Source organism: Dermacentor albipictus, chromosome 10 (genome assembly GCF_038994185.2).
Source record: "Dermacentor albipictus isolate Rhodes 1998 colony chromosome 10, USDA_Dalb.pri_finalv2, whole genome shotgun sequence".
Taxonomy (NCBI): Eukaryota; Metazoa; Arthropoda; class Arachnida; order Ixodida; family Ixodidae; genus Dermacentor; species Dermacentor albipictus.
This window is the reverse complement of record NC_091830.1, coordinates 100,353,881-100,642,238: the sequence shown is the minus strand read 5'-3', so window position 1 is coordinate 100,642,238 and position 288,358 is coordinate 100,353,881. Positions and strand designations below refer to the sequence as shown.

General features: G+C 47.2%; 2 protein-coding genes, 2 long non-coding RNA genes and 1 other non-coding gene across 6 annotated transcripts in view; 4 read left to right on the top strand and 1 right to left on the bottom strand.

Moving 5' to 3' along the window:
- LOC139050410 (uncharacterized) overlaps nucleotides 1-1,049 on the top strand; it is a 7,927-nt gene extending 6,878 nt beyond the window's left edge. The window contains exon 3 of the long non-coding RNA XR_011508863.1: nucleotides 997-1,049. This is a non-coding gene — a long non-coding RNA (uncharacterized lncRNA). The remainder of the gene's footprint in view (nucleotides 1-996) is intronic.
- A 3,728-nt stretch (nucleotides 1,050-4,777) lies between these two features.
- Nucleotides 4,778-5,167, bottom strand: LOC135908043 (uncharacterized). The gene has a single exon (XM_065439803.1). The coding sequence runs from the start codon at nucleotides 5,165-5,167 to the stop codon at nucleotides 4,778-4,780; it is 390 nt and encodes a 129-aa protein (XP_065295875.1).
- A 15,976-nt stretch (nucleotides 5,168-21,143) lies between these two features.
- Nucleotides 21,144-51,612, top strand: LOC135908032 (uncharacterized). The gene is made up of 3 exons (XR_010566177.1): nucleotides 21,144-21,261; nucleotides 22,062-22,097; nucleotides 51,586-51,612. It is a non-coding gene; the product is annotated as an uncharacterized lncRNA (long non-coding RNA).
- Nucleotides 51,613-70,123: 18,511 nt separating this feature from the next.
- On the top strand, nucleotides 70,124-253,285 carry LOC135908027 (uncharacterized). Of its 2 annotated transcripts, none has more exons than XM_065439792.1 (9): nucleotides 70,124-70,219; nucleotides 98,660-99,256; nucleotides 124,738-124,975; nucleotides 133,735-133,888; nucleotides 146,564-146,673; nucleotides 199,656-199,806; nucleotides 237,335-237,526; nucleotides 244,149-244,280; nucleotides 253,045-253,285. In XM_065439792.1, exons 1-9 carry the CDS (start codon nucleotides 70,138-70,140, stop codon nucleotides 253,282-253,284), a joined length of 1,896 nt encoding a protein of 631 aa, XP_065295864.1. In that variant the 5' UTR covers nucleotides 70,124-70,137; the 3' UTR covers nucleotide 253,285. The 2 variants fall into 2 exon arrangements, with proteins under 2 accessions (XP_065295864.1, XP_065295865.1); XM_065439793.1 differs by lacking the exon at nucleotides 70,124-70,219 and adding an exon at nucleotides 93,653-93,769.
- On the top strand, nucleotides 160,389-160,463 carry TRNAS-GGA (transfer RNA serine (anticodon GGA)). Its single transcript has one exon. It is a non-coding gene; the product is annotated as a tRNA-Ser (tRNA).
- Nucleotides 253,286-288,358: the final 35,073 nt, after the last annotated feature.

The window sequence follows — 288,358 nt, the reverse complement described above, 5'->3', positions numbered from 1 at the left end:
CCATACCAAGGCACAGGTTCCCATTTGGCTCAGCATTGTAAAACGTCCAAATGCAAACCCATGTTTCGTGATAGCACGATCTTGAAAAAGAGCCGTGACACCACCGCCCGAGAGTTATCGGAAGCATTTTTCATTAAGTCATTGGAGTCGCAGTGCATTAGTGTGCCTTCCTTAACTTTGTACAGTGCTGAATTTGGTTTTTTGGATTCTGTCGCATGAGTGCGCTCTTTGGATCGAATTTTGTTGGTGGCTCCACCGCATGGTGCTCACTGCACTTGTTCCTCTGGTTTGAGCGGTCTATAAAGGAGTGACACAATAAAATGATGTCAGTTGAGAGTAGCGCCTTGTCCTGTCGTCTTTCTTGTGTGTGTCGTTTTGCGCTAAACAAAGTATTCATGGATTCGCACCAACTAGCCCGCCAACGCATTGTGCTGGTTATACTTGTTCATTTAATGTAAAATACTTGTGGAAAAGTATTAGACTATTTCAGTGCTCTTGTATTGCAATTCTGCAGCCATTTCTATTGTTTGTGAAACACGAACATTTAACAGAGACGAGAACAAGACAATGCGAGGACGAGCACTTGCTTTCAACTGCTGTGGTTAATCTTGAAATATCAATTTACGTAGGTAGAAAACTCATAAGCCTCCTTGTTCTCTTTTTCCTGTTTCTCTGTGAGATGTTCACGCTTTACACACAATATCATGCAAGAACCAGTCAAATCAGTTATGCAGTGGAGCTACCTATTGTGCATGTCAGCACTTGCTTTCAACTGCTGTGGTTAATCTTGAAATATCAATTTACGTAGGTAGAAAACTCATAAACCTCCGTGTTCTCTTTTTCCTGTTTCTCTGTGAGATAATCACGCTTTACACACAATATCATGCAAGAACCAGCCAAATCAGTTATGCAGTGGAGCTACCTATTGTGCATGTCAGTTCCAATGGCGTGTTGTAATCTAACAGGGCCGGCTGCTTTGTTTGCATTTTTGTGCAGATGCATACGAGCACTGTTTCAAAAACGCCGAGCACTGTGGATACGGAGGCAAGTAGGCTGAAAGACCTGAACAAGCACCTGGCCACCATGCTTCGGAATACAAAATAAAGATGGTTTGTGTTAATTGTGAACCCTAAAAAGTGTCCTCTTTGTCTCTGAGCTGGCACATCGGCCGACTCACGTGATCGAAATTTATCGCTGCAATGTTGGCAGAAGGTGTTACTGTGTGGAACTTCACCAAAAATATTGCATGAACAAAAGAACTCATTCAACACAAATGCGAGCACTTGTAGAATGCAGCTAAACAAGAATGGTGTCATTTTGCATAACTGAGTGAGAACATTTTCATGTAGCATACACAAACGAGAACAATATCGTTTCGCATCGCCGTGCGAGAACTATCTCGTCAAGCATAGCTATGCGAGAATAATCTCGTTTAATATACCCACACGAGAACGATCTCGTTCAGTGACGATGTCCACTCGTACACATGTGATGTACGACGTCGTTGAGTCTACGGAGCAATAATAGCGTACAGAAGTTCTCGTGAAATTCTCATACATATTTTTTCAATAGGGACAAACCATATCCGAAAGGGGGTGACAGCTGTTGTGACACAGTTGTGGTGCAAACATGTTTTTTTTGTATTGTTGCTATTGTTGCTATTCTACCAGCCTGTCAGCCGGGCAATATCTTTGGCTAGCTTGTTCTGGGTCCGAAGTAAACAATATGCATGTTTTGCGCTTGTTTCAAGAGTACTTCATTGTTTTGGGAAACAGTAAAATCTGCAAGGTTGTTTAATGGAGCAATGGAGCAGTGAAAGTTTAAAGCTATGGTCTGCAGTATGTGGCCATGGCAGCTCTACCTAAATATGGGAGATGTAATCTCCGAATGTCATAATGTGCACGTGACATCCACGCAAACCATCAATTGACTTGGGTCCTTTCTATCTGAAGCTTTTTATGCTATAAGGCTACGAATGAACATAATATACCAACATGGCTGAGTCTGAACCATTTCTTTTGACAAGAGAACTTGTAGTGACAGTTGTGAATACGAAATGATTGTTTATCTGAAAAAGAATAGTGATGATGATAGTAAATAATTGGACAGCCCTAATTGATTGGTGTTTCTTTCTTTTCAGGCAAAGCCGAAAGCCTCTGCAAGCAGCCAGTGATTCCAAGTCTCAACCAATCCTTCCTCTAGTCAACCAATTTCTAGAGTCTATGCGGAGAGGACTTGCGCAAAAGTGGACATGGGACACTAAAAAGGCGACAAGGACAGACGTAAACTTCCAACCGGTGTTCATTACAAAAAGGTATGTATATGTACTCTTGCACACTTGATCATAATCTGTTACAATCGTGCAAGTCAAGATGGCCATCACAAATAAACGAGCGCACCAATGCCTAAGGCGGCTTCCTGCATACAGACCCCAGATATTCAAATTCTTTAACAGTCAGTGCTATAGGGATGGCTTGCTAACGCAGTTGCATTCTGCAATAGCTGCTGCCTCAATGATGAGTCTAGTGTTTTCTTTCACACTGCTTGCTATTATTTCTGTTTTTTCAAACAGTCGATGATATTTGCATTGGGAGCAATGGATTCCAAGGAAACCTTCTTTCAATTTTTGTACTTTCCGATTATGTTCCTGTAGTCTCAAGTTTAGGGAACTTCCCATTTGTCCCACGTAACGCTGCCCGCAGGAAAGAGATATGCCATACACTATTCCTCTTGAGCATTTGATGAAACCGTTTCTTTGCACAGTGTTGCATGATTTTGATTGTCTGCTGACAGGGCTGGTTTTGGCACATAACTTAGCTTGCGGGGCGCGGAAGAAATGACCAAGATTGCAGTCCTTTGGCCTATTTTCTTTAGTTACAACTATGTGATACTGTTCGCAGGAATCAAGCAGTCATCCCATACATTCACGCTATCTTGCACAAACTAAAGAAAATAGGCGAAAGGGCGAGAGTTTCGGTCGTTTTTCGCGCACCCAACAAGTTATCTCAGTTATGTGCCAAAACCAGCCCTGTCAGCAGACAATCAATTTCATGCAACATTGCTCACAGAAAATGTTTCGTCGAAATTCTCAGGGGGAGTAGTGAATAGCACACCTCTTTTCTGTGGGCAGCGTTACGTGGGACAAACGGGAAGGTGCCTAAATATGAGACTACAGGAACATAATACAAAAGTACAAAAGGGAGAGAGGGTTTCCTTGGAATCCATAACTCCCAATGCAAATGTCATACACTTTGAAAAAAAACAGAAATAATAGCAAGCAAAGCACAAGAAAGCACTAGGCCCATCATTGAGGGGGCAGATAACGCATAAGGCAACTGCATTTGCAAATTATCCCTAGCGTTGACATTAAAGAATTTGCATGCCTGGAGTCTGTATGTGGGAGGCCGCCTTAGGCCGTGGAGCGGCCTTAGTGCACTCTTGTAACTCATTATGATCAAGTGCACAAGAGTATATATACATGCCTTTTCATAATAAACACCAATTGGAAGTTCGCACCTGTTCTTGTCACCTTTTTAGTGTCCCGCGTTCACTCTTGCGCTGGTCACTTCAGCATGGAATACCAACTAGCCCGGTCTCACACCCTGCTTTTTTCAGTAAAGCAGAATAAACACAGGTTTTTTCAGATTCAAGTGGCTTGTTGTTTCTCGAACACCAATCTGTATGTATGCTGTGTACATGTTGGGTGTAGAACCCAAGCGCAACATGACAACACTGACACGAAGAATAAGCGGTGTAGAAATCAATGACACTAGGAGGAAACATGCAAACACAGCACGTTCTGTGTGGTGTATTTCCTGTGTGATATGATTTCTGCCCCATTTCCAGCTATATCTTAAATGATGTTGCAAGTTATCCACGTTGTAATGTACGACTTGGGTGGTTCATTGCCCAAAATAACTTATTCCAATGAACGAAACAATTTGGCTCGAGAACACGAGCATTCAATTCCCCGTTTCTTCATTACCAAAGTACGGTCATGTACTATAATCACAAGTACGGGGCTCAATTTACAGCATTTCCGTTTTACGGAACTCACCGTTTTTTTTTATTTGCAAAATACGGTCAATTCTGTGATCACAACTACGGAGCTCACCATTTTCCATTTAACGGAAATAATTTTTATGGCCTGTCCGTTCTACGAAAACGCCGTTTTCCATTTAACGGAAACATTTGTACGGCCTGTCCGTTCTACGGAAACACCATTTTCCATTTAACGGAAATAATTTTTACGGCCTGTCCGTTCTACGGAAACACCGTTTTTCATTTAACGGAAAAGTGTCCGGCAACGTTTTACCTGCAACTTTGACCGTAAACTGAAGAATTTTTTTTTTACAGTGTAGTGCTTGTTTGTAATGCGTCTGATTAGGCGGGTAGCCGCTGTGACCTTGTCTTCTATCTTGCGGATAGCTTCTATGTTTGACCAGTTGGCTGCTATATGCATGCCGAGGATGCGTATCTTCGGGACTCGGGGAATACAGGAGCCATCTTGCGTATATTGGTTTATTTCGTCACGTTGGCGCGATTCGCCTGCAGTGTTGGGGCCGGTGACGCGGGCGATAGAGGAACAGCTCCGATTTCAGTGGAGATAGTCGGAGACCTGTGTCTTGGAGGTAGATTTCGACAGCATAGACCGCTGTTTGTAAGGTGCATTCTATCTTACCGCCACTGCCTTTTTCGGCCCACAGGGTAATGTCTTCTGCAGACAAGACGTGATGGAGCCCGTCAATCTCGTCGAACTAGGCCGGGGGATCCAGCATCACGACGTTGAAAAGGAGCGGGGATATGACCGACCCTTGAGGAGTGCCTGTGCCTCCAGTGCATGTTCGTCTGATGTCATGCTGTCGACCACGAGGGTGACTGTGCGGCGTGACAGGAAGTCTCCGATGTAGTTGTAGTTTCTCTCGTCCATGTTGAGCTTGTTTATGCGGCTCACGATCGCTGCATGTGCGACATTGTCAAATGCCTTTTCCAGATCTGGGCCGAGGATGGCCTGGTTGCCGCTAGTTGGGTCGTTGGTAATCTGGTAGTAGAGCTCGAGCATGAAGTTTTCAGTGGAGAGGTGTGACCCGAAGCCCACCATAGTGGGTGGGTACGCTCCAGTGTCCCCGAGGTGGCGCTTGATACGGCAAAGGGACGCGTGCTCCATCACCTTGCCAACGCAGGATGTGAGGGAAGTGGGCCGCAAGTGATCGAGGCTGGACGGCTTGCCTTCCTTTGGTATCAGGACTGCCTTAGAGCGTTTCCATGCCTCTGGGATGCGACATGCTCGCCAGTATTTGCTGAAGTATGCGGTCAGAGCGGTGATCGAGGCATCATCGAGGTTTCGTAGAGTGTTGTGCGTAACCTTGTCGGGACCAGGTGCTGATTAGCCATTAAGGTCGTGGACAACAGACAATGGATAGACCCATCGATATCATTCGCGAAATTTCCGATATCTGTAGGTGCGTCCTACGACGAGCGATGCCACTTAACATTAGTTAACCAGCGAAATACGGTCACCGGATGCAGACAGAGAAGTATTCATGTCAATATAATTATGGTTGTTGGTGTATAAAAGAAACCTGAAAAAGAGGGTTCAGATAAAATCAGCGAAAGGAACTGAAACACCAGTAGCATTCCCAAATCAGCATCTAGAACAACTAAAGTTCACGTAATTCGTAGCTTGTTTCTTGCCGCCTCATGTCTGTGTCTAATCTTGTTCCATCGAGTATCTCATTTATTTTTCTACGTTCTTTTGAAACATCAACACTGCACCGCGAGGCCTTCACATTGAGCAGCATTGAGCGTATTGCTAGAAAATAATTCACTCTTTAACGGCCGTGTTGCATTGCAACTGGTTCAAATCTGTCAAGCATAAATATATATATATATATATATATATATATATATATATATATATATATATATATATACCGATTCAAATGCGTTTGACGTAGTGCAGAGGATAGATATCAGCCGGTAGTTAGTAACTGCACGTCTAGCACCCGATTTGTGCACGGCAAATATCCATGGTACCTTCCATGTCCTAGAACACCTACTAGACTTTATGGACCTGTTGAAGATGCTTGTGGGCACAGGACACAACAATGCTTCCTTACATCTTATTTCTTTCAGACGCCACATTATCTATCTGATAGAAAATTAGCTTTCATCACATTTCTAGCATCTTCAGAATCATAGAAAGTGTACAGCTGCAGACAACATTAGGAATAGTCATTTGTTTATTGAGTTTTGTCATGTGTACGGAATGTGGACGCCATGCCATATATATATATATATATATATATATATATATATATATATATATATATATATATATATATATATATACATAACAGTTTACTCTTTTCTGGGTTTTCACTGAGAAATAGACATAATGTGTACTGCGAGGCAAGCAATAATTGCTGTGGTATTTTATTTTATTGCACAACACTGAATGCGTTCGCGAGCAGGTATTAAATTTCGGAAGTAATTAGAATCACCGTGCATATAATCAAGCACGTATCATTTTATTGCAGTTTCTTAATTCATGCTTTTTATAAATTGTCACACAATAACAATATTGTACAGAAACTACTGCACCGAAATATTGTAGTAGTACATACTTAAAAATGCGATTTGATACTACAATAGTAATCAAGTAATCAATGTTCATTATATCTAGAGAGCCTTCGTACTGGTGCACTTAAAAAGCAATATGCGAGCCAAAATGTACAGAGAACACAAGTGTGGTAGCCAAAACAATGCGACATAGAGAAACAAATAGGGAAAAAGAAACGAGAAATTGTAATAGGGAGCTAATGATACAACATGATTACCTACATATATACAAAACACAGGAAATGAACTCTGAAATATATCACTACAGGCACAATTCTTATCACTTTTTTTTCTTGGAGTAGCGCCATTCTTTAATTCACAGTCTTTAAGACAGTCTTTAATTGCACAAGTGCAGGCCGAGAATGTGCAATGCTGCCTGGTATACTGCTGAAGCACGAACAATGAAGCATGTGCCCAGTCAAAAATTCCATCAAGCTACCGGCTTACATGTCTGATGGCTATACGTAATTTCGGACCTTGAAGGTCTACCGGTCTGATGGTCTACCGGTCTGATGGTCTACCAGTCTGATGGTCTACCAGTCTGATGGTCTACCAGTCTGATGGTCTACCAGTCTGATGGGCTACCAGTCTATTGGTCTTTACCATTCTACCGGTCTACCAATCTATCGGTCCCTATTAGTTTGTCCATTAATGGCACAAATGCATGATTGCATCAATTTTAAGACATATTGGCACAGCTAGTCCTACGCAGGCTGAAGGAATAACATTCTTGTGCGTCTCAACCACCCAGGCAGCACACCAGCATTGGTCCAACCATGGCCCAATGCTGGCAGAAATTGGTACCAATGTTTGACCAATGTTGGCATATTGGCAAAGTGCAACCCAATCCAATGCTGGCCCAGCGTTAAAGCCAAGATTGGACCAATGTTATGCCAATGCAGCAGCCATCGTGCTGCCAGCGTAGTACCAGTGTTGAGCCATATCGTTGCCATTCTTAATGCCAGCTTTGAGCCAATGCCCTTTGCATGACGAATATTCTAGATATGCTGGCTTTAGAGCACGCACATATTCTTACCGCAAACATTTTGCCAGCGGCATTTTTTGTAGCAATTGTCCCCTTTCCGTCTTCCTCAATAGTAGCAAGGAAAGCTCGACAAAAAGATGTCAAGAAGCAGAAGTCATATATGATTGCAAATAATAATAAAAGAATACTGAAATTGACGTTTATGACAGTTTATTTGCGAATAAATTTTCACAAACAGGCATTTTTCGTGGACCTAGATGGGTGACGCTCGGTTATCTTCAAACAGTTTATTTACAGGCACTGCCCTCAGGATAGGAATTGGGCAAGGTGCCGAGGACGGTGGGCTGGCCAGGGGTTTCAGGGCAGGGAGCTGACGTCGGTAGGCAGGTTTGTCAGTGCTTAGATGACAGCGGGCTTATCAGGCCCCCGAGGATCACGATAACGCGGTGTTTTCGTTGATATTGCTACAATATCCCATAGCGACTTCACCATTACTTGGAAGCAATGTTTGCACTGTAAAATGAAAAGAAACATTGTCAGAGATGTTGATATGACAAATGTATGTGGGAGAGTTTTCATTTGAAAAATCGCCATACTGCCACAATATTATAAGTCTGAGCAGAGAGTTCGAAGGGGTGAATCAAGAAACTTTCTTGCAAGAGATTTGTCAGGTAACACTTCTTGATATTTCGACATATATGGCATACCTTGTACAAGGTCTAACGTAATATTTAGAACAGACATAAAATGCGCAGGATCCGTCCGCTTTGTTTACAGCTCACACCTAGTCAGCGTAACACTTTAAAATTAAAAATTGCAGCAAAACCTGCTGCAGCACAAAAAGCCTAGTTTCAGACTGTGTAGACACAATGCGGCCTTCGTGCGAAATTTTTAATGTGGAAACCGAGAAGTTCCGTCAAGAAACACTAGTAAAAGAAGCATTTATTATACGAAAAGAAAGAAATACTGTCAGCTGGAAATGATGCTTGACCTATACCAGTGAGAAGAAGCGCGGTTCCTCGGTATCACTAGCAGGATCAGGCCGCACGCGTGGTTTGATAAAATCATAGTCCTGGAATTTGGGTGAAATTCACAGAGATTTACACGTGGTTCTACTCCAGGCACTATTCAAAGACTGCAAATAAAAAGAGCTATTTAATTACAGGCACTCTACATTAGCCAGGCCTGTTTCAGTAATATATATACCGCGTGATATTGCTTGGGCGATATAGCTTGGGTGATATTGCTTCTGATAAAACTTATAACATGCGCAAAACAAATGCACTCACCATTGTATGATCCATGCTTCTTTGTATCCGAGTTCATCCCACATCGAAGATGGTGGCCACGAGCGCCGACTTTTTTTCTAATTGTTGTTTCGCCTATATTAATTCTAACACTCACAAAAATTCGTGGCCATATTGCTGCGTATTTCAATATGTAGGCGTCTCAGTAGGAATGACGAGCGCAAGCGAGCATTTTTCACGAGAGGAGTGCGCTGGCAAGAACGGACGGCAAGCACTCAGGCGGTGTTGCACCCAGTCGGCGTGCTAGCGACGCATAGAAGGAAAGAGCGAAAGGAAAGGGTGAACGAAGAATGCGGCGTAAACGCCACTTTCCCCCGCTGAACCTAGCCCGACCGGGTTTTGGAGTGGCAGCGATGGAGGGCGACAAGGAGGACAATAGTGACCCCGCGGCATTCCCCCATCCTTCCGAGAGCACCCAATTCGACACAGCAGCTTATGGCTGTCTGAACGCTTGACTGATAGCATTGACCAGGCTCACCTGGGTGCGTGGGGGAGAGGCAATGGGGGGCTGAAGGACGGAAAGCTAGGCCGAAAAAAAAATCCGGAATGCGCCGTGCCTACTAAAGGCAATGCAAGAGGTTGTTGACACGCAAATGCCAAAACGTGCAATTAATTTTTTTTCTGTCAGGGGCATTCATACAAGGAGCTTACTACACATGCACGAACAAACAAATATATTAGAATAGGAGCATGATGTCGCCGCAACATGCCATGCATGCTAAACAAACAAACAATAGTTTCACTAATGCATATGCGCTCATTCTCGATGCAATATGAAACGGTTCCATCAGCTCTGAGGCACTGTAATTCTCGATTCTCCTCAGAATCTTGACCCACTAAAGCCGCGGAGCGTACATGCAAAAAATACAATGCGCAGGCAAATTCGCAATACCGTTGCTTCTTATGTTAAGCTCAAGTTCTTATTCACGATCAATAAAGCAGCGGCTAAATTTATGCGACTTCCCCTGCTTGCTACCTGGTACACTGGCTTTTCTCTTTAAGGGACACATTTCGGTAAAGGAGAAGTGCAATAATGGCGGTGTACCATTCATGGAGTTGACATGGGAGAACATATTTTTGGTTCCTGCGCAGTGTGCCTGTGATCAGTGCGTTAGTTTTCAAAACACGTTGTTCAATCTCAGCAAGTCGTAGAGCACTAAAAGCCGACAAGGCGAAAATTAGCTTATTACGGGCCAATGTCCTCCAAAGAAATCCAACTAGTAACCCATATTGGCAAATCCATACGAAAGTCGGTCCAATAATTCCCGCCTTGTTGAACGGCAGTGCCAATATTGTTTACTGACTGTGTAAAGTGGGCCAACATTGGATCTCTATCAGAATGGCACAGCCAATATTGTTTACTGACTGTGTAAAGTGGGCCGACATTGGATCTCTATCAGAATGGCACAGCCAATATTGTTTACTGACTGTGTAATGTGGGCCAACGTTGGATCTCTATCAGAATGGCACAGCCAATATTGACACCACGCTGTTAACCTTAGGCCAACATTGGGCCAGGAACCAGAATGGCACTGCCAATATTGGAACCACGCTGTTAATCTTAGGCCGTCATTGGGCCAAGAAGTGCCAATATGTTTCCAACGTTGGCCCAACCTGACGTGCCACCTGGGCAGCTTGTATGCCAGTCAGTAGGCAGGCATGTGCGCATTCCACACTCCATTTTTAACAGGACAAACAAAATTAAGGAAATTGAAGCTTTAATTGCACTCGACATGACCAGTTCGGTTTTGTCGTTACATTGATGAAATCAGTGGTGCAAAATAGCAACGCATAGATGCATGGTGTACTGCTCGGCAGCCACAAAAATAGAGTACGAGATCTTAATCACCCGCTGAGCTTATGAGTTGATGACAAGTCACCGAAAAATATTGTAGCGCAGCCTTCATTCCGCTTCTAACTGGCCCAAGTTTGTGATGTCGCTTATATATACTATATATACATATTATACTCTCGCGGTAGCTGTGCTAAAATAGCGGCAATTAGTTTCTGCTCTCCTCGACACTCTTAAGGTAGCGCAACTCATGTTATTGTGTAACCGTAATTAACATGAGGTGAAGAAATATCATTCACCGATGTACTGCGGAAAGCCACTCGGTTGCTAGATGCCTCATGCATCAGCCGATTTCGGCACCACAAAGGCTAAATAAAAGTAAAAGCACTAAACAAAGACTGATCGCGGTTTCGATTACTGCAGATTTTTCATGAGGTTTTACACGTTCAACTCGGTTAATCGGCTGCGCGGACGTTTTCGTTTCGGACGGTCATGATGCCCGTAGAAATCTATCTAACCTTTAAGCGCCCTACTGGTGTACAAAAGCTACATGTAAAGGATCTCCAATAAACGACAAGACTCTTAGTGGCATTGGAGGGTTGCCTGTAAGAGTTTTTACATGACTTTTAAGAGCCCTGTTTGTATTGGGAGGGTGCTTATAGACACTCTTGACTGACCTTTAAGAACCCTAATGGTATTTGGAGAGTACCTGTAGGAATCCCTGACTGACCTTTAAGAATCCTATTGCTATTGGGAGAGTGCCTGTAGGAATTCCTGACTGACCTTTAAGAATCCTACTGGTATTGGGAGAGTACCTGTAAGAATTCCTGACTGACCTTCAAGAATTCTACAAGTCCATTAAGATAGCCCTGACGGATTTTTTGACCGGGTGGTCACGAAGCTTTGGGGAATGTATTATGCCATGGACCACCTGATACAGGAACAAAGGTCTGAATAATGGAGTCTTCAGACTAAAGGTGCGAATTGAGAGAGAGAGAGAGAGAGAGAGAGGGTGAAGTATTTATTAAGATAGAAAAGCTGAAAGGTTGGCCTCAATCAATGTTCTGACCTACTACTCGGCGTTAAGGGAAGGGGAAGGGCGTATAAAGAGCATAGAAGACGTCGATTTTGAGGACGAAGATGGTGCGGCGTGAGGTATGTTCGGGAAGACTGAACTATGGTCGCCAGAATGGCAAAGGTTGTTCTTGAAGATAGATATCAATTTTTTGTGGATATATTAAAAACATTTTTGGGGGGTCGATGCAGCGGTGACAGTCACAAATAGTTTTAAATCATCGGCACACAAACCACGCTGTTCATTTCTTAAAACGTTAACACTAAGAGAAAGCAAGGAGTGCAATACCAATTCAAATGCGTTTGACGAAGTGCAGAGGATAGATATCAGCCGGTAGTTAGTAACTGCACGTCTAGCACCCGATTTGTGCACGGCAAATATCCATGGTACCTTCCAAGTGCTACAAAATGTGCTAGACTTTATGGACCTGTTGAAGATGCTTGTGGGCACAGGGAACAACAATGCTTCCTTACATCTTATCTCTTTCAGACGCCACTTTATCTATCTGATAGAAAATTAGCTTTGATCACATTTCTCGCATCTTCAGAATCATACAGAGTGTACAGCTACAGAAAACATTAGGAATTGTCATTTGTTTATTGAGTTTTGTCATGTTTACGGAATGTGGACGCCATGCGAAAACTCACTACATGAACATCAAATATGAGAACATAATCGGTTTATTGTTTTTAAAAGGTTGAAAAACACTTACCGAGCCACATCAAAATTGTCTGGTGCATGACATTGTGCAAAACATACTGACACCGATTAAAAACCACAAACCATCTACCTTCTCACACATTTTGTTATTAAAAATTGCAATACAGTTCCAATAGGTGTTTCAAGATGTATGCAACACATTTTAGATATTATTACTTTTATCAATGCTTGTGCTGTTGATGCACTACCCTGCTGTGCGCAAAGATCTAGACAGCACCTGAAAGGGTTAAGCAGTGCGGAGAAATTATCGATTGCCACAGGAAAAAAATTTTTCCGTGTTATTGCGAATTGTTTACCACGTCTCATCGCAACTAGAGCTTGTGTGAAATATCGCATACAGCAAAATGTAGTGCTGCTTTTAGAAAAATGAAGGAACTGCCCCGTAACCTCCGACGCATTTCAGAATATGCCACTCTTCTTTGGAGTATTCTTTGTACCACTTTGCATCTTCACAAAACTGAACTGTTTGCTGCGTAGTACGTACTTCCTTTTGCCCAAGTATCATCACAGAGGAGGAGGAGGAGGAGGAAATAACTTTGTGTCCTGCGAGTTGGTGGGGAAGGCGTAAGGCCCCGTCTAGGTGACGGCCAGGAGTTCGTGGGTCCTGGCGGCTTCCTCGGCCCGCTGGACAGCCCATAGTTGATCCTAGAGGGCGGGGCTGAGCAGCGCGGTTTCCCAGCGCGCGTGAAGGCTGTTGCTAGAGGCCGCGTTCTCGTTATCTTTATGTATCCCTCGGCATTCCCGTAATATATGCTCCATAGTGGCTCTGGATTCACATGTGTTGCATTTGTCCGTTTGATATATCTATCCGGATATATGATGTGCAACAGTGCAAGATTCGGATACGTCCTAGTTTGTAACTGCCGTCATGCGACAAACTGTTGTTTTGACAATTTTGGTTGAGGTCGCGGGAATATGCCCCTCTGTAACCTATAGTGTTTCGTGATGTCACTAAATATTGTCAGTCTGTCCTCCCACTCCCACTCATTTACCGCACCGTCACGTCCGGAGGGTGTCGTGGCATCACTTGCGCCTGCGGCTCGGTCCGTAAGCCCTCGAGCCGCGTCGTGCGCCGCCTCGTTGTTGCCGTCCTCTGCGAGGATGCGAGCGGGTGTCCATGTGATGTACACCTTTCTTTTGCAATTTTGACCTCCTGCAAGAAGAATGCGTAGTGCCTCCGGGGAGATTCGGCCGTTGGCAAAGTTTATTATTGCCGTCTGAGAGTCGCTGACTGTCACGGTTACGTTAGCCTGAGCTACTGCGAGCGCTATGGCTACTTCTTGCGCTGTCTCGTTACTTGTGCGTATCGTCGCGCACGTCTTACACTGTTTCTCGCTATCGATTAAGGCTGCTGTACACCCCCGTCTGCGACTGTGTGGAGCCGCGTCTACGAAGACTGCGTCATTGTCGTTGCCGAATTTCTTTTGTATCTGCTTCGCTCTGTTCTCTCGTCTGTCCTTATTGCGTTCTGCGAGCACGTTCTTTGGAATTGGGGGTATTACCATTCTTTCCTTCGTCTCTCTCGAGATGTCCACCTTGACACCGTGTTGTGTGTGGTAACCTAAGTCTAGTCTCTCTAGGATGTGTCTGCCTGCTGAAGTCTCAGAGAGGCATTCATATTGTGCCGTACATTGCGCTTCAATGAGCTCGTATATCGTTTTGTGGAGGCCTAATTGTAGCAACTTGTTTGTGCTGTTACTGATCGGTGTCCCTATGGCTAGTTTGTATATTTTCCGAATGAGGCATTCTAGTTTGATCTTGGAAGATGCGAAAGCACCCGTGTACTTAGATTTAGGTGCACGTTAAAGAACCCCAGGTGGTAAAATTTCCGGAGCCCTCCACTACGGCGTGCCTCATATCAGAAAGTGGTTTTGGCAAGTAAAACATCATAATTATTAATTTTAGTTTGGTCTTTTCCGCGACCTGCCATTTCAAGTAAGGTGTTACGTATACTATTCTATTTATTACAGAGGCCTGTATTAACCTGATCGTGTTTTCCTCTTTCATTCCGCTATGTTTGCTTGCTGTCTTTCTGACTAGCATCATGATTTGCGCTACAGTTCCCTCCAGTCTTCTGAGGGTTTCGCCGTAGTTGCCCTTGGCTTCGATGAGGAGCCCCAATACCCTGATCCTGTCGACCTTAGGTATGGATTTCCCATCGGTCATCTGTATCTCGTCTCTATGGGTGAGTTCTTCCTTGTACTTGCCAGGTTTGCGACCTCTGCGAGTCGGTCTGTACAGTAACAGCTCCGATTTCTCTGCCGAGCAGGTTAGCCCTGTGCCCTCTGGATATCATAGAGACGAAAAAAATTTAATGACAAATACGGCTCTCCCTAATGCGAAATTTGAGCTCAGCTATATTTGTGTTTTTATCTCGCGATATATTGGCTGGCGCGCACAATCTGTCTCGTGCGGCATATTGCAAACGGAACGAAGTTTCCGTTTGCAAGGCCGCACCTGATATGTTTAGCGAGGCGCAACTTCCTCGCTAAACGGGAGATCACGAGAGGCAATGCGTGGGTGACGCGTGCGCTCGTTCCACAGCAGGTGCCGCAGACAGACCTGCGCTCATACAGCGCTTTGTTTGCACACAGACGACGTGCGCTACTCTGGCGCCATCTCGGAGCCCGTCTTGCGTGGCACTACGTTTTTTTTTCTCACGCTTTCCCCATGCCGAATAATAAGATTCTGATAAGCAAAAGGAGGCCGGGAATCGACATCGGAACGAGATGAAGAGGAAACGAATCGCGCAGGAAACAGACGAACAGCACGCCGAACGACTGGCTAAACGCCCTAACATCAACCCTAACAACAACAATAACAATAATAACAACAATAACAACAACAACCTAACAACCCGACTAACCTGGACTTGCAATCAAGATTAACCAAAGCTAACCATGCTATGCTAAGCCGAGCTAAGCCAATGCCAACTTTTTTTTTTTTACTGTTATGACAACACCGCACTATTAACGTACAGGTACACACACGGGAAATATTTTGCAGGGAAAACAACAGCAGAACCACCCAGACTGTGGTGCCACTGCAAGTAGTGTTTGGGAGGGCTGTGCTGATGACTGAGCTAACGGCTGGGCTGCTGACTGCACTCTGCTTTTACCACTGTTGAACGCTGGTTGCACATGAAATAGAAAGATAACCTGTTGAGGGGTGCAACTTGACCTGTCTTGAGACATGCTCACTTGCAATACGCTGCAGGCTCAATATAGGTCGAAGTGAACAAGCTGGAATATAGAAAGACAATGTGGTTCGATGAGACAATAGCACATGAAAGGTATGCGTGTGGTGCACAGTGTTTTATTGCCAGCAAGACAATTCATACATTAAATTATTTTCCGTGTTTATAGGTAATAAACTGTTTCAATAAAGAAATAGTTCATGCATCTGTGAATTTATGTGTTCTAGGGTTATTATTTCTTTTGAAAACATATATACAATACACAGAGAAGGGAAAGCAAGGAGCAGGCTGACAAGTGGCACCGGAAGCGGACGGTGCCTGCATATTCTTCGAAATGGAAGACAGCCAAACAGAAATGCAAGATAGGGAAAAGGGGAGGGAACAGGAAAGAAATATTTAAAATGCATAATAAATATGCACCAACACCTCTCTTCTTCGTCCTCAGAGTGGCACAATGGTGTTGTTCCTGAGTATGTGCATTGACATCAAGGTTATAATAATAAAAAGTGAATAAACTTCATACATAACTGTGCAATCCAAATGAGAAAAAGCGTGCATTTCATCCATCATTTCCTCAGCAGTGGATGGGCTGGGACAATTGGGATGGGCATACAATATTTTTTCTATGCTGAAGAGACCATTCTCATGGCGCGCCCAGGTACGAAAACAAAAACAAACAAAATAGCGGCCCATTGCAACCCCGCTGGTTGTACGGTCCTCTTAAGCCTGCTGCCGGTGTCTATGAGGGCAGAAACCATAATTTAAACACCCAATTTAAGCCTTCAAGAACATCGTAATAGCATCCACAATTACTCCTGACGCAGAGGGATATTTGTAAATAATTTGGAAACTAACCGTACGTAAAGTATTACATTATTCATTACACGCACGCATCTCTAATGTTCTTAATTTTTCCGCTATATGCCACTAATAAATGCAGTTCTGCTGTTTTGCTTCGTGCGGCAAAATCGCCTCGCAACAAATAAAGAAATCGAAAAAAATGAAAGTAATTGAATGGCTGTATTATCGAGGCACGCATTATAATACGAGCCTCGATAACGATACTTGTCGAAGAGCGCCCGCAAAGCAGCGAAATACGAATTTCCAAGCGCGGGCTATCGCAGACGACCGACGAAGGCCCGAAAATATGGAAACTTGCAGTGGTACATATGTGGTGACATACGCAGCCGATAAATGCTGCAACCCGGAGAAAGGCGGAAAGCACTGCCGGCACAAGACAAAAATAGTATTTCTACGTAGAAATAACATGTTCATTAGTTATGAATGTATTCTACGATCTTAACTCATTTAAGAAAGAGATACAGAATTACGGTCGACCGTGCGCCGGCACGAATGCGGACCTCGTGCACTAATAAATGCGCACACATGCGACTTGGAATCGTCGATAACCACACAGCAGCCGTATACGGAAATGAATGTTGCGACCTCGCAAGAAACGCCTGACACGAACATGCCCCGGACGCTCATTTCCTTTCCTTCGGCGTATCAGGCATTAAAGGTTTTAAAGCTTTTCTGAATACGGGCGTAGATGTACGCATGCACTAACTAGCAAGCATATATTTACCAGGCAACAAAACTTCCACTATCTGCACTACATCGATTTGCTGTGCCGAACGCGAAGAGCGATGAAGGAATTCTTACTTTTCGGCGCAGTACGGTGTCCTCGCAGAATGCTGTCGAAAATTCCATAGTAGGCCCAGTCGGGCTTGGTTTTGCCGTCTTTGGCGGGAGCTCCACTTTTGTTGGCCTTCATTTTCTCGAGCAATTTTGAATTCTTAAATTTCGCCGTTGCCTGCTCGCCTCCATCGTATGTATAAGCACATTTACATGCCAGCACATGTTCCCGCAACACAGCATATGTTCCGGGAACACGCACAACATGCCGAAACTTGCACCGATCACTCATCTGTCATGCCAAATTGATGTGCTATAATGTGCCATCGGTTTGCGCGCAACCCCTTGTCCTTGAAATCGACGTTGCATTTGTCGTACAAGCAGGCATATGCACGCACCGTCTCCAGAAAAAGGCTTGCACTGCGAAGCTACTGCTATCTCGACGGTGGCATGGGAAGGCACAAGAAAAAAATTACCGACGATTACGTTACTTCCTAATGCGAAATTTGAGCGCAGCAAATAAGCTGTTTCACCTTTTCGATAGATTGAGGCAAAGAAATCGAGCAACACATGTATGCGCTATCACAGAATTTTTTTTTTATTTTTCACACGTATTCCTTTAACAAAGACTCCATTAACAGTTCTTGACAGTCATGAAGGAAGCTTTGTGGTCGGAGAAATAGACTGATATATGTTCGACTTGGTACACCAATGCTTGATTCTCAAAGACGAGATCTATACAAGTGCCTCGCGAGGTTGTCACAGCCGTGGGACGCGTTACGAGCGAGAGGAACGGGATGTTCTCCCGCATAAGTGTTAGGAAATTGCTGTTTGTCTTTATGTCAACATTAAAGTCCCTCACTACTAACATCGGTGTGGATCGATGGACGGTTAATGCGAGTTGCAGGAAGTGCACGACGTCTTTCGTGAGTGCGGTAGCGGACTCACGAAAGCGGTATCAGTCGGTCGCTGCTAGCGCTGGGGGGATGAAAGGGGGGCGGAGCTGGTTATGAGGCCGACGACAACGCGAAACCCAGGAACGGACGCCAAAGAGCCATTTGTGTAGCCAGCCCTCCTCCACAGTCTCTCCTCCTCCCTTCCATCATCCTCCCTCGCCCGGAGAGCCGACAGCGCGCATGCGCGGCGGCGGAGCAGCGGCGCATGCGCGGCGGCGGAGCGCGGCGGCGGAGGCGAGCTGGTTACGAGGCCGACGCCGTCGACGACGACGCCGACGACGACGACGCCGACGACGACGCGAAACCCAGGAACGGACGCCAAAGAGCTGCGCTCTAAAACGGCTTCATTGGCAGGGCATGGCCTGTGAGATTTCACGGCCTGCGTGCCACTGCTCGGTCTCAGATTGCACACATTATGATTATTTGCTTGTGAAACAGGTGGCGCCACAACTGCACGGCTCACTTCTGATTGGCGCTAGTTTTGCGGCTGCCGGGAAAAAAGGGTCTCTCACCCACTTGAGCAGTTGCCGCACGTTGGTGCCGCTTTTCGTGAATCTTGCCGCTCGCGACAAGCGTCGTTCGCGGTGCGCCCCTATTGCGCGCTTTTTTGTCGCTAGTGTGGACGCACCTTCGCGCGACTGCCTCGCCGACAACAAGCGGCTCCGCCCCGCCACGCGGCCTCATGTCGTCCCGTCTGCTCCACGTAGGCAAGCACTGACGTGGCGGTCGCGGGAATGCCCTCTCCCTTCACGCATTACCCTATCGTCAGCTCGGCACGCTCGTACGTGGTGTCGCAGACGATGAAGATTTTCGTGCTCTTTCGCTGCTACAGGCGCAAGCCTTCTCGCTCAATGAGTCATTTGATACTTTCGCAAAATAAACGAGTTGGGCAGGCCATGTCAGTGGTAGGAGGAATAATGGGTGGCCTAATACAGTTACATAACGGGTGCCAAGGGAAGAGAAGCACAGTTGAGTACGGGAGAACATAGGAGGTGATTTGATGAAATTAGAAAATTTGCGGACATGAGATGGCGTCAGCTGGCTTAAGACAGGTATACCTGGAAAAAGTAGGGAGAAGCATTCATCCTGCATTGGAAACACAAATAGGCTGATGACGGTTGCCCTGTTAGAATAGTAAGCTGCTGGGCTAATTGGTTGGAGATGAGTTTTGCAAAGAGCAGCGCCGAAGCGATGCGGAAGAAAAGGGGATCTGGACACTATATACGCGACCTGGACAGGATAGACAGTGCGGGAAGCTATTGATTCATATGGTGTTGTTGCGCTTTAGAACGACTGCCTTATCCCGGCAGAAGGTTTTCTTGAACTTTTGCACTGATACGTCAAGTCTACCATTGTTAACTTTCACAATGGGTTTCATATTCAGAAAAAGGGTATATGTATTGGATCGTGTGTGGCGCCCTTTCTGCGAGAAATTTTCTTACGCAAATTTGACTGCTTGCTTAAGCAAGAATTGAACCAAGACATTATTCTTACGGTTAATAGATATGTAGACGATTTTCTTGTTTTTTTATCTGTTCCACATAATGCCATCAGCACTGCAGTAGCTGAGCGAGTGCTGCTTTGTGTCAAAACAATGTTTGCTTTCGTTATCTTCACAGTGGAACTTCCTGGCAATGGTAGGCTGCGGTTTTTAGGTTTAGCGCTTCATTTTAGCTGTAACGGACACCTTTGTCAGAAATATTTGCCACGTTCTCAGAAAGCAATTCTCCTTTTGGCACCTCTCACACCAAGCAGGTAAAACGTGGTATAGCTTCGTCGTACCTCAAGTCATCCCTGGCCATGCCTTGTGTACACAGGGCTTGTCATACTTTTGACCTACAAGTGTCTCGTCTGAAAGCCGCTGGATTCCCTTCGAGGGTGCTAGTAGCAGTGGGATCAACGCTTTTAAGGAAGTTTGAGGCTTCACCCAACGCTCTGCCATGCCAGGGGCCAAATACGTTTATCGTGATGCCATACATCCACACAATTTCACACGACCTAAAAAGTATCGGGCAAGAACTCGGCGTTGACCTTGTCTTCTTAGCTCCTCTCTAGTTTTCTCGCTTGTGCGCCCTTACAAACGACCAAAAGAAGAACAAGACCTGTGGAAATAAACACGCGAAACCCCTCGTCTCCTGTGCCACCGAAGTTGTATATAAGGTACCACTCGTCTCTGCGACAGTTTATATTCGGCAGACGGGGCGCTGTAGAAATGGCAGGTTAAAGGAGCATTCTTCACATTTAAAAGCCCTGAACAACGCCGCACATCTTCTTGCGTACTACAGGGATTGTGGCTCTAAACCCGTTTTCGACAAAAGTGAGATTACAAGCAGATCCAACGGCACACTCGGTTGATCTTATTTTCTCTTCTTTTCAGCTATGATTTACTCGCTGTTGTTTCATGTTCCTAACCTGGCTGCCCAGCTCAGCACACAAGCGGCAACACTTATGCAGGCTGGAACACGTTGTATGAATTGAGGTGAATAAAAAATATATTACTGTATTATTATTACTGTGCGAGGAAACAACGAATAAATGGATTATTCCAAGATATAGGTAAAATAAAATGTTTTTCCTTCGCGCTGCTCCTCGTCCTGCTGCTCAATATACACTGAATGATATCAATGATTGTTCAAGAGAAAACGTGGATGAAGAAAGCCAGGAGAGGACAGATTATTCAGATTTCCCAGAAACTACAAAAAGTGAGCAATTTGTTTACTTAGTCGGGGTAACATAAACCCGAAGTCCCCATTAAACTTCTAAACACTTCGGCTCGATACGTCATTTCACTTCTTTTTTTCTGCACAACAGAGAAACCTCCATCGCCATTGCAGCCCGTTTTCGCGCGCCGCTCTCGACACAGCCAGCTACCTTCTCCGCTGCAACGCGCATCGCTGCTCCTCTCGAAGACCTACGCCTAGCACGTGTTTTGCCTGAGTGACAACTCGACCGAGCAGCCTAGTGACAATCATGGGTAAGGTCGTTATTGATGCTGAACCGTGAATTTGGACGCACTCGCTTCTGCCGATTATCCGAATTGTTTACAATATACCAAACCGAAAACCGCCAATGCTATCAGTTCTACCATTCAATATTGATGTATGGTATGTCTCGTATCACACTTTCGATTGATTCTCCGAGGCTGGGGCCACAATTATAGGGCTGTGGTTTGACAATATGATCATGGTGACATGGAACAGATAGGTTGGCATGCTCTCATCTTGAGCTGTAGTGGGGTCACGAAAGCGCTGTGATGATCGGATACACAATGTATTGCTTTAGGCATGAGCGTTTGTTGTTCATGACCGTTTTACGCTTTATTTGTTAACCGGCGGTAAATTCACTCGCACTTTATCGTAAACGCGCACGTTGACCGTAACTCCAATATTCATTAATTTCGTAGGACATATACGAAAGTACGCGCTTTATAATGGATTGCCGTATCTTTCATCTGCAGTCGTTTTTTGCGGATACCGTAATGTTTGAATTTTGTCCAGCCTAGCGAAAACCGGAGAGCGCAAACGTGTACGGCCAACTCTGATGCGTCACGACCAGTGTTCGTGACCCATCAGGGACTGCGATGCAGCTTCACGCTCTTTGCTATTCTCTTGGTTACACAACAGCACGCACTTTGTGGTTCTCATTTTAATGGCGGCTGGTAGTTTCTGTACGAGGTTACTTGATGCGAGGGTGCATGGCATGTGGGTGTTTTCGTTAAGGGTATAGAGATGCTTATCACTTTTTAAATGCATGTTGCTATTGCTCAAAATGCAGATGAAAGTGACATGTCCACTATGGAAGCCAATACGGGTAAGATTTATTTCCTACACTTCCACTGGTCTCTTGAATGGTTTCGCGTACTTTAACGCCCCAGAGGTGAGAAGGGGCATTGGCAAACGCTGTAGTGCATGCATACGGGATACTTTGGCAGCGCGGAGCTCTTGCATGATACATTAACGAGTCGACAAAATCTTCAGCTGTGTCAGTAAGTTATCTTTATTACAAAAAGTTAAATAAAATAATCCTTTGTTACCGTGGCTAAAAAGTACCTACACACGAATGATGTTTGGCGAAGCTGCCTTCAGCTTACCGCAGCAGCCTGCCCTAACGTAATAGATTTCGGCCACCTTAAATCGGACTTGGGTAGTATTTTTTTGTCGGTAATGATGGATTAAAATGCATTCTAAAGAAGCGAAACACTGCACTTAGCAGATTTTGCAAGTTTTCACTAAGTCCCAATGGCGCATATACAAAAGAAAATTCATAGCTATAACACAAGCACGTTTTCTTCTAATAGTCAAGCTGTTATCGTTAAAGCCAAGAACTTTTAAAGAATAGTTTATCAGCAGAATATAATTTGATTCTGTCGCTAGTGCGATTGAATCAGGGCGACTAAACGAGTGTGAAATCGACAGCGACAGGGAAAAAAGGCACGTAGATACACATACAAAAACACCTCTATTAGTGTTATTTTTCTGTTTGTGTCCAGTTCAAGCTTTTCTAGCCATCCATTAAGAATGCCAACATACTCAAACTGCCCGACGAGGGTGCCATTAATGAGTGCTAAAATACTGCAAGCTAGCGCTCTTAAAACCATTAGCTGTTCGAGATACTCCGTGACACAAATCTTCTGCTAGCTTGGGCCACTAAGTATGTGCCGGGTGATTTCAAGCCTAGCAGACAGCTTGAGCCACTGGCTATGTTGCCGAATAAACAACGTGCTGCTGGCTGCCGTCTGACGCAGTGAAAACTTGGGCTAATGGGTGCTTCCCGGAGCACGATAAATGAGGCACAGTGCATGTGATACTGGTATGTGGCCGTTCTTGGCGAATCCTCCATAACGTGCGTAGGTGCTGCGAAGGGTATGTAGCACTAAATATGTTAAGGCTTTAGCGCGTCGTTAACAACAGACACCCGTGTGTCGAACATGGCCATCTGATCGACAATCAGTGCAGTGTCGTTGCAGTCAGGACATTAGGAATAGTGCGGGTTTATACGGAGTTTAAAGTGGGATGCAGCGATCACAAAATGTGATATCTCGTGGCATTGTAATTGGCAGCATGATTGCAACCTCGTCCGTCTGCTGATAAGCCCGTAAAATTGACCGATTCAAGGTTCGAATTGGGGTATGGTATGATGAAGAGGTGACCATCATTGTAATCGTCGTAACGTTTAACGCACATAAACATGTCGCTAAATACGGACCTATAATATGAAATGTTGCTAACCGTTTTAACGTCGCCAATCACCTCCAAATGATAGATGCACCGCCACATTTTTCATCGAGCTTCCCTCTAGGTGCGGCAGGCGTGGCTGCGAATAAGAGTTGCGTGTTGTTCATAGCAGGGCGCCTTGGCCACCGAGCTGCAGCGACGAATGTGCCTGTTAGTTTATTTTTCTGGTGTTTTATTGCCCCTGTGTAATTGCTTTTAGTTGCAGTTCAAAGGCGCAGACATGCTTTCTGTCTGCGCCTATAACTTCTTTGTGATATGACGCAAATTATTCTTAACATCGCTCCTCGGAAAGGCACAACCTGAAGACGCGCGAGACACCTGGCGGCCTCTCTCGATGAGTGTTCGGTCGATGCAGCGCAAATGAACGAGCACAGAAACTGAGGAATTGAATCTTTCCGGAAAACGCAATTATCAGCTGGAATTTCATCTATTATCAAAATGCACCATTCGTGGACGTCTCTCGCAAACTTGAGATATGTGGTAGTAAAATCTCCAAGTACCTGCATACAGCTTTCATTTCGCTGTTCTACGTTCATGAAACCTACAAAAAATGAGTCCCTGCAAATGTGGCGCGGCGCCGATTTCTCTAAGGTACAGGGTCGTCCACTCGTAGTACGAACACGGCGCAACTAAAGTCCCTAGATCGGCTTTTGTCAAGCAGCGACAAGTTCCTCCTCTGCTGCCACCTTGCGGCTTGCGTCGGCCACCATGTTCTTCGCAACGCGCTCCGGCGGCGCAGTTGTACGCGTTGTATGCACATGAACGGTATGCATTTGCTGTCATGGCTTTGCTGTGAGAGGCAGTGAAGAAGCTTGTTAAGCCCAGTGGCACTGGGCTTAACCTTAGCGTATTCTTAGCGTTTGGAGGCATCTTGACCGCATACACGCCCGGCGCAAAGACGCTGGCGCGGTTGCGGGCACAGAGACTGACGCGACGGCGGGCGCGCGCCGCTTCATCACTGGCGTGACGTCACATATCACGTGATGCAGCGATGGTGGCGCCGCCCCCGCGTCGCGCGCGACGGCACGAACCGAAGCGTGGAAGCCTCCGCCGGGCGACGTCCGACGGCGCGATATGAGGCCCCATCTGCAGCCGGTGTGACGTCATCACGTGACGTCACATCATGTGATCTCACTTCAGGGTCAATGGTGGCCACCGCCGGGAGGCGACGGACGGCGCGATATGAGGCCCCATCTGCAGGCGGTGTGACGTCATCACGTGACGTCATGTCACGTGACCTACTTGAAGGTCACTTGAAGGTCAATGGTGGCCACCGCCGGGAGACGACCGACGGCGCGATATGAGGCCCCATCTGCAGCCTGTGTGACGTCATCACGTGACGTCATGTCACGTGACCCCACTTCAGGGTCAATCGTGGCCACCGCCGGGCGTCGCGCGAAGGCCCGAAACCTACGTTAATATGCTTCGCATAATAAGTTAGGCACTGACAAGAAGGGAAACGTGCCAGTAATGCGTTCCCGCTCTTATTTACGTGCTGTTTTGTGATAGACGGTGCCAGCGGTGAAGCTGCGTATAGTCGCACTGCGGCTGCCTAGTTCGGGAGAGCACGCGCGCATCTTTGTTGCGCAGCTTGTGTGCGCAGAACCTTAGCAACTGCCGCGTCCCGGCAGCGTCTTTTCCTATCGTCTTGTACTCTAACAAAGCCACTTCTGAATCTCCTGTGTGTTGCTGTTTAGATATTCAACGATGGCCCAACTAAGCAATTTTAAGTAAGATGCCGCACTGCGCGTTTCCGCGTCATTCGCTCTCGGGAACAAACACGTCATCACAAAGCCAAATTTCCCATTCATCGCCAAATCTCGTTATTGCTATTCAGACTGATTCTGAGCTTTTCGAAACGTACATTGCGCCCGCAGTTTATTTATTTATTCGTTCCTCAAATACCCCATTTGGGGTTTTACAAGGGGCGTGGGCATATTTAGATCATATTTTCAATGAATGACTTGAACGATGAATGACTGGAGTGATGCACCGCTTCAGCAGGTAGATGATTCCAGTCTTTCGCTGTTTGAACGAAAAAAAGAGTTAAGATGAGCGGTGGTGCGAGCTGGAGGGGGATAAACAGCCTTTGAATGGCTGTGACGGGATGAAGTGCGATGCGCAGGCCTTATGTCGGTCTGGTGAAGCAGCGAGTGATAAAATTTGTAAAATAGGCACTGTCTTGCTGTTCAATTAAGAGATCAATTAAGTTTGCTAACGCTAGTGTGGTAAGAGTAGTCGGAATGAATAAATCTTGCTGCACGATTCTGTATGGATTCCAGTGCTGTTGCCCGGTTAGATTGGTGTGTGCCACACACTGAGCATGCGTGTTGGAGTTTGGGTCGAACGATTGTTAAATATGCGCGTAGTTTTGTTGACAGCGGAACAAGACGTTGATTACGGCGCAGGTAGTATAGTACACGATTGGCATCATTACTAACGCTGCAAATGTGTGAGGACCAACCGAGGTTATCGGACTAGTTAATGGCAAAGTACTTATAAGAAGTCATAGCACATATTTCCGAACCGGCGATAAGGTAATTAGCTGATATAAATGATTAGCGACGATTGAAAGTATGTAGCGACGTTTCCATGACATTGAAGGACATTAGCCAATTGTTACACGAAGTTTCAGTGACGTTAAGGTCGGACTGGAGACCAGGAGAATCAGCGTCGTTAGTATTGGGGCGATATATTACACAATTATCAACAAATAAACGAATTTTGGAAGAACGACCTATTGGTAAGTTGTTAATGTATATGAAGAAGAGTAGTGGCCCCAGGACTGTGCCTTGTGGCACGCCGGAGATAACGGGTGATAAATTAGGCGAGCATTGGTTAACGTAAAGCAACTGTTGACGGTTAGTCAGAAAGTTGCGAATCCATTGGAGAGCGCAAGGGTTAATATTCAGAAGCTATAGTTTTAGGAATAGCTGTTCATGAGGAACCTTGTCGAAAGCCTTTTGGAAATCTAGGAAGAGGGCATCTATGGGTATGTTTTGATCAAGATGCTAGCTGATGTCATTAATGAAGAGAGGTAGTTGAGTCTCGCAGGACATGCCTTTCTGAAAACCATGTTGATTAGGATTAAAGAAATTAGCGGATGTTAGATAGTTTACATTATGAGAACAAATCATATGCTCCGTTAGTTTGGAACAAAGTCTGATGAAGTAAATTGGACGGTAATTGTTTCACGATGACGATGGTCCTTTTTTTGGTACTGGAATTATTTTACCCATTTTCCAATCTTGCGGCGCCACTCCAGATGATAATGATTGCTGAAAAATACGGCATATGAACACACTAAAGATGTGCGGAATGTTCTTAAGCATTTTGCAATTGATTCCATGGATGCCAGCTGAGGATGTTAATTTGAGAGATTCAATTAGCTTCGTGATACCATATGCCTCGATTGTTATGTCTGGCATTGTTGGGTTGTTGAGGTAGGGACAGTTTGGGAGGTCAGTGCTAAGTTCAGAAGTGGATACGGAAGAGAAGACAGAGTTTAGTACTTCAGATAATTTATGGTCGGGAACGCGGTTATTCTCGTTATCATATATTAATAACGGTTTACGGTTATTTGGTCCAATGTATTTCCAGAACTGTTTGGGATTGTTTTGCAACATGTTGGAGAGTGTTGTTCAGTAGAAGCTTCGTTTAGCTGTTGCGGCCAAAAAGTCAAACGCCTTTTCACTGACGTAATATTTTTCCCAGGCAGGAGTGGTATTGGCATCCTTGTCTTTACGAAAAAAAACTTTGTAAGTTGCGCTATATGTGCCTTAAATATGCGTAAATCACTGCCTTGAGCCGAACGATGAAGCATTGCAGGAGCACGCAGCAAGAACCTTCCCGAAAGGTATGCTAACTTCCAGCACACAGCCACAGATATACAGAAGTCACCTCCACTGAAAATCTGTAGCCGGCACAATTGCACAAGCGTGAAGACAAGCGTGTTAGCGCCGTCGAAATCAGTAGCTGGACTGGCCCAGGAAGAACATGGCTGACGGAAGCAGCTCCCAGCCGGGAGTGAGTGCTCTCCAATAGGTGCGTCACGCAGGAAGCAGAGTTGCGCAAAGGTCCATCTTAATGTTTCTGCTACGCAGTGAAGCCACTCTTCGCGCGCGCAGGACGCAAACGCCACGGGGTGCTCGGTTTGCTTTTTCGTTTTCTGGTCGCGAGCTACATGCGGCAATTGTTCGCAAGTGCTGAGAAAGATGGCACTTTTTATTACAGTCTACACGCTGGAACCATTGGCGCAACCGCAGCGAGGTAGAGTCACAACCTCCCGAAATTTTTAGTTTCTGTATACGCGTGTATATATATGTCCGTATAAACACACACACGAACGTACATATAAGGCGTTGGACTACGTCGTTCCCCCGAAATAAAATGCTGTCTAGGCCCGTGGCTAAAACAGCACAAAAGCTCGCATTACCTTGAATAAAAGAAGCGGTGCAATGTTTTTCAGCATGCCTATGAAGTTTTCTCGCCGAGGCCTAAAGGCAAGAAACGTTGTAAATGATGTTTAAAGAAACATTCACACACGTGAAGTGGACAAATTTGTGAGCGCATTTTGGCTGCTGAAAATCATATTAATCATCGTCGCCAAGCGAACCATCGTGCCGGCAGTTATGCGAGGAACCGTTAACGGAGCCTCATTTATCACTAGCCGTCGTTTACAACAGCTGCACGTTTTCTATACATGTGGTGCTTGTTACGGTTTGCGCCAGGCGTGCCGAAAGGATCAGGCAAGTTCAGGGTTAACGACGTTTATTAACCCATGCTTGTGGGTTGAGGCTCGGCAAGAAAGAGGGGGCCGCTAGCAAGGGGCACTCTGCTTTTAACACTTAGTGGCGCATGTGCACTTCGCAGAGTGCTCTTATCAAGATGAGCGCCAGCCGACACAACGCCACCTCCCCTTTTAATGGAGCACACCGACATTCAAAGCCCAGCTTAGAATCTATCTGGTGGGCGACTATTCCGCATGGGGTAGCGTCTTGTCTCGGCGGGTGCCGGTGTTGCCTGTTGCGAAACCGGAGTTACCTTGGGCGGTCGTGGACTGGAAGGAACTGGTGCGCCAGCAGTCTCAGGATAAACCAGGAACTCGCTGGTCGTAGCTTCGCCAGCTGTTCCATACCTAGGGGTAACGTCCTCTGCAGGCCTCTTTAGCAGCTGATCCTGGTGACGACACCAGGTGAAGGTGCCCCTCGGGGTGGTTGCACGTACTTGGAAAGAGACAGGTCCTGTTTGAGCAACAATCACAGTGGGAGCCCACTTTGATTTTCCAGAATAATTACGTGCTAACACGCTGTCGCCTACCAAGAAGTTACGTTCGCTACACGGACGACTTAGTGCCTGAGTGCACTGTCTGTGTGCTATTCTTTCCCCCACGGAAGGCTTTACGGCATCTAGCCGACTGCGTAAGCGTCGTCCTAGGAGCAATGCCGCTGGTGATTCACGAGTCGCATGCGGCGTTTTGCGATGCGACAGCAAAAATTTATGCAGCTTTACCTGCAGTGTCCTTCCTGTGCCGTCTTTGCGCAGCGCATTCTTTAAGGTCTGGATGAAACGCTCTGCCAACCCATTGGAGCTGGGGTGGTAGGGAGCCGTGAGGACGCGCCGGGTTCCATTATCTGCACGAAGTGCTTGAACTCCTGCGAAACAAACTGAGGTCCACTATCAGAAACAATTGTTTCAGGGAAACCAAAACGTGTGAAGAGCTCTGTCAAACAACGAATCGTGCTTTCTGTAGTTGTCGATCCCATTTCGAAAACTTCTGGCCATTTATAATGTGCGCCGACTACCACTAAATGCATGGTATTCTGAAAAGGTCCCGCAAAGTCTACGTGAACACGCTGCCACGGTGAAGTCGGCCATAACCACGGGTGAAGAGGTGCGTTGATTGGAGCGTTACGTTGCTCCTGACAACTAGCGCAGCTTCTGACAAGAAGTTCGAGGTCCGCCTCAAGAGTTGGCCACCAGACGTAGCCGCGTTCTAGTTCTTTGCTGCGCACGATGCCGGGATGGCCGTCATGGAGTTCGTCCAGAACGAACCCTTGCAGCTTTGCAGGCACGACTACTCTTGTGCCCAGCATGACGCATCCCTGATGCACCGTCAGTTCGTTGCATCTGCGAAAAAAAAGGCTTCAACTGTTCATCCTTGATCAACGCGGGCCATCCCAAATTTGTGAATTCCTTCACTTGACAAAGAATTCGGTCTTTACATGTGGCAGCCACGATATCTCGACTAGAAACAGGCAACCAGTCCAATCGCAACGAATAAAGTGTTTCTTCTGTTTCTTTGGTTTCCGCTTCAAGATCTGGCAGCGGCAGACGCGAGCAGAAATCCGCTTCCGGGTTGTCGCTCGATTTCTTGAAGATAAGAGTGTAGGAATAGGCTGCCAATGTAACGGTCCAGCATTGCAAACGAGCAGCCGCGATGGTGAGAATCCCGATTGTCGGTCCCAATATTGTTTGAAGAGGCTTATGGTCTGTGACCAAGGTGAATGAGCGCCCATAAAGACAGAAGTGGAACTTTACACCGAAAATGATGGCTAAAGCTTCTTTCTCATGTTGACTGTATTTCTTTTCCCCTTCAGATAGCGTTCGTGAAGCGTAAGCAATGGGCCGTGCCCTTCCGTCATCGTAGACAAGAAATAGGACTGCTCCTACACCATACTGATACGCGTCGCATGACAGCCTAAGTTGTCTTTCAGGGTCATAGTGTGCGAGCGTAGGTGGTTGTGCCAATAGCGCTTTCACTTGGTTGAACGTTTTTCTAGCATGCTCGTCGCAGTGCCACGCTACCTTTTTTTTCAGGTCTGAAAAATGGTTGGGCTATCGTTGCCAACTGGGGCACAAACTTGCTGTAATAGTTGACAACGCCCAAAAAAGACTGAAGCTGCTTCTTTGATTTCGGCTCTGGTGCCTGGAGAAGTGCGTCAACTTTATCTGACAATGGGGAAATGCCTTCAGCGCTGATTTTGTGCCCAAGGTAGTGAAGTTCGCTTTCTTTACCCTGACACCTCGGCTTTGAAGACGCTCCAGCAGCGCTTCGAGATTAGCTAAGTGGTCTTATAGTGTTTTCCCAGTTACCAAAATATCATCAAGGTAGCAGCAAACACCCTTGAGGTCCTTCAACATCATGTCCATTATCTTTTGGAAAATCCCCGGCGCGGAAGAGATTCCAAAAGATAATCGGTTGACGACAAACAATCCCTTGTGCGTGTTCAAGGTTAGGATTGCTTTGAGGCATCAGACATGACCAATTGCTGATAAGCGCCGTTCAGGTCGATCTTTGAAAAATGTGTGCCTCCAGACAGAGCCGCGAATAAGTCATCGACCTTCGGCAATGGGTAACGTGTGACGTCAAGGCATGGATTCACTGTCACCTTATAATCGCCACAAAGGCGTATGCCACCGTCTTTCTTGATAACGGGTACCACTTGCGTTGCGTAATCTGATGTGGCAGCGGCCGTTATGATGCCCATTTTTTCCATCTTCGAAAGTTCAAGATCAACCACCTTTTGCATGCGAACGGCACGTTTCTTGATTTGAGAAACTTCGGTTCCTGATTAGGCTTGAAATACAGCTCGGCCCTTTTTTCTGTAATCATGCCTAACGCGCCTTTAAATAGAGAGTCGTACTTTGCGATCAAAGCGTGCAGCCTTTCCTCTACACGACAAGAAAAAGGCAGCTCTGACCTTGGCAGATGGTGGACGTTCCAGATTTTGCTCCACGCCAGCCTAATTGCCTGAAGCCATTCCCGACCCAGCAACGGCGGCCCCTCCTGGTCGACGACGTATAGAGGAAGGCTCGTCGTGTTGCCACCGTGCTGCACCGTGACTTGTAGGACGCGTTTTGGGATCACCAGAGCTCCTGTATAGGTGCGGAGCTTCACTTCTGTCGGATTGAGCCTGGCCGATGAAAGAAATCGGCGGTATTGTTTGAAAGGCATGACTGTGACGGCAGCACCTGTCTTTAGCTCCATAGGGACTGTCACATTTATTTTCATCGGTACCATGATGGGCTCAATACTGGGAGCAGATACGTCCTTTACGGCTACCACTTCCGAGCGGGATACCACTGATAACGTTTTTACAGTGTCCTTGATGGGACGTTTCCCTCGCGACGTGCCGGAGGTGCTACGGCAAACTCGTTGCAGGTGCCCCCTTTTGTTGCACTTATAGCATTTGTCATTTACGTGGGGACACGCTTTGGCGAAATGTTTCGGCGACCCGCAGCGAAAACATGCCTGCGACTGGACACTCGAAGTCGCCTGTACCTTATGCATGGGGTTGGCTATAGACACACCTGTACGGGCTTCCGCAGTGCTTTTTGTTGCCCTCTCCATAGCCACAGCACGCTCTACCGCTCTCTCAAACCTAAGCTTGCTATCCTCCGTGAACAGCACTCGCTGTATATCCTCTCTTAACAAGCCGCAGAGGAAGCGATCCCGGAGGGATTCATCTAACGCGCTTCCAAAATCACAGGTTTGTGCTAGCTTCCGTAGCTCGGCAACGTAATCAGAAATGGACTCGCCTTCGACTTGCTGCCTCCTGTGGAACTTGGCTCGCTCGCCAATGACCGATGGTTTCGGCGACAGATGGTCCCCCAGCGTCTTCTTTAGTACCTCGAAGCTCTTGGCTGAAGGCAGCTCCGGGGCAACCAGCGATATCAGAAGACTGTAGGTACTGGGGCCTATGATGCTCAAAAATGCATGTGCTCTGTCACCTTCGGGAACGCGGTTGACGATAAGAAACGACGTCAGCCGTTCTTCGTACGACGTCCAGTCATTCGTGGAAACGTCGAATGGTTCCATCTGGCCCAGTTGAGAAGCAAACTGCGTCGAACCTGCACTGGCTTCTTCGTTCATGATATCAGTCAGCGAAGAAAAGAAAAAGCAGGGCTCTTCAATCGTCGATACTGAACAGAGGCTGAATGCCGAGAACACTTGCCTTCCTTGACGGTGTGCAACTCTTCAAAATCCCATCCTCGTCGCCACGTGTTACGTTTTGCGCCAGGCGTGCCGAAAGGATCAGACAAGTTCCGGGTGAACGGCGTTTATTAACCCGTGCTTGTGGGTTCAGGCTTGGCAAGATAGGGCCGCTAGCAAGGGGCACTCTGTATTTAACACTTAGTGGCGCATGCGCACTTCGCAGAGTGCTCTTATCAAGATGAGCGCCAGCCGACACAACAGTGCTGACAGGTAGATTTAAACGCATTTCAAATGTTTTTGCAAAGCTTATGTTTACTATTCATTCATACCGCATACTAAACAGCTGCTTCGTAGCAGCATATCTACGAGTGGGAAACGATTCAAGATAGAGAAGCTTCTCGATCAAATTTATTTCGTTCTAGGGGATGGCTGACCAGTGGCTCCTGGCAGCAGGGAATGATTGCTTGAGACCTTTGAGGGCAGAATTCTATGCAACTGGAAAGGCAACGGGCTATTAACAGTAACAAGAGGTAAATTTTATTGCACTAATCACATGAACATGGCAAACTTGCAAAGTAATTATTCACGCATTGCATACTGTAATATGAGAACACATTTGTCTTGACGTCATCATACCACTCACGTCAATTTGCTATAACACAGGGATTATTAAGCATACAGGCAGTATTTTACATTCCTGAAGTCGACTAAGGCCGATCTAACAAAATGGATATTCCAGGTGGTAAATGCTAAACTATCAGAGTTGTCTGATAAGCGCGAGTGCGTGAGGTTTTCGCTTACTACAATAAATGAAAAATAACACATCGACGTTACATGAACATTAGAACACTGCCAAAAAATAAATAAAAGACAGAGGAGAGAACAATCAAGGTGCAACGGGCAAATTGTCTCTGCTAATATTTACTCTGTTTTGAACACACTGTTCGAGACCCGCATAGTCAGAAAACTCGTACAAGCAGGCCAGCGTATTGAGCGAGTTGGTAAGTTAACATTCTTGGAGCATGTGTGCAGCGCGACACAGACGTGTTGTTCATTCTTTGTCCCGCGTCTGTGTCGCGCTGTACACATACGCCAAAGCTCGTACAACCACCTCTCATGCCAGGCGACCTCATCTCAGCGGTAACAAGGGTAAACCTCAGACTAGACCGCACTCGAGATAAATGTTGCTTTAGGGCAAACAGGCCAAACACAACCTCTATAAACAAGGCGAACGCTCCTCGCATATCCGGTCCCTTTCGGAGCTTGCCGGTCTTGGCCCAGACGCAGTACTCATACCAGTCGCCGGCGCACATCTGTGTGCCCGCACGACCCCTCGTAAAAAGCTTTGCCTCTTTCGGGCGGTTTGTGCGCTTTGGCACGCTGCATCCCGTCACACTGGTGTACAAGTGTCAATATGATGTTTCGTATCAGTTCAACAAGGTCCTTGACTTCATATCGTCGAATACTGAACCTACAGCCCGGAGCCGATGAATGCAACACGCGCTCGACGGCCCGCTGATTGCAGTGTCGATGGCACTGACGGAAACGACGAGTTGGCGTCGAGCCCGTAAAGTTGTCTTCGCAGCGGCGTAGTTGTACGTTTGATGTCATTTTTTCACCACGTGATAGCGCTCGGCGAATAGCGCCGCGAGCGGCACCAGAAAAGTTACGCACAACTTTGCTCCCGGCGGGTCATATAGACGTTCTCATCGGGCGAGTAAGAAAGAGGCGCGGCGAGCCTTCCCTCCTCCCTGGCTTGTGCGATCCGGCGTGGCGCACCTTGAAAGTATTGTTTTCGTGTGCTGCCGGACAATTTCGAGATGTTTCAGATCGTACTTTGTGAAATTTGCGCAATGTCCGTTCATCTTAGGTGTTCATGGGAAGCCTTTTGGTGCACCGGTAACTACAATACGCGGAAATATCTCTTGGGGGTGCAAACATGCGACGCGCATTATCAGCCGCGGTGTGTGTATGTGTTGCGAACTATTTAAACGTATATCGGTTTTAATTCAACGAAGAGAACCGGCGTCTCTGTATTACCACCATGAAACGGTAAATCTGCGCACTACTGATTGCTTGGCGTAGGGACTAAACCACAAGAGCGCATGTTCGTGTACAGCCAACCCAAGGCAACCACGAAACATTAAGAGGCAGGCGTTATCAAATATTTGTGATATGGCGACATCGTTCTCGCGCATTTCAAGTCTAGTAACCTTGAAATCACTATACTCGTACGCTAGCCTCCTGCATGAGGCCGATGGTGCTGCTCAACGCAGCGATCACTGCAGTTGGTGAACCAGCATGATACATATATAAGCTATGTGCTTAGGCCCTACTTACCTCTTTGCCATGTAAAGCCATAATATCCGAGATGGATCGCGTAAAAAGAAAGCGATGGCTATTTTTGAAGACAGAATTTCCGTAATGCGTGTGAGTGCGTCGTAGAGAACAGAACGAACACAACCGAAAGAACAAATCAATTATCATCCTCTTTCTCGAAAAAGAAAGAGAAATCAGGCTAATGCCGCAGTACGACCTCGCGTGGTCACGCCGCAAAACGTTTATATGTCTATAAACGCTATGCCTCTTGCTTGGACCCTGCGCTATATAGAACAAAGGTTTCTGTAATCCAGCACCTACAAATGCTTGGGATGCTCGCGCAGTTCGTAAATGGTCGCTTTGCTTGACAAGTAGAGGGCACACTGTAAGGTATGCTGTTATTACTAACCAAAACTACGCTATTAATGGGTGGAAACCTCATCCATCGAACCAAGTAGTCACGCAACGTATTATGCACCTAACAGTTCGAACGCTTGTCAAAGTATAGCATCACAGCAGAACGGTACCCACACGGTTACGATTCTCAGGTACGTTTCATTGCTCCTAAACCTCGGCTTAGCAGTAGAGGATAATACTGCAATAAGATCACATTAGTGAATGGAACTTTCAGAATTACACAATTGAGCTCCGAGGCCGATTGTAGGCTCAAACATGCTCGCTCACATCGCGCTGCATGCTGTTAGGAATGGCCGTACGGGGTGGCAACGTGCCAGCTTTCAGCCCGCTGCACGTGTTCCAAGCCCACCAGACGGGGGGGCGCCCTTCCGAGAGCTGCGGATGACCGGCAGCCACGTGGCACGCGGTCAGCTCAGGAATGTGGTACTCCGCCGCGCCACCCGGGACGGAGCACAATTCTACGAAGCCCTCGGACGTCGACACCGAGAGCTATACTGCACCGCGAGCTATGCGGCACGCGTTTTCACGCGTGGAGACTACACTACACGTCGCAGTGTGAGAAGTGCGCTTTCCCGTAATGCCGTCGCGGTGCGCTCAGGCGCTACATGCATGCCGAGAGTTAGATGTGCTTCACAGCAAAGGAAGCACGGGGCGCTCACTCGCTTTAGCAGACGACAAGAGGCCTCGCCTGAGAGCCCCTCTGCGCCTGCGTCTCTTAACTTCGATGCGCGGCCGCGCCGTCTGTGCTGGCGTTCCGCTGAGTCAGGCCTTATTCTTTCTCTATTTCTTCATATTTAGCGTTTCTGCGGATCTGTACCTCCAGTTTTTGTTGGTATATTTGTAATTCTTTCTCTCTTTCTGTTCATCGTTTCTGAGAATATGTACCTCCAGCTGAGTCGCATGTAAAAAAAAAAAATTCAGGGTATCGAATTTGTTTTCCGCGCGCCACCGCCTGCCCCAGGCGCCTGTGATTGGGTCACTCGTCTCACGTAACCTTTTGCTACTATAGCCAGGGTTGCCAGATTGGGCTATCACTAGCCAAATTGGGCTGCTTTTATTGCGGGTTTGCGTCGAAAATGCTGAGTTTGCTGCATGGGTATATTTGGGCTATATTGTCTTAAGGAGTTCTTAGTCCTGAGGACCACGTCAGCACTGACGAAATTCGCGAACGCCAGTTTATGAACACTGAATGCTCATTGTTGCTTGAAAGATATGTAGGCAGTCTCAAAGGTTGTGTTTTTATGCACCGGTACATGGTGGATGACGTTTAGTCATGGCTGCCATGTTTATACGTTATTCCAACACTGAGCTCTCTTGTTTTGATTTCGGCGGCTTCTGCTGCCGTTTCACGCGTGCGTCAGTAAGAAAGACGGTGGGGCTAAGAGCTGTCCAGAGTACGTATTGCGTGCAGGCTGCCATATAGCAAGCTATTGTGGATTTACGCAACAGCTGAAGTATTCGCACTCAGGTCGGGGCGCGTCATTTTCGCCCGTAGTGCTTTCAAAGTTTATCAAGTGTTCCGTGAAGCCAATTCCTTAGTGTTCCTGCAAACTACTTCAATATTTATTTACCCAGACACTTCACGAAAAAAATCGCAAGTCGCCTTAAAGGAGGAATGTACCCCGTAGTGTCTGAAATTCCTTTGTCCATACTTGCGCTGCCTCTTTCGAACGCAGCTGTCGGACGTGTGTTCGGCCGTGTTTCGTTGCCAAACATTTAGTTGAGAAACCGCAAGATATCCTTCACGTTAAGTTTCGTCTGGCAGAAAGTGGGGACTGCTGCAAAGATTTTGAGCCAGATGAACAACATTATATACAAAACATGTCAGAATCAAAGACTGCCCACAGCGCTAGGGCCTCACCAGAGCCCTTGAGACCCAAGGTCGTGGAGGCATGGGATACACAATACTGCTATCACAGCGGCATCCTCTGAAGAGAGGGAGCGCTACAAATGTATAGGCTAATAACACCTAGGACATCATTGAAGAAACTGAGGACTACTTTGGCGTTAAACAGCGGTTCTTTGACAAGAAAATAGCCGGGTGAAGCGGGATACAATAGCGCTATGCCTTCGGCTTCCCCACACTCATGTAAGATTTGAAAGACGGTCACCATCTCCCCGCGTGTACCACAGGCTGAAGGTTCACTTCCAGAAAGTAGAAAATTATCGCTCCCAAATGTGTGTCCTATTCTGGGACGACAGAATAGGACACCTGTTCGCCGTGTTTTTGTTGCAGAGGGCCAGAAAACCTAATTGTGGGTTTATCACCTGCAGTTTATTATTTATTGTGTCCCACATGCGTTGCCAGTGGTTTCGCAGTTCCTTTCGTAAGAGAGGCTTCAGATCTGTGACAAAGATAGCAGCGGTATTACTAACAGCATGTGATGCGATTCATGCGGCCATCTGGTCCGCCAGGACGTTACCCTTGATTCCCCTATGGCCCGGTGATCATCATCATCCCAGTTACGCCCTTTGCAGGGCAAAGGCCTCTCCCATACTTCTCCAACTACCCCGGTCATGTACTAAGTGTGGCCATGTCGTCCCTGCAAACTTCTTAATCTCATCCGCCCGCCTAACTTTCTGCCGCCCCCTTTACGCTTCCCTTCCTTTGGAATCCAGTCCGTCACCCTTAATGATAATCGGTTATCTTCCCTCATCAATAAATGTCCAGGCCAGGCAAATTTCTTTTTCTTTATTTCAACTAAGATGTCATGTCAACTAAGATGTCACCCAATCTGCTTTTTTCTTTTCCCTTAACGTTACACCCACCATTCTTTCTATAGCTCGTTGCGTCGTCCTCAATTTAAGCAGAACCCTTTTCGTGAGCCTCCAGGTTTATACCCCGTAGGTGAGTACTGGTAAGACACACCCATTATACACTTTTTTCTTGAGGGATAATGGCAACCTGCTGTTTATGATCTCAGAATGCCTGCCAAATGCACCCCAGCCCATTCTTATTCTTCAGATTATTTCCCTCTCGTGATCCGGTTCCGCGGTCACTAACTGCCCCAAGTGGACGTATTCCCTTACTGCTTACAGTGCCTTGCTACCTATCGTAAACTGCTGTTCTCTTCCGAGACTGTTCAACATTACTTTAGTTTTCTGCAGATTGATTTTTAGACCTACCCTTCTGCTTAACCTCTCCAGGTCAGTCAGCATGCATTGCAATTGGTCCCCTGAGTTACTAAGCAAGGCAATATCATCAGCGAATCGCAAGTTACTAAGGTATTCTCCATTAACTCTTATCCCCAATTCTTCCCAATCCAGGTCTCTGAATACCACCTGTAAACACGCTGTAAATAGCATTGGAGAGATCGTATGTCCCTGCCTGACGCCTTTCTTTATTGGGATTTTGTAGCTTTCTTTTTGGAGGACGATGGTGGCTGCGGAGCCACTATAGATATCTTTCAGTATTTTTACATACGACTCGTCTGCACCCTGATTCCGCAATGCTTCCATGACTGCTGAGGTTTCAACAGAATCAAACGCTTTCTCGTAATCAATTAAAGCTATATATAGGGTTTGGTTATATTCCGAACATTTCTCTATCACCTGATTGATTGTGTGAATATGGTTTATTTTGAGTAGCCTTTACGGGAACCTGCCTGGTCCTTTGCTTGACAGAAGTCTAAGGTGTTCCTGATTCTATTTGCCATTACCTTAGTAAATAGTTTGTAGGCAATGGACAGTAAGTTTATCGGTCCATATTTTCTCATGTCTTGGCGTCCCCTTTCTTATGGATTAGGATTATGTTAGCGTTCTTTCAAGATTGCGGTACGCTCGAGGTCATGAGGCATTGCGTATACAGGGTGGGCAGTTTTTTCAGAATAATCTGCCCACCATCCTTCAACAAATCTGCTGTTACCTGATCCTCCCAAGCTGCCTTCCCCCTTTGCATAGTTCCCAAGGCTTTCTGTACCTCTGCCGGCGTTACATGCGCGATTTCAAATTCCTCTAGACTATTCTGTCTTCCATTATTGTGGTGGGTCGGGTAAACAGCATAATATGGTGGTTAGCAAGATAAGCTTTACACAGCTCGGAATACAGCTGAATAAGTACGGGATTTTTGCGCTTACAGATTGACATCAAGGCTTTCACGACAATTACGCAGTCTGTATACACAGCTACTTGAATATACTGGCGTGAAGCACTTTGGGCAGCAGGCGTTTGCGACTAGGATGATAGAGCAGCGAGAGGTAATACAGCCGATCGAGCACCGGAACAACGTTTGTCTCTGTCGCCATCGTTCTCTCTGTCAAAGCCACAGCCCCACTGGTCCTTAGTTTACAGTACAGTTATCTCCGCCGCGGAAAAGGAAGCCGTCCCGGCGACATACGGGTAGTGTACATAGGGGGGTCATAGTACGGCTTTAGACGCTGAACATGCACAAATATACGCCCTCGACGGCGATGATGCAATGGTATCTCGAGGGGTTCCACGATATAGTTTACTGGAGACGTTTGGTTGATCACTCGGTATGGGCCCTGGTACTTCGATGCGAGTTTCGGCGACAGCTCAGGGGTAGGGGCTGGAACCGAAAGCCACACTAGCGAGCCAGGAGCATAGGATACAGGGGCATGGGGGGTTTCTAGATGGTGCTTCTGGCGTTGCTGGTCCCCTGCCGTAAATATGCGGGATAACTTGCGACAGTCTTCTGCGTGTGCAACAGCTTCGGATAAGATAGTGTTTTCCGTGGTGTCGGCGCGGTACGGATGGACAGCATCCATTGTGGAAAAAGGTTCGCGTCCGTAGAGGAGAAAGAAGGGCGAAAATCCCGTGGTAGTCTGCGCGGCGGTATTATAAGCGTCGGTCAGAAATGGTAGAACATGGTCCCATTTGCTTTGGTCGGATCAACGTACATGGTCAGCATGTCACCGTCACCAAGAGTGCGAATAAAGCGCTCGGTCATGCCATTTGTCTGCTGGATATATGCAGTAGCGGTGTAATGAATGATACGGCATTCTTTGAGGAGAGCCTCGATGACGTCGGAGAGGATAACGCGGCCTCTATTACTAAGTAATTTCCTGGCAGCTCCGTGGCGAAGGATGATGTGGCACAGGAAAAACCAGGCGACGTCACGTGTAGAGTCACTGGACAAAGGGAAGTTTCCGCATAGCACGTAAGATGGTCGATGGCCACGATTGCCCAGCGATTGCCGTCTGATGTGGTTGGCAGAGGTCCATAAATGTCGATGCCTACTCGATCAAACGCACGTGCTGGGCAAGGCAACGGCTACAATGGGTCGGTTGCACGACGAGGGGGATCTTTGCGGCATTGGCAAACGAGGCAGGAGCGGACATAATGACGGATGAATCGATACATGCCCCGCCAGTAGTAACGAAGGCGTAGACGCGCGTATGTCTTCAGTACACCTGCATGCGCGCACTGGGGGTCGTCGTGGAACGATGCACAAATATCCGAACACAGATGCCGAGGGATGACGAGCAACCATTTGCGGCCGTCCGGGAGGTAGTTACGACGGTACAAGAGCCCGTCGCGAATGGAAAAGTGAGGTGCTTGGCGACGTAATGCGTGATTGATAGTGGGTGTCGATGGGGTGGACAAGAAACCCAGCATGGACACGATCTATGGGTCTTTCTTTCCGTGGCAGCAAGGGAAGACTTGGACAATGAGGTCTTCAGGGATATAACATCGTCTGTTAGTTGCGAACGAGACAAAGCATCAGCATCCGAGTGTATTCGGCCAGAATGGTACAGCACTCGGATGTTGTACTCCTGCAGTCGAAGGGCCCATCGAGGAAGACGACCGGATGGTTCTTTTAAGGACTACAGCCAGCACAGCGAGTGGTGATCAGTTATCACGTCAAATGGGCGCCCATATAGATACGGACAGAATTTGGTTATGGCCCAAATTATCGGCAGGCATGCTTTTTCTTTTACCAAATAGTTTGATTCAAGTTTAGTGAGTGCACGACTGGCGAAGGCGACGACGTACTCATCGAAGCCAGCCTTTCCCTGACCGAGAACGGCACCAAGGCCGACGCCACTGGTATCGGTGTGTATTTCAGTTGGAGCGCTTGGGTCGAAATGACGCAGGATGGCGCACGTCACAAGACGACGCAGCTTTGTGAATGCGGCATCGCGATCCGGTGACCAGGTCGAAAGGTTGTGGCCACTACGAAGAAGCTGCGTGAAAGGTGCTATTAGGGTTGCGAAATTGCTGATGAAACGGCGGAAGTATGACGCTAACCCAATGAAGCTGCGCACTTCTTTCAAGGTCCTTGGTCGTGGAAACTGGGCAACAGCTTGTAGTTTCGCCGGATCAGTGAGTACACCTTCTTTCGACACGACATGGCCGAGAATGACTAGCTGCCGGGCAGCGAAGCGACACTTCAAGTTAAGGTGGTGGCCTGCATCGGCGATGCACTTGAGGACGCGTTCAAGTCGAAGTAACTGTGAAGAAAAGTCCGGTGAAAAGATGACGATGTCGTCCAGATAACACAAGCATATATGCCAGTTGAGGCCGCGCAAAATGTTGTCCATCATTATTTCAAATGTGGCAGGCACGTTACACATGCCAAATGGCATCACGGTGAATTCAAATAAACCGTCAGTTGTTGAAGGCCGTATTGAGACGGTCTGACTCGGCCACTGGCACTTGCCAGTGCCCGGATCTTAAATCTAAAGATGAGAAGAATTCGGCGCCTTGGAGGCAGTCTAGCGCGTCGTCAATACGGGGTAGAGGATAAACGTCTATGCGGGTGATCTTATTGGGTCACCGGTAGTCCATGCAACAGCGAATTGTGCCGTCTTTCTTTTTGACCAGCACTACAGGAGAAGCCCAGCGACTGTGCGAAAGTTGTATGAAGCCGCGTTGTAGCATGTCTCCAACTTGCTCATCGATGACGCTACGGTCCCTGGCGGATAGACGATACGGCCTGAGGCGTAAAGGCGCATGGTCGCCGGTGTCGATGTGGTGGACAACAGCGGAAGTACGGCCTAAGCGATATTGTTGTAGGTCGAATGATGTGCGAAAGCGGTCAATGAGATCGACTATCTGGGCGTGCTGACTTGAAGTAAGGTTGCGATCAATACACAGGGGAAATGTTCGGTCACTTGGCGGTGTGGGAGGAGAAACTTGAAGGGCCAGAGCGTCAACCGGAGGAGAAGCCGGGTCGTCAGCCACATTGTAAAGGAAGCTTGGTTCGATTTGGTCAGCATAACCAAGACACTCATCGTAGAGCAGGCTAGCAGGGCAACGAAACAGGTTCGATACATAAATTGCGCTGGCACCTTGACGAATCGCAAGAAGGGCGAAAGGAAGCAAGGGATGACGGTGAGCAACAAGATTAGATAGCGAGAAAAGAACTGCGGAATCGGAAAAACCAACGCAGGAAACTGGTACAAGCGCAGCAGAGTATGAAGGAATCACGGTGTTGAAGGTGACGAACAGAAGATTGGAAACGTCATCATTATCTTCAAAAGCGGTGTGGCCAAATGGCAACAGCGCGAGTTCAGCACAGGCACAATCTATAACGGCATGATGAGAGGACACAAAATCCCATCCTAAAATCAATGCATGGGAGCAGCGAGGCAGAACAACTAACTGAACATGTTATAAAGTGCCGCTTATAAAAACATGCACGGTACACTTCCCTAAGGGTTCAAACGGCGCAGCGCTTGCTGTACGTAATGAAATGACAGAATATGGCGTCGCGACTTTTCTAAGGTTAAGACGAAGCTGGTCTGAAATCACTGATGTTGCTGCTCCCATGTCTACAAACAAATCAACGGCAATGTCTTCTGCATAAACTTCAAGGACGTTCGCAGGAAATAAATGAAGTCTTGAGGAGTTCGTTAACATCGCAGTTCTTGACTCCGGAACTGCGGTCCTTAGTTTTCCTCTCGGATAGCTTCAGGGCGGCGGATAAGCGGTGACGGAGAACGCCGACGGGGAGACGGAGACCGCCGGGTATTGAAAGTTCGGGAAGCAGGAGACGAGGTTTTTAAGGGCTGAGCTGCAGAAGTGGAACGGGTCACAGAGGGGAAACCGTTGCGTTGTGCCTTCGGAGAATCCCAAGGATACCATCCGCACCGGCGGTAAAGGCGTGCTATATCCCCAGGTAGGCCTCACGAATAACAGATAGGCAGGTTGTCATGGGTGCGCCATTAACAGCGGGCGACAACTGATGGAAATATTGGCGAGGTGGGCGTACCGGCTGCTGTGGCGGCCAGTAGCTTCTTGGAGGTGCATATGTTGCAGCCGCTTGCGGAGGTGAGGGAAAGGCGCTGATAAGTCTGGTTTGAAGAGCTGCAAACGCAGGCCTTGGATTCGCAACAACGGCAGCGTACGTAAGTGAAACAGACGTAGAAGGCAGTTAATGAGCAAGTGGTACGGCGTTAACGACTTGTTCTTGTATCACCTGACGGAGATCGGGAGACAAGGGCGACCCTGACGCTGGACTGACTGGCACAAGAGAGAGTGGGCGTGCCAGATCTTCTCGTAACAATGGCTTGATTTGGTCGAACATTGCTGAACTACAAGGAGTAGCACGGTCGCCATCACTCAGAGCAGAAAGCGCAACGTCCGGAGAGAGGGCGCGGCGCGTAGAAAGCCGTTGTTTGCGCAGCTCCTCATAGCTCTGGCAAAGCGTTATGAGGTCGTTGGCCATCTGAGGATTCTCTTCCTAGAGCATTTTGAAGGCGTCATCTTCTGTGCCTTTCAAGATGTTTTGGACCTTGTCATCATCGGTCATATGTGGGTTGGGACGCCGGCAAATGTCAACTACATCTTCAATGTAGCTCGAACAAATTTCGCCCTTTGTTGGGCCCGACAGCGAAGCTGTTCAGCCCAAAGTTTGCGCACAGCAGGGCGACCGAAGACTTCTTGAAGTGTCGTTCGGAATGCTGTCCAGGTGGAAAAGTCAGCCTCATGGTGGCGGAACCAAAGATGGGCGACCGCGGAAAGGTAGAATGGTACGTTACCAAGCTTGTCAGCTTCAGTTCATTTGTTGTGGGCACTCTTTCGGTTGTACGATGACAGCCAGTCCTCTACTTCATTATCGTTAGTGCCATTGAATATGGGATGATCCCGTTGGCGTAGTGCACCACACTCTTAGGCAAAGCGACACCCTTTGGCTTTCCCCTTCTGCCACACAACAATAATCGTTATCTGCCTTGATGCGTTTCCTTTCTTTAACGCTGCATGCCCGGAACTTTCCAGTAACGAACGGCACGCGCGTTATCAGAAGGGGCACTGTAAAGGGTGTAAACTGTTCTATGCTGATAACGCACGTGCTGTTCGTTACTGGAAAGTACCAGGCTCGCAGCGTTAAAGAAGGGAAACGCATCGAGGCAGATAACGATTATTGTTGTGTGGCAGAAGGAGCAAGCCAAAGGGTGTAACTTTGCCTAAGAGTGCAGGACAGACTACCGGAGACGGTGCCTGGGGTGGATCGGTAGGACTAGTTTCCTCGGGCATGGGGGATGTGAGAGGGATCGTCCAGCTTCGGAGTTCCAACACCTTCCACCAAATGTCGTGAAGCACTTTGGGCAGTAGGCGTTCGCGACTAGAATGATAGAGCAGCGAGAAGTAATACAGCCGATCCAGTATCGAAACGAGGTTTGTCTCTCTCGTCGTCGTTCTCTCTCTCTCAAAGCCACAGCCCCACTACTCCTTAGTTTACAGTAGAGCAAATACAAGCAGTTGTATATACACTATATATACCGCAGTATATATATACTTTATATACCTTATTTACGGTGCAAGATGGAGTGAAACGAATAAGATATTTACCCTGAAACGGCACACGGCCGTCAGGTGGTAAACCTGTGCCCACTGGTGACCTCTGTGTATGGTTTTGGCTTGTGACGTCACTAGGACTAGCCGGCTGCCCTTCAGGTGGAAAAAATGGAGTAAAGATTTGCACATGAATAAGGTAATTGACAAATCCACAGAGTACAATCAAGCTTTCTATAAGGCTTCCATAGATTCAGGAATATAATCAATGTAATTTGCTTCATTGTTTAGTGTTTTAACAGTTCAGTGTTATCTGCACGTCTATGGGTCTAAAAATTGTTTTCAGATATTTCAAAAGTCCTAAATCTGCCACGCACACCAGGAGTTTTATGTTACTGACTGACAACTAATAATTGCAGTGTCCAGTCATATTATTTTATTTATGCAGGAATGCGGTATTTATTTCAATATAGGTCACCCTTTATTTTCTGGAATGGTATCCAAAATAACCTATCGGCTCATACGCACTGCACAAAAAATGACGATCTATATTCGTGGAAAAGCTAACAATATTCATGAGCTAATGGAGTTCCTTCAACGCGCAAGCCATCAAGTCAGTCTGGAGATTACCCACAGTAGCTTCAAGAAATGCTGCTATCCAACAAACTCGATGGCAATGAGTACGTTATATGGGGTGCTGAGGATGCCTGCGAAGAATGCAATGAGGATGACTTCTCTGGCAGTCCCAACAAGGATGCAGTTTAAGGCATCGACTACCAAGATTTAGTAGCCGAACTTACGGTAAAGAAAGGGGTGTCATGCTCCAAGTTCGCAGTTTTTCTTAAAAAAGTATGAGTTCCCTTTTGGTAAATTTATTATTTCCTTACACCGATATCAATATATAGGAGTCAACCTATATGCAAGTAAATACGGTACTTGCGTGAACTCAGCAGTGAACTACAGTAAAGGATGACAAAGTCTGTGGGCGAATATTCCTGAGGACTAAAAACATGCACAATCTTTTTGCAAACGTTTTAAGATTACTGGTATTTGAAACATTATTAGTGGATTTCAATAACCCTACACACAGTGGCATCTCATTCAGAATGAGTTTCAGAACAAAATCATCATTAAGCGAAAATTAACTCCATCCATATTGCTTTAACACAACATGGAGCAAATTTACATTTTAAGAAATATGGGAATACAACACTGTTACACACAAACAATGCACATGTATGCATATTACTTTAATATGCACACTGTCAAGTTTCATGGTCTAACTCCTGGAAATGTTTTATCCTCCTTGTATGGTGCTTTCAACCATACATATTCTACAACCATGGCCTTCCACCTATAGCAACGTATACAAGCAAGCTAAATGCTAGAAGGTTAAAATGTTTCAATCCTGTAGGAGAGAATTCCTTGAGCTATTTATTTTACTTGTCATACGTCTTCACATTGGCAAACTTTTAGGGACTATGTACATACATGGTACACTCAATCTTCATTTTGGCTTGCAGTAATGGCCAAAAAACCATCACTCTGGCAAGCTTTACAAAAACAATATTGACAGCGAGGTTTTCATAACAAAGACAATTTTACTAATGCCGCTTGGGCATTGCTTGGATCTGCTTCTTACATAATGCGAGCCTTGACACGCTGCAATGCCATGGTAGTGTTAACATCTAAATTGGCTGACAAAAAAAAAATAAGAATATAAGGGCTTTATGAAATTTATGGGTTTAACTTTTTTGTACACAATAATTCATGCAGTGAGCCAGCAACAAAGTCACGAAAACATGATAGTCCATCAACACATTCTTTAAAGAAGTAGGAGATGGCATTTAGTGGCACCATGCTCCATTTCTCTCCAATCAAAAAACACCCTGTGGACCTCTGGTATGAACTGAACCGCTGTAAGACAATCAATAGTTTGGTGTGCGCCCTTCTTTTTCCAACTAACTGTTTTTGCTGTTGAAATTGAGTTTGAAGAGCAGACGAAACCAATGACTAAATATCAAGTTACTTGCAAAATTGGCCAACGATGGAGAAACAATTCATCAAAAGTTGTAAGACGCGCATGGAAATGACGCTTTAAAGGAAAGGAGTGTGTTTAAGTGGGTCCAGTATTTTTTGGGTATGGCCTTGAATACCCCTAGGACGATGCAAGATATGGATTCCACTCCACCTCGTGCGAAATGGAAACATTGGTTCTTTACGTCCTCTTGCGTTCCGTGGCTGCCGAATGACTGTTAGAATGATGGAAGAAGCACTCGTTTTGGGAAAAGTTGCATGTTCACCATATTATGGCACAACGTTTGGAAAAGAGACGTTTGCAACAAGGTGAAGTCAAAACCGATGACTCCTGTGCAAAAGTGTGAGCAAGAAAAATGTTGCATCGACTGTAGGGGTTAAGTTTGAAGAATACATTTTTGTAAAGAGTTGTCATCGGCAAAGAGACGAATATACAAGTACACCAAGCTGAAGTCGCAGAGAAAAAGGTGAAATGATAAAAATGGTGCACATTGTGTTTCCAGATTGTCATGTAATGGTGCACCATGAATTTTTATCTTAAGGTCAAACAATCACTGCAGCTTTCTACGTGTAGGCCCTGAAGCATCTGAAAAGTTTATGTGGTAGCAAAAGAACCTTGCAGCCAGAAATAGCACAAATCACCTAAAAAGAATTTTCACAATGGTCAACTGCTGTCCATTCAGCCCATTCAATGCACTGTCTGGTGAACTACCACTACAGAACAGTTTGATGAGTACACAGTATGAGGGAATGCACTGTTCTGTGGAAATCAGCAATGTGGGGGACGTTTCATGAAAGGAAAGAATTGTGTTATCCATCTGAAAGTAGCCCACAACGTGGCACCCATTATATGAGAACATTAACAATGTCTCATAGAATGTCTTCTTCAAGACAACAGGTAGCAGGTTACCTGAAGAAACGAGTACAAGAGGTAGTATCTTAGTGAGCTTTCATCATATGCACTGCGAATAACGTACTTTTACATACGACAACATGGCTCAGGCGACGCAGGCCACCCACTTGAGGACCACCTGCCTGGGTCGTCGCACTCATCTTGTAGCTCTTGTTGTGCTGACATCTGCTGCACATCGCTGTTCTCCACTACTGATAAAAAAGAGCACAAAATTTTCTGTAATTTAAAACAGAAAACGAGTAGCTTTACTAACACTCGCACTTGTTCCTTGTCCTGGTTCCAAACAATTCAATCATAGGGAGGCGCATGTGGTGAAATGTTTGCCTAAAGAAATTGTGGGAGAAAACTGCACTTTCAAGAAGAAGAAACACAGGTCTGCATAATTTACACGATTTTAAGTGCAGTCCCATGAAAAATAGCAGGCTTGAGGCATTTAGATTATGGTAATTACGGTAGTTGCTTGGCTGTCATGATGAAAAGCTGCAGCTACAAGGCTAAATGAAATGAACACCGTTGCATACTTGAATGGAAGCTTTCAGGAAGCCATACAGTGACCTATCATAGGTGTGAAATTAATAAAGACAGCAATACATATGGTACGGCACAAAGACCCGCCGCATTGTATTTAGGAAATCAGTTGAGTGCTAACATCTCAACACATGCACGTCACCCCCTCCCAAAGAAGAAGTATAAAATAAAAAGTTAAGTAACAAGTCTCCTACCAAAATCAGTAGATGAGGCGGCGAAGCCCTCCAAGGCTGCTGTCAAGCGGGCGTTGGGCTGGAACAGCTTTGGCCGTGCGGCGCTCGCAGCAGCACAGGCACGCCTGCCCTTAGTGCCACAGTGGCTTCGCACCGCTGAATTTGGCGGGTGGTAGCTGCACTCACGTGGCAAGTCTGCTACCTGTTGTAGCAGCCTGTGCCCGACTTCGTAGTCTTCCTCCGTCCTTGATCTAGTAAAGCAAACACGCGCATTTAGAAAATTCAGGCGAAACGTGTTAGCTTAGGATATCGACGAGTAATAAACTTCTGGAACAGTTACTTTCTCCTGTTTTTTCATGTCTTCCCACAAGAACTGCGCCAGGAGGAGGTGTAAACGTTCCCTGACGCTTCAGACGTTTAGCACCACTTGGGCGAGGTCGTGGAGCTTTTCTGTGATTTTCACCCACATCGCGGCAGCGTCGAAAGGGTTTAGCGACAATACCTCCTCTAGTAAAATAGCATCGTCGCTCGGTATGAATCATCTGCGCGAACGGACGATGGGCGGGAGAGCCATACTGTAGTTTTTTTTTTCTGCTAGTCTTGACTCGGCTTATTCAGACGTCGGTGTAGACGCGGTAATCTGGCCACCTGGGTCAGAGCGGATGGAACAGGGACCCGTCACTCCGGTACCGCATACGGTATCTGGCAAAGGCATGTGCATGTGCAGTTCGCACCCGGTAAAACGCCCCAACGTTAACGGGGCGGCTTTCCGGACAAGCTAAAGCTCTCTATGGTTTCATGTTCCGCTCGCGCTGCTCGCTTTTGATTGCGCTATTGAAAATCACGTAGCACTTCTCGGCCAGCTCTGCTTTGTGCTACTGTTTCCACTAAACTATTCGGTTCGCGCGGATCGCTTTGCTTCACGCTATTGAAAAGCACGTAGTACCTACCTTTAAATTAGCTCTTCCGTTCGCGCGGCCAGCTCTGCTTTGCGCTATTTTTTATTCTACATGTGTTCTTTGGAGGAACAAAGACGGGAAAGCCTGCCTAGCAGCGGAAAGATGCTACATTTGGAAAAGGGACAACAAATGCAGAACCGAGACATCAGTAGCGCTAGCAACGAAAGAAATACACTTCATGAGTGCATACGTAGATTGAATGTTGTTTATGGTGGGACGTTAATATCTCTTGCGGTTTTCTGGGGGTCACTCAGTTTCTTATGTTGCACATGAGTGAGTTTTTTCTAATTATATATTATTGACTAGCAATAAACTTTCAGCGTGAGTAAAAATGCGCTGTGCGTAAACATTTACTCTGATACTCATTGCAAGCAAACGTCGACGAACCACGTCGCCGCTAGCCGACAGCTGATAACCCACAAGGTTCATGTGACAGGCATACCACAAGGAACAGGGAGCCAAATACCACCTGACGGAGACCCCCTTGTCGAACCATTGACTCTAGGCTGAGGCTTCCCTTATTTACCGACATTTAGCTATGAAGTTGTAATGTTAAAATATACACAGACGATACACCGCTACATTGTTGCTTTACAGTCGAGTGACTGCTATTGTGTGAAAACTTGATGTTGCAATAAAGATTTTTTTCGTTCCTGTATGTTACTGTTGTGAAATAAATATCCGTTTGCTTCAAGATCTTAGTTGCGATTGCGTGCTTTTCTTAATTTTGCTGACTTCTTTGTGTTAACTATCCGATTCGATTGAAGAGTCTGCAATAAAAGGAGAACGATCGTAAAAGATAGGTGGGCTTTCAAAAGAACTGCACCACTCTTGCGCACTGGCAACGTCAACAACACGTGAGCACATTCCAGAACACAGTGAAAGTTCTAGAAGTAGGTGCAGCAGAAGTTTGACTTTATCAAAGGTATAAGGATGCCTTATAAAAAGTGCATTCGTACACACATTGTTATATAGGCATATAAAAACAACCGTGCATCTAGCGTGAATGAATGGCTGTTCACGAGTTCTTACGACATGGAGCATTGCGTTCAGAGGCCTTATTTGACAAATCAACGAGATCATTACAAGCACGCATTCGGGAACACGCGAGTAGCCGCAACACGTGAAGTCGGCATGCTGCGGCTACTGGCCTTTAATCACCGTACGTCACGGGCAGCTTTAGAAATCTGCATAAACACTGCCGCGTACACTTCCCTCCGATTGTACAGATCAGCCCGCCCAGCAGTAAGCAATGTTTATATTTTCTTCCTTGTGTACTTTGAAAGGACGTGAACGAGGCTTATCGAGACAACCTGAACACCAAGTACACATGCCATCGGCTGCAAAGCCGTGTTCATTGAGCGCATGATAAATTAATCTAAAAATGCAATTATATTTGCAGCTCCGGACATAATACCTGACGCAAGTCTAAGTTTATTAAAGCGGCGTAGAGAGATCGCGAGCATCGAAACTATCGCCGCGCATATTATGTAGTTACGTTGCTTTCCCCGCAATACGTCCATGACCGTCCATATCCAGGTATTACTAGTGATATGCGCTTGAAGAAACACGCAAAAATAATCCAGTTACGCAAAACGGAATGCAAAATTTAGGGGTGGGGGGCGGGGAATTCTTCTCTTACTCAAGGCACGTTGGCAGAGCGTTGGCGGTCTGGCAGAGAAATGGCCGTCGCCGCCGCCCACTGTTGCCGCCATGCGGCGTACCATTGCGGTGCTCCGAAACTTTTTGCAGTGACTATACCCGGCCAGGCTGCGACGTGTTCGTACTAACAGTGGACGACCCTGTACATTCCAATCTACATAACAAGAAACCATTGACGCAGATCTTCCTTTCAACAAACTATGTTTGTCGCTTGGCTGTGGCCAGGTATTGGCGATGCCTAAAATATTTCTGTCTGTTACTGACTCAACAAACCATTTATACGCAAAGAAAACGGTTCTTTGTCACGGGCTTTTGTGTTTTATATCAACGGCCATCATAAAAGTTCTTCTCGCGTTCGCGAAACCTTTTATTGACATCGCAGGTATAAAAACTTAATAATAGACATGTCATTCTTTCAGTGAACCCAGAGTCGTCGCACACAACACGTAAGTAATTCTTCAATTTTGTTCAAGCTGTCTTTTTGATAAGTCTTCAAGGCTGTATAAGGATGACAGAGCGTACGTATTTGCAGCGGAGAGAGAGTAAGTATTAATCTCTAAATTATTAAAGCATTTTCTGCCCCTAGCTTTATATCTGTCACCTTTGTGCACACATTTTTCTTCAGTGCTCAATATGTTATCGATTAATAGGCATCGGTTATTATTCTACTAGATGAGAGTGTTTTCGTTAAGCATATAATTCTACGTATTTACCACATCCCTGTGTATGTATTGTACATTTCTGCCCGCAAAATTCAGTATTCGTTATGCGCGCTCCACTTCTACACTGCATGCTATCCTCTACTCTTACGTGATGAATGATCGGTCTTGGGTGGACGCCTCGGCTTCCATCATCCATAGACCAAGCCTTCGTACACCAGGGCGTCTGCTGTCGTTTTCACGGAACTACCTGCGGATGTCGTCGGTGCGTTTTGGCGTCACTATGAAGCAGACGTGGCCCTTGCTTGTAATGCCTGGCTTTCCATATTATGTTTGCGGTATCCATTGTCTGATTCTGACGGTGCATGTGATCTTGGTCTTGTGTTTTTGGTTATACAATTTGGGAGCTCGCACAGGGGCCCAATGCAGTGACCTGCATTTGCACCTGATTTAATAAAATACAAAAACTTGCTGTTATCCATGCTTTCATTTTGCACAAATTTCTTCGCCAGATGGCAATTTATGAACAGATTGCTGAAAATATAGCACTGTTGCTTGCCTTGTATATCCTGGGCCGTAAATGGTGCCCAGACTCAAATGCAACTACCCCCTCCCCGTCCTGGTCCCGATATCCCACTTCAAGCGAATAAGGAAAGCGAATCTCCAAAGCCATTCTTCCCAGTATTTGCTGCTAAATTTGAGCGGACTTAAAGGAAATGTAACGGCATTTTTTTAAGGTAAGCGCAAACAAATATTACTACAGATGTGTTTCTTCAACGGCGATCATGACGCCACCGGTCGCTTCGTGCGCCTGATTTGTACCCTGGAAAGCTAATACCGGTCCCTAAATACTTTCTATTTTGCCACGAAACTTGCGTGTAACGCTAAGGGAGAGCTTCATATAGCGCCCGCAGTAGACGCGCCGTAGCGCTTGCGCAAGTGGGATGCGTACAGGAGCCGACGCCGAACGGACGCTGCAGGCGTCCTGTGCTTGCTATCGCGTTTGCTATTGAGATACTGCCTGTATCGGCGTTTGAATATTGTCGGCAAAACGTGTAAGTCGCCGCCCTGTTTCTGTCGAGTCCTCGCAAACTTAAAGGCCAACTGTTTCGAAACAATTACAACACCTTGTTCCATTTTCAAGTTCAACTGCCTTCCAAACAGCGGCCTAATTAATAATTGAAAGTGTACAATTGTATTGCTCCACCCTTAGAAGCCGCCTACAGAGCAAGTTGACATCGCGCTTTTATGTAATTTTTACGTATTAAGTCTACGTTTCAAAATAGCAATGCTAACCGACTAATTAACTAAGAAAGAAACAGATAAATACTAAAATATCAAACTGATAACTTACTAACATTACGAACCAATTAAAGCTACGTTACCTAAGCTCAAAAATAAAACTAGAGTAAACTCAAACTAGAGTAACAAGACCGACTCAACCACTAAACTAATTGCATAATAACTAACACAGAAACTGAACACGGTAACTAATAAAACTAAGTAACATAAAATTAACAACGCTAACCAATTGATTAAGTAACTTATCTTGTTGAAGTAGCACAATTACTCACTAAGACCCTACGTAACATTAATAACTAATCAAATACAATTAACTTACCAACTAATAACTGACACGCTGAGCTAGCTAATCGAATTTAACTGAAGTATGAAACAATTAAATAACAAAATTACTCACTAGTAAGATACCTCGCTATAATATCTAAGCAAATATAATAACGTTACCAACTTATCAACTAATAACTAACACGCTGAGCTAGCTAATAAAATATAACTGACTTATCCAACTAGCTATACAAAGTAAAAAATTACCGACGATTACGTTACTTCCTAATGCGAAATTTGAGTGCAGCAAATAAGCTGTTTCACCTTTTCGATAGATTGAGGCAAAGAAATCGAGCAACACATGTATTCGCTATCACAGAATTTTTTTTTCACACGTATTCCTTTAACAAAGACTCCACTAACAGTTCTTGACAGTCATGACGGAAGCTTTGTGGTCGGAGAAATAGACTGATATATGTTCGACTTGGTACACCAATGCTTGATTCTCAAAGACGAGATCTATACAAGTGCCTCGCGAGGTTGTCACAGCCGTGGGACGCGTTACGAGCGAGAGGAACGGGATGTTCTCCCGCATAAGTGTTAGGAAATTGCTGTTTGTCTTTATGTCAACATTAAAGTCCCCCAATACTAACATCGGTGTGGATCGATGGACGGTTAATGCGAGTTGCAGGAAGTGCACGACGTCTTTCGTGAGTGCGGTAGCGGACTCACGAAAGCGGTATCAGTCGGTCGCTGCTAGCGCTGGGGGGATGAAAGGGGGGCGGAGCTGGTTACGAGGCCGACGACAACGCCGACGACGACGCGAAACCCAGGAACGGACGCCAAAGAGCCATTTGTGTAGCCAGCCCTCCTCCACAGTCTCTCCTCCTCCCTTCCATCATCCTCCCTCGCCCGGAGAGCCGACAGCGCGCATGCGCGGCGGCGGAGCAGATTCGTCGGCGAGCTGGTTACGAGGCCGACGACAACGCCGACGACGACGCGAAACCCAGGAACGGACGCCAAAGAGCTGCGCTCTAAAACAGACCGCCAAATGAAACAGATTGTGCAAGGAATTCTACCAGAGGGGAGGGGGACGTGTTCTATCATAAAACGGAGCCGTATGTAATTTAATCACAACTGCATGGAACATTAAATTATTTTACCAAAAATACTCTAAAAACGTCTTCAGATAAACGTGGGAGAGACACCTTTCCTCGTGAAAGTTTTCCATAACGAAGCAGCTGGGCCTTCTCGCGTGGCAGATTGTTCACCGGATGGATGGATGTTATGAGCGTCCCCTTTGGCATGGGGTGGTGAGATGCGCCACCAAGCTCTTGCTATTACACGACCGAATGTCCAACCTAGGTTAAGAAAGAAAAAAATAGGAAAAAAATACCAATAATAATTCTCTTAACAAAATTTTCTGACCCTCTATTGTGAACATTGCTTTTGTACGTCTCGGTTTTTTGTCGTTATCCTAATTTTTCTCCACCAATCTTCCCATCGTAACTTGCTGATCTCCATTGCAGACATGTTTACTTTACCCATGCTCTCGCTTAATCCAAGGGCTTCAAGGAGTCCAGTGATGCCTAAATCGATCGCTGGGCAGATATGTTCACATTCTAATAAAACATCCTTCATCGTTTTCCTAGCTTTACCGCAAAAAGCACATGCTTCTCGTTCCTTCTTATATCACGCTTTATAGGTGCGTGTCTTAACACATCCTGATCTCGCTTCGAACAGTGATCGGCTTCCCTTTGAGTTATCATAAATTATTCTTTCCTGATTTCATTTATTCCTCTTGAGTTACTCACGGCAGGTTTCTTTTCTAATGCCGCCACCCATGAGGTTTTTTCAGCCTCTCTGACTTCCCGCTTGACGTTCTTTGTTTATCTGTTGCTTACCCTGCCGGCCGCATACTTGCTGGTAAACTTCCTAGTTCCTTTCCTCCATTGTGAATCAATGTTTCTTCTGTACAAATATCTCAACACTCTCCCAGCCCATTTACTTTCTTCAATATTTATCTGCCTTTCTTGATTCTCAATTTTCCCGTGAGCTTCTCTCAATTCCAATCTTGTGCAGCCCACATGTAGTCTTCCCGTGAGAGCCCAAAGCGAGGCGTCCCACTGACCTTTGGTTGCCACCGAGTCGTCATTGTACACCTGATTTCAAGCAAACAAGGGCATTTCCAAAAGTAATTCCTGGAACCAGTACACCTTTCCACATACCTCGGAGCACCTCATACCTATTGTATCCCCATAGCACTCTCTGCTTCATTATGGCTGCACTTCGCTTTCTATTTACTGCTATTGTTTTTTTCCTGTTTCCATATGCCAATTGCCTTAGTTTATCCACATACCAAGGTAGTTATATTCTTTTACCCGAGTTATTTTCAGGCTCTGTATTGTCACAGTCTCTTCGCTGTTTTCATTGACTACCATAACACCTGTTTTCCTAACGGTGAATTCAAACCTAAATTCTCGCCTTCCTCTCCACAAATATCGTTTCAAATCGATTTGCTTCTTAGCTAGCTACACAATGTCATCCGCATAATATAAACCTGGGTGCTGCTGCTCTACTACTCTACCCGCTTGCTTGTATGAGAGATTAAACCCGGTATTACTTCCTTCTAGCGGCCTCTCCATCCTCACCATGTACATCATAAAGAGCAGTGGGGATAACGGGTAACCCTGCTTCAGTCCCTTGTTGATATCAACTTTCTCCTCACTCCCCATCCGTTCCCATTCAACGCAAACGGCACTTTTTCAAGTTTCAAGTTTTATTGCTTCATTCATAGGTGGTACATATATGCAGTAGAAGTTATACAGAAAGAGGTCCCACAGTTATAAACTGCAGCGGGACCTCTTGTTCTTAGTTACATAATAATACATAAATAAAAAGGCGTCAGTTGCGGTTACAAACAAAGAATGAATTACACAATTTCTACAGTGTTAAAGTAATATAACCTATGGCAACACATCACAACAAAAAATAAATTACATCAATAAGCAACATAAACATGCTTCAAAGAAATAGATACAGTTTACAGGGTATTAATATAAGCTCTCAGTGAACGTTGGTATGATGATAATGTAGGTGAGGATTTCACGTGAGTAGGTAAATTATTCCACATTTTCACACTAGCAAAACCAACAGTTAGTTTGCCATAGTTGCTGCGCGATTTTGGAAGTAAAAGGTTATTTTGTAAAGAGAACCTGGTAGTGTTAGGATTAGCAAGACTATTCCTGCCAATGACATAATGTAATTGTGGGTTATGAAGAAGGCGGTAAATAACGATGCTGTGATTGTACCAGATAATTTTATTTATTGTCAGGATACGTAACTCAGTGAAGATGGGGGTAACATGAGCGTTATAAGGAGCTGAAGCGATGATACGGACAGCGTTATTTTGGATGTGCTGCAAGGGAGCTATATGACAGCGATATGTAAGACCCCAAGAACTGATGCAGTAATTTAAGTGGCTATAAATGAAGGCATAATACAGTGTCAGGAGAGTGTGCTTTTGAAAGTACTGTCTGGCCTTTAAAAGCACTCTGATTCCATAGGCAGCTTTCTTTTTTATGAAGTTGACATGCAAATTAAATTTTAGAAAGGAGTCTAATTGAACACCTAAAAATGAGCACTCATTAGATGGAAATATTGGGTGAGAAGCTATGTACAGTGGTAGAAGGTTATGTCGAGGTTTACTGTGTGAACTAAAAACCACAAACTTTGTTTTCTGAGGGTTAATTAGCAATTTATTTTTTTTGCACCAACTACTGACATTATTTAGTTCATCATTTAAAAGCTCAGTTAGCGTAAAGATGTCGTTATGTGAGGCGTAAATAGTGGTGTCGTCCGCGTACAAAAGACATTCTGTAGAAGTTAGGCAGTTTGGGAAATCATTAATGAAGATTAGAAATAAGAGGGGACCGAGTATGGACCCCTGTGGAACGCCAGTGTTAATTATTTTTGTGTCAGACAGCACTCCTGAAATGCAAACCTGTTGCTGTCTGTCGTATAGATAGCTGCGCAGTAGTTCCAAAGATGGACCTGTTATGCCATATGCGCCGAGTTTAGTAAAGAGAATGTTGTGGTTAATGGAATCGAATGCTTTCGAGTAGTCAATAAATACAGATCCTACGAATCTGCCCCCATCAATTTCCGCTTTGATCTTGTCAGTGAGGGTGATTAAAGCTAGGTTAGTAGAATATCCAGCACGAAAACCAAACTGTCTTGGTATTAATAATTGGAACTTATCCAAGTAATTAGATAGGCGCTGTACTAATAGTTTTTCCATTACTTTACTGAAGCACGGCAAGATGGATATGGGCCTGTAGTTTGCTAGTAAGGTGACGTCTCCTTTTTTGTGCACAGGAATTATTTTTGACTTTTTCAAGTCACTAGGAAAAATGGCAGTTTTAAAGATTAAATTGACAACGTGACTGCAAGCTTCACATATGCTGTCAGGAATTTCTTTGATATGATACGAGCATATGGAATCTAAACCAGGACTGCAATTTTTAAGATTCATAATTGTTGCTCGAACTTCACTGGGTGTAGTTGGGAAGAGATAAAATGATTGTTGTGTCAAGCGTGGCATGTGAGTGTCATTACCCCCAGGGATATCAGGCACAGTACCAAAAAAGTTGCTGAATGCGCATGCAATATCTTCAGGGTTTGTAAGTGTGCAGTCTTTTTCTTGTATTTTCGTTATTCTATTCCTAGTAGTATTCTTATTCAGAAACGCATTAAGTATCTGCCATTGTTTCCGGGAATCGTTCCCGGTTTCATTTATTACATTTTCATAGTAAGTTTTCTTTGCTTGTTTTAGTAGATTTGTCAGTAAGGCGCAAAACTTCTTGTAAATCTCTATCAACAGCTGGTAAATCTAGGTAAATCTCTATCAACAGCTGTATACAATCGTCAGCTAAGCCTTCTCCTTCCAAAATATCCCACAAATTTATGTGGTCTACGTTGTCATACGCCCCTGTAATGTGTAAAAAGGCCAAATAAAATGGTCTGCTTTAAACACTTGATATTTGAATTCACTGGGTAAGAACAAATGAGTTATCATCGAAATGCCTACCTATTCTGAAGCCATTCTGAAGTTCTCCCAAAATGCCATTATTCTCTGCCCATGCTTGCAGCTTCAATTTGATTGCCTGCGTTGCTAGCCTGTATATTACCGATTTAATGGTCAACGGTCCATACGAGTGAGTTGTATTTTTAGAGCGCAGCTCTTTGGCGTCCGTTCCTGGGTTTCGCGTCGTCGTCGGCGTCGTCGTCGACGGCGTCGGCCTCGTAACCAGCTCGCCTCCGCCGCCACGCTCCGCCGCCGCGCATGCGCCGCTGCTCCGCCGCCGCGCATGCGCGCTGTCGGCTCTCCGGGCGAGGGAGGATGATGGAAGGGAGGAGGAGAGACTGTGGAGGAGGGCTGGCTACACAAATGGCTCTTTGGCGTCCGTTCCTGGGTTTCGCGTTGTCGTCGACCTCATAACCAGCTCCGCCCCCCTTTCATCCCCCCAGCGCTAGCAGCGACCGACTGATACCGCTTTCGTGAGTCCGCTACCGCACTCACGAAAGACGTCGTGCACTTCCTGCAACTCGCATTAACCGTCCATCGATCCACACCGATGTTAGTAGTGGGGGACTTTAATGTTGACATAAAGACAAACAGCAATTTCCTAACACTTATGCGGGAGAACATCCCGTTCCTCTCGCTCGTAACGCGTCCCACGGCTGTGACAACCTCGCGAGGCACTTGTATAGATCTCGTCTTTGAGAATCAAGCATTGGTGTACCAAGTCGAACATATATCAGTCTATTTCTCCGACCACAAAGCTTCCTTCATGACTGTCAAGAACTGTTAATGGAGTCTTTGTTAAAGGAATACGTGTGAAAAATAAAAAAAAATTCTGTGATAGCGCATACATGTGTTGCTCGATTTCTTTGCCTCAATCTATCGAAAAGGTGAAACAGCTTATTTGCTGCGCTCAAATTTCGCATTAGGAAGTAACGTAATCGTCGGTAATTTTTTTTCTCCCCTTACCTTCATAAAATATACTTATTCTAATTTGTTAACAACCGTCTGGTATTCTATCTTTTGAAGTTGTTTCCTCTGCTTTCGCCAGAGCTTCCTTAATTTTGGGGTCTAGTTCATTAATCAGCCGAACGGGAACCACACCTAGCCCTGTAGCTGTTGAAATTTGTCAGCACCAACGCTTTTTCCATCTTGTTCTCCTTCATGTTCTTTCGTTCTTCAAACACAAACTTTTCACTGCCTTGGAAAGATTGGACTGTTATTTTTCGGATGTAATTTAATGCCCCTTACCCTTCCCGTTTGGTTCCATCTTCGTCTAGGATATGTTGTTGTGTAGTTGTTGACTTCCTGCCTAATAACATTATGTGGTTCCAAAATATTTTAGGGGCCACCTTCTTTTTCTCACGTATTTCTGACATCCAGCGTCCACTTTCACCATTTATCTTTGCTTGCACCAGTATTTGAACCACACACTGTTTCTCCCGCTGTATTTCTCATCTACTCGCTACTTCATCCTGCGGCAACTTCACCTTCTTCGCCTGCCTGTGCACTCGGGATGCTTTCTGTTATTCGGCGATCGCTTCTTGTATTTCCCTGTTCCACCAGCTTTTCGGTTTCCTTTTTCCTTTGCAACGAACTCTTTACGTATTTCTGTCTTTATTACACTTTGAAGCTCTCTATATTCACACTTCTTACTTGGCGAATCACCAAGTTCTTCCTCGACTCTAGTGACTATATTTGTTGTTTTTTAGCTTTTAAATTTCGACTTTTCAGTTTGCCATCCTTGATCTCTTTCGCAACTGCATATGCCATTTTCAAACAGGTGCGTTTATGGTCACTCCCAATGCTGCTATACCCTTCGTCGTGAATGACCACATTTCCCAACTTATGAATTCCTTCTGTCGCCAGACAGTAATTAATGGTCGATTGCCGGCATCCCACTTCCCTTGTGATCTGCCCTTCATGTTTAGACCCCGTATTCACGATAACAAGGTTATGTTCACTTCCCGTTGTTGTCGATATAGTAATCTAAATAATGTATATGGACGCTCATGTTATCTAATAGGATAATTTCGGCATAATTCCCGAAACCCTTAATATCGGCACTTATGCGTTCCACTCACTCTTCATTTCTCTCAGTGCAATTATTTGCGGTCCAAAAATACGTAACGCCCAGCCAAGTTCTTTTTCGCACTCATTGTACCTGATGACCAAAGATGCTCTTGGCATTTTGAATTCACTCCTTTCCATTTGGATCCCTGATGGATGATAATTCCGACTTACCTTCCCTTTCTTTCCGGCTTCTGCACCCTTCCCAAACATAATTCTCAATAACTGGCGGTTCTTCTGAGTTTCTAAGGTGCGTTTCTGTAATCGCATACACCCTCTTTGTTCTCTATTTAACTGCTCCTCAATCTCTACAAACTTTTCCATTCTTCTGCCGCCCTGCATGTTTATGTAACGTATTACATGGCGAGCTCTCTTCCTTGTTTTCCTCCTTTTTCTGTTATTGACGGTGATGCTGTTCTGAGGTTCTCCTAGGGGACCTTCTTTATTACTGCCTATTCTGCCCTCCTGAGCACCCATGGGGTTCCTAAAAAACCAACAGCGCGACCAAAAAGTTGCCAGCCCACGTCTCGTCCAAGCCTGTAATTGAAGTGGATCGCGTCTCGTTCAAAACCACCACTCTTCCTAACTTCCCTTTTTACTTGCACAACCTCGAAACCTTTCTCTCGGCTCGTTTTCCCTATCGCCTCTTTAGCAGCCACTACGGCTCTTTGCGCATGACTGTCACATACAGGCACCTCGCGCACCTTGTACACCACGATCCGACCTGAGGGAGCAATTAACGCAAGTCCTAAACCACTTTCGCCAAGCACTGGGCTAGTCCTGTCGCTTTCAAGTTTAGGACTTCATTTAGCCCACCTGCTACTATGACAAGGTTGCGAACGTGGGTATTTTCCGCGAGCTTTTCTTTTGCCCGTTCCATGACAAAACCCAGTGTCCACTCTGGAAATGTCCCTACCGCCACTCATTTATCACCTTTCACCCTCTCCAGCATTGCTTATAAGCTCCTAGCCAGGTATGCGTCACCGGCGGTAATCACAATTTCATTCTCTCCTTCCTCTCTCTGTTTCCCTTCGTCCTTTTCCGCGTGATTCGCACTTGACAACGGGCACTGGACCCTTCGCTCCTGCTTTTTTCGCGTGGGGGCCTTAAGGTAGGTGCCGCTCCTTCCAACTACCCCCTCACCACGTTGCATGCATTTCACATACTTTGCTGGCACTCCCTCTCCCGTCACGTCAGGGGACTGCATTCCATTGTCACGACCATTCTCGTTCACAATCGCGGCCGTGTTCAGCTTTTCGTTGGCTGCTTGAAGTCCTTTTTTCACTAGCTTCCGTGCATCCCACTCCATATTTAGCTCATTTTTCAGCTCCTCAACCTGTTTTACAAGCTCATCCTGGAATGCCTCCATTTTATTCAGCCTAACTTAGACTTCACAGTGTAGACCAATTAACTCGATTCCCTCTCCATTCTAATCCGTCCCCTCGTCTGCCTTAGAGACCTCCAGCACACTGCACGCTTTCTCGGCTTTCTTGTCATTTATTGCACGGCTTTTTGGAATGCAAATACTATATAACTATAATAATGCTGAGCAAGTGCCTTCTAGCAAAAATCTATACGCACAGCATCTAAATCCTTAAACTACCGCTAAGTAATTCTCACCAATGTTTTAAAAGCATTCGATTCCGCACAGACATAATGTATGCCACGTTTTCGCACGTGATCAACCATGTGGCCACGCTCTCACTTTCCTACCAAATATTCCCGATATCAATTTACACACAGTAAAACTACTAACAGCTATTAGTCTTGCCGCTTCCAAGCTACTATTTTACGCAAGTAGAGCCTACGATCTACTCACGCCAGCGTCTCTAGTGCCACCTTCTGTCCGTATATGAAACTTTCGAGGAAGTTGGATGACCAGATGTAAAATATTGAAGGGCGCTTCCAATACCAAAAGTTCCGGCGGTTGTTTCATTGCGATATCAACTACACGGACACACCAAGCGAATTTTCGTCCTCCCAGTTGGCGTCAGCATTGCCTTAAGGTTTCGCATATAGTTAGGTATGTGTATGCTATATGCCAAGCCATGCTATATCGCATGCGGTATATGCGATTACATCGCCACACCATTTTATCACCAAACTTGCTCATACCAGGTTCTCAATTCTTGGCAATATTACTCTTAAGAGTTTTGTAAATGACGCCCCTAAAACAAGTGTCATGAAGCAAAACACCGACGGCGCATTCCTTTTATCTCAAATGTTCTCTGACCTAAATATCAAAAGCGCGAAATAGCAATGCTCAAACCAGCAAATTATGTAACTTTATTGGGGCGGCTGTGCACTACATCCAGAATCGGTCCAGGAAAGAGGTTTTAAAAATGCCTTATACGACAGTGTGGTACTAAAATACACCGCAGGGGCATCTGCGTCAGCAGGCGTTTGGTGTGCTGGGACACCACGTTGTCGAGCATATGCAGTTTGGACTCTTTCGTATGTATACGTGCGTGGGTGTAAATACAGAAAATACCACTTTTACCACCCTTAACGGTGTGATTTTTTTTCTCTGGAACGTGAGAGGACTTCTCCAGAATCGTGGCACTGTTAAACAACTCCTCCGTAAATCCAGTCCAAACGTGCTGTGTGTCCAAGAAAAACATCTAAAATTAACATAAATGAACTTTGCAAGTCAATATGCCACTTTTCACAAACACAGCGATGGCGCTTTCGGCTCATTGAGGGGCGCACGGGACAGTTTTGTTCCTCGTCGTTCCGTCGTTCTTTCCGGAGTGCAGCATGTAGTGCGGAGCGCAAGGTGGCAAGACGAGACGAGGTGGTAGGGAGTCGCGACGCGGTCAGTCGAGTTAGTAATGAAAGCGTGGCGCCAGGAAGCAAATTGGCGAGAAACTGTAACGTGTTGAAGGAGCTGTTAGGGTGTCAGCCCTTTTGTTGTTCCTGGGTAGCCAGAATAGCTTTCGAACCGCGACCACCTCGGTTGCGGCTGAAAAGCACGAGTCAGTCATAAGCGTTTGGAACGGGAGGTTAAGAGAGCTTCCGTAGAAGTAAAAAGTGTTGTTTTGTTTTATTTTTGAGCATTGGATAATTTTCGCGATTTGAGACTAAATTTTATTTGAATAAGTAAGGCATGAGCTTTCTTTATGTTTTCGTTTGAGAAGCTACGAGGTTTGAAAGAGGTGTTTTATCAAATATTTAGTCTCGCGAGGAGTTAGTTAATGAGTAGATAGGCTTTCTTTTTTGTGTGTGTGTGAGTAACCTGAAGGTCAAGGTTATCATCGAGAGGCCTATGGTAACGCGCGCGTGTATTGTTAACCTTTCTTTATAAGTGCTTTTTTTCGAAATTTCTAAGGTTAGGCGCGTAGGTTTTCAGTTAGCGCATGCTTTGCTCTGAGAAGAACTCTTAGGTCCATTAGCGCGGGTCCTTTGTGGACTGAAGGAAGCAGGTTTATGAGTGGGTTGCTCGTGTGTGTTGAAGGCGGCCGTATTCTAACTTCCCTAATAAGCGTGCTTGGAACTAGCTATTAGAATAAGCATTTCTTAAGGGTTCTACGGACTGCGTAAGTTACACAAGTGTAATCGTTCGTTTAAGGTACGTGTCCTGTATGGACTAGAGATAGACACGTGAGTAAGCGTGATGTAACGTTTGCGTGCGATGCAAGTACGTGTTCGGAATAGGGACCACAAAGCTAGCGCGCTTGTGACTACGTACTTGTAGAGGTGACCGGACTGTTAAGTGGCCCCAATACGTGCGATAAGTACGCCCCTGCGAGAGGTTGGAAACATGCTGTTCGTGTAGTTAGGTCACTTATGTTATGTTCGGCTGTTTTCATTTTTTGTTTGCAACGACAACGGCCCTTTGTTTTGCAACAACAATGTCACTCTGGCCTTGTCGGCATTCGGGGAGAAATGGATAGCAGTTTAGAAAGGTGGTTGGAACTGCTTTATCAAAATTGGGAAAAGAAAAGATCAGGGTTCATTTTGACTTAGTAATAGCCTCGCGAGTAAAGGGTGAAGAGCCTGCGCTTACACGTGGTGCAGCGCTGTGTTGTTTTATTTGTTTGACGTACGTTCTCCAGGGCCCAAGATCCCGAAGTTGGTCACACGAGGCTCGACACCAGTACCCTACATGTTCATTCAGCGTTCCTCATGGCCAGCGAATCGATTTCACCGGCCATTCCGAACTTCCTTGTCGAGGAGGAGCTGTTAGATACGGGACATTTTTCTGAGCCTCCTTCAAGTTCACCAGACCACATCGAGTCAAGCCACACCTACGTAAGAAATGCAGAAGCAAATCTTCCACGTTCCCGAGGCGCAGCACGTCCAAACAAGTTGACGTTCCCCACCTCGTGCGCCGCATCTGGAGCTATTCACTGCTTGACTCTTCCCGAAAGTGTAGCGAGAGCCTGGCACTGCTCCAGGTAACGTAGGTCCCGAGACAAGACGGCTGTAATGCACCGTGAAACCCTGGCAGCAATCCCCCCATCCGCCTTTGTGAAAGAAGTTGCAGACCGGGAAGGCAATACCGCCGACAAATAATCCCTCGGACAATCCGCCTCTTTCACGGCGCGACTGCGCATGCGCCCTGCCCTAGCGGATTTGTCGTGAAACGTTTTGTAAGGGACGCGCGTGCGCGGCCACGCGGCCGGATATCGGGGGAAAGTACCCGGGGAAAAAAAGCGCTTGGAGGCGCGCTGTTGCAAACGCTCGTGCCATGTACCGCGTTGAAACTCTATTGGTAGCTCGACGTCGGTGCGGTGCCGAAAACGTGCGTAACACTGCAACTCCACTTCGAAACAGAAAATGGCCAGGGCTTGGTCCGAACTGCAGCGTGGACCACGTAGTTGCCGCCTTGCATCGACGGCTGTCAAATTAATCGATAAGCCACTGCGTTACACTTGGGCGACACTTCAAAAACACGTTGCTGACGCAGTCTTCCTGCACCGTCGGCCCACTGTTGCAGGTGGTGGCAGCGCGTGCCTGACTCCATGTACTGTTTCAAGGCATGGTAACACTGGGTCGATACGAGACCGACAAGACGCTGACGCCGACGATTGGCCGACTATTCAGCACTGTGTCACTGAGACAATTTGATCGTAATAGGCCGACAATGACGCAACTGAAGGGTGCGAGTTGTCATATAGCGCGACGGGCTTTCGTGTCGAAAGCACCGACAAAATCAGCGTGCCGACAGTGATAGCGCTTGATTGAACCTTTCGTGATCAGCCGTCGAACCGGCAACGCGATAGCTGCAGCTCATTCACTTGTACATATAATTATTGGTGCTCGAAATTCGTCGACATGCCTTCGAAGTTGAAATGCACGAGCTTCAGTCCCCTCAAGCCGTGCGCGTGAAGGTTGAGTCAATGTTGATCCTGTTTAGCGAAGTTTGGGTTAGGCCTGACCCCGTCGAATTTGTGCACCCGCTACCGATGGAGCTGGTCCTTAAAAAGATAAGCAGTTCCTTTCATAAAGAAACCGCTCTTATAGTTAGGTGGCGGCCCTAAAGAGATTTGATATCTACTCTTCATTTCGCACGGCATGTACACAGTAAGCGGCAAGCGGCGACACAGCGCTGTGCCAACATCTTGTACTTTGATCACCGTTCCCGAACGCTGCCGGTAGCATTCCCGTAAATGGGGGGTCTGTGTGTGTTGTTATGCTGACATTTCTTCATTCCAAAGAAGCATTGTTTACCTCTGCGTCAAACAGGAAAGAAGAGACAGTGCATTCGATACAGCAGCATAAACTCGCTCAGTTGCCAACGGTGTCAGCGATGCCATCCGCCTTTTCACGAGAGAACTGCACGGCATATAAGTGGGGACTTATGCCGAGTACAGTTTTCTCTGATAATACTTTATAGCACGCGCAATTTGTAAGCATGGTGAAGTTATTCAAAACCGAGAATCAGTAGTAGCAGCCCGTAATGTATATGCGTGTTGATCAGTGTTGCCGTTGTTTAAGGGAGTCGGCCGCTCATACTGACTCGTCTGTATGTTTTGCAACGTTTTGAGTTTTTTCACATCAGCGATGCGCCGTTTCTACAATAACCAAAGCTAACAGCGATACGAAGCAGCAGATGTAAACAAATTCACCGCTTTAGCAAATCCACGTGTAAAGCTGCGCTCGAAGTCTTCTTCAATATGCGAAATGTTTAGTGAATGGGTAAAAAGAATACAAAAAGCGATGTGCAATCGCAGACATCAGCTACAACGAACTAAAGGCAGCCGTGTCGGCAGACGGAACTCAGCGTGCCTTTATCGGCAGCGCTGTTACCACAACAGCGCACTTGGGCAGGTTTACCCACTATACTCGATGGGTAAATGACATGCTGCCCCGGAGAAACCAATAATAATTAATCGCGATTTACGAACCGCGCAACCGACGCACACTCAACATGGGCGCAGGTACACAAATCAACAGGCGAAATCTCCGACACCCTTCCAAAACGTTTCCAGCGGTGTGCGTCAGAGGGCAGCACAGGAACATGAAAGAGGCGGATTGGAGCCCAAGCAGTGTCCCTCTGAGCCGAGTGTGACGTACACTCACACGGGCGCCAACCATTGGCTGAAAATGACGCCACCTGAGCGGGCTAGCTGATTGGCTGAAAATGACGCCACCTGAGCGGGCTCGCCGATTGGCCGAACGTGACGTGACTTCGAGACACCGAAGGGGTTAAAAGCCAGAGACCGGGAGCAGCAAGAGAGCATTCCTTCATTCATCTTTTTCGAGCTTCTTGCCACGGGCCGCAGCGTCCGAGTTGCTGCCGGCCCATAATGACTTTATGACAGTTAATTTCTTTGTACTCTTTCTGTAAATAAAACTCCAGTTTTCATCTCAAAGTCCTCCTCAACCTCGGCCAACTCCCGCACCCAACGGCAAAGTCCAAAAAGCTGGGGGACAGCAATTGGGATTGTCTTCCAGATCCAACAGCTCCCAACCTACAAAAAGAAGGCATTGTGGCGGCGCAGCAAATTGCGCATGGTGAAAGTTCGATTTTGTTACTGCTTTTTTGCGGAACGTAATCGGCCACGGGACGCCTCACTTACCTGATACACTTCTTATATTATTGCGATAGCAATTATAAAGACACTTCAGGCGTATTCCTGCCGTCGCAGTCGCCCTCATGTTCCCTATAAAGTCCCAGGGCGATAACATCGTGACTGCGCGCCGAATGCTACATGTGGGCGCGAACGAATTTAGGGAGGGGGGGGGGGGAGGTTGGCATGGGTGAGCGGACGATAGTGGCTCAGTCTTGTGTGCGCAAGGGAGAAAAGCAGAGACGAAGGGCGCCGCCTTCCGTTGCTCGCGATACGTCGGGGGGAGTGCAGGGAGGTGGGGGGCGTTAGGATTCTGTAATCTGTGAATCTGTGATTGCCTAAGATATTTATTTGCCCTCTTGGACGCATTTTATACAATTACTTTTTCTTAGATACGTAGATATATTGGAGACTTATCCGTATATTTCAATAACTTTTTGCGAGGTCTTGTTTATGCGTGCATAAAATTTTGTTTCCTGTGACACTTTTTTGCCGTTTATCGAGCTGTATCTTCGCATATCTAATGTACGAAGGCGAATCAAGTGACAGTGAGGCAACCCACTCCGCGCAAAAATGGTTCGGTTGATTATATGCGAGGCATGCGCGTAGCACACAAGCATGTCGCACAAAAATCACTCGCAGGTGTGAAAATAAATGTTCTTTATTCCTCTTATAAGCTGGGTTGAACCTGGCTGCGTGACATAATGGATGCTCCAAACGTTGAACAGAGTGGAGTGAAGTTTTTGACAGCTGAAGGGTGTTTCCCAAAATGAAGTAAGTCAGTAAGTCGCCGTGTGGCTGTCGTGTACGTTGAACATTGCATTTAATGGGCCATTGTGAAGCGTTGGACCAAACTGTTCAAAGAAGGACGTGAAAGTTCGAAAGACAATCTAAGACCGGGCCGAAGCCGCCCTGCAATCAGCGCCAACACAATTGCAAAGGTTGATGAGCGGATTACACAAGAACGGAGGATACGCATCGATGAATTCGCAGGGCGTGCGAAGATCTGTCACGGTTCGGTTCACACCATAATTCATGAACATCTCGGTTATCGGCTCTTGTGTGCGCAATGGATGCCCAAGATTTTTAACCACCGACAGAAGACGGAGAGGTTCGGCGCTTCCTTGACTTGTCTGACCCGGCATCACAATGTGGGTGACGACTTCTTGTCTGCAGTTGTCAGCAGGGACGAATCATGGTGCCGCTATTACGAGCGTCAAACGAGTCTATTTAAGCAGCGACTAATCATGGTGCCACTGTTGCGAGCCTGAAATACGACGGCAATGCTTACAGTGGAAATATTCGAATTCAACCCCGGTAGAAAGCAAAGGCCGCCATTTCCGCTGGAAAGGTGTTGTTGAATTTTTTTTACGATCGTCAGGGGCCATTACTGATCGAATTCGATAAACCTGGGGAGACTATCAATCATTTCTGATATCGTGAACCACCGGACCGGCTGCGTATCACAATCAAAAAGAAACGACGTGGAAAATTGACGAATGGGGTCATCTTGCGCAACAACAATGCCCGTCAGCACATGGTTGGTGTGGTTAATACAAGAGTGGCGAAGTTCAAATGGAAAACCCAGAAACATCCGCCATACAGCCCAGACATGTCGCCTTGCGACTTCCACATTTTGTTGCAGTTGAAAAAACAGCTCAGGGAACAAGACTCGTGTCGGGCGATGATGTGAAAGAGTCAGTTACAGTATTTTTGAAGCAACACCCCAATGATCTTTATGAGATGGGAATCACGCGACTCGTTAGTCAGCGGGACAAATGTCTAAATGCTCCTGGAGACGACTTTTCAATAAAGTACCCTGTTTTTCATATATTCGCATTGGCTGACTCTCATTTGACTCCCCTTGGTTTATTTTGCAGAACTCCTGCTCTCTATATGTGCTCCTGCGCAACACATTGGAACAACAGACAGCATCACTGAGATTTTTCCCTGGCCGTTGCATATGTAAAAAAATGTAAACAAAGTTCTTGAATGACAAAGTTTCATTAAAATATTTGTCCTCAACTTGTTCATTTCACAGCCTTTACATTTTTCATATCAGCAGCATGCATTGCTTTGTTGGTTTCAAACTGGTAGTTATAAAATTCGTGTCCTAGTTTGTTTACTTATGAAATAGACAAAAACAGACTCATTGATATCAGTTATCTCTAGCACAATTTTCGGCACACACGAGTGCATTCTTTTATGAAAATATACGTATTTTACCTGCCTTGACACTGCGTAGCGTTAAAAAATTCGTTTGCAGCATCTTTGGAATTGGCAATGCAGTTATTACTTATGTATTTGATCCCTCGACGAATTTTAGGAGGAGGGCGAGCTGCGACGTGAGCCCCCCTCCCCCCCGAACGAAATTTCTGGCTACGCCACGGGCCGTGAGATATGCCTTAAATGTTAAATCAACATTTATTCCTGCGTGCAACACTTATGTGAATAGTCTAACTTATGCTAAGCCTTTCCTGGCTGGCATATGTGAACCGGGTGTAAGTGTTCTTTTTATTTACTCTAATTCAATGTTCAAATAATTTACATTGCAGAACTGATGTTTGCTCCTATTGGATGCTCGCCGTCATGATGTTGACCTGCGTTGTTGTCTCCCTTTTCTGCTCCTTGATTTTCATCCTTACCATGATGGAAAAAGGTATGGGCATTTAGTACGTGAAACAGGAGTTTGTGTGTCAATATCATAAAGTTCGAAAAGTGGCTTCTTTTCGCACCTTCCTCTAGCGAAACGGCAAAAAGTGTTTCAGCAGTGTTTGCATGGGGATAGCCTTCAATAAGTAATAATAAACTTTCACAAACTAATAAAACTTCGTATATATGTTGCAGCCCAAAAGAAAACGGAATTTCCCTCACTACCAATTAAGAAGGAGGTGTCAGTGCGACACCGAAACGGAACATGCAATCTCTGTAGGAGGCTTGCGAACGTGGGCAGCTCAAAGAGTCCCCTGTAGTTCGTGGTTTTAAAGCCTAGATGAGAAATGATGATACGTGCCGTTCCAGAGGTTGTGTACCTCGTCGACGCCAACAGTAGTCATCATTTATTGAGCGCAACTGAGACGCTCGTTCCTGCGTCGAGCGCCGGCTTTCGCGGTGTACCCGAGCGAACAACCGCAGCGAAAGATCAGTGAACACAGCGTTAGGGGGGGATGAAGTGAGGGGCGAGACAGAAGGGTAGTGAGGAGGAAAGCAGAGACGATGGCGCAGCGCAACTATTGGCCTCGAGCTCCACCACTGGAAAAGCTGGCGCCACCGTCGGCGTGACGTGCTAGGAGGGATCACGTGGACATAGCGGCCGCGTCGGCTGCTTCGGGCGCGCCGAAGCGAGCTGAAAACGAGTTTAAATTCCCTCGTACGCTGCGGTTTTCATTTAGTGGCGAAATGTACCCGCTTCGAGTGTCTCCTTTACAATGCTTGAAAGCACTACAATAGGTAGTGGCTGCCTTTGAAGGCGCGCGACATGGTAGGCTACTGCTCGGTGCCGCAGGACCGGACGCACGTAACGGAGGCCGGTGTCAGCCTTATTCACACGTAGCCGCAGGACAAGAAGCTGCGTGAAGCTTGGCTCGCGAAACATAAAACCGGCAAATAGTCTTCGGCTACAACTCGGGTATGCAGCAAGCACAGACGCGAGGAAGATTTCTGCTACGGCGCCCGGTCTGCGATGTTCTGAAAACACGCACTGAGACGCACGCCCGAGTCCGCTGCCCGACTAATGTCATGACGGTTTGGTCTATGAACTTGTCGATACTATAGATACTGCCAAGTTCAGTGGAGTGGAAAGGCAGCGGTAAGAAGCACATTTAAAGAAAGCATGGCATATGGTCATGTTTATGCTAAGAATTAATGCACTGGATTACAAAAAAGGAGAAGCAGGAAATTGCACGCTGAGAACGCCGATAAACATACAGTGCGACGCAACTCGAGAAATGGTATGGAAAGATCAAAAAATTTAGAAGAAAAAAAAAGATTGAATCGTCGCGACGGCACATCACAGTCCCCGTAGGCGTCGAAGTCTCTACAATGAAATTATTTTTGAACAGCTCTGATAGCGCCCACGCAACAATGGTTGCTTGTATACTGTAAAATGCTCATATTCTGCGGCCTAAAGCTCATGGCAGGGTACGAAAACGCGCACGGGGAGAAAGCGAAACAGTGGGCGGACAAGCATGCAGACGCGCAGTCGGTCGCTGCGAATCTGCGCGATCGCTGCATTGAGGCTTCGTTCTGTTACGCTCCATTTAGTTATACAAACACTATAAGAACATATTTCACATGGTTTGCTCTCAGCGTTTACCTACCTTTCACGCAAGAAGCTGGTTCGGGAGACTCCATCGCGGCGACCGCGCGCAGTGGCGTTCACTGTACGTATCGAGATAGCGGCTGTAAACGATTGTGTGCTTTCAGTTTGCCCAAGAATATTATTTATACTGCAAGAAACTTCTCTTGCTTCGAAAGTACTTACAGAAATGTCCGGGAGAGCTCGCGCGTGGTGTTTTCAGTGAGCGCTGACAGCAAAACCTATGAGGAGCGCGCCACGTGATCCCTCATACTACGCCAGCGAGGCGCTTCCGATAGAGGGCGACTCCGTAACTCCTCGCCGCCAATAGCTCCGAAAACGAACTACAGGGGCGCTGCGAGCGCCGCTCAGGTGACGTCAGGGCAAGCACGCACGCCTGTCGTGTGCTACAGTTCGGGCGGTGTCCGCGCGCTTTCTGCGGTGATTTCGTTTGCTCGCCATCGTTCTCTCTGCTTGTATACTTATGGCGGTCGTCTCAAATATATTTTTACGACGTCCTCATTTGCGAAAATTTATTCAAAGAGCTTATTTCTTAGACGATAATGCAGCTCTCGAAGGCAACGCTACAGTGCCAGCCGAAGGAGCGCAGACCAGCCCATTGCGGGTTTTTCAATCGACAACAGCAAAAATATAGAAAATAAGAATCCAGTTTTGATACCATGCCTTCCACGGCGCAACAAGTATGTCAAAGACGCTGGCTATATATGACTTCTACAAAAGTTACAATCCGCTAAAACTGGTTTGCTCACGACGAGTACTTTATGGTGTAATATTGAATTTTTGCGTTTCGTCACAGAAATGCTCGGCAGTAACACGAGGACTTAACTAATACTGCAGTAAGGTTCTACAAGCACAACTTGCTTCTTTGACTGCTTCTTAAAATTAGGTGGTTGTTCACTTGTTTATTTTAAGCGGCGGTAATTTGAAGTAAAGCTAATGAAGGCTTACGTCTACTTAAAGAATACAAAATGGAAGGTACCAATATATATTCCCTTTTCTGTGCTACACTTTCAACTCACTTGAGAAATTTACTGGTGCTTGTTGCTTGAGGAATATACATGAGGAATTTGTTTGGCGAACTGACACAGGCTACTCGGCCAAAATTTTTAGTGAAGTACGCCTGTTGGACCGCACACTGCAGCCAGAAAGAAGTCGAAGCGTCAATCATTAGATAGGACATATTGAAGATATAATTCCCCTGTGGAGGGTCAAAAATCAAGTTAATGTATATATAAACACCTTGTGGTGTTTTCTTTATGAATGTTTGCAATTCGATTAGAGCAAACTTTATTTTGCCTGCAGTTGGGCGAGGTTCCCTTTCAGGTACCGACGAAGCGAATAGTTCTCCGTTTGCATAATTAAACAACGCTGGATCGAGACATGGTGAGACAGAAAGTGCTTGAATTTTCTAGGCAATCTAAGCTGCGCTGTAGTGGCTCGAGAATATTTTAGCCATTCCGATTGGAGCTGTAAAAATATGCTTTATGGTTTTAATTCGAAATCGTAGTGAACTGATGGGTTTCACGAACGAAGCGTGCCTCGCCATACAGACAGTCGGTTGCTACCTTTACGTGCTACCGTTGCGTGATGGGTGTGTCATATTGTCGATAAAGGCTACTGAGGGCCACTATGAAACATTTCATCGCTTGCAATTGATTGGATCTCGATATTAACAACGAAACTTTTCTTTCAGGTGATTGCTACCATGGTATTTGTGAATTAACTATGTAAATACTCTACATGATGCGCCGTCGTGTTAGCACCCATGGGCGATTCGTTTGTTGGAGGCTTGTTTCAGAGAGGGGTGAAACTAGCACCAAACATTTTCATAAAAAATGGGCACCTAACTCTTTCTTTTACGCATTAATAAATGGCCATATTTGGCTAGAACAACTCACCAGAGTAATAAGAATCATGATCACAGCTTGGCTGAGCAATGTCTTTCTAACACGGATAACATGCTGACGCCAATTACCAAGATTTTTCTTTCATGTAAAATGCAATGTCTCTCATAGCTAAATTCTAAGGGAATGTTAAGTGTTTAGCCAAGCATCGTACACAACTTCGCGTATTGAATTTGCAGACATTCTTTTTACGCAAAACGGCGCAGACACGGCGCATGTATGCGTTGTGAAACCAGTAGCCCCGTTCAACGCTACATAGCTTGCGATATCCAAGCCCCAAATTTTATTGACTCACGTGCTTTAGGAGAAGGAACTGTGGTTCAGGCATGGCAGCAGAAAGAAGCCGACATACCCTTCAACAAGTGCGGCTCGAGCCACCCATACCCAAAGCATACACGAAGGTAACGAGCGCGCGCGGCCGCCGAGCGAGATGGTGCGAGCGGCGTCCTGGCCGTGACCTCACACGCGAGAGGGCGCCACTCCTAATTTTTGCCGCTAATTAGGCGGACAGCCGAGATGGGCATGGCGAAAGCGTGAGAAAAAAAATTGGAGGACGCTTAAGCTTCGCCTTCGAGAGTGGAACGCGACAGCGTTCCCGTCGACCCGCCAAGGGGGTGTAAGACAACGGGCTACAGGGCAGCCATCACTTATGGTGGATCCACACGACGGACGAAATCCGTCTTTTTCGCGACGGACTGCGCATCACGTGACTACGCGTCACGGATTTGTGCCGTCCGCGCGTCGTCCGCGACCCCCACGGACGGAAAATGCCGAGCTATTTTTCGCATCCGGATTTTGGGGGTCGAATGCTGCGGATTCAGCCTAGCATGCTCTACAGTCTGGCAACAAGCGCTGCTTTGGTATATTTCTGAAACAGCTTCATCGCTGCTAACACCATTCGTGTTCAATTCGGACAAAACAACAGCCATTGCGGCCAACCGTCGTTTCCTTTCGATCTCCATTTTCATTCAAAGTGAAAAACACCTATGACAAAGTGTTTGTTACACCGATGGCGCCATCTAGAGTGAGTAGAAACAAGCAATCATGTTAACTTGCGGCCACTGAGATCCGCCCGGGCCGCCGCAACATCTTCGAGGCCATGTTCAGCCAATACAGCCACTCTAAGCCTACACGCCGAGAATCTGAGTATCGCTTTCGGAAACGGTGCCCACTCATCACGAATATATTGCTGTCGAAGCTTCTTGACACAAATTTAAACCAAATACAACCCTCAGTTTGAAAGTTACGGGCCTCACAGTGGACGACGACGACTTGACAGGTTCGAGGCGGACGGCAGTCGCTTCGGGCGTAGCCGCCATCTTTATTTTTCCGGCGCGGTCGTCTGCTCAGTCCGTCCGTCGTCTGGATGCGCTTCGCAGCCGGACGGGCGGCGGAATAAGCGTCCGCGGCACAGATTTGCGCGGAGACGTCCGTCGTGTGGATACACCATTACGAGGCGCCCCGCATCGGACGCGGTGAGCGTCGAGCCATATGTGCGAGCAACGCGGCGTTCGGCGCAGCAACCAAACGTGCGCCTGAGCAAGCGGAACGAACCAAAGAACTCGGTATCCTGGAGGGGGAAATGATGCACGCCAGCCAAAGTCAGAGAGATAGACAGATAGTGATCTAAAGAAAGGAGGGACGCTTGATTCTGCAGAGGGAGCAAGGTGAAGCGTTGTCAGGGGAGAGAGAGTCCGGGCCGTGACCCGCCTCGCACAGCTCCAATGCGCGCGTGGCGCGCCATCTGTCAGGGCAGCGCCGTACATGGAGAGGAGGGGGTCTTCTGTGTTTGCCGCAAGATGGCTCTGCGTGGTCGGAAAGCGCAGAAGAAATGCAGCGGAAACGCACTTCGCTACTCGTGCAATTGCGACTTCTGTAAGTGACATGTTCATAATTACCGATATACACCGCAGTATAACTTTCCACGGCTCGTTTCGAAGGCAACACCGCATTCACTAGAGGCGCGTTTGTACCGCTTGGAAGCATCGAACTCGTGGCTGAGTGGTAGCGTCTCCATCTCACACTCCGGAGACCCTGATTCGATTCTCACCCAGTCCATCTTGGAAGTTGCTTTTTATTCATGAAGTGCCTGCCGTGATTTATCGCTCACGGCCAACGCCACGGACGCCGACGACACCGGCTTTTCTGCGACACAAGCTCCTTAACGCTATCGCGTTAAAAAACGCCGCGTGCGACGGTGGCAGCGAGATGACGCCAGAGTTGCCTGCGTCGACTGGGAGATTTGTCGGCGGCGTCCTATGTGGATCGCGACCACGCGTCACCCCCGCGCTGGCCCCCGCGATCTTCAGGTTAGCGTTGCAGTGGCGCCACACTTAGGTCTGTTTACAACTGGCCGCACGAGACCTATCGTCCACGCCAGCCAATATACCGCCTAATGAAAACACGTTTAGAGCTGGGCTCTAATTTCTCACTAGGGAGGGACGTAATCGCCGTTTTTATTGCGAAAGCAATGCTGCTCGCACTTTCGCCCCATCGGTGGTCGTGGCGCCTTCTTACACAGCTGCGCGTCACGTGACCATGTGAAGTCACGCCAGACTGAGAGACGGGGCCCCAGCTCGCGGCATCGATGGTGGAGGCGAAGCCTTGCGCACCGCTGCTGCGGCGCTACCGAGAGAGGGCGCTCGCTGGTGTGACGTCACGCTAGGAGGATCAATGGGGCTACAGCTCGGCTCCTCGCAGTGGTCGCCGCGCTGCATTAGGCTATGTCGCATGATATATAGCCATAAGATTAACAAAGGGCAACCGTGTCCACACCATCAGCCGAACCAAGGTGCAGCCAAGGGTATTGCTTTCGCAATCTTCCACGCTTAACCAAGCTAAGCCTTCAGCCATTTTTTTTATTTCTCTTTAAGTTACAAACGTAATGGATGCATTCAAAGTTCCTAAAACAGGTTGTAGATGAGGCAGCAAGGCTTGGTTTGGTCCACGAGCAACAATAACGGTCGTAGGCGCCGACAACGCGGCGGAAATGGCAGGGACTCCGGGGCTCTAGCCCACTCCGGAGATTGCCTGGGGCGGGGCCGCGGAGCCCCCCTGAAGGGGCCACTCACCAAGACTGGTCATTTTGAGCTGACGAGCGCAGTGCATACAATGCGCCCTCACGATCATGTTCGCTAAGAATTAGGTCACTACGCCCCGCGAAAAGAGCTGACATTTCAAATTAAACGCCGATTAATCAATTACGATTAATCCATCCCTCGCGGGTCTCGATCCTCATTGACGTATTGTGAGCGCAAAGCGTTCGCTAGCTGCTCCGTTTCCTTGAATGTTGTGTAGTGCGCGAGTGAGGTGTTCCTTAGTTTCCGGTCGTGTTTTTGTAGGGTCTATGAGACTCCTGAAGAGACGCCAAGTGTTGCGGCTTGACATCTGTTTTGCTGCGCTGTTACATCTGTCAACCCAGTTACTGTCGGCGAGCTGGGTAGCGCACTCGGCTGCTTGCTGAGTAAGGTCAGAGATACGAGCGCGGAGTTTACGATTGTTTCTGCCACCGCCATCGTTTGGTTAAGCTGCGGCGAACTTCCCAAAGGTGCATCAGGTGGTTATTCACGTCCGGTGCACGTTAAAAAAATTATGGGGTTTTGCGTGCCAAAACCACTTTCTGATTACGAGGCACGCCGTAGTGGAGGACTTCGGAAATTTCAAACACCTGGGATTCTTTACCGTGCACCGAAATTGCGTGCACCTAACCTAACCTAACCTAACGTACAGCCTCCCTGATTTTTAATAATATAGCGCGAGCGTCGACTGAACTGCTGGTGAGCGCTTTATAACGGCGATAAGCGTGCAACAAGAGCGTGCAACAAGGCGAGTGCAACAAGGCAACAAGGCTCGTGCGCGAACTCTCGCCTTGTTGCACGCTTATCGCCGTTATAAGCTGTTATAAGCAGTTCAGTCGACGCTCGCGCTATATTATTAAAAATCAGGGAGGCTGTACAACCCCATCGGAATGCGGCCGCGTGTCCGGGATTCGATCCCGCGACCTCGTGCTCAGCAGCCCAACACCATAGCCACTCGGCAACCACGGCGGTTATCCGGTGCATGTTCCGTAAGCTGTATCTGCTTTTCGTGTGAACGGAGTTTTTCGATGAGTCCGTGCGCCCATGTGGAGTAGCCTTGTTCCAAGAGAGAAGTTACTGGGAGGGCCTGGCAGAAAGCATTCCAGTCGGGAAGTTTGGCTTGTGCAAGGGGGCGATGTAAGGGTCGAGTGTAAGTGATATTGTTCAGTATGCAGTGGTCACTACCGAGGGTCTCCTCAGCGTTGATCAAGTCTGCGTGTCGGATGTGCTTCGTGAGGGTAAGTTCGGGGCAGGTGTCCCGAGTGACAGAATTCCCTACACGTGTTGCCTGGACCGGGTCGGTTAGAAGAGTGATGGGCACGTAGATGTAAGTCCCGCCAACTTACGACCATGCCGCTCTTCCTTGCGATAGCCCCACATGGCACAGGGCGCGTTAACATCGCACACTATCATCAGGGGATCGCGACCCGCGATCCTTAGCACTGCGCTAAAGATGTTAGAAAAAGTAACGTTTTCTAGTTTCGGGGGCAGCATATATTAGGTATGTGTACGGGGCTATCTGTTCACAGCAGGGGGAGGACAGAGACCATCACGTACGAATATTCCAGATTTAGATCGAGATCAACCTCCTGCGCTGTGTAGCCTTTATTGACTAGGAGACAGGTGGACGGGTCTCGCTGAAAAGCGTTATAGCCCGAGAGCTTAACCACATCCCCGGTTTTTTGCATTGCAAGGACTGCGACGGGGTATTCGAGATTGTCAATGTACGCCTTTAAATGGGCGCGTTTCGTCCTGTCTTTGAAACCCCGACAGTTCCACTGTACAAGAGAGAGAGTTTGCTGTCATTGCGGATGGCGCCGCCCTCTATGGAGTTGGTTGAGAGGGGACGCAGCCATGTTGATTTGAAGGGACATCGCCTTGGAGAGCCGGCCCAGGTTCCGTCACCTGCAGCGGGAGCGATTCCAGCTCCTCCGAGAGTTCGGTTATATCGATGGGTCGGGTAAATTTTGATGGGTGGTTTGCGTCTTTGAGGGGTCCCGTGCGGCGGAAAATTCGGGGGTTTGGCTCTAGCCACGTCTTAATGTTGGACGTGACGGCGGCCGTAACCGTAGCTGTGACCGCCTTGAGAAGGCTGTCTTAGATTTGGCCAAAATGTGATACCTGAGTTGTTAATTCGGCAAGGGCGTTTTCGAGGGCGGTGAAACGCACGTCAGAGCTAGAGGGTAGCAGGTCCGCCGGCACTAGTTGCATCGGTTCTGGAGCTACATGGGCAGGGGGTGGGGAGGACCGAGCCGTTTGTAGCGCGTGAATTTTGGCGTTAAGTTGCGCATTTTGTGCCCGGAGAGTCTCGAACTCGCGGGCGAGGTCCGCGACGTCAAAATTCAGGGGGGGATGAGGAGGAATCTTCGGTGGGGCAGAAGGTAGGGTAGTGCAGGGAGGCGGAGGAGGCCCGTCTCGGCTGCCTACCTTGGGCTGAGACGTATTCTTTGGTGTGCCAGACGGAGGGCCTTCGAGAGCGGGAAATCGCCGTCTTGGAATCTAGGGGCGTCTGTATCCCGTGACGCTTTCGGGTTAGGTAACCGAGGTGACATGGGGGCGCGTCCAGGCAAGGTGCCCGCCGGTGGCGCTGGTCCGGTTGTGCCTTTCGTCATCTTGTTGCTAGTCGAGGGAGCTTTGAAGTGGTGTCAGAACCCGAGGGCACTGCAGTCAGAGGGTGGGTTCGTTGACCGGTTGGCGTTCCCGGTTGTTGCAGCCGTCCAAATTTGGCTTTGCAGTCTTGCGAGCCCGGAAGATGAGCGCCACCGCACACGATGCAGGAAGGAGTGCACTCGTGGGGCGCCATGTTGCCGTCTTCGAGGACTGCGACCGTTTCGCCGCAGTGTCCACAGCAATTGTCTTTAGGATTCGGGCATAAGTCCGGACGATGACCGATGGTGCCGCATCGGAAACACGCGGGAATATTCCGCTTATATTCGCGCACCACAGTCACCACACTGTTATAGTGCACGTAACGCGGTACTCTGTGTCCCACGAAAGTGAGCAGGGCAATCGTGTACTTGCCCAGCTTGCGGATGAAGGCTATCTCTCCTCCGCGCCACTGGACTTGAGATTTCAGGGTGGTAGAAGTTTCCTGCTCATGGACCGTAATAATCCCCCTGCAAACTTCACCGTTGACTTTGGCGTGTCCGACCACCGGGATGGGGCCCTTGGAAGCATTGAGTGTAAATTCACGAGCGAGCGCGTTCGCCGCATTGACGTCTTGAGGGGTGGCAATGACAATATTCCGGTCCCAGATGGGCCAGATACTAAGAATGTCCACCGAAGATGGATTTACATAGGCAGAGAGCAAAGCACCAAGCTCACCGTTCTGCAGGGCTGTCTTCAGAGAGATCGTCACTCTGGGCTTGATGACAATCGTGGAATCTTCTTTGCGGATTCGAGGCATAGTGGTGGGCCGCCATTTCTTCGATCCCGCTGCTTGCGATAGCTGAGGGTTGGACTTTTCAGGATTCGGAGGCGCAGAAACGCCGGAACTCATGGAGCGTCCGTTGACCGCCGAAGTGTTCGAGCATTGCTGGCGTTTACGAAGTGCCACCAACGAGAAAAGGCCTTCATCCACTATCTCCTCCATCGGAGTTGAAGTTTCAAGCGAAGACGAGGCTTCTGCGTCGATTTCTGACCATGTCATCATCTCGGGATCGTACCCGCGCCAAGCAAAGGCCGCCATGGCGGCGGCAGATAACGATGGAGATCGAGTCCGGGGCGTTAGGCTCAGTTGGTTGAAGTGGCGGAGACAAACGTGGGCCTAAAAGGACCAAAAAAACGGCCCACCTGCTCCAGAGCGGTATCGTCGTGCGCCGGGTGATGTTATCCGTCTAGTAGGAGCAAAATTTCACGGGATCCCTTGGAATTTTCGGTAAGCCGGAGGAAAATTGCCGTAGCCGATGTGAGGCGCGTCCCCTCGCTCCGCTCTCGCAGCGTTCCTCCCTCAGCGCAGTCGCCGTTACTCGAGGAGCCGGCCGTCGTGGATGGGAACAAGTGGCGCCACAGCTTCAAAGCGCGGCCATGACCCTACGTTGGCCGAACATGAGGTCCTGGCTCCAGGAAAATCTGAAGGACTGCCGCTAAAAGTGGCAATGATTCGGCGGTCGCTGCTGAGACCGCCGTCGAACTTCGGGCCGAAAAGAGCCGAACAGGCCGCCGACGTAACGGTGAAAGCGTGTGCCTCGCGGTATCTCTTATAGCCTAGCAAGAGACCAAGCCAAACTCAAGGGACGGTGGAATGCGACGACAAGGACATCAACTGTGCCTTCTGAAGGGTGTCATGGCAGCTATGTAAGGTTCGTGCAAGATGCCAAGGCAGCTTCGATGGCAGATGCATGAGGGGGGTACAACGCGATTCGCTTATCCTTCATAAAACATAACAATGACTCAAAACACTGCACTTCCTTTTGCTACTATAAATGTCCGCGGTCTTCGTGCTAGAAAGCGGCATTACCAGCTTAGCCGGCTTTTCTTTAAAACAGATGTTGATATAGCAGCGATGCAGACGACAATGATCGAAAGTGAAGAACAGACGAATCACATGGTGCTGCAGTTGCGCAATAGATACAATGTTTGGGTATCAGATGCTGTTGGGAATTCCGTGGGGTGCGCTATTTTTATTAGAAATAATGTGGAGGTTAGAGAAGAGAGTTTTTTCTTGTCAAAGAAGTAAACCGGTTTTTGTGGATTTTTATTTTTGGGAGTACGTTGGCGCGTGATATGTGTCTACGCCTCCGAAATGGAAAGTGAGCGTGTGTCATTTGAGAAGGTAAATCAGCATATATTGTGAGGCAGGAAAGTCTTATTGCTAGGAGATTCTAATTGTGTATGTTTCGAGGCCGATCGAGTGCAAAACCTTCTACTCCCCGACAACACCGCTTTACTTTTAAACACACTCGCGCAAGAATCCAAAGCGGCTGACGTCGGTCCTGTCTTCTCTAGTAGTCTGCCCGCATTCGCACATCTTCAAGAGTCGCGCTGTGGTTTCATTCGTTGTGCGGCTGCTATAGTGTGAAACACGTATCGTTGAGTGACCAGATCGTTTCAACCTTTCGTATAAGTACTGAAGAAATAAATTCGAGATTTAACTGGAAGACTTAAAGGTTTAACGATGGGTCGCTACTGAACGAAGCCTTTCTGTAAGCGTGAAAGAAAAGTTAGATAATTTGATCGAGGCCGAAGATGGCAACGTTTTAGAATTATGGGAAAACTTTAAACAAGAAGTTAAGATCAGTGCTACAGAAGAAGCCGCAAACGATATATCTATAAAAGGAGAAAAAAAATAAATACAATTCGAGCTTTATTTTTTTACATCGTGGAAAGCGCGAGACCTGGCAGCCGAACAAATGAAATGAAAGGACTGAAGAGCCAGCTTGAGCTTATCGAAGAAGAGAAGTTCAAAGGAACAGTTATAAAAGGACGAAATGAAAGGGTGTGGCCAGGCGCTACACCGACAAAACGAGCCTTATCTGATAAAAATGCCTACGCCAGGCGAAATGAAATCATAATGATTCGATACGAGTACGAAATCACGAACCAACCCCAAAAAACGAACAAGCGTTTTCTGATCATTACAGCATTTTTGGGGGGACTGTTAAGGACGTCACAAAAGAATTCAAAACGTACTTCTCAAACCGAAATTAGAGGTCGACATTCAAAAGCGTCTGAGGTAGCTTCTGAGATCGCCGAACAGAAAGGCGCCATAGATAATGTAGTTGTAGGCAAGTCCACGGGACATGATGGATTCGGAGCGGTTTTTTATAAAGCCTCCGAAAGTTACATGAGTTAGATCCTGTTACGATTGTTTAAGGAGGCCTACGCGCAAAAGCAGGTTTCTCTATCTTAGAACGACAGAAAGCTGAGCTGGTTGGTAAGGATTTATTATGCAAAAAGGTGAGGCCTGTAGACAAGACCCAAGAGTAGAGAAGCGGCGTTCGTGTTGTCCACTTCTCTACCCTTGTGTCCTGCCTACGCGCCTCACCTTTTTCCATAATGAATCCTCCATCTTGTCGGACATTGCATGTAGTGCTGATACTGATAACAGAGTACCCAGAGAAATGGTTAGCTGTCGACACTTAGCGCGTGATATCACTAATGAATGTGGACTATCAAATATGTACAAGGATGCTCGGAAAGCGATTACAAGGAGTGGTGACCCGCATTGTAGGGCCGCATCAAACATGCTGGAATAAAAGAAGGTCTACCTAGACAAACATTCATATTGCCAGAAGCATTTTAGCGTACTGTGATGACCTAGGTCAACATGGAGACATGTTACAGTTGGACGTGCAGACGTCTGTGTTGCCCATAAAATTCTTTTCTCTATTCTAGATCATGTAACTGTACGGAAATTAATTTTATATAGGGTAAAGATGTGCTATCAAGATTGAACCGCCAGTCTCATGATAAACAAGGAAGTTACCGAAAGCTTTAGCGTCCGGTCATGCGTGCGCCAGGGATGTAGTTTGTACAATGTTTTATTTGCAATATAGCTAGAGCCGCTTTGCAGAAAGATCAAAAGTGGCAATAGAATATCGGCTTTCACAGTGCAGTCCGTGTAAATGAAAGTGCTCGCATATGCGGACAACAATGCGTTGTTTTGTCGGAATAAATAAAGCGTTCAAATCGCGTTTGCGAAGCGTTATCATACTGCATATGACAGGCAGTCCTATGAACTTTGATAAATGTCAATGGGTATAGATCGGCAACTAGGAAAACCTTCCGAGTACGTTTGCAAATATCCGTCACGCCGGCAAGATATCTCTGGGCGCTGCCTGAAAACTACCGTGACGCGGCGGATTACTGGAATGCCGAAGCTGAAAGGGTTCGGGAGTGTACACTTATATGGGAGGGGGGGGGGGTCACGATCTGTCAATGTTTGCTCCCACGACGGCGTGCAACCTGTTTGTCGTTGCCAAGGTTTCTTACGCACTTCAAGATTTGTGCATGTCATGGGCCAACATACAACGCTTGCACAAAGCACTCGTAGTGTTTGTACGGGGCTCAAACTGGAACCGAACCTGCCGCACTAATCTCTCGCTCTGTTAAAGGCACAGGACTGGGTCTTGCACATTTGTTCATAAGGCAAATTGTATCGAGGTTTGTTTACCTACGGCACCAAAAGGACCCCTTTTTGTAAACTATTTTTCAAGTAAGGCTGAGCAATGGTATACCCGAATTCATTGCATCGTCTCTTCGGTGCAGTCAAGGCAGAGTGCATGGTCTCCTAAAAGTAGTAGTCTGCGTTATTTAGCTGTTGAAGGTTTGTTTTATCATGGAACATTTAAGCCGGGTACCACGAAAACGCTTATATAAGGACCTGATAGACGCAAGGTTGGCGGTACCATTGTATCGCTTTATGTTCTGCATTGTACCTGAAAAGAACCTTCTGAAAGGCGTAGAACGAGTACCAGCACGCCCTTCGGTAAACTCCTTCTTTTTCCAGCTCCACACGCATATCTTACCTGTGAAACCATGACTAGAAGAAAAAGGACTTTCTGTGCCTTGGAGAGTCAACTCCTTACTATGCCGAAAACCCGAAACAGTCGAACACATATTTCTTGCCTGCTGGGATGGTGTCAATGATCTGTCAATGTTTGCTCCCACGACGGCGTGCAACCTGTTTGTCGTTGCCAAGGTTTCTTACGCACTTCAAGATTTGTGCATGTCATGGGCTAACATACAACGCTTGCACAAAGCACTCGTAGTGTTTGTACGGGGCTCAAACTGGAACCGAACCTGCCGCACTAATCTCTCGCTCTGTTAAAGGCACAGGACTGGGTCTTGCACATTTGTTCATAAGGCAAATTGTATCGAGGTTTGTTTACCTACGGCACCAAAAGGACCCCTTTTTGTAAACTATTTTTCAAGTAAGGCTGAGCAATGGTATACCCGAATTCATTGCATCGTCTCTTCGGTGCAGTCAAGGCAGAGTGCATGGTCTCCTAAAAGTAGTAGTCTGCGTTATTTAGCTGTTGAAGGTTTGTTTTATCATGGAACATTTAAGCCGGGTACCACGAAAACGCTTATATAAGGACCTGATAGACGCAAGGTTGGCGGTACCATTGTATCGCTTTATGTTCTGCATTGTACCTGAAAAGAACCTTCTGAAAGGCGTAGAACGAGTACCAGCACGCCCTTCGGTAAACTCCTTCTTTTTCCAGCTCCACACGCATATCTTACCTGTGAAACCATGACTAGAAGAAAAAGGACTTTCTGTGCCTTGGAGAGTCAACTCCTTACTATGCCGAAAACCCGAAACAGTCGAACACATATTTCTTGCCTGCTGGGATGGTGTATTCCCTTGGAATAAGTTACAGAGAACCCTAAAGCAGGACTTACCGATTACGCTACAGGAATCGTTTCTTGCCTACTCTAAAAGAAAACACTGTACCGCATGACGTGTTCATGCTATTATCCTTGCATAGTTTATGGAAAACTATAATGGCCGCTAGACATGCATAAATAAATGCGCACGGCCTGTTAGAGAACATTTCATCGAAAGCATTTGTTATATTAAGGAAATGTATATTGATCAAAAATAAAAACAAGCACGGTTGAGTGTGATTCTGAGCTAGCGAACTTCGAGCGTTTTTAGCCCTCGCGTCAGCCATCTAATGGCAGAGATTGTTACCGTTACTGTAATGTAGTGTTAACATGTCTTGTTCTGCATGTTGCCATGTCGGAAATCAAGAAAAACAAGTGTCTATGGCGTAAAGGTTTCAATTACGCGATTCTGTGCTTGAGGACCTGTGTTCGAATGCTGCCGGTGGATGATGTTTGATATTGCTTATTTAATTATTTATTACATTGTGCCTTGTTGAACATGACAAATTTGCGAAGTCGTAGAGTCGTTTAAATCCAGCAGGACGAAGTTCAGGCAAATCAATGTACTTCCCGTAATTCCCACGCTGGCTGAACCACTCCGATTGCAGCTCCCGTAGACACTAGCGCCAGAGTTTCCTCTACTAATTATTGTATGAAACAATGTAGTTGGTGTTTTTTATCTTTCCTCTTGCTACATCATGTGTCAGCACATGCCTTACTGGTTTGCTTTGCCTCTTCATAGTGAGCGCAAAAGTTTTGAGGCACGGACATTGAAAAAATTGTGGGGGCGTATAGATCTACAGCTCCACTGTAGAAAGCGTGATACGGCAACGAGCCTGCTCTTTCACGCTTCTTTCTGGACACGCTGCGCCGTCTTGTGCCACTGTGTAGTAGCCCGCGTGTTTCCTGTGAGACAACAAATGTGACGCACCCAAGCTGCCGAACGCTGAGAATCCTTTTCTCGGCAGCCGCACACTTAGTGGCACAGACTGAGTGACTCAAGTTGGCGAGAGGTTCATTGAAAAGCGACACATATCCAGTGCGTTTGTGGCGCAGCGCACTAATGCGTCGGGTTCTGTCCTGGTGACGGGGGTTCTATTCCGCTAAGCATCGGAGAAATTTAATGAATTTTCGGTCACCTGCAGGGAGTGCCACATTCCCAGTGTCACATACCTGGCTGACTCTGTTTATGTCAGAGACGTTTATTCAAGAGTGCCGCACACCTATTGCCACATGTGCAATCATTCAAATTGACATCACAGAGGTTCAGTGGAGATCAGAACCGACCGACTGGCACATACCGAGTGACCCAACTTGGTCCGATGGTTGGTTTCGAATGATGTTACCACAGCACAGCATCCTGATGCCGTACCCATTGACGCATTGAGGACTCACTCATCTAGGGAGGCAAAATAACTGACGGATAGATAGATAGATAGATAGATAGATAGATAGATAGATAGATAGATAGATAGATAGATAGATAGATAGATAGATAGATAGATAGATAGATAGATAGATAGATAGATAGATAGATAGAACTTTCAATCTAAACTCGAAGCATTTCAAAATGCACATAAATTAAAAAAATCTCACAGAAACAAAAGTTTGGCTAGACGAAGACTTCTTGCCGAAGGTTTTACATGCACGGAAAAAGTTGCGCGACTTCGCCAAATCAAATATCTGAGAAAACGAGCGTTGTTCTGTAAGATTTGGTAGGCTTCACATGAAAAAATGATGTTTACCTGTATAATTCGGCAACAGATAGCGTGAAAAAACTTCCTTCCAGGCACTCGCCTCCCGAGATTTGACAGCCTACCGCAAAAAAAGCCAACCGTAACAAAAGCAAACCAATCTCATTCGTCTTGGCAAACTTCCGCAGCATACATAACAAAGTACACGCACTTAAAGCTATTGCACATGCCTGCTCAGCTGATATCATCGTGGGTACGTTAACGTGGCTAACTGAATACGTTGCATGTCATGACATCGCGCTTCCATCAGCGTTCCTTTTATTTAAGAAAGATAGGGCTGATTCTCGAGGAGGACGAGTGCTCATTGCGATTAACAAAGACTTCCATGCATCTCTTACCGCTGTCGACTTCCCCTTAGAAATAGTCTGGGTTTCTGCTCAACTTGGTCATATGTTTTGCATAATAGGCGCCTGTTATAGGCCACCAAGTAGCCATCCTGAATTCATTGAACTGTTAAATGACGCTATCGAGCACATCCTTGTAAAGCAGCCGAATCGGCTCCTATTTTTAGCAGGTGACATTAATTTTCCCGCGATTAACTGGACGACGCGAACGGTTGGCTCCGATAGTAACTGACAGGAGAACATTGACTTTCTTCATTTACTTCAATTTCACCAGCTCACCCAGACTGTTTACGAACCCACTCACGGTAAACATATCCTGGACCTCATCCTAACAGCCCATGCTGAGCTCTCAGACATCCACATCTTGGAAGAAATAAGTGACCATAAAGTTGTGCACTGTTCTCTTCTACTTCGACGGACCGACAAAACAAAAACCAAAAAGCTTATCTACGACTACGCACGTGCGAATGTTGAAAAAATGAACCATTTGCTGGGAACTTTCACAAATAGCTTTCAGGCCAATTATCATAACCATACGACTAATGAAAATCGGAAGTTGTTTCGTGACAAACTCAAAGAAATTGAAGATTCCTGCGTGCCAAAACGAATGATAAGCACACGTACTAACGATCCTTGGTTTACCACAGATGTCAGCAGGGCACCAAATAGAAAAAAAAAGGCATTTAGGAAAGCGGTTCGATCAATGGAAGCTACAGGCTGGAAAAACTACAAAAGCACTTCCAAAATGACTGAAAAACTAATTTCTGAAGCCAAAATGAAATATTTTCATTTCACACTTCCTAGTTTGATAGAAACCTACCCTAAGAAATTTTGGAACACTGTTAATCCTAAAAGCGCTAGCATGGTTGCTTTTCTTTTGGTTGTACACGGCAGCACCCTACCTATAGAACTGTATGCAGAACAATTCAATAGCCAGTTCTCATAAGTTTTGAATGAATTGCCCATTTACGATCCACTGCTGCTTCCTGAGGCCGATATCCAGATTCCCTTTTCTCCCTTTCACATATCTGCGCTTGGCGTGGCTCGTGCAATTGAACGCCTACCTTACCACACTAGCCCAGGACCCGATGGTATCAACGCGAAACTGTTAAAAATTGCGGCCAACACACAGCTTTCCTGCTATCTCCCATTTTCCAACAGGCACTCGATCCGACATGTGTGCCAGAAGATTGGAGGTTCGCTTATGTAATCGCGGTATTTAAATCTGGAGAGAGACCCATCCTAATAATTACAGGCCAATTTCACTAACCTCGATATGTTGCAAGGTACTCGAACACATATTATACACTAACATTAAGACTCATCTTAACCAGAACAACATGCTTCATAACCACCAACATTGCTTCCGCAAACATTTATCGTGTCAGACACAGTTGTTTGAGTTAATAACGGACCTTCATCAAGCAATCGACTCTTCCCTCTACATTGACTCCATCTTTATTGATTTCTCTTAAAGGCTTCGATCGCCTGCCTCATAAGCGCCTGATGAGAAATATACATAACCTGCAGCTGGATCAACGTACTGCGCAGTCGATAAACGCATTTCTAACAAACCGCTGTCAGTCAGTTAAGTTAGGGAGCTTCATATGAAGACGTACAGGTGTTGCTTCAGGGGTAGGTATCCCAGGGTTCGGTGCTGGGTCCACTGCTTTTCTTAATGTATATTAATGACATCACGTCGAAGATAACATAAACAATACGATTATTATCAGACGACTGCGTAATTTACCGAGTAATATCGAGCCCTTGCGACATCATTGCTCTCGAGACTGATCTTGATGAGCTAACTCATTGGTGCGGCAGGTGGCAAATGGTAATTGATGCAGATAAAACTAAACATCTCAAGTTTACCTCCGCTGCTAACACAAGTCCTAATGCCTACCCAGGTAATAATACTATAATTGAAACTGCAGCGTCGGTAGAACACCTCGGTGTAAATTTTAGCTCTAATTTATCCTGCAACACTCATATTGAACTGATTACTACCAAAGCCTTAAAAAACGTGGTCTTCTTCAACGCCGACTACACGAAGCCAACCAGTACACAAAACTTAACGCATTCAACATGCTAATCTGGCCTGCGATAGAATACGCGTCAGTGATCTGGAACCCTCGTTATACCTACCTTATTAACAGGGTGGAATCTATCCAAAACAAGGCTGCTCGATTCATCCTTTCCCGTTACTCTCGGTAGCAAAGTGTAACAGCACTGAAAATATCGCTCCATCTCCCGCCGCTGTTCATGCGCAGAAAATTCAGCCGTTTATCCTTTCTCCATACTCTCTACCACAGCAACACACCATTTGCAAGTTCACCTCTTTTCCCGTCGCTGCACACATCGGCTCGTGTAGATCACATGAAGAAGAGAGAGAGAGAGAGAGACAACTTCACGTAGTCGCCTGCAGAACGACACCATGACTAAATGGCGCCGTGACGCGGGCCCTGACGTCTTCTCAGCGGGTGGTCTCTACTCAACTCCAGCGTGTGTTACTCCCGCGGTTGGTCGCCCTGTGGGGCAACGTTCCGTCGGTTTCGCTCGGCCTTTCTCTTTCAAGAGCCGCCGAGACCTGCTGGACGGCCCAGGTTTGGCTTTCGTGGTCGTAGCATTCCGCCGCAGCCGCGAGTCGCGGAGGAATCGTTGTACTTGTCGAAGCCTCATTGGGGAACTTGGTGCAATCCCATAGGACGTGCGTCAGGGTGGCCCTCTCCCGCTGGCACACACGGCACACATCACTCACATGTAATTTAGGGTATAGATGAGTCATTAACACTGGGGTGGGTAAAGAACCAGTTTGCAATTGTCTGAACAGCACCGCCTCCGCTCGGCTCAGCCCCGGGTGCGGGGGTGGGAAAGTCCTTCGAGCCAGGCGGTGGAACTGGGTAAGTTCGTTGAACGTCATCATGCGGTCCTTGGCACTACACCACGTTGGACGGTCGGTTGCAGCGGCGCGGTTGGTTAGCGCTCGCACCACTGCGTGTGCCGTCTCGTTGTGGTTATCGTGCTTCTCGGACGCAGCCGAGCACAGAACGCGCACAGCCTCACCACACACTTTGCCCTACGCATAATTCCGCACTGCACTTCGGGAATCGCACAACACCGTCTGGCACCCGGGGTCGGCAATGGCCAGGGCATTGGCCACCTCCTCCGCCTGACACGCCTCGCGGACCCGTAAGCTCGCCGCTGCCCTCGTCGCGCCGGACGGCGCCTCGATGACGGTAGCTACGAACGCCGCGCAGTCTCCCTGGTATTCTGCCGCATCCACGAACCTTGCGTGCTCGTCCTTGGCATGAAAGTCGATGAGAGCCTTGGCCCTCGCAGCTCTTCTCTCCTTGTTGTACTCCGGGTTCATGTTTCTCGGGATGAGGTCCACCCGAATCCGGCGCCGGGTTCCGTCCGGGACAGAAACGTCGCTACTCGCCGCTTTCGCTCCGGGCGTGAAGCCCAGGTATTGAAGTATGCGCCTGCCGGCTTCGGTCATAGAGAGCCGCTCCAGCTGGGCGGTCCGCTGCGCTTCCGCAATTTCGTCGAGGGTATTGTGTACCCCCAGGCTCAGGAGCTTGTTGGTGCTCGTACACTCGAATAGTCCGAGCGCCGCCTTGTAAACTCGGCGTATCAGGGCATCGATTTTATTCCTTTCACATTGCATCCAGTTGTGGAAGGCTGCAACGTAGGTGACGTGGCTGATTACGAAGGAGTGCACAAGCCGAATCAAGCTTTCCTCCTTCATCCCGGCCTTGCGGTTGGCGACCCGTCTGATGAGACGTAGTGCGTTGGTAATCTTGGCTGTAAGGCGGGAAATAGTCTCGCCGTTGCCCCGTCGCTTGTCTATGATCATGCCGAGCACCCGGATTTTTTCGACCTCCGGGATCACGTGGCCGTTCCTCGTCACGATCTTGATGGCTTCGTAATCCCTCGCTTCGCTCTTCTTGCGTCTGACGTATTTCGGTGGTAACACCAGCAGTTCTGACTTGCTCGGTGAGCAGATCAAACCAGAACCGTTCAGCTGGTCTTCAATCGCGTCGACGGCTTCTTGCAGCGTGCTCTCAATGTGACCATCGCTGCCTCCCGGAACCCACAGCGTGATGTCATCGGCGTAGATGGTGTGCCGGACGCCCTCGACGCGAGAGAGTCGCTTGGCCACCCCGATCATGACGAGGTTGAATAACAACGGCGAGATGACCGAGCCTTGGGGGGTCCCGACACTGCCGAGCCTCTTCTCTTGGAGCCGTAGATCACCGGCGCAGAGCTCGGTAGTCCGCCCCGTCAGAAAGTCCTTGATGTAATTGTATGTTCTTGCGCCCATGTTGAGTCTGGACACCTGGGCTAGGATTGCAGAGTGCCTCACCTTGTCGAAGGCGCTCTGCAGGTCCAGCCCCAGAATGGCCTTGTTGTGTTTCGTTAGGGTATCTTCGTCAATTATATCTTTTTTCAACAGAATCATCGCGTCTTGGGTGCCGAGGGAACGCCAAAACCCGATGATCGTGGTGGGGTATAGTCCCGACTCCTCCAGGTAATCCTGCCACCTACACATGAGGACGTGCTCCAACACCGTGCCCACGCAGGACGTGAGCGAGATGGGCCGGAGGTTGTCCGTGTTCGGCGGCTTGCCTGATTTGGGGATGAGTATGGTCTTGGCAGTCTTCCACTGCTGGGGCAGTGACCCCGCACTCCAGCACTTGTTGTAGTAACCGGTGAGGTTTTCGATGGCCACATCGCTGAGGTTCTTGAGCGCTCTGTTCGAGATGTGATCCGGGCCGGCCGCCGACTTGCTGTTTAGTTCGTGCAGGGCCGCTCGCACCTCCTCGACGCTGATGTCGCGGTCAAGCTTCTCGTTGGCTTGACCGCCGTACTCAGGATGCCTTTCCGTGGGTGTAACCGGAAGATACTTGCTGTTTATGCGTCTGATTACTTCAGTTTCCCCGTTTTCCTTGACTGCTCTATGAATGATCTTTGCGAGGCGGTCGCGTTGGTGGGACTTTGTTTTAGTCTCGTCGAGCAGATGCCGCATCAAGTTCTAGGTTTTGCCGCTATGCATCTGCCCGTCCGCAGCATTACAGATTTCGTTCCATTGTTGCGTGCAGAGCAGCCGACAATGAACTTCGATGGCGCGATTCAGCTCCGCCACCTTCTTCCTTAGGCGCCGATTTAGTCGTTGCTTCTTCCACCTGTTTAGGATAGATTGCTTTGCTTCGAATAAGTGCGCGAGGCGGCTGTCAACCTTGTCGACGTGCGCATCCGTTTCTATGATTTTGGTCGCCTCCTTGACCTTCCCCGCGTTGTGAGCTGACCATTCTTCTATGTTATTGATTTCCTCCATCTCCGTTGGTAACAGGCTACGGAAGGCATCCCAATCCGTAAAATAATGTTTTTTGGTGTCCTCCGAGGCCTTGACCTCTTCCGGTATGATGACCTCTACGATGTAGTGGTCGCTGCCGAGCTCTGACCTCGTGTTGCGCCAGGAGAAGAAGACATGAAGAAGACTAAACCCATTTTCGCTCGGACAGAACTAAACAAATACTCACCTTTGGTCCTGGCTATTGAAGAGTGGAATTCGCTTCCTTCTTGAAATGTAGCTATCGCTGGAACATCATCATTTCCAAAAGCTTTTTGGTCATACTTAGGAAATTGCAATGTAGAATGATGTGCGTTCTTTTTTTCAGTATGTGTGTGTCGGCGGTAACGTTCCGTGAAATGTTAGATGCCATATTTTGTAACTTTTAAAGGTGCGATTTTTGTTTTATTTTGTGGTATTTGCTACATGTGCATTTTTTTCAGTACCTGTTCCTAGCCATTTCCCCCCCCCCCCTATTAACTTGTACCTGGCTTGTTAACGTGTTTATTTCTGTCTTTAGTCATTTATATACTGTGTTGTTTATAGTTAAGATTACATTATTGAATCCCCCCTATTTAATGCCCACATTGGGCCTTTCGGGTATTAAAATATTTGAATAAAATAAATAGATAGCCGGCGGAAAGTGCATGAAGCACCCGAGCAATTCTAGCGCATTAGAAAGCACCATGTCGTCATCATCATTCTCGCAATGTGCTGACCAAACCACTGTCCCTCTAGTGAAGATCAGCGAAACGAACTTGCCTTCTGGACAAACACACCCTTTGGACAATGCACAGCTGTACGAAAGCAATGGGCCAAGTTGTCTATTTGCGTGCTCATGACGAAAGTTGGCGTAAAGAGGCTAGATATCTACGTAGACACTGAAAGCGCGCGCATTTCTCAAAGACAGTTATTCGCTCTAAATATAATATCTCTCACTTCGTCAACGTCTTCACAAAAGAGAACTCTTATTGCAATTGCGGCCAGCAGCGCCTCATCACGCGCTGCTCGTGATTGCCGGCTCCGTTCTCTTCTGTGACGGACCTTTACCTTCGTCCCGAAAATCTACGCTCTCTGCGTCCCTTGCCGAATTGACAGCTAAACCGAGCAGCCTTCTGACGATGATGGGTAAGTGAGCTGTTCATGTTTGACCGTGATCAGGACGCCACCGAGTTCTGCTGACTGTTCGAAGTGTTTACTTTTTGTAAAACCAACTGCCGTCTTATTAACTGTTGGAACACTCGGGAGTTATTAGAGGACGTCAAGTATTGTAGCTGCTGTGTTGCTTGTTCAATTAGTTATTCCAAGCAGTGGCCAGAACTGAAGGCTGTGACGGCGAAGATTTATGGGCATCTCATCCCCACATGTTGGCGCGTTGTGATCGCGGTGTCATGGCACTTGGCGACGTAACGTACATTTGTCGAAATCTTCATTGGAGGCGCATGACATCCAAGACACATGTCAAAAACCGAGACGACTGCAGCAGCGCGTTTGCAGCTTCCATCTTACCGGTATGATGGCGGTGGCAGCGAGAGCTAAAATATTGTTACGTAATATGGCATCTATTTGTCATGTTAAACATGTGTAAGAGTATTGATGCACCCCTTTTCGTGCTGACGTTGCTAGCGTCATTTTGAATAAACCTGCACTCCGTATTTCGCCGCAATCTTCCGGCGTTCTGTGCGTAATGCATAAGGTACAAACGCGGCCACTCCTAGCAGCAACACGAGTGCCCATGTAGGAGGTTTCCCGGGCTTTTTTGTTAATCGCGCTGGTTACGCCTGCGCCGCAAGACTTCATGAGGCGCCGGTGGTGATGCACTCTGCGCAGTGATGCACAGAGCCTCGTGCTCCCGCTAGCAGTGGTCGCGCCTGTATTTTTCCTGCATGACTGGGTGTATTATTGTATGTAAGCCGAATTTTATTGATGTGTTATTTATTTTTGTTGTTGTTTTCTGCGCTGCCGCGTGTCAGTCTGTAAATGGAGTTGGCTGCCTTAGTCAAGCCACTATGGCATTCATTCCTGACCCCTCCCATCAAATAAAAAAATTCATCAGCCCGTCTCCTCTGAAGGACAAGCAGCCAAGCTTTGTTGTGTTTTACCTCAATTGGCGCGTGTATGTTTATAAAGGTATTATTATTATTATTATTATTATTATTATTATTATTATCATTAATATTATCATATTATTATTATTATTATTATTATTATTATTATTATTATTATTATTATTATTATTATTATTATTATTATTATTATGTCACCTAGGCGACTATGACGTAACCATAGTCCCAGACCCCACACGACATGCTGCCGCATGGCATAAAGAATAGCGATTAGCTGGTAATCGCTCACGAAACTTTGCACGGGCGGTGCAGTATTAGTAGGTTAATGGAAGTATGCTTATTTCGCCTAACTTGAGTACTTCTTTTTGGCGGAATCATGTACCCAAGTTTTGCAAAATTACAGAGGCTTGCTAGAATCGAATTTAGTGCAGCTGGCGAATTCGCTATAGCTATCGCGCACGAGTTTTTCTGAAGATATTTCTGTACATCCTAAAGAAATTATTTAGGATATATTTTGAAATCATTGCTTTAGCCTGAACGCTAATTTGCGCTGTAGCTCAGCACATTGCGCGAAATTTTCGTGATGGCTCAGTTTTGGGAATGTGCCAATGACCATGCTAAGATCCACTCACGCTGAATATTCTCTGGAGTACAGTGTTGCCCAAGTGCTAGTCGGAGAAGCTGTTTTGGGAACCCACACCTTAATGCGAAAGCAATGTATGCGTCATTGCACGAAAAATCTGTCGGTGTCTACGGGACCGAGCGATGGTGCGAAAAATAGCCGACGGCGCAAAGAGTAAGAACACGTCAAAAATTGCTCCGACTGCCATCCAATTTCTCACAGCGGTTCATGTAAAGAAAGAGTAAGTTATTGGCACTGAAAACAAAGTCCATTACGTTTCAGTCGGGGTGGGAATAGAGCCCGGGCCTCTGATGTGCGCGACGAGCACGCTTCCCCGAAGCCACGGCGGCTCGACGGTTCTGATTGGATAAATGTGTGGCCTAGTGCACGCGTCACTGCACGTGCCACATTGCAGCCATCTGGATGACTAAATTTCTGGCCTAGTGGGCGCGTCATTCGGAACGTGACGGCGCAGCCGGTGGGGAGGAGGTTGCGCTACGTCATGACCCTATTGCAAAAACCAGCGTCTTCCAGAGTAAAACCAGCGCGTTTTTTTGGCACTGGATCCCACTGGGTAGGCTGGCGCTCGCTGCGACTCACTGGCACACCAGTGAGAACGCTGGATAAGAGGTGGGTCACGCTTGAAGAGACGCTAGTTCCACTGCCCTGACGCTGGGGCACACTGGTTTGTGCTGTACAGGGGATGGTTCTCGCTGCAGTTCGCTGGTTCGCACTGCAAACTGCGCTGGTTGTGTTTGTGCCTCGCAGGTTCCAGTGCGCGAGGACTAGCGCTGCTGAATATTAAATGCTTTATACAATTTCATCACGTGATACTAGTCTCTTGCCCTAAATAATGATATATCTTGGTGTCCTGAAACCCTATTTCATGTCGCGGCTTGGAATAAAGGTGCGTGAGCTGCCCTGTTTATTCAAGGACATTTGGCACTGAAGATCAATTCCGTTATTTTTTCATTTTCCCTTTTGACTAGGCGGATAGCTAAATTCTTGAACGAAACCACGCAAACGCAGAGGACACAGCGTTTTTTAGTAGGTCGCACGTAACATATGACTGGGAGTTGTTGCCGTTGTCGCAGTGTTGTGGAGTGGACATCAAATGCACAAGTCGTTCAGATGCGCGGGAACGGACCCCGAGTTCGAAGGCTGCCACTGACTGATATTATCGCACCGATAACAAAGTTGAGGTGATTCGTGCACTTCCACTTTCCCTATTGTACTAAAAAAGTTCTGAGGCTGAAATACACACATTTTAGCTTTCGCCAGCTACGCGCCCCGAGATCGGTCTCCACCAAAGCTTAGGCCTAGCGTATCCGCCGAGTCCGTCTTCACGCTATCGGCGCGTCTAGGCTCAGGAATCAAGAAGGCTAACAAAGAAAAATCACTCTATATTTCAGCTTTCGCATCGGTGTCCTTAAATAAACAATTTTTTCGTGTCTACAGTGCCAGCACAAGAAGCGATGACCGCCGATGTGACGCGTCATAAACACAGGTATATGTGCTGTCGCCGAAAGCTCCCAGCACTAGCCTGCGCCTCTCTGACAAAGATATAGGACTAGACAGACGTGTTGACTGAAAGGGGTAGCTGAACTAAGAAAACGTTGCATATCCCTCGCCTGAAGAACCAGAAACGGCTATCGAAAGCGGCAGTAACAGCCCATACAGCGTCCCGGGTCGGTCGTTCATTAGGGCTTTTTTCGAAGTTAAAATATCGATCGCACGTGAAAATCGATGTGGCATTTCCGAACACGCTACTGGATACGTACAGCAAATTTTTCATTGTAGTACAGGCGTGAGTTTTATTTGCTGGGCGGTAGCACATCTACCATGTCTGTGCGAGACGTAGCTCTGCGAAACTAAAGCTACTTCTCAATTTTGACATGGCAAATTATCCGTTCACGTTATTGTGTTTACGTGGCATAGCGGCAAAGTACCGGCTTTGGGATCTGTAGGTCGCAGGAGGTAATCCAGGTCGGAACACTTTTATTTTTACGTTTCTTTCTCCCTTTTTTATTGCACTGAAACGTTCTCTGTTGCTGTCTCTATTCAAAAAAATATATACGGTGTCCAGCCACCGCGTATTTAACGCGCTATTGCTGTTTTTCGCAACAGTAGCCAGAGCCTCCCAGTATGCCGCGCCTGCCCAGTGCACCAGCATCCAGCGCGCGGCACTGGGCCCATAATCCAGCGCACTGGATACTGGGTACTGGGTTTTGCAATAGGGATCGTAAGAAGCAAACGAAGACACCAAGGATAGTATTGTACGCGTAAGAAAAAACGTGGCTTCGTACCCCACCTGTGGCCAGTTGTTCTTCCATCCATCTTTATTTCCATGAATTTATCATTTTCTTTAGATTAAATAATAAGTACACGCGATTTCCTTAGTGCCTTTGTTGTCTCCTTGTGATATTACTGACAGAAAACGGGCCCGTGGTTTCGGTAGCCACTGGATGTATATATATACATATATATATATATATATATATATATATATATAGAGAGAGAGAGAGAGAGAGAGAGAGAGAGAGAGAGAGGGGGAGAGAGGGAGAGAGAGGGGGGGAGATAGAGAGAGCGACCTACGTTGGCCTCCTTGCACTGCATATTTCTGTATATTTTGCTGCTGTTTTGGCTGGTCCGCCAGCCGAAACGTCAGTAGCACACACACACGCCATATATATATATATATATATATATATATATATATATATATATATATATATATATATATATATATATATATATATATATATATATAATATGACGGGTCTTTTATATCTACATGTACAGGGCCCGCACACCCCTGTGAAAATGAGAACATTCGGGCTATGGTAGCGGTGAAGCAAATAGTGGTACCGACTGTATGCAATATACTAATGGCATTTCAGTACGTTTAAGAATTTTCTTCTCAAAAACGAATAATGTTTACAATTTACAATAATAACCGGCAAAACATTGAAGAAAAGCAACCAAACTTTACATTTCACATCTTGAGATTGCTCGTAAGTGCTGTTCGACAAGCAAGATAAACGCAAGCCCTGAAAACATGAAAGAATTCAATTTCTCTAAATCTAAACACTTGCAAGTAGTGGTGAACAAGTCTGATTAGTGCATTTCCATCGAAACTAATAACAAAGCGTATTTCCATATGTTCAAAAACAACAATGATAAGGTTGCTGATATCGTCAACAGTGAGAGGAAGTTTTATTTAGCACTAGAAAGTGGTTTCTTTAACTCAGACGAAATGTTGCTTGCGTGTCATAATTCTGAAGGTATTTAGTCCTAAATTTTGGTGTCTCTTTTTCATGTGGACTCAAGATATGAAGGAAACGACGCTCTTTGACGAGGACCCTGGGTTAAGCGGTGGTGGTGGTGGCCATGAAGGCCACGGCACAGACATCAATGTCGAGAATCCAGAGGAGCGCGTCACCGGCACAGGTCTTCCGAGAAAAGAAACCGCGGCTACCCGGAATACGCGATTTACCCCGGCAGTGGAAAACATCCGGCCATCTTTCTCTACTGCGCCCACACCGAGCCCGACCACACCGAGCTCAAGGACACCGAGGCCAGCCACATTGAGCCCAACAGCACCGAGACCAGCCACACCGAGGCCTACAAAACCGAGGTCAACCACACCGAGGCCAGCAAAACCGGGGTCGACGACACCGAGGCCAACCACAACGAGGCCAACCACAGCGAGGACAAGCAAACCGAGACCAACCAAACCGGGACCAACCACACAGAGACCAACCACACAGAGACCAACCACACTGAGTCCAACCACAGTGAGCCCAACCACACCGAGCCCAACAACACCGAGTCCAACTACAGTGACGCCAACCACACCGAGTTCAAAGACCCCAAATCCAACGACACCGAGTAAAATGCCAATTACGAGAAGTACGCGTGTTCCAGGTGAGTGGAAAAGGTTCTTAACAAACTATAGTTGCTGGAAGCAGACAGCAAGATATGTACTGCTTACAGGACCATATTGCGCGTGAGGGCCACCACAGGAAGAAACGGCGCTGCAATCATTATCAAGTCAAAAGTGGAATCACGCTATATCACTTCATCATGGCAAGAGCGCGCGCAGCGATTTTGTGTCGCGATTTAAGAGCTTCACTATGATCATAAATGCGGCTTCTTGTCAGCCAATAGTGCTGCTATTGCATTTATCGTCATCATCATCATCGTCGTCATCATCAACAACAACAATTATTTTTTTCATTAAGGGCCCCATGTGAGATATTACATAAGGGGGGGGGGATATTAATACAAAGATCGAAGGAATGGTCATGTACAATGCAATACAAAGCAACTACAACCGAAAAGACACTAAAAATACGCGTTAGAAATGCAGATTTTTGCATGATTCGATGAAAATGTGGGTGGTTAGTAACTCTCGAAATTTCGAAGGGTTTCGCTCTAAAACAACGCATTCCCGAAGCGAGTCTTATTGCTCTATTGCAACGGAAAGGGAATATTTGTTGAAAGCGTTAGTAGAACCACGAAGGCGTTAGATACTTAAAGAACTGAATAGACGATGTGATCAGCGCACGGGTGGAAATAAAATCGAGGAACGAAGGTCAGGAAAGTTATAGCACAATTTATGGAATATGCAGAGTTGTGAAATTTTACGTCTCGATGTTAAAAGAGACAGACGAATAGATAATTTCACGTTAGTAACGCTGATAGTGTTGTCATAATTCGATAGGATAAAACGGGAGGGACGATTTTCAGTAGCTTCTAAAGTGTCAATCATGTACTTTTGAAGTGGATTCCAAATTGTAGACGCGTTTTCTAATTTGGTACGGATAAAAATTTCACATGCTATTTCACCAATCGATGGAGGAGACAAGGGTAGGGATCTTTTAATATAGTTAGGGGATCTTGAGGCATGGGCTGTTATATGTACAACGTGGTTCGACCAATTTAGTTTGTTGGTGATGATAACGCCAAGGTAGTGGTAAATGCTCACCTCAGATAAATTCACACAGCTTAAGAGCATGGAAATTTGGATGGAAGCAGCCTGACTCTGAGCGAAGGCTTCTGTGAGGCAGCGCTGAATATAAGAAATAAGTATACGGAGTATGGCAATACACCCTACAGGCCTCGTTAAAAAATATTATTCGTGGGAGAAAAATGTTACCGCTACGACCTAGATAACGATGTTGTCTACGAAATAACGCCACGAAACAGCAATTCCGACTCTCGAATTCTTCGCACTGGTCGTGTCTTACAGACCTCGCGATAGTGAAACGCGAGGGGAGATGCTTGCACTTCATCGAAACATGTTATCTCCGTTGTATTCAGTAATAGTCGCAGTATATTTATTAAAAGGGACAAATTTTGTTCTCTGGTTGATGACACTGATGCTTGCATAATAGCGATAGCTGAAACTTTGCTGACTAAGAAAATAACAAACGAGGAATGGTTTCATTACCGTAAAAATACGTCATGTATCGGAAGGACCGTGCTGACAGAATTGGGGGCGGTGTATTGCTTGCTGTTAGTAATAACGTTGAGTGCTTTATTTACCGAGACTCACTGAAATTGAATATGTCTGGTGTTGTTTAACCGTTAGTTAAAAAAAATGATAGGCGTTTGCTACCGGCCACCCTCGAATAGTTCGTTTTGTGATCACCTGTATGACTATCTAAATCAATTAACAGTAAGATTCCCCCGGAGCAAAGATAATTTTTATGGGAAACTTAAACTGTCCTAACATAAATTCGTCGAGCAGATGTCCCTTTTCTAACCCATCATCCAGTGAAGCTAACCATTTCATCGTTGTTGATTCTGACTTTACCTTAGTACAGATGGTCGATATATCAACACGGGTAGCAGGCACTACTTCATCATTACTTGATCTCGTGCTGACATCATCAGCTGCACGAGGTCGCGGGATCGAATCCCGGCCACGGCGGCCACATTTCGATGGGGGCGAAATGCGAAAACTTCCGCGTACTTAGATTTAGGTGCACGTTAAAGAACCCCAGGTGGTCGAAATTTCCGGAGTCCTCCACTACGGCGTGCCTCATAATCATAAAAAGGTTGTGGCACGCAAAACCCCATAATTCAATTCAATCATCAGCTGATACATCCCCGATAATGCACTTACCTGGCCTTAGCGACCACGACACATTACATTTTACAGTGACGATATCATTACCACTGAAATGTAAACAATTTCAGCAAATAAAAGATTGTAAAAAGGCTAACTTCTCTGCATTAAAGAACGAACTTTCTTCATTTTTTGACACGTTTTCACTCTGCCATCTCAAGCATTCTGTCGAGAAATATTGGCGTCTCTTTAAAGAAAAAGTACCTGATCTAATAAGTCGTCATACTACAGTCCGACGTATATATTCAAATAGTAACGCACCGTGGTATAACCCACACCTTAACAGACTAAATAACAAAAACAAACGCCTATTTCGTATCGCTAAACGGTCGAAAAATCCTGAAAATGGCTCTCATACAAACCCGCTGCCACCATGTACTTTTCAAACTTACGGTCTGCGAAGTTTTACTACTACAACGTTACCCTTCCCAAGCTACTGGAAACTAACTGTTACACACGAGGTGTTTAATGCAGAACCAGATGAATCTGGTTTATAGGCGCGGTTGTTGAAGAGCGGTCTCGCGGCAGCTTGGCTAACGTCGTTATCTTTCTTTCATTTGGTTGTCTGCGCGGCAGGCATGGTTCATGACAGCTTGTGACATTTCCCCGCTGGCAGACGAAGCCCGCCGGGCGAGTCAGTCATCTCGTGGGTTGTAACGCTTCAGACGCGCGACGTGTGTCACTTCAGTCTTGGCCGAGCGTCGTCCGCTGCTTGTGAGACGCGTAATGCGGTAGTTTAATTCGCTGAGGCGCTCCAGAATAACGTAAGGGCCGAGGTAGTGGGCGAGAAACTTCTGGCACAAGCCACGCTTCCGCAACGGCGTCCAGAGCCACACAAGGTCACCAGGATCGAAGTAAACGTGGCGGTGACGCCCGTCATAGCGTATCTTGGACCGGTCCTTCGATGCTAGAGTGCGTAGCCTTGCGAGGCGTCGCGCTTCTTCTGGTCGACAGAGGATCTCATCAATTGATTTGTTGTCATGAGTGAAGTAGGGAAATATGGTGTCGAGGGTGGAGCGCGGCGGACGAGCATACAGAAGGATAAATGGTGAGTAACCAGTGGTCTCGTGTCTCGCGGTCTTGAAGGCATAGGTAATGAAAGGCAAGATACTGTCCCAATTCTTGTGTGCCGAATCGACATACATGGACAGCATGTTGGCAAGCGTTCTGTTTGTGCGCTCGACCAGACCACTAGTTTGTGGATGGTAGGGCGTAGAATGGCGCAAGCTACATGAACACAGACGAAGGGTTTCTTCAACCACGTCCACGGTAAACTGTCGCCCACGATCACTGATTACTATGCGAGGAGGTCCATGTCGGAGTATAACGTTAGCCAGCAAGAAGATAGAAACTCCTCTAGCTGTGGCCGATGGCTATGCGGAGATCTCACAATAGCGGGTAAGGTGATCTACGCAAACGATAACTCAACGATAACCCTTGGAGGATCGCGGGAAAGGGCACAGAAGATCTATACCAACTTGTTCAAAGGGGACGCTAGAAGGGGGAACTTGTTGAAGCAGGCCATGTGGCGCTTGTGGCGGATGCTTGTAGCGCTGGCATTGAGAGCAGCTGGCGACGTACCGTTCGATATCTTTCCGCATGTTAGGACAGTAAAAAAAAATTACCGACGATTACGTTACTTCCTAATGCGAAATTTGAGCGCAGCAAATAATCTGTTTCACCTTTTCGATAGATTCAGGCAAAGAAATCGAGCAACACATGTATGCGCTATCACAGAATTTTTTTTAATTTTTCACACGTATTCCTTTAACAAAGACTCCACTAACAGTTCTTGACAGTCATGAAGGAAGCTTTGTGGTCGGAGAAATAGACTGATATGTTCGACTTGGTACACCAATGCTTGATTCTCAAAGACGAGATCTATACAAGTGCCTCGCGAGGTTGTCACAGCCGTGCGACGCGTTACGAGCGAGAGGAACGGGATGTTCTCCCGCGGCGATGAGCCTCCGCTTCGGCGGCGCGAACGGCAGGGTCTTCTCGGCGGCGGCGCTTAGCCTCTGCTTCGGCGACGCGTACTCCTGGATCATCTCGACGGCGGCGACGGTAAGCTTCTGCTTCGGCGGCACGCACCTCTGGATTCTGACGGCGACGGCGCTGGGCCTCTGCTCTGGCAGCTCGTTTAGCAGCAGCAGCAGCAGCAGCAGCAGCAGACGGAGGACTTCCATCGGTCGTCTCGCTCATGGCTCAGAAAGAACTGGCAGATAATTTCGCAGTGGCGAACGGCAGCGGCAATTTCGACTCGGGCGGTGCACATATACAGATCCACCGCCACCGATCTGGCTCTCTGATTGCCACCGCACAGGGCGAACGGCAGCGGCAATTTCGGCTCGGGCGGTGCACATATAGAGATCCGCCGCCACCGATCTGGCTCTCTGATTGCCACCGCACAGGGGTTGCATTGGAGGAGGAGCGAAGAAAGGAATTAAGTTCGAGCCGGCGCTTCGACAACCGGAGACTCGCAGGAAGAGGGGGGAGGGGGGCGGCGTGTACACCCAGCGGCAAACGATGGGGGCAGAAGCGCGCGCAGCAAGCGGACAATACGATAAAGGGAGGAGGGAAGAGATAGCAGCGACTGACTGATGCCGCTGACGCCGATAGTGAGTCAACACCAGCTGCGGAGTTGGTTTCAGGGACAACGCCGCCGATGCCGACACAAACAATATGATACCCTCGCTTCCGCAGCGCTAAGAACCAGGTCTAGCCGTGGGAAGGTGGTCACGTATTCGTCGACGTGCCGGGGCCTACGTGAAATAACCGGCGCTTCGGCAACTGAAGAGCACCCTATCCGCCACACAAGAACAGGGGGGGGGGGACCCTTTCCTCCTCTTTCTGCATGGCGGCGACGGTGTTCTATGCAGTCACGTTATCTTGACTCTCTAGCGGCGTCAGCGGCATCCAGCGGTATCAGTCGGTCGCTGCTAGCGCTGGGGGGATGAAAGGGGGGCGGAGCTAGTTACGAGGCCGACGACAACGCCGACGACGACGCGAAACCCAGGAACGGACGCCAAAGAGCTGCGCTCTAAAACGTTCTTGAGCCCTGTAGAGCGTACGTGTGGAACCAAGATGACCGAATGTTGGGTCATCGTGCATGGCGTGTAATACTTGGTGGCGAAGGTTCTTGGGGACAACTAAAAGGTAGCGTGTACCGGTGGTCGAGTAGCTATTTTTATACAGCACGCCACCATCACGCGGGCGAAAGCGACTGCCTGCAGGTCGCGAAGAGCGGTTGTAAGCTCTCGTCCTTGTGCTGCTCGGATATTGTGGTACCCATACCGGAAATTCCGGGGACACAAAAGCGATGTATTCATCAAAATTGTCCCCATAACATTCAGTTGTTTGAAGTGGCATCCGAGATAGACAATCAGCGTCAGCATGTCGCCGGCCACTTTTGTAGCAAATAACGAAATCGTATTCCTGTAGACGGAGGGCCCAGCGCGCTAGTCGTCCTGAGGGATCCCCCAGGTTCACTAGCCTGCATAGCGAATGATGATCTGTTATCACAGTGAAGGGGCGCCCATAGAGATACGAACGAAACCGTTGCAAGGCGAAGATGACCGCCAGACACTCTTGTTCGGTGACTGTGTTGTTGCGCTCGGAGTGGCTCAAGGACCGGCTAGCGTAAGAGATCACGTGCTCACTGTCGCCAACACGCTGAACTAGCACAGCACCGAGGCCTACGCCACTGGCATCGGTGTGAATCTGAGTGGGTGATAAAGGATCGAAGTGGTGAAGAATTGGTTGGGACGTCAACAGGAACTTGATCTGGCGAAACGATGAGACGCAATCTGCACTCCGTTCAAAGGGAACGCCTTTTTGCAGAAGTCGTGTAAGGGAATGAGCCATGTCAGCAAACCGGGGAATGAATCGGCGAAAATAGGAGTACAAGCCCAAGAAACTTCTTAACTGCTTGACAGAGTTGGGTACTCTAAATGCTTCTACGGCCGCAGTTTTTGTGGATCTGGTCGGACGCCTTCTTTAGCAACCAGATGGCCTAGCACAAGAGTTTGGCGTTCCCCAGAACGGCATTTTTTTTAGAGCGCAGCTCTTTGGCGTCCGTTCCTGGGTTTCGCGTCGACGTCGTCGTCGGCCTCGTAACCAGCTCCGCCCCCCTTTCATCCCCCCAGCGCTAGCAGCTACCGACTGATACCGCTGGATGCCGCTGACGCCGCTAGAGATTCAAGATAACGTGACTGCATAGAACACCGTCGCCGCCATGCAGAAATAGGAGGAAAGGGTCCCCCCCCCCCTGTTCTTGTGTGGCGGATAGGGGTTGACTCACTATCGGCGTCAGCGGCATCAGTCAGTCGCTGCTATCTCTTCCCTTCTCCCTTTATCGTGTTGTCCGCTTGCTGCGCGCGCTTCTGCCCCCATCGTTTGCCGCTGGGTGTACACGCCGCCCCCCTCCCCCCTCTTCCTGCGAGTCTCGGGTTGTGGGAGAATGCGGGAGAACATCCCGTTCCTCTCACTCGTAACGCGTCCCACGGCTGTGACAACCTCGCGAGGCACTTGTATAGATCTCGTCTTTGAGAATCAAGCATTGGTGTACCAAGTCGAACATATATCAGCCTATTTCTCCGACCACAAAGCTTCCTTCATGACTGTCAAGAACTGTTAGTGGAGTCTTTGTTAAAGGAATACGTGTGAAAAAAAAAATTCTGTGATAGCGCATACATGTCTTGCTCGATTTCTTTGCCTCAATCTATCGAAAAGGTGAAACAGCTTATTTGCTGCGCTCAAATTTCGCATTAGGAAGTAACGTAATCGTCGGTAATTTTTTAATTGAGCACAAGACTCGCTTTTTCCAAGCAGTTCAAGACCAAATCCAAACGTTTGTTGTGCTCACTAAACGTTCCCCCGAATATCACAACGTCATCTAAGTAGCACATGCAAACTTCCCATTTTAAGCCGCGTAATATCGTGTCCATGAACCTTTCGAACGTTGCGGGCGCATTACACAACCGGAAAGGCATCACGTTGAACTCGAATAGTCCGTCGGGTGTTACAAATGCTGTCTTTTCTCTGTCGTCCTTTTGTATAGGAATTTGCCAGTAACCTGAGCGTAAATCGATTGAGGAAAAGTAAGATGCCACAAAGAGACAGTCGACGGCGTCGTCAATTCGTGGGAGGGGATATACATCTTTCTTAGTAACGGCGTTTAGGCGAGGGTAATCAACACAGAAGCGCCACGCACCATCTTTCTTCTTCACCAATATCACGGGGGCTGCCCAAGGACTAGATTCTTTGCATGGACTAGACGCCTTTGCATAGCATTTCTTGGACCTGATCGCTGATTAACTTGCGTTCTGACCGGGACACTCGATAGGGTTTTCGTTGGATTGGCTGGGCGGCTACTGTGTTGATGCAGTGACGAGTTCTGGACGCAGGAATTAAAGCGGGCCATCGTGCTGCGCAAAGTCGAATGCCGAGGTATGTTTCGTAAGCAGAGCCACCAAAACTCGACGCTCGTGATCGCTGAGTGACTTATCAATCATGGAAAGTATCTTCGAGCTCCCGGGGCTCGAGACACTGTTTGCTCCTCCATCGCGGAGCTCTGTAAGTACTGCCACCGATAGGGGCGAGTCTTCCTGAAACGTAGCAATCAGTGGACCAGTTTAGCGCCCACAGCCCCGCGTATCCATTGGTCACTGAGACCACGCAGTGTGGAACTAACGAGTTTTTCTTGAGGCAGTTCCGATGTACAGGTTCCACTGCAGCATCGAACGAGATAGGAGTCGGAGATGAATAGGCGACGGCAACACGCATCGCGGATAAGGCCGGCACAACTGTATCCTCAGACACGCACAACACACTCACCGGGCAAGTTTCACCTTCAAAGAGCACAGGTGAAACACTGGTGTCGACACTGACTTCTCCCCTCCGGTAGTCAACATTCGCACCACACAGTTGCAAAAAGTCAATCCCCAGAATCACGTCAGTGAAGAACAGTAAAATCTGCATTAAAAAATTGGAGGCTTAACCTTAGCGTATCCTTAGCGTTTGGAGGATCTTGACCGCATACACGCCCGGCGCAAAGACGCTGGCGCGGTTGCGGGCACAGAGACTGACGCGACGGCGGGCGCGCGCCGCTTCATCCCTGGCGTGACGTCACATATCACGTGATGCAGCGATGGTGGCGCCGCCGCCTCGTCGCGCGCGACGGCGCGAACCGAAGCGTGGTGGCCACCGCCGGGAGGCGACCGATGGCGCGATATGAGGCCCCATCTGCAGCCGATGTGACGTCATCACGTGACGTCATGTCACGTGACCTACTTGAAGGTCACTTGAAGGTCAATGGTGGCCACCGCCGGGAGGCGACCGACGGCGCGATATGAGGCCCCATCTGCAGCCTATGTGACGTCATCACGTGACGTCATGTCACGTGACCCCACTTCAGGGTCAATGGTGGCCACAGCCGGGCGTCGCGCGAAGGCCCGAAACCTACGTTAATATGCTTCGCACAAAACTTTACCACCCAAAGACAATTTCTACCATGCGAGGAGTGCCGCGCCCGGTTTCTTGCAAAACCTCCAGATGGCGCTCGCCTTCGCTACATCGCGGCGAAGGCGAGCCCTGAGGTAATCTCTTGGGTGGTGGCAATGGAAAAGCCTGCCATGAGTAACTACTTAAGAGGGACAAACGAAATCAGGAAAGAATCAATTTATGATAACTCAAAGGGAAGCTCATATGTTATCGAAGCGAGGTCAGGAATATTTAAAACAAGAACTTAGAAAGGAAGATATAAGAACACTGTAAACAAAAGTTAGCCGACATTGGGGTTTTTGCGGCTCATGAGCTTTGAAGACTACCTTGCACCAGAAAATTACTCTGGCATGAGGCAGTAAAATGCGTTACATTACATCGTTTTACTACCATCTCTGAGAAACGTAGTAAAAGGATGTCATGAGCCGGCTTTACGACGTACAGAGTTTTAGATCGCGTGACCAAAAACCATCTATTGAGAGTTTAAAACCACGTGATCTGGAACCAACCTGAAGATCACGTGATTAAATACTACCACTTTACTCCCCAAGGTTGCAAGCTCCGCCCAATCCAGTTAAGCCTACGCTCGGCGACAGGCACGGCCGCGGCAGGAATGGCAAAGATCGATGCCGTGGCGTTGCATCCACCAGCGGAACGGCAGAACGTTGGAAACTTGGAACGTATGTACTACATACGTCGCGTAAGATGTGTCTCAAGTGGACGCGGCTTCCTGCCGGCGCGCCGCCCGTTGCACGACCGACGAGCCGATCGACTGCATTGCGTCAGTGCGAACTCATCGAAAAATAATGTTCCGATTCCGCGCTGCACGGCGAACCGGCGTGGCCATGCTCGCATTCAGCGACAAAAATCGCCTCAAGAATCGTTCCTAAACCGATCCTCTCTACGGCAGGTAAATATCTTGCCGTTCGCGAGGGATACCGCCATCGGCCGGCAGCCTACATACGGCGAGTTGTCGCGTCTGCTGCTCCGGCCGGAAGCAAGCGTGTCGGTCAAAGTTCATTGCCAAGCACAAGCCCACTTTTTCATGCTTCTACGAGCGAGAAAACGACTGTCTCTTGTCCACTTTGAAGCTGTGAACGGAATCGTCACGACCCACTGTAGCACAAAATAAACAAAACGTTGGTTAGTTGTAGTGACAGTCAATGGAAAGCCTCACGCACTAGAAATAGATGCGATCATGTCGAGCGGGCTCACCAATTCAAGGTGAGGGCACATAATCTCGTAAACACGACAGCTAGCGCTGTAGGAAGCGTGTATACGAGCGGTGATCATGTATTTGTGCTCAGTAGGCGTCAAAGAAGCCCGTAGGCCATCCACCATTGCAAGCGGACGGTGCTGCACGGACGGCGCGCTGATGGGCTCGTGTTCGCCAACTAAAGCGGGAGACACACGGTCCGATTCGGTGTCCGATCCGGCATCCGACGCGCCTGAACGGCAGCCGGAATCGAGGTGTTTTGCCGTGCCGAAGCGCCGGATCGCACGTCCGGCGTGCGACAAACCGGGCAAATTTTCATCGTCCGATGTGTCCGACAACCGCTCACTCCGCACCATCGTTTGGCCGCAGCTGATGTGACGTTCTCTGACGTTCCCTCCACGGAGGCGGCGCTGGCAGGCCGGTTTCTCGCCGTCTTTTTTTTTTTTTCCCCTTGCCTGCTGCAGTTTGTTGCCGACACGAAATAGTTACCAGTTCAATAAAGTTACCTCGAACATGTGCTTATGATGCAAAACAGCGCCTAGCACACTAGCACTAAGCTACTGTCGAAATCGGGAGCCGCGACGCGAGGGCCTTTCCGCGGACAAAAAACAGCACACACCGATCTCTATGCACCGACCGTCCGAGCGAGGCTGCTCGCTTCGCTTGCACGTTTGTCCTTCGCAACGACTGCGTCGAGTAAACCAATTGTATTTGATTACGGGCTACCTAAGTGCACAGCGTTAATTGTTTTGGCAAAAATAAGCCCTCTTCATCGAGCTCGGGCTGAATGAAGCGCCGTCGGCCGCAGCGTCCGCCTAGCTATGCCTGCCGGCCGTATCGCTGGCTGTTACCGGAGCCGTCAGTGGACAACGCGCCGTCGTGAAGTGTTCTGTCACTTGCAGGGGCATAATGTTATTGACAGTGTTCACGTAAAGCGAAGCAGTGTTGTGCAGAGTTTTTATATTGCGTTTCTCGACGTGAATCTAAACTCAAGCTGGGGAGGTGGGAGGGGGGCTGGATCTGGGCGGAGCTTACGCGCCGCTCGACCGTTCGGATACACGCACGTTGGATCGGACGCCGAATCGTACCGTGTGTCCCCTGCTTAAAGCTCGCTCATGGTTCGGCGTTAGTCCCTGTATATTCTTTACAAATAAGGAAGCCTACCTAGGCACTGTAAACCCAACAATTGGGGCCTAAATGCCTGCCCACCTCCCAGCTACAGTTTCGTTTGAGCGACAAAGTCTGATTTCGAAGGCCGTGCTTTTGCAAACTGCATGCGACTGAAGCGGTTGCGAATCTTGAAGGCGACATCCGCTTCGTTTTTTTTTATACATATACAGTACATTTTCTTAAACTTCGTATAAAAAAGTGCATATTTATACAAAGTTAACACTTTTGGACTCAAGAAATTTGTTAAAGTATCCCTACCGATTGTTGTTAGGAAAAACACGTAATTTTCTCATTTACGACAAATTTTTCTAAAAACCGCAGAGTGGCGCCGCTGCAGTATTCGTTTGGTCGACATACCACGTTGGTTGTGAATGCAGTAAGCCGGTAATTGAGTTATATTTTAGAAGTGCCTAGGCAAAATGTGCTCCTTGTCGTGTGCAGTAACCATCGCAAACCCTCCGGACTCGTGTAACGTCGTTAGTTCGCCGTGTGTTTCTTGCGATCTATCAGTGTCGACAGTGAGTGTCTTACTAGAGCGCCCGTCCGAGCTGCCTTTGTTCTGCCGAGCTGCCTGCGCGCGCTCTCGTGAAAAGTCTGGTACTGGAGCTTCGAATCGTAGTGTATGGAAGGCTGTTGAAGGTTGTGCTTTTGTGGAGCTGGAGTTCATCGGAAGTTCTACAGTGCTTGCGCCAGAAAGACGTCGGTTCCTCGGTACCTTTGAGACGAAGGAGCGTTGGCCAAGTCTTTTTGAAAGGTAAGCAAGTTTGGCCCTTGCGCGCAGTCTTGAACTTATGATTTACGTAATGAACGTTGTGTAACTAGCTAGAGCAAAGCGCTTTCTGATCGTCTTGCTGTGCACATTTAGCAAGCAATTTCACGAAGGCTTCCTCTGATGTTACAGCGTACTTGCATTCTGCTGTAAAATATATGCTACCCGCCTTGATTGCTATGCCTGAATGGGCACACAATTATGAAAACACTGAAAGTTGCTGTTCGTTCGGTAGTTTTCTGGCAAGAAGTTATTCGTTATATATGCATTCCCGCAAGTACTACAGTACATGTGTAATGTATCCGTCGATGTATCATGGGCTTCGCGCGTTGGCACACGATTCCTATGTTTGACGCTTAAGCGGATAGAAGCTTGTATGAAGATTTTTGTATGTATACAGTTTGGTTTGGAGGACCACGTCGCGAGAACCTGTGTATTGTTTATGTTCTTGAGTGCCTTCGCGTATTTGTCTTCTATGTTGCAAACCCGACATAGGCCGATATTACAGTAACGAAGTTTATTTTTAATCCAGACATTTCAGACACCGACCTTTAAGAAAGACATAGACCAACCAATTCTGACGAACGGGATGCCAGCTCTTGCAATCGTAGGTTATACGGTAGTGCGTAATAAAGTAAGGACTGCGATTTTGTAGCGATACTTACCCCTCGATTCTATACCACTCTTGTCGCCCACCGCAAACGGCCGGCTGTTCCAGTACGTAGCACGGGCCGGGGCGGCGGTCAGACCACTAACGAATAACGAAAAGGAATAGCATCGCTACAAAATCGCGATCTAGCTTTCAGAATGCTTTTCATGTGCTCAATATTTTTGTTTAATCCAATGCGCCACGTTTTACTGCATATATGAGTTTTGTTTTTGATTGTCCTGGTAGCCTGTTGTTGCTGATTTCGTTCCTTCCTGAAACTTCACTTGTTACAAAATATCAGTGTAACTTCCTTAGATATAACAAAGAGACATTTGTGCAACCAGGTGCAAATTCATGCAGCTGGCTGTGTGAGGCTCTCTTTGCAATTCCACATGACACTGGTAAATCACAAATTCTCAGGTTCACAGCACAATGAATTAAACATTTCTTACTTTTGAAGGCTATGCGGATTCTGGAGGCATCCCTGCATCGAGCAGGAACCTGCTGCACTGCTGGAAGCTGGACAGCACGACAATAAAGCACGAGATCTGTGCGCTTTCTCAAAGGTGCGTACAAAACTGGTGCTGCCTTTCGAGTTGTAGGATACATTTGTGTTATATGCAATCATTTTACTGTATTGCCATTTTCAGGATTTCTAGTGGCTGATCACGAATTTTATGTTTTGGTGGAGTGCCCTCAGTTTAATGAATTTACCTAAAGTAGCCTCCTCTGAGTTAAATATAATTGGGTGCTTGAGTAATTATGCCTTATGTACTCCATATAAACTATATTAATCTAGCCAAAATGCCTTTTTAAGAACCATGAATTGAGGTTTCGTGCCTTGAATAATGTGCTCTAGAGTGTCTAGAAAAATGCGTTGTACCACCTAAAGACATGGTTTACGTAAAAGTGCCTTAAGCAATGCTTTCGCACAAAAGTTGTATCATCAAGAGTTTCAGAGAAGCCTGTGTGGTCGGTATGAAACATGACAAAGACAGACATAGACCAACCAAATACAACATTAAAAGCAATACATTTTGGCTTCCATATGGAAGCCTTGTTCACAATAAGGCTAAAAAAAGTGGAAGTGCATATTTAATTAAGTAAGTTTTAGCATAAGATGGGCGTGGGCTCCTTGGTTTCAGATAAACGTGTGTCCTGTTGATTGCATCTCCAGGGAATCCGGGTACAGGCATGGCTTCCAATTTCTTTCCTGGCCGATTATGCTAGACACTATCCAGTCACTATTGTGTTTAGTCATTGCTGCATGCTCTGCCAAAGCATTTGATGCCACTCTTTTCTCATCCACATCGTTCTGATGTTGGCGTAGCCATTGCTTAAAGTTGCCCATTGCTCTAATGTAGATAGTATTCATATACACATGTTATGTTTCAAAGGTCAGAATTCATGTCAGTAAAATTTTTGATACGGTTTGTTACTGAGATGGCTACCTCGTTGGTTTAACATGGCTTGTCACTGGGATTGCTCTCTTGTTTGTTTAGCTTCTTGTCGGGTTCTTATGGATTTGATTTTGTGCACAATGAGATGTTACACACACACACCTTGCATATACATGAAAAAAAGGTTTACAACAGAGATAACATATATGCGTGGGCATATATATGTGTCAATAAAATACTCGAGCCTCATTTCTGCCTACAGAAAAAGAAGTTATTTTTCCTCGAGGGCATGACTGCTTGCAATAATGAACCTCCAAGAAAAGGTTTTCTCTAATCCGTATTTTTGATATCTAAATGCTTATGTGGCATGTACAAACTGCTTGCATCAATTTCTCATTGGGATGAGTGGTCTAAATTTTAAATTTGAGTAATAATTGCAATAAATAACTCATTTCACCTGTCTTCTAATGACTAAAATTCTATGCTTCTACCTTGCCAAACCTTTTATGAAATTAGTTTGATGAGGCCCAATATACAGGGCTTTCTAAATTGAAGGTATCAGTACCTATTAAAGACTGTGCTAACTAAGAAAATGCTGCTTGTGTATGTGGTTTATTCATTTCTCAGACAGAAGCTTTACACCCAAGTGCAGTCAGTAAATCGAAAACAATTGCGTCTTGTTCAATAGTTCTCGAGCACTTGTGCGTCACTATAGTCGGATACAGATTTAGAAAAAAGGGGAGGCCCCGCCCAGATGAATGAAGCGCGACGTCCGATTGCCTCCACGACTAAAATAATCCCACTCAAAAAATCGTGCTTAGGAAACGCGCAATTCTCAGTATAAATAGACTTTGATGACTGGTTTAGTAGAGCTCTCATGTGCTACAGCATATGCCAGATCGCAACAGAAAAATAACCCCGTGCCTTCCACAACGCTGCCCCTCGTCTGCTCTTTAGCTTCATTGCAAGTGGCAAAAGTAGAAAGAGCAACTCTGCATGGCATTTGTGCTTGTTTACATGTACACGGCACATTTACTACTCCTGTTCCGAGCTTCAAATGAATCAGTTGCTACTGAACAAGTACTTATATAAAACAATGTATTTATCGCAACCATTACAAACCCAAGATGCTCAGTGTCAGCGAAAGCACCGTGTTAAAGCTGAGGAGGGAGGTCAAAGCTTCGCATATTTTGGGTGGCAAACTATCGACGCCCTCACGAAAGCGCCCACAAAATGTGGAGAAAAGAAGAAGCAGCACGAAGTAGGACACGTGTGCGCTGAGGTCGTGTGCACGATTTCTTTCACCACAACGAGATACCGACGATCGAGAAGATCACTAACGAGTTCTCGAAGCGTATATTGTGTTATGTTTGTGCCCTGGGATTTGCCTGACGGAAGGCCAGTGCTATGGTTTGTCGACCGTCGAGGCAGCATTCATCCCCGCATGGTGCCTGCCTGCTTCGGACACGACTACATGCACGGCTCGAGTTTCCTCGCGGCTGCACGGCGTCCACGATGGAAGCAGCCACCGGATCACGGACTGCTATTCGGCCCCTCCCTGTCCCGGCAGCAATGCAACCCCCCCCCCCTCCTTTCTCCGGCGGCGCCCACACCACAAACGACTCCCGCTGTGTTTGGGACAGTTTCCAAAGGAGGGCTGTGTTTCGACCCGGTGCCTTGCAGTTGGTTCCCTTTGTCCTATGCGGGCCATAAAACTTGCCCGGCGCACCATTCTGACCAACTGCCAAATTGTCCTGACGTCGCAGCGCGGTTCAAGGAAGCGCCGGCCACCGAGAGCGGCGTTAAGACCCCGGAGGCTGCCCAGACCCTCTCTCTCACGACCTTGTTTCGTCCTTGGGGACTGTCTGGGAGGTCTTTGGACTGAGGGGTGTTATTTAAGCAGCTTGCAGCTGCTCTGTTGGTCCCTGTCCTGATAACGACGACAACATGTAAACATTGTATAAAGAATTATTCGCAGAGAAAACTCTCCTCGTCTCTGACTCTGCGTGAAGCGAGGTCCAGACCTCCTGCCAGCCACACATACCTCGGCAAACGCAACAATGGATCTCCCATCACTGAAGCGGTGTACTGTGTGTCAAGCACAGCAGCCAAGCACTCTCCTGTGACCTCTCAAATAAATAAGCGGTTCATTTGATGACATATTCCTTCTAATGGAAGCCCAATTCTGAAAAAGCAACGTCCTGCACAGATCATGCTCAATATAAGCGTTGGCATGGAAACGTGCTGAAATGCCGGAAAATCTGAATGCAAATGCAGTTATTAACTCTGAATAACTATGTGGGGCCCGAAATGCTCATTCGGGCAGCCACTGTCCAGCTTCACACGAAAAAGCAGTAGTCAACCTGAATGAAATTGACAGCCACTCTTAGCAGCCTGCACGCCGAAGCACATTGTACTTTGCGTGCAGTTGTGCTGCCCCTACTGTTTTTTCCAGCCCGTTGAGATGAATAATGCCAATGTCAGAAGGCCCGAAACACTCTAGTGGGCAGCCACCTATGAGCATGACGGGCCCTGTGATGAAATAACAGTCATCAGGGCACGCTTCAAAGGCACCTTTAGCATTCTGCACGTCAAAGCCCAGTCAAGCCGTCACCACTGTTGGTGAAACGGCAGCAACCAATGCGACAGTGACAGCCACTGTTGGCAGCTTGCATGCAAACACACATTCATGTGGTGGCATTGTTTATTTTGGTTACCTGGCCTAGGCAAGTAATGCGAATAAGAGAACAATTATCAAACATCATTGGCTTAGTTATGCCCTATATACTCAGTCGGGTAGCTATTAATAGCAGTAGTTGAGGGCACGCTTGAAAGGCACCATTAGCAGTCTGCACGTCAAATCACAGTCATACCGCAGCCATTGTTGTATTTATTTATCTGACCGGGCAAGTAACACCAATGTAAGCACAATTATTCACCCTGAATAGCTCTGCTAGCATTGTGCTAAAAAATGCTGAGTGAAGTTGAATTTGTTTTATTGAGGCAATTATTTAATTTACAAGCCATCGGCATGTCGATCAACGGCCAGGTTCAGACAATGTCATTTGTGAAGTAATAAATGTTGAAAGTTGCAAAAGCTCTCAGTGCACTGCGTTGCTGGGCTCCATTCTCTGCAGAATGTCTTTGCAACGGCGAAAGCGTCAGACAGAAATCGCACCCCGCTGCACATTGTTATTCGTGCTGAAAATTTTCGCCATCATATGTGATAGGCAGCGAAACCGTTTGTTTACTAAGACTGAATGCATGAAAAATGCAACAGCATAGCAAGGTGTTTCACAATATGCAGCCTTTCATGTGCACTTCTGGCTAGCTGCCACATGCACTGACGCATAAACGTGAGCAGAGGTAAGAGGCAAAGTTGCTGTGCAACCCACATGACGCTTTTAAGAAAATGTATCTCTAAACCTTTCTGTTTTGATAGGCGATCAAAATATGTTTTGAGCAAGTTGGTTAATCACATTGCAGCAACAATACAAGAAACAAGGACAGAAAACGCAGCGAGTAGGCAGATTGAGAAGACGAGGTAGACCAGTGAGAAAGGTTTTAATGAGATGGAAGAGGCCAGTCCTGCAGTGTACAGGAGTTAGTGCTTTGAATGAGATTGGCTAATGAAAATGTGTAAGGACTTTGCTGAACGAAAACTATCAAAAACAAATGCTAATATAAAATAAAAGGACAAATATGAGTAAGTGCAAACACGCATGGAAGCAGGAACGCTGGCAACACAACTTATGCGTGACTGTGCCACAGCACGCATTCTACAGCTTGCGTGCGCGGTGAGCACTGGTGGAAAGAAATCAATCGACGGTGCTATACACAATGCTCGAACACCGCCATTACACGCTCTGCTATCTCACTGTTGACAACGATCACTCACGCTAAGTTGACGGCGACAAATCTTTGCATTGGAGGCTTCTTTGTCAAATATTTTCTGTTGAGACGCTTGTAGGTTTGTTTCACGCGCGCACACTTTTCTAATTTCTCCTCAGAATGGTTTTGCTCCATCACATTACCCCGTCCAACGAAAAATGCAGCGACACGGTACACGAACTCACCCGCCGCTGACAGCAGGCACCAGACTTTGGCAAACTTTTCTTGTCTTAACTTCACTCAGGAGCGAAATAAAAAAGACATGAAACAAACAGGCAGGATGTGTGTTTGCAGCAATCACCGAGGCATCCTATTTTCAGGCAAAGCGTAGCGCAGCATCAGCGATGCTCGCTGCAATGTTTCTTCGCCGGATCACGGCTTAGAATAAACGCACGCGGCACAGATGCCGCATTGTAAGCTCGCAGTAATATTTCCGGCATGATAGACAATGACAAACAGATTGGGAATTCACTGTGACGAGGCATTGACACGCACAGCTGACGCGACTTGGCCCAGTTCGAAGCCTGGGCGGCCATCTTCGACGGCGGGCCACCGGCCGTCCAGCGCATGACGTCAGTCCAGAGTGCGCACCCATTAGTGGATGCTCGTGTGCATCCGCCTCGGAGGAGTAAAGGCCCCTGTTTTTCTAAAGTTGTATCCGACTATAATCGAGCACAGCTTGACCCTTGGCCTAATACTAGGCAGATGAATGTCAGATGAAGCTAGGCAGATGAATGTCTTTCTTTTGCATTGAAGTTCCCAATACTTTCTAGTCTTAGGTGAAAGTACACAGCTCAGCACAACGCATGTATGGTATACGTAAGGGTACCTTGTTCTTTAAACCGTATCAACAAGAAGCAGCTACTTCCATTTTTGCAAACCTTACCTTATTTCCTAACCTTTCCTTGATCAAAAGTGTAGAAAATTAATCTGTGCTTGTTCTGTTGTTTCACAGGTAGACATCGGCGACGGTGTATATCGTGAAAAGGGCCTGCTGAAGAGGCTGCGCCTGGATGCTAACAACTCAGGCTTTCAGTTTGCGGGGGGCCTCCTTAAGGCTCCTTTTACAAAAGAAGAGGTTGAAGGGAGGCGCTACACATGGATGCGCAGCGATTGTTTGTGACAGCGTCACTGCTGGCAGGCCTGGCCTGCCCTTTCGCTTTGTTCTGGGTCTTCCACGTTATCTACTCGAAAAAGGCCCACAGGATTTTGACATTTATTGAGCACTGCTTTCTGGATTTTTGCTACACAAAGCCGCAGGTGAAAGCATTGGATTTAGTCAATTTTTACAAGAACTATTGCTTGGCAAAAAAATTTTCAGATGCATATCCTCAAGAAAGTTTCTGTCAAAATTATTTTGCCTAAGAAAAGCACTCGTGGGTTCTGTGGCTGACAGGTTGCCCAAGCCATGTAGCACAGTGCTTGCTTTAAAGGGACACGAAAAAGAAAATTTATTTTAGCTTTATTAAATCATTCTTCTACAACACCGAAAAAACAACTCCCACCATGAGAATTGGCTTGATAAGCCAGATAACTTGCAAAAACGAAAACTGGTGTCGCCACTACCACCTTATAGGTCCTGCACCAGCTCGCTGTGATATGGAATTTGACGGTGTCTGTTCGGGTCTAGCTAATGTTCTAATGGCCAATATTGATGAATTCTGTTGTAAAGGTGTCAAAGAATATACTTAGTTGAAGTATGACTCCACACTGATGTGCGGGCACTGCATAAAACTTGAAAAATGAAAGTTAAATCTTCATTTTCTCATCTAATAATCCGCTTATTGCCACAATGTTCATGAATACAGTTCTGAAAGATTGTTTTATCAGTCTAAAATGATTTACTGTTTCACTTTAGTATTTCTGTAATGGACCTTCAGCAACAAAATGTGTGTTAGTATTCCTCAGGTATTCTCAGCGGGGGCAAAAGCACCAGCAGCATGCTCAATGATTCTGTACCAACTGATAACTTGAAGGATATCCTGTGCCACTAGGGTTAGGCCAACGTGGCTCTGCGTTAATCACCACGAGTGTATTATGCAAATTTTAATGGCCCAGAAATTGGTAATTCAGGAGGGAGTTGAATTAGCTATTTTTTTTTCTTTATCATGGACTTCTCACATTACACTTTGTCACAACGCATTCACTTTAAAGTAACTGTGGAGAATAAGGTGGTTTGGTATTCAGACATGCCTTCTGTGTGTAAACAGTGTTAGATGAGCAATACAAAGATACACCATAGATGCTGACTGGCAACATGAAGGGGTTTGAGGGCAGCTACAAATATACATCCTTGTAGTCGTACCTGTAGCACCATGTTGAATTTGTCGCACAAGCATATGGCATCCATCACAACTGCATGCCTAGAAACAGAGAAGGGCAACACACTCAATTGCCTTTTAGTCTATCTAAGAAGCACTACAATTTTTAGGCAACGAAATTGAAATCTGGCTTGTACCCATAAGTACTGCAATACAGTTGTGCAACATGTTCCTCTTGTGTGGAAAAAGGGCTGCATATGTTTTCTTTGAGCACAAGGGGCAGTGGTATCAGTTAGAGCCCCTCCATCCACGTGCCACTGCCGCTTTCTTAAGTAGCGACATCCTTTGTTGTGCGCCGCCTTTTCCCCTCACACCAAATCCGGTCCCAGCATTTCCAGTTTAAAAGTTTCCGGTTCCGGCGTTACCGTTTCCGGAAGTTGTGCTGCGGAAATTTCCGCTTTGACTGCCGATGGTGAGACGGCCACGCGTGCTTAGCAGAGCTGTGGGAGTCACCATGAGAAGAATGCAAAGGCGACAAGCTGTTGTATTCCGCTGAAGTAGTAATTCGTGGTCGCTGTTTTCTAAATGCACGAAAAATGGCAGTGGTCTCCAAGCGCCCAGGCACTACATTCCACTGTACGTTGTCTCTCGTGGCACAACCCGTCGCAGGTTGACGCGAAACAGCGAACACGATCAGATCGCTGATTGCAATAGGCGGTGGTACTTGGATGGAATCGCATTCACAGTTTAAACCGCAGTTGGTGCAATTAAAGCCTCTCCATCGACGCGAAAGCAAACAACGTTAAGAAAAACATAGCGTTACTTCCACTCGGAACAGGAAGCTGCAGCTACGGGAATTCCGCTTGACACCGGAAGCTAAGGGGGTGAGTGGCAGAGGAGCGTGGAGGAACAGGATAGGTTTGCGGTACTTAACGTGGTCGGCGGAAACGTGTATGGAGGGGCTTTAGTATCAGTTAATGGCTGTTTTCACATATATGTTTTGTCGTGTGTATTAGCAATCACCATTTTCCTTATCTGAGTGAGGTCATTTTTTAGAAAGTTTATAGAACATGTTGCTCATGGTTGTTGTAGTTTTCTTCCTAACTATCCATTCATTGCACTGTGCACCCATGTCTTGGGCAACTAGCTGTTTGAAGGTCAGTATGCTATCGATGGGTCTAATGGTAATCTCTAGTGCCCCCTCATTTGCTTGTTGCAATACTGAAGAGTTTTGTATATTGTGTCACTTGTTTATTTTCACTGTACTTTAGTTTCACTACATCTTGAATGTGTTGTGATAGTTTTTCTTTTGCAATGAAAGATATGGTGGACAGTTGCCAACACTAATGTGATAGTATGAATGCTTGCTGTATTTGTCACGATTGTTTCATTTCGCTGGGGCACTAATGGTCATTAGCAGCAGATGCTAGATGCCCTTAAGTGCAATGTTTTTATGTTGCATAGTATTGTTCATGATCCATTGAATGCTTTGCATGCACATGTTGTGGACAACTGCCTGTTTGAAGAAATTGTCTGCATATTCAGTGGGTCTAATGTGAACAGCTCTACTACTGACTTAGCTTCACTACATCTTGAATGTATGCCCATTACCGATATACCTGTCCCACGAACCACTTCGTGTGTATTTACGCTTACTGACGCGACACCATTGTCATCCATTGACGTCGGTTCTACATGAGCGACCGGACAGCAGTTTCACAAGTGCACTCCGTTGCCATCTACCCTACATAACATCAGGCTATGCCCTTCCATACCACCCCATCAAACCACCATGGGTGATGGTTCAACCTTCCGTATGCGTACATGTCCCCGGCATACTAAAGAAATCATTGGTTCCCGTCAGTGGACTGCAACAACTTGCTCTCGCGTACATCTGGTCAGAATACCAGACATATGTTCATGTGTACACAGACGGCTCTGTGTCACCTAAGGCATCGACAGCAGCTGTGGTGATACCAGCCCAACAGATGACTCGAGGTTTCATACTAGACCATAATTCAACATGAACCGCTGCAGAGCTTGTGGCTATTCGAGAAGCGATTCGCCACAACTGCGGGGAAAGACCTCAAGAGTGGTGCATTTTCACGGACTCAAAACCCGCGCTGCAAATTTTGGGATGCTTCCTGCGCCACACCGCATATCAGGTTCTGGCCCTGCACATCACCAAGCTACTTTCATACGCTCAAGAAAAACACCGCATAGTGTTCCAATGGATCCCGGGACACTGTGGGCTCAACGGTAATGAGATGGCCGATGCTGCAGCAAGGCGCGCCCTCAGCAATGGCATGCGAACTGTAGTGCCATTCTCCATACCGGACATCACATGCCTCCTGTCGGAATTAATGAGGAGTGCGACGAGAACATACTGGGCCCAGCCAGACGCTCGTCACGTCCGCCTTAAAAGCCTGGATCCCGATATGAAATTTCCTATTCTGCGTGGAATTCCACGTCCTCATACATGCCTGATACACAGACTGCGATTAGGCGTCGCCTTCACGTGCAAATATTTGCACATTATTGGACGGACAGACTCCCCGGACTGTTCAGTGTGTGGCGCTGTAGAGACTATAGAACATGTGCTCGTGGTGTGCCCTGAGTATGCGCGAGAAAGACTGACATTGGCAGATACATTGAGACATTTCCACAATGGACCACTGTCGGAGGACCTCTTGCTAGGCGCGTGGCCACAGAGTTGGCAGACGACAGAGACAATGCGTGCACTTTCACGTTTCCTAGGTGACACGGGCCTGGACTCACGCCTGTGATACCAGTTGTGTAATGTGTCATTCACCTCGTTCCTCCCATTATCATCCATCATTGTGACCCCTTTTCTTCCCCTCTTCCCCCTCCCTTACCTAGAGTAGCAGGCCAGATGCTCCATTATCCGGCCGACCTCTCTGCATTTTCCAATCATTAAAATGCTTCTCTCTTGAATGTGTTGTGATAGTTTTTATTTTGCCGTGACAGATGTGGTGGGCAGTTGCCAGCACTAATGTGATAGTACGAATGCTTGCTGTATTTACCACATGGTTGTTTCATTTCGTCTGAGGCACTAGTGGCCATTAGCAGCAGATGTCATGTGGCCTTATGTGCAATATTTTTATGTTGCATAGTTTTGTCCATAATCATCCATTGAATGCACTGCAGACCCATGTTCTGGACAACTGCCTGTTTGAAGGAATGATCTGCATATTCAGTGTGTCTAATGTGAACATCTCTAGTACTGCCTCTGTATTTGTGAGTTAGATTTTGTATTGTGTGTCATTTTGTTTTCACTGTGCTTTAGTTTCACTACATCGTGAATGCGTTGATAGTTTTCCTTTTGCAGTGAGAGATATGGTGGGCAGTGGCCGGCACTAATATGATAGTACGAATGCTTGCTGTATTTACCACATGGTTGTTTCATTTTGTCTAGCACAGTAATGGCCATTAGCAGCAGATGCCATTTGGCCTTAAGTGCAATACTTTTATGTTGCATAGTTATGTTCATACTAATCCATTGAATGCACTGCACACCCATGTTCTGGACAACTGCCTGTTTGAAGGAATGACCTGCATATTCAGTGGGTTTTATGTGAACGTCTCTAGTACTGACTGTATATTTATCAGTTAGATGTTATATTGTATGTTGCTTGTTTTCACTGTACTTTAGTGGGATTGCACATTGAATGTGTTGTGATGTATTTTATTTTGCTATGAGAGATCTAATGGGCAGTTACCAGCCCCCAGTCTGTGTGTTAGCACAAATATTTATTATGCTTATCACAGCATTTTATAAGGCTGTAGTTTTGTGATGATTAACTCATGCCTGACTTTTTTATGAGAAACATGTCAGAACTAATAAACAATCCCTCATGCTTGGGATCCATGAAATCATCTTTGTAATCTTTCAATTGTCTTCGAAATATTTCCACATCAGGCCCAAGAAACTCCAGAACGGGCTTGAAAAATTACTCTCGGAAAGAACCGAGAAAACCTGATGAACGAGGTAAAAAAATACTCCGAGATCAGCTCCAACAAACCACAGAATGGGCTTGAAAAATTACTCTCAGGTGGAGCTACGAAACCTTGATAACGAGGTAAGAAAATACCCCGACATCAGTACCAACAAACTCGAGAATAGGCCTAAAAATAACTCCCAGGAATAGCCTAGAAAACTGGATGAATGAGGTAAAAAAATGCTCCCACATCAGACCCAAGAAACTCGCGAATGGGCTTGAAAAATAACTCTCAGGAATAGCCGCTAGAACTTGGTGGTGGCAGTAAAAATATAGCACCACTATCGTCCCTAAAAACCTTCCCACAGATTAAAAAATTACTCTCGTTTCTACATACAAAAACCTTGGTCAGCATGGTAGTAAATTTTTACCTCGACTGGTACGTTGTAAAAAAAACCCAGAAACGGGAATGCGATACAGGACGAGCGGTTTACTCCCGTTTCGCGTTATTTTTGTTTAGTGTGAAGGAACAAGAATCATGTGATTGCTGCGGTAAAGCTAGGGAAGCGATGGAGTATGTTTTATTAGAATGTGAAAATATCTTCGCAGTAGTCGATTTAGGCACCTCCGGAATCCTTGAAGCCCGTAGGTTCAGCGAGAGCAGGGGGAAAGTAAACATGTCTGCGATAGAGATTAGTAAGAGGCGATTCGAAGATTGGTGGAAGAAAAGTAGGGGAATGACAAAGGACGGAGGCGTACAAAGCAAAGTTCACAATAGGGGATCACAAACATTGGTTATGGGAATTCATCGTGTCTTTTTCCCTATTCCAGTTTGCCTTATTAAAATAGGTACCACATTGGGCAATAAAATAGAGCTTGGTGGCACAACCCGCCGCACCGTTTCAAAGGGGACGCTCATAACATCCATCCATCGCGGCCCACGGAACAGGCCACGTTTTTATCAGAATGCTCTGCTTCGTGCATAGCGTTCGCCGCGAGCGTTTCCTGGCAAATGTTGCGGTTACGTAAGCTGCAGTTGCCGGGACAAGTCAGAAACAGTCAGGTATCTTTGCATGCTGCCGCGTTGCACTCTTAAAGGCGAAGCTTAAGCGTCCTCTGCATTTTTTTTTCGTGCACATATGTACAGACAGATGAGTACACTTTAAAAACTTCCTGAAGGTGAATCCCTGACGCTCAGGTGACGCCTTGACACGATCTCTTCTGCTTCACGGAGGCGTGAACCCTCACTTATTCGGAGCCCCGGTCGCATAGACCGGATTGCTGTGTCCACTGGTGCTAGCGCTCGTTTATCCGCTTTTATACCAGTTTGGCTGTGTTATGTGTGTCGGTTAGTGTCTTTTTTTCCTCATTGAGTTTTCCCGCTGCAATACTTAAATCGCAATATTGTCTTCCACGGTAGTCAAAGGTTGTACTAAGTATCCCCTATCTTCGACAGTGGCGCCAGCGGCACCTACAGGCACCGTGGTGTGCACCGTCTCCAACCTGATGCCTCCGGAAACGTCTGCTCTGCCACCGGACGGCGCCTGCGACCTGCTGTTCTTCGAGTCCTTCTACAAGGACAACAAGAACAACCTGTCCGGCGGCTACAATGCGATCGAGCCGAACGCTCGCGTCTTCCTGGAGCAGGCGCGTAATTCTAAAATGACCCAGTACGGCGCCTCTTTCGCGCCCACGTAAGTGCATATCTCAACCACCATCGCAGGAAATGCAGTAACGATCACTTATTTATAATCTCCGTCGTCACAAGGAGATTATAATGTAGCACAAATAAGGCGTATTATGCGAAATACAATAATGCAGAACTGACACAAATATTCATTATGTAACTACTCTTGAAACAAGGGAAACCAGTGTTCACATTATTGCAGGGTAAGCAAAAAAAGATTCTCAGCTATAGAATAAATATCGCCTGGTAGCAGATTGTATTCCCGTATTGTTCTAAAAAAAAGCTTTTGCTCGAGGCTGTCTCCGATGCTGCGTATTCGAAGCCATCTGAAACGCAGAAATGCGTTTATGTAGCACCCTCTGGACCCATTTGAATGACATTTCTCGCATTCCAGAAACAAACCTGAATTCTGGAGACAGTTACATTATTTGGAAGCAAAGTATCCTTTCCTTGGGCGGAGGGAGGGGGCGGATATTAATTTTTAAAAGGAATTGCCAACTGCTGATAAACTTAACAGAAACAGAAGCGTGCAGTTTATATATCAGTAACCTTGCACCGAAAACAGACGTGGCATTGCTGCCTACTGCATGCGTTAGGCCATCTAAAGCAGGCGAATTTCGTTTAATAATTTACACCTCAAGTAAGTGTGATATAATTTTTACGAGAACGCTGCAAAAGTCCTATTCACAAATCAATGGTGTGGTTGAGAGCCTTGTATAATCCGTCAACTTTGTCGGCTTTCGATTCGTTATTACATAAAATTTACAGAATTTTTATATATATGTTTTATGCTGGCCTCGCGTATCGCACGTCACGGGATGAAAGCGTCAATTAACCATCTAGATAACAGATCGAAAGCAGTGGAACATTGAGAAAAAAACACTAATTGCACTGAAAAGGCCATAAATCAACTTAAAACCACACAAAACGTTCAGCTTTTCAGTCCATTATGAAGTGGTCTTGTCTGGGGCTGGTGGGTCGAGTCTGACCATCCTGCGTTTTCCGAACCGCGTTTTACATCACCTTTGCCGTAGCCCGGGCCCGAGAATCACCAATCAACTTGGAGCGTCGTCATTGCGTAACTTTCAGGAAGCGAACGGAGAGATTGGTTCCTTTCTGTCGCGCACCGCACGGAAACTGCGGAGGGTCAGTGAAAGAAAGCAATAAATGAAAGGAAGGCCAACTTCCCTCTTGAAAGAAAGTCCGGCCGCGCGTTGGCAATGCGCGCAGAACACTCCCCGTCTGGTGTCTTCCTTTGCGAGGCACCACCACTATATCAACGTGACAGCAAACGCAAAACTTCTGTCGTTAGTCGCAAAAATGTTTTTATGACCACGACTTTGGCTGTTTTAAGCTCAACCTTGCGCACTCTTTCATCTGCGCTAGGCAGGCTTTGTGTAATCGTTCCAACGGGCCGCTCATTGCAGGTTGCTTTTTTATCCTTGAGTAGAACGAAGTCGCCTTCTTTGAGGTCGGACTTAGCTGCATGCCATTTCCGGCGTTGTTGCAAAGTAGTGACATTCGTTATGCGCCAGCGCTTTCAGAACACGTCAGCCAGGTTTTTTACTAGACGCCTGTGCTCTTTATAGAGCTTCGTGGTGTCTAATTGCCCACTTCTTAACGATGCGCTTGCGGGTTTTGGGCTTAGAAGTTTCGCCGGGGTTAGGACGGTGGGATCTCTGGGTTCAGATGAAGTGGGAATTATGGGCCTGGCAATAATAATGGCCACCGCCTCTGCCAAAAAGGCAGCAAGAATGTCATGCATGAGCCGTTGATGACGTGACTGCATGAGCATTGAGTTGTGGCGGCGCGCTGATGGAGCTGTGCACCACCCCGCCGCCATAAACAACTCCGCGGGGGTCCCATGAACAGACCTTCCCTAGCGCTGGACGGGAGGCATACGGACATATGATCCGACTACGTGTGTCGAACGTTGTTTAGCGCGCAAACTCCCCTTTTCTCATTTCTTTATTTACTGCTCTCATTTCGCAGTAGGTCCACGCACCGCACTGCTCTCTGCAACTTTTTCCTCCTCTCTCTCAAAAGCTCTCGCCACAATCGGCGCTGCGCGCACCCGCTCAATGCTCTTTTTGAAAAAAAATTACCGACGATTACGTTACTTCCTAATGCGAAATTTGAGCGCAGCAAATAAGCTGTTTCACCTTTTCGATAGATTGAGGCAAAGAAATCGAGCAACACATGTATGCGCTATCACAGAATTTTTTTTTATTTTTCACACGTATTCCTTTAACAAAGACTCCACTAACAGTTCTTGACAGTCATGAAGGAAGCTTTGTGGTCGGAGAAATAGGCTGATATATGTTCGACTTGGTACACCAATGCTTGATTCTCAAAGACGAGATCTATACAAGTGCCTCGCGAGGTTGTCACAGCCGTGGGACGCGTTACGAGCGAGAGGAACGGGATGTTCTCCCGCATTCTCCCACAACCCGAGACTCGCAGGAAGAGGGGGGAGGGGGGCGGCGTGTACACCCAGCGGCAAACGATGGGGGCAGAAGCGCGCGCAGCAAGCGGACAACACGATAAAGGGAGGAGGGAAGAGATAGCAGCGACTGACTGATGCCGCTGACACCGATAGTGACTCAACCCCTATCCGCCACACAAGAACAGGGGGGGGGGGACCCTTTCCTCCTATTTCTGCATGGCGGCGACGGTGTTCTATGCAGTCACGTTATCTTGAATCTCTAGCGGCGTCAGCGGCATCCAGCGGTATCAGTCGGTCGCTGCTAGCGCTGGGGGGATGAAAGGGGGGCGGAGCTGGTTACGAGGCCGACGACAACGCCGACGCGAAACCCAGGAACGGACGCCAAAGAGCTGCGCTCTAAAATAAACAAGACCACGTTACTGAACAGACGTGTGTCCGTCTCGTTCGCCACGGCTCTACAAATTGACGACACGTAGTTCGTCTTCCCGGCTTTGCCGAAGTTATTGTGCAGCCCTGCACAGCAAGGAGGCGCAGCCAGACACAACCTACGGGTGCGACAGAGCAAAAGATGTCTCCCTTGATTCAGTCCGACACCCACCATACTGAGAGCGCCAACTGCAGCTTGGTTTCGTCGAGCGGAATCGCAATTTGTTCTCTCTGGTGTTCGTCCGGAACAACGTAAGTACCATCTAGATGTTTCCGCATTCTCGCGTACCTCTGCAGAAGAAGTGGCCGACCTGCTTTCCGCACCGCCTCCCACCACTCCATACAGCGATCCCAAGGCTGTACTTCGCGGTGTGCACAACATTTCGGCGTCCTCGCATGCAGCAAGTGCTCTCCGCGGAGGACTTGGGAGACGCTCACCGGCCAAGCCAGCTCCTTCGCCGTATGCGACAGCTTACTTCAGCCACTGCAGTCACCAATGACCAACTCTTGCGGGCACTGTTCATGCAGCGCCATCCAGTAAACGACGAGGTGGCACTTGCTACAGCGACAGCAATGGACTTCAACAGTCTGGCCAGCTTGGCAGGCAAAGTCACGCAGGTAGTGGCGCCTGCGGTGTGCCACGTAGCACCATCAAACATCATTGTGAGTCTAGTTCCGCAAGCATCATCTAGCACCGCTTCATCTAATGATGTGCTCTGCAATAGCCTTGGACAATTAGTTTGTGCTGCGAAGCGTCGTCGCACTCCACTCCGTGACGGAAGATGCCGCAACTCGTGTAGATCACGGCGCACAAGAGAAGAACGCTCCCGGTCTCCGATTCCACCACAGGTATGATTTTAACACCGCTGCTTCGGGCAGGACGCGCGCCACTGCCGCCGCCCTTGCGCATGGCAGGGAAAACAGCCGGTCGACCTTTAATGGCGACAACCAGTTATGGCTAAAACACAAGACGCCTGTTTCATATCATGAAGAGGACCACAGGCCAGCAATAACTGGTGGACACCGGAGCGGAAGTCAGCATCATTTCCTTGCAACGTCCCGACCGAATGACACCGCCGACCTCCTACCTTAAGCTGTCAATGGTAGCAGCATCCCTGTTTGTAAGTTACGGCCCTTCACCGTGAAGCTCAGCCTCCGCCGCGTGTTCCATTGACTTTTTCTCGCTGCTGACATTCGCCGTGCCTCATTGGCACTGACTTCCTGAACCACCATCAACTGCTGGTTGACGTGAAACGCCAACGCCTGGTAGACACTGCTACGTTGCTCTCTGCCCACAGCGTCGTTTCCTCTGACACACCTATACTCGCCCCAACCACAACAGTTGCTGGTAATTCTTTTGCTTGCCTCCTTCAAAATTTCCCCAACCTCACGCGACAGCCCGATTGGACAATAGCCATGCAAGACGATGTTCGTCGTTACATTCTAACGACTGGGCCACGTGTTTTTGCTCGCCCGCCACGACTCGCGCTGAACAAACTCAAAATTGCCCGATCCTGTCGCAGAAGACATTCCTAAAACACCATTATCACCGCATTTGAGAACGCCATTCGGTCTCCGAGACACGTGGTCTGCCATTCATGTTCGTCTACGTTGACGACTTGTTTGTAGGAAGTTCATCCTTCGAAGAGCACCTCCAACACCTCATCAGCTTTTTCAGTGGCTATCACCAGATGGTATCATTGTCAACACTGCCAAGAGCGAGTTCGGCATACCATTATTTTCTCGGCCATCGCTTTGATAACAACGGCGTCCGCCCTCTTTCTCACATAGCGCAGGCCATCTGGAGTTCCCCAGCCCGCTTCAATCACTAAGCTCTGCATCTTTCCAGGCCTGGTAAACTTGTACCGCCAATTTATTAGAAACTATTACACTGCTGGAACCCATCGAGCATTTACTCTGCGGCATGTAGTCGTCGATTGCATTGCGCTGGGACACCATGGCGACTAAAGCTTTCAATTCCATCAAGCACGCTTTGGTCGACGCCACACTGCTATTTCATCTCCACCCGAGCCACTCGTCGTCGCTCATGACGGATGCTTCCAGCTCTCAGGTCGCAGCCGTACTGCAACAAAAGGTGAACAATGGTGGCTGGCCCTTGCCAATTTCTCAAAACGCATGACCCCCGCCCGAACATGCTACACTGTTTTTGGCAGGGAGTTGCTCGCCCGTCATATTTCTTGCCGTGAGACATTCCCGAAATGTAGTTGAAGGCCGAACGTTCCCTATCTTCCCTGACCACAAACTCTCTCCTACTCAATTGGGTGCTCTGAATCACTATACACTCCACGTGAAGCGCGCCAGCTTGCCTTCATCTCAGACTTTCAAGTGACAAACGCCGGCGGTGTTCACATCTCACTAGCTCACGCCATCAGCCACGTGGATGCTATCATAGGCTGCTGAACCCGACAGGAATTAATTTGGCACCAGGCAACTTAGAATCTCTAAAAGCGGTAACATAAATCTGAAATTCTCATATCATCAACTAAGACACAAAACACATTAGGCCACCAGCTAACTTTAATTCTTAACCTCACCTACTCTTCCATTTCGAAAAATTTTTTCCTGCCTACTACTCAATTTAATGTACTCTTTCAGCTTTTTACGTCTATACCAACTGTACGACCCCCTTCCATGTACACTTGCCCCCACCCGCTTCTGCGCGCGTCACCCTCCTGTTTGTTATTCTGGTTTTGGCCCCCCTCCCCCTCTCTTTTCCGTTCCTTTTTATAATCTATTTTTTTTTTGAAACCCCCTCATCAACACCTTCTGAAATCAATATGCCTTTTTCGGCGCCTCAACCCAAAGTATCGTCATTTCTGGATGCCGCCGTTACGACACTTACGTTGAGCGACTGGTGCAATGCCCCATGAATGACCATGCCGCTGCCTTTCAGTCACCCCATACATTGCACCGCAGACTCCTCGTCGCCATCTTAACTATTTCAAAATTGCTCGACGTATTGCTGCTATGCGACTCAAGTCACTTTCAACTCATGCTTTTTTTTTCTGTGTGTGTTTTTTTACGTTTTATTTTGTTTAATTTTTTTGTCTTTTCTGGTACTCGTGCACTGACCGGCTGACCGGCCCTTCTAATGCCACAAAAACATGCCACCAACGACTCCCCCTGAATGCTTCCTAACCTCTCGCATCCCCAACACGCTCCCGAGCCCCTGCCTTTCTTAAAAATTCTGTTTTAACGCGATAGCGTTAAGGAGCTCGTGTCGCAGAAAAGCCGGTGTCGTCGGCGTCGGCGTTTTGCGGCGTTGACCGTGAGCGATAAACCACAGCATGCACTCCATAAATAAAAAGCAACTTCCAAGATGGGCTGGGTGGGAATCGAACCAGGGTCTCCGGAGTGTGAGACGGAGACGCTACCACTCAGCCATGATTTCGATGCTGCCAAAAGGTACAAACGCGCCTCTAGTGAATGCGGTGTTGCCTTCGAAACGAGCCGTGGAAAGTTATACTGTGGTGTATATCGGTAATTATGAACATGTAACTTACAGAAGTCGCAATTACACGAGTAGCGAAGTGCGTTTCGCTGCATTTCTTCTGCGCTTTCCGCACACGGAGAGCCATCTTGCGGCAAACACAGAAGACCCCCTCCTCTCCATGTACGGCGCTGCCCCGACAGATGGCGCGCCATGCGCGCATTGGAGCTGTCGCGGCTCGCTCCCTCTGTAGAATCAAGCGTCCTTCCTTTCTTTAGATCACTATCTATCTCTCTGCCCGTGCCGATCACGGCGTTTGGCTGGCGTGCATCATTTCCCCCTCCGGGATACCGAGTTCTTTGGTTCGCTCCGCTAGCTCAGGCGCACGTTTTTTCTCTTTTTTTTCCACTCTCCCCCCCTTTTTTTCCTGTCTTGGTGCCGCCCTGGCTTCCCCCACACTCCCTTTCTTTCTTTTCTTTTCTTGTTTCATTCTTTTTCTCCTTTTGTTTCTTTCTGTTCTCCCCGCGTGCCCACTCTCACGCTCCTGTCCCCTCGTCTTGGGAACAAAGCTCACAGACGTCGGACGACAGCACTTGTTTCCTCTGGTAGTCTCTCTCTTTAAAACCAGCCGCCAGCGACAACACCCGTACGTGACGTCACTGCACTAACCCTTTAAAACTAACACGCCGAGGATGACGAGGCCGCCTTCGACGAAAATAGGTCCTCCTATCGAAACGTTGGCCAGCCTTTCTGAGGCACCTTATCCCTGTTTACAAACTCTATACCTCAATAAACATAATCCTATCACCTTGAGTTTTCTTCAACTCAGAGTGTTATGAATCGGGATAAACTTATGCGACTTTGGCACATTTACATTGGAATTCGCAGCTGAATGCGGCAACGAATTGCAATAAAATTATTATGCAATGTTCTCTACGCTCAAAAATTATCCTATTACTCACCAGTCACCTTCTTCTGTTTTGTTTACAAAGGCCTTAGGGACATTTTTTTAAATCTTTGTTCTCATAACCAGAATTAGTTGTTATCTTCACGAGTAGTTTGTCCCAGTTTTCTCTGGCAAGGGGAAATAACTCGTCGGTAATGTTTCTTGTACAGTCTTTTGTTTCATAAATTTATCTTTGATGGTGCATATGCACAGTATGTTTGAATGGTTACGCCAACAACAAAGGAAGAGGTACAGCAACAGATGGTTGGCATAATTACACCAGAACGTGGAGTGAAATTACTCCCTAGCTAGCTTCAAGGGTAGGTGTTGCCGCTGATTCATGTTTTCAAGATTAATTTAGGCCATACTTACAACTGCAGCGAACCTCAAAACGCTACAAATGACTTAGCCGTTGTTTCGACTTAACCGTAGATGAATATTTCCACATGTCAAAGTTATGTGAACAGAACCCATTTGTTGTGGGCGACGTTAAGGAGCCTGAGTGTAATCGTTATTCTAGTCCGTGTTGTAATGCGAGAAGGTGGGAGCAAACTCAAGCCACCTTTATATACGGCTTTTCTCCGTGCCAAACATATACAATGGAATTAAGGAAATTCACGAAACTCCATACTGAAACAGTGCATTTTAACAAACAGAGCGTTCACGGTAACAAAACACTTCTATAAAAGCAATGAGTAGCACGGTTTCTTCTGTTTTGTGATTTTATGTGGAGTGGTGTACAATCTTAAATATTTTTACATTTACTTAGACCGGAATTAGGATACAAGCAGTCTCGGCACGAGAGTTGTGGGTTGAGAAGCGGCCTTATGGAGCAGCTGACCTACATGTGTTTGCTAGCTGTCTGTTACTGCCATGGTGAGGTAAATATAGTGGATGTAATCATAGCAACATACGTGGCGCATGGCTCTGCTACGTCTTGTTCTTAGACATGACATCATAATAATTTCGATGTGAATAGATGGAAGGTTTAGACACTGGTAAAACCGAAATAAAACATGTATGTCTTCCTTGATCTTCAGATTCGATCTGTGTAGTCATTAGGTGCCTGAGAAAGGTATGACAGACTTGTAACATTACCGAATTTATGCTACTACTCCAGAAGACATAGCTCATATGACGTCATGCTCAACATGCATTTAAGTCTCATTTACGTCAGCTCCCCAAGGTGGACAACAGAAGACGTAAGTGGTGAGTAGAGTCGGATTCCATGACCTCAGTCATCAGTTAGCAAACAACGACTGTGATTGAGACTATCGCCAAATCCATGCAGTGTGCCATATATGAATTTACTCACTGATGTTCCACAATAAGTATTAAAATGAGCGATTGAAGCACTCGAATGTCGTTTACAGCGAAAAATTCTGCCTAGCTCTCTCGAAAAAGAAGTATGTTACATTATAAAGAATCGCCATTTATTGTTTGAGTTACGCCAAAATTTTGAGAGGTTAACGAACAACACTATATGTTTCTTCGCAGGAAGACGTTCTCGAGTGCAGAGTTCACGACCAGCAATTTCTACAAAGCAGTTGATGTTATCTGGAATCGCAAGATCCACCACTTCGGATTTCTGAACCTGTACCTCGAGTTCTCGGCCCCTGAAGTCGTCAGGGAAGCCTTGCTTGCCCTGAAGGTAACTTCTATACCCGAAGGCACGTTAACACTAGCGAAAGCGGAACGCCACTCGCGATATAATGCACCCGCATTATATCTCCGTATAACTTCACTTGCGAACATGATTGCCGCCGTGGGAAACAACGTGATAGTCTATTAAGGACTGAGTTTTTCTCGGCAAACTCGCCTTAGTTTTCCATACCGGGTACATTTCTACCTTCTTTCTTCGACCGATCGCCGAGATCATGCGGTAGAAAACGGCAGTGCTGGTACAAGTCTTAGCATCACTGGCCGTACCATTGTGCGATCGGTAGTACGGGCGGTGCTACCTTGCAGTACCGGTGCTGAGTGTAGCGTTCTTGCATTTTTCTTTCGTGACAGCTAGCGATATGAGACCCTGTCATTTAGACGCAGCACCCCTGGTGGCCACCCAGAATAAATATATGTTTCATACACCCCATTAACGCCCCCAACTCGCTCAGGAAGGCTTGGCCTTTCGTTTGCTTTGCATTCCTGTCCTTCACCGAGGTTGAATTGCCTGCCAATTTTTTTCTGAGATGGAATCGCAGTGGCCGTGATCACCAATGATAAGAGAGGGTGGTACTACATCGAGGCGTTCGCCCACATAAACTAGACGGTCGCTTGTCACTGGTGTTCCAGATTGGCCGCCGGGAGCCCATTCGCTCCGCGGCAGACAAATGTTGCCGCTCGCCTAAATTTGTGGTCAGCTTTTTGCCCTCTAAGACATACCACGCGTGTTTTTGCGATAGTGCGGCCATGCCTCAGTGCCACCTTGACTATGGTTGAACGCTTCTGTGCAGCGGGGATTCAGGGTTACCTCAATGCATTCACCAAACAAGCATATATTTATTGTTCGAAAAAATAAAAATTAAACTAACACCATATCGGTGATTCAGGGAACTCTTTCCAAGCATTCAAACACATACCGATGCGTAAAGAGATGCAACCAAGTTAGTCTTCGGGCGCTATAACGTAAAACTATTCCAATTCTGTAATCAGCCCTACCCGATTGGTCCAAACATTTTTGGACCACCCCCACTTCACCTGTCTGTCACGCGACGTCATGAAAACCGCGATGGCTCCTCATCTGATGTGACGTGTACACGCTGAATATGCATGATTTGACCGGAAAAAGAAAAATGGTTTTCTGATTCTACGCCTTTTCGCCATTAGCCCCCCGGCTATCCGTCAAAACTTTTCGGGCTGCACACACTTTACCTGCCTGTCACGCGACGTCACAAAACCGCAAGAATTGACCGCGTCAAAGTGACGTGTACGCATCAAAGATGTATTATTATGCCGAACAAAAATTGGAGGACGCTTAAGCTTCGCCTTCAAGAGTGGAACGCGACAGCGTTCCCGTCCACCCGCCAAGGGGTGTAAGACAGTGGGCTACGGCGCAGCGATCACTTACGAGGCGCCCCGCATCGGATGCGGTGAGCGTCGAGCAACGCAACGTTCGGCGCTGCAACGATACGTGCGCCTGAGCAAGCGGAACGAACCAAAGAACTCGGTGTCTCGGAGGGGGAAGCGATGCACGCCAGCCAAACGTCGTGATCGGCACGGGAAGAGAGATAGACAGATAGTGATCTGAAGAAAGGAGGACGCTTGATTCTGCAACCCGTGAGGGAGCAAGGCGAAGCGTCGTCAGGGGAGGGCGAGTCCGGGCCGTGACGCACCTCGCACTGGTCCCCGCTCAGCAGCCCCAATGCGCGCTTGGCGCGCCACCTATTGCGGCAGGGCCGTACATTGAGAGGATGGGGTCTTCTGTGTTTGCCGCAAGATGGCTCTGCGTCTGCGTAAAGCGCAGAGAAATGTAGTGGAAAGGCACTTCGCTACTCGTGTAACTGCGACTTCTGTAAGTTACATGTTCATAATTACCGATATACACCGCAGTATAACTTTCTACGGCTCGTTTCTAAGGCAACACCGCATTCACTAGAGGCGCCTTTGTACCGCTTTGAAGCATCGAACTTGTGGCTGCGTGGTAGTGTCTCCGTCTCACACTCCGGAGACCGTGGTTCGATTCCCACCCAGCCCATCTTGCAGGTAGTTTTTTATTCATGAAGTGCCTGCCGGTATTTATCACTCACGGCCAACGCCGCCGACGCCGACGACAGCGGCTTCTCTGCGACACGAGCTCCTTAACGCTGTCGCATTAAAACTGAAATTTCTTCTGAATGCCGCAAGCTGCCCCGTTCCAAAAGGAATAAATGATGGCTGCTGCCGATCGCTCAGGCACTGGCTACTCGCACCTGCCGGAGAGCGTGGGTTTATTAGCGTATAATAAAGCTTCTTGCGTGGCCGTGTAATGCTTTCAAGCATGTTCGGCACGTTTGAGGCCTCCTTCCGCCAACTCTTCATTGCTGAGAATCTGTTTTAGCGTCATTCTTAAGCCATAGGGAAAGAAACGCGCGCGCGTTTTGAACACCAGTTGGTACACGCCGCGCCGGCTCCGCTGCTCGCTGCGGCAATCATTTTAACGCGACAGCGTTACAGGGAAGCTGAAGAGTCTGTCGAATTCAATAAGACGCTCATATACGGATGCGGGAACCTTATAAGCCATGTAGGTAAAATTTGGGTTTTTTTTTTCAATTAGGAGCGACGTAATCGTCCGTTGAAATTGCGCTGTAGCTCCGCCCCCCGTCGAATGCCGCGCGCTGCTACTGACGCTGACGATGCGAGCGGAGACCGGAAACCGCGGTGTTGTGACGTCAACTCAAGTGTGTCGTTCCTTCGCAGCGTCCGCGACCGTGCCTGACCGCGCTTGTTTCTGCGTGCGTGCCATCGTAATCTGCTTCGATCGACCCTGCATTCCTTCGTTGGTGCGTCTGCGTGTATGTAGAGTGGTAGTCAACGTGAGTGGTAATCAACGTGAGGGGTAGTTAACGTGGTAGTCACCAGATGAAGGTCACTACACGTACTGCATGCACCGGGAAGCTTTTAACGCCTTTAAACCGTCTTTATAGATTGCCGACAGCTTTGAACAGCGCACAAATGCCGACGATCGCATCCGCGCTTACGTTCCACGAGGAGGCATGCAGGAGCCCAATACTACAGTTGTTTGACCGGAAACGAGCTCACTGGATCGGCGAAAGATCGGCGAGATCACTAGATCGCTTTGCAAAAAACATACTCACCAAAGAGCATTTCCAACAGGAGGAGATCCCAAGACTTTGCACTTTCGTTCGCGTCGAAAGCACTGCTCGCACCAGCATCATTTGCTTGTTCGGCGCTTCGCAATCGGCTCGTACATGTAGGGAGTAACGCCGAACTCCTCAGAAAAACGCAGTGTCTCTAAATTTTCCATTACCGTCTCAGAAAAACAGCGCCAAACTACCTGGCACCGCGCTTCATGTGTAGCGGCAGCGGTCGGTTACTAGAGTTGACGTCACGAGGCGCCCGACCAATCACAGGCGGAAACGAGACGCGCGAGCTGGGCGTGTCCGCTGCTGCACTTTTAGTCGAAATAAAATATATTTGCGCTTTCTTTCACTCAATTTCGATACGATATTCGAATTCGGAGAGTTGAAAACCATTATGTACAGATGTTCACTCATTTTTTCTGGAAAACCTTTCAGCTTCCATTTAAGGAACCCATGTCGCAGAAAAGCCGGTGTCGTCGGCGTCGGCGGCGTTGGCCGTGAGTGAAAAATCCCGGCAGGCAATTTATATAAAAACAACTTGCAAGATGGGCTGCGTGGGAATCGAACCAGGGTCTTCGGAGTGTGAGGCGGAGACGCTACCACTCAGCCACGAGTTTTTTTTTCTTTATTACCGGCTTGGCAAGTACATACAAATATTGTCAAATAAAACCGCGAGTTCGATGCTTCAAAGTGGTACAAAAGCGCCTCTAATGAATGCGCTGTTGTCTTAGAAACGCGCCGTAGAAAGTTATACTGCGGTGTATATCTGTAATTATGACCATGTAATTTACAGAAGCTGCACTTACACGAGTAGCGAAGTACGTTTCCGTTACATTTCTTCTGCGCTTTCCGCACACGCAGAGCCGTCTTGCGGCAAAGACAGAAGACCCCCTCCTCTCAATGTACGGCGCTGCCCCGACAGTTGGCGCGCACGTGCGCGTTGGGGCTCTGCGGGGACCGGTGCGAGGCGCGTCGCGTCCCCGACTCCCTCTCCCTTGACGACGCTTCGCCGTGCTCCCTCACGGGTTGCAGAATCAAGCATCCTTCCTTTCTTTAGATCACTATCTATATATCTCTCTGCCCGTCCCGATCACGACGTTTGGCTGGCGTAGATCATTTCCCCTTCCGCGACACCGAGTTCTTTGGCTCGTTCCGCTTGCTCAGGCGCACGTTTCGTTGCCGCGCCGAGCGCTGCGTTGGTCGACGCTCACCGCGTGTTTGGTGGGTGCAACGTCCGATGCGAGGCGCCTCGTAAGTGATTGCTGCGCCGTAGCGCATTGTCTTACACCCCTTGGCGGGTCGACGGGAACGCTGTCGCGTTCCACTCTTGAAGGCGAAGCTTAAACGTCCTCCATTTTTTTTCGCTTCTGCTGAACCTCGCGTGGCCTTGGCGTGGAATCGTTTCATTATTAGGTAGAAATGATTGCGATTGACGTTTACAAGAGTGCGCCGAATCTGTCAGGTGCAATTTCATAAAGAAAACGAAAGACGTCTTCAGAAATGATGAAATGTTTATTTTGCTCTATATGAATCCTTGTTCCGGGCTTCTTCTGCATTCATCCAAAGCTGTGGCGCCAGGTAAGCAGCAGTCGTTGCCGTACGATGCTCCACCGGATGCCATCAGCTGAAAGAAAGTAAATTACAAGCATGTATCATTTCGCTATATTGACCTAACAGGAGTATTGCGTGTAGAGGCGAAACGTGCGTAAGAGGTGAATGAGCGGCATTACAGATAAATTCACTTTCACGGACATTTCGCTGCAAGGACTCCTCCCAAACAATACCATAAAATCTGAACATCCGATTTTCAAGCACCCCTCCTTTCGCGGGCAATATTTCCTGCACTTTAAGTGCGCAAATACACGGGTAACTGCGCGTTTCCAACACAACTTGGCCTCAGTCGACACGATGGTACGCCAAGTACACAAAGGTGGCTACAACACAGGCTCAGCCAGACCATGTTACACGCTCGCAGAATGCCTTCTAATCGCACTCAAGTCAGTTTCGTGGGTGCAAAGATTGTCTTCAGACGCTGATAATCAGTGGCGTAGCTAGGTCGTCTGGCACCTGGGGCCCAAAGGTCTACTGTCGCCCCCCCACCCCCCCTCTGGGTGTAGCTGGCGGCAAGAGGGGTGTCTTCAGACGTATATGACAACCCCCCATTGGCCCCTTGCACCCGCGGCCCACGGCCCCTCGGCCTGTCCCCCCCCCCCCCCTGTTGCTACGCCACTGCTCAGGGTACATAAATGTCATGTTCTTGAGCTCCTCCGTGTTATCTTTTACGCGTCCCGCCGGCGCATGCAACACTCCTGTGTTATCACTCTCGGCAATCGCTCGTCCCGTTTTCGAGAAGCGTGAGTACCGAAATAAGGTATATGTTGTTGCAGGGCTATAATATGCGTCACAAACTTGTCCCACAAAATTTCAGTACACGCAAAACTAACTCACTATGGCCGGCTTGCTTTTTTGCTAACAGCTTCACAACCCCAGGCGCGGCGAGCAAGCCTCAAGATATTCCAAAAAGTTACCAAATAAATTACAATACTTTTTCGGGTGAAAGAATGCGTTAGGAAGTTCTGCCATTAAGATTCAGTACACGCGAAAGTGCGGCTCACAGCCGAGCTGCTTTTCGCTAACTGCATCAATAAGCCGGGCGCGGCAACCGTGCTTCTAAACTACCCCAAATATAACGACGTTAGTTACAATAATGTTGGGGGCCACAGAATGCGCGAAAACTTCTCTGTCTTAGGCGCTACGACGTACTACACGCATGTACAAGCGCAAATGCTTCACACGGCCGAGCCGGTTTTCGCTTACTGCGTCAATAAGCCGGACGCGGCACGCGTGCCCACAAACTACCGAAATAAGTTACAGTAATGATGGGGCTCATAGAAAGTGTCACAAACATCTCCCAGGACGAGGCATTACCTCAAATTAACTGCGCCAGGTCGGCGGAGCTGTTTTTCGCTAACCGCACCACTCGAACTAAGCCTAAATGTGCTTAAAATGCGCAGCACACTGTCAAACGCAATTTCTCACCTTGCAGTAGTCCAGTTGTGCAGTGGTGCCGTGTCGAAATGCAGACGATACGCAAGAGAAGCATAGAGAAGGCCGGGAGCCCCCCAAAAATGGGCTATATCCAAAACAGACGGGTCGCCGAGCACGCGAGCTTCGCACGTACGACCGGCCTCGCTCACTCCGGCGGCTTGTCTGGCGCATGACGTATGCACGCGCGTCTGGCGTGCCGCTAGCTTGTTGCTAGGCAAAGCAACAAAGAGTTGCAAAGTATAAGTTCATTTACAAGCAAAATGTTTTCACATTTAGTGAAAGGAATAAAAAAAAACGTTGTCTGGAAGTTTATTTCACATTCTTTTTTTCTGATGCTCGCGTCAACTAACGGATGGTGTTGAAACTAGGCGTGACGTGTTTCCTGTTGCCAGTTTTTGAAGAGTGTCCCCTCTTGTTGAATTTCTTTCTCTATGCTTAAGCTTCCGTTGCATGCCGGCGGGATTTACGACGAGCCACTGCAAGTAAGGGAAAGCAGACCAATCGCAGACGCCTGCACCACCCTCTTCATCTGGTTATCGACTTCCATTGCAGTGGCTCGGCCTCATCTATTCTCTCTCCACTTGAGCGTGCATTTCGCCTTTTGTCAGCCAATTAGCTAACCCAGGCCGCTTAGTGTAGGCAATGTTACTGGTTCTTCAAGCAAACAAAAGTGACCTCCTATGAATGAGGAGAGAATTTAATTGGTCGGATCAGACAACCCTGCGGGTTACCGCCCGATGCTTCCGTCGGCGGTTACGCAAATTCGACATCCGGAGATCGGAATAAAAACATATTGTAATAGGTTTACGTTATAGGGCCCTTGCTTACGGTCCTCTTGAGGAACTCAAGGTACGTTTTCCTAAAAGGTGACGTTAAAATGAGCATGAAAGGAATACTTTGAAAGGCGTTATTTACATGCACCATCTTCTATGAGGATGCGGTAGAGACAATAGAGATAAATATATTTTTACGTTGCAGAACTCATATGTAAATATGTATTTACAATATTTACACGAGATACAGCGATACATAAACAAGGTGGCTGTCGACACCGATTCGCCCGCCACACGTCAAATACTATTCAAATGAAGTCTCAGCGCTGTGTTGACACGGACAAGAAAGACGACAGGAAGTGCGCACCTCCTGTCATACGCGGTCGTTAGGACGCGAAACGCCGAGGTGGCGTGATGTAGGGGTGTCATGCAGCTGCTCAAGAAAGGATGTCCGGAGATGACATGGTCCTTCGAAAATTCCGGTCCTTCAGGCCGTAAGCTGCGACCGTACAGAGCGTCGTCTCGCAGCACGAACTTGCGCAGGGTGTCCTCCGAATGTCCAGAATTGAGACGATAAATGGTAGCACGTAAGCAATCATAACGCCGTTCTCCAGTGCGGATGTCGTGCAGATCAGAATTGGTGAGGACGCAAAAGTCGCAAGTGTCATGCGCATCATGTTCAGGGCGGTCCATAAGAATGACGGGAGAGGCCGTCCGCGTCGTTGTTCAGACGGCCTGACTTGTATAAAACAGCAAATGAACACTGTCGGAGCCGTAGCCTCCACCTAGACAATCCTCCAGTGAGGTCTTTAAGTGAGGAGAGCCAGCACAAGTAACCACGGGAAATGTGCGGGCATACGAGTAGGGAGTAGGAACCGGTCGCCTTTTTTAAACACAGGGACAACCCGGGCAGACTTCCAGCCATTTGGCAATTGTGCTGTCATGAGTGAGACACGGAATCAAATCAAAAGAAATTCGGCGAGAATTTCAGCATATAGCTTGACAAATACGCTAGGAATTTCGTCCAGACCACATGAACTCTTCATTTTCAAGTTAAGCAGCATAATAAATGCACCAGCGTAATATATAAAATTTACATCTGTGAAATGGGGCAGTGTGACATCGCATGCGCACATCGTACAACCAGAGAACACACTTTGAAAGTAATCGTTGAATTGCTGAGAAATGGCACTCGGATCTGTCACTGCCTTCCCGTCAACAGATATTTGCGAAACTGGTTTCTTCTTTTCTTTTATGTACTGCCAGAATATAGCAGCATCATTGTTTATGTTGTTAGAAAGGGATATTTTGAAATAATAATCTTTCGCAGTGTGAACTGCATGTTCAAAATTGTCTTGCATGTCTCGTAATTTGTTGTACTGCTGCGCATGCTTCTTTTTAAATCTTTTTATTCTGCGTTTCAATTCAATAGTATTCCGATTCATCCAAGCCGTTTGTTTGTTAACTTCCTTCAGTTTGTTTGGGACTACGTTAACCTGAAAATAATGACACATTTCCTTGAACTTGTTCAAAAGTAACTGAATATTGCTGCTATCAAAATCAACTAAACAAGTTTGCATGTATTCGACAACGCTTACGTCGTTGGCATTAGAAAAATCTTTGACATAGAGCGCAGAGGGGTGTTTATACTTATCTAATGGTACTAGTAGTGGCGATATGTTCACGAGATGGTGTTCGAGGAGCCTTTGCTCGACTTTCACATTATAATCCGAGAAATCTCGACTGAGAGATACCAAGTCTAACTATGAGCTGCATGCATTTCGTACACGAGTAGGTTCATGGACTACCTGCATCAAGTTGTATAGTAAGTTAATTTAAAACCTAATGTTCACATGTTTTTTATGTTGACTACAGTCAATAAGGCGTTCCGAATATACTCCCGGCAGGTTAAAATCACCAAGCAGAGCAATTTTGTTTCTTTCATGCTTGGACATTTCTGTATTCATTCTCTCTAATATATCTTGTGGGGCATCCGGATGTCTATAAAAAGCGTATAATGTCAAACTTTGAGCCCTGTAAGAGACTTCGACGCGCAGGCATTCAAGGTCGATTATGTCGTCCAACAAAACAGCCTGAAAGTAACTTTAATTAAAATCGCTACACCACCACCCCTAGCGTGGCGGTCCTTACGATAAGCTTTACAAGGGGGAAAAATGTCGTTATCGCATATTTCCTCGTTCAGCCAGGTTTCTGTTAAAACAGTTACATGAGGCTCGCACTGCAGTAGCAAGATCTCTAAGGTCTGGGTTTTGTTTTTGACACTGCGAGCGTTTAGATTCAACATTCGGGGACGCTCATGAGCTTCGTAGGCATCCAGTCAATCTCGAGATAATACGAAAGCATTAAGTTGCTCACCTTCCACAGGCGCGGATGACGCGTTTTTTACAGCTTTAACACGTTTGTTAAGCGATTGATCCCCAAAGAATAATTCCTGGTCAATTCTTAGTGTGTCGTGGATAAGCGAGACCCTCTTTCTAAGCTACTTTTCATTTTCGCACTTTCCTAGAGCAGTTTCCGTTTTCTTAACGTTGACGCTGAATAGTCATTTTGGATAAACGTTGTGCGGCCTTTTAACATTTTGACATTGGCGAAGATTGCCTTCGTTTCATTGAAATCTTGGAGGTGAATGTTTGCTGGGCGTTTGCCTTTCCGCTGTCCCAGTCGATGGATGCGGCCAATGAATTCACATTTCACGCCAGGTTTTTCTTTGAATATCTGTTAGACTACTTTGAGGTGAGGTGAAATATCAGTTTCATCGGATCATTCGGGTATTCCGTGAAATATCATATTAGACCGTCTACTGCGGTCCTCCAGATCTGTTAGTTTTTTTGCTTGAAATATTATGATAGGCTCTACCGATTGTACCACCGCCTGCACTTTATCAGCTTGTCCTGAAGCGAGGAAGGACTGACAGCTGTTTTCCTACATTCTATTGTGCAGCTTCTCTACTGTCTTTTTCATGTCTGCTATTACTGCTTTTAATTCACTTATGTAACATCGCATTGCCTTCTGGCCCTCAAGTAGCTCTTGACAAAGTTCTATTTGTGTAGGTCCGAGGTTTAGTTCCACAACGCCAAATAACGACAATCTCATCATCAAAAAACAATTATAGGCAATGCTATAACACCGATTGGGGCACGGCAGGACTACAATGCCAGGATAGTTACTTCGAAATGTACAGGTATGAAAACTAACCTGCAGTACGCAAAATCGTTTCCTGCTTAGCGTCATGGCATGGCCTGGTCCGCCGTGCCCACTGAAGTTGTAGTCGTGAGATATATCTTTCGTATACTCGGCTGTTGAAGACGGCACACCGCGTTGTTCCATAAGTGTCGCTAGTAGATCCGCACCACCATGATATGAGGCTTCTTGATTTCCTGATAGGACGAAGTTCAGAAGCTGGTATGCATCGTTGGTGTGGCGTGCCTCGTGGCACACGTGACCAGTGGTGGATAAACCGGCAGCAATTCCCTGAAAACCCTGCAGTACGAAAAACAGCTTCGTACTTAGCGCCATGGCATTGACAGGTCCGCCTTGACCACTTGATTTCATACTGCGTCCATTTTTCCGGCTTCCACAGTCTTTGTCACGTTATAATATCGAACATCCTTTACTTTGTCATCGTTAAAAATGTTTACAGTTATGCGAATGCTATCTTATATCTTGAGTTGACACTTTCATTTGTCGTTTTTTATTAGGTCCTTTTTTACTAGGAAGAGCTTGTACACTGGTTGCCTTAGTGCCTTCTTTCGCTCTTCACTTGCTGCCTCTGAAGTCAGCCTAGTTAGGGTACTATTGATTACCTTTATGACATCTTCCTCTCTCTGTTCTAAGGCTGCATATTTGTTTGCATGAACAGCCCGATTTGTTCGGCTCTTACCCTTACTGCGTCTAAGTGGGCACGTTTCTTCTAGACGAATTTTACTCTCTCTTCCAATTGAGCTGAATCCTATACCTCACCAACCGATGATCACTGCACCCTACGTTACCTAACATTGCAACATCCTCTACTATGATAGGATCGGCAGCAAGTATGAAATCTATTTCATTTCTTCTTTCACCATTGGGGCTCTCCCAGGTCCACTTTCTTTTGCTGCGCTTGTTGAAAAAGATGTTCAATTTTCTCAGCTTATTCCTTTCCACGAATTCTACCAGCAGCCCTCCTCTAGCGTTCCCGGAACCAACGCCGTAGTTTCCCATTGCTTGTTCAGCAGCCTGCTCTTTCCCGACTTTTACCTTGAATACGGCCATTGCTATAGTATACGGAGTTTGCACTTTTCTCATCGCTAATTAAACATCTTCATAAAACTGATTTACTTCCTAGTCATCGTGACTGCATGCTGGAGCGTAGGCTTGTACTACCTTTAATCTATACCTCTTATTAGGTTTGGTTGCGACTACTGCTACCCTCTCAATAACGATGTAGAATTCGTCAATTTGCACGCTATCAGATTATGGAGTATACTCCTACGGCGTATTGCTTCTTATCTGGGAGACATTTATAGCAGAGGACATGGCCGTTACTCAACACTGTATAAGCCTCACCAATTCCATTCTCACTAAGAACAATCATATCCCAAACAATGCCTGATAGTTCTTCAAAGAGGTAAGCTAGCCTCACTCGACAGAGTTAGGGTGCTAAAGGTTGCAAGCATCAGTTCCCATTGGCGGCCTGTCCGTGTCCTGACATTCTTAGCACCCTCTGCAGAGATACAGGTCTGAGCACCGCCAAATTGAGAACCACTGAAGAGAAGTCCTCGAGATTTTCTATACTCGCAACGTGTGCTTGGGACGTGTTTCAGTTTCGTGCTCTTATTGAGAAATACGAATACCAATTAATAGCAGTCTTTTGATGAACCTTTCTTTGTTGACATGTCTTTTATGTTTGTTTCATGTGAACCGCGACGTTGTTTTTTGTGTATCTGCTTCTATCAATCAATACGTGGTCGCCTATTATAGTGTGAAAGAGGATTAGCCCTTCCTGCTTCCTTCGTGATTCTACAGGGCTTAGGTAGAAAGTATGATACCTCGAGATTAATTATTTAAAAGAAAACTCGGCGTTGTAGAGTGATGAAAATGGGGCAGCGGCACAATATCTCGGCACGCGATGTGCGTTAAACACCTGTACGAATTATCGATAGTACTCATTCCTGCGCTTCCCGAACACGGCTTGTATGAATAGGGTATGTCCGCTTTCATGACAACTCAATGCAGAAAACAAACAGTAGAGCCTACAATGTTGCTGCATTTAAGAAAAACATGCACTCCACTGGAACCACTTATTGTTCTCGCTCGAACATTTCAATTCGTTGCATAGTGATGCTGTTTGTGATGCGTTACGATATTGCCTGAATTCCCGCTAAATATTGCCAATGTCGTTTTGTACTATCGTTGCAATCCACGTTCATTTATTCGCAACCGTGATCGTTTCCATTGCTTTATGTTGGAATTATGGCAGCTCCCTCCTTTAACGCTCTAAAGCCGTGAGGAAAAAACAGACGAAATAAACGAAATAGAAGATTCAGTTAGGCGTTCATATTTTTGTTTTTATTCTAATTCGTTGTCCCGTATGCTCAGCGCCATTTGCAGTTAGGCAATAAAGCCGACAAGCCCTGTTTACGACCGTGACGTGATATATTGGTCAAATCACGTCAAGTTTTTGACGATGTTCATACGTCGTTGCAGGAACTGTACCTATACGTAAAGCGTATCAACCAACAGCGGCAGCCTTCGTATCAGATCCTGGGTTTGTCCGTGGACGATGCCCAGAACTACCCGACACAGTCATTGATGAGGTGTGTAAGCAAATTGCGAAATGCCATAGTGCACTTTTCAGCGCCTTTTCATTATAGGAAAGGTTTCTGGTAATGAAAAGACAAAGAATGTGAATGGATACGTGCACTACAACGCACTGTACTACAAAGTAATTGCCTGTCCTGTCAACTTCTACGCATATACTATTAGGCATTACTTTTGAACAAACGTGTAATTAGCCATGGTTTCTTATGCAAACTCGAAGTGGAATCCTTCATGACAACCTTTGATCTTTGAGGTGGGTTTGTCGTGTAGTGTTTTTGGCAGTTAGTCGCGTAGAAGTTATGTCTTTGCGCTGCAGCATCTGGGGCCGAATTCACGATGTTTTTGTTCGTAAGTACAGTTCTTCATTCCCTGATCGCCTTCGCTAATACAACGTCCTACATCACTATTGTCTGGCACGAACGCTTTAAGCATTAAAACTCATTGTGAATACAAGTCTTGGCGCTTTTCTTGCAACTGGCGTTTTCACATGCGTCTAACGCACACAGTTCTTTCAGCAGCTTTAGTCGGAAGAATTTGTCTCCGTCCGAGTGAAGCCAATTTTCTCGCGGGCCGGCACAACGGAGGGTTATCGCCCTGCTTTGATGGGCCGAACCCGGTGTTGGTGCAGTCGACAACTGTGTGCTACAAAGTCGTATGCGTATATGACCTGGCTATGTGCACTGGGGACCCCTGTGTATGTGCTACTAGGTGCGTGCGACTAGACCACAAGATATGTGTCGATGGGTTTTAGTTTGCTTTACATCTTATATGGAGTCATTAGAAACAATCTCTCTCACTTATTGTAAATAAATACACCACAACACATAATTTACACATACGCGTTCCCTACCCAGCAGTTACCTTATTCATACAATCACTCATTACACATAATAAAATGCACCACCTTACGTAGACGTCAACTACAGTTGAATCTACCACATATTTATCCTCCACAACTTGTGATCTTTTTCTCGGCAATCACTAATATCGCGCTTTTTAGAAAGCTAGTCACACAGCAGCCATTATCTCTTATTTCTACAAAAGCTTCTTTGCAACCAGGATTCAGGCTGTTCGTAAAGTTTGCTCAGTTACAATCAGTGAACTTTTACTTAAAGCTGATCATTTGTTCTTAATAACTGTCTTTTTCGCGCTAATCAGTACAGGCTTGCTACCTTATTAAACCTGAATAAATACTCCAGCTTGAAATATATGCGTCTCCTCGCTGTTCCAGGTTCGATTCGATATTCGATACTTACTATTGGGATGCTATTCATACTCCAAAAAGGTATATTCGGACACCTCTGGTAGTAGGTCTGAAAAAAATCAATGTCATTTCGAATCAACGACGTTGAACCTAATAAACCGACAGCTAACAATTTTCGCACCATATCTTAATCTATTCTACAGAAAACTAACAATACTCCCTCCACTGATAGCTGAGCGTCGTCTAAATGCAGTTCATTTCTTCCTTGTTCATCCTGATTCAACCCAATATATTCACGTCGACAATGTGCAACAACTGTGTATCTCTTTTCGAAGGGAAACAATAACCTGCCATGAATGACCTGACGAGACACTTTCCTCGAATGTACAACTTACTCAAATAGATAAGAGAATCAATCGAGCTTTTTAGTAAATTGCCCTTTACAATACAAAAAAAAAAAGCACGCTAACCGTGACAGGAGCCATGATAAGCAAGAAATTACGCAAAATAAAGAACAGCGGATGGGACACCTCCTTCAAGTTTCCGCGACAGCGCGATGTGATGCCACACAATGAGATGGCGTTTCGTGGGTAAAGTTCTTTTTTGATTGCTAAGGATGGACTATATTTCATTCAGGTATAGCCAATGACTCATATTGGCAAGTTATAGGAGTATTGGCATAACCACAGCGTCATTGAATACGAAAAAAAAAACGCTTGCAAATTCGTCACGTTGCATTGACCTAAGGGTGCCGGGCTTGGGTGAAAGTTATTGAAACAGAATTTTGACATTTTTCTCTCGTTTTAAGGTAACGCACCGCTTTTTGGAGTCAAAAATTGACCTTAACATCTTTTTCACATTTCTCTACTCCAAGTTTGTGTAGAGCATTTATTTTCTTTTATTGGAGCTCTGAATCGTCGCTCATTGCTTTTCTTTGGCCATAGTCATCATGGACACGTTTCGAAAATTTTCCCCTCGTTTTACCAAAACATTATTTTTTATGCTTTTATTGTTTTCTAGAAATTATGTCTCCGGTTTCGTTATCATATTGCAATATTTCTTTTTGTCCCAAAGGTACGCAGTGAGAGAGTGTAACAGGTTTATATTGAAAAGAAATATCACTGAAATGGCAAATGTAAACGTTTGTCTGGGCTGTAACTACAGTTAATATCCAGTTTAAAAAGCTATTATTTTGGCTGAGATGTAGAGCCTTTAATTTGAGAGCGCTGCAAACTCTCCTCAGTTAGCTTTAACTATTGATGTATTTTTCATCGCTACACGTAGAGTTTTGTGAATACTCACGTCTAAGCAAGCTTCGCGAAAAACTGAGTGTTCTCGATTTCAAGGAGCCTATGTACCCGACAAAAAACTGCTTGTGTATCATCAAGCGGCACACTAAACTCCATTGTCTTAGAAAGAAAATAAAGCCGGGAAAGATAGGAAAGAAAATTTCAGTGTTTTGCTTATTCAATGAATCACCACGAAATTAGGAAAAATGAAGCGTTGTCGAAATGAGTGTTTATTATTACAGAGTCAGTGTTTCTCTTTAGTATAACTTTAAGAATACTTTTCTGATGCTTCGGAAAGCATTTTCATCGTTCTGCAGATGAAAATGCTTACACGCCGATTTCTAGCCCTGCGGCTGCATGTACTGTTGCATTCACATGTTCATGAAAATAAATACCGATCACGAACACTCCTTCGAGAATAGCCCGTAGATTGAATAAATGGCTTCTCTTGTGAATGCTAATTCTAAAATGTGCCTTTGTTGTTAGTCATCTCAAATGCTCAATAGCAGTTGGAAATTATTTCCATCGAAACATATTAAGCAATGCTCTCTGGCCCAGACGTGTTTATCAATGCCCACCATGACGCTCAGATACAAGAGAGGAACGCACGGCGAGTTCCAGCCTTCGTGTTCTTTTCTTTTTGTGTGTGTGGTGCTTAAAATTCGAGTTAAATACAACCTGTTGCCAAGCCCAGATCCAGCATACTTTCCATGATAATGGTTGGTTAAAGGTTCTATGTTGTTTAAAAAGCAAGTCGTTCACCGCATCTACGTTACTTTGGGCGGACGGTGTCATCCCATTGTAGTAGTTAATGCGTCGTTATTAGGACGGTCATGCGAACGAAAACCCGCCTGTCGACATGTCTACGGCAAAATGGGGAAGACGAGGAGTGGCTGGTCGCACGTCGCGCTGGGCAGACCTCGCAATCTCAGCCAGGGGGGGCTACCGCGCCCAATGAGAGGGACCCCAAGGCTGAGCAGTTTTTCTCGCGGTTGTGCCGCCGCGCCATCGTGTGCTTTACCTATGGAAACGCGCGTGCTCACTTCCTCGTTGCTCACGATTACTCATCTAATCACGCTGCGTTTGCTGCCTTCTCTTTCTCTCTCTTTCACTCTCTTTCTTTCACTCTCTGTCTATTCGCTCGTTGCACGTGGCGCTGGCGCCAAACGTTGAACAGCAGCTCGTGGACTGATTGTGAAACGGCCATGCGAAAGAACTACAGCGCCGCTTTCCAGAAACTGACTCTCGCAGAATATAGTTGTGTGTGCGTGTGGGTGTATGTGGCGGGAAGACTTAGAACGCGAGCCTTTGCTGCAACTGTTAATTGAAGGCGTCAAACAAAACGCAGACATATGCGGCAGTTATGAATGCTACGTTTGTTTCGTATCGTATATCTGCCACAACATCTGCAACATCAAGCTTGAAGTTCATGCAAATTCAGTGGAAAACAAGCAACTCTGCTTGTAAATGAATCAAATAAATACGAGTACTGTTTGTTTAATTATTTCTCATGTGAAGCACGCTCATAACATTCTCGGCGTGCTGAGTGCCATTCGTAGTGTATGGTGAGTGTGCGTGTAAGCAAACGATCACTTTTGTTGCGTTGTCTGCCGCTAGAACAAGATGACATGGGCGCGGTGTTTTGTACAACCGATTTCACACACTTGACAGCAGTCACATGCCTCACGCGGTCCAATCAATTAACAGAACTGCGCTACTACATTTTTTTTCTGTGTGAGTATAACATTGTTACGTGCTTAAAAAGAGCAAACGTTAAGAAGCTTGCAACCCCCACCATGCTTTCTTCAAGAACGCTTAGCATCACATAGTGGGTGAACGAAACTTTTTTAATAATGTGAAATTAATTTTGTTATTGCGACAACTAGGAGCAATTTAAGGGGAAAGGCTTCAAAAAAGTCAAACTAAGATCTGTATGATGAAACAGTGCGCAGTAGCTAATTGTGCGAACTCCTGTACAGCTGTCGTTCGGTCGCGCGACCACATCACAGGCTCATAGACCACAGGTAGAATTTCCGGAATGCACCCGAGAAATTCGCCCCCTTTTCAATGCTGCCAAAACATGCTTTAACAGTTACTCTGTTTCCGCAGTGCACACTTAACCACAGCAATGTTTCTCTTGAGGTGGTCCTTCAGGTGGTGCGCGCTTCTTCTCGAAGGGGCCCGGATTGAGTGAACGCGCTCGCAGTACGAAGCGTGCTAAACGTTTTCGGTGTCTTCGCAAGGGCTACTCCATTTATAACTACACAAGTACCAATAGAATGCACGCGAGCAGAAACATTCGCGATTCGACACTTTGAACCGCTCAGCGCATGGCTCGTCTGCGAATTTCCTAGAAATAAACAGTTTGACAGGCTCGTCTCAGTGTTGCATGTTTGCGGGGGTTTTGTTGCATTGAGCCACACAAAAATTCTGTTTACTATGTCTGCGGCATGACGAGAAAACGAGATTGCCAACGTGTAAAGGCGACCAATGGTAGCACGCTGTTCATGGCATTGCGCAAAGATCCCATTCCAGAACCATGAGTAGACCGCGCATGATCATCCGACACGACCGACATACTCTAAATAAAGAATGCGCAGTGATTTCTTTCGAACCTTCATCAATCCGCGCAATACGGCAGCACGCAAAAGGGAAAAAATTCGGGAGAACTAATGCTCACGCATTGCTACCGCGTGACTCCCTTTGGTCGCCCGCATTTTTATTATTACCATTATTTTGTCCTCCAAGAAACGTGGAGATCGTAACCGTCTCCTTGATACTTGTGGTACACAAGTACAAGCATCGCTGATTTCTTCACAGTATGTATAAACCATCAGCTTTTCGAAGCGTATGTTACAAAGAAGAAAAGGTGCGTGTTTGTTACCGATCCTTCAGTTGTACATGCTCATTGTTAGGTGCAATTTGTGGACGCACAATTGTGATGGCAGCCCTTTTGGTTGGCCTATCGGCATGATGACGTAATTTTGATCATTGTATATGTGTAATTTTTCACCGAATAAAATAAAGCTGTTTGATTGCGCACGACCTGTCCACTTCTACTTCTGTTGTCCGTATGTTTATAATGCAGTACCCTCCTTATTAAAATATGAACTTCCACCAACTGGCCTAACTTGCAGCTCTACTGACAGCACCATCCACCAGCTCCGCTTTTCTGCTAGAAGACCCGCCTTGGTACTCTTTGACGAGAATCTCTTCACCTGAGGTACCTGAGGCCATCTTAGCCCTACGGCCCTGGCGGCACAGGAACAGCCATTATCAAAGATAAAGGCAGGATTATTTGTACCTGTGCTTGCAACAGTCATTAATATCTGTCTGAATAATTACTTTTCCTGTTGGCTATCTCCTTTCTAAGATTTGTCGTTAAAACGGATGTCGCAATCTGTCGGCTGATAGCTCTTCTCTTTGCCATTTCAAGCTTTTCGAATGAGCTATTCACATCATACTGTTGTTGAGTGTAAAGAATGCTGCTTCAAATCAGTATAAATTTCTCTCTGGCCGCTAAAGCACCGATCTTCTAAGCTTTAAGAAGCACGTCACTTAAAGAGGGCAAGCTCATGTTTGTAGCATCACCACAACAAAGCCTCTGACTTAGCCAGTCATTCCTTACTGGTCTAGAAGCTTGCGCACTACGGTGTTCAAGCTGCTATTGTAGCACTGCAGTGCAGCTGTCTCCGTATTAGATCCTGCTTCGTGAGCGTGAATGAATAATGTACTTTTGTCTACGCGGAACCTAGTGGTGCAGAGAGGGTTACCGTGTTAGGTTGGCATTTGTACTTTTCATCGATGACGTTTCCTCGGCAATACCGAAGTTGTTTCTTCTTTACGCTGACATTAACATATTTAAGAGGATACACAGCATTGAGAGCTGCCGCGTCCTGCAATACGACTTATCTTCATTCTCCGAATGCAGGCCATTAAACGGGCTCGCTATAAATCCATCTAAAACCAGAATTATCACATATTTTTGGAAAACCCATAATATTTTCTCCCCTTATACAGTTGGTCGTAAATATTATCACTACGGCTGCTGAAATAGGCCGTCTGCGTGTGATTTTTTGCGCTACTTTAGGACACTCCACACACGCAAACTGCATACCTATACGAGGCCTGCATGCGATGTGTTCCTTCTGTAGACTTCCGTCCCTCAGATTGTTCCCATGAGCCTGTCTTCCATTTCTTGAATTCGCCTTAGTGTTATGGGATGGCAGAAGCTATTCAAATAGCGCATTAATCGAGTATCTATATAAAAAAAAGAGTTCATGAGTATACAGAAACATGATTTTCTGATTTGGCGCATCAACAACTGTTGAACATTAAATAATTATTAGGGGTGGTGAATATTCGAAGTTCCGAATACGAATGGAATACTTCACGCGAATTATTCGTATCCTTTTCAAAAGTGAACTAGTCGATATTTTCGAAGATATGAACTACGACTTTCGACAAGCGAATTTTAAAGTTTAATAAGCGTGTGCTAAAGAAGAAATTTGTCGTTGCTGCACAACGACAGAAGTTATTGAAACAACGCAGAAACAAAATGGAAAATCCAACCTTGTGTTTCGTTTCACGCGGAGGCCTACATGATAAACCAATTTTTGCTTGTCGCCTGCCATTTAGTGTTTTTGGCTGTCTAGCCATGGAGCAGTTGTAACTTTTATGTCACAACTTGTGATGTTTTCGTAGCTTTTACACGCATGTGTGGCGCACAACTCCTTCAGCTGCATTTTTTTTGCAACTCCTGACCTTCTTTTGGCAACCAATTATTTAAAATTTTTGAAGTGCTACCTATAGAGTAGCCTATTTTGTTATTCGAAAGCTTGTTGGCATATTTCCCAGCTCTCCCGAAATTTTCGTTAAGCAACAAATTTGAACTCATTTAAACATACTACAAAGGTCGAATAGGTTACGAAAAAATTGATTGAATTCGACAGATAGTTCAACGTGGCAGGAGATGGGGTGGCGAAAGGTGACGAAACTGCGCACTAAAAATACATTGTGATATCTGTGCCGCCCTCTTGTGGCAGGACTAGTAGCTATCTACTAGAGGGCACTTGCTTCCATCAATTTTGTTGAAGGAAGTTCCTGAAGCAGGCGAAATCGGCAAGTCTCAGAAAATTTCTCTGTTACGCAAAAGATATGTTGCTTGTAAATACAAACGCAAATATTCTTTAATAAACTTAGTATGTAGCCTACAAAAGGTGCCTACTGAGAGGAAGCTGTAACTGTACTGACAACTTCCTAGAATGTGTCATGAAACTTGGCTGGAAGAAAATCCTCCAAAGTCGTAGAATCGAACATGCTGTTGGTGCCTTATGTAAGAATTATGAGTTGACATCAAGACAGGAAGTTGTGGAAAACTGTACAGCGCAACTCTACGTTTTAAAACTGTTGTACTACCGCTGGTCTATTGCAATGAGACCAGAAACTAGTGTGCCTCAGTTGCTGGCTATTAAGTGCACCATACCTATTGCGATGACCGTGGTAGTTGAAGAAGTATGGGAGAGGTCCTTGCCCTGTAGTGGGCGAGCGAGGCTGATAACAATGATTACTTATTGCGAAAAATTTGTATTCATTATATTTTATAGGCGCTTCCGCTTTCCTATGCATATTGATATCTTTAGGAACGTTCACGCCTCCAATCGGTGCTCCCTACGCGGCAACGAGTAGAACAGCAGGACCGTCGCGTTTCTCATTTCATGGTGGCGCACAATAAGCAATGTTGCGCAATAGTTCGCACGGATGTAAGACTTCTTCGCACACTCGAGCTAAAATTCTTAGCTTCACTTCGCTTAGGTGTTGAAGCGACTACGTGTCAGGGAACGGCGACACGTTAATCTTACAGTATAAAAATTATGGTTCGCTGTAATGAAAATGGCATTTCTGATTCAAAAAATTGGTTTGGCTTGGCTAAAAAAATAACATGGCTTTACTTGTATATTGCCAATGCAATTGGACAGGAAACAGCGGAAACACGTAGATGTTATTGCAAAAATCGTTAGACAGTTCAGGGAGCATAAATCGCATGAACAGCAGCTTGATAAATAAATTGATAATCTATTACGGCCAGGGCTGCACTTGCCGTCTGCCTCTTACAAATGCCGGCATACCACAGCTATCAGGCTCACCTCTCACTGTTTCCAGCATGGAAATTTATAAGCGCGGTGGTGACTTCAGATCCAGAAACGGTGATAAAATGTTACACGAAGTTTTTGGGTTATAACTACTGCAGTATTGGACAGTTTGACAGGTGAAGTGGCCATTGCGCTTCAGAAATGGATACCGTGTCTGTTCCGTAAATAGGGATAGAGATTTGGGCTTGTTTTCACGTCTGCCCACGATGCGCCCTATGCATATCAATGGACATTGTATCAATTTTATTCCTCACCGGTTTGTAGCATGTTGTTTGTTAACAGGCTTTAACGTTGTTGAGAGGATATTCTTGCAGTCCTCTTAATGGCAATCGCTGATTTGTGTTCAAGATTGATCCTGTGTGCCTGATAGGTGGTTGTTATTTGAGGGGCTACATACTACAGGCGCATTACCAAATTATACTGAAATAAGCATCCCAGCAGTAAATATATGCGCGTGCTATTTACTGCTCAGTATTCAATACTTGCGGCTCGCACTCAATTTGTATTCGAGAAATTTGTTATTCGCCCACTTCTAACAGTTCACCTTCCCTTCTGTCACTTAGCTGCGCAAGTAGTTCTATCGGCTTCCGTTTTCGATACAAATTCCTTTATAGAATTAGTACAGGCACTGCTCTATTAGCTTCAGTTCCACTACTGCTTCCGCAGAAGACTACCAGGGTACATAGGCCCTTCGGAACACTTTCTGCATTCAGCACGCACTAGTATCCCCACAGAATGCAGTCTATACAATCTTTATTTTCCTTATCTTGATATTTTTTAACTCGTTTTTCCTTTCTATTCCGAGCTCCTGACTCCTCTCCTGTCTTCTTATGGCTTCCCCTTTGTTTACGTGTGCTGTGTATATGGTTCGTAATCGGGTGTTATTGCTTGATTATACCTGTTTCTCCTGAACTCATTCTGCTACTCTCTACATTTTTATGCCATAAGCTTTCGTACTAGTTGGTTTACATTGTTGTCTAGTATATTTTAGCTCTTTCTCTGTGCGCCAGTATTTAGACATCTGGTTCTTTATGCACACACAAAATGATAATTGAATTCATATTATTATTATTATTATTATTATTATTATTGTTGTTTTTGTAATAGAAGTATTAATCGTAATAGCGATAGTTATCGCTTCTGGCTACTGTCTGCGAGGCGACATCACATGCTGCCAGTCAAGAAGGCGGGACTTGGACGACTTTCTCGGCCTGTCGAACGGTGAGCACTCGCACCGCATTATTACAGCAAGGCTACTCCGCACTCCGCTCATCATCATCATCAGCTTGGTTAGGCTTGATGATGATACCCAGCACTCCGCCACCCTCGACCAATGCCAGTGCGCGTGCGTTGCTAATGGAGGCAGGCTGTCGGTCAAGGTAAAAATGTCTGCCTCGCCACCCTGCTCGCTGTAGTAGACACTTCTGGCTGCTCTCTGCGGGGCGACAACACATGCTGGAAGTTCTAGTGACTGTTACGGCGGCTCCAGGGCAATTTCTGCGCTTCTCCGGGTGAGTGATAATTGTGTTCGTCTCGACAAGAATTCCTTCGATGAAAAATGCTCCCGGTTCGACGCACGATTTGTACTGTAGTTGCTTCTCTGTTCCGCATATATATATATATATATATATATATATATATATATATATATATATATATATATATATATATATATATATATATATATATATATATATATAGGTTCTTCACCGATGTTGCAGGAGACGGTGCCTCGTTCGGCAACGCCTGCTTCGACTGCGTCGACTGTCATACTCAAGCATCCGCGTCATCCGGGGATCTTCTGCGGCACCGGTGGCGCCGACGTCGGCGACTGTCTACAGATGTATGCGCGGATGAGGAGCCAGAACAAAAGGGACCCCGCAGTGACGCTGGCGAACACAATATTTTACTCAGCCGGGACAGCGCATGTGTGGTTTCAAAATCAGGAACCAGAAGTACGAGACTAGAAGACCTGCAAGCAGAATCTGCGAGATCTCTCCGGAAACCGGTTGGGTCGGGAGGTCATCGCCAAGAAAGAGTTGGTAACACGACTTCAAACGTCCACCGAGAGTTACTTCGCCTATTTACAAGACGTGCTGACACTCTGCCACAAGGCCGACGCTAAAATGCCTGAGCCTGACACAGTAACCCATGTCTTAACAGGTATCGCCGATGACGCCTACAATTTACTGATTTGTAAGAACTGTACTTCAGTTAATGACGTTATCAAGGAGTGCAAGCGCTTCGAGGAGGTGAAAAACCATCGTACTTATCAGGCATTTGCACGACTCCCCATTACGGATGCAACATCGTCTTGTGAAGACCGACAGGACTATCCTACGCGGCAGCAGCAGCAGCCTTCAGAGTAGCTGACGTAGATTTTGTGACGTGAACTGGAAGCCATGTGTCCCGTGGCTTTATACCGAACTGTCAGCGATACTTGAGCTACTATGGTCCCGCTTGTTCAGGCTATTGTGCGCCAAGAACTCGCCAATGTCGGCTTTCAATCAGTTTGTAGCGTGGCCGGTCTCGGCCGACCATCGAATGTCCTTCGCTCGTGCGCACCCAAAATCAGTGGGTCTCCCGAGGTTCTCAGAACAATGCCGAGTGGCGGACAATGGATAATAGACCTATTTGCTTCATTTGTCACCGCATTAGTCATGTCGCCCGCTACTGTTGCAACCGCTTGTCCTCGATCTCGAACAGCCCTCCTGCAGATGGCAGTTTTCGCCATTTCTGGGCGCAAACTGAGTCGAACCTACACGCCAACGGCACTGACAGTAGGACCACATAGCTTCGTCGTTCACCGATGCCGAGCAGTTACCAGTCCCAATCGCCGCAAACTCGTCGCCCATCGTCCTGGTCACACCAGTCCCGTCGCCGATCGCCGTCTTTCTTACCTGGCACGTACCTCCAGAAAACTGAACGATGTAGCTCCCGGTGGTGACGCTGCATTCTTGACGTCTCCGCCAAAGCCTCTCAGTCTGCCACCAGATGCAGTACAGTCGACGTAGAAGCTGATGCTGTACATGTCCCAGCGCTTGTTGGTATTAGAGCCCATATTAAGCAACCAATAAGCAACCATCCTCTTTGTCGCCTGAGGAAAGTCCATACACCTGCCGCATCCCGGGTTATCAGGATCGCTGATGGGGCAACGCCCATGATCTTGGGCATGTATACTGCCCGAATAGCTGTTGCTGGTTCTAGTACTTCAGTGTTAGTTGCTGTTCTTGAGCGGTGTTCCCATGATTTGATCGCGGCCTCGACTTTTTATCGGACCATTCAGCACCGACTGACTGCAGTCAGTGCTCCACCTCGAGCTGCCAAATTACTGCTGTCCTCCAAAATCAGCTGAGCCTCGTTTATGTTCTGGACACTTCGTACGATTGCCGCCTCAAGCCACCATGTATATACCTTCGACGTGTTTCCCATCTCTTCCTGACGGTGACTATGTGCTGACTCGTACTGTCGATGTTCTGCTATGCACAGTTGCCGTTCCTCATACCGTTCTGATCATTGCCGACCGCCGGATATTTCTTCCTATTTTAAATTTGGTTCATCTATGCAAGTCATCCCGGAAGGCATGTCGCTCAGGAACGCTTCTCCGATCGACGATACCTCCATCTCTGTATTGGATGTTTCGTACTCGTCTGCAGCCATCTGCTCTCCGATCAGTAACGCAGCGTCAGAACCCGACATATTTCAAAGATGGTCGCTCATGGCCTGCTTCCCGAACAGGCTGCTGATCTCTGTCACGTCCTCGTGTCTTATCGCGGCGTCTTTGACTTTGAGGATCGCCCGCTTAGACAGACTTCCGTTGTGACCCATAAAAGTAACAGCGGTGATGCTAGTCCTGTCTGCCGACGTCCTTATCGCGTGTCTGACGCAGAACGCCGCGTTATCCAAGCTGAAGTGGACAAGATGCTAACTAAAAGTGTAACTGAGCCCTCTTCGCGTCCTTGGGCATCGCCGGTTGTCTTGGTCAAGAAGAACGTCAAGAAGAACGATGGTACCTGGCGATTTTGTGTCGACTGCCGTCAACAGAACAAGATCATGAAAAAGTGTATGTACCCGCTCCGGCGAATTGATGATGCTCTCGAATGCACTCACGGATCCAAATAATTATCTTCAACCAACCTCCGATCCGGTTATTGGAAGATTCTGGTTGACGAACTCGACCGTGAGAAGACCGCGTTCCTAACACCAGACGGCCTGTCCCATGTTAAGGTTATGCATTTCGAACTTTGTAATGCCCCAACAACTTTCCAAAGAATCGTGGACTGCCTTCTTCGAGCTATAAGAGGTTTATCAGCCTTTGCTATTTTGACGACGTCATCGTATCGTCTCCTACGTTTCACAACTACTTCAGTCACTTGGTGGCTATTCTCGAAGTCTTCAGGAAGGCTGGCCTTCAACTTATATATACAACATACACCGAAAGGTCCTCACGGCTGATGGTATTACATGGAAGGGGTACAGGCAATCGATAAAAAAATAGAATATACCACAAATTTATTCAGAGCAAAATTTAAGCACACGTTGTGTGACACTAGAATATAAGAACCAAATACTGTTAATTCCGACAAGCAAACAGAGAGAAAAAAGAAGTAATAACATGAAATTGAACAATACCATCAGTTATACCAATTAAACACCTTCCAAACAACAGCATAAAATGAAATGAAACAACAGTATCTACATTATTAGAAATACAAAATAAAAATAAACAGTTCAAACATGAGACAATAATATACACAGCATTTTAAGCAGTTTGACGTAGTAGTTCTGCGGAAACCCGCAAGGTGGAGAGAAGTAATGAATAAAGGGAAAATCAGACATCCGCCCGTTCGTAGCAATTGCTACAAAGGAAACCCATACGGGTTTCGTATACGGGTTTCCCATATGGGTTTCCTTTGTAGCAATTGCTACGAACGGGTGGATGTCTGATTTTCCCTTTATTGATTACTTCTCTCCACCTTGCGGGTTTCCGCAGAACTACTACGTCAAACTCTTGCCTTTTCTTCGTGTTGTCGACAAATTCGACTTCGCACTGCCATCTGCTAGCCGCCTGGTTAGCTCAGATGGTAGAGCGGCTGCCCCGGAAAGGCGGTGGTCCCGGGTTCGAGTCCCGGACCAGGACGAATTTTTCTTCAACTATGAGGCTTTTCTTTCGAGGAACCCGTATGGGTTTCCTTTGTAGCAATTGCTACGAACGGGTGGATGTCTGATTTTCCCTTTATTCATTTTAAGCAGTAGTCAAGGCACACAACAGATTGCAAGACTTATCGGTATCAGTGGCAGTAACAACACGTATAGGCAGTACATTGCGGTCACTTATGGTGCATGGTATGAAAGAATTTGCGTAGTTAAATGCACGGCATGACAAGCGCTGAACTTTAAACGGGTGGTCGTGTCAAGCAAAGACGAAAGAAGGGAAACGAAAAAAGCCGCTATAAAGTGTTGAGTGATGATGCGGCTTATTAAAAAGTGATAAACTAGCAGCTTTTCGGCCGTGACATAGTTTTTGCAGGCGTCCGAGTTTCTTTAGTGGTGCAATGGTGGTATGACCTGAGTAATCAGAGTAAATAAAACAAACTGCGCGGTACTGCAGTGATTCAATATTATTTATTAAATATTCTTCATGAGGGTCCCGAATAGCCGAAGCATATTCAATTTTAAGTCTAATTAGTGTACAGAAGGCCCGTAATCGGGGTCAGAGGGAGCATGCTTCCAGTTATGTTGCCTCGTCTTTGTATGTATTTATTCTAGATATGTACCGCTCCCAGCTCTCTGTCTTCGCACGTCGACGTATTCTCCTGCCTTTAGGCTTGACTTGTTTGAAATCAATAAGGTTTTCAGCTGTTGGAGAATTACGAAGCAGTCCCCAAGCTTTGTTTTGATTTTTGCTTGCATGTCGACATTCGTCATTCCACAATGGGATGCGACGGTTCTTTGCCACTCTGTTAAATTGTTTAATGAATTTTCTTGCAGCGTCAATAATAAAACCAGTTAGGTGTGCCACAGCATCGTCTATATTAAAATCAGAAATGTCGTCCCATCCTAAACACGTGATTTCTCGAAACAGTCCCCAGTTTGCTGATTCGAGCTTCCATCGAGGGAAATGCGGCGAGCATGCATCTGGTTTGGTTAGGTTTAATGTAATTGGGATGTGGTCCCTCCCATAGGGGTTCTTGAGGACAGACCACTCCAGGTAAGGAAATAGTGAACTCGAAACGAAGCTCAAGTCTATGGCCGAGTATGTGTTATGTGTAACATTGTAATACGTTGGTTCTTTTTTGTACAATAAGTATGCACCTGAAGAAAACAGAAAATTTTCTATCAGGCGCCCACGCGCATCGGAACGCGAGTGGCCCCACAGGGGGCTATGTGCGTTTAAATCACCAACGACTATGTATGGTGTAGGAAGCTGATCGATAAGGCTTTGAAACTCTGCTTTAGAAAATTGACAGGAGGGGGAGACATATATCGAACAAACCGTGATTAACTTACCAAAAGCACAGCTCGGACTGCAACTGCCTCAAGGAGAGTTCAGAGTTTGATTTGCTGACATGCAACACCCTTATCGACTATTTCGGCTACACCCCCTGAGGAGGTGAGTGCATCTTCGCGGTCTTTGCGGAAAGTGGCATATTGCCTTAGAAAGTTGGTCTGTGTTACTTTTGGGTGTGTTTCTTGGACACATAGCACCTTTGGATTGAATTTGCGAAGGAGTTCTTTAACATCATCAAGATTGTGAAGAAGTCCTCTCACGTTCCATTGTATTATTTGGGTATCCATAACGGGAACGAGGTTAGTGCTGCATGTCAAGAAAGAGAATTTAGGTTACGGGACCCTTTTCCAGTCCTGTAATGCGGTGTTACTCGTTTTTGGAGCGGTCGAGCGATTCTCGCCGCTCCTTAGGCACTAGTTGCGCCCTTTGACTTGGTGTCGTGTCCGTCGCCTCCTGCGAAGCGCTGGACACCCGCTCTTGTGAGCAATTTCTTTGTTGAGAAAGCCACTTCTCAAAGGATGAGGCCCTTCAGGCCACTAGCCCGGAGGTCGAGGGCCCCTTCTCGGATGACGGAGCAGCGCTAGCCGCAATCGCCGAGCAGGCAGGTGGCGTCACTGCCGGCTCACTAGGTGTGGGCCGGACACTGTGGCAAATCATTGACTGTGACACGTCGTTTGTGGAGGTAACGAAGCACGCTCCAGAGGCACACATTCATATGCATTTTCTGGAATTACAATTTAAATACCCTTGCCCAGAGTATTACACAGATGCGTCTAAATCACATGCTGGCGTGTCATACGCAGCCGTCGGCCCATTCTTTTCCGAGTCCGATGTTCTGCACCCTCAAACAAGCATCTTCACAGCAGAGGCGTATGCACTGTGGTCGGCTGCAAAACACATCAAACAGTTAAAACTACGTAAGGCGGTCATATACACAGACTCATTAAGTGTTGTGAAAACATTGATGTCATGCTTCAATCACAGAAATCCAGTAATTGCAGATCTTTTCTCTCTCCTCTGTACTATTTATGCCTCTGGGCAACATGTAACGATATGCTGGGTGCCTGGACACAGAGGTATTGAAGGTAACATGCTGGCAGACCAAATTGCTACCTCCTTAGACACAAAAGCTTCCAACATGTCCGCAGCCGTTCCGGTCTCAGACCTAAAGCCATACTTACGGCAAAAAACTCAGAACCTACTGGCAGCATAAATGGGACTCTGAAACCCATAATACACTCCACACAGTTAAGCCACATTTAGGATACTGGCCATCACTGACCAAGTCCAGACGAAGTGATGTCCTATTCTGTCATCTCAGAATAGGGCACACTTACGGTACACATAACTTTCTGTTGAGTGGCGGTGAACGTCCAATGTGTAGTAGATGTGGGGAGACACTCAGTGTTCAGCATGTCTTCCTAGAATGCCGCGAAACACTAGTCGAGAGGAAAATACACTTCCCTTTAGCATACAGTCAATGTATACCACTTCACCTGGCACTGTTTTTAGGCAGAAAACCGCTATTTCACATGCAATCTACCCTAGCCTTTTTAAACGACGTTGACACGCTGCACGTTTTCTGTGCAAGAAATTCGTAACACGGCCTCTTGCGAGAAGCCACTGTTGCGATGTGAACGTTTGCTCTAGCACATGCCTCCAGGCCCTTGTACTCAAGGGATCAGCTGAGGCTGTTGGGCTATTCGTCAACAACAATCACCTTTCCATTTTTATTCATGTAACACTATTACACCATTCTTGTACATCCTGTACTTATAGTAAACCCTACTTCAGCCATTCTCATATTTTTATTCCTTGTGTATTTTATGCAACTTATAGCTCTTAGTTTTAGGCCTCTCTACAGCAACGTCACATGAGCCATTAGTTCATTCAGTACTCGTCACCACTGCCTTGGCGCTCTTTGGCCACACTTGGCCCTTGCGCCAATAAACTCTACATATCATCATCAACAACAATCAAAGAACATTCAAATAAATGCCCCTGAAATCCTTGTCCGTTCCCTAGGTCATAGCCAGCCGGATGGTAGCTTTACCCCCCTTCAGCTCTCGTTTTTCTCTTCTTTTATTTCATTCTTATAATCTTTTCTTTTTACTATCCCGTTATAGTTAGTTGCACCGGAGGGGCTACTTTTCGTTTTTTTTTATTTTATTATTATTTTTTCTCTTTTACTTTTCTACAATTCCTTTATTTTTGGCGCACCTTAACGTATGTCTTTAAGGTATACCTGCTATATTTATATGGTGCGGGCTGAGGCTTTTATTTTGATTATTTTCGATGCCTCAAAATAAAAAAAATGTCTTTCAGGTAGGCTTGAATCCAGCGCGTAGTGCGAGAAGGCGCACCCAAGCATTCCATCTTGTATAAAAGTTTGACATGTGGCAGTTTATCAAAAGGCTTGCTGGAGTCAAAGAAAACCACGTCAATTTTTCCGGACATATCACGGACACGCGCAAATTCGTGTACACATAAAACAGTGTGAGCAACTGTGGCAACCTCTGCCAAAACCCGTGGCGATTATCAGATCATTCAGGAATTTTCGCAAGTAGCCGGCATTATTATGCTACAACATTTCGCCACAACTACATGCAATTGAAACAGGTCGATAATTTGAAACTAACAATTGATCCCTCTATGTATATACAGGATGTTGAGTACACTGTAGCGGTGGAATCAGCATTGGAGTACTGGATGGACTCGTTCCGACGTGAAATCCCGGGCCTGGCTCGTCCCGTGGGCCGGGCTTGGTTCCCGTTAGCTATCTTTATTGCGCGCCCAGGCCGCGCTCGGGCAAGGAGCTTCGGGCTCGGGCTTGGCCGGAGTCTCCTTCAGGCCAGTAATAGGGTGGGTATGCCAGTAGTGACATTTGAAAACTACCTACTACACGTAGGAAAAGCTTGATTTTGTCAGGGTTAGGTGCAGTTATTAGGCGCAGTTTCTTAAAGCGAGTCAGATGGTCGTTAATCGATGTTTGATAAGCGACCTCATCAGGTGGAGTTAGGTGTCCAGGCACGGACTGCGCAGCACAGCCTCCCACGCTTCAGGTGAGGGAGGGGTCATCAAGTTAGAAGGAGGCTGGCTTTCCTGGTAGCCCCATATGTGATGCACTGTTGCTAGTTCCCCACAGAATCTAGAGTGAGCTCAGTCGCGGGGACACATTCAAAACTGTCTGTAGAAAATGGCCTGTGCCGCGGATTGTATCTTCACAATTTAGCAGAATTGGACCATGCTTCGCTTATGCTCAAGGTCTAACGAGCCGAACCAGGCTGGTCCGGGTGAGGTCAGGCCCGGGCCGGGTACGGGTCAGGTTTGAAACTACCGAATCAGACTCGGGCGGGCCACCGCATAGCACTGTTGGGCTCGGGAAGGGCGCGGGACTGAAAAACTGGCCCGTGCATGCTGAAGTCAGGATTAACTTTCATTACCTAGGAATTATGAGCGTGTACCCAATGCAAGATGCGTGAACATTTTTGCATTCCGTCACCTCCGGGAACGAATCCGATACTTCATGTTGGAGCAGCTCAACAAAGTAATCACTGATGTAACGCGGTAGGTTCGCCTATTAGAACTTGTGGAACAGAATTGTGGCTGAGGCTTCAAGAAGTCCAAGCGCATCACGTTTTCCCATATCCTGCCGCGATTATTGAGGCTTGTCACCCTATAGGACATGAAACAGCATACTGACTGCTATTCAACCCTTTGTCGGCCTATAGCTTTGCTAAAATAAATTATAAAAGAACGCAAAATGTACATGAAGATTGCTCCACACTGTATGTAAGCCATTTATAGATAGGCCCTACTACCTCGGTCGTCTGGCGTACTTACCTCTAATAGTAGTAATAATAATTATATTAGGATAATAGTCGCTCAACCAATATGACTAGTAATCTGCGGAACAGCATTCTCGTTTAATTAATGAAGCACCCCAGCGAGAGATCACACAGATCAAGCAAGTGTGGTACAAGGCTTCGGAAAATTCTTGGTCAGCCTCTTTGTGGGAGCATTCCATACTTCTCGTTCTTCCCCAGTTAAATTATTCCCCCAGAGGAGAGCAGACGCCCGGCGAACTACGGTCAGGATAATACAGGTGGATCCAAGTAAAGCTTTAGCCGCTGAACATCCCGATTTCGCGTGCTCTTCAACGCTTATCCGAGGGTTCTACCATGCAGTTCAGAGGGGATGTTTGACTAACCACAGGGTAGGGACCCTGCCAGTTTGTATTGCAACGAGTTTGGGTGAATGTCAAGGGCTGGCGGCGGTAATCACAAGCCAGACCAGCGAGTCAGGAGTATAGGGTGCAGGAGAGGCCGGGATATCCCGAAGGTGCTTCTGGTGTTGCTGATCTTCCGACGTAAATATGCGGGCGAACTTTCGGCAGTCTTCCGCGTGTGCAGCAACTTTGGACAGCGTAGTGGACCCCGTTGTGTCAGGCAATGCGGAAGGATAGTAACCAGTGTTCAGGAAGTGTCGCATTCGTAAATAAGAAAAAAACGGGGGAAATCCAATAGTGGTCTGCGCGGTGGTATTCGGAGCATACGTCACAAATGGTAGAACACGGTCCCAATCGGTCTGATCAGATGCTACAATGCTTGACCGACATGTCGCCAAGAGTTCGGTTGAAGCGCTCGGTTGTCCCATTAGTCTGCGGGTGGTGTGCAGTAGTGGAACGGTAGTTTACGTGGCATTCCCTGAGTAGGGCCTCTGTAACGTAAGATAGAAAAACATGGCCTCTGTAACACAGCAATTCTCTGGAGGCTGCATGATGAATTATGACATTACGGGGAAATATCCGGGCAACATCCCGTGCAGATGCCTTGAGTAAAGGCGAAGTTTCCCTGTAGCGCGTAAAGTAGTGTATTGCCACAATCACCCAGCGGTGGCCGTCATAGGTACTCGGAAAGTGCCCATAAAGATAACTGCTGACGTGGACAAAGGCGCCTCCTGTGCAAGGCAATGGTTGAAGTGGAGCAGCTGACAGACGAGGAGGATTCTTGTGGCATTCGTAAGCGAGGCAGGAGAGGACATATCGACGGACGAATTGGTACAAGCCACGCCAATTATGACGCATTTGTGGGTGCGTGTATGTTTTTAGTACTCCTGTATGCTCTCATTGCGGATCATAGTGATACGCTCCACTTATGTCCGTATGTGATACGCTCCACTTCCCCGCAGGGGCGTCTGCGTCAACAGGCGCTTGGTGTGTTGCGACACCACGTACCCGAGTACATGAGGGTTGGACCCTCTCGCGTGTAGCCGTACGCGGTTTAGCCGTGTCCGAGGAAAAGGGGATCCTGGGGGTTGACCCAATGCCGGGTGTTTGGACCTTTACGGCCCCTCGGCGGCGACAGCACACACCTTTGGCCTCGGCTTCACGTAGACGGCACCCCTGGACTGACCCACCCGGAGGAAATCGGTAGTTGGCTTTTCCTATCCTCCTCTCTAATCGTCGCCTTTCTCTTGCTTTCGGTCTTTCCTGTCTCCTCCTAGCTTCCTTTTTATTTCCACTTTTCCCAGGCAGCAAGGGTTAACCTTGTGTGGTATAGCCAATTTTGGTTATAATATATTTGGTTATAGTAGTGTCGTACAGGTGGCGCGTGCAGGCCGTTTCTTTTCACTGTCGTGCAGCGTCCCCTTGTTGGGCTCCATAGTGGGTGGCTGGCGGTGCCGCCGAATTTCCGCATATATCTATGGCAAGTACGTTTCCACCCCTTCCTGATCGCCGTCATAAACGAGGGCGCACCGAAGAAGTATTTAAGTTCTATGGTCGTCATAATCAAAGCTTTCCCAAATTTCATGTCATCCACTCGGAGAAAACCGCTAAGGCACCGAGAATGATCTCTCCTTTTCTAGTGTCTAAATCAATAACCAATATTCTTGGCCAAGGCTTTAAAGTAACCAAACTTGCAAGTGGAGATCGCCTTTTGGAACTTCGAGGTACAAATCAGTTTGAAAAGCTGCTGAATCTTGTCTCTTTTGGGGACGTTCCAGTGAATGTGACACCGCATCGAACCATGAACACCAGCCGTGGTGTTGCATCAGATAGTGACCTGATTGATTTGACAGAGGCTGAACTACTTGAAGGCTCGAGTGACCAGAATGTGATCAGTGCAAAACGAATCAAAATGAGGCACGATGGTAAGGAAATTCAGACTAAGCATCTTATTCTTACATTTGGTTCAAGTGTTCTGTCTGAAACAATTGAGGCAGGCTATGTGAAGATCAGGGTGAGTCCGTATATCCCAAATCCCTCCGATGTTGAAGTGTCAAAGGTTGGGCCACAGTTCCCAGAACTGCCGTGGCCGACTAACCTGTGCCAAATGTAGCGACCATGAACTTCCGCCCGAATCATGCCAGAACACTCCACACTGTAAATTGTGAAGGGGAGCACCCCGCGTACTCGCGAGCCTACCCACTTTGGAAAAAAGAAAATAGTGGCAATCAAAACCAAAGATAACATTTCGTTTAAGGAGGCACGCAGGCGCGTATCCTTCTTACCGAAGAATAGACTATTTTCATGAATAGGAACATCCATCTCCTCGCTCAGCTTTGTCACACGGATCGAGAATGGCTCTCTGGCTGTAGGTTTGTTATGAAAGAGTGTTGCAGAGGTCATATCGTTTATTGTGGGATAACAAGGATGGTTTTTGTTAGCATGTACTTTCAGAAAATAATTAAATGTAGAATATGACCACTGCAGATCGAGCGACCATTCATTCGATTCGACATAGAGGCTTTGAATCGGACTCGTCCTAAAGGCGCCGGTGTCGAGGCGGATACCAAGATGATGCACAGGGTCCAGCATCTTCAGAGCACTGGGTGTAGCTGAGTGATACACAACGGCACCGTAGTCTAAGCGCGATCGTACAAGGCTCCTATAGAGATTCATGAGGCATTTCCTGTCGCTTCCCCATGTTGTATGTGACAGTATTTTCAGGATGTTCATTGTTTTAAGGCATTTAGCTTTCAAATACTTGATATGAGGAATGAAGGTTAGTTTTGAGTCGAGTATTATGCCTAAAAACTTATGTTCAGTGTTGAGTGGTATGTGTTGTCCATGCAGCATTTTATCAGGCTCTTGTATCAAGCCTCTCTTTCTAGAAAAAAGTACACAGGAGCTTTTGAGGGGGTTTAGCTTGAAGCCATTTTCGTCTGCCCACGTTGACACCTTGTTCAGTCCTAGTTGGACTTGGCGCTCGCAGACAGCAAGGTTACAAGACTAAAATCCTAATTGCACATCATCAACATATATTGAATAAAACATTGAGGATGGAATGACTATGTGGAGGGAATTCATTTTCACAATGAAGAGGGTGCAGCTAAGCACGCCTCCTTGTGGCACACCAGTCTCTCGAGTGTATTGCCTGGACAGGGCATTGCCCACTCTAACACGGAACGTGCGGTTAGTGAAGTAGTTTTCTATCATATTTAGCATGTTGCCGCGTACGCCCATCGCAGATAGGTCTCGAAGGATTCCGAATCGCGATGTTGTGTCATAGGCTTTCTCCGAGTCCAGAAATACAGAGAGAAAAAATTGTTTGTGTATATAAGCCTCTCTAATATCTGCCTCAATGCGAACAAGGTGGTCTATTGTTGACCTACCCTCCCTGAAACCACATTGAAGGGGATCAAGTAGACGGCTGCTTTCGAGGAAATAGATTAGACGCCGATTAACCATTTTTTCATATAATTTACACATGCAGCTCGTTAGTGCTATTGGCTAATGCGGGGTCTTTGCCTTGCTTATGAATTGGGATGACAATCGCTTCTTTCCATGAGCATGGAATATGCCCAGATACCCACATGGTGTTGTAAAGAGACAGAAGTGTGTTCAATGTTTCTGGATGCATATTCCTGATCATTGCATACATTATGCGGTCAACACCTGGTGCTGAGTTGCCGCAGGAACTGAGAGCAGCCTTCAGTTCAGCGAGACTAAACGGACGGTTATAAGGTTCATCTGCTGCGCATTTTCGTTCAACGCGTTCTCGCTCTATGCGTTCCTTGACTTTGAGGAAAGTTGGCGCATAGTGTGATGCACTAGAAATATTTTGAAAATGCTTGCCCAGAGAGTCTGCCTGATCTCTCATGGTGTCGCCTTGAGCGCTTACTAAAGGAAGCGGTTGTGTTTCCCTGCCCTTTAATCTGTTTACCTTGTTCCATACCTTACCCTCATCCTTGTACGAATTGATACTACATATGTACCTTTCCCAGCTTTCTCGCTTAGCACGTCGTCGTGTTCTCCTGCCCTGTGATTTTGCCTTCTTGAATTCAATTAGATTCTCCGCATTTGGTGAACGACGAAGCCGGCCCCATGCCCTATTCTGCCTCTTTCGCGCTTGTTTGCAATCTTCGTTCCACCGCGGGACACGTCTTTTGGATGAAAGACCATTTGTTTGTGGTATACACTTTTGCGCTGCGTCGATAATTAAATGAGTAAAATATGATACGGCATCATCTTACATAAATACATTCTTGAAAACTTTTCCAATCGGCTGAGGCTAATTTCCATCGAGGGACATGTGGTGGAGAATCATACTGTGTTGTTAAGTTTAGAGTGACTGGGAAGTGATCACTTCCAAAAGGATTCTCGATGACATCCCATTTCAGGTGAGACAGAAGACTAGCAGTACCAATTGCTACTAAGTCTATAGATGAGTATGTGTTGTGATGCACACTGTAATAAGTCGGCTCCTTCTTATTAAATAGGGATGCACCGGATGTCAAAAGAAAATCATCTATCAGCCGACCTCTCGCGTCACAACGGGAATCTCCCCACAGGGTGTTGTGGGCATTAAAATCACCCACTATTATGTAGGGTTCCGGAAGCTGATTTATCAGGTTGTAGAAGTCTGTTTTGTGAAGGTGATAGTTTGGGGGTATGTAAATGGAGCAAACAGTAACCAACTGATTAAAAAGAACTCCTCGCACTGATACTGCTTCGAGGGGTGTCTGTAGGGCTACATGGTGAAAAGCTATAGATTTGTCTACGACAATTGCTACGCCACCGCACGACGCGTTAGCCTCGTCACGGTCTTTTCTGAAGATGCAGTAGTTACGAAGAAAGTTTGTTTGTGTGCTTTTCAGATGAGTCTCTTGAACACACAGCACCTTTGGATTATGTTTATGTAGGAGTTCCTTGACATCATCTAGATTGTGAAGAAGACCCCTGACATTCCAATATAATATTTGTGTATCCATAGTGAAACTGTATGGTGATGTATGTTCAAGAGAGGAAAACTATGTTATCCCACATGAACCTTGCCAGGCCCTTTGATGCGGGATTTGCCTCTTTGGGGCAGCTCCTGAGAGCTTCGCCGATCCTTCAGCGTCCGAGACGCCGATACACTTGATGTATCCATCGCCTCCATAGAGGCGCTGGATGCCCGCTCGCGGTGTACGTTCGCGGGTGTTTCGGGCTTCTCTGTGCGAACAGAGGCCCTAGAAGTCGTGGAGCCCGCAGGTCAGGTGGACTGCTGGCTCTTGCTGGGTTGCGGAACAGCACTAGCTGATCCCGCAGTGGGGGCGAGTGGCGCTACCGTCGGTCCACTTTGCGTGGTCCTAACGACCGCCGAGAACCGTTGTGGCACTGCCCCCTGCAGTGCCACGTCGGAGAAAGAAGGCCCCACAAACGAGAGGCGTTTTCTAGCTTCTTTGAAGGAAATATTTTCGTTTACTTTGAGCGTGATAATTTCTTTTTCTTTTTTCCATAAGGGACAAGAGCAAGAGTATGCCGGGTGTTCACCGTCACAATTTGCACAGTGGGGAGGATCATTGCAATTATTAGTAGGGTGCTCATGTGATGCGCACTTTGCACAGGTGGTACGGCCCCTGCAGGTCTGAGAGCCGTGACCGAATCTTTGGCACTTAAAAGAACGTCGGGGGTTTGGAATGTATGGTCTTACATTTATTTTCATGTAGCTGGTTTCGATTTGTTCAGAGAGTGTGCTCGTACAAAAGGTAAGTATGAGGTGTTTTGTCGGAATTTCTTTGTCGTCACGTCGGATCTTAATTCGCTGTACATTCGTAACGTGTTGCTCTTTCCAGCCTTCTAGGAGCTCTGTCTCAGTCAGTTCCAGCAGGTCTTGATCTGATACTACCCCTCGTGTACTATTCAATGAACGATGAGGACTTACAGAGATTTGGGTGTCGCCAAGCGAGATGAGCTTTTGCAGATTTTCATGTTGAGCTTTACCACGGACTTCAAGGAGAATGTAACCACTGGCCATTTTCGTGACTTTGTATCCTGCACCTAGGGTCTCAGTTAGGCATTTCGCGACAACGAAAGGTGATACAGTTCTTACGGTCTTGTCGGGGGTTTCGCTGTGAATCACGTGGAAACGTGGAAAAATTTCAGTGGGATTATTAAAGAAGTTGAAACATTCTTCGGTGCGCCCTCTTTTTGTGAGAGGGCGATCAGGAAGCCTGGAGAAAGAAGAAGCCATAAACATTGGAGTAATTTCGGCAGTGGTGTCAGCCACCCACCACGGAGCCCAACAAGGGGACGTGACAGGCCTTGTAAATAAACGACGCCTGCCATCGCCAGCTGTATACAACCACTATAAACAAATATGATATAACCGAGCTTGGTTATTTCACACAAGGTTAACCCTAGCTGCCAGAAGCATCAGAAATTCAGAAGTGAGAAGAAGACAGGAAAGCTGGAAAGTGAGAGAAAGACGAAGGGTCGAAGGAGAGAGAAACAGGAAAAGGCAACTACCGATTTCCCCCGGGTGGGTCAGTCCGGGGGTGCCGTCTACGTGAAGCAGAGGCCAAAGAGGTGTGTTGCTTCCGCCGGGGGGCCTTAAAGGTCCGAACACCCGGCATCGGCTCAACCCCCAGGATCCCCCTTTCCACGGACACGGCTAAGCCGCGCACGGCTACACGCCGGAGGGTCCAACCCTCGTGTGCTCGGGTACGTGGTGTCGCAACACACCAAACGCCTGCTGACGCAGACGCCCCTGCGAGGTTTGATTGTTGTTTTGCTTGTATATTGTTACTGGATTCTTGTATGTCTTGTCTTCTGGTTTCCTCCTCCTTACTTTTCATGTTGGTGCATTACTGTTCATTATAGATGGTGTCATTCGTCAGTGCTTCTTGGTTTTTCTTGTTAACCTGGAAAAGGCTTTGAAAATAACTTTAAGCAAACATAGAGAGGCAAGTGATAGACTTATTTTATTTTTTAATTGTTTTTGTGTGCTGTTTGTAATTCTTTTATGTAGGAGATTAAAAGTTATGTAAATATACGTTATGTTATACTGTACTCGGTACATGGAAGGCACCAGTACTATGATGTAATTTATTTTAATTTGTCTGACAACTTTTTCCCACTTTTGAGTGCCTCTAAATGTTGTTTTGTTCCCAGTTTCAATTTTGGGTTATTTTTGTTGTTGAGTATTGTATGTGTAAACAAATTTGAATATATATAAAATGGACGAATTATCTATAGGTATGGTGGTATAGTTTTTTAGTTGAACTTCTTTTCCTTATGCTATACAATGTGATATTTAAAAAGTGAAGAATAATTTCAATGGATTATTGTGTATAGTTCAGCAAGGTGAGATCATTTATTTTTTTATTTTTTTTAATCACTTGGTGGAACCGCCAGCATTTTCCAATACTGGGTCTTATTGCCTAGATTGAGTATTTTGTTATTTGTGTATTGAAATTGAACGGTCTGGGATATTCTATTCAATTGTAGGTTTTAGCAATACAACATTTGTGAAGGTAGCAGTCTTTCGACTTTGTTGATTTTATTTTAATTTGGTGTCGAAATCACTTATTGTGAACATGTCTTAATTGATTTGGTGATAACATTTTGTATTTGAAATTTGATATTTTGTAAGCATCTCGCGAAATCACTTCTGTGAAACTGCCGGTTTCAGCAAAATTGATGAAGGGTGCTTACCCATGATGTAAATTTGAACTCGTCGAATTCATCGACAGAAACAAATGCATGTTTGTCCATATTGAATTTACGACGAAATTACGTTCGCTGATCATGCCAGGTAGCTTTGTTGAGTAATATGTTGCCCTTTTATTTGAAGGGCGAAATCACCTGAGGTGAACATGCCCAGTTGGCCTTCTTTTTTCTTTTTTGTGCGAAATCACTCGAAGTGAACATTCCTTTTGGTATATTCTGGGCAACTGAAATGATTCGTTTTTTTCCAGCGAAATCACGCTCCGTGAACTTGCTGGTTTTCCGTTTTTAATCGCCTTAGCGTATTGCCAAAAACGATCTAATGTAAGTGTGCCGGGAGATATATATTGGTATAAAATTGCGAACCTTTTCTTTTTTGGTGAAATCACGTAATCTGAAAATGCCATTTTTCGTCTTTCTTGTTCTCGTAGTTTATTGCGAAATCAATATTCTGAACATACCTTAATTAGTTTTTCCTATGTGCCTTTTGACAGTTTATATCTATATATACAGGTATACATAAACGCATGTGTGCAAACATATATATTTTGCTGATTAATTTTTTTTGAACTTGATGGCGGTCGAGTAGATAATAATGAGACCAAATCTCATTAATATTGCTACGGAACAGTGTTTACAATGATGAAGAGGCGAGCAGTGAGAAGATTACTACGACGATTGGAGGCTAGCGTGGGCTGTTGCCTCTTGGCCCAGTGTGGCGAATTCCCTTGTAAATATACTTGTACATAGCTTTTCTTCTGCGTCTTCCTACGTAACATATCTGGTGGAGGTGGACGTTCCCTGTACCTCGTCAGGGAGCTTCGCAGTGGACGGTACGTCGAGCCTTCCTTCATGGCTCCCGGCGACGACAACCCGACTCCGCCGGCTGCGACACCTGCGGTCACCTCGACGACCTACATCACTCTCCCCGCTCCCTGTGATGATGGGGAAGACGTCGATGACTGGATCAGCCTGTATGAACATGTCAGCCGCAATAACCGGTGGGACCCTACTATCGTGCTCGCCAACGTAGTACCTCAGTGGCACACCTCGAGTTTGGTTTCGGAAGCACGAAGATGAGCTCACCAGTTGGGATTCGCTTAAGTAAAAGCTCCGAGACTTGTTCGGTAACCCATACGGCCACCAACTGACCTCGCAGAAGGCGTTATCCGGCCGCGTGCAGACGTCAACGGAGCCCTACGCGGCGCACATTCAGGACGTCTTGGCTCTGTGCCGCAAAGTTGACGCACACATGACTGAGTCCGACAAGGTTTCCCACATCCTCAAAGGAATTGCCGATGATGCCTTCAACTTGCTCGTTTCAACAACGTGGCGACGGTGGATGCAGTTATAGAAGAGTGCCGCCTGGAACTCGCTAAAAGCCGACATAGTGACCAGCAGTTTGCCGTCTGCCCAACACCCCAGCGACATCTTCCTGTGCCGACGCTCATCGTCCCACCAACACTGGCGATGTTACGCGTATTGTGCGGCGTGAGATCCAGGCCGCCGATCCGGCTGCCTTCGACCCCAGCCCCTCTGACGCACTTGCAATCATGGTTTCCCTGTTCCACGCAGTTGTCCGCCTGGAATTCGCAAACATGGGTCTTCACTCCATCTGCTCGGGCCATCGTCCTGATAGCCACCCGGCTTCATCGATTCCGCCCGATCCCGCATCTTATTACCCACCACGTTTCCGCCACCCCTCTGAATGGCGCCCTGCTGACGACAAGACCATTTGTTTCCACTGCCGTTGAATCGGGCACATTTCTCGGCACTGTCGCAGTCGTTGTAGTTCCCTGACCCGGTCTACTTATACTGCCTACTTTCGCCCCTCAGGTGGCCCTTCTCGTCCCTATGTCACACCACTGATCGTCCCTATGCTACCACTAATTCTCCAGCGCTGAACCGCCCCTATTCTCGTTCGACTTCGCCCCAACGACGACAATCTCGATCTCCCGAGCCCCGTCGCTCCTTTTCGCCGACTCTCTTCGGACGCCGCTCCCAGCCGGAAAACAAGACGATGCAGCACCTCGAGGTCACGCTCCATTGCTTCCTACGCCGCCAAATCATCTACTGACGTTGTTTACTCATCTAAACGTTCTTGACGTGCAAGTCGACGGTGTTTCTGTATCTGTGCTTATAGACACTGGGGCGCATTTGTCGTTAATGTGCGCTGACCTTCACAACCATCTGAAAAAAATAATAACGCCCGCCACGACGCCTGTTGTCCGTGTCGCCGATGGCGGAGCAGCCCCCGTATGTGGTATGAGTGCCACCCGCGCCTCCTTCACCGATCGCTCCACTATCGTGCAATTTACAGTCATCGCCCATGGCCCCCACGATATCATCCTCGGCTTAGATTTCCTCTCCGCACATTCTGCTGTCATCGATTGCTCCAACAGTACTCACTGCCTTGACCTGCCCGTTCTGGATCCCGCTGAACCACACCCCAATCACCTCAGTTCCGTCGACTTCGTTCGCTTGCCACCTTCGGCACTGACCAACGTTGACTTACTGTCATCCCCACCAGTGCCCGACGGTCACTGCATCGTGGCTCCTATGCGAGACATCCTACTTACAAACGGGATCACAGTACCTCATACAGTTTTATCTATTACGGCGAATTTATTCTACCTGCCAGTGGTCAATTTTGGCTTGACGACACAAGTGCTGCCACACGGGATGCTTCTGGCCCAGCTTTGCTCATTCGAGGAGCACTCAGTAGCATCTATTGCAGTAGACCATAATTCAGCTGATCCTCCTCTACCATCGCAGTCAGCAACTTGTACCATCGCCGACTTACAGAAAATGATTGCGCGCGATATGCTGTCCAATCACGCTCGTGAGCGCTACCGCGTTCTGTTTTCCTACCACGATATTTTTTTACTTTAACGATAGTCCTTTGGCCCAAATTACAGCTGTTATACATCGCATTAATATCGGCGATGCCCCTCCTATTTATCGCCGCCCGTATCGAGTGTCAGCGGCTTAGCGTCAAATTATTCACGCAGAGATTCGCAAAATGTTTGCCAAGAACATTATTGAACCGTGCTGTAGTCGATGGGCGTCACCTGTTCTAGTAGTAAGAAAGAGGCATGGCTCATGGCGCTTTTGCGTGGATTATCGTCACCTTAACCGGGTTACCAAAAGGAGGTGTATCCTCAACCTCGGATTGATGATGCCCTTGACTACCTCCACGGTGCTCGCTACTTCTCCTCTATTGACCTTCGCTCCGGCTACTGGCAGATTGCCGTGGACGATCTCGCCCGCGAGAAGACTGCTTTTATAACACCAGACGGCCTTTATCAATTCAAAGTGATGCCGGTCGGTATATGTAACGCTCCTGCCGCTTTTCAACGCATGATGAACTCCCTTCTTCACGGTTTCAAGTGGTCCACGTGCCTGTGCTACTTGGACGACGTTATAGTATTCTCCCCAACGTTCGCTACGCACCTCGAACGCCTTTCAGCAGTCCTGGTCTGCAGTCAGTGGTCAGCAGTCCTGGCAGCTTGTCTGCAACTCAACGTACAGTAAGCAGCCCTGCTGCAAGCTCAGCTTAGCGGTTTTGTGGCTGTAGGCCTGCTGCACCAATTCCTCTCCACGGGACACCGCCTTGACCACCTGAGACAGGACTGGGTTCTAGCTGGTCACTTGAGATACCGCAGATTTGGAGAGCACCTCCGGGTTAGCGTGTTCCAGCATGAACACTTCAGCAAGTTCTGTAACAGCATCAGGCATCTCTGGTAGGCTCAGGTGGCTCAGGGCATCAGCAATCCCAGGTTCTTTCCCGGATGGTAAACAAGCTGATAACTGTAAGCTGCCAGTCTCATGGCTCAGCGTACCACTCGAAGTGATGCCTGCACAGGAACTGCCTTATGAGGCCCCAGCAGCCCGAACAGCGGCTTGTGGCCCGTGACCGCCTCGAACTTCCGGCCCCACAGATGCTGGTGGAAGCGTTCGACAGCGAACATGATGACCAAACCTTCCTTTCCCAGCTGCCTGTAATGTTGCTGTGCAGCATGAAGCCATCGAGATGCAAACCACACAGGACGTTCCTGGCCATCTTTGTCCCGGTGTGCCAGGACGGCTTCCACACCCTACGGGCTACGCATCTACAGTAAGGACAGCAGGCTTGGCAGGATCAAAGTGCACCAGCACTGGAGCCTTGATGATTAGCTCCTTGCTGCACTGGAAGGCCCGGTCCTGCTCCTTCTTCCAGACCCATTGTTGACCATCTCGAAGCAGAACATGGAGCGGCTGTAGATACTGCGACAGGGTCGGCTGAAAAGTTCTGTAGAAGTTGATGAGGCTGAGGTAGCTCTGAAGCTCCTTCTTGTTCTGGGACTCAGGTGCCCTGAGCACAGCATCAACTTTGAGGGGAGCCCGGGCTAGGCCTGCCTGGGAAATGACATGTCCCAAGTACTCAACGCTGGGCACTAGGAAAACGCAATTTTCCAGCTTGAGCTTGTGGTAGGCGTCCTGCCGTCGTGCCAGGACGTTGTGCATGTTCTGCAGCTGGTCCCCGTCATCGCTGCCAGTAACCAGGATGTCGTCCAAGTACACTGCCACGTGCCCCATGCCCCTGAAGAGGTTGTCCATCTCCCTCTTGAATATGGCTGGGGCCGAGGCCACGCCAAACGGTAAGCGCGTGTACTGAAAGAGCGCCAAAGTTAGTTAGTTAATTCGGGTTTAATGGCGCAAAGGCGACTAAGGCCATGCTGCGCCAGTCACAGGACAGTATAAGATCTAATGTTAAGGTAGTTATAGCTGTATTACCTTAACCCTTTCGGCCCTGAATTTTTTTTATCACACTGATATTTTTTCTACCATGTTATTTCGGTTCTCTGCCGCATAAGAAACCGAAATTTATGAAAAAAATGTTTGTGTTTAGTATCATGTAATGTCTGGGATCATGTCCTCAAATGAGGACATGAGGGCCCAGTGGGTGTAGAAGAGACAAAAGTGGATCTTTTGTAACAGTTTATTTTCCATGTTACAAACATACATCGATGCAGTAAAAGTTGCTAATCTTGAGGCTGCAGTGTCGCCTGCATATTCTGGGATGCTTTAGAAGCAGAAGAAGCCGACCCGTCAATGAAGACAAAGAGCTCCTGAATTCACACGATGTGTGCGCGTGGAGCCAGATGCGCTGCTGGCACTTTCTTGCTGACGTCAATTTTCCGTTGTTTCGTTTGGTATCTCTATTTTCCAATACTTGAGCTACTGGCAATATGCCATTTTCAGTGATGGCATCCAGCATAAGTGCAGATGGGGGTATTTACCGACTTCCATTAGCAAGTGTAGAGAAATTAGTTTCCTTATTTCTTCTTCATTCGTTTGGACCGGTTTTCCTTCTTTGAACACAAAATACAAGTTTGTTTTGTTAGCCAGCTCAACAAACACGTTGTTTGGCGCGTAGCGCGAAAAATATTCGTACCGAAGTGGCAGCTCGTCAAGACAATGCTCATTTTCGTCAAAAACTCCACTAAAATCAGCAGATGGTTTGTCAAAGGCTCTTCTGGACCATGACATTTCATTACACGGTTGCTCTTCATCTGATTATCCAGAAGTTTCCGACGATTCGAGGACGCAGTCATCGCTTCCTGTTTCTTCAGGAATGAAGTCGTCATCTTCGTCATATTCTTCATTCTCCCCAACATCTGATAAATTTCCATTATCAAGTTGGGCAAACTTGAGAAGAAGTAGAACTGAGTAGAAGTACTAAGGTTTCATTTTGGGCGCCTGAAAAATAAACAGAAGTCGCTTTACTTCAAGGCGCCACCCTAGCCCAACATGCGATACGCGGCACCCACTCAGCCCTCGTGTACTCAAATGAGTACACACAATATTATCCATGTGGTGACTCAACTACGCATACGTGCGAGATGTTTAAAATAATTATATATTCTATAGGCAGTTAGAAACATTCTCCCAAATTCTCAAGCCGCCAGTAACAAAACCTCACAAGTAAAAAAAAAGAAAACGCACTTACTTGGTTCAGCTTCGACGTTGTCGTCTTTCATCTTTGTTGTTTCTTGCCGGTGCTTTGGCAAACACGAGCGCACGAGAACTGATGTACATGGCGATGGAGATGACTGCTGAGTTATTTGGGTTTCTGTTTTTGTTTCGTTTGCTGTTTATCGCGCAACCCACGGCTTTAATGTCTTGTCCTCATTTGAGGACACCAGGGCCGAAAGGGTTAAAGTCGATGTAGATAATCGGTTTCACCTAAAAACTTTAACAGGTTAGTGAATGGCACTAGTGGGTCATCGCCCAATATTAAGGCAGGGTGCAGAGGTATATGTAAGTGATACAGATTTTTGAAATGTTTCTGTCTCTGTGTTTCAGTGTGTGGGCATGATATAATGATGTGGGTTACTGTGAGCGTTTCGTGACATTTCTCGCATGTTGGTGGACTTTCATTTCGAAGTAAAAAGTTGTGTGTTAGATGCGTGTGTCCAATTCGAAGTCGACATAACATTACCTCATAAAACCGTTCTTGGTGTGTGCATGATTTCCACTCGCGAAGCAGGGGTTTAGTTATATGTAACTTGTTATTTACGCATGAGTTCCAGTCTTGCTGCCATTTTGATGCAAGGGCCTTACGAACCGCTCTGATGCTGTCTTTGTATGGAAGTGTTATGTGTGTGATGCTTTTGTGCGCTGCCATGGATGCGCTTCTATCTGCAGCTTCATTCCCTGCTATCCCAACATGGCTTGGGACCCAGCAGAATCGTATGGTTCCTTCGTATTTCTTGTTAAATACTATGTTTAAGATATCGCCAAGCAGGGGATCAGCCGCGGAGTTTAAGTTAAGGGCTCTTAGGGCACTTAACGAGTCGGTATAAATGATAGCATTCTTCTGCTTGTCGGAAGTAATTTTCTTACCTGCCATCCATATAGCATAAACTTCGGCGGTAAAGACTGAAGAAAAATTATTTATGCGAATGCTATTTTCCCAATTTTTTGTTACGATCCCGACACCTACGTATTCTTGTGTTTTAGAGCCGTCAGTGTAAAATTCTGTGTAATTTTTGTATTTTTCTTGGATAGCTCGGAACTCCTGTATTATATGCTCTTGTGGAATGTCTTTTTTCTTTATATGTGTTAACGTCCAGTCACACAGCTGTGTAAAATTGCACCACGGGGGCAATCTTGCTGGCCTTTCGGCAACCTGCAGGGCTTCGGGAGGAACATCATAGGTCTGACAATATTGTTCGAGTCTTAAGATGAGTGGCCGAATCATGTTTGGTTTATTTGTGTAGTGTATTCGTGATTGGCACTGTGTTACGATGTTGTAGCATATATGTTGTGGTGATGACCGAATTCTTAGTACATAGCAAAGTGTAAGTTGTGCTCTGCGGTGCTGCAATGAAGGCTCATTAGCGTCAACGTATAAACTTTGTACAGGTGATGTCCTGTAGGCACCGCTCGCCAGTCGTAGGCCAAGATTGTGAACTGGATCAAGTCGCTTAATGTAGGACTGCCTAGCTGCTCCATAAACTACACTACCGTAGTCGAGGATGCTACGTACAAGGGACCGGTATATACGTAATAGACATGTTCGGTCAGATCCCCAGTGCTTACGTGATAAGACCTTAAGGATATTTAGCGCTTTATTTGCTTTAATTTTAGTTGCGTTAATGTGGGACAGGAAGTTCAGTTTAGTGTCAAAAGTTACGCCTAGAAATTTATAGTGTTCTTTGACGGGCAGCGTTGTACCATGTAAAGTGAGACCTGGAGTGCAGTGTAACCCTCGCTTCTGCGAAAAGAGAACTCTGACAGTTTTGTGTGTTGAGAACCGGAAACCATTTTTATCAGCCCATTGTGTAAGATTATTTATTGTTAATTGTAGTTGTCGTTCGCAGGTGGGTAGGTTTGAGGCGCGGCAAGCTATTTGCAAATCGTCGACATATATTGAGTGCATAACTGATGGTGGGATGACTTTATTTACAGAGTTCATTTTGACTATGAAGAGCGTCGTGCTAAGAATGCAACCTTGAGGAACGCCATTTTCTTGTGTGAATGTGCGCGAGAGTATTGTGCCGAGACGTACTTGAAATGTTCGGTTTGACATGAAATCGCTCAGACAACTTAGCATTCTTCCGCGAATTCCCATGTCAGCCAGGTCTCTCAAAATTCCGTATCGCCATGTGGTATCATATGCCTTTTCAAAATCAAAGAAAACCGCGAGGCAGTATTGCTTGTGAAGAAACGCGTCACGTATTTCATGCTCTAGTCGCACGAGATGGTCAGTGGTGGAACAGCCCTTTTGGTATCCGCACTGGTGTTTATCTATTTGCTAAGAGATTTATTAGCAACGGGCGCGAACGGGTAGCTGTCACAAGCGTTCGGCGAAAGACTGCAACCACGAGCTCATGCCGGTAGCGATGGTGCTGTGGCGCAGGCGGCTACTCTTCTTCGTTACAATCGCCCTCCGCAGAAAAAGGCGCCATCCTGGCGGCTCAAGGCGAAGAGACTACTATTGGGTCGTAGTACGGCTTAAGGCGAGAGACATGGACAAGTTCGCGGCCGCGATGGCGTAGGTCCGTCGATGGCGTGAGGGGCTCTACGATGTAATTGACGGAGGACGTTTGCTCGAGAACGCGGTAGGGTCCTAGGTACTTTGCGACAAGTTTTGAGGAGAGGCCGGGTGTAGTAGCGGGTACCCGAAGCCATACGAGAGAGCCAGGCAAAAAAGTTGGTGCAGAACGGCCGGCAGGTTGACGGGATTGCTGCTGCCACTGGTCCTCGGTGGAAAAAGAGCGGGCAAGCTGGCGGCATTCCTCAGCATGACGAGCAGCTTCAGATAGCGGAGTACTTTCGGACGCGTCAGGTGTATATGACAGAATAGTATCGAGAGTAGTAGAAGGTTCTCGTCCGTATAGGAGAAAGTAAGGGGAAAAACCAGTAGTTGCTTGGGTCGCAGTATTGTACGCATACGTCACGAAAGGGAGAACTTGGTCCCAGTTTGAATGATCAGAGGCGACGTACATGGAGAGCATATCGCCAAGAGTACGGTTGAAGCGCTCGGTCATGCCGTTAGTTTGCGGATGGTACGCTGTACTGGTGCGGTGAACGATTCGGCATTCGTCGAGTAGTGCCTTCAAAGCATCGGAAAGAAAGGCGCGGCCTCTGTCGCTCAGAAGTTCGCGAGGGGCACCGTGGCGAAGAACGAAATGGCGTAACAGAAACGAGGCAACGTCGCGGGCCGGGCGGTGGCAGTCGGCAGAGCAGCTGTTTCAGCATAGCGGGTTAAGTGATCCACTGCAACAATAATCCAGCGGTTGCCTGCTGGTGTGGAGGGTAGCGGTCCGTAGATGTCTATGCCAACACGATCAAAAGGCCGACGAGGGCAGGGAAGGGGTTGTGACGGGTAGACTTGTCCGGGAGGTAATTTTCGGCGTTGGCACGGAGCGCAGGAGCGAATGAACTTTCTGACGTAGTTATACATGCCTCGCCAATAAAATCGGATGCGTAGTCGAGCATAGGTCTTGAAGAGGCCGGCATGTGCGCACTGAGGGTCTGCGTGGAAAGCGTCGCAGATAAGGTCACAGAGATGGCGGGGTATCACGAGAAACCACTTGCGACCGTCAGAGAGGTAATTACGACGATAAAGAAGGCCGTCGCGAATGCAGAAGTGGGTAGCCTGGCGGCGAAGAGCGCGCGATGGTGATGAGGTGGATGGATCAGAAAGGATGCTGATGAGAGCACTGATCCAGGGATCCTTGCGCTGCTCCGACGGCATGTTGCGCAGTGCATGAGATGGAACTGTGGGCTCAAGGGCGGATAGGCAAGCGCAGTCAGCGGAGACCGGTGAGCGAGAAAGGGCATCAGCGTCCGTGTGTTTGCGGCCGGAACGGTAGAGGACGCGGGAGCCAACAAAGGGCGTGATGGTCAGTGATGACATCGAAAGGGTGACCATACAAATAAGGACGGAATTTTCCAAGGGCCCAAATAATGGCTAAACACTCTTTCTCTGTAACAGAGTAATTAGCCTCGGCCTTTGTCAGAGTTCGGCTCGCGTAGGCAACGACATATTCATCAAAGCCCGCTTTTCGTTGTGCGAGTACGGCGCCAAGTCCGATGCCGCTGGCATCGGTGTGGACCTCTGTGGGCGCTGCAGGATCGAAGTGGCGGAGGATAGGTGGCGAGGTTAGCAGGCGGCGTAATTTCGTGAAGGCGTCATCACAGGCGGGCGACCAAGCGGAAAGTTCTTTGTCGCCACTTAGAAGGGCTGTCAAGGGTGCACTTATGGAAGCGAAATTTCGAATGAAACGTCGGAAGTATGAGCATAAACCAAGAAAACTTTGAAGCTCTTTTAACTTCTTTGGTTGCGGAAAGTCGGTGACAGCGCGGAGCTTGGCTGGATCCGGAAGGACGCCGTCTCGTGATACAACATGGCCAAGAATAGGGAGCTTTCGGGCACCAAAACGACATTTTTTTAAGTTAAGTTGAAGTCCCGCGACAGTAAGGCATTTGAGAACTTGCTCGAGACGGCTGAGATGGGTTTGGAAATCAGCGGAAAAGACAACTACGTCATCCAGGTAGCATAAACATGTGTTCCATTTGAGGCCGCGTAAAATATTATCCATCATTCTCTCAAAAGTGGCGGGAGCATTGCACAGGCCGAAAGGCATTACGATGAATTCGTACAATCCGTCAGGTGTCACAAATGCTGTTTTAGGTCGATCAGATGGTGCCAAGGGGACTTGCCAGTATCCGGAACGTAAATCCAGCGAAGAAAAGAATTCAGCTCCCTGCAAACAGTCGAGGGCGTCGTCGATGCGCGGTAACGGGTAAACGTCCTTGCGCGTTATCTTGTTCAGACGTCGGTAGTCGACGCAGAATCGAATAGAGCCATCCTTTTTCTTAACGAGGACGACCGGTGATGCCCAGGGACTGTTGGAAGGCTGCACAACGCCACGCTTGAGCATGTCAGCAACCTGGTGGTCAATGACACGGCGCTCAGAGGCGGAAACTCGGTAAGGGAGCTGCCGTAAAGGTGCGTGACTGCCGGTATCTATTTGGTGAAAAACGGTCGATGTGCGGCCCAAACCGGAAGCATGGATGTCGAAAGAAGCGCGGAACCTCTGCAGGAGAGCAATAAGCTGGCTTCGTTCTGAAGATGACGTGCCATCGTCGATGGAGCAGTGGAAAGCGTCGAGGAGTGACTGATCAACCGCAGAGTCACAAGTAAGTGCGCCAAGGCCCGCAGAAGTAGAAACGGCAGGAGTATCAAAGATGCAAAAGGTGTCGACTGGTTGAACAAGGCCTAGGCATTCACCATGAGATAAAGCTAAAGGGCAGGCTGTGGGATTGTCGACGACCATTTTCGTGACGCCATTGCGAAGAGTAAGGAGAGCAAAGGGCAGCGGAGAACATCGGCGGCGAATGAACAGCTCAGAGGGCGTAAAGAAAACAGTGGCATCAGAAATAGCGGCGCACGACACAGGCACAAGCAGGGAAGAGCGTGGAGGGACGGAATTGTCTTCGGAAACAAACAGTTTAACACTGGAAGGGTCGTTGTCGATAGGCTCGACGTCGGGAAGTGCAGAAAGTTCGAGTTCGGCGTGACAACAGTCAATAACGGCGTTATTATTTGCAAGGAAGTCCCAGCCTAATATGATGTCATGGGAACAAGTGGGCAGCACGACGAATTCGACGGTATACAGTAGACCTTGAATGAAGACGCGAGCAGTACAGGCAGCGAGAGGCGTTATATTTTGAGCGTTCGCGGTTCGAAGGGAGAAGTCGGAGAGAGGCGTCAAAACCTTTCGTAGTGTGCGGCAGAGTTCGGCGGAAATTACGGATACGGCGGCTCCTGTATCTACAAGCGCCAGGACGGCGATTCCTTCGACAGAGACTTCGATGACGTTGGCTGGAGAGGGACGAGGACTTGGGCAGTGCGACGTGGACGCAGTTCGTGCCTCGGGAACTGCGGCCATCAGTTTTCCTGCTCGGTGGACACGGGACGACGCCGCATCGGAGAAAGCGAGCGACGGCGGGGAGATGGTGAGCGGCGAGTAGAGGCGGTTGGACGGTCAGGGGAAAAGGAAGAAGTAGGAAGGCTGGAAGGCGACGAGGAAAACGGAGCGGGGAAAGGTGGCGCCCGCCGGATGTTCTGAAGAGGAGGCATGCCACGACGACAGTGGCGCGCCACGTGACCAGCACCACCGCAAGCAAAACATATTGGGCGGTCATCGAAGGTGCGCCACTGGTGGGGGTAAGGTCCGAGTCGCGGTTGAGGATTCGGAAAAGGCTGTCGGTCGGGCAGCGGCATAGGAGGAAAATGCCGGCGGTCGTGAAGCTGCATAGATGGCGGCAAAAATGTCGGTGGTCGATGCATAGAGGGCGGCAGGGGCGCTTGTGGACGAGATCGGGAAACTGCTTCAGCGTAAGTGAGAGGAGCTGTGACTGGTGGCTGCTCAACGGCTGGAGGAACGGCTTGAGAGACTTGTTCTTGAATGAAGTCGCGGATCGTAGGATGCAAAGCAGGGGGTGGTTCCTGGACAGAAGATATCAACGATAGCTGGCGGGCGACCTCTGCGCGAACGAATTCCTAGATTTTTATGAAGAGAGTAGCATGGTTGTAGTCGTCGACCCCAAGGCTGGATAGAGAGTCGGCAGTGGGGGTGGGACGTCGGGTGTGAAGCCGTTGCCTGCGCAACTCGTCGTAACTCTGGCACAATTCGATGACTTCAGCGACAGAGTGAGGACTCTTCGATAATAACATTTGAAATGCGTCGTCCTGAATACCCTTCATTATAAGTTTGATCTTCTCCTCCTCTGACATTGACGCATTCACCCGTTTGCAAAGGTCGACAATGTCCTCAATGTAGCTCGTGAAGTTTTCTCCGGTCTCTTGGGAACGTGTGCGCAAACGTTGTTCTGCACGAAGCTTTCTTACTGCAGGCCGACCAAAAACTTGGGTAAAGTTGGTCTTGAAGACCAACCACGAAGTGAGGTCGGCTTCATGGTTGAGAAACCATTGTTTCGCAACGTCCGTAAGATAAACGGCGACGTTTCTTAACTTGGTAACGTCGTCCCACTGGTTATGGGCACTCACTCGCTCATAAGACGAGATCCAATCTTCAACGTCTTTGTCATCTGTGCCGGAGAAGATAGGGGGATCTCGCTGACGCAAGGCACCGGCACAAACCAAGGTGGCCGGCGCCGTTGGAGGAGCTGGAGGAGTGCGTGCGTCGTCGGGCATGATGGGGGGTAGAGTGCGACTCCGAAGTTCCAGGGTGGTCGAAACCCAGCACGTCCACCACTTGCTAAGAGATTTATTAGCAACGGGCGCGAACGGGTAGCTGTCACAAGCGTTCGGCGAAAGACTGCAACCACGAGCTCATGCCGGTAGCGATGGTGCTGTGGCGCAGGCGGCTACTCTTCTTCGTTACATATTAGGTTTCTTGTTTCTAGGATGAATGTTAGTCTTATGTTTATAATGCTGTCATAAGATTTGGCTAGACAACTTGTTAGTGCAATGGGTCTATAGCTGCTGGGGGATGTAGCTGGTTTACCAGGTTTTAGAAAAGGCACTACTACCGCTCTTTTCCAATCTGTGGGCATTACCCCAGACTCCCATATTTTATTGAAAAATTTCATAAGTGCCCCTACCGACGCTTGGGATAGGTGTGCCAGCATTGTGTAGTGCACACGGTCAAGACCTGTTGCCGTTTTTTTACCAGCAGAGAGAACTCTGTTCAATTCGTGTAACGTGAGGGATTTATTGTACATTTCAGCTGAAGCCCCAGTGGTAGGCAGCCTCTCTTTCTCAGCCGATTCTTTATATTTTAAAAATGTATTTGAATAGTTTACTGAGCTGGATATGTTATGAAAGTGTTCACCTAATAAGTTGGCCTGGTCCTGTAGTGTTGTTTGTGTGCCTGGACATGTAAGTAGTGGTATAGTGTATGATGAGTACTCTCCTCTAAATTTCCTCACCTGGTCCCACATTCGTTTTGATGTGACTGTACTATTGATTGAAGATATGTATTTTTGCCATGATAATTTTTCCGCATTTCTTCGAATATATCGTGCTTTGGCTTTGGCCTGTTTGAAATTTAGAAGATTGTTATAACTGGGGTACCTTCGTAGGATTCCCCAGGCCTTATTTTGTTCTTTTTTGGCTTTAGCACATTCGTTTGTCCACCAAGGATTTAGCTTTTTGCGCACAATGCCGGAAGACTGCGGTATCGCCTTTTCTGCCGCTGTGATTATGAGTTCAGTGATTTTTTTATTATGTTCATCAATACTGAGCTCTGGCGAAAAGATATTTTCCAGTTTCGCGTTCTGCATAAAAACCTGCCAGTCAGCGAGCTGTAATTTCCATCGGCGTGGTCTAGTTACCAGGGTTTGTGGTGGTGATAGGTGTTTGATGAGTGCGGGTAAGTGGTCGCTACCTTATGACGTGTCGAGAGCTTCCCATTTAAAATCAGTAAAAAGAGAGGGTGAACAAAAAGCTAAATCTAAACAACTAAAAGTGCGAGAAGTCGGTGAGAAATAAGTTGGCGCACCTGAGTTTAAAAGACAGATATGGTTTGAAAGAATAAAATCTTCAACGAGTTGCCCTCTTTGGTCAGTTTTGACACTGCCCCAAAGAGTACAATGAGCGTTAAAATCTCCTACCAAGACAAATGGCTCTGGTAACTGATCTCTTAGATTTTCTAAGTCTTTGATAGTAAAATGTGTGTGGGGTGGAATGTATAATGAGCAGATGGTGATTGTTTTGTAGGATAGAATGGTGACAGCTACGGCCTCTAGAGATGTATTTAATGGGACATTTCGGGTAGGAGTGCCGCCCTGCACGACTATTGCTACTCCTCCTGACAAACGGCTGGAACATTCGCGGTCCCTTCGGACAACGGTGAAGCCTCTAAGGAATTGACTGTGTTTAGGGCCTAAGTTTGTTTCCTGTAGGCAAAATGCGATTGGCGAAAAGGTTTTTGTAATGTCTTTAATGTCACCTAGATTGCGAATCAGTCCTCTACAATTCCAATGTACGATAAAAGCCATAGTGGCAGAATGAGAATGGTAATTTACATATATGTACTAAGTAATTGCAGGTGACATTTGTTAGTGGGAATGTACTATTGGAAGAACGGTAACCGTTCAGGTTACCGGTCCCTTTGTTCGCGTGGTTATTGTGAGTTTGTCTTTTTTAGTGCGCTCCAGGGAGCGCTGATGTTTTGGCGTCGATGACGCCGGAGGTTTGGTGTCGACATCCATAACCTTCTCCGAGGCGCTGGATGATCGAGAACCGGGTGCTGAGACGCGCGTCTCAGGCCTGGGAGTTCGATTTAGCCTGGGACCCTGTGGGACCGGGGTCTGCAGGCCCGTCTGTGATGATGATGATGGAGCAGCACTGGCTGCTGCCACCAAGGGGACGGATGGAGTTACTACTGGGCCACTGACTGCGGTCCCTGAAGACTCCTGTGACCACTGCGGTGCTGTCCCCTGCCGCACCGCACTGGCGTAGGTTGTTAGAGGTAGGTGTGCTAGTTTCTTTCTTGCTTCATAAAAGGAAATCTTTTCTTTCACTGTGATTGCAATTATCTCTTTCTCTTTCTTCCAGCAGGGGCAAGATCTTGAATATGCTGGATGCTCTGCTTTGCAGGTTGTACAGTGTGGAGCAGCATTGCAGTTCTCCGACTGATGGTCATTGGCGCTACACTTTGCACATGTTGATTTACCTCTGCATGACTGCGATGCATGTCCGAACCTCTTGCACTTGAAACACAGCCTCGGGTTTGGGATATATGGTCTTACGTTGATCTTCAGATAGCCTGCTTCAAGTGTAGTAGGTACAATACTGGTACCAAAGGTAAGTATAACGTGTTTGGTCGGGATTTGCTGGTTATTTCTTCGGAGAGTTATTCTTTGAACCTTGATTACCTTCTGTTCTTGGAGACCTTCCAGGAGTTCTTCATCACTCAGGTTTAAGAAATCTTCTTCTGATATTACGCCCCTGCTTGTGTTAAGCGAACGGTGTGCTGAGATTGTGACTTTGATGTCTCTCACACAGGTGAGATCAGCGAGCTTTTCAACTTGATCTTTGGTTTTGAGTTCAAGGAGGAGGTCCCCACTTGACATCTTTGAAGCTTTGTATTGTTTTCCGATTTTTTCTACTAGGCATTTTGCTATTAGGAATGGGGATAGTTTTTTCATTGGCAGAGATCCTTCACTGTGGATCACATGGTAGCGTGGGAACGTTTCTGCGTTGGTTTTCAAAGTGAAATCGAAGATTGCTTCGGTGCGCCCTCTTTTGTAAGGACGATCTGCAAGGGAGGGGAATGCATTTGCCATGTATTCTTAGAATATTCAGCGGCGATGGTAGCCACCCACCACCGAGCCCAACAAGGGGACGTTACGAGGTTATGAACATACCTGTAGACGTCAGCTATACAACGCCGCTATAACCTAATATATGTACCCAAGTATGGGTAGATACACACGGTTAACCCTTGCCGCCAGGAAATACGGAAGTAATTAGAAGTGAAGAGAAGACAGGAAAGATGGAAAAGTGGGAGAGAAAGACGAAGATTGGAGAGGAGGACAGGAAAAGGCGACTGCCGATTTCCCCCGGGTGGGTCAGTCCGGGGGTGCCGTCTATGTGAAGCAGAGGCCAAAGGGGTGTGTTGCCTCCGCCGGGGGGCCTTAAAGGTCCAAACACCCAGCATCGGCTCAATCCCCAGGATCCCCTTTTCCCCAGACACGGCTAAGCCGCGCTCGGCTACACGCGGGAGGGTCCAACCCTCCTGTGCTCGGGTCCGTGGTGTCGCCACACACCAAACGCCTGCTGACGCAGACGCCCCGGCGGGGAAAGAGCCCCAAAGTTGTCGATGTTGTGACATACTTCCGGGAGGCATCCTGGAGCACCAGCTGCTGGTAATGATCTCTGAGGTCAAGTTGGTAAACTTCTGTCCACCGGAGAACGCTGACCAGATATCGTCAATCCGGGCCAGCGGGTATTTCTCGACGGTAGCGACGGGGTTGATGGTAACCTTGAAATCCCCGATGATCCTGACACTGCCGTCTCGCTTGAGCACTGGTGCGATGGGAGCAGCCCAATCAGATGTTTTGGCAGGTACCAGGGTACCCTCTCGCTGTAACCGTTGCAGCTCCTGGGTGACCCCGTCCTTCAGGGCGCACGCCAGTGGGTGAGGCTTGAAAAACATGACCAGGCTCCCTTTGGTACATAGATGCCAGCCGTCGTGCTGCAAAATGTGCCCACCCCTGGCTGAAAGAGGGACCTGAACTTCGTCAGGAGGCTGGGGGCGTCTTGCACCGCATGCAGGCTAGCCTCCTGGTATTCTGGCAGACGAACGCACAGTGCATGAATCCAGTTTCAGCCCAGCAACGTCGGCGACGACGCCTTCGTTAACTAAAGGGGAAGGGTTGCCTCCCAGTCGCCAAAGCGAACGCTGACCTGTGCCTGACCCTGGACCTGGGAGAGTTGCCCGGAGTAGCTGCGTAGCATCACGCCCGAAGCCTCGACGGACACGCCGAGGAAGGTAGGCTTGAAGAGTTTCCCGGCCATTACTCACACGCTGGCCCCTCTGTCCAGCTCCATGGAAATGGGGAGCCCGCAGATTTCGACGGTCAGCATGTACGGCGGCAGAGAAGACGGTTCAAAGCCTGTGTGCCATGTGTCGAAAATCGGCATGTCCTCGGCGAGGACGTGGAGCCTGGCCGTGGAGAACTTGAGCCTGCTGCCGCACGCCCCCGCCGCATACGCTTGCGACGTCTACCCTGGCCGCGGGCTTGTGTGGTACCTGGGCTTGAATCAGGCTGCTGCTTGCTGTTCGTCCTCCCCCTTCGGCATACAAGTGACAGGTGCCCAGTTTTCCCTCGCGTAAACCATTGTGCTTGAGAGAACTGGCACTGTGAGGGGGAGTGGGCACCCCCACAGCGACCGCAGGTACTGCCCTTTGTCGCCAAATCGTTGACCGCCGCTTTCACCGACGGCGAACCAGTCACACGGGAAATCTCGTTGGCATCCTTGGCGGCAGCTTCCATTGCCAGCACTGCCTTCAGGGCGTCGTCCGTCCAGCGAGAGGTCGGGAAGCTCCAGGAGTCGGTACTGCGTGGCGGGGTTGTTGATGCCGCAGAAGTAACAGTCCCGGAGCAGCGAGTCCAACTGGTCCCCGAAAACGCAGGCACTTGCTAACCCTCGTGGCGCAGCAGCGAACTGCCCAAGGTTCTCTCCTTCCTGGTGGTTCCGGTTGTTGAACCGGAAACGTTGGATTAGTGTGGACGGTGCTGGGTTGTATATGCGAGCTCAGTATGACGAACAGCTCACCCAGCGTCTTAAAGTGCGGCGTGGCTGCCTTGAGAAGATCGAATAGGACGCTGAAGACGCGGGCCCCACAGCTGGTCAGGAACATTTCCCGCTGTTTGGCCTCGGTAGTGTCGTTTTCCCGGAAGAACACGTGGACTTGCTCCTCGTAAACCTGCCAGGCGGACCCATCTCCCTCGAACGGCTCGAGCCTTCCGTACAGCGGCATGGCGGCAGCAACGGGGGGCGGTGTTTCGCCGCTCGCGGCGGCGTGGGACGATCCGTGGGTACTCCCATCCTCTTCGCCAGTGTCACGAGTATTCCATCTTCGTCGCGAGTGTCACGATACACCCGAGGTCGTGAACAAGGGGGGCCTCGAGGCACCCTCAGTTAGACGGACGCTCCGCAGTGTGGTGGTGCTGAACGAGGACTGACCGCCGAGCAGCCGTGCTCGTCGGTGTTTTTGCGGTGTGGTGACCAATATTGCCTGCCGAGCTTGGCCGGACACCGAGCCTGGCGGCGAACGAAGATTATGCCTCAGGGGGCGTCATGTGCTTGCTACAATGCACAGGACTTGCCCAACACCAGCGTGGTAACGACCGTATTATCGCTTACGCCAGCAGGCTCCTCTCAACCTCAAAGCGCAACTATTTTATCACTGAGCGTGAGTGTATGGCCCTAGTTTGGGCCATTGCGAAGTTCCACCCATACTTATATGGCCGACCCTTTTCCGCTGTCACAGACCATCACGCACGTTGCTGGTTATGCTCACTGAAAAATCCTGCAGGAAGACTTGGTCGCTGGGTCTTACGCCTCCAAGAATATTCGCATACTGTCACTTACAAATCTGGCCGACTACATAAGGACACTGACTGCCTGTCTCGCTACCCAGTAGACGAGCCTGACGACGCCAATAGTGGTACTGCCAACGGCATCTTCTCTGTGTCAGCCTTCGCTAACATCGCCGGTGAGCAGTACCGAGACCTATCGCTGCGAGCACTCATCTACACTTACCATCGCATCCGTTCGCCGATATGTCCTTCAGGGCGGCATTCTGTACCGAAGGAACTTTCTCCCTGAAGGATCTGATCTTCTTCTTGTCGTGCCAAAACATCTACGACACACTGTTCTCTTTGAGATGCATGACGCACCCACTGCAGGACATCTTGGGGTAAGCCGCACGTACGACCGCTTCCGCCACCGCTTTTATTGGCCTAGTCTCGCTCGCTCCGTCCGATGCTATGTTGCTTGCCTGTGATCCCTGCTAGCGTCGGAAAACACCTCAGGTGCTACCTGCCGGTCCTCTCCAGCCGATCACCGTCCATGTGGAACCGTTTTTTGTGTTGGATTAGACCTCCTTGGTCCCTTTCCCACGTCATCCTCTGGAAACAAATAGGTAGCCATCGCAACTGATTACGCCACCCGATATGCTATCACATGGGCTCTCCCTACGAGTTGCGCCACTGACGTCGCGGTCTTTCTCTTGCGTGACATTATCTTACTTCATGGCGCCCCGCGACAGCTGCTTACCGAACGTGGTCGTAACTTACTCTCGAAAGTTATCGCCGACATTGTGCGTTCCTGCTCCACTCAACACAAGCTGACTACCTCATACCTTCCTCAAACCAATGGCCTGACACAGCGGTTAAACCGTACTCTTACCGATATGCTCTCCAAATACGTTTCCAAGCACCACCACGCCTGGGACGTTGCCCTTCCTTACGTCGCATTAGCGTACTATTGTTCCCGGAACAACACCGCCGGATTTTCTCCATTTTAACTACTGTACGGTCGCGAACCAACCTTGCCCCATGACACAGCACTTACTCCTGCTGCTATCTCAACAAGCGAGTATGCGCGCGACGCCATCGCCCTCACCGACCACGAAGTCCAGCTTGCTCCTGCTCGACTGACGGCCTCGCAAACCACTGAGCAGCGTCAGTGCAACGCCCGCCACCGTGACGTGCAGTTTTCGCCTGGTGCGCTCGTGCTCCTGTGGTCGCCCTCTCGTCACGTCTCACTTTCATAAAAGCTCCTTTCGCGATACACAGGGCCCTAGCGCATAGTGCGCCAGTTGACGCCTGTGACGTATGAGATTGCTCTTGCGTACTCTAGCATCTAGTGATGTCGTGCACGTCAGTAGGCTCAAGGCCTACTACACTGCTTCCAAGTCCGACCTTTAGTCGCCCCGGGATGGCGCTTTTGCCTCCGGGGGTAGTGCTACGGAACAGTGTTTACAATGACGAAGAGGCGAGCAGGGAGAAGATGACGACGACGATTGGAGGCTAGCGTGGGCTGCTGCCTCTTGGCCAAGTGCGGTGAATTCCCTTGTAAATATACACGTATATAGCTTTTCGTCTGCGTCTTCCTACGTAACAGTATTAATGAGTAATAGTTTGAATACCATTTTTTTCCAAGGGGATTATTTGTATTATCTGATTTTTAGTATTTGGCGGGATCACTTCTAGTCAAAATTTGATAAGAATTTTCTTGTTTAGTTTTTTTTATTTCATTTTTTTGCAATCACTCAATGTACATGACCTTGTACAGCGAAATTGTTTCTGGTGAAACTACCTTATACATTTATTATTATATGCCTGTGCGCATATTTAATAATTATATTGAATGTGACATAAAATTTATTTATTAATGGCTTCCTTTGCAATTATTTTTAGTGGTGTACTTATTTGCGGTATTCTTACATTTATTTTTTTATTAATCAGAACTGGGAGGTTGGTTGGTGTTATTAGGGATCCCTTATGATCAGAATGTTAGAATGATGTGCTACAATTTTTGATTGAAAAATGTTTATAAAAGCTTGTTTGCTTACATAGATCTACCTTTTAGTAAGTTTTTTTTATAATAGTGGTTCTGTTTTGTGATTGTACTATAGTTGTATATTGTTTGAATATGCGTGATCGTTAGTTTCTCTTCTAATTTCTTCAATTACTTTTATGGCTGGCGAATTCCTAATAATTTGCCGTTTGTTAGGTAATTTGTTAGTTTTCTGAATTTCGCTAAGCTCTTTTATTTCTTCATTAGTTTCGGTACATACAGATAGAAAATGGCCAAATTTTTGAGAGCAGAGCCACATTTACATTGATTTCATTCTAAGATTTTATATCTGAAGAAATAATATGGAAATTTTCCATGGCCCGAGAAAGCTTGTGTAGTGTAATAATTTATTGGAAAATGTGCAGGCATGCTTGCCACATCCTCAATACATTCTGCTGCATATGTTTTGTTAGTCTACTACCAGTAATCGTTCCGGTTTCCCTGCGTTGGTTAGATAATAAATATTTAAGAAACGATTTTGTGATTGGTGTTGCTGTTTGTAAGCCATATTTTCACCCTGTTTTGGCAAGTTCATCCGCCATTTCGTTACCTATTATTCGCGAATGTCCTTTTATGTATGTTAATGTAATTTCATGATTTAGATATCATTTTTATGTCGTTTTTTATATTATTTACGAATGGGTTTTATTATGTGGATTCTTTAGACCACGGAAAGTAGACTGACTGTTTGTTAAAATTTGGAAATCATTTCACTTTTTTTGGTTTGATATTGTTACGTAGGAAGACACCGACGACAAGCTATTTACAAGTATATTTACAAGGCAATACGCCGCAGTTGACCAAGAGGCAAATGCCCGCGCTAGCTTCCAAATCGCCGTCTTCGTCTTCTTCCTGCTCGGCTCTTCGTCATAGGGAATACTACCCCGTAGCAATATGCTTCTAATAAAGTCGTACTCTCCTTCATAGTTACTAGAGTGTTCTGGAAGGGAAAATTGTTTTTGCTCGTGAATTCTGTCTGTCGTCTTTCATGGTAACTATAAATACTGCACGAGTCTTTTCACCATCTTTTCAACCATCCGCATATATAATATATTCTGCACTCATTGGTTCAGTTCTGTAATCTAGTGAAACTCTATCAGCAGGGTGTGTACGCCATAAATTTTTTTTATCCGCTGTATATGATTTGTTGCACGACCTTTCCTTCCGTATGATATGACATCTTTATGGAAGATACCATATATAGCGTTTTCCTTTTCTATTGTTAAGTGTATAGGTGTGACATTACATATGACTGGAAGAGACATGTTTGACATTGTGCTAAAACCCTAGCATGTTTAAAAAAAATGTTCTCTGTATAGATGTTAGTTTCCTTATTCGTGAGTATGTTGTTTGTAGCATATTTTACAACCATAAACAGCCATTATTTCTATGCCTCTTATATATATTTGTCTTAATTGATAAGGTTTGATTCCCCAATTTATTTTACTAAATTGAGAAATTTTGGCTGTCACTAGAGTGATTTTGTTTTTGAACTCTTTAGGATGTGGTATAAAGGATATCCCTTTGTCAAAAAGCAGGCCTAGAATATTTAACTCTTCTTTATTCTTTATAATATCATTGCCTAATTCTAGTTCTCGTGGTTTGCCTATGTATTTATTTCTTAGTACTATCGGCTGGCATTTCTTAGGGTTAAAACTTTATTAATTATTGTTCGCCCATTGATAGATTTTCTTTAATGCTTCATTGTCAATTCTTTCTAAGTGTGGTCTACTAATGCCGTTGACTGCTAAGGTGACATCGTCTGCAAGTGCTTGTATGGTGACATTATTTGGTATTTTTAATTTTAAAAGTTCTGAAATAGTAAGATTCCATAATGTCGTACTGAGGGGTGATCCTTGAGGCGAGCACTTTTAAGTGTTTCGCTAAAGTTATCTCGAGAAAACTTAGAGATTATGATTCTTTCTGTCAAAATGTTAGCTATGATTGTGATGAGAGGTACGTATTTGTTGCTTCTTCATAATCCTTACGATTACTTCTTTATTAATGTTCCCGAATGCATTTTCAAGTCCAAAGAAATTATGAGAGACTGTCATTTATCAAGTTTTGCTTTGTTTATGACTTCTATTTTAATATGTAGAGCATTAATTGCGGATGTTCCAAGTTTATATCCATATTCATTTCGTTTTAATAAATCATTTAGCGCTAAGAAATGATAACTTCTAATAATCAATTTTTATGACTTCTCCGAATGTTGAGTTAATTGCAAAACGGCGATAAGATTCTTCTGGTTTATCTGTTTTCTTATTTTTAGTTAATAAAGTGACCTTTGAAAATTTACATCGCTTGCCAAATACTGAAATTTAATACAACTGTTGAAAATTTTTATTAATAAACGTTTATGTGAATAAGAGTGTTTCTATAATAGATGTTAAATTGTCAGGTCCTGGGACTATTCGTTCTGTAAGATTTTGAATGACACTATCCACTTCTGTAGTAGTAACAGGTGAGAATGCATGATGTTTTCTATTTCATCTGGTATGCTTGGATCTTCATGTGTTTTTTCATTACTTTCTTTAAAGTTGTATATTTTCCTAGTAAATACTCAACAGATTCTTGTTCTGTTTCTGTTTGAAAACCATCATCTTTTTCAATAATAGGAATTATTACACGGTTCTTAAATTTATTTGTTGCTAATTGGTATAGAAGAGAAAATTAGTTTTTGTTTTTTACAGTAGAACACAATTCTTTCCGGGACTTGTCCTTTGCTTTGGTTATGTTATTGTTGTACTCCTGTAATGCTGCTAGGCATGCTTTTTTAAAACATTCTTTGTTGTTCTTCTCTGCTTTGTGATACCTTCTTCCTAATGCTCTTACTTTCTTCCTTTCTATTTTTAATTCTAAGTTCCACCCTAGTTTTGCTATTGAATCTCTTGGTTTTATTATTTTGGTGTGCTCTTTTACTAAATTTTCAATTTTTCTATAGAAAGTATTTATTAATATTTCTATCTGAGGAAGATGTACTATATCCTCTTCTACTATTTCTTGGAACCATGTGTCCCGTTTGAGGTTTTCTAGTACCTGATATTCTCCCTTCGTAGTTAGGCATTTTATTGGTTCTGTATGTTTATTAAATGCTCTTATTTAGAGATGCCTATGGTCACTAAGGCAGTTTTCTTCCAAAACCTCCCATTTTTGTATCTTATTTGGCATGGTTTTATTGATAATAGATAAGGCAATCCAACTTTTTCCATTCTTAGTTTCGAATGTAGGGAGTGAATTTTCATTGTTTAATATATTTAGTTCGTTTCTGACAATGAATTCAAAATGTTTCTCTCCTCTTGGTTCAGAAATTAAGCCTCTCCATACTACGTTTTTCGAATTAAGGTCTCCTAGAATTATTATGTTATCTGTATTTTTTATTTTAAAATTTCCTCCTCTCTAACAATTAGGGTTCCCTGTTATCTTTTGGTGAGACGCAACAATTTATTATGTTTATGAACTCATCTTGCCAGTTAATTCTTAAAGCTGTTATGTTTTGCATAGTTAGTAATGGGGATAAAGGGATTGTTTCATTATTTATAATGGATGTTTTTGGGAGAACTGAGTGACTCACTATTTTAGACTTTAATAAGTAAACTATTATTTTATTCTTTAGAGCATAGGGTTCCTGAACAACTGATATATCCTGTTGAAGATGAGTCTGTAAATTATTTAATTGTGTTGTAGGGACGACAACACGTAGAAATTGTTCGGAAACTTTCTAGTGTGCTTGGTGTTCATTCAGGAGTTCTGCACGGATGTCCGCTTGGCCCGCTACTGTTCCTAATTTATGTGAAAGATTTAGTTGTGGCTGTCCCTGACGATGTATCTGTTAAAATATTCGCGGGCGACTGTGTGGTATTAAACAAATTTCATCAGAATATGATGACAGGTGCGTACAAAAGGCATTTTTTGCAATTGATGACCGGTGTCTTAATAGGGAATGGAGTTGAATAGTGAAAAAAAGCTCTCTTCCAACGAATATTTAGAACAACATCTCCCAAGTTCCTCGCTTATTTTCTTAACTCCAGTGCTAATTTGGAAGTTGTGAAATATGCTTCTTTTGGTGGAACACTTGATAATAAGTTCAAATTTCCAGCAGATATTACTGATATTTGTGCAGCTGCGTTACGAAAGCTGTGGGTTTTACGAAGAATACTCAAAGCTGCCCCAGCACACAACACGAAATTGGCTTATGATGCTCGTGTAAGGTCCTTTGTCGAATACGCTTCCCCAGTATGGGACCTTCACACGAAGAAAGACGTTATGCAGCTTTAAAATTTCAATAGGAAAGCTGATAGGGTTATATTCGGCAAATATTAAAAACCCGCAGAATGAGTGCTCGATTGACATTTCTCTATAATAGCTTACCAGGAAAAAATAAACGCCAGATTCCCGAATGCATTAAGCCTCCTCCAGTGAGAAGGACTCGTAATGTTCATGGGCATGCACTTGCTGCAGTTTTTGCCAAAACTAGCAGTTTTAAACAAATCTTTTTCTCTAGAACAGTGCAAGAGTGGAATTCCTTACGGACGTCTGTTCTTTTCCTCACAAGTTTCCACTAGGGCACTGGAACGTCTATGTACCTGCTAAAATCGTGATTTATATGTGTCTTATGTATCTCCTTTTGTGTATCTTTGTGCTATTGCTGAACTGTGCTTGAATTTGATTCTAAGTGAAGTTGATGATCGCGCGAAGCTCGAAGTACCGACAGTGTTTTCTGTTGAAAACAGCTGCGCGCGTTTTCTCTCTGCTCTTCATTGCAGGTCTGTATTCGTGCCCTCAATGTTTATCTCAATTGGTCACGTCTCGTACTCCGACGCAAGTTTTAAATACTGTCACATACTGCCACCAATCATTCGTTATTCTCCACCTCGCTACCACCGTCATGATAAAAAGGACTACGGACACTCAATCGTAAGGACACTTGCGCAATACGAAGCATACTGTGGATGGTTGCAAAAAAATAGCCTACTGCATGAGAGTTTTGAGAAAAGTGCATTCTTGAATGTCATGCTTTTAAGGATGATAGAGAATGAAAACGCAGAGCGACGAGAATAGATTCGAGACTATTTTCTTATAAAGCAATATATTGCAAATTCTGAAGGCTAGTAGCATACCTACCAACTCTCACGAAACCCTTGTATACATTACAAACTTGGCATTCTTGTACAGTATTACCAAAGTTGATTCAGGTATTAGGTGAAATGTTATCCTTAAAATCATTACACTTGTCCGTCTCCGAATTTACTGGTGGACATTTCCAATTGTGATTTGCGGTAAGAGGTGCCCGTGCTTCGAGCAATTCTATACCAGCGTGTTCCGGAAGGAAGAGCAGCAGCAGCAGAAATCTGCAGCAGCAAATTCGCTGAAATGTTTACTGGGATATAAAAAAACGCGCTGCTTGTCGGTCTCCGCTGCTGCTGCTAGCGTGCTTTTGTTTAAAGCGTAACCACCCGTAAAAGTGCTTACTTATCCTACAAAGGGGTCTGCTGAAGGCAAGCATCTGTAAAGACAAGGCTTACAGAACGCGAACGCTTGTCCGGGTAAAGACCAGTCTGCTTTATTTTTGCTGCCGCTCGAGAAACTTCGTCCATCTCTCTCCAAGGGTGCTGTCACAGGGCCCTTGCCCTTAGAAACACAGTTGTGTCACTGTATAGTGCGATGGGAAGTTGAATGATGGTGTGAGCTACTTGAAGGTAAACTTCACACTTGGCAGGAAATAGAAAAGTTGACGAAGGACAATGCATGTGGAGGGCTTTCGATGAAAGCCGGCTTGAGGCGGTCACTGGACACGAAGGTGCCCGACCACACCCACGACAAAGTGTAACCATCAGCTTTATTTGACTGAGCATGTCACTTCACTATTTGACCAATCTGTTCTAGAGAATTAATGCAACACCGACGATGGTCGGAATATAGCGGAATTCCTTGGATGACGGCAAGGGTCCTACTATATTTACGTGGATCAAGACAAAACGCGCTTCGCGAACGGCGAACTTTGCCAATGGGTATAAGTATGCAGTGTTTGCAAACTAGACAGAAGCGTGCTCAGTTGCAAACCTCACTGTTCATTCCAGGCCAAATGAAATGGTACGCAGCGACGCGTTATTATGCGAGAACGCCTGGATGTGAAAGCTCGTGAAAGTGGTCAAACGGAAGTCACCGTAGTGGTGGAGGCACGTAAGCATGTTGACGGCCAGAATCGACAGTTACGTCACAGGCAATATGTAGGCCGAGGTCTGCAATTACACTTTCTTCGAATAGAGAATTAAACGACAGGAGAACTTGTACGAGTTCGTCTTGCTCTTGTAAACCCGCAAGCTGCTGGGGCGTGAAGTGAGCATTGCGGTGCCTTCCGATATGACGGAATGTGTAAGCAAGAATGTTGCCTGCACCGTTTACGTGCTGAATATTTGTTATGAGCTCAGACAGGAATGTATAATGAAGAATTTCACGTGAGCTGTGAATAGTGCGTGCGGATGTGAAGGCTGTAGTAAAATGCTTGTGGTCAGTGAATATAACGAAGGGTGGTCCCTCGACGAAACAATGAAAGTTCTTTACCGTCAAGTAGGCGGCAAGGAGTTCACTTCTGAATGTACTGTACTGGTTCGTGTACTGGTTGCTTCGTTGGCATTAGATTTCTGGAGAACGTTTATGCAGTCACCTGTGGCCGCTGAAATACTCCACCAATTGCACATCCCAAGACATCTATCACGATGCTGGTGGGGGCGTCGTGATCTGTGTGAACCAGAAGCGGTGCTGACGAGAGGGGCCCCATTGAGAACAATGCAAGCGTCCTTGATGGCGGGGACCGAGGCAAGGGAAGGTGAAGTTCACTTGGTTGCCTGAAGTAGCGTTTCCAGGGGTAGACGATGGTGGTACATCGACGTACAAAGAGCCGGTAATTATGCTCTAGTCCCAGAAAATGGCGTAGTTCGCGCAGCGATTCCTGGCATGGTAATTGAGTGATAGCTGTCACCTGCGAGGGAATAGGACAGATGCTGCTGACGTTAACAAAGTGACGCAAGAATGCCATGGATGAAGCGCACAATTCGCATTTGGCTACGTTGATGATCAGGCTGGTTTCAGTGAGACGCTCGAAGAGGAGGCGCAGGTGTCTGATGCGTTCGGAAAACGAGGCTGGCTATCAGATGTCCTCCACGTAGGTGAACACGAGCGGCAGGCCTGAAAAAATGTCGTTACTGAAGCGTTAAAAACATTGTGCATCGTTTCTAATGCGAAAAACCATGTCGCCGAAATTAGAAATCCAATTAGGGTGACAATGGTGGACGTAGGAACATCTTCTGCCGCAACAGAAATTGGGCGGTATTTCCTAAAGTCGAGCTTAGAGTGCATGCACGTAAGTCCATCTTGAAGTAATTGAGTTTGGGTAGGGTGCAGTGCTCTGGAACGCGCTATAATGAATGTGTAAACACGAACAAACGAGGACGTAGAGAGAAAATTGAGCAGGGACAGTTAAGACTGCTTACGTGTGGGAATGCGAAGGGATTAAATTCGCATTGATGAAATGCTTTGTTCCTCGCGTTCCTTGCCAACCCTAGCTCTCGCCTGCGTTTTAACTGCGCCTAGGTAAAGCCGAGTGAAAACGCGCCAAGCGTCTCAGCACGCTCGCTTGCCCGTGAGGTATTCATAACTTGAAGGACCGCTCAGTGGTATCCACTTGTACGTTAATGCTATTTATTATTTTAGATACTAATTTTATACGCTCGTGACATGGCGCTACCTCCTACCCATTGGCTGCGCCGTCACGTGACGAACGACGCATGCGGTAGGCCACACGTTCCGTCTGCCAGATGGCTGCTGCGTGACGTGCCCAATGACTCACGCACTACTCACACACTTAGTCAAGAACCGCGTAGCTGGCGTGGCATCGGGGAAGCGTACTCGTCTCCCACATCGAAGGCCGGCTCGATTCCCGGGCTTTGCTTTGCTTACGGGAACCTTCCTGAGAAATCTAGACTGAGGAACCGTGTAAACCGAGAAGCCGGGTCATAAAATGGCTGCAATATGATGTCTCAAAGTACTTCAATTTTCTTGAAGGCACATAGTAAATCGTGAAGCCCTATAAAATTCAGAAATCACAGGACAATTACGCAAGAAAGCCTTGAATGCCGCTATCTGAAACAGAGATAGATGAAACCGCGCTCACCATTTTCGTCGGTTTGTGAAAGCCCAGAAAGATGAAATTTCTGCAGGTTGTTGATTTCGCCTATTACCTTGTTAGGTGAGTCAGCATAATAAGGTGAGCCGTGTGGTGAAAACACAGAGAGGTCAGGAACGCGCGGATGCAACAACTGGTGTGGCAGGGGATTATCCACCACATTTCATGATTTCTAAGCGTGAATAGCCAAAGCACTCAGGGAGAGGTCCTAAGTCATAACCAGGATTATCTGCATGGACGCTAATGGACGCTGCAGGAAAATCACCCGCAGGAGCTGCTGGTGAAAAGTTGCTGCTCGATCTCGTAACACGGTCTGCATATCGCGGAGATGTATAGTTTGACGGTCACCGAGCTCTCAGCGGAAATAAGCTGTTGTAGGTGCGTAGGTTCAGACAGCACGCTATGCTCGCGTACAATTGCCTCGAGAGCGTCTTACTCGCTTGCCGCTGGTGGATTGGTGTCGAGATCACACACGTGCACACTGACGTCACTAGGAGAGAACTGGATATGGGCACACTGAGAACGTTGAGAGGCGATATGGTGCAGGTGGAACAGTCCTTCCGCTTAAATGAACCAGGCTTGTGGATGTTGCGGCGAGAAAGGAGAAAGGCGAACAATGTTTACTTGAACAGCTGGTGTAGATGATGTGGCGGAATAGTTCTTTTTTCGTTCGAACCATGTTGTTTCCCATTACAGGCAACCACTATAGATATACAGCGCATAAAAGACTAACCCTTGTCAGAGTAAAAGCCAGTCTGATTTATCACTGCTGCTGCTCGAGAGGCTTCGTCATTTATTGTCCAAGGGTGCCACAATAAATACGTGCTGTCCACCGCCCGCAGGATGTATCAGTTTTTTTGGTGCTCGCAGGTTGGCAGGTAGACAGGTAGAACCATAGTATTCTATATTGCGCTACACATATTGTAAGCGAAAATAGTTTAAGGCTTAGGAACGATAGACATAGAGACATAGAGGGCATAGATCAAGACATAGAGGGCATAGATCACGCTCTCTATGCAGACGATATCACTGTGTGGACGTCGAGGGCAGGGTCGGAGAGTTGGATGGAGGAGACCCTTCAGAGAGTGGCAAAGACCGTGCACGAGTTCGCTAAATCGTGCGGCCTCAGTTGCTCGCCACAGAAGTCCGAGTTACTCATCATCAAGCCAAGAAGAAAGAAAGGAGACCAAGAGAACGTACGCATCACCATCGACGGGACGACCATAACACCAACCACGCAAGCACGTATCCTGGGTGTCATCTTCCAGAACAATGGCAAGGCGGGAGCGTCGATCGACAAAATCAAAGTTTCAACGGAACAAATTTCGAACATGATCAGAAGAGTCACAAACAGACAAAGGGGATTGAAGGAGGATGATGTACTGACGCTCGTCCAGGCCTTCTTGACGTCGCGCATCGTTTACGCGGCGCCGTACCTCAATTTACTGAAAAAAGACAGGGACCAGTTGAACGTCATTATACGAAAGGCAACCAAGATGGCGCTGGGCATTCCGAAGCATTCTTCGACCGACAAGCTTCTCGGCATGGCCAAGCACAACGTCGTCGAAGAGCTAATAGAAGCTCATCTATCTAATCAAAGAGTTCGGCTCAGTCAGACGTCGGCGGGACGTCGCGTTCTTGCCAAGTTGGGCTGGCAAGGGGCAGAGCGGAAGGAAACGGGGCCGTTACCCAGGTTGTGGGTGCATAAAATCCACAGTAAGCCACTGCCTAGAAACATGAGGTCGGGTCGTAACGACGGCCGCAGAGCAGCTCGTATAGCGGCCTTGACGGAGACTTTGGGTCAAATAGTAGAAGAGGAAGAGGGGGTCACTCTCTTCACAGACGCTTCGTTACCCAAGTTTTCATCGAAAGCAACGCTGGCAGTTACGACGCGGGATGTGCTCGTAACCTGCGCCTCCATCAAGACGTCTTTTCCAGAGGTGGCAGAAGAGGCCGCTATAGCGCTAGCACTCGCGCAGCCCAAGGTGGGAAGAATTGTCACCGACTCGCAAAAGGCGTATAACAACTACAGGAAGGGGTGGGTGTCTCTTGCGGCACTAGATATTCTCCAAAGTAAACGCGACGTACCTGAAAGGAAAGTTGAGTTAATATGAACACCGGCTCACTCTGGGCTGGAGGGCAACGAGCTTGCCCACCAGTTCGCCCGAGAGATGGAACACCGGGTTGAGGAAGATGAGCCACAGTCCATATTTACTTACAGAGACATTACGAACCATTATAAGACGGAGAGGCGCCGTTACCCCGATCCTCACAAATCGCTTAGCAGAGAACAGCAAGCGATCTACAGGCAAATACAGGCAGGATCCTTCCCGCCCCTTACCTTCAAAACAAGATGTACCCGGAAAGGTACGAGAAGGATTGTACCTTCTGCAAAACTCATTTAGGCACGCTCCAACACGTCATTGGAGTATGCAATTTCATCAAGGCGATCCCCCCACCTCTTAACTGCCCCACTACCCTACCCCATGCCTCATCCACCCTTACCGAGCGATGGGAGAACTTGGTAACCAGCACCGCCCTGGAAGACCAGCTCGTCCTGATCTCCAGGGGCCAGGCGGCTAGGGAAGCATATGGGTCCCGTGAAGAGGGAACCACTTCCATCGACGGCGTCTAAGAAGATGTCGAGCTCGGCTCAATAAAGTTGTTTCTCTCTCATCATCTTTGGTATGACTGATTATAACATACTCTTATTTTGGCTCAAATAGCAATGTCTTGTTACTATATTCAACCAAGGTTTCGCTCTATGCATTACATACGTCTTTTACGACTATTATAACGGGTGTATCTTCAATCAATCAGTCCATCAATCAATCAATCAATCAAAACAACTTTATTTCGTAATTTTACAAGGCGGTCCTAAACTGCAGATCCTACACTGCAGCTTTAATGGGGTCGAGCGATCAATCAGAAGTGGAGATGAAAACACATTCAGCAATAATAAACGTCATAAACCGCAACGTACCAATCATACAAACAGTAGGAAAATTTTTTTGTCCAATTTCCTTTCGCAGATGCAGCACTTTGGTCTTCGAACTGGACCGCTGCTAAAGCAGGACCTTGTACAATGAGGAATGCATATATCACACTACATGTCCTGGCTTTATGTGGTGCCCGACACCAGCGAAAAATGCCGACAGTCAGCAGGGCTATACTAGACCAGGTGAAATCAAATTAGGAAAGCCCACTAAGCTTCTACACATGACACTCCCTCACCAGAACAGGAATTGGTCTCTTTGGTGCACAATTCGGCCACTACCTCCTTCATGACACATTCCATCAACACATTACATCAGCATTCCATCACATTCCATCAACACATTGCCCTCCGTCCCCAAGAGCTAGGGATCCCTGACCAAGGCGGCGGTCAGACCTAAAACGCAGGACAACGTGCTAAGAATCTCTGGAACAGGACAGGCCGCCACTGGAAATTGAACCTGGCAACGTTCAATGCCGGATCCCTCTCGAGTGAAACTAGCTTAGGAGGACTTAGTAGCAGTAGTAACAAAACTAAATATAAGGTATGTAATAAACGTTGTAGAAGCCTACGCTCCGGCCTACAGTCAGTGTGACGAAGAAGTAGAACAGGTTTATCAAAATGTTGAATTAGCCATGCGAAAAGTGCAAACTCAGTGTACTGCACTCATGGGCGACTTCAGTGAAAAAGTGGGGAAAAGCAGGCTGGTGAACAAGCAATTGGAAATACGGCATGAACTCCAGCAAGACCAGGTGTGAGACGTTGGTAGAATTCGCGGATACGAATATGCCCGAAATAATGAATACCTTCTTCGGGAAGCGTAGCAAAAAAAGTGATCCTAGAAAAGCTCTAATTGAACAACAATAAAACAAACGCATTTCATACTTTCTGCAGATCCCAGCATAGTGCAGGATGTAGAAGTGTTAGGTAGGGTAAAGTGCAGTAACCATAGGTTATCGAGGTCTTGGGTTCACCTGAATTTTAAGAGAGGAAAAGTAAAACTAGTCAAGAAGAAACAGGCCCACCTAGACGCAGTATGGGTAAAAGCAGGCCACTTCAGGCTGCTCCTTGTGGACCCGTAGGCTTGAACAGAGAGTTGAAGATGACAGAGGTAACGAATGAATCCATACCTGCGGTGGCTTGAGAAGCAGCGATTGAAGTGGGAGGTAAGCGACCAGACAACCAGTAGATATACTCTCCCAAGTAACCAATGATCTTATAAGGAAACGACAAAGAATAAAATTGTCCAACTCAAGAGATCCAGTATAATTCATGGAACTGTCAAAACTCATCAAAAAGGAAAAAGTAAAGGTTATTCGAATTTATGAGTTGAGATAGATTGAGGACGCAGTAAAAAATAGACGCAACATGAAATAATCGAAAATAAAACTTGGAACAGGACGTGCCAAGATATATGCACTGAAAGATAAGCGGGGTAATATCGCCAGTCATTTCGAGTATATAGTACAGCCTGCGGAAGAATTCTATACTGACGTGTATATTACGCAGAGCAGCCAGCCTACCTCCACTCGAAGTAGTAATGAACAGAGGCTCCTTCCGTAACAAGCCATGAAACTAGGAGGGCATTGCCAGACATGAACAGGGGAAAAGCAGCAGGACAAGATGGAATAAAAGTGAATTTATTCAAAGCTTGGGGAGATAGCAGGCTTGAAAAGCTTGCAGCCCTTTAAACGTAGTGTCTCACGACTTCAAGAGTTCCAGAGTCACGAAGAATGCCAATAGTGTACTAATCCACAGAAAGGGAGGCAATGGAGAATTGAAAAATTATAGGATCATCAGCTGACTACCAGTACTCTTTAAGATATTCATCAAGATAATTCCCAATGGAGTAATGGAAACACTTCAGTCAACTCAGAGAACCTGTTGCCTTGAGGAAGGGATAGTCTGCAATAAATCATATCCATCGCAACATAAAGGTAATTGAAAAATCAGCAGAGTACAATCAGCTTCTCCATTTGGCTTTCATAGATTACGAAATGGCATTTGATTCAGTAGAGATACCAACAGTCATAGAGACATTACGTAATCAAGGGGTACAGGACGCTTATGTAAATATTTTCGAAAGTATCTACAGAGATTCCACAGCTACCCTAATTATCCACAAGAAAAGTAGGATGATACCTATAAAGAAAGGGGCCAGACAAGGGGGCATGTCTTTCCAATGCTGTACACTGTATTCTTGGAAGAAGTATTCAAGTTAATAAACTGCGAAGGCTTAGGGCTAAGAATCAACCGCGAACATCTGAGCAACCATCGGTTCGCAATTGGCATTGTCCTGTTCAGCAACACTGGAAATGAGTTGCAAAAATGATTATGAACCTTAATAGAGAGAGTGTAAGAGTGGGGTTCAAGATTCATAGGCAGGAGACAAAGATAATGATGAATAGCCGGGAAAGAAAACACGGCATCAGGATCACTAGTCAGTCACAAGAGCCTGTAAAGGAGTAAGTTGATGATGCTGATTAGGGGAATCACTAACAGGGAACCCTGTTGACGAGAAAGAACTTTACAGAAGAATAAAAATGATTTCAAATGCATACGGCAAATGTTGAGAGATGCTGACTGGAAGCTTACCTCCATCACTGAAAAGAAAGGTGTAACGCATTCCACCGAGGCTAGCATATGCCGTAGAAACTTGGAGGTTGACAAGGAAGCTCGACAAGGTAAGGAGAGCGCAAAGAGCGATGAAACGAACAATGTTAAGAGTAACATTACGACACAGGAAGAGAGCGGTGTGGATAGCAGAGCAAACAAAGATAGGTGGTATTCTAATTAACATTAAGCGAAAAAAATGGCGCTGGCCAGGCCATGTATAGAGTAAGATGGATAACCAGTGGATCATCTGAGAGACTGAATAGGTGCCAACAGAAGGGATTCGTGCAGTCGAGGATGGCGGAAATCCAGGTGGGGTGATGAAATTAGTGAATTCGCCGGCCCAAGTGTAATCGGATGGCGCAGGAGAGGGGTAATTGGAGATCGCAAGGAGAGGCCTTCGTGCTAAACATTGCCACATCTTATATGGTCGCCGCGGGTATGTGCCAGGCGATGAGAACGACGCTGAAGTAGCGCGCAAGTGGAAAAACAGACGACAACGACATCGCGTTGACTGCTCTGATAAAGTGCATCCATACGTCCTCTACGCCGGCTTTCCCGTCTTCTACTAGGCTGCGACACTGGTGGAGGTGCGGGGTAGGATTGCTTCATGCTCGGCACCCCTTCGCGGAGCCATACCTCGAAAACGGAATCACCTTCGTTCGTCGAAACTCCTGTTCACCGGTACAGTCGCCGCCTGCTAGGCCTGACACCCGAGTTCAAGCCTTTGCAGGACACTGCTGGAACGCATCTACCTACTTCTGCTATGGCTACTGCAACTCCATCGCAGGTGACGCTGCAGAATCCTAAGATACCAGAAAGTTTCCATGGTGACGCTTTTGAACTTTTGAAGATGTCCAAGATTGGCTTGACCAATTTGACGCGATACGCCTAAACAGGTGCTATCATACGTGGAACAGCGGCCGAAGCAGCGCAATCTTTTGTCGAAGCCGTCGTCCTAAGGCATGGCGCTCGCGCAATGGTCATAACAGACAGAGGATCCGGGTTCACGGCTGCGCTTCTGGATAACGTGTTGCGACAAAGTGGTACCACTCACCGAAAGACCACCCATATCATCCCCACACCAATGGGCTGACAGAACGTCTGAATAAGGCTCTGGTAGACATGATGATTATGTACATCGACGTCGACCACAAGAACTGGGTCGAGATTTTGCCGCATGTTACATTTGCATATAACACGGCTCGCCAAGAGACAACACGCGTGACGCCTTTCAACCTCGTTTACGGACGTGAAGTGACAACCATGTTGGACGCAATGCTGCCGCACGAGTGCGGTGCCGACGAGACTGGTGCCGCGGAGTTTACGCAACGCGCAGAGGAAACCAGGCAGCTTGCGCGTTTGCGAATCAAAGAGCAACAGGAATACGATGCGCGACACTAGAATCTTCGACACAAACCCGTCACGTATAACGTCGGTGACCAGGTGTGGGTCTGGACTCCGATTCGTCGGCGGGGGCTGTCTGAAAAGCTCCTGCGAAGATACTTCGGCCCGTACACAGTTCTGCGCCGCATCAGCGATGTTAATTATGAAGTTGTCCCCGACAGCCATAACGGCTCCAAACGCCGGCGGCATCTGCCCGAGGTTGTGCATGTGCTACGTATGAAGCCGTACATTTCCTCATGACCTAAACTTTGCACCGTCTGTGCACAGCCTGCGGACGTTGGTGCATCGGGACGATGCCTCCTTTTTCAAAGGGGGGGCAAATGCCACATCCTATATGATCGCGGCGGGTATGTGCCAGGCGATGAGAACGACGCTGAAGTAGCGCGCGAGTGGAAAAACAGAGGCGACAACGACGTCGCGTTGACTGCTCTGATAAAGTGCTTCCATACGTCCTCTACGCCGGCTTTCCCGTCTTCTACTAGGTTGCGAAAATATTTCAGTGAGTTTGTGCATAAAAAATTTATGAATCACATTGCAATTTAAAAATTTTAGTCGGTGGGCAAGCGAGGCATATCGAGCTGGAACCAATTTTAATATACGAGCCGTCAAACTTGCAGTTGAAGTACGCTATTGTTCAACTTACATTTCTGACAAAACGCCATTTCACCCGCTAAGGATATCTGGAACGTGAACGACCTTCATCGCGCTCTTTGGAAATGAATATCGACACGCGGACTTGTTGGTCATTTCCGGGTGAGCGCTTTTCACCGTCTAACAAATGTTATAGCTCATCGCGTGACGCGTCCATATGTATGGGAAGCTTCTCGAATCTTAGCGATGGTTCTGTTGTCACCGAAGCTTGTGTAATCTGACTGCATGTGCGACGCGAATTCTGTGGAAGTTTCTGGAGGACACGCGGACACCGTCAATTGCTCTGGAGGAGGAGATGGAGGAGAAACATTTGTAAAAGAAGAAAGGGCAAGCAAGTGTGTTTCTGCTTGTGCGGGAGGCGCCCTTAGGGGCCGTATTCTGTAGAGGTTCGCTTTGGAACCGGTTCGGTCTGGCTGTTACGTCTGAATTACGTCACTCGAAGAAAGAGTGGAACGGCGCGGCGTGAGGGGAACCAATCAACGAGCGGCGGTCTGCCGGAAGATCACGTCAGCATTTTTTTGTACTTGGGGGACGGTATAGCAATTGAAGGATGTTGCTGGTTTGATAAAAAACATTGGTTTGTATAGAACACTTGCAAATATAATTGGTGTGTCATACGTTATGCAAATAACTTGCCTTGCTTTGTTTACGTTTTCGACTTGTTCGCGCGCCGAAACCGAAACGATGTCGTCGCACAAGGACAGAACGCTGGGTCCTCATGTTTCAGCGAGGCAGCGCGAAATACTCGTTTTATTTGTCGAGGAGCACCCCTACCTAGCAAAGGCGTCATGTGTGTTGGGCCAGCAGCTGACGGCGGCTTTCTGTTGCGCCGTGGATAGGAATCTAACCCATCCTTTTTCTTTGCCCACATCCATAATGGCCTTGGCTACGGCTGTAATGATCCGACTGGCCGAGGGCTGCGACACTGCAATCGCTTCTTCATTCCCGACGCAGTGTTGAAAGCTCCCGGTGGCAAAAAACCACAGCGCCCATAGCACTTTCATCGTAGTGTCGACACCACGAAATCTTTGAGGTCCGAAATGTTCTTCCCGCTCATCGCAATGGCGTCGCACCATGTCTTTGGAGAACCTAAATGCCTTCTAAACTCTTCTCCGGCCATGCCGAACACGTCGCGTCGTTGCCTCTCGTCGCGTCGTTGTCTTTCGGCGCTCCCCAGCAGCACAACCAAAAGAGCCGCCATTGCCGTCTCTCTCTCGTCTCGTCTAGGTGCCGGCTCGTCAGCTGGCCCGAGACTAGCCGACAACCACGGTTGCCCTAGCAACCCTCGACATCATGCTGGCCACCGCGCGCGACCCTCGAGCGAACCACTTCTCCGCGGCTCCTCTCGTAGCAGGGAACCGGTTCCTTTCCAGATGATTGACAACCTGTGTGTCGTCAACAAAATTTGTCGTCCCGCCCAGCGGGGATGACGACAACGAAGCGCCGACCAATGGCAACAGCCAGACCGAACCGGTTCCAAAGCGAACCGCTGGAGAATACGGCCTGGCAGTGCTCCTGCGGCTCATGCTGTCTCCCGGGCCCGCCGCACCAGCTGCTGCTAGTTACCAGGATCCGAAGTAGTCAGCACGGCCTCCCACTGCTCGGGTGTGGGGTTGGGTATTTGCGGGGCCACCTTCACGTTGGGGCACGCCCATGTGGTGTGATATAGGGAGGCGTAATAATTACAAAGGGGACATTTGTATGAATATATCTTAGGGTGTATTGCGTGTAGTATGCTTAAGTGGGGGTAGGTACTGTAGTTGCCGCCATGTTACGGCGTCTTCACGTGAGAGGGTCATGTGCGGAGGTGGGTATTGTCGTCTGTTCAATTTGTGGTGCTATAGTATGGCGTTGTATTGGGAAGGTACGGGCTCCATGGACGCGGCCGTATCCCTCTCTTGTGGCGCCCGAGAGGCATGAGCTCGGGCTACAGCGTGCGCACGCTGATTTCCATGGAGAGACTCGTGTCCTGGAGTCCACACTATTTCAACGTCCGGGAATTAGGAGGCTTGTTTGAGGAGTCGGTGGGCGATTGAAGATTTCCCTCTCGCGTAGCTATGGCAACCTGCCTGGGAGTCAGTAATAATTGGGACGTACTCGTTGGTCAGACTAGAGGAGATGGCCAAGGCGATGGCTGTCTCCTCCGCTACGAGGTCGCTCTCAGTGCGGACCGTCATCGAGACCACCTCTTGAAAGTTACAGTCGACAACGCTGGCCGTCATGGTTGATTTTGGGGGTACTGCGCGGCATCTGTGTATAGTGTGGTGGGGAAACTGCCATATTTTGTCTGCAGCGTTCTTGCGCGAGCTTGGCGACGATCGGCATGATGGTTCGGGTGCATGCTTCTGGGGATAGGGGCTACCTTGATGTGCTCGCGGAAGTTGGGGGTTAGATGGATTGCTTGTTCATGGCCTTTGCCGTGTGTGGGGTAGCCTAGGAGCGCTAGGACTGTTCGTCCTGTTATTGTGAGGGCTAGGCGTTCTCGTTGGCTTGTCAGGTGGGTGTCTATAATTTCTCTTATAGTATTATGGACTGCTAGGGCGTGAGGCTCGAGTGTCATTGTTCCCGGTGGTAGGCCGAGCGTTTGATTGTAGGCTTTCAGAAGAAACACGTCTAATTGGTCTATCTCCTTGGTAGTGAGGGGCTAGTACGGGGCAGCGTAAGCAATGCGGCTGATTATCAGGGCCTGGACGAGCTGCATCATGTCGTCTTCTTACAGTCCGTATTTTTTGGTGGCGATACGGCTGACCATTCGCATGATTTGGAAAGTGGTCTGCTTGGGACGTTGGATGGTGTATGCGCCTCCGCCGTCCTGTTGTATGGGGAAGCCGAGAATGCGGACGCGGTTTACTGTGGGTATTTCTTTGCCGTCGAGGGTGAGTGTGATGTGGGGTACGTCATTGAATTTTCTTCGTGATTTCTGTCCAACGACTAATAGTTCTGACTTCTAAAGAGAGCACCGCAGACCACTTGTTTTTGCATATTGCTGGACGACGTCGGTCGCTTGTTGAAGGGCGTCTTGCTTCTCTCCTTCGGAACCAGTGGTGGTCCAGATAATGATGTCATCGGCGTATTTTGCATGCCTGATTCCTGGTATTGCGTTGAGTTTGTCAGGTGATTTCATCATAGCAATATTGAAAGGGTGGGTGATAGAGCAGCACCTTCTGGGGTTCCCTTATTGTGAGTAGGTAAAGTCGGGTTTGAGAGTGAGCCAATGCCTATTGTGCCGTGCGGGTGCTTAGAAAGGCACGTACATAATTGTAAGTATTACGACCACAGTTTGTAAGGATGGTATGGTCAGCCACATTGTCGAAAGCGGCTTTGAGATCGAGTGCTAGAATCGCTCCGACGTTGTGCGGAGAAATGTGTTCAAGGACTTGTTCGTTCAGCTGAAGAAGGATGTCGCGGGTGGAAAGTTGGGGTCGGAATCCGAACATTATTTCGGGAAAGAGGTCGCTGGATTCTAGGTAAGTTTGAAGCCGGTTCAGAATGACATGTTCCAGAAGCTTGCTAGGCATGAAGTCATTGAGGTCTCATATTTTCTAAGCTGGAGAGTTTGCCTGGCTTCAGAATGAGTATGAATGAGTGCTTCCAGTCTGCTGGTAGCGTACCCATTTCCCAGAGATGATTAAACAGATCAGTAAGAGATTGAATGGTGCCATCATCCTGATTGCGCAGCAGCTTGTTACTTATTTTGTCCTTGCCTGGGGTGGTGTTTCGTGTGAGTGCATGGAGTGCTTGTGGCACCTCAGTGACACTGGTCGGCCTCTTGAGGTCGTAATTGTCGCTCCCGCTGTCTGTCGGAAGTTGTCCTGGCGCGGGTTCGAAATAGCCTATGTACCGCGCCCGCAACTTCTCCAGGATGCGTGTGGAGGATGCGTTGGATTGTTTGTTGGCTAATTGTCTTGCTTTGTGTGGGGTCAAGAAGTTGGCGTAGCAGCGACCATGTTTTGGCCGTGCTAAGATTGCCCTGCAACTTGTTGCATAGTTGTCGCCAGTTGTGACGGGTGAGCTCCCCAGCATAATATTCCGCGGTTGCCGTGAGTTTCGCTATACCTAGTTTCAATTTACGGATATGTTTTTGGCGCGTCAACCTCCTAACAAGGCCTCGGCGGGCTTGCCAGAAGTGAAGAATGTGCGGATCTACGGCCGGTTTGTCTGTGGTGAATGTGATCTGTTTTGAATGTCTGGCTACGTCTTGCTGGAGCTCTCGTACCCTCTGCTCGAGATCCGTATTACCCGTTGAGGAGTCAACCGCTCGCTCTTTGCGCAAAGCTGTCCAATCCGTGAGTGTTGTCTCATTTATTAGGTGGCGTGCATGCGTAACGTTCAATGTGGTGGCAAGTATGCAGTGGTCACAGCCCAGAGTTTCCTCCGTGTTTGGCCAGGCAGCATGCTGTATCCCTTTAGTGAGGGTGAGGTCAGAGCATGTATCTCGGCAGACGCTGTTTGCTAGAAGTGTGCGGTATGCGGGGTCTGTGAGGATGGTGAGACGGTGCTGCTGTATCGTGTACTGGAGTGCAGTGCCTTTTCATGTGGCTGTCGTGTCGCCCCATGCCTTGTGAGCGGCGTTGAAGTCGCCTACAATCAGCAGACTACTATTTTTGGCTATGCCAATCGCTTTAGTGATCACGTTGTCGAACTTGGCCTGCTTTTGCTTGGGTGGGCTGTATATATTCAGTATGAAAAGGCTCTTTCGGCCTCGTTGGAGCGGCAGGATCTCAACTACGTTAGAATCGACGTCAGCGCCGTTTATTGTGTGTTGTGTGGTTATGAGTGTTTTAGCTGTAAGTTTGGCCACGCGGCTTTCAGGCGTGGTGGTACGTGTGTTGTAGCCAGTTTGAGTTAGGTGTGTGCCTGTTTCCTGCAGTGCGATTACGCTTGGTATCGTTTTAACGCGATAGCGTTAAGGAGCTCGTGTCGCAGAAAAGCCGGTGTCGTCGGCGTCGGTGTCGGGTGTCGGCGTCGGCGTTTGCGGCGTTGACCGTGAGCGATAAATCACGGCAGGCGCTTCATAAATAAAAAGCAACTTCCAAGATTGGCCCGGTGGGAATCGAACCAGGGTCTCCGGAGTGTGAGGCGGAGACGCTACCACTCAGCCATGAGTTCGATGCTTCCAAGCGGTGCAAACGCGCCTCTAGTGAATGCGGTGTTGCCTTCGAAACGAGCCGTGGAAAGTTATACTGCGGTGTATATCGGTAATTATGAACATGTAACGTACAGAAGTCACAATTACACGAGTTGCGAAGTGCGTTTCCGCTGCATTTCTTCTGCGCTTTCCGCACACGCAGAGCCATCTTGCGGCAAACACAGAAGACCCCCTCCTCTCAATGTACGGCGCTGCCCCGACAGGAGGCGCGCCGCGCGCGCATTGGGACCGCTGCCAGGCGCGTCGCGGGACTCCCTCTCCCCTGAAGACGCTTCGCCGTGCTCCCGGTTTAGATTACTATCTATCTCTCTGCCCGTGCCGATCACGACGTTTGGCTGGCGTAGATCATTTCCCCTCCGAGACACCGAGTTCTTTGGTTCGTTCCGTTCGCTCAGGCGCACGTTTCGTTGCCGCGCCGAACGCTGCGTTGCTCGACGCTCACCGCGTGATAGGTGGGCGCTAAGTCCGATGCGGGGTGCATCGTAAGTGATCGCTGTGCCGTAGCGCATTGTCTTATACCCCTTGGCGGGTCGACGGAAACGCTGTCGCGTCCCACTCTTGAAGGCGAAGCTTAAGCGTCCTCCAAATTTTGGCGTTATGTGCTGTCTCAGTGATCCTTGGTTGCGTTTGTAGCTGCGACAATTATATTGCTAGATTATTAGTGGGTTTTCGTTCCTGTGGTTGGTTTTGCTATTCGTCCTGGCTGACAGGTGGATGGTAGGGTGTCCCTGCTCTACTTACTGTTGTACCAGTGCTATCTTTCTTGCGCCGCTGATCTTTTGCGAGCTGTGTTTCTTCAATAACACTTGCCAGTGACTGATGCTTTGTTGCATTGCTAGAAGCTCCCGTTGCAGTATATCAACTTTCTCCTCGACTTATGCGCTTTCTGTCGGTTTTGTTGATTCCGCGAGAATCATGGGTTCAGAACGTTCCGAAGATGGTGGCATTGAGGGTGCGGTTATCGGTGTGGAATGTTGAGTGGCAGTATGAGTGACGTATAGTTCTGCAATGTGCGTGCGAAGTTTGTTGTTTTCTTCATGGAGGCGTTTGTTTTCTTCTTTGATGGCATTTAGTTCAGCTAGAATTTGCAGTTGAACATCAGGGTTGTGTATGGGTGAAGAATTGTGGGTGCTGTGTGTAGACGTGATGAGAGGGTGTTGTCTTGGTAGACTGTGTGAGAGGGGAAAAGCCGTGCTGACCAGCTCACCGCTTGTAATCCCCGTACAGCAGGTCCGCTGAGGTTCCGGGTCGTTCCTTCTTGGTTCCGCGAGCAGGAGCGGGACCTGCAGCGGGAACGCTTCCGTTGCTGGTCTGTACGTGACCGAGACTTCGACCGTGAGTAGTCCCGGCGGCTGGTCCTTTGGGATGCTGACCATGCCTTCTTCAGTCGATCAGGGCACTCCTTGGAAGCCGTAGTATGAGACCCCTGGCGTAAGGCACACCGGGGGTGAAAGGGATGGGCCTGAGTGGGGTTCAGTGTACCAAACTGGGCGCATACGTTTGCTGCTGGAGTTGGGCACACATCAGTGCGGTGGCCGACTTGGTCGCAGATGCGGCAGAAATGCGTGGTTGGTTGGTGTGGTTTGCATAGTACTTCACCGCTGTATTATCGCACGTAGAAGGATACAGCCTTGCCAGTCAATGTGATTACTGCCGCAGCGGTTTGTCTGAGCATACTGGCACGTGACATAGAGCCAATTAAGGCGGACTTCTGTAGGAGTTCCTGCAGGAATGCCGTGAATGACTCCATTGGCGGAGCTGTCGGGTGCCACCACGTATGCCGTGACTGCAAATTCTCAACCGCCCAGGTGAATTGTAGTGACGTGACGGATGCTAATAGCGAGCTCTTCATTTGGTGTGCTAGCAAAAGCGATGTTTGTGCTGGGCCAATTCTTACAGTAAGGGTCCGTACGCGATCAGTAGTGGGGTGCTCACATGCCAGCTTGATGCCTTCAGCAACCTGTGGCGTGGTCCAGGTGGCAAGGTTGAGTCCCTCTCGGGGACGGATGATTACCTTGAGCTCGTTTCTGGGCAGCAGTGGGAGTCGGGGTTTTCGGGGAACCGATGGGTGTCGGGGTTGGAGGGGTGGATTGGTGGGAGTCGATGTTTTCTTCCAACCGTAGTTAACAGGGAGCCAATCTCCGCCGGTAGGTTCATCAGGAAGTGGGATGTATGCGTGCTCGAGATTTATCTCGGATCCATCATGGGTAGCCATTGGTGCGCCGAACTGGTTCAAGGTCTTAGGCTAGAGCTTACCCGTCGTTAGGCTTAGCTGGGCAGGCGCCTCTTGCGAAGGTCAGAGTCCGGCAATTCGTGGAGCAGGCGGCTCACATTTTCCTAATAGCCAAGTGCGTCAACCACAATACTGTCAAATACAAATCTGCTAAGAGCATGTTAGTGCCTGTTTATGTCAAATTGTAGAAAGCAGGCATGAAATTGGCCATAGATGCCCACATATAAAAATAAAAAGCAGAACCACAAAACAGTGTAAATAGGTTGGTGAACAGATAGCCAAAATAGCAGTCAAAATCCATCGCACTTTGTCACAAATAAATAAAGAATTTTGTAACTAAATAACAATCCCTAAAAATGTCATGTGATCAGTTGTGATCATGATCACAGTTACTGCTGTGAAAAATTATTTGCGCTGTTTTAGAACTTGCTGAGAGAGCGTGACCTAGTAAACAATCCTCATATGTACACAGCAAGTGGCAAAAAACGATATGAGTGTCGCAACTTGGTGACCATTATTTGCCTACATGCTACACAAAACTGAATTTGAATTTAAAGGAGAAATGACAAAGCAGTTCGTGTGCGAATGATGGTTAAGCGCACTGTAATGCCTTGCCCTGCGTTGAAAGCTGACCTCCAAGCAAATAAAATGTAAGTGACCCTACACTGAAGCAGGGTCTTCAAATGACGAACGTCTATCACATCCTGGCGTTCGCGGAGGCAGTCACCAAATGAAAAACACCTTTGCAAATCGCAATAACGACGAATGTCACACGCGTTCACACACAGAAAGAATGCCAGCAGTTCCGAAAGCACTCGCGAAAGACTGTACGGACGTTCCTACGCATTCGACGCAAATCAGAAGCGCGCGCACACACACGCACAAAAGGCGAGCAGTTTCCTAAAGCACTCGACAAAGACGGTACGGATGTTTTTAGAAGAAAGCAAATCCCGCCGGCGTGGCACCAATTCCCGATGCACAAACAGCACCACTCATTAACAGTACACATCTGTAGAACGGCGCACAACAAGCCGGAACAAAGTGCACACCACTCGACGCCAAATCCGTGGTCGATTACTCCGCTGAGAAGCACGAACACCTTCTAACATTCGCAAACCAAACCGCGATGTGCTGCGAACTTCAGATTTTACGGCCCTGTCCACTTGATAGGGCTGCTCCACAGGCTGACCTCGCTGTTGAAAGCAATGTCAGCAAAGTTGAAAAAGGCCGCCTAAAACACGCAAAAACATCGAAATAATACGCCTCTACTACCCACGCTACCCATGCGATCACGGTTACCGGAACCACAGACGGCGAAGTAAACAAAACACGTCATTTCCCTTCATTTCGGACCGAGACTTAAAGTAGTTTCTCAGTTGCACGACTCTTCCTTTCGAGCAGGGCGCGACTTGTTCCTGGGACTGTGAGGGCGCTGCGGTCGAGCTTTGCACCAAGTGAGCGGCGCTGCTCTGCTGACATGTGCACGTTACTTGCGGGTGTTTGCGCTTCTTTTGCTGTAGCCGATTTCATTTTCTCACTGCGTGTGCCTTGTCACTGTCCTCGTGCGCGTCGCTGGCGGTCGAGGTCTTTTGCTTCCGGTCCAAGTTTTGAGCTAACGGCGACGCCAGTACCGGCGACGTGTGGGTCTCCGAGCGTTACCATTGCGTGCGCACTTTGGTTTGTAGGCCCACATTTTTTTCATCTAATTCCTTTCTTCGGACATGCACCCACAGGTATGGTGTCTGTACAATATTATTGCGAAAGCAATACTGCTCGCACTTTCGGCCCATCGGTAGTCGTGGCGCCTCCTTACACAGCTGCGCGTCACGTGACCGTGTGACGTCAGGCCAGACCGAGAGACGGGGCCCGAGCTCGCGGCATCGATGGTGGAGGCGAAGCCTTGCGCGCCGCTGCTGCGGCGCTACCGAGACAGGGCGCTCGCTGGTGTGACGTCACGCTAGGAGGATAAATGGGGCTACAGCTCGGCTCCTCGCGGTGGTCGGCGCGTGGCCTTGCGCTATGTTGGATGATGTATAGCCATAAGTTTAACAAAGGGCAACCATGTCCACACCATCAGCCGAACCAAGGCGCAGTCAAGGGTATTGCTTTCGCAATCTTCCAGGCTTAACCAAGCTAAGCTTTCAGCCAATTTTTACACTTCAGCTTAAACAACAACAGAAGGAAATAACGGCTGCTTTATTCAGCGAGCACCAGGTAAATGCCGAGTGCCGCGACAAACAATCATAACCATGCCAGCCTATAGCAGATGGCGCTCGGACGCTTGGCGCGGAGGTCGATGGCAGCGCTACGGTGGCGGAAACGGCAGCGGGCTGCATGTTGCGCATAGGCGAGGAGTTGTGATACTTAACGAGGACCTATAAATGTTGTTGCGACGGCGTGCGCGGCCGATGTGATACTGATCGTTTGATCATATTTACGGGGTGCTTAGAGAACATGTGCTGCTTTTTTGTGTGAATAAACGATGACTAAGCCCTGGAGACTGTGCAACGCTATTACCGTATTTGCTCGATTCTAAGCACCCCCTTTTTTCATGATCGCGATGCCCAAAGTGAGGGGGGTGCTTAGATTCGAAAAATCTAGAATGACCCACCCCCCTTCCCCCTTTTCGCTGTGACATCACGACGAGACGGGTGCGAGAAATAACATCTTATTTTGCAAACATCCAAAAGAAAGATCCGCGCAGACAGTGAGCCCACCGCTTGTGTCGGATGCTTAGTCACTATCACGGCCACTCACGATTCTGCGCCGCTCTGCAGTCCGGCTGTGCGGTAAGATCGCGCCGCGGACGCCGTTCCACCTCGGGACTCCGACGGCTCCGGCTCGATGAAAGAGCGAGCAAGCACGCTTGGCGGTCTTGGCTACGCACTCTTCCTAACAAATAGGGGGCTGCTTAGATTCGCATGCAAACTTTTTTTCCCAATTTTTTCGCGGAAATAGAAGGGGGTGCTTAGAATCGCGAAAATGCGGTAGCTCGCTGTATGTTTCTTGCAGTGTGCCGTTGTTGAATATCGTAGTGCGGTCCATTCGCGCTTTCTTAGTTCCCGGCTCATGAGAAGCTGTTGTACTCTCGCCGCTCCCGCATCGCGTCACAGTGCACGGAAGAATGTTTTGATAGTTGGGCTATCGCGTGCTGTAGTTCACCGCAATTCAACACTACGCTGGGCGGACTGTTGCTCCAGTCGATGCGGGGTGAACGGACACGAAGGAGCGCTCGCCTCAGAAGGTAAGTTCGGCGCCTAGCGCATTCTTATGGTTCATGTAGTGTACCTTGTCATGCACAGCAGAATATGATTAGTGCAGCTACAAAAACAATAACAGTGATTCCCTAATGTTCGTTCGATATCGTAGTGCACATTTAGCATAACGTTTCACGAAAATTACCCCGAGATTGATGTTGCTAAGAGCTTCATCTATTGTTTATTTTCTTTTTGTTATGAAGTATGCTAGCGCCGGGGCACTACTTGGTCTGAACGAGTATAAAAATTCAAGCAGAGGAAGTCCCTGCTTCTGTACGTAATTTCTCAGCAAGAAATCGTACAGGCAATTCTAGAAGTACGTTGATGTGTTGTGCAAATGTTTTCACAGCTAACGTCAACGCGTGACGGCATCCAAATGATCTTGCTCGTGAGAAGATTTTAGCTTGTATGCAAACTTTGATGCTTATAGACTGTCGCTATGGCAACCTCTATTTCTTGTGTTTAGTGTTCTGTTTGTTTTCGTGCTTTTGACACGTGGAATAAGCGCCTGTGATGTAAGAATGAAATATTTAATTTGTCTAAGCGGATGCAGCTGCATGTAGCTGGCTGTACGAGAGCTTTTCACAATTGGACGCAATGTTGTTAAATCACAAGTTTGCAGTTTCAGCAGTGATTACAATGAGCTGAACATTTATTGTTTAGGGATGTCACAATTTCCTGAGACGGAGGCATCTCTGCACCACATAGGAGTCTGCGCCACTATGCAGCCTGAACTGCACGACAAAGGATCTGATTTGCCTGCTTTGACAAGGTACGTACAAAACGGTCACAGCCATTCATGTGTTCTGGGTTCTGTTCGTGTATTTGGTACCTACCAACTTTCCTGAGTCACTCATGCAATTTCTTAATTCTTGCTATTCTACAATTTTACTAATGTTCGATTAAGTAATTAGAATGGAGTTCTATCAGTGAAGATGTTCTAAAGCTGTTGAGAAATGGGGTGGCATAGGATTGCGAAAATGCACGTAAATGCATAGTCATGGCGCTTATGCTGCTTTCTTAATTGCTAGCAATAAAAAATTCCTAACGAAAATACCAGAGGGGCACTTGCTTTAGGTAAGTTTATTAAGGTACGTTCCAGAAGCAGGATCAATTTGCAGCAACAAAAGCACTTATAAAAACTCACTGACCTAAAAAATGTTATTTTATGCTTTTCCAAGTGTGCTGCTTGTGTACAGCGTGGCAAGGTAAATAATGGGTAATAATGTATGAATAGAAAAATATGGGTGCTGAGAGAAAGTCTTAGGAAAGTGCGTGCTGTCTTTCGAACACCGGATTTCTGTCTAGAATTTTTGCGAAATATTAAGTGCACAGGCTGAGAGATTTGGCAAACAATGTTCAACACTTTTGCTTTAGATTTAAATGTAGCCAGTTCATTATGTGTCCCTAGTATAGCTTAGTGTCAAGCTTGAAGCTGATCTCTGATACCACATCAGTTGCCGGATGTAGTAACGTGGTATCAGAAACTCCTTGTTACGCATGTCAGTCAACCTGGTGCAGTGGTCACAGGGAAGAGTATAACCGAAAGCTGGGAATTCTTTGCCCTTCTGCACATGATGTGGGATAGAGTTTGAACTATGCTGTAGTGGCACCATCTCCCTCACCTTCTCTTCCTCATTATTCTGTCAACTTGTAATAATATGCACAACGTCTAGAGGCATGATTATGTTGTTGTCTCCTGAACTTGGCTGATGTGAATTTCAATAGTTTGGGGTACCCTCAAAGCCATGCTGTACTTTGCATGCATTTTAAAATGGTCAATTTCAAATATGTGATTGGCTGTGGCATTCTCAGAGAAACAAGGCCTCTTGTGAATAATGCATATATGCATTATTAGCATTTTCTAATACTCTTTCAAGGAGCAGCCTATAGGCTGCTCCCCGAAGAAGTGACCACCTTTGCTTACGCTACGTGGCAGTCTGGTCCAGTTTACTTAACGTGTCTGCCATCTATGCACGAGGAGGAGGACAGAAGCGAAAAAGGGGACCTTCGATTAATGTTTTTGCACAGATGGCTCATACATTGCACTTTTCTAATGTTGCAGGCTTTGTTAACTCAAAGCTTTCTATGGGCGAATATCAGCATTTCATTCCTATTTATGCCTAATATGAATTACTTTGTTCACAGTGTCACTTTTTATATTATACTCTTGTGAGACTAAGCTCACTTGATTTGATGCAGATGTGGCTGGGCCTGCAGAAAGAGTGTAAGCAGACTGCTGTGTTGCTGATCAGTGCTGATCTCTACGTCTGAGTTGGTCCCACAACATCCAGGCACCACTGTGCTTTGCTTCATTGACAAGGTAATATGATATAGACACCTTGCATCTCAATATCAGTTTTGAGATACTGATACACTCGTGTTCTTTTTTTAAAGCGTTCTTCTTGCAGTGTTCCTCATGTACATGTTTTCAGAGGATGCTTAAATTCAAACTGCCATGGAACTTGTTTATTCCTTAAAGTAGCACTCTTTCACCAAGAAAAAAGCCTTATTTAATGCACAATTCATAAGAAAGGTGAGGAGGTGACAGGACATAACAGTCTAACAACCAGCCAATTTTACTGCTTGCACAGCAATATAAAGCGAGAGGTGAAAGTGCGAGAACAGATAAATGCAAGCAGTCTTCCTATGTGATAATTCACTGGAGGGGGAGCCAACTCGCAGATTCCCTGTCACACATATAAGGAAAGGCTCACAAATCTTGCCAGCCCTATGCTCGTAACACATTGTTACAGTTGCAGTTTTCAAACAATATAATGCAAGTGAGCTTTTTACTACCAAGTGACCACCAAATGACCTGGGCATTCAGTTGACATGTTTGCAAATCCAGTCATTTATTCATTGGCCTGTTTTGCCGACGTAGTGTCTACTGCACGACAGTGGTATTTAATATCCATCAACACCCCTGTGCTCTATGTACTCTTTCTTGCATGCTTTTTTTTTTTCACAGGTAGTGGAAGATTACTTGATTCCAGAATAATTTGGTTTGTTCTACACATGATATTGAACTTGTCAGTCTTATATTAAACAGGAATTGGGTAGGAAGATGTGGTGTTTTTTTATGGTACCCTCGTGCATTCAGCTTGTGCAGATGCTTGAAGCTTGTATTGACGAAAATTGGGGTGAAGCCATAAGAGGAGAGTTGTAAAAGTGTAACGACAGCCTCCTGATAATTATGCTGAGTTGTGCTGCTGTGAATACTTATTGGTCATCCCTACTGGGTAACGCTGTTACGGTTATGGATGCTTTGACACTGTAGTGCCAACATGGTGGCCAGCATTACAGAACACATTAAAACGACTGTAGGGATGCATGTCGTGCTATGGTGTCATAATAGGCCCATAAAGTGACCACCTTTGCTTACACTATGTGGTAATCTGGTCCACTTTATTTAACCTGACTGCCATCTATGCATGACGAGGAGAAAGAACTAAAAAAAATAAAGGGACCTTCGATTATTGTTCTTGTACAGATGGCGCATACAGTGCATTTTTCTTGCCTTGCAGGCTTTGTTACTTAAAGCTTTCTATGGGCAAATATCAGAATTTCATTTCTATTTATACCTAATAAGTATTGTTTTGTTCACAGTGTCACTGTTTACATTTACCGTATTTAATCACATAATGATCGCAGCCCTGAATTTTATCGTCCAAATTCGATTTTTTTAATTCCTATGTAATGATCGCACCCCGGACTTGCCGCAGCGATATGTCATGTACCAAGTCTAGCTAATAATGATCGCGCTTACTATCTGTCGAATGCTACACGAACAACTCTTCAAGACAAACCAAGCGGTCTGCATGCACCAAACATTCTTAAGCAGATGCCTGATTACATTCCTTTCATCACTTTCCGCACTCCCATGACAAACAAACTACAACCAAAATTGCCTTTATTATGCGTAGGCTTTGTAATGGTTGTGGTCAACAACAACAAAACAGGCGCCTTTCGATTCTTCTCATCTGCACTCGTGGGCACGCAACAAATCGCGAGCGGCAACAATAGCAGTCACATTTACACCTATACGTTAGAAGTGTACCTTATTCATACGCCGACACTTGTAACACAGCTAAGATATTCGCCCACCCTTAGCGGAAGCGTGCTGTATTAGGACAGCAGTGAAGGCAAATGCCGCAGTTTCCGCAGCATGCCCGCCGTGTCTTTCTATGTCACTGGCAGCTAAGCGCGCCCGTCTGTTTCTCCCCCCTCATAGTGGACGTGGCTACGGTGTTGCCACAAACTTAGCGATACTAACGATACTGTTCATTACTGATACGGAAGAAACTGTTTCAATGCACGTGATGTACTCACGAGAAAAAAGAATCGCGTTGGGCGCATTTGGTGTGTTCAGATTTCTGCGCCGGCCGCCATTTTTGTTTTGGTGTCTCACACTACATACAGTGGCAGCCACCTATTTGTTGACCTGTTGCCATCCCGCAGCAAACGTGGGATGCAAAAAAATTCTTTTTGCGGGAAATTTAACCGGCGTAATGATCACACACCTGAATTTGCGACCACTTTTTTACAAAAGAGTGCGATCATAGTGCGAGTAAATACAATACTCTTGTCGCGCCAAGCTCACTTGTTTTAATGCAGGTGTGGCTAGGCCTGCAGAAAAGCTGTAAGCATACCGCAGTGATGCTGATCAGTGCTGATCTCCATGTCCGAGTTGGTCCCACAACATCCAGGCACGACTGTACTTTCACACGGTAATATGATATAGACACCTTGCACCTCAGTATCAGTTTTGAGTTTGACTTTTGATAAATATTGAAGAAGACACAAGGGTTGGCCTTGGTGATAAATACACTCTTGTTCTTTAAACTGCTATTGCTGCAGTGTTCCTCATGTACATGTTTTCAGAGGATGCTTACACTCCTTAAATTCAAAGTACCAAGGAGCTAGTTTAGACTCTTTCACCAAGAAAAAAGCCTCATTTAACGCACAATTCATAAGGAAGGTAAGGAGGTGAGAGCCAGAGTCTAACAACTATCCAGTTTGACTGCTTGCCCAGTAATATCAAGTGAGAAGCGAAAGGGCAAGAACAGATAAATCGGCAATGCATGTTGCTCGCACAACTTCGAATGCGACACGTGGCATAGCTACTATGAATGCTGATATGACGATAAAAATATTGTAGTTTTTACATTAGCCTGTAAGCTACTTAAAATTTTACACCAGCAAACAACCAGTTTGGTAGCTGTAGTGGTTGCACTACTTCAGTATTAAGATATTATTTTTAATGTAAATTGAGTATTGCTCGGTTAGCGAACCTATTTCTGCCTGTACAATAAATTAGGCATTTTTAAAGAGGTGGCATATAACAACTGTGTTGCTGTGCGACATAATTAGTAAAGTAAGGGGAGGTTTACATAAGAGAAAGAGGAAGATTAAGCTTGTTCAAACGGATCCTTGTCTGAGCCGTCGTCACTGTGATGCAACTGCTCCAAGATACCTGGGGGTGGCTAAAATTAGCCCTAAAAAGCTGACGCTATAGTACGAAAAGCCATTGTAGAAAGTGTCGTTGCACCTTTGTTTGACCAGTGCAGTATCGGTGGCAGGTCCAGACAGCAGCTGAAATGTGATGTAATAGAAGCTGTTCATATTCAGTACATAGCAGACAGGTGCGTTTACATTGCGTCTCTGTTACTATCACATAAGGTACTGGCAGCCTACGTCCTTGGAAAATATAAATAATATAATAAGGCAGAATGTCGGGGGGCAGGAAGTTCGTGGCATAAATGGTATCTGATAATAGTTTCAGTCCTGCATCTTTTGCGCTACCCAATTAAGAAAAGCCGATGCTAACGATTGTATCCTACATGTGTGTGGAATGTGGTCTGGCGCAAGTACCGTGTGTTGAACAGTTGCTCATGTTATTGCGTAACATTTAAGAGCTTTTTTTCAATGCTATGAAACCAGTTGAAGACCTGTGCCCTTTCTGCATTGTAAGACATTTTTTTTTTTACTCCAAAGGATGAGTGTTTCTATTCACTTGGTTCAGCGCTGCCCGTGACATTAGGTGTTGCCTAATGACTCTCGTGCTCTGAGCAAGGTGTGTGACCATTGTGCAATGCAAAAGAGCAAAACCAATACCAGGGTCCAATTGAAATGATAGCGAGTCAACACTGCCTTGTCATCAGGGTGAACTACAGGAACGCCAAAATGCGTGTTTGTGTGAACATTTGTTTTTTTTTTATTTTCATACCCTTAATAATTCAACATTGCATTAATTCAGAATTTTGTCCCAGTCCTGGGAAATTTAAATGAATGAGCTTTTATTGTATACACCCCTTCTTTCACCGCATGTGTAATTTGAGCTCACTGGGTTACTGCAAGAACTTTTTCAGCCTCAAGGGTAACATTGCTAGCTTTGGGACAAAGCCGCTCCTTAATGATGCAAGAAGTTTTACTGTGGTTTTTTACTGTTTCCATCTGCTTCCCTAAACTTTTTCTCAAGTCTAAAGAAAATCTAGTATATCCCGTAGAAAAGATGCTTGCCGCTGACTGTGCGATTAAATATGGTGAATCTTCTGAGCTAGAATTTTCCCTGGGCCATTATCAGTGAAGATTCATTGACTAGGGCTTTCTACAGCCAGGACGTAAACTTTGAACCTTTTGCATATATCTTAGTTTTATCCTTGAGTGCCATCACTGTGTCTGACAACCTACTTTTCCTTATTATCTGTAACCTTTTTTATCCTATATTTAAGGAAAAGATGCTTTTTCTGAGAGCACATATGCTATTTTTGTATTTGAGTAACTAATCTCTTGCAATTTTTATCTTTCTTAGTTTCACATTTGAAGTGGGTTATTTATTTGTGCTAATAGGTGGACGTGTGTAAACCAAGCCAAAACGGACATCACGTTTGCCAGGGAGATTGCCCGATGTTTGTGGCAGGCACGTTAATTAATCAACAGGAGTGTTACGAGCAAAGTATGTATGCGAAAGTTAAAGGAAGGGGGCGAGGCCAAGCCAGCGCTGACACCGCAAAAATTTGGTGCATATCTAAGTAAGTAGACCCTGTCCTGCTAGCTTATGTTTTCATAAGGATTGCAAAGTGTTTCGAAGTTAAAAGAGTAATGCCTATCACGCAGTGCTTTTTCCGCACGAATATGTCGGTAAGATCGGGTTGTATTGAGGTGATCTCTCACATGGGCCGACACAGTTTACATCTACACATCAGGGGCATGCATAGCTGTAGTAGCTGTATGCCTATATTTAGTGATGTGCTCTAGCTCGCCCACAAAAACTATCATTTAGTTTCTATAGTGGTATTAAAGGTGCATTAATCTTTCCTACAAACAATTCTGCACTGGCATCTATGCAATGTTTTCCATCTGCATATTCCACAGTGCAGTAGCAAAAAGCTGCGCAATCTGTGTATTCACTTGCATGAGCTGGTTATACTTGTTCATTTATTGTAAAATACTTGTGGAAAAGTATTAGACTATTTCTGTGGTCTTGTATTGTAATTCTGCAGCCATTTATATTGCTTGTAACACACGAACATGTAACAGAGATGGGAACAAGACAATGCGAGAACGAGCACTTGCTTTCAACTGCTGTGGTTAATGTTGAAATATCAAGTTACCTAGGTAGAAAACTCTTAAGCCTCCGTGTTCTCTTTTTCCTGTTTCTCAGTGAGATGTTCACGCTTTACACACAATATCAGTTATGCAGTGGAGCCACCTATTGTGCATGTCAGTTCCAATGGCTTGTTGGAATCTAACAGGGCCTCTTGCTTTGTTTACATTTTTGTGCAGAGGCATACGAGCACTTTGTGTCAAAAACGCCGAGCACTGTGAATACAGACGCAAGGAGGCTGAAGGACCTGAGCGAGCACCTGGCCACCATGCTTCGGAATGCGAAATAAAGATGGTTTGTGTTAATTGTGTGCGCTAAAAAGTGTCCTTTTGTCTCCAAGCTGGCACATCGACTGACTCACATGATCGAAATTAACTCGCTGTAATTTTGGCAGATGATGTTACTGTGTGGAACATCCCCAAAAATATTGGATGAACAAAAGAACTTATTCAACACAAATGAGAACACTCGTAGAATGCAGCTAAACAAGAATGGTGTCATATTGCATAGCTGAACGAGAACATTTTCATGTAGCATACACAAACGACAACAATATCGTTGAGCATAGCCGTGCGAGAACTATCTCGTCAAGCATAGCCATGCGAGAATAATCTCGTTCAATATACCCACACGAGAACGATCTCGTTCAGTGACGATGTCCACTCGTACACATGTGACATACGACTTCGTTGAGTCTATGGAGCAATAATAGCGTACAGAAGTTCTCGTGAAATTCTCATAGATTTTTTCAATGGGGTTTACGTGCCACAATTATTTTCTAATTATGAGGCACGCCGTAGTGGGGGACTCTGGAAATTTCGACCACGTGAGAGTTCTTTCACATGAGCACACGGGTGTTTTTAGCATTTCGCCCCTATTGTAGCTTCTATATGTTGTCAAATACGAAACGCGGCATATTTCCAGCGGCACTTGCCCTACGGCCTAAATTGCTGTCAAGAAGGTAAATTTATCAGGGGCACATACCAAATCGCACATACTCAGGGGCCCAATTTGACGCGAAAGTATCATTGAAAAGTGGCAGACATGTAATGCCCGACAAGTCCCACCCAAGATGACCTGAAGTAGGTTCATTGAGCAGCAGTATACACCGAGAGGCCAACTTAATCAGATGACTTGTTCCGAACTCGGTTCTATCAAAAGACCAGCTAAATAATCCGGCCACTCGAATGTGACTATCTAGAGGCCGAAATTGATGTGAAAGAGGTTGGACGCTTACATACATACATACATACATACATACATACATACATACATACATACATACATACATACATACATACATACATACATACATACATACATACATACATACATACATACATACATACATACATACATACATACATACATACATACATACATACATACATACATACATACAATAAGACACATGGCAAACTGAGTGATGTTTCTTAATATTGGTGATCGCAAGAAAATAAAACCAAAATGTACAATTTGCATTCTGAGAAGGCAGACCGAATTAATCACTTTCGCTAATCCTACGACAAAGGGCGTCATTCTTATAGTTTCTCTAATTAAATAAATATTCAAGGCTAAATTATATATATTGTAGCGAGATATAAGCTATTCTTTGTCATCTGTACATGATAATCATCATGTGGGGCTCATATGGGGTTCTTCTTCATCATCGCTTGTGGGGCTGGCTCTCGAGTGTGATCCGTGCTGTGGGCGTGATCGCTTCGCCGTATCTTCGAGTCGGAATAAACGTAGTGACAACTGCTACGTCACAAGTGGTGGAGTGTGCGTTTCGGTCCTCCGTCCTCTGACTCCCCGCTCAACCTCCTGGAGCTTTGATCGGGTCGCCGATTGTGCCAGCTGTCCGCCACCATGTCGCAGGACGAGCCAACAGGCACTTCTACTTCCACCATCTCGGCCTCGCCTACCCCAGCCTCCCCGTATTGGGTTGTCAGTGGACACCACCGTGATCCCCATCTGTTTGCTGGACTTCGCGGGGAAGACGTAGAGGATTGGCTGGACGACTACGACCGAGTGAGTTCGGCTAACCGTTGGGACGATGCGTGCAAGCTACGTCACGTCGCCTTTTATCTGACCGGAGTAGCGAAGACTTGGTTTTTCAACCATGAGGTTGATTTCACGAACTGGGGTGCTTTTAAACAGCAGCTCCGCCAAATCTTCGGCCCACCGGCTGTTCGTTCCGCCCTCGCAAAAAAGACGCTCGACACTCGCAAGCAACAAACCGGTGAATCTTATACGTCGTACATCGAGGATGTGCTTGCTCTTTGTCGACGTGTGAACCCGGCTATGACCGAATCAGACAGAGTTCGCCACACCCTCAAAGGCATCGGAGCTATTGCTTTCAATGCTTTAGCCATCCAGAACCCCGCTACCGTTGCTGATATCGTCGCTACTTGCCAGCGCCTTGACGAACTCGAATCAGTACGGTTGCAGCCAGACACCACTGCGAACACTACTGCCGACGACCCTACTTTACGAGCAATGATACGCGCAATAATACGAGAAGAGCTCCAGTATCTTGGCTTAGCCGCAGGGCCTATGCCTTGTCATGCCTCCGATACCAATCTGCGAGACGTTATCAAGGAAGAATTGGCGTCCATGGCTGGTGCTGCGTACACGGACCCTCTAACCCCTAGGGCCCCATCCACGTCCGCACAAGTAGCCGCAGCTACTCCAGTCATCGTTCCACCGATGCCTCCAAAACCAACACCGGTCCCCATCGCGTCCATGACTACCAGCGCACCTACCCAAACCAGCTATCCGCAGTGGCGTCCTCCTCGTCCCATCTGCTACTACTGCGGCTATCGTGGCCACATAGCACGTTTTTGCCGCAAGCGCCAGCAAGACGAGCGTCGCGGATATGACGTATACGAACGGGATGACTTTTCGCCCGGAGCTACTTTTCAACGAATAGGGAGCTTCCATGACCAACGCCGTCCTTATGGTCCACCGCGCGGACGCTCTCCATCGCCTACTGTAGCATCCGAGACGGCTTACCGTCCTGCGAGACGCCGCTCGCCGTCCCCCCTTCGCCGCTCTACGTCCCCACTGAGACCTGCTTCTCAATTCGCCGATCGTCGTCCGGAAAACTAAAGTATGCAGCTTTTGGAGGAAAAGCTGCATCGAACGACAGGACAGGAATTCCTCCATCGCGTCCGTGCAATGTGACATTGGTTGTAATAGAAGGTGTACAAGTAGACGCTTTAATAGACACTGGTGCTAGTGTTTCAGTCATTCACTGGGAATTGTGTTCGCGACTTCGGAAAGTTACGACCCCCTATGATGGACCTACGCTACTCGCTGCTCAAGGGGCTGCCATTCGACCTATCGCCATGTGCACAGCTCGTATTTCTATCGATGGACTTCAGCATTACGTACAATTTGCAGTGCTAAGTTCGTGTGCCCAGCAGCTCATATTGGGATGGGATTTTCTTTCTACGGCCTCCGCATCCATCTGCTGTGGGCAACGCGCTCTCCACATGACCGACACGACATATTCACTTCATGCAGATGACGCACGACTTCACTTTCTTGCTGCAGAAGATACCGCGCTACCTCCTCGCCATCAAAGCATTGTGACTATCACGTCTGATGTGATTGACTGCGGCGACGTGCTCGTATTACCATCTGCACGCTGTCTCGCAAGAGGGATTACCTTTGCATCAGGGCTGGTTAGGTTTGATCATGGCTCTGCACTTCTCTACGCTACAAACCCGACATCCGAAAAAATTCTCATCGCTAAAGGCACTACATTGGCTTCCGCCACCGAATCGGAATCTATATCTGTTATTTCATTTAAACCAGCTTCCTCTGAAGTTCCTCGTACCGGATGGACCACATCTCCTTCAGCTCTTGCAGCTGCCATCAGTTCCGTCCTGACACCTTCGCAGTCACGACAATTGCTTGCTTTGCTCCGGAAACATGAAGCTTCGTTTGACGTGCATTCAGCTTCGTTGGGAAAGACTTCGATTACGACGCATCGGATTGAGACAGATGGTACATCCATCGTGCGCCGTATACCATATCGCGTTTCGCTAGCCGAGAGGCAAGTCATTGACGAGAACGTCACCGACATGCTCCAACGGAATATAATACGCCCTTCTGCTAGCCCTTGGTCTTCCCCCGTTGTTTTGGTTCGGAAGAAAGACGGCTCTGTTCGATTTTGTGTAGACTACCGAGCACTTAACAAGATCACACGCAAGGATGTATACCCTATGCCGCGAATAGACGATGCCTTGGATTCCCTGCAAGGCGCCGAGTACTTCTCCAGCATCGATCTACGTTCCGGCTACTGGCAGATACCTATGCATGAGGACGATAAAGAGAAAACAGCGTTTTCAACACCAGATGGGCTCTACGAGTTTAATGTCATGCCATTCGGCCTCTGCAATGCACCCGCAACGTTCGAGCGCATGATTGACACCGTTCTTCGTGGCCTGAAGTGGAAGACTTGCCTGTGCTATCGGATGATATTGTTGTTTTCTCGTCAACTTTCTCTCAGCACCTGCAACGTCTGGATGAAGTTCTCACATGCCTTGCCAACGCTGGACTTCAGCTAAACACCAAGAAATGCCATTTTGCGAGCAAGACGATTAAGGTACTCGGTCACATTGTGAGCAAAGATGGCATTCGTCGTGATCCTGACAAGGTTTCGGCAGTTCAGCACTTCCCTCGTCCCGAAAAGACCAAAGATTTGCGCAGTTTCCTAGGCCTCGCCTCCTATTTTCGCCGATTCATACGAGGCTTCGCCTCAATAGCGTCACCTCTGCACAAATTACTGGGTTCTAATGTTCCCTTTGTGTGGTCTCCAGAATGTGAATCTGCGTTCGCCCATCTGAAGCGTGCTCTCACATCGGAACCAGTACTACGCCATTTTGATGAAGCTGCTCCTACCCTCCTGCATACGGATGCTAGTGGTCATGGCATTGGTGGTATTCTCCTACAGCGAGACGACACTTTAGGGGAGAGGGTCGTCGCATACGCAAGTCGCGTTCTGACAAACGCCGAAAGGAATTACACCATCACGGAGCAGGAATGCCTAGCTATCGTTTGGTCTGTACAGAAGTTTCGACCTTATCTTCACGGCCGCCATTTCACCATCGTTACAGACCATCATGCATTGTGCTGGCTTTCGACGCTGAAAAACTTGTCTGGACGGCTTGGTGGGTGGATCCTTCGTCTACAAGAATACGACTTTACTATTACCTACAAGTGCGGAAAAAAACACCAGGATGCAGACGCGCTTTCTCGCTGTCCGCTTCCTACGACACCATGCAATGGACCTCCAACTACCATCCGTGACAAGCTTTCGCATGACCCCTCTTCACATGCTTTCTTGTTGGCCACTGTAGACGAGATGCCTAAACACTACAACGGATTCTTCCAATCTCATCAATTGGTGGACTCTTACTGTCGGCGCATCATAGACCACCTTCAAGGAGCTTCGCGCCCACCTAACGCCCGCCTTCGTCGACAGCTGACGCAACTTAAGATTGACAACCGCGTCCTGTACCGTCATGTCTATCACCCTGACGGTCAGCGCTGGGTTCCTGTCCTGCCACGCTCTCTACGTACTCATGTCCTGCAGGCTTCTCACGACGACATGACTGCTGGTCACCTTGGTTTCCAGAAAACCTATGACCGCATCAAAGGTCGATTCTACTGGCCTGGATTGTCTGCCAGTGTAGCGAAGTATGTCGCTTGCTGCGCCCTATGTCAGCGTCGAAAGCTCCCTATATCAGCTCCCAGCGGACAACTGCAACCGGTTCCTTGTCCGTCGCAACCATTTGAAATCGTTGGCATTGACCTGTATGGTCCTCTTCCTGTGATTCCCACCGGTAAACGATGGATTGTGACAGCCGTTGACCACTTGACACTCTACGCCGAAACAACTTGTGTGAGCTCTGCCTCAGCCTCTGAAGTTGCTGCATTCATACTTCAATCCTTAATACTGCGCCACGGTGCTCCTCGCGTCCTCCTGAGCGACCGTGGAAAAGCATTCCTCTCGGAACTAGTAGACGAAGTACTCAGAGCCTCCGGAACCACCCACAAGGCTACCTCCAGTTACCATCCGCAAACTAACGGCCTCACAGAGCGATTTCATCGCAAGCTGTCAGACATGCTAGCCATGTACATCGAACCGGATCACAGAAACTGGGACGCAATTTTGCCATTCGTGACTTTTGCGTATAATACCGCCGTTCAACGCACGACCGGTTACTCGCCATTCTACCTTGTCTATGGTCGTTCGCCCAGTTCCTGTCTTGACGTCTCTTTCTTCACGCCAACTGTCAATCAGTGTCCATCCTCCTGTGAAGAATATGCGTCCCGCATTCTGCGTTGTCGCCAGCTCGCCCGCATCAACACCGCAGCACAGCAACAGGACCGCAAGCAGCCTTACGACGCCTCTCATCGCGTCGTGTGCTTCCGCCCTGGCGACGAAGTGCTACTCCGGACACCAGTTCGTACTCCTGGCTTTTGTGACAAGCTTCAACTTCGGTTCATCGGCCCCTACAAAGTCTTGGAGCAGACTTCCCCGGTTAACTATCGCGTGGTACCACTTATTGTTCCATGTGACCGCCGCTGCCGCGCTGCTGAGGTTGTCCACGTGTCCCGTATGAAGCCTTTCACGAGGCGTTCGCCGCCCCTTTGAATTGCGGTCAGCATGGCCGCTCTAGCGCTAGGGGACATTAGTGTAGCGAGATATAAGCTATTCTTTGTCATCTGTACGTGATCATCATCATGTGGGGCTCATATGGAGTTCTTCTTCATCATCGCTTGTGGGGCTGGCTCTCTAGTGTGATCCGTGCTGTGGGCGTGATCGCTTCGCCGTATCTTCGAGTCGGAATAAACGTAGAGACAACTGCTACGTCACAATATATATATATATATATATATATATACGAATGTACTGATCGGTGACTGATTTCACAATACGAAAAAAGGGATAGAGCTGCTAAGCCCAAACAGTGCTGCTGACGTTTCATGAGGTTCGTCATGAATTGAAATGTATCCATGTATCCCGCGAAGAAGTCCTAAGGAGGAAATCAGACGCATTTAAAACTCATTGCGATACCTATAAACCTTCTTCGTCGAACATACCGGAAATACTCTTCCCACGAACTTCGAACGTACGCCTAAGCAAGCAGACTCAGTAGCTCCAAACAGCACTATCTATCTCGTCCCCATATAAGTTCCACCAAGTGCGGCACGTGGAACTTATGGTATAACCTTATGGTAAAGTGGAATATATCGTATATATGGTTCCCTAAGTTAAACATATCTAGAACAAAGTTAAGAGCGAATATAGTGCGCTGCCGAAGGGTTACCTTATGTTCAAGGACATTTGTTTCACAAGGGCCTCACTTAGTAAGCCGAACATTTTAGCACTTCTGTCCACTTAGCTTAACCTATGTGCAGCGACAGTAACAGTGTGCGCGCTACCTGATCAAACAATCACTTGCGTGGTGGCCAATATTTCGCAACGACACTTCAGTGCCTGTGGTACATCTGCCTGAAGGAAACAGAAATAACATTTGCTAGCCGTTTAGGAACTAAGGCCCCACTTATGGTTTCTTTCGTAGGCTTCTGCCTGCTGGCCTTGCACATTCCTGATATGCTGTATCAAAAGGGTCCACCATATTTTTTTCTAACGTTCGTAAGGGGGCATTCTACAACGCCCAACTTACCGGTACGCTTTCCCGGTGGTAATTTTGACAGCATTGTCTTTCTCAGGGTTTAGGCGGCGAACTCCCACAAAGCGTGCTTTATTTGACGGCTATGCTCCGCAGTGCTTACCAGTTCATTTGTGAAGTTTACTTGTTTATATTATAGAAAAGAGACGAAAATCAAAAGCTTACAATGCCTGACACAGGCCACTGCCCCTGTTGGCGTTCAGCAATCGTACATGGTTTGAAGTAACATAACATTGCTAACATCACGTCAGCATGACAGCATCAGGCGGCATCAAATTAACCACAATTTACCTACAATTTTGAAAAAAGAATAGCCAACTAACATAACCATAGCCAAAACATTAAAATTTTAATATTGCATTGCACAATTTCAGCATTTAAGGCTTTCAAACAACATACATTCTTGATATAATGTAGCAGTCAAAACACTGAATTTGGACTAATATAATGTCTACTGTATAGTGTCGGTTAAGTGTGTGACCGTTCTCATGCATGCAGTATGGTGTGCTGAGAATAGTTGATGCTGCCCTTTGGTACTTACTTATCTTAGGTATTCGTGCTGTTCACCCGCGTACAGTTTCGCTTCCCTAGGTAAAATTAAGATACCTTATCTTTTTCCCGTGTGCTTCGAAAGGGCACAAGTGTGAACCTACTTGAGCGGGTGAGCCACTTGAGACTGAATGTGACGTTAGCCATCTCGGTGGGACTGAGCGGGCGGCACTACCGACCATACCTGCCGGCCAAGAAAGGCGTCACTGTGGAACACTACACGGCATTCAAGAGATGCCGGGACTTCAACGGTTCACGTTACGACGACCCGGTGAAAGTAAGCATTCGTAACCTGTATTAGCAGCAGCGCTTTTTTCTCAAAGATGTTTAGCTTCTACGTAAACTTATTGTCGTTTACGGATTACTATTACTGAAGACGTGTGCAGCAGATGAGGATGCATATTGTTTTTATAGACAGCACCTTTAAAATGGGGCAGCCACAAGTAGTAAGCTAGACTGCTTGATCTAATAAAGTTTTGTACTTGTATTTTAGTCTACAGCATCTTGCATATCTTTTTTATATTTTCTTCCTTCATCGAAAGTATCATATGTATATTGTACAGTTCCTTAGGCCTGTAACAACCCCAAGTCTGTTGGTCTATTTCCTGCTATTTTACGCCTAATACCTGCAACACCAGCTGCCTGGATTACTGACGAGTAAATACTTCGCGGTAAACGCAGCTGGTGACACCATGTAGCATTTCACCCGAACGTAGTGCGTTTAAAACGTTTGTGTGTTGCGCAAAGCTCGTGGACGAAGTGAAATCGCAAGAAGGACAGCACGTTTACAATTGTGTCGCTGTAGACGCTTTACTCTAGGAGTTCAATCAACCAACCAGGGTGACTGAAAGGTTCCTTGGTTCCTTCCTTGGTTTTTTGATGCTATCGGGTCACAATGTTTTGCTACCTGCATTAGGACAGCGGGCCTTGTCTTGATGACTTGCTGCCCTCCTCCTGTCAAAGCATTGGCCACCGCAACTTCCCTTGTTCGACCACTGCTGATGTCTTTAACATTGCATCTAACCTATGAATTTCAGCCTTGTCTCCATTTTCTAGAAGTTGGAGATAAACTGCTAGACTGCTATAGACGTGAAACAATGCTGATTACATCACTTACGCTAGGTGTCTCTTTTGTCGACACCCTCGTTTAAAAGGCATCCATTGTTTCACGTCTGCGGACTTAGGGTGAGCTTTTATGCCACCTCACCGCTATCCTTATTCTTTGATGGCAGTAGAGGTGATTCCAGAGAGGAAACACACGACGGAAGAGTTAAAAAAAAATAATGCTGTGTCGCCACAAGGTAGTTGTTTCCTCGGCAACCGGCAGCATAGCAGACATTACGTCGCAGTTTATTGTAAGTTTTTAGGCTTTGCTTGGCAGCCAGTTCGTTACCTAGATACGATACTCTCTTTAAGGATTGGCCGTTTCTTTGCATAACCGTCGTAGAGAAGGCGAGAGATCAGTTTTTAGCATACCATCACCTCGCACCTTACTAGTGCGTAGAATCATGTGTGTGGCGCAGTGAAAAATAAGCTTTTAGAGATTCCCACGTTATCAACGAATCACACTTGCTAATGCTGCCGTGTTTCCTGCAGCTGGAAATTGCCACATTTTCACGACGCGGTGCTGTCTCTCCAGGTCTGGCAGCGTTCAAAATATTGTGGTTAATAATTGCGAAATATCACTTAACACTTTGTCCAGAGTACTCAGATGGGTATAAGCAGTGCCAGATATAAGGATTACCTGTCGCCGTCATGCCGCAGATCGTCGCTCTGAGACATCAAGGGTGATCTGCGCTGCTATTAGCCGCTAAGATGTTACGCAGTCACGGTAATCTGCACGGTAGTCGGCAGAATAAGATGCGCACACGAACCGGGCCCACATTAGGACGATGACGCAGTGATTTCCGGCTTGTGATTACTACCTTCATCAACGGCCTCTGCCGTGCCGGCTCGGAATTCCTTGCGTTTGAACCTTACATGGACATCTCCCTTTGATATTGTGCGCGCTTCTGGTGTGCGTACATCATGTGGGAGCCGCTATGGTGTGCGGCGCGGATGCAAATTAACGCCGCCACGCCTCTGCTGGAGATTGCGACTTCAGTGGTGGCTGCTACTAGGAAGCGGACTGACCTCCAAAGCGACACCAACCGCGATAATACCAGGGTCTACTCGCTCAGCAGTGACGACTTCTCAGATGACGACTTTCAGCTTGTGAGGAGCTGTAAGGGGAAACGAAGAAACACAAGGGTCTACCTATATTCAAGCATGTCGACTGCAGGACCAACTTGTAATTTTTCAGTCAATATGATTCTATATGTACCGGAACTCGCTAGCGACAACCTGAGGCCACTCAACAGACAGTCTGTCTCGGTGCTCCTTGATGTAGTGACGCCAACTCAAGTGATGCAAGTGAGAGTCAACACACGAAAAAAAAAATGTCTGGGCTATTAACGGTGTACATGAGAGTGCGCTGCGAACTTTGAGCAAAGTTACGGAACTTGGCGGCAATAAGATCCCCTCGTATATTCCTATGGACAGCAGCACCACTACGCACCACTACCAGCTCTGACTTCCCCATGCTAGCAAAGCCAGCCGTTGATGACTTTGCCATAACTCACGTGTCTGCAGTCGGCGCATCCCGCTGTGTGAAGGTAATTTTCAAGGCCGAGTCTCTTCCTTCACAGGTCAAGGTGGGACACTTTAGACACCCCGTACAATCATTTATCCGAAGGTCACTCCAATGCCACTACTGCATGAGATTGGGGCACGTGAGCGATGAGTGCGAGAACACGAAATTTTACTCAATCTGCACACACCGCCACACTGCCGATTCCTGTGTAGCCTTTGGTTCTAAAATGCCCCAACTGAACTGGGTCTCAGGACGCTACCTCAAAGACAGCCCCAAAAAGAAGAGGGAAAGGGAGGTCTTGAAGCAGATGGCAAGAGACCCTTCGTCTCGTCAGAAAGCTGTTGCGGTCCTTTCAAAGCGACGATCCCGACACGGACGGACTTCAAAAAACGCAGATGCATCCGCTAAGAGCGCGCTACATCCGACAAGTGCTCCGACTGTGCCCCCTGGACATGCCGGAGTCCAGTCTAAGGTGGCGCCGTACAACACAATACTGACGCTTCGTCCGCGCTTCCAAAGAGTCAGCCCCCGTCGCAGTTGAAGCCACAGCCGAAGCCACTGCTGGGGCCCCAGCCGATGGCACCGCTCGAGAGACAGTTGGAGCCACAGCTAGTGCCTAGGTTGGTGCAATGACCGATGCCACAGACGATGCCACAGTCGGAGCCACAGCCGGCGCCACAGTCACATCAAAGGATACAGCGCACCGCGGTACATTCTACACCGCCGACTCCCGATAACTTGTCCGAAGAAGACTGGCCAGTGGTTGTGATACTTCGGTCCCTCACAAAAACCTTTCATTTACTTTTCAGCAGGTTGCATACTCCGCCCGCGCGAAGTGCAGTTCAAGTGCTCTATGCTCTTAGTCCAGAACTTCCAAGTCTCGAGTAAGCCCCATAGCTCAGCCGCAGCCTCCTGTTCGCACAACGACGACTGGCCCTTTGGTCCTCCCAGATGTAATCAACGCAGATTGCCAGCTATGAAACTCCACTTTGGCGTCGCGGTGCTTCACTACACACACAGTCATCACTTACTTCTTCTTTTGTTCGTTCTATTCCTCTTTTGCCTCATCCCCAGTGTAAGGTAGCAAACGAAACGCTCGTCTGGTTGACGTCCCTGCCTCTCCTATCTTTGCTATCTCTCTCTCTCTCTGTCTCTACAGCATGTTGCAAACAAAGGGCACGCCCAGTTGAAAAACACAACAGGAAATTTTACCAGTCTGTTGTATTTTGGGACGTTGTTTCTGTAGTTCTGTTGTCTGTAGTTCTGTTGTCTGTAGTTCTGTTGTCTGTAGTTCCGTTGTCTGTAGTTCTGTTGCCTGTAGTTCTGTTGCCTGTAGTTCTGTTGCCTGTAGTTCTGTTGCCTGTAGTTCTGTTGCCTGTAGTTCTGTTGTCTGAAGTGTGACGTCCTGTAGTAGAAAGTTCTGTAGTTCTTGATCAATATTTAATTAAAAATTGACAGAGACGTCCGTAAGATTATGTAAATTTGTTAGCACAAAAAAGAAAAACATAAAAGTAAAAAAAAAATTTAAAAAAAAAACGTCTTTGCCTAGGATTCGAACATGCGACCTCTCGATTCCTAGGCCGGCATCTTACCACTGCACCACCCCTGACATGGTCTTCGAGTGTACGTTTTGGCCATGTGAATAGTACGACGTGCTGATGCGCTGATGTTTGCATTTGCATTTTGAGAGCCAAGATCCGCTATCACTCCACCGCGTCAAGTGCCGCATCTCTAGAAGAGCAAGAGTGTTCGTACCATCGACAAGTACATCGTGCAGTGCTAGAACATCGATTTTGATGTACGATATCCATATTAAATAAGAAATTCAGAAATAGACAACGTTGACTTTTAGGGTTATTACTGCTAGTTTCGACAGTTGTCTCTCGTTCTTTACACTTTTGAGCGCGCATATAATTCGTGTGTTCAATGCAAAATAGCTACATAAACATTCGTGGATGAGAGTTCTTTCTGACAGCATACTGGCTTCTCACGGCAGCACTGTATCAGATTAATGAGACCCGAGCGAGACAGCTTTTCACGCAACTTTGTGGAACAACCGAAATCTTCTTTTCCGCTTCGCATAAGCTTGTGAAATATTCCTGGGAAATTAACTAATGTGTCAGTGTAACAGCACATGTAAGTCCACAGGCCTGTGTGCCACATCTTACCAAAAAAAAAAACGGATACGCAGCCATTCCCGCAGATGGTATGATTTTGATCAGCGGCCGATTTTGAGGAGGCCGGTAGGGCGTTTCTGGTGCCGCGTCGTCACGGCACAATTATAACTATTCGCCACGTCGACTTTAATACCGGTGTCGGTGCCATCGGTGTCAGCATTGCCGGCTTCAGAGAAGTGCGATTGAATACCGCGCAGGAGAAAAGTACAGTGTACACTACCGATGCAAAAACATACAATTTTAAAGGACCGCGACGGGAAGCGCTTCTGTTGCGACTTCGGAACTCTTGGCCGTCGCGACCGAATGTTTCTGCTGCGACGTCAGAATTGGTGTCGTAACGTCGGAGTCGCTGTCAGGATATAAAGCTGTTGTTCCGACTTCAGAACTCTTGTTGTCGCGACAGAATGCTTCTGTTGCGAAATCAGAATTTCTGTCGTGACGTCAGAAATGTCTCCCAATTAAGAAATGTGAACAACTTCTGTCGTACAACAGAATTTCTGTAGTTGCGACAGGAATTCCTTTTGTCTTTTTTAACCGGGCACTACAGAAGCTTGTCGCATCACACAATTTCAGTGCACTTCTGTTGTCATCATTGGGTATATGTTGCGGCGATAGGTTTCCGTTGTGGAACAGTTCTCTGTAGTACAACAGAAGTTTGTCCATTACTTCAGGAACACTTCTGTTATGACAACTGGGGGCCTGTTGCAATGATAGGTTTCTGTCGTACAACAACATTTTTCTGTAGTACAACAGAAGTTGGTCGCATTACATCAGGAACACTTCTGTTGTGACAATTGGGGGCCTGTTGCCACAATAGGTTTCTGTAGTATTTCAACAGCTCTCTGTAGCACTACATAAGTTTTTCTGGTTACTTCAGGAGTATTTCTGTTGGGACAACAGGGTGCCTGTAGTGATGACAATTTTTTCTGTAGTACTACAAAAATCTGTTGTAGAGCTTCAGCTTTCTGTTGTAACAACAGACATACGACAGACTGTACTTCTGTAGTAGCAACAACAAATGTCTGTTGTACATCAGAAAAGTCTGTCGCTCCATCAGGAATCTGTAGTTACTACAGAAAAATCCTGTTGTACAACAGAAATGTCTGTAGTACTACAAAAATCTGTTGTAGAGCTTCAGCTTTCTGTTGTAACAACAGACATACGACAGACTGTACTTCTGTAGTAGCAACAACAAATGTCTGTTGTACATCAGAAAAGTCTGTCGCTCCATCAGGAATCTGTAGTTACTACAGAAAAATCCTGTTGTACAACAGAAATTTCTGTAGTACTACAAAAATCTGTTGTAGAGCTTCAGCTTTCTGTTGTAACAACAGACATACGACAGACTGTAATTCTGTAGTAGCAACAACAAATGTCTGTTGTACATCAGAAAAGTCTGTCGCTCCATCAGGAATCTGTAGTTACTACAGAAAAATCCTGTTGTACAACAGAAATTTCTGTAGTTGCGACAGGAATTCCTGTTGTCTTTTTCAACTGGGCGAGATGGCCTTTTCAACTCTGGATTGGCACAACTGAACATAGGCCTGCAATGAAAACTATTATTTGATATCAATTATTTCCCTTCCTGTATTATGAAACTACGCGTATTATGGATTACTCCACTCATATATACTCTTCTCATAGATACTTCTTACGAACTCTCCGCCGCTATTTTCGCACCCAGCACTACTGTAGTCTAGTAACTTCGCGCTCCTTAATTTCAAGTATTTACAATGTCTGGGTGAAAATATTGCAAGGATGTTTCAACTGCAGACATGTCGTTCTTGCTTCGCGAAAGCCTGTTACATTCAAAACTTCAGACTTGAACATAGTCGAAACTTGCGGGGCTTTGCGTAGCACAGTTCCTACTCTTTAAAACTCTCGTTCAGCACAATACATGTGTCATTCTTTGCCTTGTCCTTCGTCTAAGCGTTCGCCTTTCGTATCATGAATTGCATGACTAACGTAATCTTGGCTTCTCATGATATGACTAAGGAGACATGCACACCAGATTAGTAGTCTAATCAAGTTCAGATGCTAACGCCTGCCTATAGGTCTAATGACCTCATATTATTTTTTAATTATCGCAGCTCTGCCCAGGCGTCGTCGGAGGTGATTGGAAAGTTTATAAGAGCCGTGAAATTGAACTGTATCTTATGGTGTACAGTTTGCACCTCGAACGAACGTTTTTGTTCGAAAACGTGCAGTCCATCAAAAAGAAGGTAAGTGGTAATTTTTAAAACTGTATCTCTCTATGACGAAAGTCATAGTCGAGCTCATGCGTCCGAAGTGCCTAAAATATTTTTCATTTCGCGTAAATGCACTTACCTCGAACTTTCCTCAAACCAGTCCCTTCAGCTTAAGTTTCCTAGATGTTTCCTTGATTTCCTAGATGTTTCAGACCCTAGATGTCCCTTAACATCTAGGGTCGGCTCACAAATGAACCAAAGGCGAAACGAGCGCCCTTGAACTGTTGTTACGCAGCAGCTGGCAAAGGCAGCCAGGGTCCTGTAGTTAATGGGAGATATTACTGCAAAACGGCAATGCACTAAATGGTAATGAATAACGGGAACACTCGAGTCCAGTTGCGGAAAGCGCGCAAACAGTGTCGCGCAGGAGCAGTTTTTTTTTTCATGTTTATTGGAACTTGACATACGGTGCCAGTTGAGCCAAAAGGATATTTGAGGGGCACATGCATGCATGGCTATAGAAAGACTCGTAGTTAACAATAGATGTATTGAAGCCTACGCAATGAATATGCGGCAGTTCGTTTGCGTTGATGCAATCGCTGTGACTGGGGGAGCACTTCCAGTGAAAGAAAAAGACTGCGTCCCACGTATGCGAACATTTTCATGGGACAGCTTGAAGCAGACCTTCTCAAATCCTACTCTTTAAAACCCCACACCTATATTCGTTACATTGACGGCATATTTATAATATGGGAACACGGCACAAGCGCCTTAACCGACTTAATTAGCCATTTCAATCGCTTTCACCCGAGTATTAAATTTACTGCTCATCACTATCCTAGTCAGATCAACTTCCTGGACAAGACGGTCTACATAGAAAACGGAAAACTGCAAACGACACTTTACCGGACGTCTACAGATAGCCAGCAATGTTTAGAATACAACAATCATCACCCGCGACATTGAAAGCAAGGAATTTTTGTCGGACAAGCGGAACGTATAAGAAGAATCTGCAGCGAAGACCACGATTATATCCACCACCTAAATGACCTTAAATCAACGCTAGCAGAAAGGAACAATCCCCAAGTTGCTCTCGATAGAGCTTATGATGCCGCGTCAAGATTGGAGAGACAGTCGGAATTGCTGAAGAGACAGCCCACATTAGAATCTGACACACCGCCGGCCTTTATAACAAAATATTCTAATGCACTCCCATCCTAAGTAAATACCACCCAATATTGTCAAGTAACGAGTGTCTGCGAAAAACGTTCCCGGATGTACCCAGGGTTACCTATCGCCGAAACAAGAACATTAAAGACATGTTAGTGCACGCAAAAGTCAGCCAGCAGCACTCCCCCGTAATAAAAGCATGTTGTCGCCCAAGGTGCAAAACCTGCAGGCATCTTGAAAGTGACATTAAAATTAAAAGCACCGCAAATAGTAATACACATGAAGTCAAATCTAGCTTCACTTGCACAAGTTCGGGTGTGATTTATATGCTTGAATGTTCCTTCTGTAAGAAACCATATATCGGTGAAACAGGACAATCAATGAACGTCAGATTAAACGGACATCGCGCGGACACAGCTAAAAAGCTTCCCAAAGCCGTCGTCGAGCATTTCAACCACACAGGTCATAACTTTGATGAACTTAAGCTCTACATCTTACAGTCAGATTTCGTTCTGAACGAGAAAGAAAATACAGAGAATCATACTTTATCCATAAGTTCAAGACATTGCAACCAATAGGCATAAACGTTTCAAAGGGAGCTTAAGAATCAATTCGCTATGCTAAACTTCAAGCTATAGGCAACAACACTGAGTTTGATTTCTTGGCGTATCCCCCCCCCTTTTTGCCCCCTTTCGTTTCTTTTTTTTTTGTCAGCCGTCGTGCCAGACGCCCTTGACACACCGGCTAACGCGCGTGTGTTGACAGACTGGGGGGGGGGGGGTGCCCTGGCTTTGACCTTGTACACAGTGTACCTTCACTCTCAATTCGACACGCTAACACATTTTCCCTCGTTTTAGCTAAAGCCCCTACATGCACGCGCCACCGCCGACCAATCTAAGTACCGCCAACGTACCCTCCTCCTCCACGCTCCTCTCCCACTCACCCCCTCAGCTTCCGGCGTCAAGCGGAACTTACGTAACTTCAGCTTCCTGTTCCGAGTGGAAGTGACGCTATGCTTTTAGCGTTGTTTACTTTCGCGTCTACGGAGAGGCTTTAATTGCACCAGCTGCGGTTGAAACTGTTGATGCGATTCCATCCAAGAACCACCGCCTATTGTAATCGGCGATCTGGTCGTGTTCGCTGCTTCGCGTCAACCTGCGACGGGTTGTGCCACGAGAAACAACGTACAGTGGTATGTAGAGTCTGGGTGCTTGGAGACCGCTCCCGTTTTTCGTGCATTTGGAAAACAGCGACCGCAAACTACTACTTCAGCGGAATACAACAGCTTGTCCCCTTTGAATTCTCCTTGTTTTGAAGCATACATCCTCTCCAGCCAGCACGTATGGAGGGACTTTAGTGGAGGATTTCGCGACGCCAATTTGTACGGCAGACGCATAGAGTTTATGCTGTTGATTCTGAGGTTGAACTTGTCTCGTACGGTAGATCGAAGGTAACGAACGTCCCAAGTGCGTGCACTGCGTGAAGAACTATCACGTGAAGCTATGAAATATAACAAGTTCAAATTTGCGTGGAGGGCATTCAGTGACATGGTGAAAACAAGTGTGCTTTTCTTGTGCGATATGAGCGGAGGTGTGCAGTGAATTGGTGCGTGCGTGTGTGTTGTAACGCGTGCAAAGGAGTACGGCGAATTATGTTCGTGTGTTGTGCCCCAGCCCATGGCTCTCCGCAGTTTGTCCGAGAAAGGGGATGACAGGCAAAGCGTGCGGGCGCAGCGTACGCAAACAAGCACGTAGATGCACACAAATGACGCTTCGTGGAATGGCTAGAGCGAGCTAGTCAAATTAGCACCGGTTACTAAGCACGGGCGTCTCAACATCGTCTGCAATCACAGTGGAAATTCTCGCAGCGCAACTCCGGGAAGCGTAAACGCCGGAACCGGAAATCTTAAAACCGGACATGCCGGAACCGGAAACGCCGGAAGCGGAAATGCCGGAACCGGATTTGGTGTGAGGGGAAAAGGCGGTTGGCGGTAGTTAAGAGAGCGGCGGTGGCGTGTGGATGGAGGGGCTTTAGTTTCAGCGTCCTCGCACCTTACACCTTCTCGCGTTTAAAAGGACCCCACCTATATTTACTGCCGCGAGGAAAGCATATGTCGCCTTCAAGTAGACAAGTCCACTTGTCGAAAGGTTGGCTCCTGCATTCACCTTGTTTGCGTTTTGCTCATCGTCTTGAATTTCCATCTCCCGCCATCCCCGTCTTTTTTTATATACTAAGCAAGATGTATCCTACACAATTTAGGAACACTTGCCCGTGGTGCGGGGCAAACCCCACGCTTTACCATGTAACCTGGGAGTGTAAACGTAGCTACACATTCCACCAGCACAAAACCCCGAGTGCTTAGCGTGGGAGAGCCGGCTCACCAGCTGCGAGCTCGCCGCCCAAAGGGCAATGGTGCAGCACGCAAGCGAAGCAGCGCGACTCAGTGGAGCCCTGGACTAGGAGCCCAACCCTGCTAAGAAGGTAAAGTGTCTGCAGCGATTAAGACGAAGACCGAAAGCTAAACCCTTAATGGACCAAATAGTTTTCTCTCTCCCTCAGTGTTAGGAAGGCAAAAAAAAAAACTTCTCTGCATCAGTGAAAGGAATGGCCGAGATTACGGCGTGTTGAGTCCCAATTACTACTCTCTCAAAAGCAGTAAATAGCCGATATTTTGTGTATGGTAAAGCATTCTTTTTCTGCTCCCGTGACTTCAATCGCTCATATATGTTAGTATCGCTTTGTGGTCAATAACTCGTTCAGAAGCTGGCTGCTCAACTGTCGATGCCAAAAAGGTGAATTGTCCGCGGCCAAAGCACTGATAAAAGTAATGACATTTAATTATTGTCGCACACCACCAAACACGTTTGATTGCACCTGAGCTAGAAATTTATATAACTTGTCAAGTGTTCTGCAAAGTTAGACGGCAGAGCTGGACAGCTGGGTGTTTGCTCTCGTGAGCACTCGCCTAAAGCGGTGTAACTGTTTTCGTTGTTATATAAAATGCTATACATATTCTTCAATCAGTTTGGAAGGAGCCTACAGACGAAATTGAATTATTCATTTAATAATTCATACAGTTTAACGACTGAAAATGGTATTCGCTCTCAATGGACTGTGGATGGGAGGGCTCCTAAATAAATTTGACTATCTGGGTTTCTTTATTGGCATCATAGTCTGAATACGCGAGCGTTTTTTCCCCTTTTGGCCCCACCAACGGGCGGCCGCCGCGGGCGGGAATGACACCCGCGACATTGTACCCAGCAGTAGACCACCATAGAAACTGAGCAAGCGCAGAGGTTTCGAGATGAGAATTTTGATGTTCTCACATCTGATGCTCCAGTGCAGCGTTCTGGCATGGAGTCCACATTCTGTAAACTTTATTCTGCAGCTGGAAGCTCCTTTTTATTCATGAATTGCGGGTAATGTGGCGCAACTCTATTTTTTTACGCCTCCTGGATTGTCGGGAAGCCGAAGTGGAGAGGAAGAAACCTTTTCCTCTAGCATAAAGCCAGCACACCCATTTCCATCCTGTAATGTTTCCCGGCACAGAACCGTTCATTGATGTCAAAGCAGTTAGATGATTTTTGAATGATGTCGACTTGCATGTTATTAGCCCCATAAATTCATAACGTGTCCTCCCTAAAGAGGATGCTGCTGTTATAGTAGTTTTGTATACCACATGCTTCCAGATCCTTGCGTTTCAAGGGCTTTGTTAAGGCAGTAGTGCGTCTTGCAATCGTTTATTCCTGACATATTTCAGTATACCATCATTGTTTCACAATGTATTTTTCATGCTCATATTACAGCTCATTAGCCATTGACATAATTTCATCTCATATAGGTTTTACGTACTTTACAGCGACAGTTGTTTAGGCCCCTTTAGAGCCGCGTAACATCTACCTTTCATTATCCATAGTTACCCTGCGAACTCATTAACCCCGGCCTGGCGCTCTTTGGCCATGTTTTTACACGTTCGCCATAAAGCTCCACATTCATCACCGTCATCATCTATATTTCACTAAATAGAACTATTTGGCGCCACGAATTTTAACAGTAAATGTTTTTTTACACTTCCAGGTTGCCACAGTTTATTGTGGTCAGATCTTGTGGCAAACATTAGTAATCAGTGTTCATCTTTTATACACATGTGCTGTCGTGGTTTTGCACCGTCATTGCTTGAAATATTCGTAATCTCAGACCGCGGTGCTGTAAATCGGCAAATAGTGTTCAGTTGCTCCAACGAAAAGCTCTCTAAAAAGAATCAGAACGGTAAATCTTAGCATCGGAGCACCCTGCTTATTCTACGCATTAGGCAAGGCTTTATGATTCTCGTTCAATCGTAAACTTCGAGTGTACAAAGTGGTACGGGTAACTATGGGGCACAAGAAGACACTGCAAATATTCCGAGACCTTACCGAAACGGAGTAATGGCATCATATTTTGACTGGCCATGCACGTTTCTTAAAGAAACCTTGGTGTATTTCTGGGGCAAAAACGTTCGCAAAGAGTAGTAACCGGCTGCAGTTGCTAAGTTTAGCACCCGTTCTAATGCATTACTAGCCGTGTACAACCTTGGATAATTCAGACTTAGTAGGTACTGCATTTGCTAAGCAGTTACTGGGTTTCACAAACCTGTGAGTAAATGGTACTACCCCATCACATCCATGATCTTTTTTGATGTGTAGTGGCTGTCTTAGTGCGAAGTTGAGGTTAACAATAGTCCTTACGGCTATGTTGGAAATATAGTTATGTGCTGCGCTTTTGCGCACACATACGAATGTTGTACGTTCTGAAGTATAGGTTGCTAATTTTGTTTATGCGTCCAAACATATAAGTGACCACGAGTGAAACCTGCGACTTTAAAGTTTGTGGGTATATCTACTAATTTGGTCGTTCTAGGAAGCATGCATCGTAATATCGTGGTCATTGTATGGTGGGATGCGTTGTACCTCTTTGTCGTTTGCGCATTTGAGGCCGTGCAGTTTATTTGATGCAGCCTAATCCCAATCACAGCCATGATTGATTCGTAGGCGCTATCATTTCATTAGTGTTTACTATACCGGAACTGCGTGCTTAAGATATCGTTGTTTCTTCCTTTTTTTACCATAAATGGGTTTATAGAACACCCTCACAACAGAACCGACCTAATTAATTTGCAATAGGCTTGTCGCTCGTAAAGAAAATGGGTCCCACTAAGATAATGGGTAGCTAATTCCGTTATACCGATGCCGGTATTAGTGCCTATGTAAGATTTCTAAACTCACTACCCGTGCTAGTCGTAAAACTTACGCAGAAACTCCTCTGAAAATTAAGTATACTTAAAGATTGTGCGGCTTCCTCACCTCCATGAAGCCTGCTGTCATTATCAATGTTGTGAAACTTAATACGGCGACTACATACGACTGTGCTGCGGTGGCATGCAACTACTGCCTGATGACGTTCCGATCATAATAAGCCGTTATCGCTCTTTAGCACCTTATCCGCGGGAGTCAAACCATTATGAACTTTCCATTATGAAAGTTCTCTTCTCATCCTAGCGCAGTGTCTAGCTCCGTCCGTGCAGTCGCTACAGCTGTCACGTGCGAGCGCAGCTAAAAGAAAGGTGCGCAGCAGTCGTTTTTACATTGCTATGATAAAGGGAGGAAGCCTAAAAGCAGTGAAGAAGAAACTAGGAATAGGCAAGAATAAGATGTATGGGCTAAGAGACAAAGCCGGCGCTATCATTACTAATATGGATGAGATAATTCAAGAGACTTATAAATAATTAATAAGAGATTTAGACGTACCCGTGGCCGCCTCTACGATGATGGAAGAGGGAATCGTGTAGAGGTATTTGACACCCCACAATAAGTAACGCTGGCAGAAATAAAGAAAGCCTTCGGAGCTACGCAAAAGGGGAAGGCAGCTGGGGAGGATCAGGTAACAGCAGATTTGTTGATCGATGGTGGACACAATGTTCTAGAAAAACTGGGCACCTCGTATACTATATGCCTCATGATCTCGAGCATACCGGAATCTTTGAAGAACGCCAACATAATCTTAATCCATAAGAAAGGGAACGCCAAAGAATTGAAAAATTATAGACCGATCGGCTTACTGTCCGTTGCCTATAAAGTATTTACTAAGGTTATCGGAAATATAATCAGTAACACCTTAGACTTCAGCCAACCAAAGGACTAGGCAGGATTCCGTAAAGACTACACAAGAATAGGCCATATTCACACTGTCAATCAGGGGATCCAGAAATGTGCGAAATATAATCAACCCTTATACATAGCTCTCATTGATTACAAGAAAGCGTTTGATTCAGTCGAAACCTCAGCAGTCATGGAGGCGCTACGGAATAAGGTGTAGACGAGCCGTATATAAAGATACTGGAAATATCTATAGCGGCTACACAGCCACCGTAGTTCTCCACAAACAAAGCAACAAAATATCTATAAAGAATGGTGTCAGGGAGGGAGATACGATCTCTCCAATGCTATTCAAGCGTCTTTGCAGGAGGTATTCAGAGACCTGGATTGGGAAGAATTGGGGATAAGAGTTAATGGAGAATACCTTAGTTACTCGTGATTCACAATGATATTGCCTTGCTTAGTAACTCAGGGGGCCAATTGCAATGCATGCTCACCGACCTGGACAGGGAATAGTAGGAGGGTGGGTCTAAAAATTAGTCTGCAGAAAACTAATGTATTGTTTAACGGTCTCGGAAGAGAACAGCAGTTTACGAAAGGTAGTGAGGCACTGGAATTGGTAAGGAATGACATATACTTAGGACACGTAATGACCGCGGATGCGGATCATGAGACTGAAATAATCAGAACAAAAATGGGCTGCGGTGCGTTTGGCACGCATTCCCAGATCATGAACAGCAGGTTGCCATTACCCTTCAAGAGACTAGTGTGTAACAGCTGTGTCTTACGAGTACTCACCTACGGGGTAGAAACCTGGAGGCTTACGAAAAGGCTTCTACTTAAATTGAGGATGACGCAAAGAGCTATGTAAAATAGAATGATGGGTGTAACGTGAAGGGTACAAGAAGAGAGCAGATTAGGTGAGTGAACAAACGCGAGTAAATGACATCTTACTTCAAATCAAGGAAATAAAATGGGCATGGGCAGGGCATGTAATGAGGAAGGAAGATAACCAATGGTCATTAAGGGATACGGACTCGATTCCAGGACAAGGTAAGCGTAGCAGGGGGCGGCAGAAAATTAGGTGGGCGAATGAGATTAAGAAGTTTGCGGGGACAACATGGCCCCAATTCGCACATGACCGGGGTAGTTGGAGAAGTATGGGAAAGGCCTTTGGCCTGCACTGGGCGCAGTCCCGGATGATGATTATGATGGTGATGAACAACGACATCCTGCCGAGTATCTTGCTGTACGAATTCAGTAAATGTTAATCTGTGCCAGGAGATCAATCTAACATTCATAAGGCAAGGCACGTTGCTTCGACGCCTTTAAGATTAAGTAATTATTTCCTTATAAGCGCTCCTATCCTCCCCACACACCAAGTGCCTTCCTTTGAGGTACCACAACAATATGGCGGACTTGCTACCGCTTCAAAAATGTGTTGAGGTGTGCTCCTTTCACGACTGATTACCTTTAACGGTGCTTCTCCGCAGCTTTGCCTTTCCAGAGAGTACACCGACGGCTTTACCTATGGCGTGGCCGCTTATGACGTCGATTTTGACTCGTCGCCTGAAGGCTGCCCGGAGATGGACATCGAATCTGGTGCCTTCGGCCGGCTCTCTACCATTCGGTCGCTGAGTAATTACATCATCAACTACAGGCACGGTGACCCGTGCTCCATAGTGAAATTAAACGTGAGCTGGAGCCTTCTAGTCGCTCCCACGAGCTTGTAAATAAAAGGAAGAATGTTTCGTTTGGGTGCCGGTGAATTAATCAATAGAAAAACTTTAGGTTTCTTGTGGATGTGTCAAAGGGCAACGAAGACATGCGCTATTGGGAAAACACTGGGCGGTAGAGCCCTTAAAGTGTGGTTGGTAAGGGAGCTTGAGAAAATTTAACGACCGTGCAACGGAAGACGGAACAACATGTTAACGTTAAAAGAAGGAATGACAGCGACGTGGATTAGCGTGCGAACTGGGAGAGTAGATATTCTGGTTTACATTAGAAGAAACAAATGGAAATAGGAGGCCATCGACTGCGTAGGGCAGAGATGTCGTGGTGCATTACAGTGGCAGAATGGATGCCAAGCGACGGCAAATGCACTCGAGGCTAGTAGAGGATCCTAAGATTTAATTGAATATCCAAATATGCAGGGTTATGAGGAGCCAGCTGGAGGAAGACTTGGGTAATTGGACTTCACTCGGAGAGGTCCTTGCCCTCCAGGGGACATAACATAGACTGACGATGATTCCAATGACGGAACATCCTTTACATGTAACTTATGTAACCGGCCGCTTGAATCGTCCTGCGCTATGGGATCGCATATTATCAAAGCACCTTGTTTTAATGCGATTAGAATTCTTCGACTACTTCTTACGTTTTGAGTCACTCCCTCCATCCATCCATCCGTCCTCCGTTCATCCGTTCGTCCTCTAGTGCTCACCTAGTGATCCAAGTTTTCTACCAGCTGGGGCAACTAGGTATGTGCTTGTGGTCCTGATGCCATGGTGGTCATTTTAACGCGATAGCGTTAAGGAGCTCGTGTCGCAGAAAAGCCGGTGTCGTCGGCGTCGGTGTCGGCGTCGGGTGTCGGCGTCGGCGTCGGCGTTTTGCCGCGTTTTGCCGCGTTGACCGTGAGCGATAAATCACGGCAGGCACTCCATAAATAAAAAGCAACTTCCAAGATGGGCTGGGTGGGAATCGAACCAGGGTCTCCGGAGTGTGAGACGGAGACGCTACCACTCAGCCACGATTTCGATGCTTCCATAAGGTACAAACGCGCCTCTAGTGAATGCGGTGTTGCCTTCGAAACGAGCCGTGAAAAGTTATACTGTGGTGTATATCGGTAATTATGAACATGTAACTTACAGAAGTCGCAATTACACGAGTAGCGAAGTGCGTTTCGCTGCATTTCTTCTGCGCTTTCCGCACACGGAGAGCCATCTTGCGGCAAACACAGAAGACCCCCTCCTCTCCATGTACGGTGCTGCCCCGACAGATGGCGCGCCACGCGCGCATTGGAGCTGTCGCGGCTCGGACTCTCTCCCTCTGTAGAATCAAGCGTCCTTCCTTTCTTTAGATCACTATCTCTCCATCTCTCTGCCCGTGCCGATCACGGCGTTTGGCTGGCGTGCATCATTTCCCCCTCCGGGATACCGAGTTCTTTGGTTCGCTCCGCTTGCTCAGGCGCACGTTTCGTTGCTGCGCCGAACGCCGCGTTGCTCGACCATATGGCTCGACGCTCACCGCGTCGGATGCGGGGCGCCTCGTAAGTGATGGCTGCCCTGTAGCCCATTGTCTTACACCCATTGGCGGGTCGACGGGAACGCTATCGCGTTCCACTCTTGAAGGCGAAGCTTAAGCGTCCTCCAATTTTATTAGCTTGATCATCTAACTCTCGTCTCGCCATCGACATCACGCCTTCTACGCTGAATCAGCGGTTAAAATTTTCCTATAGCGTGAGCCACTAGGTCTGGGCATGTGGTCGTGATGCCATATTGGCCATTCCATCATCATCATCATCATCATTCCATAGTTGCCATCCGACTCTCCTAATGATGTCCTCGTCACAACATGGCCGTCACCATGGAGTAAAATATAGAGGAGCACTGACTCGCCTATATTGAAATACATTCGGTGCGACCAACTAATGTCCCAGCAATAACAGGCGTCCATTACTCCAGTGGACTCTCTGGCTCTGTAAACGTATTTTTCTGCTTTGTGGCTTTCCAAGGTACACTCCTCCCTTCCTTCCGCAGATGTTGGCGCTAAATATTTGCGCCGTGCGGTGATCTGATCCGGCAACCAACGTACGGAGAACTCTTTCAGCTATCAAAATTTCGGGTGTCTGGCTGGCGCGCTTGCAATGATGTTGCCACCTAAAGCGATATATCATCGCGGCACATACTTCGATTGCGACTCCAAGGAGTAAAGATGCGATCAGCCAGTTTCCAACAGCGAAAAATGATCGCGTCTCCTGAGGTACGTATCGCTGTTATAATAGCGGAGATAAAGTCAATAACAGTTGAAGTCGAGAGTATGACGGAAGCCCGTCTGATTGGGATGATGCAAGTTTCAAAGGAAGAGCTCCTCATACTGACAAAAATGGTTTAAAATATATTTGCGTTTCTGCTTGCTTCCTCACGGGAGCCTTGTGAACATCGGCTTCCGTGGGGGAGGAGAAACGTAAATATAATTTAAACCATTTCGGTCGGTGCCTAGACCTCTTCCTCTGAAGTAGGCAATAAGAGTGCGCCATTATTAAGAGGGGGAGATATCTTGGGTCAGAGGTAAGGCAGCTGGTGTGTCTTTGAGGAACAAAGTTCAAGTAAGCGCAGGGCACATACCCGTTTTTTTGTGTTCAATTTAAAGTAACATAATTAGCATACTGGCAACATTGTGCACATAGAGGACAAAACGAGTCATTCACAGTTATAGCTGTGGAACATATTGAAGTTGTTTTATCATATGGCATTCCCTTAGATGCTTTCATATACCAGTGACGTGAGGACATATGCCAAGTACCTATGCAAAAGAGCTAAAATATTAACAGCAAGCTTAGTTAAATTCATGGAGCTGTCAATTTTAACTACTGCGTAAGAAAAAACCGTCTTGCTTCTGGTTTAAGTTTGATGGTCGAAAGGTAGCTCACGTGATCGTAATAAACAGTCAGCGTCACTGCCACGAACGAGAAGGAGTTTTTCATAAAAGAAGCTAAGACCTGAACAAGAAATCTGTCTACACCTAGAAGCCCCAAAAACTTACGAAAAAAAAAACATATATTCGTCAGAACCAAGGCGCTTCAGACGAAGAAAAATGCGTTTATAACAACGGCTTGAGCCCAGCATCAGGCGTTTCCTGGACAAACGCTCTGAAAAATACGCTCACCATGGGGTTTAGAAGATATATAAAAAAGAGATGAAAGTAATCGACAGCCAGAAAAGCGTAGCTACCTAGAAAACGCGAGAGACGTGTGTGTCAGCAAAATCATCGCCTGAGCACTTTGTACAGATGGTTAACCAGCGAAGATTAAACGTCCGGCCCCGGTGTTTATGGCTGGGTTAATCCCAACGGTTCTACAAACGACGGCTTGGTAGGCTGCCGGATCCTCGGTACGAAGTTGCTGCTTGCGCTCGGCTGCACGAGCCTGTCCTTGTGCCCGGACTCCAGCATCGGTACGGCGTGGACGAGCTTGTTTCCCGTTCTGCTCGCGGCGTTGCTGATCCGAAGCTGCTGCGCCTCAGGACTACGCATGACGCGTCGCCTACCCATTTCGGAAAGAAACATTTGTTTACAGGAAGGCACAGAAGTCGGCCTGAGCTCTATCTTGCTCTGGCCTGCTACTCCACACTGGGGAAAAGGGCTGATGAAGGGTGATGATGGTATGAGCAAGAGATGCGTATATACAAGTTCACGCAGTTGTGGCATCACTAAAGCTGTGCGTACAGCGCAGTGGCTTGGACAAAGACTAAAGCAGCCCTTGTTATCAGGGCTGCGCTGTTGGCCAAGGACCTAATGGAAACACGTCTGATAGCGGCCTCTTACGGACGTTTGCAATGGAAGAGACCAGCTGCTGTCGTTCTTGCGCGTGTGCAGGACTACCTATTTCGGAGCCGGAGAGAAACTGCGGCGCAAGCTTCGAGGTTTGTTTTATGCGAACCACATTGTGTTGTTAGCTAACCAGCAAAGCGATATGCAACGTCAGGATGATATCTGTGAGCAGAAAGGCGAGAATTTTGGTGTGAACTTTATCATAAAAATATCAGGTGTTGTGGTGTTAATGAAAACGGTGAATGGACCATTTCAATACAGGGCTAGGAAATACCAAGGTTAAAATAATACAAATACCTTAGTATATGGATAAACTGATGTATTAGATACATGGAAACCAAGGAAATAAACTAACTGCAAACGGGAAGAGAAACGCGGCCCTACTTAAACACAGAGTGGTATGGGGATACAATAGGTACGAGGTGCTCTGGAGCATGTGAAAAGGTGTAATTGTTCCCGGACTTACATTTGGAAATGCAGTTGTTTGCGTGAAATCAGGGGTACAATCGGGACTCGATGGCAACCAAAGGTGAGTGGGACACCTCGCATAGGGCACACAAAGGAGGACTACCAATGAAGCTGTGCAGGGTGGTATGGCTGGACAAGTTCTGCAGTGAGAGAAGCTGACAGTAACATTGAATACAAAGAGTGACTGAGGAATGTGGAAGAAAGTTGAGGGGCTGGGAAAGCTTTTAGGTATTTGTACAGGAAAATATGTGTACGGAAATAATGCGAGTATATATATATATATATATATATATATATATATATATATATATATATATATATATATATAAACGAGAAGAAAGGGGGTTAACCGAGGGACCCGATATTTATTAGTCATATAATGAGAAGCCAACAAACACTGACACCAAGTACAACATAGGGGAAATTGCATGTGCCTAATAAATGAAATAAAGTAATGATAAATTAATGGAAATTAAAGTGGATGAAAAAACAACTTGCCGCAGGTGGGAACCGAACCCACAACCTTCGCATGTCGCGTGCGATGCTCTACCAATTGAGCTACCGCGGCGGCGTTTCCCCATCCACTTTCTTGGGTATTTATGTGTACTAGTAGAACCCTGGGAGTGTTAGCCAGCGCCCCCACTCACAGACCTTGGCGGCGGACGTGGAACGTCTTTTTTGCCGCAGGCGTCACGAGAACGTGATCTTTTCGGGTGAAGACAACTGGTCAATAAACCCACATATGCTACTTGAAGGCACCAATGTTGCCGGATGCGAGACCCTCGTATGAAATAAACGAGAAGAAAGGGGGTTAACCGAGGGACCCGATATTTATTAGTCATATAATGAGAAGCCAACAAACACTGACACCAAGTACAACATAGGGGAAATTGCATGTGCTTAATAAATGAAATAAAGTAATGATAAATTAATGGAAATTAAAGTAGATGAAAAAACAACTTGCCGCAGGTGGGAACCGAACCCACAACCTTCGCATGTCGCGTGCGATGCTCTACCAATTGAGCTACCGCGGCGGCGTTTCCCCATCCACTTTCTTGGGTATTTATGTGTACTAGTAGAACCCTGGGAGTGTTAGCCAGCGCCCCCACTCACAGACCTTGGCCGCGGACGTGGAACGTCTTTTTTGCCGCAAAAAAGACGTTCCACGTCCGCCGCCAAGGTCTGTGAGTGGGGGCGCTGGCTAACACTCCCAGGGTTCTACTAGTACACATAAATACCCAAGAAAGTGGATGGGGAAACGCCGCCGCGGTAGCTCAATTGGTAGAGCATCGCACGCGACATGCGAAGGTTGTGGGTTCGGTTCCCACCTGCGGCAAGTTGTTTTAACGCGATAGCGTTAAGGAGCTCGTGTCGCAGAAAAGCCGGTGTCGTCGGCGTCGGGTGTCGGCGTCGGCGGCGTTGACCGTGAGCGATAAATCACGGCAGGCGCTTCATAAATAAAAAGCAACTTCCAAGATTGGCCCGGTGGGAATCGAACCCAGGTCTCCGGAGTGTGAGACGGAGACGCTACCACTCAGCCACGAGTTCGATGCTTCCAAGCGGTGCAAACGCGCCTCTAGTGAATGCGGTGTTGCCTTCGAAACGAGCCGTGGAAAGTTATACTGCGGTGTATATCGGTAATTATGAACATGTAACGTACAGAAGTCACAATTACACGAGTTGCGAAGTGCGTTTCCGCTGCATTTCTTCTGCGCTTTCCGCACACGCAGAGCCATCTTGCGGCAAACACAGAAGACCCCCTCCTCTCAATGTACGGCGCTGCCCCGACAGGAGGAGCGCCGCGCGCGCATTGGGACCGCTGCCAGGCGCGTCGCGGGACTCCTTCTCCCCTGACGACGCTTCGCCGTGCTTCCGGTTTAGATTACTATCTATCTCTCTGCCCGTGCCGATCAGATCGTTTCCCCTCCGAGACACCGAGTTCTTTGGTTCGTTTCGTTCGCTCAGGCGCACGTTTCGTCGCCGCGCCGAACGCTGCGTTGCTTGACGCTCACCGCGTGATAGGTGGGCGCTAAGTCCGATGCGGGGCGCATCGTAAGTGATTGCTGTGCCGTAGCGCATTGTCTTATACCCCTTGGCGGGTCGACGGGAACGCTGTCGCGTCCCACTCTTGAAGGCGAAGCTTAAGCGTCCTCCAATTTTTTTTCATCCACTTTAATTTCCATTAATTTATCATTACTTTATTTCATTTATTAAGCACATGCAATTTCCCCTATGTTGTACTTGGTGTCAGTGTTTGTTGGCTTCTCATTATATGACTATATATATATATATATATATATATATATATATATATATATATATATATATATATATATATATGTATGTATGCCTGGAGGCTTACGAAAGGGGCTCTACTTAAATTGAGGACGACGCAACGAGCTATGGAAAGACGAAAGATGAGTGTAACCTTAAGGGATAAGAAAAGAGCAGATTGGGTGGGTGAACAAACGCGAATCAATGACAAGTTAGTTGAAATCAAGAAAAATAAATGGCCTTGTGCCGGACACGTAATGAGGAGGGAAGATAACCGATGGTCATTAAGGGTTACGGACTGGATTCCAAGCGAAGGGAAGTGTAGCAGGGGACGGCAGAAAGTTAGCTAGGCGGATGAGATTAAGAAGTTTGCCGGGACAACATGGCTGCAATTAGCACATGAGCGGGGTAGTTAAGTATGGAAGATGTCTTTGCCCTTCAGTGGGCGGAACCAAGCTGCTGCTGCTAATCATTATGGTACACAAACAGACCGTAACGACCGCTCTCATCGCGATGCTAAGTTCGCGCCAGGTGCTTGGGTGCTCCTCTGGTCACCATGTCGTCGGTTTGGCCTCTCCCAGAAGCTTCTATCTCGCTACACAGGGCCTTATGTAGCCCTACGCCAAGTTAACGACTTAAATTACAAGATTTCGCTCCTACACTTTGACGCATCCTCAAGTCAGACGCCTGTTGATGTAGTGCCCGTTTCGCGCTGAAGGCATACTTTTCTCGCAATTCCTCGCCTACCATTCACCGAGACCGCGCTTGGCTATGCGGGGATCCTGTTACGGAAGGTTGAAAGAAGATCTGAGACCCTGGCTGGCTGCGTGTTGTTGGCGGTTAGCCATAGTAGTCAGGGCAGTTAAGATCACTGACCACCAACAACACGCAGCCAGCCAGGTTCTCCGACCTTCTTTCATCCTTCCGTAACAGGATCCCCGGCTGGCGAAGCGCGGTCTCGGCGAATGGTAGGCGAGGAATTGCGAGAAAAGTATGGCTTCAGAGCGAAACGGGCACTACGCCAACAAGCGCATGACTTGAGGATGCGTCAAAGTGTAGCGGCGAAAGCTTGTAATTTAAGTCGTTAACTTGGCGTAGCACTACATAAGGCCCTGTGTATCGAGAGAGAGGCTTCTGGGAGAGGCCATCCCGATGACAAGACGACCAGAGGAGCACCAATCACCTGGCGCGAACTAACCATCGCGATGGGAGCGGTCGTTACGCTCTGTTTGTATATGATTAGGATCAGCAGCAGCAGCAGTAGCAGCTTGGTTCCGCCCACTGAAGGGCAAAGACATTTTCCATACTTATCCAACTACCCCACTCATGTGCTAATTGTAGCCATGTTGTCCCTGTAAACTTTTTAATCTCATCCGCCAACCTAACTTTCTGCCGCCCCCTGCTACGCTTCCCTTCCCTTGGAATCGAGTCCGTAACCCTTAATGACTATCGGTTATCTTCCCTCCTCAATACGTGTCCTGCATATGCCCATTTCTTTTTCTTGATTTGAACTAAGGTTTCTTTAACTCGCGTTTGTTCGCCCACCCAATCTGCTCTTTTCTTATCCCTTAACGTTACAACCATCTTTCTTCTTTCCATAGCTGGTTGCGTCGTCCTCAATTTAAGTAGAACCCTTTTCGTAAGCTTCCAGCTTTCCGCCCCGAACGTGAGTACTGGTAAGACACAGCTGTTATACACTTTTCTCTTGAGGGATAATGGCAACCTGCTGTTCATGACCTGAGAATGCCTGCCCAACGCACCCCAGCCCATTTTTATTTTTCTGATTATTTGAGTCTCATGATCCGGATCCGCGGTCACTACCTGCCCTAAGTAGATATATTCCCTTACCACTTCTAGTGTCAGGCTACCTGTCGTAAACTGCGGTTCTCCTTCGAGACTGTTAAACATTACTTTGGTTTTCTTTAGACCCACCCTTCTGCTTTGCCTCTCCAGGTCAGTAAACATGCATTGCAATTGGTCCCCTGAGTTACTAAGCAAGGCAATATCATCAGCGAATCGAAAGTTACTAAGCTATTCTCCATTAACTCTCAAACACGATTCTTCCCAATCTAGGTCTCTGAACACTTCCTGTAAACACGCTGTGAGTAGCATTGGAGAGATCGTATCTCCCTGCCTGACGCCTTTCTTTATTGGGATTTTGTTGCTTTCTTTATGGGGGCAATAGTGGCTGTGGAGCCGCTATAGACATCTTCCAGAATTTTTGCATACTGCTTGTCTGCAACCTGATTCCGCAATGCCTCCATGAGTGCTGAGGTTTCGACTGAATCGAACGCTTTTGCTTTTCGAACGACCGCTTTTCATTCGAATCGAACGTGTATGTTTGTATATGCTACGACGCTAATAAACGAGAGCAGGTGAATCGACATGCCATGTGAGCGTAATCAATGGCTAGTACGAGAGGAACGCAAAAAGTCATAGCATCAGGGCTACGCGAACAGAAAGCTGCGGGCGCCATCGCATTCAGTTCACGTCGAACGATTAGCACCACGTCCTTTGAGGTTAATGCATGCTGCTGTGCGGGTTGATCTTCACACGTCGTCGTTGTGACAGTATTGTGAAGCCTGGCAAATGGGCGAAAGACGCGTCGGGTTTTGGCCCGCTTGAATTGTCGGCACTCATTAATGATAGCATCAACTGTAGAGCAGCTTTTGCACATGAGCAGATTAAAGCCGTCGTCAGCAATGCCCCTAAGCACGTGCGCGACCTTTACAGCTTCTGTCATGTCGTGATCGGCTTTACGACGAAGTGCCAGGACGTCCTGGATGTACGAGACAGAACTCCGTGGGGGATTGGGCACAGGAGGCAAGTTCCTGTTTAGCGGCAATTTTACTGCCGGCTGGTTTTTCAAACAACTCTGTCAACATCTGTTTGCGTTGGTCCCAGCTGGTTAGCTCCTCTTCATGGTTTTCGTACCACCCCTTTGCCATGCCTCCTAGGTAGAAAAACAAGTTAGCTAGCATTAACGCTGGGCCCCATCTGTTGATTCCACTCTCGCGTTCGTACATAGCCACCTACTGGTCGACGTCGGCGCCATCGGCATCGCAGAATGTTCCAAGATCCTTGGGTTGCACAACCACCACCGAAGGTGACAGCGATGTAGCTGGTGACGGTGACGTTGGAGGAGGCAGCGACGTTGATCCCGCTTGCTCAAGGTCATTCATGGTGCGGAGTGTGATGCGACGTCCACTGCGGTGCTCTGTTTCCAGCCGTGGTACCCCGCCCTTGCCAACAATATGTTACGGGGATTTTGCGAGTATTGTCAGGATTGGGGGCTCAATCCCATCGCTCGTGGTCCTTTGCAAAGATTGGAGTGCGGCATGAATTCGAAGGTAGCTGGCCCATGCCGTCGTCCAACTTATTTACGCTGAGATCGTTGATGCAGTGAAGAACTGTTTCTCATCGAGAACGGGGAAAAAGGGTTTATTTACAGAAATTAAATCAGTCTAACATGACTGCATGAGAAAAAGAGTAACAGTCCAACATGACTGCATGAGAGAAGTGACTCAGTCTAACATGACTGCTCAAGAGAAGTGTCCTCAGCATTCGCACAACCACAGTTTTTATACACTCGATCCGCCGGTCATACGACGCGGCGACTGTTCGTTTACTCATCACCAACTCGCCGCTGCTCTGCAGATCAGTTTACGTACACAAAGGCAACCGCGCTCTGATGCCCGACGACGGCGTTGGCGGGGTGCCGTTGCGGGAACTATCGGTGCCGATCGAGGGTCGCTCGTTGTTCCGTGCCACGCCGAAGCGTGAGACGCACCAAAATACGTCGTCCCCACGGCAGCTTGTCCATGCATGTCAAATCAGCTCCGCGTTGGGGAACTCCGGAATCATTGTTCACACACGCCGAACTAGTTCCGTCACAATGTCGATGGGGCGGGTGGAAGGCGGCGGATTCCAGCGCAAAGGCCGCTTCTTTGAACGCCTCCCAGCTGCAGCGACGGAGAGGGAGAGGTGCGCGTCGTGTCGCCCTGTCGTAACTGTGTGGCAATCCTGTTTCGCAGCTCGCCATTCTTGACAGCGCCTCCATGGCCCGGAAAGTCTCGACTGTCTAGCGCTGACAACCGCTAGGCAGGAAGAGAACGGCTGCTGGTCAGGGGGAGGATTGATGTCTTGGCTCGCAGCGACCACTTGTGCATTGATGTCACCGCCCCAAAACATCCAACAAGGACAGGCAACTGCAAAATGAACCCCACAACACGGCTCTGCGCCGAGATGACGTGCATTGGCTCCCACTTTAGACTCGCTAGGCTTCAAAAAAACAACAACATAAGTGCAGAAACAAAAAAAATGCTACATTTCACTATGCCAATTTCTGAAGCAAATTCCTGCTGACAAATTCAGCAATTAATGGAGGGAATTCTGCTGAATGAGAGGGGATTTTCTTCGCCTAAAGAAAAGCTAACACTAGTAACCCTAAAATTTAGGCGGGACCTTCAAACGCAGAATTCAAATTAGCCTGCTCAAACCATCCGCATTGCTATGCAACTTTCCCTTCTTATATCTAACGGAGAAGTTGTACTCTTGGAGAGTGAGGCTCCATCGGAGCAAGCGGCCGTTTTTGTGTGACATTTGATTGAGCCACGTCAGAGGACAGTGGTCGGTCTCGAAGATGAACTTCGCTCCGTACAAGTAACACGACAACTTCTGGGCGGCCCAAACCAAACTAGCGCATTCCTTCTCTGAAGCGCTGTAGGCTTCCTCTCTTACATTTAGTTTACGGCTGGCGTAGAGGATAGGATGCTCCTCGTTATCGTCGCCGACCTGACTAAGTACCACGCCCATACCTCTGTCGCTTGCGTCGCATTGAACTATGAATTCCTTTGTGTAGTCTGGCGCGCGAAGCACAGGGCGAGAAACCAATAGCGTTTTCAAACTTTGGAAAGCGTTCTCTTTGTCCTTATCCCAGTGTACGTTACTCGGTGCTCCCTTTCGGAGGGCGTCTGTTAATGGACTTGCCAATTGCGAGTAATTCGGAATGTACCGTTGATAGTACCCCACAAGTCCCAAAAATGAACGAAGGTCCGTTTTCGTGCGCGGCTGAGAAAAATCTCCAATCGTCGCTATTTTCAGCTCGGCCGGCCGTCTCATGCCCTGAGCGACAACATGGCCCAGATAAGTAACCTGCGAACAACCAAACCTACACTTTTCCGCTTTCATCGTTAAGCCGGCTTCCCTCAACCGTGAGAACACCTGTTTGAGGTGCGATACGTGTTGTTCCCAGCTGTCCGAAAAAATGGCCACATCATCAAGATAAGGTAAGGCGAACTCCTGCAAGTCTTTTAGGACAATATCCATTAACTTAGAGAAGCTAAACGGCGCGTTTTTCAGCCCGAAGCTGAGTGCGAAAGGGCGAAATGTGCCTACAGGCGAGATGAATGCGGCATAGCGGCTGGCACTTTCTGAAAGGGGAACTTGCCAGTACCCCCGCACGAGATCTATAGTTGAAATGTATTTAGCAGCGCTAACTCTTTCAATTCGTTCCTCAATGTTGGGTATCGGGTACAGCTGATCTCTAGTGATCGCATTTCACTTCCTGTAGTCAACACACGGACGAGGGTCCTTGTTAGGGGTTTCTACGAGTATTAGCGGTGACGTGTAGTCACTCTCAGCGGGCTCAATAACTCCCAACTCTAGCATGCGCTGTATCTCTGCCTCCATAATCTCTCTCTGTCTTGGAGACACCCTGTAAGGTTTTGATCTTACTGGTTCGGTAGAGGTCAGCTCAATTTCATGCGTTATCAGTTCGGTTCTACCCGGCCGATCGCTGAATCTGTCGAGATATTCCCCTAACACCCCTTTTAGCTCATCTAGCTGCTCGGGTCTTAGAGCATGCGAGCTTACCGAGTGTTCTACTACTTCTTCTAGGCCGATTTCAGAGTTGGAGGTTGCCCTATACTCCTTAAACTTGGTACCAATGCCATCCGGCTCTTTGACAGTATAGTTAACGACTCCGCTCCGCTCTACATACGGCTTCATCAAATTACAGTGATATATCCTCACTTCCTTCCTGCGACCGGGCATTCTCAAAGCATAGTTAGTTTCTGAAAGTTTGTGCAACACTTTAACGGGCCCGTCCCAGTGAACTTCAAGCTTGTTCTTTCTTGAAGGTTTGAGGATCATTACCTGGTCTCCGGCGTTAAACGTACGAAGCCTCGCATTCCTGTCGTAATAGAATTTGGCGTTCTTTGGAGCTAGTGCCATGTTCTTTCCGACTAGTTCTTGGGTTGCGCTTAGCCGTTCCAGTAAATTTAGCACGTATTCAACCACGGTTGGACTCTCCCCTCTTTCCTCCCACATCTCTCTTAACATTCTCAGTGGAGAACGGAGTGTCCTCCCATACACTAGTTCTGCTGGTGAGAACCCTGTCGCTTCATGTGGAGCCGTTCGCAAAGCAAACAAAGTTGCCGGCAGACAGTTCTCCCAGTCCTCCTTGTGCTCGTAACAGAGCGCACGCAAAACTCGCTTAAGCACCGAATGCCACCTCTCTACACTGTTTGACTGAGGGTGATAGACAGAACTGTGTATTAACTTTACCCCGCACTTTTGCAAGAAGGTGGAAGTCAGTGCGCTCGTGAATACTGACCCTTGGTCTGCCTGAATTTCGGCTGGAAACCCAACTCGTGCAAACACTGTCAAAAGCGCGTCTACTACTTCGGTGGAGCTGAGCTCTTTCAAAGGGATTGCTTCTGGAAACTTCGTAGCCGGACACAGCATCGTAAACAAGTACCTGTAGCCTGATTTTGTTTTTGGAAGAGGCCCTACCGTGTCTATTACAAGCCGTCTGAAAGGCTCTGTTATTAAGGGGACTACCTTCAGTGGAGCTTTCCATGTCTCTCCTGGTTTACCAGAACGCTGACAGGCGTCGCATGATCTTACAAAGTTTTCTACATCTTTGAAACAGCCAGGCCAGTAGTATTCCATAAGCAATCTTTCCTTTGATTTGTTTATGCCTAGGTGGCCGGACCACCCATTTCCATGACAAAGACTCAAAAGGTCCTCCCGATACTTAGTAGGTATGACTAACTGATCTAAAATCCTACCCTTTCGATCTCTGTAATGCCGATACAACAATCCTCCTCTCTCATGTATCGTTACGTTGCGCCTAGCAATGCCTTCTTTAGCTGTGTCATGTAATTTTGCTAAGCTCTCATCATTCTTTTGCTCAGCTACCAGTGACTCTCTATCCACGCGTAAGAGTTGAGCAAAGTTCTTTGAGGCCTGTGATAATAACAACCCTGTCTCGCTTGTGAGCGCGTCTTTCTCTTCCTGCAGGCTAGAACTCTGACACTCTAGTACTACGCTCTCATTGAGCTGGTCAGCTGGCAGGCTCTCCTCAACTGTTCTTTTGTCCCTCGGGCCTAGCTCGGATTCGGGTACTGAAGTTATTCCCTTTTCTGCTTCCGCTGGAGGAGCTTGAGCATTTTCAGCCGAAAGCGCCGCGATCTTACGAGCTTGGCCTCGGGTCAATGCCTGTACTATGCCCTCTCCCTGTTTGAGCCCTCTGTCACGCAGTAACTGATTCGAACGATTCGAAAAGATGTAGGGATACTGCCGTGACAAAAATTTGGAAACTGCAGCCTCAGTCTCTAGCTCCCCGAATGGTCCACTGATTTTGACTTTGGCCATGGGCAGACACACGCTGTGTTCTTCTACAACCTGTTTTATCCATGCTACTTCTCCGGTGAAGTCATCTACCATCACGTAAGACGGATGGACAATGTCCAGCGTGGCGGCACTGTCTCTTAGCACTCGGCATGGTTTTCCATTAACTTGCAGGTCGTGGAGATATGGACTTAAAAGTTCCATATTCTCATCTTTTTCCTCCACGTAGGAAAAAACTACGCTAGACTTCTCGCAGTTTACAGCTATCCGTCCCAGTTTGTGGCATTTGTAACAGCGAATTGGTCTAACAGATTCGAATTTTCTTTTCTGTTCTTTTTGTGCGGTTTCTCCGTTAAGTTTCTCCTCGCTCTTTTCTGCGGGCTTTTCCGCCATGTCTACAGGCTCGGATCGTCTAGTTTGCGCACCCTTTTTGAACGGAAATGGTTTCCGCGGTCCATTTCGACCGTCCCAGTTTCCCTCCTCGGCGTTCAACTTTCTACGGGTTGCGTACTCTTCGGCTAATTCAGCCGCCCTTTCCACAGTGTTTACATTACCTCTGTCTTGCACCCACAGTTTCACAGCTTGGGGGATGGTTTTGTAAAACTGCTCTAGACACATGCATTCAATGATCATGTCTCTGCTGTCGTACGCTTCCGCGCTTTTAAGCCACTCGACTAGGTTGGCCTTTAAGCTATATGCAAACTCCGGATAGCCCTCGCTATCTTTCTTGCCTGTGCTCCTAAACCTTTGCCGAAAAGCTTCGGCTGAAAGGCGGTATTTCTTCAGGAGACTAGCCTTAACTTTTCCATAATCATATGCATCCTGCACACTTAGTCTGGCGATTACTTCCGCCGCCTCACACGGCAACATAGACAGCAACCGCTGTGGCCATGTACTCGGGCCGAAGTTCATCTTTTCGCAAGTCCTTTCAAAATTGCTTAGGAACAAGCCTATGTCGGTCCCGACCTCAAATGGCTTTAATAGCCTGTCCATGCGGTACGATTCTGCCTCACTTGATCGTCCCAGAGCGCCTTCACTTCCTTGAGACATCTCCAAACGTTTGCTTTCAAGCTCCAGTTGCATTTTTCTTAACTCGCGATCTTTATCGCGTTCCTCTCTCTCTTGTTCTTTTCTCTCTCGTTCTTCTCTCTTTTTCAGAAGTTCAAACCCCATTTCAATTTCTTCCTCACTGGCCTTTTCGGAAATTAGCTCCAATAATTCAGATTTGAGCATTTCCTTGCGTACATCTAGGCCCAGTTCCTCACCAACAATCAACAACTCGTCTCTCAGCAGTGTCCTTAACTCCATGACTGCTGCTTTACTGCCTTGATTCTGCTCTCTAAATCTAGCTAGGAAAACACAACCTAGCTAACACACAACAATCTAGCTTCCCTACTGTTCTAAACAGAACAACCACAAAATGAAGTCTAGAGAGTCAAAGCAAAAACCAAGCACTCACCGCAGATACAGCACCATGTCGCAAAGTCCATCTCACCGCTGTCAGCCAGTTGTCAGGATTGGGGGCTCAATCCCATCGCTCGTGGTCCTTTGCAAAGATTGGAGTGCGGCATGAATTCGAAGGTAGCTGGCCCATGCCGTCGTCCAACTTATTTACGCTGAGATCGTTGATGAAGTGAAGAACTGTTTCTCATCGAGAACGAGGAAAAAGGGTTTATTTATAGAAATTAAATCAGTCTAACATGACTGCATGAGAAAAAGAGTAACAGTCCAACATGACTGCATGAGAGAAGTGACTCAGTCTAACATGACTGCTCAAGAGAAGTGTCCTCAGCATTCGCACAACCACAGTTTTTATACACTCGATCCGCCGGTCATACGACGCGGCGACTGTTCGTTTACTCATCACCAACTCGCCGCTGCTCTGCAGATCAGTTTACGTACACAAAGGCAACCGCGCTCTGATGCCCGACGACGGCGTTGGCGGGGTGCCGTTCCGGGAACTATCGGTGCCGATCGAGGGTCGCTCGTTGTTCCGTGCCACGCCGAAGCGTGAGACGCACCAAAATACGTCGTCCCCACGGCAGCTTGTCCATGCGTGTCAAATCAGCTCCGCGTTGGGGAACTCCGGAATCATTGTTCACACACGCCGAACTAGTTCCGTCACAATGTCGATGGGGCGGGTGGAAGGCGGCGGACTCCAGCGCAAAGGCCGCTTCTTTGAACGCCTCCCAGCTGCAGCGACGGAGAGGGAGAGGTGCGCGTCGTGTCGCCCTGTCATAACTGTGTGGCAATCTTGTTTCGCAGCTCGCCATTCTTGACAGTATATAAAGAATATATTTACAATTTATATATACAGGATGAGTCAGAGTAATTAACATGGCTGTCCACCAACAACACGCAGCAGCCAACGTCTCCGATCTTTTTCTTCCTCTCTCTCTTCTTTCGTCCTTCCGTAACCATATTGATGCAAAGTGGAGGAAATGACCTAGGAAGTTAACCAGCAAGTATGAGACCTCTATGGTGAGCAACATGGCAATACAGAACATCAAGCGAAAAGTCAGAGGACGAGATAATCTGATGGGTGGCAACAATGGAACAGAAACCTGATATGAGTAACTAATTCAGAGGAAAAATGAAATCAGGAAAGAAAGAATTTATGTTAGTTCAAAGGGAAGCTCATTACTGGACGGGGGTGCTCTTCGATTCACCCACACGCACCCTGAGGGTACGTGTGGGTTAAACGAAGAGCACCCCCCATGCAGTCGCTGCGGGTGTGCCACAGGGTTCTGTTGTGAGCCACTTCCTTTTCAACCTGGCCTTGGCACGGTTGCCTGCTGCCCTACCAATGGACCCCCACTTCCCCGTGCAGTCCTCAATCTACGCGGACGAAATTAGAGAGTTTTAGTGTAGGGGACGCAAGCGGCTTGCGTACGCAAGAACTAGGGGCGACAGTAGACAGTTTTAGTACTGCGTCATGACGATACGTACGCAGCACGCAAGGGCTTTGCGGAACGTAAGAGCGCGTGTCGCGTTGGGGCTTTTAGTACTGCGAAATGCCTGCGTACGTAAGAGGGCGAGTGTTAGAGGCCAGGCGCGTCGGCGCGCATTGGCCGTGTCCGCCAGCACGTCGAACCGTCGGCCAAACTAGGCGCTGTTGATCTCGCTAACGTGATGTAACGTGTGGGCGCGTTCCCGCTTCGTCGAACTATATTTAGGCCTTTGGGAGCCTCTACTTTTAATGCGGATATAATGCACGAATCACATCGAGAAAAATAAAAACCAAGTACTTGCTTTCTGGGGCTGGCACAGTCGTTGGCGACAAACTGCGACAAAAGCAGGTCGAGCCTTTCGCGCAAACAGCGCACGCTGAAGACTTTCGTAAAAGCAAAATTCATATTTTTGGTTATACATTCCCAATTTGAAGGATCCTGGAAAGGTTTCTGCGCGTTTACTTCGCGCAGCAAAGCCAAGTCATACGCCACGGAAAAGAACAGTCTTCCGCTGGTCGCCTTCGACACCGCCATTTTTCGAAACTCTTGTCTCGCGCTCTCCCGAACGAACGAGAACCACGAGAGCAGCACGCAAGGCTCCTTACGTACGCACGCAAGAATCGGATGCGTGCGTACGCAGCGGCCGCGTACGCATCTCGTAGCGTTTGTGTTGCGTTCTGCACATGCGCAGTTTGCAGAACGCAACGATCTTACGTACGCAACGCCGTTGCGTACGCTACGTACGCACTACTAAAACTGTCTAGTACTGCGCATGTGCAGACCGCTACGTCTAGTTGCGTCCTTGGGTTGTTTGGCCGGCCGAAAACATCGCTGGCCCTAAGTGGTCACGTTACCCACGTGACTCTCGCGGTGTAGGAGAACTGACGAGTAGCTAGCGGGTAGATAATCTAATAAATCTTTCGCCAAGTGTCCACAGACGCCGTTTTTATATATATTAGAGAGGTTTAGCATGTCCGGTATGCGGATAAACGCAGTTGGGGCGTTGGGGCGGAGCCATAAAGGGCACCGTCTTGCATGGTGCATCCACCTGGCGGCGTAAAGCTCAAACTGACAAAATCAGTTAATATTGCTGTAACCATGTCTTTTCTACTTCGCTGCTGGTGTAAATTTTCGGCAGTGGCGTAATTGTGTTGCTGCAAAAATTTATACCCGCAGCAATGTAAAATAGACTTGGTTACTGCTATGTTAGCTATTTTTCTCTGTTTGAGCTTTGCGCCACCAGGTGGCAACACCATGCAGGGCGCTCTAGTTCATAGCTCCGCCCCAACGCCCCAACCTGCGTTTACGCGATTACCGGACACTCTAAACCTCTCTATTAACTGCTTTCAATAAGAATCGTTTTATGTGCTTTACTGCATATGCTTGATTTCATGTTTTAAAAAATGATAATGCATCAAAGATCAGACGTTAATGGCATTGCGAGCACATGCGACCTCACTGCGGCTTGCGTTTGGGGCGCTAACCTATAACGTGTTTCTGCTTGCGTGCGCAAACGCAAACGCACCCAAGCGCTTGGGACCCCAACGCCTTGCGTCCCCAATACTAAAACTCTCTATTGCCCTATGTGTGCGGGGACCACCGCAACGGATCCTCAAGGCACGTGCGGCCCTACAGAGAGCTCTGGACACTGCGGCTGTCTACTTGTGCACCATCGGCCTTACCATCTGCGCCAGGAAGACCGAGGCCTTGCTACTGCATCCTAGAGCATCAGCCCATCGCTCAGCTGCCCGGACGCGCTTTGAGGGCGTCCAGATCCTATGGAGCAAGGCAGTCAACTACCTGGGGCTGCGCATTGACCATCGGCTGACCTGGCTGCCGCCTTCTAAGGCCCTGTGCGCCCAGACGCTTCGGGTCCGCAAGGCGATCTCACAGCTCCTTGCCCCTAGGCAGGGCTGTACCACCAGGTGGGCCCTGCAGCTATTTGAAGCTGCAGCCACTTCACGGCTTCTGTATGCACTCCCTCTTGTGGCGCTGCTCCCACCCCGCCTGCGGAAACTGGAGCTGCAGCACCGGTCAGCAATACGGCTCTGTCGGGGCGTTCCCCGAATCTCACAACTGGCCTCCACTTTGGCAGAGGCAGGTGCCTGGCCCCTGTCATTACTCTTCCTGCAACGGGGGCTACGACACATCGATCGACTAAACCACGCCGCAGATGGTCAAGCGCTCCTGACCCGCCTACGCTCCAGCATCACACATGGGACGGCTGTGTGGCCTCTATAAGGAAGTCATAGGGGACACGCCTGCAAATGCTGCACAGCTTCACCTATCACATCGACCACCTATCCCTATCTCGACGGAGCTGCACGGTGTCGCGAAGAACCGTTCCCCAGCATTTGCCCTACAGCAGATGGCAGCCTCTCTCCTACAAGAATGACTTGGGGACCCCTTCACATCTTCGTCGATGGATCGTGATACCGGAGACGGGCTCATCCACAACAGCCTGCGTTGCACCGACCCTACAAAAGAGCGAGCTGTGCCGTCTCCCGGAACAAGCAAGCTCTACCACAGCACAGCTAGCCGGACTCCGCCTTGCTGTGGGCGTACTTGCAGAGGAGCTACCAGCGACACCGGCAGCCATCTTCTGTGACTCCAAGGCGGCGCTGCCCTGCCTGCAGAACCCTGACAGGGCTAGCCTTGGGGTTGCGCTGCTCTCTTCAAAACTGACGGCCCTTCAGGATGCAGGATGCTCACTAGCCCTGCATTGGCTACTGGCACACGTGGGGATCCCGCGCAATGATGAGACGGACACTCTTGCAAAAAGTGCACACCACTAAAGCGTCCCGCTCAGTCCTGCTGTAACGGCCGCAGACTTCTCGAGACACAGGCTGCGCCGGCACATCATCGCCTGCCACCCGGACAAACGGATATCCCTGGGCCGGCCTCCACGGCCGCTTCCACAGCACGGCCTCCTACGCAGGGATGCCTCGTTGCTACTGCGACTACGAATTGGCTGCTACTGGACGGCAGCCCGCCGGCACCGCCTTGGGAAAGCCACCTCGCCAGCGTGTGTCTCTTGTGGTGAACCAGAGTATCTGGAGCACCTCCTGCTGGCCTACCCTGCTCACCTGTAGCACCGCGGCCGATTTCTGCAAGAGTTCCGCCGCCTGGGGCTCGCTGTTCACGACAGGAAGATATCTTCTTTCCCTGTCGCAATCAGCTACCAGCCTTCCTAAGTGTCGTTGAGTACCTCGACTCGTTGGGGCTCTCGGCGAGACTATAGGAAATTTCTCACGGCCATCCCACCACCTCGGGCTTCCTGATCCGCCACTACTTGGCTTCTGCTGGGCCACCTCCTATACGGTCTACCTCCAACCTACTGCTCCGGTCGAACCCACTGGGCCCTCCCGGCCGGGCTGCTCTGATGCTGCTGAAACGACCCTCTACCTTTCTCCCTTCTATCCTCTCTTTCTTTTAGTCCCATCTCCCCCACCCTGCTGGCGCTGAGCCGGGCTCCCGTATGGATTGCAGAAGATAGTGCTGGTCTTTCTTCCTTCCTCTCAAGAACCACTTCTCTCTCTCTTATTTCTTTTCGAAGCGAGATCAGGATGCCTGAGAACACGGACCTATAAAGCGATATATAAGAAGGAAGAAGAAGCATGTGCAGGCTGCGGTAAAACTAGGGAAACGATGGAGCATGTTTCATTAAAATGTGAAGATACCTGCCAAGCGGTCGATTTAGGCGCCTCTGGCCTCCTTGAAGCCCTTGCGTTCAGCGAGTGCAGGGGGAAAGTAAACATGTCCGCAGCAGAGATTAGTAAGAGGCGATTGGAAGATTGGTGGAAAAAAAGTAAGGAAACGACAAACAATGGAGGCGTGCAAAACAAGTCCACAATAGGAGTTCAGAAATTTGGTTACATAAATTATCGTGGTTTTCTCCCTTTCTTTTTTTTTCTTTTTTAACGTAGGTACAAGCATGATGGCGCAGCACATCACCCCATTCCAAAGTGGACGCTCATAGCATACATCCATCCATCCATCCATCCGTCCGTCCGTCCGTCCACCCATCCATCCATCCGCCGCGCTCCTCCATAAAATTAAGGCGACGTGGAAAGGAAGCGAGTTGTACTTCCTAAATTATTCCTTCTGCATGGTTAGGGGTCACAGCACAGACTGTTGGGCTGCTGCAAAAAGTGTGAGTGAGCGCCTGTCCCTCCGCTGGCGCGGTGCGATCCAGAGAAGGGTAAAGTGCGCCCCCGTGAACTTGTCTCACGTTACGCTCACGACGACCAGGCTCTGATCGCGTCCGCCGGACGACCATCGCGGGTTGGGTCACTCCGAGCCGCCATACATACTGGGCGCCGCGTCTGCGCCCGCTCCGTCCGTGTGTTAATGGGTGTGATTTTGACGAGACGTTGCACAAGGCAAGCGCGATGCCACATTCTATCTACAAGGTACGACGCTGTAGAACGTCCAAAACACTAAGCCTCCCACAAAGGCAATCTACCTACTCACACCCTAGCGCCTAGCCAAACAACACCCCCCCCCCTTGCACTCGCAAAAAAAGATGCGTAGGAACTGTTCTCTAGAAAACTGCCATTCAGTGCGTAGCATTCTTTGGAATCATTACTTACGAAGCTTATATTTTATCCATGTAAGCCAGACTTCCGCATTTTAATACATAAGCAACTCCAAAGAACACAAATCGCACTATGAGAAGCACCCTAGTAAGCGCCTTTGTACAACTAAGCCTATGTTTGGCAAACAAAAAAAAAACGCTCTCCTGCTTTTTATAACGCAAGCGGCTTTTCTTCTAGCATAATTTGCCCGCCAACGCAATCGCCTCCATTCCCACTCGTCTTCTCCAGAAGCTACTCTTCCCACGCGCACCGTGTCCGCGCAAGCCCTCGCTTGCGTTCTAACTGCGCCTACCTAACCGGTTGCGTGTTGTGCACGTTTTCGAGCCGCATTCTGACGTCTCCATTCCTCGTCACTCAGTAATTTAATGGGCGCGGCATAATCACGGAAATATCATATTCAAAGTATAACAAGCAATGCACTCACCCAGAAATTCTTTTTTTTTTGTCTGACCCACGATGCGACGCAGATCCCACCATGCTGGGTGCAGTGGTTGCCTGTCGAAACATACCTAAAGGCCGGATCCTGGCGGCCTTTTGAGAAAATGTCGCGTCAGAGGTTTGTGCGGCTACAAGAAGATAGCGCAAGTGTAGAAAAGTTTTGATATTTAAGGAAATCCATCTGTAATGCCTATATGGCGCAGCGGGTTTTTGGGTACACTCTATAAAAGGACGAACGTAACAGAGCAGGAAATGCCTACGGGAACCTACCGTAAGAATGCTACGCATGAAAAGAAACTTGACCCGTACGATGAAGGTTTATCTCGGTACACAATAGCATTGAATTTCTATAGTCGAACGCAAGTTGAAAATAATCTCACCAAATAACCACGGAAACAATTCGAACAAATTTGTTGCATTGAGACAGGAAATTTAAGTACAGTACTTGTATAGCATGTACAGCCAGACTCAGCAAGCCAATCCGGAAATTTGGCGCAAGCGAAACTCCCCAAAAATATATTGTGCAGCTATAATGCACACGTTCGAATCTATGTGATGCGAAACCTAATTAAAACGCTACATTAAAAGCTTTAAAACTAACCACAATACATACAATTTCGTTTGCTACTTTGCAGCTGATATTGCCCCCCGTGCGTTGTTTATGTTTATTCACAAAACAGGTTACACATTTATTTTAACACAATTTTTGTATCTCTGACAACCTATGCCAAAACGCGAACTCGCTGTCGGGTGGATTCAAGGTGTGAGATGTCACAAGGACGAAGGTGACGCATGGTGCTTCTTTACAGAAGAATCCTGACGACAGGTGTATGCCCATAAAAATATCAACCAACATTTAGTGATATGATCTCTGTTGTACCACAGGGAGGCAATGCCCTTCTAGAATGTTCGCCAACAACAAGCACACCCTAAGTGGCACATACTCAATGGCTAAATCAAAGTAAATCAAAGCACGTACGATAAACATTTCAGCAATCTGTTAACAGATCGGTGTGCTGATCAGTGTGAGCTGACATGAAATATTTGTGGGGTTTTATGTGCCGAGACGGCCATTTAATTAGTAGGCACGCCGTAGAGACCGACTCCCGTTTAACCTTGAGCACGTTGGTCATTTTGATGTGCCCCCAATGCATGGGCGCTTATGAGTTTCGGCCCCATCAAAATGCGCCCGGCGCGGTCGGGCTTCTATCCCGCGCAACCTCATGCTTAGCAGCGCGACGCAGAAGCCGTGAAATATCGACGACTGGCTGTGAGCGGACACCTTATGTTCAGGTTTTATGTGGCATTCGCAGTATTCTATACACATTCTGGAGGATTCAACGTTCGCATGGATACACTAAGGCTTTCAACCAAATCTTTCCTAGCCTCTATACAGTGTCAACGAAGGAATTCGGAAAAAAATGAGAGATGTAAATAAACACATGCACTAACCACAGTGTCCTTCTTACCATTAATTTAATTGTTACTGATTTCATGATTTACCGTGTCGTTGCTTTTTTATTAATGCATCGTTCATTGAACAACTCAGCACGTTTGATGTATGTCAAAATTTATCAAACGTCAGCTCATTATGTGAGCTCAACATGTCAGAGCTGAGTATGTGTAATATTTTTCTTCACTTCATGTATTGGTAATTGTGTGATTTACAGGTGCAGAGCCTTGTTATTAATGTTTCTTTTCTGTGATAACTCGCATGACTGTTGTACGCCAACATCCTCACAAATGTTGTTTACCGCCCCCCCCCCCCCCCTGCTCATGTAATACCCCCAATGGCCTTTAAGGGTACAATAAATGATGGTGGTGATGATGTGCGATTCGTAGTGGGGCATAGCCATTGTGGAGGATTGATCAAGAAAGCATACGCACTCATTGCCGAATACGGACTGATGAAATCAAGGAAAATAAATTAAGGAATCTGTTTTGTATTGATATGAACGAATTGTGGTTAAAATCAAATAATGGGGTTTTACGCGCCAAAACCACTTTCTGATAATGAGGCCCGCCGTAGTGCAGGACTTCGGAAATTTCGACAAACTATCGTTCTTTAACGTGCACCTAAATCTAAGTACACGGGTGTTTTCGCATTGCGCCCCAATCGAAATGCAGCTGCCGTGGGCGGGGTTCGATCCCGCAAGAACCAATTGTCCTGCAGGTGTACAAGAAGATGCTGTAAGGTACAGTGGACAAGAGGAGGACGAAGTGAAGTATATCGTCCGCCATCTTTGTAGTTGCTGGCCCATTTTTAGTCTCCTTATGCATAGTGTAAAAAAGCTTCCTTTTCTGTGGATGTCCCCGTGATGAAGGAAAATAAAGTAAACAAAGAAATCTGTTTAATATTACGATGAGCCAATTGTCCTGCGGATGTAGAAGATCGTGAAGCGTACAGTGGACAAGAGGAAGACCAAGTGAGGTCTCTCATCCGCCTTCTTTGGTGTTGATGCCCCATTTTCAGACTCCCTGTACATTGTGTAAACAAACGCGATTTTCTGTCGATCTCCCCGTAACATCTTGGTGAAGTTGCGTGGTACATCACGATCCCAACACGGAACTTCGCAGCGGACATCTTGGGCGCCATTCGACCGTGTCGACTGAGAGGCCCACTGCCTCGGCTTTGGCTACCTCAATACCGATCGTCATGAACCAACTTCGAGATCCTGGCTCATTCTCCGGCACTCACACCATGGACGTCGAAGAGTGGCTAATCGAATACGAACGAGCCAGCATGAACGACTGGTGGGACCCGACTATAATGCCGGCTAACATCACCTGTTACCTCAACGAAACGGCCCGTGCTTGGTTCTAAACACATGAGGAGTAACTAACCACTCGCAACACCTGCAAGAAAGCTGGAGGAACTCTTTGGGAAGCCAGACGGGCGTCAGCGATCCGCCAAGAAGGAATTTTCGTGCCTGTGCCAAACATCTACTGAACCGTACATTTTGTACATTCAAAATGTGTTAGCAACTTCTCGGCATGTCGACGACAGCATGTCCAACGCTGAAAAATTAGTCACATTCTTAAGGGCATCGTTGACGACGCCTTTATTTTGCTCGTGTATAAGGACTGCTCGACCGTCGGCGACTTTATAAGAGAGTGCCGACGCTTTAAAGAAGCAAAGAGCCGTCGTGTCTCACAATTTGTTCTGCTCCCTAGTACCTAGTCTCCTCGCTAATCCGGCTCCCTAATCTACCTCATCCTATGAAGACGTCCAGACGGTTGATACCGAACACTGGCTGCGTCTTGTCCGGCGCGAGATTGAAGCTGCGTCTCCGTCGGTTCCTCAGCCTCGTTCTTACGACGAGCGCCGCCTGGCTGTATGATTGATTCAAGCTGTCGTACGCGAAGAGTTGACGAACGCAGGTATCCGACCCGTCTGTGCTGTAATTAGCCCAACTTTCAGCAATTACTTTCGACCTCCCCACCCACAATCAACCTATCTCTAGTACCGTGACCCAAACCAGTGGCGCGCACATAACGACAAGCGATTATGTTTTAACTGCAATGGGATAGGTCATATCTCCCGCCATTGACGCTATGGTCGGCATTCGTCTCCTTGTCCCGCGTAAGCTTACCGCCCGGAGGAGAGTCAGTTCTCGCCATTTCACGCCCGTGATGACCCGCCGCCCTATAATGTTGCTTCTCCGGCACCACGCTACGACCACCGCTCGGTGTCCCCATATAACCGGCGTTCTCACTCGCCGAATGCCCGTCCCTGGCCTTCGCCATACATTCATCGACACTTAGGAGTGGAGCTCCCGGAGGTGACGCTGCAGTGGCCGTCAAAGAATGCCGACGCTTCGAGGTAGCCAAAAGCCGCCGTGTCGTCAAACAGTTTTCCCGGCTCCCAAACACCCCGCCACGTCCTCTTGCTCCGCTCTTACCGCCACACGACCATTTCAAGAGAACCTCACACGTATCATTCGCAGTGAGATTGAAGCGGCGAGTCCGACCCCCCTTCATCCACGACATACTGACGTTACCTTCGACTCGTTACCCCCCCTTTTTCCGTTATCCAAGCAGTTGTGCGGCAAGACATTGCAAACCTTAACGTCCCTACCACCTGCTCTGTCTCCCGACCTAATTCGGCACCCATTCCTACGTCCACAACCTGAAATGGCCAGTATTTCACTCCCAGACCACGCAATCCTGCTAAATGGCGATCCCCAGACGACAGACCAATCTGCTTCCACTGCCACCACGTTGGTTATGAATCCCGCCACTGCCGCACCACCTGGATGCTGCCGTACCGGAGCTCATTCCTGGCTCATCGCCCATACGCCGACGCTCGCCGTTACCCCCCCTGCCGTCTGTACCCTACTTCTGATGCCCCTGACAGCCGCTCCTCCGTGCGAACTCCGTCGCCTCAACGCCATCGCTCCCCTTCACCCCATCCTCGCCGCTCTTACTCGCCAAACCGACGGACGGAAAACTAGGCCATGCAGCTTTTCGTGGTAGTGCTGGATCACGTTCGTCCTGTTCAAATCCTACGTTGACGCTCCTCACCAACACGAACATAATTGAAGTAGACGTAGGTGGTTTTCCGTTGACGGCATTAATTGATACTGAAGCCCAAGTGTCCATAATTAGCGCTAGCCTATGTCGTCGCCACAAAAAAGTTCTTGCTCCTGCCATCACTCTAGCCGTACGCGTCGCCAATGGCGCCACTGTTGCCGTCAGGGATATGTGAACTGCTGGCATAGGAATTGCTGGCCACCAAGTTCCAGCCCTGTTCACCGTGCTGACCAGTTGCCATCATGACTCAATCTTCGGGGTCGACTTTCTGACGACGCATTCTTCTCTCATCCGCTGTTCCACCGGTACGCTATCCCTCGAGTTTCCTCTCCTTTCAGACGTTCGCCCCGAACCACCGAACACCCTCTGCACTACAGCGTTTGTTTGTTTACCTCCAAAAGCCCTAACCTTCATCAAATTGTCCTCAATGGCAACCGTGCCTGTTGGCGACTATGTCTTCACACGCATTCGTGATGTCCTCCTACCGCGCGACATCTCTGAGCCGCACTCCTTTGTAACCCTTGTCGCTAATCGGATGTGTCTCCCCGTTTCAATTTCGGCTTGACGAATCAAGTGTTACCTGCAGGCACAGCGGTCGCCACGCTCCGGTCAGTGACAGCCGACCATGTCACTGCTTTTGCAGCGCACGCGTCTCCAGGTCCTCCTGATTACCCGCCGGATGCCTTGAACCTCGACAGCCCATAGGTCCAATGGTCGCACCGGACCTCCCACCTGATCAAGCAGCCGCCCTATATCGCCTTTTGCTTTCCTTCCACGACATATTTGACACTGACAATCGAGCACATGGTCAGACGTCCATTGTTAAGCATCGAATAAACACTGGTGATGCTGTTCCCATCCACCACCGACCTTATCGCGTGTCAAGGGCAGAGCGGCAAGTTATTCAGCAGGACGTAAACAAGATCCTTGCCAGAGGCATTGTTCAGCCCTCGTGGAGTCCTTGGGCGTCGCCGGTCATGCTCGTCAAAAATAAAGATGACACGTGGCATTTCTGCGTTGATTACCACCACCTAAACCGAATTACCAAAAAGAACGTTTAGCCTTTACCACGAATGAATGAATGAAAAACTTTATTTCACAAAGAAGGTATACCGGCGAAGGTGGAGCTCTCAGTCCAGGGCCCCAGTGGCCTTTGCCATCTTGCTAGCTCTGTCGATCAGCTTGAGCTGTTCTTCAGGCTTCGAGCAGGATAGCGCAGCCTCCCACTGCTCCGGTGTTGGTGTTTTGTGTAATGGCGCTACCTTTGGCTTTTGGCAGGCCCATGTAACGTGGTAAAGCGTTGCGTGTTCACCGCATAGCGGGCATTTATTGTCGTATGTGGACGGATAGATTTTGCTGAGCAGACTCCGATTGGGGTATGTATTAGTCTGCAGTTGTCTCCAGGCAACCTACTGCTCTCTACTAAGGTCTTTGTGGGGAGGGGGGTAGATCCTCCTTAGGGCTCTTTGGTTTTCTAAAATTGCTCCATAGCGTCTGGTGACTGTGTCTGGTTCCCCGTCGTGGTGCGCCCCCCGGTTGGCGTATGCTCGGGCGTTGGCGTCAGCACGCTGGTTCCCTGTCGCAGTCTCATGACCTGGTGTCCACGTAATGAAGCATTTCGAAAAGGTTATTTTTCTCATCTTGAGTATGCGGATGGCCGCAGTGGATATGCGTCCACTGCTGTACCTTCTGCACGCTTCTTGCGAGTCCGTAAGTATTGTTGTAGTGGGCTCTTCGCCCTTGTGGGTGATGGCGAGTGCGATTGCCGCTTCCTCAGCCTCCTGGATGTTGTTGCCTTTGATCGAAGCGCAATTGATCTCTCTAAGCTGGTGATCAACAACGCTGACTACCGCTCGGGAGTGCTCATTGTATGTGGTCGCGTCGACGTATAACACGTCTTTTCTCGCCGAGAAATATCTGTTGTGTGCTTCTGATCTTGCCTTTCTTCTGGCCTTGTGTAATGTAGGGTGCATGTTTCTCGGTATCGGGCTAACCTCAATGATCTCTCGAATCTCTTTAGGTATGCTTTCCGTGATGTTAATTTCTCTGCAAGCATCTCTCATACCCAGTATCTTCAGCGTGTTCCTGCCCGTTGGAGTCAGCATGAGTCTCATTTTCTGCGCGAGAAGGTGAGCTTCGATGTGTTCTTGCACTGTATTGTTTATGCCCAACTGAAGGAATTTCTCCGTCGAGGTGTTGACCGGTAGTCCGAGAGCGCATTTGTAAGCTTTCCTAAGAATTGCCTCTAATTGTTCTTTTTCCTGCTCGAGCGGTTTTTGGTAGGGGATACTGTATACAATCCTACTGACCACGAGGGCCTGTATTAGCCTACATGTGTCCTTTTCTTTCATACCTCGCCGTCTGTTTGAGATTCTTTCGATCATCCTCGTGATATGAGCTGTAGTGTTTGCCAGCTGTCTGATTGTGTGGTCCACACGACAGTTGCTTTGTATCCACATGCCAAGGATCTTAACTTGGGATACCTCCGGAATCTTCTGCCCCCCTATGAAGATGTCTATGGAGTTTTGCAGATTGTATCCTCTTCTGTAGACTCTGAGCACCTCGGATTTCTCCGGGGAGCAGACAAGCCCGCAGTGTTCAGTGTATGCATGAACTGTATCTGCTGCGCTCTGCAGAAGGTCTTGTTTTTCTCCTAGGATCCCTTGGTCACCCAGATTGTGACGTCGTCGGCGTATATGGCATGCCTGAGCCCTTCAATTTTTTCGAGCTTCCGTGCTAACCCAATCATAACAATGTTAAAAAGCGTAGGGGATATCACAGAGCCTTGCGGTGTTCCGTTTTTGGGCATGTTGAAGGTGTCAGTCCTGATGCCTCCTATAGCAATGGTGGCGGTTCTGTCACTGAGGAAAGCTCTCACGTAGTTGTGTATTCTCTGCCCGCAACCAATGTTGCTGAGACCCTCCAGCACAGCCATATGACTTACATTGTCGAAGGCCACCTTAAGATCGAGTGCAAGCAAGATATTTTCTCCGTATTTCGGGATAGTAGTAAGTACCTCCTCCTTAATCTGCAGGAGGATGTCTTGAGTTGAGAGGCATTTTCTGAATCCAAACATAGTGTGTGGCATGAGCTCGTTGTCCTCCAGGTGGGTCTCCAACCTCTGAAGCACAATTCTCTCGTATACTTTTCCCAAGCAGGACACTAGCGAAATGGGTCGCAGGTTTTCCAGGCAGGGAGTCTTTCCGGACTTCGGAATCATAACTATTTCCGCATGTCTCCAGTCGTCCGGGATAGTCCCCTGTTCCCAGTGTTTATTTACGAATTCTGTAAATCGTTTGATGGAGTTTTCGTCCAGGTTCCTTATCATGGCGTTGGTGATGCCATCCTCAATTGCCTGGCGTGGTGTTCTTTGCGGCAGACATCACAGCGTGTCTTACTTCTTCTATGGTAATGGGTTCATCTAGAGCGGGATTTGCTTCGCCCGTGTATGCCAAGCTGCAGTCGACGTCCGTTGTATCCCCAATGTAGCGCTGCTTGATGTTCTTGAGCATTTCCCGGTCTGTGCCTTCGAATCGGTGCGCGATCCGTTGGGTCGTTTTACGATTTTCGGACTTGGTCATGGTTGGGTCTATAAGACTCCATAGCAAGGCCCATGTCTTTTTCCAGCCCAGGGTCCCCTGTAGCTCGTTGCATTTTTGGTCCCAGTTGCGCCCTGCGAGTTCTGTCGCATACTCTTCGGCTTGTCTGGTGACCTCAACGATTTTTAGTCTGAGTTTTCTGTTGTGCTCCTGCCACCTCCATCTTCTTAGTAGCCCCCGTCGGGCGTCCCATAGGTGTAAAAGATGCTTATCCACCTCGGGTGTGTTGGTGGTGAGGGCGACCTATCGGTTTAGCCTTTTGCAGTCTGCCTTGATTCCTGCGACCCACTCGTAATGTCTGTGATCTCAGTGTCTTCGGACTCCGCCCTAGTTTTTCTATAGGCTACCCAGTCGGTGAGCCTAGCCTGGCCAAGTCTTTTCCTGAATGGGAAGGTTTCTATCTTGATGCGCAAAATGAAGTGGTCGCTGCCAAGCGTTTCCCCGTCGTTTTGCCATCGAGCGTCCCTTACCCGTCTGACGAATGCCAAGTCTGGGCACGAATCTCGGTTGATACTGTTCCCCACTCGCGTGGGTTGGGTGTGGTCTGTGATGAGACTACGCCTTCTGCGATCCGTTTCTCTGGCTAGGTCCCTGCCTTTTTGAGTTTCGTTAACGTAGCCCCAGCTTTTGTGCCAGGCATTAAAATCCCCCAGGATGACGAGACCCTTCTTGCCTGCTGTTTGTTCTGCGTTGCGTAACGGGTAGCCAAAATTGGCTTTCCTCTGGCTGGGCGGGCTGTAAATGTTGAGGAGAAAGCCTTTACCACGAATAGACGACGTTCTTGATTGTCTTCCCGGTGCCAAATATTTTCGTCCATTGACCTCCGATCTAGTTAATGGCAGATTTCCGTCGTTGAGCAAGACCAAGAAAAGGCCGCTTCAGTCACTCTGAATGGGCTCTACCAAATCAAGGTTATGCCGTTCAGTTTATGCAATGCCCCCGCCACGTTCGAACAGATGACCGACTCTTTGCATCAATGTTTTTAATGGTAAACTTGCCTTTGTTACCTCGACGACGTCCTTGTGTTTTCTCCTACATTTGAGGCGCATCTTGAGCGCGTCGCAGCTATCCTTGACGTGTTCTGCAAGGCTGGGTTCCAATTAAACTCGTCGAAGTACCACTTCGGGTGCCGACAAATTAAAGTGCTAGGCCATCTCGTCGATGCTTCCGGAGTACAACCTGACCCGGAGAAAGTTCGAGCAGTAACGGCTTTTCCTCTACATCAGTCTGTCAAAGACGTCCGGAGTTTTGTGGAGCTCTGTTTTTATTTCCGACGGTTCGAGAAAGGCATCGCAGCAATCGCGCGACCACTCACTGAACTTCTGAAGAAAGTCGTTCCTTTTCCGTGAGGTTCCCCTCAAGCTGTCGCATTTAAACACCTTATCGCGGTTCTCACCGATACACCGGTATCGGCCCACCTTAACCCATCCGCAACTACAGAGGTCCGAACCGATGCCACTGGTCATAGGATCGGCGCCGTCTTATCACGACGCTAACACGGACACGACTGCGTTATAGCCTACGCTAGCCGGCTACTCACCACTGCAGAGCGTAACTATTCGATAGCCGAGCGCGAATGTATTGTTCTCGTCTCGGCTGTCTCAACGTTGCACCCTTATTTATATGGCAAGCCCTTCTCAGTAATCACAGACCATAATGTGGTTTGTTGGCTTTCGTCGCTCAAGAATTTTACTGGCCGGCTCGGTCGTTGGGACCTCCCACTACAAGAATATTCCTACACAGTGACTTCCAAGTCGGGACGATAACACCAGGACGCAGATTGCCTCTCCTACAGTCGAAGACGCGAACTCTACGTCTGATTCTGACACCGACGCCTCTGTTCTCTGTGTTTATCCACTGCTCCATGTAGTCGACAAGCAGCGCCGTGACCCGTCCTGACCGCCTGCAATCGTCAATTGCTGACAGTTCGCTTCGCTTATTCACACTTCAAGGTAGCGAACTCTACTGCCACAACGTTCACCCCAACGGTCCTGCATTTCTTTTTGTGATCCCTAAACACTTTCGCTCGGCTGTACTCCACGAACTTCACGACTTTGCCACTGCTGGTCGCCTGCGTATGTCCCGTACCTGCGACCGGATCCGCCGACGCTTCTTATGGGCAGGTCTTGCTCGCCCTGTTCAAAGATACGTAGCTGCGTGTGAGAAATGCCAGTGACGCAAGACACTACAGACGCTCCCTGCTGTGTACCTTCACCACTCGACATCCCCGCGGAACCATTATTTTGGGTTGGTTTGGACTTACTTGGCCCTTTTCGTCTTTCTACCTCTGGGAACCGGTGGATCACTGTGGCCACGAGTTACACCACGCGCTACGCCATCGCCCGAGCGCTTCCTACAAGCTGCACTACAGATGTCGCTGATTTTCATCTACGCGACGTGATTTTTTTATATGCACCTCCGCGACAAATTCTCGCAGACCGTGGCCGGATATTCCTATCAAAAGTTATCGCGCACATCCTGAAGTCCTGTGCCACGAACCACAAGCTATCCACGTCATACCATCCGCAAACAAATGGCCTCACGGAGGGCCTCAATCACACTCTCACAGATATGCTCGCGAAACATGTCTCTTCAGTCCACACTGAGTGAGAGCTCACTTTACCGTTTGTCCCAGTTGCTTATAATTCCTCGCGCCACGACAGAGCCGGTTATTCCCCATTTTTCCTTCCGTTCGGTTGAGAACCAGCATTGCCCCTCGGCACACCCGGCTGAGGGTGTGCCACCAGCTGTTCACCCGGCACCGACCAGCCAATGTGCGCTTGACGCCTTCGCCCGCTGTGCCCACGTCGGGGAAATTGCCCGTGACCGCCTTCTGAAACCGCAGGATAGTCAAAGGCGTTTGTACGACCGGCGACACCGAGTCGTGCACTTCCGGCATGGTTCTTTGGTGCTTCTGTGGTCTCCGTCGCGTCAGGTCAGCCTGTCAGAAAAACTGCTGTCTCGTTACGCAGGTCTATACCGAGTGTTTCGTGTCGTGACTTCGGCCACCTGCGAGATCGCCCTGACGCCGCCATCTGCTTCTCAGTCCTGTGATATCGTACACGTTACACTACTGAAGCAGTATCACCCTCCAAATGATGATATTAAGACAGTCCGGGACCTTGCTTCTGCCGCCGGGAGATTATGCTATACGCTTGTGGTATTTGATTGTTTGAGCGAGGCGCGTGGGCGCCATCACTCGAGAAAAGAGGAGGAAGAATGAACTGGGCTCGCGTTGCGAATCTAACAGGTCAGCGCTGCAACCGCTCTTGTAAATATAACCTGTAAATAGTTGCTCGTCTTACTGACTCGTCCTTCGCGTAACAGTATATACCAGGTATTGCTATCAAATGAAGCAACAACCCCACCATGGTTTAATAATAAACTAAAACGTCTCAATACCAAAAGAAGCGTCTCTATCGAAACGCGGCAAAGACAGGCAGTCTGTCTCATGGAAAGGATACAAAAAATGCGATGCCCGGTACCAATCTCTGGTTAAAACAGCACGTCGACATTTTTTTTTGTCACGACTTGGCATCGATGCTTATTATTAATCGTCACAGCTCAAAGTAGACTGACCATCGGAGAGGTGCTCGCAGGGAAAACGAGATGATGAAATAACAACTAACAGAAGTTTAAGACTTTTTAGGAGTGAGGGGTGCGCTCGATATAATAAATACAGAAACCACGTAAGGGTAGAGAAGATGTCCACGTGGCGTCTCACCGGCCTTCTTATACCATGTACCATCTCGGCAACCTCATTCTTGCTTGCTTCCTGGTAGGGGGCTTTGTCGGAACACTGGTCAGCCCTCACAGAGGTATACGGAGAGCAACCCCTTACTGGTGCCGCCGATGAGAGCGTAGCTGACCTCGGGTCAACTCACTAGTCAACCCAGCCACAGAAATTCGAAGAGAAACCATTGCTTGGTGTAGAGGACAAAGGAGAGTAGGATTTTCAATGGTGCGTAATCCCGTCGCACACACCCGGCGTAAAAGTGTTTTGTTGTGGACGAGCGGGATGATCAGGCACGTCGAGTCTCAGGCGCTTCACATCCATTCCATTAATCCCCGCGCCCAGTGAACCGTAACAATCTCTTTAGTCTTTCTTCTCTTCCTCAAAATTTCTCTATCTACATCGTAGCGTTACATATGCCTGCAATGGATACGGTAGCATGAGTCTCTTCCCTGCTCTTTTTCCGCAAGTACTCTCTTGTTTGTCTCGACTGCTGACTGGTTGATGCTTCCTTCCACACACTTAAAATTCAAGCGCTTCTGGAAAGAGCGCGTTACCTACCGGTCCCACTGGGGAATCTCTTCACATTCCATTAAGATATGCTGAGTGGTCTCCAGATGCTTGCTGCAGCGTACACATGTCTCATATAGTTGTGAATATTTGCGGCCGTATGTTTTCGTCCTTAAGACACCAGCTCGAGCATCAAATAGCAAGGCACTTCCCTTCGTGTTAGCGTACAGATTTTTCCTGGTAATTTCCTAGTTGTCATTCTTGTCATTCTCGTCAATTCCATAGTGTTTGTTGTTTCTATTCTTTCCATCCAGTTCACTGTTTTGTTTTCTCTCACTTTCTTTCTGGTGACTCGTGGTTGTCTATTTACGCTTTTATTTACCCTGTACATAGTAGCTGACTTTCTTGATCTCTTCGTTCATTCTGTGTCTACCCTTTTCATATAAATAAATTTTGCGCTTTCACCGCGCAGTTATGGTGACATAAGTTCCTGAGTCTTCAAGACAAATTTTCCTCTT

Coding starts and splice junctions, on each gene's coding strand:
- LOC135908043 (XM_065439803.1), bottom strand. CDS start 5,167: ATGGAGCACGCGTCCCTTTGCCGTATCAAGCGCCACCTCGGGGACACT.
- LOC135908027 (XM_065439792.1), top strand. CDS start 70,138: ATGCTCGCCGTCATGATGTTGACCTGCGTTGTTGTCTCCCTTTTCTGC. Junction 99,257..124,737: donor GAGAAGTACGCGTGTTCCAG/GTGAGTGGAAAA, acceptor TATCTTCGACAG/TGGCGCCAGCGGCACCTACA. Junction 244,281..253,044: donor TGCAGTCCATCAAAAAGAAG/GTAAGTGGTAAT, acceptor GCTTCTCCGCAG/CTTTGCCTTTCCAGAGAGTA.